We start from the raw sequence: 213,341 nt of genomic DNA on the forward strand, positions 1-213,341 counted from the left end.
CCATTTCTTCTTTTAAAACTTCTGCCAGATCACTTTTAATGAATTCTAAAATATATTTTTCCATGACCATAACAGTTGAATTTTCAACTAGTTGAAACTCCTTCATTGCCTCCTTAAGTATTACCATTACTTGCTCCTTTACAGTTAGGTGTAGATCCTCCTCAGAAATTACTTCAGCAGTCTTTCGAATTATTTGTTCTTTTACTAGTTGTTCCTCCTTTCGTCGTTGAGCTCTTTCATGTCTCTCTGACTGGGTCTTAGTAGGAGGAAAAGTCTTGGTATGTCCCAGTCTAATCATAGGAAGCCAATCACAATTGGTACAGTCAGTCAAATTCGATGGCTCTCCTGAAACAAAATGATTTGAACAAATTCTATATTACCCTAAGTCATTCATATCCCAAAGTCATTCATATCCCAGTCCTCTCTGGAAATTGCAGCTAGAAAGCCATCTCTCCTTCGTATAGAAAGTTCCAGCTCTAGCTTGCCTCAGTCACGAATTATCACTGGAATTCTGTAGAATGAAACATTATGTTCACCATCATGATTAGGACAAAGATTGTGATGAAAAGCAGGACCATGAACAGAGCGATTATTACACTCCACAACAATTCACCATTGCTAATAGTGGTTAACCAATATGGTGGATGTGTAGGCGGACAAAATGATTGCGTAACCTGGATCACGTGTTGAAAATGCTCTATATTCGTTTTGGCCCTATATTAAAGTATCAGTATAACACACTTTTCTATTGAATATTCACATCTGCCAACTTTTGTTACACAGCATACTACTGTATAGCTGGAAAGCTTGGTTTGCCACAATTGAATTTTGGCAAGAAAAGTTTGGTGAATTTGTTAGTAGTTAGAGACATATCAGTTTCGCCTGCAAAATTTTGGCATAATGGGTGGGCAAAAAAGCAATAAGCAAAATGCTGCCATAATAGGTACAGTTTTGTGACATATCAACAGTACATAGCTAATTTTTATAGGAAGAGAAAGTGGCAATTGAGATACCCTAAAAGAATAGACACATAATGTTAAGCAATCTATAGTTAGCTTCTTACTATATATATGGTAAGAGCAAGTGTAGATCAAGATACTCTAATAGAACAGTCATGTTAACATGAAATTTTCACAATGCACTTAGAAATAGTTAATTAATGCTGAGCAAAATAGGTAATTGTTGAGCAAAATATGGAGCATTATAGGTGAAATTAGAGGAAAAAAGCAAAATAGACTCGTTCTTGTTAGTTGTTAATAGACTTATATTGGACAAATGATTTGGAGAATTTTAGTTTGGCAAAACACCGCTCATTTGCCAAATTTGCCTAACTATCCTCCTGCCAACCTTTCAGGCCATACAGTACTATGTGTTGGTTAACACATATAGTTGTGTAACTTTAAATTTGCCCATAACATGCAAACATTATATATGCTTATATAATATAGTAGGCCAGTTATATAGTCACAACTTGGTACATAATAAGAATGTGTTTCATTAAATAAGTCATTATTCATAAGTAATGCATATTCATACCTCTTGTGCACATACTATCACTACCACTCCATTTTCCATCGCTCTGACAGGTCCTAGTGTCACTACTAGTTAGCTCATAACCAGTGTTACATGTGAAACTACAAGTGTCTCCCTCATATCCCACTCCTACTCTACCAGAACTACATGAAACATCTCCATTGGATGGTAATGATAAGTCATCACATCGGATATCTGTAATTTGGTAGATACATCTATGATCATATCTGTAAATATCCCCCCCCCTAAAAACACCTTTGCTGTAAAAAAAGGCACGTCCAACAAACTACAAGTATCTGTAACCCAATGTAAAACAGACAAGCTGTAGAAAAACACTCCATGAAATTAATGGGTAACTGAAAGAGCTGATATCTAGAGCGGCCAAGAATCGATAATGCTACTACAACTGACTATGATTACCAAAGAATACCTTGGCTGTAGAACAGGTAAATAAACGTAACTGGCAGCTGATATCTGAAGCGGCCAAGAATAAAAGTTAAGTTGATACAACTTACTACAATTATAAATTTGCAACATTGAATCCTAATCATTCAACTGTGTTCTATACATCCACCCTTACTACATCCTAAATTAATTCTTTGTAACTCTAATTGGCTGGTAATTTGGCCGCCTTTTTCAATAGTTAGAGTAAAGAATAAAAGTGGCCAAATTACCAGCCAATTAGAGTTACAAAGAATTAATTTAGGATGTAGCAAGGGTGAAGGTATAGAACACAGTTGAATGATTAGGATTCAATGTTGCAAGTTTATAATTGTAGTAAGTTGTATCACCTTAACTTTTATTCTTGGCCGCTTCAGATATCAGCTGTTTTGGTTGCCAGTTACTTTTATTTACCTGTTCTACAGCCAAGGTGTTCTTTGGTAATCATAGTCAGTTGTAGTAACATTATTGATTCTTGGCCGCTCTAGATATCAGCTCTTTCAGTTACCCATTAATTTCATGGAGTGTTTTTCTACAGCTTATCTGTTTTACATTGGGTTACAGATACTTGTAGTTTCTTGGACGCACCTTTTTTTTAAAGCGAAGGTGTTTTTGGGGGGGTATCACAAATTTTTATCAGTTACATAATTTACAGACCCAATGTTCAAGCCATGGGGGGTGTATGATGAATTCTGCCTTGTAGAGGTGTTGCAACCAAACAGAAATCTGCTGATAGATGGTGAGTATATCAAGGGCGGATTTAGGGGTGATTTTATCATGTGCAAGCTAGGAAGCTTCTAGAAGTTGCAGTATAGATGCAATTACATCTTATACGTATGTGTGGGCAATGAAAAGATGGAAATAGAAGGGAGAATGGCTAATTTTTACTTAAGATTACTAAGAGGGGTTCAAATTATGCTTTTGGTGTGGGACTTAACCTAAAAGCCGCTAAAAATCGAAATACTCTAATAGAACAGTCAACTACTCTAATAAAACATCCATCATAATGTCACTTTTTTCAAGACATTGCCAGTGTTTACTTGACCTGTGCACTGCTATCTTACCATTGCTCCAAACATCCTGCCATATACTAATCACTTTCTGAGAGCAACTTCTGTCAAATAGTTGAATTATAGTGGGTATTTTCAGTTGTTGCTACATTGATGCTTGGGTTAACAGGCTTAAGTAAACAGTTAATTTCTTAGCATGTATACAGTTAACAAGGCTGTATTATCTGAGAACTGTTTGTTTTTGCTTTATCATTACCAAAGTTCCATGCTGCATTTATCTGAATCTAGCATCAATCGAAGCAATAAAATTTAATGACATACAGGGTTTGCACTCCCAAACCCCTTGAAGCTCAACTTTATAAGCTCAAATGATACCACAGCATTTACGCTGTCACGTTATAAGGGGTTAGTTGTGGCCAAAACTAGTTGTATATGTAAATGACTTTCAACTCTGGTTGTAAAAAATTAATATGGTGATGGGCCATATAGTTGAAAAAGTCAGATTGAAATAGTAACAGAACAGTCTGTGGCTATATATACTACAAAGTTGAAGTTATTTTTGTGTGCATCTTAAATCTCTACAGTGACCTTAAGATCCAATCCTGTGTATGTCTTTGACAATCCACTATTATGCATATGTATCCACTAGCATTAAAGGTGTAGTTTGTTTTTTCTAAAATTGCTTACAACTGAACTCATCCATCTTGTACCCCACAATCTTTCAGTACAATAGAGTATTTGGTTAAAAATAGCTTCCAGATTCAATCTTGTGATAGTTATATTCCCAAAAATTCCCAGAGGAAGCATCACCCAGATCCCTCTAGCTGGAAAATTCTACATATTATGTATATACTCTACACACTGCATGCATGGTGAGTGTATACTTTCCCTTACTGTTTGGGCATTATAGTTTGAGCCATGAGACTGTAAAGCACACTAGCTATACCACCTTAAGCCAAGCAATACACTAAATTTAGCGATCTTTTATATTGACGAATTTACCATATAAATTTTTTTTTAATTCGTGAATTGATGTAATCAATTAGCAAAAAACCAAACTCTAAAATTGCTAAATTTAATGTACTGCTAAATTAAGATATTTCAAACACAAAATTAATGGGAAGTTATCATATATGGCTGCATCCTTCTCCTTCCTGTTCTTTATGTAAATAATATATTTTTATAAAGTTACTGGCTGTGCCCTTATATGACAGCAAGTATTACAACTGCTTGGGAATAATGGTGTCATTTCATTATTATTACACTTAGATCACTCACAATGCTTTATAAGCATTGTTAATCACTTAAACAAAATGGCATCATTTTTCAGTCAAAATATTGCCAAATTTTAATACTAAATAGGCTAAATTTGCAAAATTTTTCTGTGAGGGCATGCCCCAGACCCCCCTAGATAGAGCATGCTTTGCACACTATAGCTAGTTGTATTAACCAGTTGTAACTTTTCTTAACCAACCAACCATTATATTAGCACCCCCCTTCTGAAATCCTAGATCCACCCCTGCATATAACATACATTCCTCTAGTAGCTGTTAATTTTTTCTTAGGACAGGGGCCAGTGGAAATTACTGGTCATGCCAAGCAATAATGGCTACAGTCAGGGTAACCAAAGAGGTGTGTAAAGCACTTATTTGTAAAGCATGCTTTTCTAGGCGATCTTGGGGAATGCCACCATCTTGAAATAGCAACTCTGAGATTGCATCTGGGATCTGGGAGTGTTTTCAGACAGAGATGTAAATATTCAGCTATATTGTCCAATGACTGTTCTATTAGAGTATTTTATTGACTGACTGTTCTATTAGAGTATTTATTGCTTGACTGTTCTATTGGAGTATATCAATCATTCTGTACTTATCAATGAATAAAACCTGCTATGACCACTGCCATAGTGCCATGAGGACAACCTATCAACTTGGTTTGCCACTTGTAGAGATAGATGCTTTGCTAAGGGTTATGAAAGAGATCACAAACATCGTACTATTATTTTTATTTCACTACATTCAAACACACACTTACATCATATACAAGCACAAGACGCACACAAAATGTGGAAACACTATACACACATGTTCACAAACATACACCACATATTGGTTGTACTCAAGTTAATATCACATCTCTTGTGAAATTCTCTTGTAGGAGAGATGGTAGTGCATTTACTTGGTGCTAAAAAGTTCTTGCAGAAAAGAAGATTGTGTTGTAGATACTGTTTAGTGCCGGTTAATTACACATGTCACTCCATAGTTAAGCCATGAGGATATCCAAGCAAGTGTCTTTGGTGTTGCGACTGATGTTCCAAGTTAGTTGTATGTGTGTTTAATAGTTCAGTGCCTGCTTGAGCTTTTACAGGTCTCACTTAACCTTGTGTCTTCATGCAGACATCTGAATATTGTGCAAGCTCTGTGGAACAACTCCAATTCATATACACAATCATTGACAACCATGAACCACATGCACATGTACATTTAAGCAATCTGTTACAAAAGTTGAAAGCCGCAACACAAGCTCCATGGTGCATTAATGGGAATAAATAAATTCCACCTGACTGACAATTATCACGTGACCTATTTAGAGGATATCCCTCGGAAAGACCCTGCACGGTAACACTTTAAGTGAAAAGTGAATGACACTTGGTATGCGATTTATATTATTATTGATGGCAGTCCATGTCTTGAGGGAGAAGTATAATCAAGACACACGATAGTGTGTTGTGCGGCCCAAGAAGCCGGCACGCGCACTGTGGGTATATTGACAGGAAGAAAGAAAACGTCATTTTCACACTTTTGTATCTCGGTGATCCCTTATCCGATTGGAACCAAATTTGCTACAGAGTTGTCTGCCAGCAAGGGGAGTCTACATCCAAATTTGAAGGAAAGCGCTCCAGCCATTTCCGAGATACGAGCTGCCAAAGTTTCGATTATTTTTCTTCGTTTTTTTTTCTTTTTCTTCTTCATGTTTTCGCACACTTGCAAAAATTGCTATAAAACACAAACGTGTATTCCAATCGCTTTGAAATTTAGCACACAGAAAGGGAGTCTAAAGGCAAATCCTAGCATCAAATTTGGTGCAACTCCGATGAATGTTTCAGGAGTTAAGACCGATTATTCGCGTAAAACAAGATTGATTTGTTGTCACGCCTACAGGGTAAACCGCTTCATGGAATGAGTTGAAAATTGCTATGTAGATGGAGTAACCATCGTAGGAGTGCCTTTTAGTGGTTTGAAAGGAATCGAGATAAAGACCATGGAGATATGACACAAAACCCAACTTGTGTCACAATTACGCGATCGATTTTTATGAATAAAAAGTATTAGTTTTTACGCCTACTAAGCAAACCGCTTAGATAGGGTCCGCAACGCAAAAAATCGATATCCTCCAATCAACCACCTAACTATTGTCATGTGTTAGGCTAAGTGTAACTTGAATAACATCAGCGTGGCAGCCAAGTTTGTCACTTTCTTCTGGTAGAAAACGATACAAATGTCTTAAAATCACGTGATTTTTCATTGCAGCAGTTCGTAGGGTTCTTTGTATGCCACGATATTCACTCTCAACATTGTTCAAGTAGTCTATCATCAACTCAAAGTATTGGTGGTTTGATTTTATTGGTCAGTTTCTGGTGGCAGCACGATCTGTGCAGCTTTTTGGCGACAGACAAAATGTTTCTTCCTCCGAAGCACAGGACAAGCAGAGCAGCAACTGCGCCATGGGTCAGCAATTACCAGTACTAGGTAAAGTACCTGCATGCAGAGTATGGTTATAATTGAAGCTTGTTAGCCATCTGGCTGAACCATCTATATGCTGAAATTCGGCCAAAATGACGCGATTTTTGCAAACAAATACCAGAATGGTTGATACATCAGTGAGACCGTCTCCAACAGCAAGGATACGAAGCTTATAAACACCTAACAATACGGCTATCTCGCCCAGTAAATGCATAGAGCAATCCAATGCATGAAATAGGCACTCACGTGATCGAAATTCAAATTGCGGAAATACCCATGAAATCGCTTTCATTTCTGAATAGGAACCATGCAGTGTGCTCCTTTTGTAAATATTTGTGTTAATTGTTCACTCAGGCGTGGTCTGGGCCAGTGCAGGTGTGTTTTACGCTGTGATAGCATCATAGGGAGAGTCTCAGACTGCTGGGCTAATCGAGATGCTGAACCTAATGCACACAAACTGATTGTCACTTGATTCCAAGTGATGTTAAGTTCATTGGAATAGATTATGGTTGTTTTTCCGAGATTTGAATATCGATCACGTGAGTGCCTATTTCATGCATTGGATTGCTCTATGCATTTACTGGGGAAGATGGCCGTATTGTTAGGTGTTTATAAGTTTCGTATCCTTGTTGTTAGAGACTGTCTCACTGATGTATCACCCATTCTGGTAATTGTTTGCAAAAATCGCGTCATTTTGGCCGAATTTCAGCATATAGATGGCTCAGCCAGATGGCTAACAAGCTTCAATTATAACCATATTCCGCATGCAGGTACTTTACCTAGTACTGGTCATTGCTGACCCACGGCGCAGTTGCTGCTCTGCTTGTCCTGTGCTTCAGAGGAAGAAACATTTTGTCTGTTGCCAAAAAGCTGCACAGATCGTACTGCCACCAGAAACTGACCAATAAAATCAAACCACCAATACTGAGTTGATGATTGTTATGATGGTGTATATATTGCGCATGCGTAGAGGCTTGAAGTAATAAGAGTTTGTGTTGGTTCGCGTGCTGGACCTTGATCCGTTGTCTCGCCATCGATCCTGTCTTGTAACAAGTGGGGGCTTGTCCGGGAGAGAAAACCAACGACATTGTGAACTTTTGTCGTCGCAGCGGAGAAGTCACTGCGGAGGTCGTTCCGCCTAAGCTCAAAATCCTTGGTACCGGGTCAAAGGTACCGAAACAGGTGTGACTTTTGTTGTTGAGCCGCTTTGTTTTTGTTTTCTCTTTGTGCTAGGCTAGTTGGTCGTCGCCTGGCATTTTAGACAGTGATCTTAGTGTATGGCATGGTCGCCATATGGTGAGCTACAATTGGAATTGTTTTGTGGATTTTATTTGGTGGTGATTATTATTGTTATTGGACTCTCGTTTCGTGGATTATTGTTTTGTGGACTATCGTTGCGAGTTGTAGATATGTCGTTCAGTGTTGAAACCTTCGTAGCTGCTCCTAAGTTAAGTGAATTGGCCGCGCGGAAGAGGTCAGAACTAGTAGCGCTGGCAAACCATTTTAAACTAGAAGTAAGTACTTCGATGAGGAAGGGAGATGTGAAGAAGCTTGTGAGTAATTATTTAATGGATGAGAATATTGTGTCAGACGATGAAGAGGCTATTGAGGAAAGTAACCTTATTGAAATGAAACGGTTAGAGTTACAAGAAAAGGAAAGGGAGCGTGAGGCACAATTCAGAATAAAAGAGCTTGAGATTAAGGAACGTGAGATTGCTGTACAATTGAAGGCAAAGGAATTGGAACTGGCTACAGCTACTGCTAAAACACCTACCAGTGTCTCGGAGAAGTTTGATGTGACAAGGCATATAAGATTTGTTCCTCCTTTTCAGGAGACAGAACCAGACAGGTATTTTCTGCACTTCGAGAAGGTGGCAACAAGTTTGGAGTGGCCCAGAGAAGTCTGGACTTTGTTACTTCAAAGTACCCTAGTTGGGAAAGCCCGAGAAGTTTATTCAGCTTTATCTGTCGATCAAAGCTCTGTGTACAACACGGTAAAGTCAGCCATCCTGAAGGCCTATGAACTGGTGCCGGGGGCATATCGCCAAAAGTTCCGTTGCACCAAGAAAGGGTCGACACAGACATATTTAGAATTCGTCAGAGAGAAACAAACCCTGTTTGATAGGTAGTGTGCCTCAAATGAAGTAAATGGTGACTGAGAAACTGAGACAGCTCATCCTATTAGAAGATTTTAAAGACTGCCTTCCTATTGAGATAAAGACTTACCTAGATGAGCAGAAAGTGGATAATCTTCATCAAGCGGCAACCAGAGCTGATGACTATGCACTGACTCACAGAAACAGCTTTAACAGGCCAGATGCCCGTTCAGATCCTGTAAATAAAACTTCAGACACAGGAAAGTGTGATCACAGAAGTGGAACAGGTCCACAGAATCCTTATGATCGGGGAACACCCAGGTTGCCACTGGGCCCGACCTGCTATTACTGTAAGCGCAGAGGACATGTCAAAGCTGAGTGCCCAGCCCTTGAGAGGAAGGATGGTAAAACTCGTAGTAATTCTGTTGTTGCACCCCATAAGTTAGAAGATAGTAGTGTTGAAGCAGAGTCAATGAAGATCCCAGTTGAATATGAGCCTTTTGTGTCACGGGGAACGATATCCCTTATTGGCTCAGTGGGAGAGAATCCAGTAACAATTTTACGTGATACGGGAGCATCACAATCTCTGGTACTAGCAGATACTTTGCCATTTTCGAATGAGTCAGCTACTGGAACTAGTGTGTTGCTGCAAGGTGTGGAACTAGGTACAATGAAGGTACCATTGCACAAGGTGTTTTTGAGATGTAACCTACTCAGTGGTCCTGTGATAATTGGAGTTAGGCCCTCCTTACCTGTGAGAGGAATCACAGTCCTGTTGGGAAATGATCTAGCTGGAGGAAGAGTAGTGGAGAACCCTCAAGTTTCAGAGGTGCCTCAGATGAGCTGTAATGATGAAGGAACAGGAAAACAGAATTCAGAGTTATTTCCTGCCTGTGCTGTTACACGGGCTATGGCGCGAGCTAGATCATCTTCCCGGGTCTCAGTTGAACAGGATGAACACCAACAATCTACACCAAATTTGAATATGGACAGTCAACAACTGGATTTAGCTGACACATTTTTGAAGCACTCACCTATTGTCTCACCCAGTAATTTGGCAGAGCAGCAGGTAGATGAGTTATATTTTAACCATGCTTTGTCCCGACAGAATCTAATTAAAGAGCAGGAGAGTGACTCTGAGATGCAGTCACTTAGTCAGTATGCTGTTAGTGAGAAGGAAGCTGCTGTAATACCAAGTTGCTATTACTGGAAGGAGGGTGTGCTTATGAGGAAGTGGCGGTCACCAGATGTCCCTGCTGGTGATGAATGGAAAGTTCTGCATCAGATTGTTCTCCCGGGGAAGTATCGTGGCACTGTATTGAGTCTGGCACATGAGACTCCTATGGCTGGCCATTTAGGTATCAAGAAGACCTATTGTAAAGTGTTGAATCATTACTATTGGCCTGGAGCTCACAGAGATGTGAAGAGCTTCATTCGTTCATGCCATATTTGCCAGATGGTGGGAAAGCCCAATCAGAAGCCACCTGTGGCTCCTCTGAAGCCCATTCCAGTGTTAGGTGAGCCATTTTCGCATGTTATTATTGATTGTGTGGGGCCACTTCCCAAATGTAAGAGTGGAAACCAGTATATCCTAACCATAATGTGTGCGGCTACCCGTTTTCCGGAGGCCATTCCGCTCCGAAGTATCCGGACACCACAGATAGTGAAGGCTTTGATCAAATTTTTTACTCTGGTGGGGCTTCCTCAGTCAGTTCAGTCCGACCAGGGTTCAAATTTCATGTCTGGGATATTTCAAGAGGTCATGTTTCAACTGGGTATCAAGCAAGTGAAGTCAACTGCATACCACCCCCAGTCACAGGGTGCATTGGAGAGATTCCATCAGACATTAAAGAACATGTTGAGGGCTTACTGCCTACAGGAGAAGAGAGAGTGGGACGAAGGCATTCCACTCCTACTGTTTGCTGTATGTGAGTCTGTACAGGAGTCGTTGGGATTCAGCCCTTTTGAGTTAGTGTTTGGTCATACCCCACGTGGCCCATTGAAACTCCTCAAGGAGATGTGGTTAGCTGAAGACTCGTCAGATGATCTTCTCACACATGTATCAGATGTACGGGAAAGACTAACGAGGGCTAATGACCTGGCACGGCAGAAACTTAAGGAGAGTCAGTGTAAGATGAAGACATGGTTCGACAGAAAGGCTAGAACACGGACATTTCGTCCTGGAGACCAGGTATTACTGTTGTTCCCCATTCATGGTAGCCCCCTCCAAGCCCGGTACTGTGGACCTTATACAGTGGAGAAGAGGACAAGTGAAGTTGATTATGTAATTAGCACCCCAGACAGACGGAAGCTGAAGCGACTTTGCCATATCAACATGTTAAAACCTTACCATGGTAAGGATGGTCCCACTTCTTGCAGAACTGTAACTAATATAGCCACTGTAAGTAGTCACCCTCCTAATAATGGAATTGATCCTAGTCCTGTGGAGAAGGGTATGAAGCTGCACAACTCAGACATCCTTGCCAAGATAAGTGACAAGTTGAATCATCTCCCAGAGAACGAGAGTGCTGTAATCAAGCAGCTTGTTGAGGAATTCTCTGATCTATTTCCTGATGTTCCAGGGAGGACAACGGCTATCTGTCATGATGTAGATGTTGGTGATACTCGCCCTATCAAGCAGCACCCTTACCGAGTGAACCCTGCTAAGTTGACTGCTTTAAGACACGAAGTGGAATACATGTTACGTAATGGCATCATTGAGGAGAGTCAGAGCCAGTGGAGCTCCCCCTGTGTCCTGGTTCCCAAACCAGATGGTACATTTAGATTTTGTACTGATTTTAGACGAGTCAATGCTGTGACCAGATCTGATTCTTTCCCGATACCTAGAGTAGACGATTGTATCGACCAAATCGGACATTCTCAGTACATTAGCAAATTTGATTTGTTAAAAGGCTACTGGCAAGTGCCATTAACTGAGCAGGCAAAGGAAGTATCAGCATTTGTGACACCAGATGGGCTATACCAATATACTGTAATGCCCTTTGGGGTGAAAAACGCCCCAGCTACTTACCAGAGGATGATAAATAAGGTGACTTCAGGTCTGAAAGGTTGTGGTGCGTACATAGATGATCTAGTAATATACAGTGACAATTGGGAACAGCACCTTGTTCAGCTCCGTGATCTTTTGTTCAGACTACGTGATGCAAAGTTGACGGTAAACCTAGTGAAAAATGAATTCTGTCATGCTCATGTAGTGTTCCTAGGCTATGTAGTTGGTCAAGGTGAGGTCGCTCCAGTGACAGCTAAGGTTGAAGCCATTCAGAGGTACCCAGTACCTAAAGATAAACGTGACCTCATGAGATTCCTGGGAATGGCAGGGTACTATCGGAAATTTTGTCACAACTTTGCCACAATTGCCTCTCCACTTACTGCACTTCTTCAGAAGAAACAGAAATTTGTCTGGACATCAGCTTGTCAAAGTGCATTTGAACGAATTAAGTCAGTGTTGTTATTGGCACCAGTACTTGTTGCACCCAATTTCAGTGCACCATTTAAGTTGTTTGTGGATGCCTGTGACATTGGAGTGGGCGGTGTCCTTCTACAAGAGGACCTACAAGGGATCGATCACCCTGTCTGTTACTTTTCCAAAAAGTTTGATGCTCACCAATGTAACTATTCTACATGTGAGAAAGAGACTTTGGCTTTACTGCTTTCTCTTCAGCATTTTGACATTTATCTACGTCCCACAGTTGCTCCAGTCCAAGTTTTCACGGATCACAATCCATTAGTGTTCATCAATAAGATGAGGAACAGCAATCAGAGATTGCTTCGGTGGAGCTTAACTCTTCAAGAATATGACTTGGAAATATGTCATGTAAAAGGACGTGATAATGTGCTGGCAGATGCTCTGTCTAGAGCTATGTGAGGTTTGAACGATTGTTTTTTTTTCTCTCTTCCCTTAGTTGATTTTACTTTTTGGCATATTGTTGTTATGGATTATGTCATTTTGGAACTGTATGCATACTTGTTTTTTTTTTTTGTTTTGTTGCTTATATACACCCATGTACTTGTGTCATGTTGTACTTACCACCCACCTCGCTTTTGTAGTGTACCTTCTCTTTGTAGGGGGGATTTTGTGGGGGGGTGTGTGTTATGATGGTGTATATATTGCGCATGCGTAGAGGCTTGAAGTAATAAGAGTTTGTGTTGGTTCGTGTGCTGGACCTTGATCCGTTGTCTTGCCATCAATCCTGTCTTGTAACATGATAGACTACTTGAACAATGTTGAGAGTGAATATCATGGCATACGAAGAACCCTACGAACTGCTGCAACGAAAAATCACGTGATTTTAAGACATTTGTATCATTTTCTACCAGTAGAAAGTGACAAACTTGGCTGCCACGCCGGTGCTATTTAAGTTACACTTGGCCTAACACATGGCAATAGTTAGGTAGTTGATTGGAGGATATCGAATTTTTGCGTTGCGGACCCTAGCTTAGAGCAATGAGCTGACCGGAAAATCGGTGTATAGTTGGAATAATCTTCATAGAAAGTCCTTGCAGTAATATAGAAGAATTGGATTGCAAACCACTGAGTTATGATTCGAAAGTGAACTCCGTGTAGCAAATTCGAGATCGAGATACTCTAATAGAACAGTCACCCTAATAGAGCATTCAGCTAATTTATTTTACTTCATTATAGAATTCGCAAGTTATTCTGTAGGGAGTTTAGCTGCAAACAGTTAATCTTACAGACAGTTCAGCAAGAAGCAAGTCACTCTGTGGAGAGTTAAACTACAAATATATCACTGTAGAGATTCAGAACATTACAAGTCACACTAAAGAGAGTTCAGCTATAAACAAGTCATGCACTCTGTAGAGAGTTCACCCACAATTAAGTCACTCTCTAGAGAATTCAGCTACACACAAGTCACTGTGGAGAGAGTTGAGCTACAAACAAATTACCCTGTAGAGAGATCAGCTACAAACAAAACACTTTACAGAGAGTTCAGCTACAAACAAATCAACCTTTAGAGTGATGAGCAACAAACAATTCAACTTGTAGAGAGATAAACTACAAACAAATCAACCTGCAGAGAGATCATCTACAAACAAATCAGCTTGTAGAGAGATCAGTTACACTCAAATCAACCTGTAGAGAGATAAGCTAGAAACAAATCACCCTGTAGAGAGTTTAGCTACAAACAAACAAACAAATCACCTTATAGAGAGTTCAGCTACAAATAATCATCCTGTAGAGACATCAGCTAGAAACTAGACACAATGTAAGAAGTTTAACTACAAGCAAATCACTTTCTAGAGCGATCAGCTAGAAACAAATCACCCTGAAGAGAGGTCAGCTACAAACAAATCATCCTGTAGAGAAATCAGCTACAAACAAATCACCCTGAAGAGAGATCAGCTACAAACAAATCACCCTAAAGAGAGGTCAGCTACAAACAAATCAACCTGTAGAGAGTTCAGCTACAAAAAATCAGAGATCAGCTAGAAACTAGTCACAATGTAAGGAGTTCAGCTACAAACAAATCACCTTATAGAGAGTTCAGCTACAAACAAATTACCCTGTAGAGAGATTGGCTACAAACAAATCACCCTGTAGAGAGTTCAGCTACAAACAAATCAACCTGCAGAGAAATTAGCTACAAACAAATCACCTTATAGAGAGTTCAGCTACAAACAAATCACCCTGTAGAAAGATCAGCTAGAAGAATTCGCCTTGTAGAGATTTCAGCTGCAAAGAAACCACCATGTAGAGAGTTCAGCTGCAAATAAGTCACCCTGTAGAAAATTCAGCTACAAACAAATCGCCCTGTAGAAAGATCAGCTAGAAGAAGTTACCTTGTAGAGAGTTCAGCTACAAACAAATCACCTTATAGAGAGTTCAGCTACAAACAAATCACCCTGTAGAAAGATCAGCTAGAAGAAGTTACCTTGTAGAGAGTTCAGCTACAAAGAAATCATTCTGTAAAGAGCTCAGCTGCAAACAAATCACCTGTACAGAATTCAGCTACAAACAAATCACCCTGTAGAGAGATCAGCTAGAAGAAGAGTCACCTTGTAGATAGATCTGCTGCAAACAATTCACCTTATAGAGAGATCAGCTAGAAGAAGTCACCTTGTAGAGTGTTACGTAACAAAGAAACCACCATGCAGAGAGTTCTGTAATAAATATATGTATTATATATATAATTTGTACATTTACTGATAAATTCAGAAATATTTAAAGTATTTTACATCTGCTTCATTTTTTCTTCTTCCTGTGGTAAAGAAAAAAGATAGGTTAAAAAAGGCCCAAAGCCGGCTATAGGCAGGTTTTGGGTATACAAATACAAAAAGAAGTGAAATCTAATCCAAAACAGCCAAGCTGTAAAAAAAGTGTGCGGCCCTCAAAAAGGCTATGGTGAAAAAAGATGTGAAATCCAAGGTGGCGGCCAAGAAATGGCTGTGATGGTAGGTTAATGGTAAAAATTTTAATAACGACAATTCAGGTGAATTTGATGCCACTTGGTCTTGGCACAAAATTCACCTGAATTGTCGTTATTAAAATTTTTACCATTAATCTACCATCACAGCCATTTTTTTGGGGGCCACCTTGGATTTCACATCTTTTTTCACCATAGCCTTTTTGAGGCCGCACACTTTTTTTACAGCTTGGCTGTTTTGGATTAGATATTATTAAACACTAAAATACATTAAAGTACGAGTACCGCATTGTAGAGCCATAACAAGAACAAGTTCCACTTGACTAACAATGATCACGTGGCCTATTTAGGGGAAATCTCTTGGAAAGTCCCTGTAACACCTCAAGTGAATACACTTGATATGCGGTTTACATTAATTATTGATGGCAGTCCATGTCTTGAGAGGACTGAATACTACTAAATATTTGTTATATTGTAACTGGATTTCAATGGAGCGGCGAAGCGTACTTAACTGATTTGAAACTAAGACACGTAGAGTCTACACCGCTTGAAGAACAACGTCGAGTGGATATTAAAGAGTCACCAGCGAGAATACTGATGTCCTCAGCTCTTCGTGGAGGTTCAGTAATGAAAAGAGGAGTGAGGTTCAGTAACGAAACGAGGAGTGGAGGTTCAGTAACAAAAGGAGGAGTGAATAAAAATGAGGCTGGTGTACATCTATTCACACTGATTAACCGCGTGTATGTAGACTGTCAGACATCTGCACTGAGTTCACTGAGACCAAGCTGAAAACTTCTGTGATGGTACCAAGTTGAGTAGCAGTAAGTACCAATATTTTCCCGCTTGAAATTATATCTCATGGATGGATTGTCAACAAGGCGTACTCGTACAGACCAAACAGCTTTCAGTGTTGTCACTGTAGTGCCAATTTAGAAGTCCCGGAACTAGGTGGAAGAAGTAAGGTAATCTACATGATGCTTGTACAAAAAATACTCTTTCACATTGCATACTGGTCTTTATGTACAGTGAAACCTGTCTAATCAGGACACTGTGTAGTAAGATCACTGCTGGGCCAACTTGTGAATCCTCAAACGTATTATCTCAAGGGTGTAATGAATTTTCAGGTCCTCAAATTTTGTATTACCTCAAGATGTGATGAATTCCCCAAATCTGTCATTTACGTAAAAAGTGACAGATTTTTAGCTGTATTGTATTTAATGCCCACCTGTCAATTTTACAGGTACAGGGTACTTGGTCATAGCATGCGGTTCTCTACTAGCAGTGCTACATACATAACTTGGCTAGAGCTGCTCTAAACTTGGCAACTAAGATCAAGGTACGGGGGGTAAGTAGACAAAGGAATGTTATAATGTTATGTAGTTCTCAATTGTCAAGTATGCGTGGACTGTAGTAACATCAAGGACGTTGTGGATCTTCAGGTCAGCAGTGCTACATACATAACCTGCTCTAAACTTGGCAACTAAGATCAAGGTTAGGAGGGTAAGTAGACAAAGGAATTTTATAATGTTGTGTGTTCTTTAGTTCTCAATTGTCAAGTGTACGTGGACTGTACACCAAGTGTGTGTGTGGACTGCAAGGACGTTGTGGATCTTCAGGTCAGTCTGTGTGTATACTAAGAAATTTTTGTATTACCTCAAGGGTGTGATGAATTTTCCGATCCCCAAATCTGTCATTTGTGTAAAAAGTGACAGATTTTTAGCTGTGTTGTATTTAATGCCCTGTCAATTTTACAGGTACAGGGTACTTGGTCATAGCATGCGGTTCTCTCACTAGCAGTGGTACATATGTAAAGATCAAGGTTCGGGGGAGTAATTTATATAGACAGAGGAATTATATAATGTTATGTGTGTTCTTTAGTTCTCAATTGTCAAGCGTACGTGGACGATGAGGCCTGATAAGATCTTGGCATTATATCTCAGTTGATTACAATCTTCTGAATTTCCAGGATGAGGCGTACAGTTGCAATGGGACTAACTACAGTGGAACCTGTCTTAGCGGCCACCTGTACAGAAAGGCCACCTCTTTAAAAAGACCAGCTTTAAATTCCCTTAGTGAGAAGTTTATACACTAATTTACCTGTCTAAAGCAGCCACCTGCCTATTAAGGCCAAGAAATCTTGGCCCAAAGGTGACCGGCTTAGACATGCAGTTTCCACTGTATCCCATTTTATTGTCAGAATTTTATTGTTAATGTCACAAACAATTAAGGTGATATATTTTGTTATGTAACATGTGTATTAATTAAATGACATGCATGACAAAAGCCACAATGGGAGTGACTACTTGCTGTTAGGGTGGGTAATGCGATGTAACAAGCTGGTTTGAGCACCACCAGAACACACAATACACCATGTGTGGTGTGGCAACAAGAATTATGCTTGAAACACCTTCTCTAGTGACACTACGTTCTTGACGCTTTCACACTTGTTTATAAGACATCTGCCAATTATCAACGCATGTATGAGGCGTCGCACTAAATGGAGTTTAAAAGATTTCTGCTTAAAACACCTTCCCTAGGGAACTTATGGTTCTACACGCTTTTACAACTTGTTTATCAGATATTAGGGCTTGTGTCCACATCGTGTCTTTAAAAGTTATTGTAGGGATTAGAGGTTTGATCAAAGAAAATACGTGTATGAACAAACCAGGATTAGATAATGTCAGTGCTAGATGGACTGTACAAGCATGGGTAAGTTGACTGGTATAAGGTGACGCTAGGTGTAACACAAGGTTGAGAAATAAAGTGAAATATGTCTAAATACGCATTTAATACCGGTCGCAAGAAAACTACTACTACTACTACTACTACGAAAAAACTTTTTTATTACGTAACGCAATACAAACCTATTGAGAGATGTTGCATAATTCAGGGCTAATATTGCAAAACCGTCCCTACACGTAAATAACTCACAGTAGTGGCCGCACGTCTTTTAATTGGGCGTGCGCTTTGTAGTTTCTTGGCCGCACGCCTCACTACCATGAGTCTTGATACCCAATAGCAACATTTTAATCATCTGAGGCTCTGGAATTTATCATGTGGTTATTAAGTGTGTACCTAAAATCAACCAGGAAAATCCACAGTGATTCCCAATTACCCAGACCCCAATACCATCATATTATGATGTCATATTGGTGGACTGTTAGAAATGTATATAGATGATTACAGCTACATATATTGTGTACTAGAGGTGTGCAATACATTGAAAACTTCAACTATCATGATAATGCAGTAATTAATGTGATTGGCACTTAACCTAATAAATTTATTATCTATTGATATAAACCTCATTTACATCCCAGTGCGTGGGAGTATCAAAGCACCGCACTGGGTTATAACTACCACACAGCTAGACAGAGCGGCACTGCTACTGTACGATATATTAGTTATCACCCAGTGATAACTAACTTATCACCCTGTTGCGGAGCCACTCAGTCTCTTTCGTGACATCATAATAACCGCGAATGACATTGTTTACCAATGGAACAAAGAGCCAAATAAGGAACTATTGATACAAAACACACCAATACAGCACTTAAAACTAGCTAAATCTTACAAGAAAACTGTTAATCCTTTACACAATAACACTACAAGTTACCAATACAATAGTTTAACAAATGTCAAGAATAGTCTGTGACGATTTTTGCTCCAGCAATCACTCCCAACGGTCACTATGGGGAAGAACTAACTTCCTCTAGCTTCATCGTTCTATTTCGGACTATGGTAGCCACTTGTTGGTCTTTATTTTTCTCTTGCACACCACGCGAAACCACCATACCAACTTCTGACGAAGGCGAATCGTACTTGGAACCGCTGCTTCATAACACTGCCCTTCGCTACAGTTTGTAGGCAGTATGTAAGGTCTCTCTTGTAGCTACGAAGTAAAATCTCCACATAATTCGGACGAAATCTTGAGCACAGTGACAGGAACTCAAACCGGAACTTAATTTACTATCCGTAAACATCTGCGCACTCTCGCGCACTCTCGCGCACTCTCGCGCACTGTGATATAAAATAGTTACATCCTGTATACTCGCATGATATCATTGTTATTACACTCGTCCTCGGCTCCACCTCGGACTCGCGTAATAACAATGATATCACCCTCGTACCGGGATATAACTATAACTTCTAAATTGATTGCTTAGGTATCAAGGTACACTATATACATATTGAGTTGTGTGGTCAAGAAAGCTCATAGTACTTTGTTATTAACAGGCAGAAAGAAGACATCTAACAGGAAGAAAGAATACAAGAGTTTTACTCTGGACCCTTACTCCACATTGGACCATTACTTTTACAGACGCATGCACATGCACGCACAAGAACATACACATGTACACACAAATGTACATACACATGCATATATGCACACATGCACACACCTAATTTTATTTAAGTAAAGTCTTCCTAGGACAATTAAATTTTGCTTTTGTTTTACTTCATACCTCCTCCTTGTTTTGCACACTTACAAAATTGCACAAAATGTGAATGCATAGTCTAATTACTTTCAAATTGGCACACTAAGGACTCTAGGTATCAACTTTGGTATAAATCAGAATGTGATTTAAGTGGGCATATGTAAACAAATCAAGAGTGAGATACTCTAATAGAACAGTCACCTAGAAGCATGTCACAATAATTGTCCTGGATTCAAACCAGGGACTCCACTATACTTGACCACTGAACTACTGCTACCAGTTATCTACTTCCCCTTATAAAGTAAACATTTATCATTTTTAGCAATGGAAGGCAGGCTTGTAAAATGCATTATCCATGCCAAAACATCTGTGTTAGGTACCCCTTAATTGAAGTTATGAAATCTGTACAAGTATAATGGCTACAATGTTTAATGCCAATCAATTTATTAGCATTATAGTCTGTTTGCATTCACCTGAGCCCTTGTTTCTTGTTAATAACTCTTGCTACATGGGCCAGCTTCCCAAACATTTAATAGTGCGGTGAAGCCCTTTAAATGTCAGAACTAATAGTTGAAAAAAGCAATTTTATACAGGCAAGAACAAGTGAGTTATGAGGCTTTAAAAATATCCCATGCAAACATGTTTACAACATGAAAACATGCTTGTCCCAGTACAAAACCATTGGGAGTAAATATGTGTTTACGTCTTTGATATTACTATATTTGACAGAGCTCAGGTGAACACGTACCCACTATAGTACAAGGGAAAATTAGGATGTTAAGTTTGATTAGGGATCATGGAAATAAAATGTAGTGAATGAAACAAGGAGGTTGCCTACACCTGCAGATATACTAGTGGAGACTTAATTCCTACTTTAGTCTATTGTCATAATTGAATTAGGCATCATATTCAGGTGTAGGCTACCTCCATGTTTCACTACTTTACGATTCCTAACTGAACTTAAAATTCCTTGTGCTTGTTTGTTTATTTTTTTGTGAACTGGTGAACCTGTACAAACCACATCAAAAGAAAGAATAGTACTGGATGCAAATTTTTTTCATTTGTATGTGTGTCCCACCCATGCAATTACTGAAAAGTTGAACAGCCATTGCATTTTGTACAGATGATTATCATTGTAAATGTGATAGCATGCAGTGATAGTCAGCCACAGGGAGCTACTGCAAATTGACACCTTGCACTGCCAGCAAAAAAAAATGACACAAAGGAGAAAGTAGGTAAGTCCATGATGTGTGAACTGCATATACCATAGAGTCTGGTTAATAGGCACATGCGCTTATAATTTTCGGAGAAATTATTTGTGAAATTTACTATGCTTGTTAAGCGCATGTGCTTATAAATTACAGTAAGGAATTTCTGCTAGGAGGGAATTAGTTGTACCCACTGCAGTTTTCAAGCAATTTGAACACCAGTCAATAGTTTGCTTCAGTCATTGAAATGGAAATCCTTAAAAGCCAGGTAGCAGCTAATAGCTGTCATTATTACAGATGGCAGTATCTGCTAGACATGGGCCTGGTGAGGAATCGAGTGTGCTGTGACATGTCTGATTCATTCTGACAACAATTCAACCTAGTACGAGGTGGCAGAGGCAATTTCAACCATACGCGCTTAACAAACAGGTGCCTAGCACAAGTCTACCATATGCGCTTAACAGGCAATATGCACTTAATAACCATGTGCGCCTAATAACCAGAGTATACAGTACTGTAGTATGCAAAAAGGTACTTGTCAGGCTGAAGCAATGACTATACATAACAGTGAAAAAAATCACCCATCAGACAGTCAGCAGAAAATTTCCACTGAATATAAAATATCATATAGTAACCTACTAAGAAGTGTTTCATGTTGCACTAAAGGTACCGTTTGGCTTGATTATATCTAATCAATACTGCCAAGGTACCATGAAGTTATTGTGAGCAGAGGCTGGTTTCTGGCCAACACTTTTTTGTGAGAAAGAACACTTCTCTATTATCCCTAATATACAGTACAATAGTACTAGTACTGTATGATATGATTACTGCTGAAAGATCGCAGTCTTTTTCATAGATCGACTGCTTTGGCATGGACAAATAATACACAAAGTTTTTAATACAATTCTTACCATACATCACTTCAATTAGTGGTTGTCGTTCAGTTTCTACATTAGGAGCACTAGTTATATCAATCATATCACCAGGACTGTTAACATTGTTACTGTATGAAATGTATTCACTAGCCTGAATACTCCATATTCGACGTCGTGGATTGGTTGGCTGATAATACCCTAAGACATCATTAAGCTGAAATTCAATGTAATCATTGTTGTTTAGTGACACACTAGTAGAATAGTAACGAGAGTTCCAAGGACCCATTTGCTGTCCAGTTGTAACTTGTACTTGGCCACTTCTGATATACACACTTGAGCCCAGTGATGTTGGATGCCATATTTGAACACTTGGTAGATCACCATCTCCACCACCCCATCTCAAACTAGCTCTAATAGCAGTTACTCTACCATTACAACCAAATCTAGCATTTGGTACAATGACTTGTCTACCATTACCAATAGTGGTACTTCCTCGCTGATTAATATTCGGAGTGTCTATACAGCTCTGTCCACCTAAATTATACAACAACAAACAAGTGATACATAAACAAGTAAAAGTGTACATTACAAAAGTTTCCTTTACCACATCAAAGTGTTGCATTTAACACTAGTTTATATATTCGTATTATTAAAATGTCTTTATTCAAGGAACTTGCTACAATTCATAATGTTTCTTCTACAAACTAATGCCTAAATAGTGTTTTTGCTGGCCAGTGACATGAACACATGCAATGTCTATGATCAAGGGCTATATAATTGCTTTGATAGAAACTGCTGGAGTAATATGGTACCAAAGTGTACTGTAAATGTACTTCTTATGCCAACAATTCAAACATCATTGCAGTGTTTTATTTGAATTTTCACACTCTATAGACATGAAGATAAGTTATGCATTTGATAGTTATAAAGCACTTACTCACCTGAAAATGTGAGACAGAACATCAGGACCATCATGAAGGTAGTAGATTCCATAATCACTGTATACAGAAATGTTAAACATAAAAAAGTTTATGAATAATCAAATATACACATTCATCATGCCAATGTTTTGTAATCAAGTAAAATGACAGGCAGGGAAAGGAAAGAATGAAATCTTATTATTAAGTTTTGTTGACACCTGTGATGTTAAAGCTCTTTTCTATTGTTGGTTTGTGCTAAAAATCTCCACAAACAAACATTAAATAGCAGTAGTTACTCAAATCCAGTTGTATAATGTGTACGTGCTCATGCTCCAGCAGACCTTACTCAATATCTGATTGGTTATAGTTATCTTGCTACTTTTCATAATGGATCTACAAGTACGGTGCTAAAAGTGTTGAGGAATTTTTGTGCCCACAGCTGGCTGGCACCCACCTGGTTCACTGAAATTGTTTTGGGGGTGAGCCTGAGCAAGCTCCATACAATATGTACGTTGTATGAGCATCATGTGTCTGAGAATTTACATTAAGGACATGGAAAGCCCTACATTGGGTGGTCAATGTGTATGTTTTATGAGTGTCACGTGCCCGAGAATTACTTTAGGAAGGGAGAGACCACATGGTGACTGCATAGATATTATATATCTCTGGACATGTCACTGAATGACTTATTGATGATGAAGAGAAATAAAAACTGCACATGCCTCAGTCAAAAACAAGGATTATGAAGGTATATGAATGGCACACATTATATCAAGACACACAGTAGTGTGTTGTGTGACCAAGAAAGCCGGCGTGCCACACCATGAGTATATTTACAGGAAGAAACAAAATGTGGTTTTCATGCATACATAGCTCCATGCTCTGAATTGGAATCATTTTTATACTGCAAATATCCTCCACCTTCAGTACCCCACATACCAAATTTGAGCAAGATTGCTTGATGCAATCATGAAATATAAGCCTTCAAAATCCGGCTTAATTTCTTCGTTGGGCTCAGGGGGCTTACATTATTCTTTTGTACACTTTACAAAAACCATTATAAATTGCAAATGTGTAGTTCAATTGTCTTGAGCTTTGGTACACTTTAAGAACGTACTGCGGTACAATCACGTACCAAGTTAGTGCAAATCTGATTAATATTCAAGCTATGGATGGTTATTTGCAATAAAAAGGCTGACTTGTTGTCACGCCTATAGGGTAAACCGCTTATGGGAATAATTTTAAAATCGGTATGCATATAGGTTAACCATCATAGCTCAAACCTTTTGTGGTTTAAAAGAAACCACATTGACAGCTACAGAGTTACAGGCAAAAACAAAACAACTATAAATCGCTGCGTTGAAATACTCTAATAGAACAGTTACTGCAGGGTAAAAAGGTGCATAAAAAATGTTGAAAAAAAGTTACTGACCAGTGTTCGAACCACGGACCTCCATATTGAACATCCAAATCTTTAACCACTGAGCCACTGCTATCACAGCTGATAACTTCACTTTATGTCTACTTTATAAATGAACATTCTAGCTTAATAGTCAAGTTCATAATTTCATAGATCTACCAATGGAAAATCCAGATTATTCTAGAACATTCTACAAAAAATTATGAAAGCATATAGCCATATCGTGTGGCCAAGTACAGCCAGTGTGAGCGGGCGACATACTCATTTTACGGAACCAGAAAATGCCATTTTCATGCATCCGTTGCAGCCTCTTTACAGGTGAGACAAGGTGAGACCCAGCCTTCAATATACAACAGCTAATAATGAGGATGGAGCTCATATAAACGTTTATGCTTCAGGATTCTGGGAAGGTAAGCAAACATCTGAAGGCATTTTTTTGATGTCAAAGTTAAGGTTATTGCACCTTCATATCATGGTATCCAAGTATTGTCACTGGAGTTTATTGACATTGTGAACATGAGAAACAAAGGAGGTATGAACAACGAAACTGAGATGGGTTCTTTTACCCCACTAGTATTTTGAACATTAAGGGGTGGTATGGATCATGCTGCTCAGTGCTGAAGACTTGTTCTCCTTATCTTTCTTCAGAAGGAGTAGTGTCATGTAGTTCTGTGATGTCAGGGTGGTCGCAAGGAGGGGTACTGGTAACCCTGGGAAATAAAAAAGTTTTCATGTATCCGTAGCTCCATAGTGCTTGAACGGTATAATTAACCATTTCTGCAGTGGAAGCTTCCTCAGGGTAGGGTATCTCCCATTCCTACTTTGAGTCAAATCTTCCTAGCTATCATTGGGGTATACGCACCTTCAAAATTCATATAGCCATGCAGTCTCGATGATTCCTGTAGTAAAGAGGAAAAAAGTTAAAAGGAATTATCAAGATCAACCATAGGCTGGCCTTGAAACTTGCAATTTCAAAAAGAAGTGATATCCACAGACATTGTTAAATTTTATTAGCATTAACATCATTGTAGCCATTTGTTGGCACCACTTTTGATTTCACAACTTTTTTCACCCAGGATTTTTAAGGCCGCACCTTTCTTCACAGCTTGACTGTTTTTGTGTGGATGATCTTAAAGTGACAAAAGGAATTAAGTTAAGTTTGACAGATCATGAAGTGACAATATTGAGCTGAAACAAGGTTGATTGCTTTTCAGCTGTGCTTTTATTTTGCTCAGCAGTTGATATACACGTGTAAATTCTATTTACAGTCTTACTGATGGATGATAGTTAAGTAGTGGGAAAGGATTTTCACTACTCTGTTCAGCTACTACATGTTGAAGTTCTAAATACATCATCCTATGTACCATCACTTTGTTTTCAATAAGTAAGCTGATATTGATCTTGACTTTCAGAGAACTTAAGTACACCAGATCCACTTGACTGATTACACTGTTTCTTAAATGTGTTGTGTTTTGTAATAATTGGTCCATTGGAACTGTTGGTACAAGATCATAAGGGAGGTGTGGTTACTGATAGGACAACTTAAATAAGTAACTAGTCTGTGTTGAAATATCTTGCTAGACACTAATTTAAAGTGAAGTTGTTATAATGACTATCTAATCCAAAACAGCCAAGCTGTAAAAAAAGAGTGCGGCCCTCAAAAAGGCTATGGTGAAAAAAGATGTGAAATCCAAGGTGGTGGCCAAGAAATGGCTGTGATGATAGGTTAACGTTAAAATTTTTAATAATGACAATTCAGGTGAATTTTGGTGCCGCTTGGTCTTGGCACAAAATTCACCTGAATTGTCGTTATTAAATTTTTTACCATTAACCTACTATCACAGCCATTTCTTGGCCACCACCTTGGATTTCACATCTTTTTCACCATAGCCTTTTTGAGGGCCGCATTCTTTTTTTACAGCTTGGCTGTTTTGTATTAGATTTCACTTCTTTTTGCATTTGTATACCCCAAAGGCTTTGGGACTTTTTTAACCTATTTTTTTACCACAAGAAGAAGAAAAGATGAAGCAGATGTTAAATACTTTAAATACTTCTGATTTTATCAGTAAATGTACAATTTATATATATTTAATCAAAAACAGCCAAGCTGTAAAAAAAAGGTGCGGCCCCCAAAAAGGCCGTGGTGAAAAAAGATGTGAAATCCAAGGTGGTGGCCAAGAAATGGCTGTGATGGTAGGTTAACGGTAAAAATGTTAATAACGACAATTCAGGTGAATTTGGTGCCAACACCAAGCAGCACAAAATTCACCTGAATTGTCGTTATTAAAATTTTTACCATTAACCTACCATCACAGCCATTTCTTGGCCGCCGCCTTGGGTTTCACATCTTTTTTCACCACGGCCTTTTTGGGGGCTGCACCTTTTTTTACAGCTTGGCTGTTTTTGATTAGATATCACTTCTTTTTGTATTTGTATACTGCAAAGCCGGCCAATGACTGGCTTTGGGGCTTTTTTAACCCATGTGTTTTTTCTTTACCACAGGAAGAAGAAAAGAACTTAAAGAAGATTTTTAATACTTCAATTATTTTTGATTTTATTAGTAATTATACAAATTATATACATATATTATTACATGCCCATCATTCCCCACAGGATATTATTTTGCAGGTGATCTCTCTACTGGGTGACTTGATATGTAGCTGAAATATCTACAAGGTGACCTCTTCTAGCTGATCTCTCTACAGGGTGATTTGTTTCTAGCTGAACTCTCTACAGGTGATTTGTTTGCAGCTAAACTCTCTACATGGTGGTTTCGTTGTAGCTGAACTCTCTACATGATGGTTTCTTTGCAGCTGAACTCTCTACAAGGTGACTTCTTCTAGCTGAACTCTCTATAGGGTGATTTCTTTGTAGCTGAACTCTCTACATGATGGTTTCTTTGTAGCTGAACTCTCTACAAGGTGACTTCTTCTAGCTGAACTCTCTATAGGGTGATTTCTTTGTAGCTGAACTCTCTACATGATGGTTTCTTTGTAGCTGAACTCTCTACAAGGTGACTTCTTCTAGTTGATCTCTCTACAGGGTGATTTGTTTCTAGCTGAACTCTCTACAGGTTATTTGTTTGCAGCTAAACTCTCTACATGATGGTTTCTTTGTAGCTGAACTCTCTACATGATGGTTTCTTTGTAGCTGAACTCTCTACAAGGTGACTTCTTCTAGCTGAACTCTCTACAGGGTGATCTTTTTGTAGCTGAACTCTCTACAGGGTGATTTGTTTGCAGCTGAACTCTCTACATGATGATTTCTTTGTAGCTGAACTCTCTACAAGGTGACCTCTTCTAGCTGATCTCTCTACAGGGTGATTTGTTTCTAACTGTGTGAACTCTCTACAGGCGATATGTTTGCAGCTGAACTGTCTACATGGTAGTTTCTTTGTACCTGAACTCTCTACAAGGTGACTTGTTTCTAGCTGATCCCTCTACAAGGTGACTTCCTCAAGCTGATCTCTCTACAGGTTGATTTGTTTGTAGCTGAACTCTATACAGAGTGATTTGTTTGCAGCTGAACTCTCTACAGGGTGATTTGTTTGTAGCTGAACTCTCTACAGGATGGTTTCTTTGTTACTGAACTTTCTACAAGGCAACTTTTTTCTAGCTGATCTCTCTACAAGGTGACTTCCTCTAGCTGATCTCTTTATAGGGTGACTTGCATCTAGCTGAACTATCTACAGGATTATCTGTTCATAGCTGAACTCTCTACAGGTTAATTTGTTTATAGCTGAAATCCCTTGTTTCAAACTGATCTCACTGTAGCATAACTTATTTGTAGCAGAACTCTCTACAGGATGGCTTCTTTGTAGCTGAATTCTCTACAGGGTGATTTGTTTATAGCTGAACGCTCTGCAGGGTGATTTGTTTGTAGTTGATCTCTCTACAGGGTTTCTTTGCAGCTGAGTTCTCTACAGGGTGACTTTTTCTAGCTGAGCTCTCTCTTGTTTCTAGCTGATCTCTCTACAGAGTAATTGTTTGTATAGCTGAACTCTTTACAGAACGGTATTTTGGTTGCTGAATTCTCTACACGGTGACTTATTTGTAGCAAAATTCTTTACAGTGACATGTTTGTAGCTGAATTCTCTACAGAGTGACTTACTTGTAGCTGAACACTGTATAAACTATAAAGTGACTTGTCTGTGGCTGAACTCTCTTCAGGGTTACTTGTTTGCAGGTGATCTCTATAGGGTAACTTGTTTGTATAGATGAACTCTTTACAGGGTAGTTTCTTTGTAGCTGAACTCTCTCCACAGTGACTTGTTTGTAGCTGAATTCTCTAGAGAGTGTAGCCGAACTCTCTACAGGGTGCATGACTTGTTTATAGCTGAACTCTCTTCAGTGTGACTTGTAATGTTATGAATCACTACAGTGATATATTTGAAGCTGAACTCTCTATAGGGTGACTTGCTTCTTGCTGAACTGTCCATAAGATTAACTGTTTGCAGCTGAACTCCCTACAGAATAACTTGCAATGCAATAGAATTCTACGATGGAGTAAATAAATTAGCTGAATGCTCTATTAGGGTGACTGTTCTATTAGAGTATCTCGATCTCGCATTTGCTACATGGAGTTGGCTTTGGAACCATAACTCAGCGGTTTGTAATCTGATTCTTCTGTACTACTGCAAGGACTTTCTATGAAGATTATTCCAGCTATACACCGATTTTCAGCTCATTGCTCTAAGCGGTTTGTCTAGTAGGCGTAAAAACGTATACTTTTTTATTCATAAATATCGATCGCGTAATTGTGACACAGGTTGGGTTTTGTGTCATATCTCTATGGTCTTTATCTCGATTCCTTTCAAACCACCAAAAGGCACTCCTACGATGGTTATTCCATCTACATAGTAATTTTCAACTCATTCCATGAAGCGGTTTATCCTGTAGGCGTGACAACAAATCAATCTTGTTTTACGCGAATAATCGGTCATAACTCCTGAATCATTCACCGGATTTGTACCAAATTTGATGCTAGGATTCGCCTTTGGACTCTCCGTCTGTGTGCCAAATTTCAAGGCGACTGGAGTACGCGTTTGCGTTTTATAGCAATTTTTGCAAGTGTGCGAAAAGACGAAGAAGAAAAAAAAACGAAGAAAAAAAAACCAAACTTTGGCCACTCGTATCTCGGAAATGGCTGAAGCGATTTCCTTCCAATTTGGAATGTAGACTCCCCTAGCTGGAGGGCAACTCTGTAGCAAATTTGGTTCCAATCGGATAAGGTATCACCGAGATACAAAGGTGTGAAAATAAGGTTTTCTTTCTTCCTGTCAATATACTCACGGTGTGGCGCGCCGGCTTCTTGGGCCGCACGACACACTATCGTGTGTCTTGATAATTCGTATATTTATTACAGAATTATCTACATGGTTGTTTCTTGTAACTTAACCTACAAGGTGACTTCTTCTAGCTGATGTCTCTACAGGATCACTTGTTTGTAGTTGGAACTCTCTACATGATGGTTTCTTTGTAGCTGAACTCTCTTCAAGGTATCTTCTTCTAGCTGATGTCTCTACAGGGTCACTTGTTTGTAGCTGAACTCTCTACATGGTGGTTTCTTTGTAACTGAACTCTCTACAAGGTGACTTGATGATCTTTCTACAGGGTGATTTGTTTGTAGCTGAACTCTCTACAAGGTAACTTCTTCTAGCTGATTTCTGTACAGGATGAATTGTTTGTAGCTAAACTCTCTACAAGATAAATTCTTCTAGCTGATCTCTCTACAGGGTGATTTGTTTGTAGCTGAACTCTCTACAGGTGATTTGTTTGTAGCTGAACTCTCTACAAGGTAACTTCTTCTAGCTGATCTCTCTACAGGGTGACTTGTTTGTAGTTGATCTCTCTACAGGGAGACTTGTTTGTAGCTGAACTCTCTACATGGTGGTTTCTTTGTGGCTGAACTCTCTACAAGGTGACTTCTTCTAGCTGAACTACCTCTTTCCGTAGTTGAACTCTTTACAAGGTAACTTCTTCTAGCTGATCTATCTACACAGTGAATTGTTTGTTACTGAATTCTCTACAGGGTGATCTGTTTGTAGCTGGTCTCTATGCAGGTTACTTATTTCTAGCTGATCTCTTGAACTCTCTTCAGGGTGACTGCTTTATTAGGATGACTGTTCTATTAGAGTATCTCGATCTCGCACTTGCTACACCAAGTTGGATTTCGTGTTATAACTCCGTGGCTTTAAGTCTGATTCTTCTACACCATTGAAGAGCCTTTCTAAGATGATTACTCCATCTGTACAGTGATTTTCAAAGCATTACCCTAAGCGGTTTTTCTGGTAGGCATGACAAGTAGTCGTTTTTTATTAGCTAATCTCGATTGCATAATTGTTACACACTGTTGGATTTTTCATTGTATCTTTCTGGTTTTTATCTCGATTTCTTTCAAACCACAAAAGGTTTGAGGCTCAATAGTTAACCTATTTACCCACTGATTTCAGCTTCTTCCTGTAAGCACTTTACCTTGTAGGCGTGACAACATATTGGTGTTATTTTTCGTGAATAATCGCTAATAACTCTTTGCAAGTTTATTGTATTCCAGCCAAAGTTGGTACAGAGATGCACCTTTATACCCTTCTTCTGTGTACTAAATTTCAAGGCAATCGGATATAGCGTTCACGTTTTATAGCAGTTTTTGTAAGTGTGTGAAAAGAGGAAGAAAAATAAGAAAAACAACAACAAAGAAACTAAGCCAATTTTTGAAGTCGCATATCTCAGGAATGCTTGAAGCAATTTCGCTCAAATTTGGAATGTGGAGTACTGAAGTGGGAGGGAGTGTCCACAGCAAAATCGTTTTGTTTCATCAAGGCAGCACAGAGCTATGGATGTACGAAAATTGCGTTTTCGTTCTTCTTGTCAATATACTCACGGGTGTTGCATGTCAGCTTCTTGGGCCGCATGACACACTACCGTGTGTCTTGATTTGAATTCATGCAAGTTGGCTAAGCAGAGACACTAACAGCTGATAGTAGTGCATATCAAGCTATGGTGACTATATACAAAATGTAATGTGCATGAACAGCTGGAAGCTATTTCACCAATGAACACTACCTGCCATTGAGCTGCAGAGTTGGTAATTGCACAATGCATAACACATTTCTCTGCTATAGCACTAAAGAATCAGAAACGCATTGTCAGTGTTTCTAATACAAAAATATAGCTACTAAAGCCTTTTTGCAAGAAAGAATGGATCCTGGATCCAACTAAGTGCAGTACTGCCTGAACATTACAAGTGACATATATTTTACGAAAATCTGACTGCAAAAGTATCACAAGTTCATCTTTTCTTGCTAACTGAAAAGTGATAGGTGTTGAACATAACAAAGTCTTTGTAATATCAAGAGTTAACCACTATTATTAACTCTTGGTAATATGTTATGAGGTACAGTGCTAATACTGTACTTGTGACAACAGTTTGGTGACTTGGACATCCCCACTTCTTTATAGTATTGCAGGCTTAATATTCTATCTAATCAAAAACAGCCAAGCTGTAAAAAAAGGTGCGGCCCCCAAAAAGGCCATAGTGAAAAAAGATGTGAAATCCAAGGTGGCGGCCAAGAAATGGCTGTGATGGTAGGTTAATGGTAAACATTTTAATAATGACAATTCAGGTGAATTTGGTGCCAACACCAAGCAGCACAAAATTCACCTGAATTGTTGTTATTAAAACTTTTACCATTAACCTACCATCACAGCCATTTCTTGGCCGCCACCTTGGATTTCACATCTTTTTTCAGCATGGCCTTTTTGGAGGCTGCACCTTTTTTTACAGTTTGGCTGTTTTTGATTAGATATCACTTCTTTTTGTATTTGTATACTGCAAAGCCGGCCAATGACTGGCTTTGGGGGTTTTTTAACCCATGTGTTTTTTTCTTTACCACAGGAAGAAGAAAAGAACTTAAAGAAGATTTTTAATGCTTCAATTGTTTTTGATTTTATTAGTAATTATACAAATTATATACATATATTATTACATGCCCATCATTCCCCACAGGATATTATTTTGCAGGTGATCTCTCTACTGGGTGACTTGAAATGTAGCTGAACTATCTATAAGGTGACCTCTTCTAGCTGATCTCTCTACAGGGTGATTTGTTTCTAGATGAACTATCTACAGGTGATTTGTTTGCAGCTAAATTCTCTACATGGTGGTTTCTTTATAGCTGAACTCTCTACATGATGGTTTCTTTGTAGTTGAACTCTCTACAAGGTGACTTCTTCTAGCTGAATTCTCTACAGAGTGATTTGTTTGCAGCTTAACTCTCAGAGTCTACATGATGGTTTCTTTGTAGCTGAACTCTCTACAAGGTGACTTCTTCTAGCTGAACTCTCTACAGGGTGATCTTTTTGTAGCTAAACTCTCTACAAGGTGACCTCTTCTAGCTGATCTCTCTACAGGGTGATTTGTTGTAGTTGAATTCTCTACAGGGTGATTTGTTCGAGGCTGAACTCTCTACATGGCAGTTTCTTTGTAGCTGAACTCTCTACAAGGTAACTTCTTCTCTACAGGGTGATTTGTTGTAGTTGAATTCTCTACAAGGTGGTTTGTATGAGGCTGAACTCTCTACATGGCGGTTTCTTTGCAGCTGAACTCTCTACAGAGTGATTTGTTTGCAGCTGAACTCTCTACATGATGGTTTCTTAGTAACTGAATACTCTACAAGGTGACTTCTTCTAGCTGATCCCTCTACAGGGGGATTTGTTTGTAGCTGAACTCTCAACAAGTGATTTATTTGCAGCTGACCTCTTTATGTGGTAGTTTCTTTGTAGCTGAACTCTCTACAAGGTGACCTCTTCTAGCTGATCCTTCTACAGGGCGATTTGTTTGTAGTTGAATTCTCTACACGGTGATTTGTTTGAGGCTGAACTCTCTACATGGCGGTTTCTTTGTTAGTAGCTGAACTCTCTACAAGGTGACCTCTTCTAGCTGATCCTTTTACAGGGTGATTTGTTTGTAGTTGAATTCTCTACACGGTGATTTGTTTGAGGCTGAACTCTCTACATGGCGGTTTCTTTGTAGCTGAACTCTCTACAAGGTAACTTCTTCTAGCTGATCCCTCTACAGGGAAATTTGTCGTTGAATTCTCTACATGGTGATTGGTTTGAGGCTGAACTCTCTACATGGCGGTTTCTTTGTAGCTGAACTCTGTACAGGTTATTTGTTTGCAGCTAATCTCTCTACATGATTATTATTATTATTGTTACTGAGCAGACAGCACAGCTGATATGCTCAGGAAAAAAAAGCAATCATAAAATGAATTTAGCTACGTAGTTACAAAGATTACAGTTATAGAGTTCCATACAATGTTTGCAGTTCCGCTGAAAAAGAGTCAATATTGTTGCTCTCAATGATGGAAGATGGTAAGTTGTTCCAATCCTTAATTGATCTGGAGAAAAAGCTCTGTTGGTATGAATGGGTAGATGAATTTGGTAGAATAAAACGATGTGGGTGATATAGTCTGGTGGATCTTGTCATTGAAATAAAATGAAGAGGAATTGACAGTGAATAATCTTGATGTATAATTTTAAAAAGTGCTTGTAATCTGGATATTTTACGTCTCAGCTGAAGGCTTGGCCAAGAAAGATGCTGTAACATAGCTGTGACTGAGCTGAATCGATTGAAATCATTTAGGACCCATCTAGCTGCCCTACGCTGTACTTTCTCTGGCTGTTGAATATTGTTATGGTGGTATGGGTCCCAGATGACTGCAGCGTATTCCATTGACGGTCGTACTATCGTAAGGTAGGCTGTTGCTTTGATGTTAGATGAGCAGCAACTCAGATTGCGTTTCAAAAAGTTTAATGTTCTATTGGCCTTAGCAGCTATATTACTAATATGTGGAGACCATGATAGTTTGTTGTCCAATATAACACCAAGGTAGGAGTGTTGGTTTGACGTACCCAAGTTGTGATTGTTTAGCTTGTAGTTGAAAATGATTGGTGATAATGATCTGGTAAACCGCATAATAGTACATTTGGTTACATTGAATCTTAATTGCCACTTAGTTGCCCATTCGTGTAGTTGATCAAGATCATGCTGAAGTTGAATGGCATCCTCCTTGGTGGTGATAATTCTGTAAAGTAAACAGTCATCAGCAAATAACCGTAGTGGCGAATTTACATGTTCTGTTATGTCATTAATGTATAGAAGAAACATCAAAGGGCCGAGGACCGTCCCTTGAGGGACTCCTGAGTGAACAGCTATCGAGTCAGAAAAAGTACCGTCCAAAGCTACTTGCTGTGACCTTCTGGTCAGCCAAGTATTGACCCACTGACAGATGTGATCGTTGATACCATAGTGTCTTAATTTAACTAATAGTCTTTGATGTGGGACACTATCAAACGCTTTAGCAAAGTCAAGGAGAATGACATCAGTTTGTTTCTGTTGGTCTAGAGCATGTGACAAGTCTTCTATCAGTGAAATAAGTTGGGTAACACAAGAGTGCTGGGATCTAAAGCCATGCTGGGTATCAATGAGAATGCTATTAGAGTTTAAATGATTCATTACGGAATGATATATAATATGTTCCATAGTTTTGGAGCATACAGAAGTCAATGATATTGGTCGGTAGTTTGCGGTACTAGTACGGTTTCCTTTCTTAAAAACTGGACATACATTGGCCATGACCCAATCGGAAGGTAGTATACCTGTGTCTAGTGATTGAGTGAATATAACTTGCAGTATAGGAGATATGATGGTTTCTTTGTAGCTGGACTCTCTACAAGGTAACCTATTCTAGCTGATCTCTCTAAAGGGTGATCTTTTTGTAGCTGAATGCTCTACAGGGTGATTTGTTTGCAGCTGAACTCTCTACATAATGGTTTCTTTGTAGCTGAACTCTCTACAAGGTGACCTCTTCTAGCTGATCTCTCTACAGGGTGATCTTTTTGTAGCTGAACTCTCTACAGGGTGATTTGTTTGCAGCTGAACTCTCTACATGATGGTTTCTTTGTAGCTGAACTCTCTACAAGGTGACCACTTCTAGCTGATCTCTCTACAGGATGATTTGTTTCTAGCTGTGTGAACTCTCTACAGGCGATATGTTTGCAGCTGAACTGTCTACATGGTGGTTTCTTTGTACCTGAACTCTCTACGAGGTGACTTGTTTCTAGCTGATCCCTCTACAAGGTGACTTCCTCGAGCTGATCTCTCTACAGGTTGATCTGTTTGTAGCTGAACTCTCTACAGGGTGATTGAACTCTCTACAGGATGGTTTCTTTGTTACTGAACTTTCTACAAGGCAACTTTTTTCTAGCTGATCTCTCTACAAGGTGACTTCCTCTAGCTGATCTCTCTATAGGGTGACTTGTATCTAGCTGAACTATCTACAGGATGATCTGTTCATAGTTGAACTCTTTACAGGTTAATTTGTTTGTAGCTGAAATCTCTTGTTTCAAACTGATCTCACTGTAGCATAACTTCTTTGTAGCTGAACTCTCTACAGAGTGATTTGTTTGTACCTGAACTTTCTACACGGTGATTTGTTTATAGTTGAATGTTCTGCAGGGTGATTTGTTTGTAGTTGATCTCTCTACAGGGTTTCTTTGCAGCTGAGTTCTCTACAGGGTGACTTCTTCTAGCTGAAAACTCTCTTGTTTCTAGCTGATCTCTCTACAGAGTAACTTGTTTGTATAGCTGAACTCTTTACAGAGTAGTATTTTGGTTGCTGAACTCTCTACATGGTGACTTGTTTGTAGCAAAATTCTTTACAGAGTGACTGGTGGTAGTTGAATTCTCTACAGAGTGACTTACTTGTAGCTGAATTCTCTACAGAGTGACTTACTTGTAGCTGAACACTGTATAAACTATAAAGTGACTTGTCTGTAGCTGAACTCTCTTCAGGGTTACTTGTTTGCAGGTGATCTCTATAGGGTAACTTGTTTGTATAGATGAACTCTTTACAGGGTAGTTTCTTTGTAGCTGAACTCTCTCCACAGTGACTTGTTTGTAGCTGAATTCTCTAGAGAGTGTAGCCGAACTCTCTACAGGGTGCATGACTTGTTTATAGCTGAACTCTCTTCAGTGTGACTTGTAATGTTCTGATTCACTACAGCGATATATTTGAAGCTGAACTCTCTATAGGGTGACTTGCTTCTTGCTGAACTGTCTATAACATTAACTGTTTGTAGCTGAACTCCCTACAGAATAACCTGTAATGTAATAGAATTCTATAATGGAGTAAATAAATTAGATGAATGCTCTATTATGGTGACTGTTCTATTAGAGTATCTCGATCTCGCATTTGCTACACGGAGTTGGCTTTCGAATCATAACTCAGTGGTTTGTAATCAAATTCTTCTATACTACTGCAAGGACTTTCAATGAAGATTATTCCAGCTATACACCGATTTTCAGCTCATTGCTCTAAGCGGTTTGCCTAGTAGGCGTGAAAACTAATACTTTTTTATTCCTAAAAAATCGATCGCGTAATTGTGACACAGGTTGGGTTTTGTGTCATATCTCCGTGGCCTTTATCTCGATTCTTTTCAAATCACCAAAAGGCACTCCTACGATGGTTACTCCATCTACATAGTAATTTTCAACTCATTCCATGAAGAGGTTTACCCTGTAGGCGTGACAACAAATCGATCTTGTTTTACGCGAATAATCGGTCATAACTCCTGAATCATTCATCGGAGTTGCACCAAATTTGATGCTAGGATTTGCTTTTGGACTCCCCTTCTGTGTGCCAAATTTCAAGGCGATCGGAGTACGCGTTTGCGTTTTATAGCAATTTTTGCAAGTGTGCGAAAAGACAAAGAAGAAAAAAAGACGAAGAAAAAAAAAAAACTTTGGCCACTCGTATCTCGGAAATGGCTTGAGTGATTTCCTTCAAATTTGGAATGTAGACTCCCCTAGCTGGCGGACAACTCTGCAGCAAATTTGGTTCCAATCGGATGAGGTATCACCGAGATACAAATGTGTGAAAATGACGTTTTCTTTCTTCCTGTCAATATACTCACGGTGTGGCGCACCAGCTTCTTGGGCCGCTCGACACACTATCGTGTGTCTTGATGTGTCCTTAATCACTTCAGTAAGGTATGCTTTCATTTTCCTGCATACATCTACTGCTTGTGATTAGCTGAGCATATGGCTACAGAGAAGTATACATTTAATATCACATATCAGATAGCTCAGGCTCACCCCAACATGCTCTAGTTATAAAAACATGTGTGCACATCTATCTACCTATCTATGTTTGTCCATGTGAGCAAACCATTAAATGATAAAAGCAGCCAGCATACATCTGTATTAAACTTCTACACAGGTAGCAAAGTTTTGGCTTGAAGGTGACAATTTAAAATACAGATGTATTGACAAGACATGGGGCAAGCACTTATGCTTATAAGCAGGGGCGTAGCCAGTGATGCCAGGGCCTAGTTGTAAGCTAAAAACCAAAAGAAAGTAAGTGGAATGTCAAGTCCTGGGAGCCTCCCCCTAGACCACGTATGAATGAAAATGATGCATACACAAAATATGCCCTTTGGCAGTAACATTAAACGGTGCTGTTTGTGCATCTAACTAGCTAAAACCTACACACTGTTGTTTATGCAGCTTATAGAAATTAAAAACCTATTGTAGCTAATACCATAGATAATAGAGTAAAGGGATAGGAAACGCAATAACGTGACGTCACAAAATACGTACATTTCTATTGGAATTCCGTGTATTACGTCACGAACATACTTGTTACGCTTGCTGCGCTTGTATCAATGAGAAACAAATTGTTGTAACGACAGAATTTTGTAACCAACGACTGTGAAACTTCGCTACAGTGAACTCAAGTAAGTAATCGAGGGAACTAGGATGGTACCATCCCTCAAGGAAGTTATACGCAAAATTAAAGGAGATTGAAAGTGAAAAAAACGGCCCAAAAATTACTTTAAACCACTTTACTTTCTTCGTAAATATATTCTATCCTTTTAACTGTGATAAACCTATTCCTTACCATTTAACAGAGGGAACCAGAGGAAATATCGGAGCAAAACAGGAACTGTTGCTTGAAGAAATGACTAAGTATCTTCCATTTTTAACCAAAAGTTTAAACCACCTTGCAGTACAATGCAACGGTAAAAGACTGTGTTGGTGACACGCCTAGCTTACCACAAGATTCGAGAGTGGAACCGGCTATAAAAGAAGCGGTATGGACGAGGCATGAAGGTACGATGAGCGAAAGTGTGACAGCGTGTAACAATCACGGTTAATGCGATACGCTTTGTTACAAAATCTACGGTCTGAATTCTCTCGCCAAAATCTCTCACATAGGCCTAAATACTTACTGTAGTCTGTTGGATTACTATTTACGGTGCTTAGAACACTAATTCTCACAAAACTGTCTTGTCCTTTCAAGTCACGCGTAACGGAAATCAAACCGGAAATCGCTTGCGTTTCCTATCCCTTTACTCTATTATCTATGCTAATACTAACTTAATCTTCACTTCCAGACTGTGACAACCAACTTCAAATTTTCTAGCACACGGGAACCCTCCACACTCCGAGTCGCTTAGTTGGCAATACTTCCTTCCGGGTATATATTCATTATTCTTGGTCGGCCCTTCTGTTGATGGTCAGTAACTTTAGACTTAGCTTGTACTCCAATATATTCAAGATATCATGTGCCCGCAAAATGTGACAAATAAACCATTCACCAGATAAATATACATCAACTTTTCAAAGTTTGTGCTCACCTGACACATGTATAACACGACCACTCAAGTTTATCGCAGCTGCTGCCTTGTAATGTGTCTGCATCAATCAATCAACACTCTTTCGCCATTTCCACCATGCATCGCATGCGCTACTGATCATGTGATGCAACTGATCTCGATGATTTCATGTGGTTTGTTCAGCATTAATGCAATGCGACCCTCAAGAGCAATACAGAGGAGCGCTAGTGTGCAAGTAGCTACCGGACAGCTCCAGGGCTGTAAGATTTGATGTGGTGATTTTTAGTTTTAAAAGATTCTGCCTCTAAAAGGGGGGGTTCGTTCGACCCGACCCCCCACCCCCCTTTCCTGGCTACGCCCTTGATCTTCTCCCCTCCACCAACTTCACCTCCTTACTTGTAACTACATATGTAGCTTGCTACACTGCTTCTCTGAATACTGAGACTGATTTATCTCGATCTGATGCTCTATTAGAGTATCTCGAATTATTGATGCCTGGGCCTGGGCCCAGGTGGCCCGGGTTCTGGCTACACCCCTGCTTATAAGTGCTTTGTGGAATAATTATAAGCACTTTTAAAGCACAAAAGCTGCTAGCCCTTAATTCTACGTAGTTAATTTATCAAAAATGTGCTAGCAAACAAATCACATTTTTCTTCTGGTGTTCTCACTTCTTGCATTATACAAGGCACTAAGAACTATTCTCAATTGTACTGAAGACAGAGATAACAGGAAAATATTGCCTTCTGTACTAAGTCATTGTGATCTTTTTGATTGTATGGATGGCATTTTTATAGTCTTATGTAAACACTGCCCCAAGATAATATCTGGATTGACCAGAGTTACATCAATGAAAATAAACAATCAACAGAAACAGCTGGGTATAACTGACCATATCAGAGTTATAGCATTATGTAGAAGAGCCTATGAAGAAAGAAGAAAATTTGTACGTTATAATATTGGAGCAAAAATCTACTAAATAAAGCTAAAGTATACTTCAGCTCCTGTTAAGCCATTGTTTAGTGTGGCAGGGAAAGCCTTCAGGCAGAAGAAGTATAAATGAAACATTTTATAGAATAATGTTTGCAGCACTAGTATATTTTTTTAAATAAAGTAGGAATCCAAGTGATAAAAAGTAGTGAAACAAGAGATGAATGATGCATAGTTTTGTAAGAAAATCCCTACAATGGCATGTTATTTTGTTCAATGCCAAACCACTGAGCTATACTGTAATAGCATCATTCATCTCTACTTTTTATCGGATCCCTAAATTAATAACTTAAATTGCTTGTTCAGTTTTTTTGTTTGTTATAGCATTTAGCAATACACGTGTGACTGTTCTGTTAGGGTGACTGCTGTATTAGAGTATTATGTGGGCATTAGTGTAAGTCACTCAACTAGTGTGCAAATCACCAATACAGTTTAGCCTTATTTGGTAACAACTTTGGCTGAACTTAAGAAACATTGTTGGAAGAAAGTTAATTATTCAACACCAGTCTCTAGAAGTGGCAGTTATGAATCTGCATGATACACAATGTGTGAGGCACAACCATAAAATTAATGTAGTAGTAGCATAATTGTTAAGAAGTGTGGTCTCTGCACTGGATTGTTATTAATCAACCAAGATTGTTAATTGGCATGGTCTTGGACCTATTGTGGTATTATTGGTATCTACCAGGTGTTTAGTATCTGATATAATAATTCTGTGGCGTCTATCATGAAAAATATTGACATGGAAAATTAATGCCTCGATATGGTTTCATTGCATGCAACAAAGATGACAACCAGCCTGATTGAAGATAAAAATAGAAGACAAGGTGCAGAAAGCATATGCTCATTGCAACCCTACCCAGTGGTGAGTTTGCTATTATGGCGCAAAATGGTGGCTGTGCACTGCTATGTTTGGTTCCAGCTTTGTGACTGTGGTCAGGCAGGAAGGCTGGCAGACAAAAATTTGATTTTTTCTCAGTATGTTTCATTTTTTATTGTATTCACTGTCATTGTATTATTCTGACTGCTCTATTAGAGTGACTGTTCTATTAGAGAATGTAGATCATTCTACCCTCTATAGTTGTTACGGAAAATATGTCCTGATAGAAAAGGCCTTAAAATCACATGGCAATAACGCTTGCATGAAATAGACTTTGCAACTCAATTGGCCCATTAATCTATGTTTATCACAGTCTACCATAAATCGGGAAATTTTCGTGTATGAAAAATTCACGAATTAAAATTTCGTGTAAATAAATTTTCGTGGGTGCCTAGTACCCACAAAAGTATTGTCACAATGAACAATACAACGATTGTCTATTTACACAATTATATGATCTATAGGCACAACACAGCACAGACCCTTGGCAGCAACAGTAGCGAAGGTCAAGCTGGTTAACTGACGCATAATGAGTCATGTGCAAACTGCATCACACGCGAAACGCAAAATTAAAATGGCCACATTTGAGATGAACTGTAGTGTACATGGGTACTGTGTTTATCAGCCACTCTGGACTGCTACAATTGGCGGCAATTTTACCTGTAGGCAATAACCTATGAACGAGAGTGACAGATATGCAGTAGCAGTTATTGAAGATGACAGTATTGTTGGACACATTCCTCGTAAAATTTCTCATGTCTGTTCACTTTTTCTTTAGAGAGGAGGGAGTATTGCTTGTGTAATAACTGGAACAAGAAGATATTCAGTGGACTTGCCACACATGTGGAGATCCCCTGCAAGCTATTATTTACTAGCAAGCCTCAAGAAATCAAGAAGCTGCAGAAGCTACTCAAGCAGTGACCATCTCAGTAAAGACAGTGACTGTACTGTACTGTGTCTGTACTTGTATTTTATGTCATAAAGAAATTACCCATGTACTATTAAATGAATCAACAATGCAAATGTTACAATAAACTGGCACACAATAACATTGAGTAACATGCCTGTTGAGAGTTCTCTGATCTTTAAGGATTTGAGTCCTCATCACAACTTGATATAACAATGGCTTCAGTATGATCTCCATTGATAGTTAGTAATGATTCCATTATCATCGCTCTGTTCAGTGTTGTTCATACTTCCTCCAGTTTCTTCCTCACCACTACCCTCATCTTCATCGCTAGCCTCTTCTCCATTACTGGTCTCTTCTTCATCACTGGTCTCTTCACCACTGTCATCGTCTTCTTCATAATCATCATCACTACTCAATGTTGATCCCATCAAGTGCTAAAGAAATCCCAGAACAGATGAATCCTCTGACCACAAATTGTGGGTTATCACTGATATACTTAACCATCTCCTCTATCCACTTTGCCCCTAACTCCCTCATTATGGGAAGACCCATGTCTACAGGTTGTAGAGCCATGACACAACCATCTAACTCGTCAATCTGCTGAGAAACTTGCTGAGAATACTATTTCTGAAATTTCTGTCTATAGAACTCTTTTGCAGGCTTATTTACTGCAACATCCAATGGCTGTAATCGGTCTGTTGTATTTGACAGAGGCAAGCACACATGAATGCTATTTTCTTCCAGCAGGCTAGTTACAGATGGTGTTGTTTGACCTTTAAAGTTGTCCATAATTTTCAGAGCTGCTTCACTATCATCTGTTTGAACGCTGTTCACATATGGTAAAATGACATTTTTATGTACTGGATCATACTGTTCTCATTTGACCAATGTTTCTTTGAATGAGTTATGCCCCATCCTGCTGGGAACTTGTGTTTAGGGTGGCACCTGCTTGTAGTCCCTTTATAAATTAGTTGCACTGGTAGAAAATTGCCTTCTATAGTACAGCAGAAGACAGCGGCAATCTGGCATTTGTCTTTTAAGCCAACCAGCTCAATTCTCCTTGAACCTTTTTCTTCCATAGTCCAACAAGATGAGGGAACAATGTTTATACCTGTTTGATCCCAAAGCTGTGGCAAAATTTCTTCCATAGCAACTGTCTCTACTACAGACTGCAAAAACGTTTTCTTAACATCAGCAAAGTCAGAAGGAGTGTACTTGCTTTTAGAGGTAGTCGCTTTGTGCCACACAAAATTCATTTGTTTCAGAAGTGAATATGCCCAGTGTTGGTTAACCAACTCAGCCAGATTTTCCTTACCATAGTATACTAAAATACCTTGTGCAGCACCCATAACAACTCTAGCAGAAACATTTCCACCTCCCTTTTGTACATTTCTAATGTAAAGCTGTACTTTGTCATCAATGTCATCTCCAATTAGTTTAGATCATCCACACTTTTTTTAGGCAAACTGCATAACGCACCACTCTCACCCAGCTTGATCCTGATATTCACCTCACTACAATAAACATCTCTGATTGATCGTACTGTTGGTTTACTCAGGGCAATCTTCAACTTGGCAGAATAAAAACACGTTGCTGCTGTGACTCCATGAAAATAAGCATATCTTCCAATGCCTGCATGCTGTTGCGGGGTGAGCCTAGTGCACAGGTGAACAGGTAAACCACAGCTATATACCCTAACATATATATTTGTTTCGATTATATTATTGTTTGATACTTGTTATATGAACCACGTGTCTTTTTCCCGCTGGAACACTGAGGGGCTTGAACTAAACGGTTTGCTCGTAAGATAGCCTGAAATGGAATACGGGAAGACAATGGCCCAGTAGGATCAGTAAGACCTCCATCATGAGATTTTCTCTTCAAGTACCTCAACAAATCCATCTCTGTAATTTAGCACCTTGTGGTTCGTAGCCAGCTATAACTTATGTGCAATATAAACACCGCGCGTCAAATAAAATTCGCTGTTTGTTAATATTCGTGTGTTAAATTTTCGTGGATGTAGCTAACCTTGAATATTTATTACAGTTGAAAATTATCCGAATTATGGTAAGTCTCACCCATGCTGTCCCAGACAACACCTGAGTGAACAGTTAACACCGATATCTATAAAAGCAGCATGTTGTAAGAATCCTTTTCATAAATGAAAGTGAGTTTTTTTTTGTTTGTTTGTTCATATTTTGAATTTCAATCAAACAAAAGCCTGTTTCATGCACTGAATTGCTCCCTGCATCTACTGAGTAAGACAGCCATATTGTTAGGTATTTATACTCTGTATCTTTACTATTGGATTCATCACATGTTCTGGTATTTGTTTGCAAACATTGCAGCATATAGATTGCTTAGCAAGATGGCTAACAATTCATGCAGGTACAGGTGTATTATAGGCAAGGAAATTTTCACGGTATATAATTTTCACAGATTTTGCAGTAAACACAGCAACTGTAAAAGTAAAATCCATGAAAATTTGTAACATTGTTGATGTACCTGCTAGTGCAGTATGGCATAGACAATGAACTCAATGACCAACAGTCTCACCATTATTAGCTGCTGCATTCATGGCTAGCAACTGTATCTCTAAAAATATATGGAATCCTCCATTTGGAGAGATGATGAATTGAATTTAGAAATACAAGAGCCCTCATGATAGTGAGGTGAAAGGACAAAATAATTGTTGGCCACATATCATGACTGTTAGCAACTGCAATACCACATTTATGGTATGGCAGCTGCTAAAAGTCATGATAGCAGTGATCGAGATTGCAGTGATCGAGATTGCTTTCAGTTCAGTCTCTGATGACACAATCAATAGTTGACTGCAACATGCTGCATAGCAAAGTGCTTGACTTCACTGGCTTAAAGTAATGAGTTAGCTATATTTATATTTATTATAGCAACATAAGCTCAAACACACAAAACATCTCTTCAGCCATGAGAATTGCAAAAGCTCAAGTCAAAAATTAAATCATGAAAAATCCTGTTTTGACGAAAATAAAATTGTGAAAATCCTGTTTTAGTATGCAACCATGGAAATCTCATACTGTAAAATTTCCTTGCTGGTGGTACTATAACTATAGAACTGGTCATTGCTGACCCATGGTGCAGTTTCCTAAAAGTTGGAGAATTTTTATTACTTTTAAGTATTTTGCTTGTGGGGTTTTTTGGTTCCCTATGTGAGTCATCCCATAAACTCTGTTTATGGTCCTATCTATGCAGTGGAGTACTATTTTTTGGGAGTAGTAATTAGTACTTATCCTCTGCTCCAGATCTGTTGTTATCAAAAAAGCTACACAGATTGTACTGCCACCAGAAACTGAGTAAACAAATCAAGCTACCTTTACTAGACTACTTGAACAATGTTAGGATGAATATCAAGGCATATACATGAATAAAACTACAACTAAAAAGCATGTAATTTGAAGATATTTCCTACTTTCTACTGACAAACTTGGCTGCTTACACTGGTGTTAGTTTCAGTCCAAGAACAAGTGAGTTATAAGGCTTCACAATATCCCATATATTTAGTATGGACAATTAATTCAGGCAAACATGTTTACTACATGAAACATAAAAACATTGAGAGTGAATATACGTTCACCTCTGTGATATTATTGTTTTTGGCAGGGCTCAGGTGAACAGGGACATTGCAAATATGTTTACAACATGAAACACATGTTTGTTCCAGTACAAAACCATTGAAAGTGAATACATGTTCACCTCTTTGATATTACAGTATTTGGTGGGGCTTAGGTGAACACCTAGCCAAACACATGACAATAGTTAGGTAGTTGATTGGGTCCTGGGAAGCCATTCCATCTCTTATATAGTCTGGCATGGCCATCACTTCATTTAGATATTAGGTCTGGTTTGTCTAGCATCATGTACTTTATGTGAACCTGGTGTAACCAATCAGATTGCTTGGTTGTGGATAAACACGTAACTCATACTAAGTTTTCTCATACATTGTGATGATAGGAATTTCCTCACAAGAACAGCAGGAAGATATTATCTGCAAATACCAACTAGTCAGCAGAATTTCGCTAGACCCTAAATTTCTGACCAATGAAAAAAGAGTAGGCAAGATGGTAGTCTGGCCTCCATCAACTTGAAAAAACATATTATTCTGGTATCTTCTATACAAGGCCTGCCACATTGTTTATCAGTCATTAGGCACCTGTTACAGTAATTTTGTATGCATACTAGCTACGTACATATGCTATTATAGCTAATAGGTGTTTGTTTTGTAATAATACACATAGAATTAATGATTATTAAATTACTGTAATGTTGGATTTTATAATTATTTTCAATTCTCTAACAATATGTTGCTATGCACTGTTACAGAATCACTATTCTTCCAAACTGCTTTAAACTACATATTACACACAAAATTATTTTAAGTATCTTCTGAACTGTTTTGTAGAATTTCTACTGTGCAAATTCTTTTGACAAAACCTCAAGTCTATCTATTGTTGTTTGCATATGTAGGGGACATTCCCTCTTTTAGAAAAGATATAGTAACCTATGAGATCCACTCTACAGTGTTTTTTCAGTTGTTCATCACCTGAAAAGCCTTGTAATGGGAGGCCACTCATCTACCATGGGTCAAGCACTTGGGTGAAGTACTTGAAGCACCTCTCAAGCACAAGCAAAAGCACATATGCTTCAATTACAAAATGAAGAACTATATACAAAAGTGTTTTTAATTACTTGAAATTGGGTAGCAATGCACATCAACAAAACTGTGAGCCTATAGAGGAAACTCATTGGGACAACCACAGAAGTGTCTTCTCAACTGTTTTATAGTTTGTGTATTGATTTTCTTGTGCCAATTCTCAAGACACACCCTCAAGGCTACTCTTTATTCTTGCAAATTATAGAATAGTGTATGTGTTGGCATGACAAAAATTAATATAAAACTTCACAACAAAACTGGACTTATATTGTTGCCAGACAAAATGTGAAGATATCTGATCTGAACACTAAATAGAAGAGAATGCTGTTGCTGACCTCTCAACCAGCGTTGTAAGTGGGCCGGGTCACATTTTGTCTGGGTCAAGTGGGTCTTATCCAATTCACTGAATATCTGGGTCTGACCCGGATGAGATCACATGTGACTATAAGTTAACAAGCTCGATTGTATTGATGGAAATGCAGTTGTAAACACTCAAGAAACTTACGTGGGGCCACACCCACCATTCAGGAATATGCTTTGCTGTCTGTGCAGGGTATGTAGAGCCATGCCCACATATCAGAATTGTACCAGCTGTGCTCTGTGGACATGCATGTATCACTAGATACGTGTTGCTACTTGAAATGTAGGTAACTAACTTCTGGAAATTCTGTAGCTGGATGTAAACTTATGTGGAGCCACCCCCCACTCGATAATACGTACATGGAGCCACACCCACTTGAAAATACATAGCTACTCACTTCTTGCAGACAATTTTTTATAGTGTAAAAAAATGTAAGGCTGACTAGTGGAACTTGTGGACTTTTAATATAGCTCTTGGAGCTTGACTCTATTTTAATTAAACCGGGTCACATGCGGATCAGATCCGGGTCCCATCCGGATTACTATTTGGGTCAGTGGGTCAAACGGGTCAACACTACTGACCCACTTACAACGCTACTCTCAACTAGGAAAGACATTAGTGTTAACAAGTATGAATTTAGTTATGCGTGATGCAATATTGCGTTCCATCCGTACAAGTATGTGATGCCAGACTCTTAATTGGGGAAGCCACACCAGATTAGTTTATCAGATAACATTTAGTTGTCTCTTTTCCAGATGTGTCCAGCACACTTGCCTTTTTTGCTGGGGGTGATAGGCATGGGCATGCATCTAACCCAGAAAACCTTTCACACTGACATTTAGGAAGAGTTAAGACCACTCCAAATAAATTTCCTCCTTCCCGTCCTGGACTCAGGCACATTCTCATAGGGCAGGTGGTTCATTTCCATTAAAAGATTGACAGCTTTTCAAGCCATTATTTGCCTGGCACAACCACAAAAAGCTGCACAATAGCATGCTTAAAAGCTTTCTATACCTTGTTTTTAAGTTGCAAAAATTAATGTGCCGACTTGTAGCAGAGATGCCAACCTCTGAATAATTTTAGGAGTGAGACCTCAAACACTACCAGCAGTGTGGACCAGATTCAAGTGCAGCTCCAGGATTTTTGGTAGTGAAGACCAAAAAAAAAAAAAAAAAAAAAAAAGGTAGTCGAATGTTCTAAGTACAAAAATAACCACAGGTCTGCCCAATTTTAAGCACAGGGCTAATTACAAAGCAGATCAGGCGTGAGAAATGTGTAAGAACTAAGCTGAAAGAGTGAGAAACAGAGGGTTAGGCGTGAGAGCGTGAGATTACTAGCCAAAGAGTGAGACTCACGCCTAATGCGTGAGAGTTGGCATGTCTGTTGTAGCACTGCTAACACATGGACTGGCACTGTTACAATATGGCTTTCATTAAGCCTGTACAGAAAGTAAGAACAACCGGAAAATAATGGAAGAATTGAATATTTAGAACTGACCTCGGAGCTGACGGTAACTAGATGAGGGCGGTCAGTGGATGGGAAACAGAATTTATTTCAAGTGGCCTAACTAAGCATTTTCTAAAAAATGGCAACCGCAGTACTAAAATTAACTGACGTCAAATAACTCGTGTGAACGTTTCATTCCGTATAGTCTCACAAAGGGCTTGCTATAAAATGAAATGAAAATTGATCTAGCACAAGGTAACATGTTATACATGTACGTAGCTATAGTGATTAGCTAATCAACATCACTAACCGGCAGAGGTAATTGTCAGAATGGCTTCCACTGCAATATCCTTCTCCGTCACTATGCTGTTACTGTCCCTAGGACTTCTTCTCCAAGTAATCACGTGCCTTTTCCATACGTGACACCAGTGACAAAGGAATGCAGCAATTAAGGTCATGGGTTCATACATAGGCTATGTATGGAAATCCCTTGAATATGATTATTGGTTATAGCTTTTCCTTTTAGGGAAATGGATTATTGTTGCTTAAAAGATGTAGTCTTGAGTGTAGTTACTGTATAACATGCAGGCTGATCATCACTTGAAAATTATTGGTAGAATGCTGCCAGAAGGTCTTTAATGTTATAGTGAAAAAGAGTCTAGTACTGGTAATCAGACAAATGTAAGCTCTTGTGGGTATATAATCTGTTAAAAGAGAAGTAAGCTAGCTATCTTATTTGCTACACGATGTTTACTCAGCAATGGTAGCTAGTTAACAATCTATATAGCTACATCCCATACAATATGGTCAAACATTCAAAGGTATTGTTGAGATATTGACCTAATTGTACAGGTTGGAGTTATGGTGAAAAACAGGTACAGAACTCATTAATTGTGGCATCGGCAGTATTGAGCCCTACTCTGATAATCTTCAGTTCATTCTGTTTGCTCATGCTCCAAGTCAAGGTCCCAGTCCACCTAGTATGTAATTAGTACAGCAACTAAGTTGCTTTACATACAATTATGAGATGTACGCATACTTGTTCTGGCTGTGGGTGCAAAGATTTGATTTGTGAAATAAAAAATCACTGGGAGAACAGGAGGCATCCCCAACAAAAATGAATTTAAACTACATACAGAGACAACGTATTCCACAAAAAGACTATATTTACAAAAGAGAAAAAGAAAAATGATCTGGATAAATCACTGAAGATTTAATTACCAGTGTACTAGGATGAGATCAAGTGTTATTACTGACAGTTCAATTGAAAGTGATCCGCATCAAAGGAAATCGAAGTATGATGTTGTAACAAATCATATAAAATTTGATGACAGTGAAGGTGGAAGGGTTAAAACAACTGCCACAAATCCAGCGAGCAGCTCAATTCTGAATAACTTCAAATTGTTTGAGATCTTATTGTAGTGAGGTAACCATACTGGACGCCCATACTGAATAAGTGGAAGGACAACAGCACAATATGACTGGCATTTAGCAGATTGTGAACAACAGTATAACTTCAGTAGCTCTACCATCTGCAAACAACTTTACAATGGTCTGTCCATGTTTAGTGTTGACTGATGTAGAGAGCCTCACACTTAGGTAGTTGCAATTGAAGAAAGCACACAAACTTATAAACAGTTAGCATTTGAAATAATCTGAGTGACATCATCAGCACAGAGGTTAAATGAATAACAGGGAACCAAGAATAGTTCCTTGTGGCACCCCAGAGAATCAGATCACAGCTGCAGGTAGTCAGAAGAAAACGAGCCATTCAAAACCACACACTGTCTGTGAGTAGCTAGTCAAAAAGCATCTAAACCAGTTCAATAAAGTTCCAACTACCCCATATGCATACAGCAGTAATTTCAGTAAAGTCTCTCATGGGGAATAGAATAAAAAAACAAGATGCTCTCAATCTCTCATACCATTATTGTAGCATAAAAAACAATAAAATATAAATTTTAAATAACTGCTTCTGATGCAGTTTACTTCCTCCTATAAAGCAAAATCAACCACAAGTCTTTTACTGTATATATGTAGATGAACAGTTGGCAACTTACACTGCCAACAGCTGCCAACAGTAGTCTGGTACTGTTCTTGGTAGGAAGGAGTACTTATATGCATCAACGCTTGGTTATAATAAAAGTTATGTGAATACGAATCATCAACACAGATGATCTCATGGGAAGGTAACAACTAGGTATAATTATAGTTCAAATAACAGAATATGGCAAAGCGCACTCTAACTATCACTCACTGCAACTGGTATGGTATCATACAAATTCAACAGCCAACCTCTTGTTCTTTTCAGACTGTTTTAGTAGGTACTCAAGCTTTTAAAAAATAGGCCATTAGTAGGGATCAGTGTATCAAGGACAAAACCTATCCTTATGCATATAGCAAATAGCAATGTACTAAATCTGTTGTGCATCTTTGCATATCTGTTTCTTAAAATCTCTCAGACTAGCAGTAATTGAGTTAACAATTGTAAGTGTATCATTTCCATTTGCATGTCATGTTCATGAACTCAGCTAGTTATATACGAAATAATATTTGCTCTATCTCAAAACAGAATATTTTGGCCCTTAAAGATTTCCAGCAATGTGGTACTTAAAAATAGCACTAGAGTTTTGTGTTGATCATATAACCAAGAGGTCATATAATATTATGAACTCTTGATATAACTGTACCAAATAAGCATTTTGATAATCATTTATTAAATCTGTTTGCTGTTTCTCCACAATAAATGCCAACATTTCAATTCATATTACCAACAGAATTAATATATAATACCATCCACTCAAGTGTAGATACTCAAATTTGGCATAGTGTGTGTTTACATACAATCAGTTTGAGAAAGTAAGAAACTTAAAGCAGTCTTTATTTGTAAACACACAGTTATGTGGTTGCATCATAGGCGGATCTGAGGAGGGGGCAAGGGGGCACCCTTCTTTTGTCTTCCTTGGACTTACAGGACTATATTGACACCAAAAACAAGCTGGCACACTGCATTGAAGTACAGAAAGCCAATGAGCAAATAAAATACAACAGTTATAAATGTACATTGTAGTTATAAACTGTAGCTACACTGTGAAGAAATCGAGGCAAATACATTTGATTGATTTTTGTGCAATGATCTCTATATGAGCATCATTACTCTAATAGAACAGTCACTAATATCATCAATTGATAATTTTTGTTAATTATAGCAAGACTGCCTTATGTTTGTATAACACTTTACCATCTATCTCAGAATAGACTAGGTTAGATACTTGCTTTACAAAGCGTACATACTTTGTCAAAGTAATTAATAACTATCAGAATTGCTCTTAAATTCAAACTTCTAGGTGGTCTAATTTAAAACATTTTCTCAGAAGACATCAACATCCAACTACACCTCTCTAAAATGTATATTTTCTTCATTCATCCAACTATACCCATGAACCAAAGTTATGTAAATGAATATAACTTGTGTACTAAAGAGTTTTGTTAGAGTAAACACTGTTTTATCCTAGAATTCTTGCCACTCCTCAGCCCCCTAACAGTATCTCCCAGATCCACCTATGGGTTACATAGACTGCAGGTCACATGTATGTATGACATACTACATACTATATTATACACTGTATTTAACTAGTGTGCATATAGTGGCATACGTGAGTGGGTGTGTGTGTGACATAGGAGTTCCTGGAAACCTCCCAGATGGCAGCAGGAATCAATTAATCACTCCATTTGGTTCAGCAGCACAAAAGTAAGTATGTACAACAACATGTAGTACAGCACAACAATTTATAGTGAGATTAAACTTAAATGTATTTCTCAGAAAAGGATCTATATAGGGGACATGAGTGAGATATACTTTATTTGATCAGTCAAGTTACAAGTATACTTCATTTCTATAATAGAGCTTGAGTATTAGTTTACTGTATACACTGCTGGTCTGCAGTTTTAGCCATGGGATAGACAGACCTCCTGTATTTGCAACACTTGAGTGTACGACATGTATCATTGATACACTTAATTGTCAATATATATAAGTGTTATTCCATATTTGTCAGTTCATATGGATTCATGTCTTTACGTGTACCCCACTAGCTAGCTCTTTCCTGATTCACTATCACATTAATGTACTACACTGTAATTCATAAATTAAACATATAGCAATCTTGATGAATTTTGAACCATCAATTAATATATTCAAGGTGATTCAGTTACATCCCCCACACCTCCACAGCTGGTAACTTTTAATTAGTAGTACTATATAGCCACCTCTGAAAATCCTGCCTATACCCCTGAATGGTGAGTAGCTTGCATTTGTGACTCTGTCTGTATGTGAGTGTGTGTGCCAGTGTATGTCATGTACATGTGTGTAGTGGTATGTGCGCAGTGTAACATGTGCATGTGTATGTAGTAGTGTGTGTGTGTTTGTGTGTGTATGAAGGACTAAAGAAGGTGCAAAATGCTTCTCCTTTACACAGAACACATGTGACATTTGCTATTGTCAATTTCACAGGAGGAAATACAAATACTGCCAGATTGAGATGACAAACAACATGCCCATGGGGGAAATGGTTTTGCAACTTTAAAAAGCTAAACAACCATACCTAGCTAACTGGCTGATTTAATCCCATCTAGCCATCAAGGTGGAGAATTATAATAAGTGTAATCACCCTCATTTATTATATGAACATCATCACAGTGACACATTTTGATTATACGTGGTCTGCAAATCATAATACAAGTTCTCGGTGCATTCCAAAGGAGCTCCAAACTTCATACCATCTTCACCAGCAACTTGTTTATCCTCATCAGACCAGCCCAACAAGTAGTTACCATTACCAGCTAGTAACTTTGTGATCTGTCCAAACTGTGGTCTTGATCTTGGATCAGGATGCCTTAAATATTTAAAATACATTGTTTGCAATAATAGCTCTATAATGTAGCATACCTCACTACATGTTATAATTAATAGCTACTAGTATGTATAGGTTCTGCGGTGGTTATTAAAATAAACTTTGGCTAGCTTTCTGTATAACAAAAATGCTGTAACTTGCTACTCTTTGTTTAAATCTTCAGCTGTTCAGCTCTCAAGTCAGAAATCTGTGTACTTTTTAATCACTTTAGAAACATATGGCAGACATTTTGGGGATGTATTGTATATATACATATACCCGAGCTTGATTTTACTTAGGCCACTTATTGTTGATCTTTATGTTTCAGATCTCCACCTGCATAGTTATGTCTCACCACCTAAATCTGGTCTAAATTAACTTGCTTTTATTGCTAGACATAGAGGAAGGCATGCATGCAAAATAGGCTGAACACCCACGTCAATGTTAGAGGACACGGTAGTGATTGATAATTTCCTAATAGAGCAGTCAGCTAACTCTCAGTCAGGTGCATGTAAGATTGTAATGAATAATGAGCCATCTGCAGTGGCAGATCTATGAATTTTCAGAGGGGGTTTCAGGTTCAAGAAGTTTTCAATAACTATGGTCCCAGACTGAGAAGTGTGAATGTTAACTCAGTCTTGATAGCTCAGTGGCCTATAGCTACATAGATGTATAGCTTAAACTAGCTAGAAATGAATCAGTAAAAATCACTTCACAACATTGTTTCATAGTTGAATCTTACTAATTCAGGCCTTCACAGAAAGTTTTAAAACAAAACAGCATGCACTTGTTGTCATTAAATTGATAATTATTTTTAGGTGCGCTTAAACATGCTTCAATTAAGGCTGTAATGGCATTTTCAGTAATTTCTAGGGCAAAAATATGAAGTTTGGCAAGCAGAAAAAGTCCCAATGTAATATACTATGTATAACAGTTGGTGATTTTACTACCCACATGAATTGTAAATAAATTTGGGACGCGCACTATTTTCAGAGGGGGTTTCAGCTGAAACCATTGTAACTCCATGTATCTACCACTGATCTGTCCTCATTGGTTTAGGCTAACTTTCCTGATCTGAAATATAAAAATTAACAGCAAGAGTCTTATCAATAAGTACTCTAGATTTAAGATTATCATTATATTGGGTATTTGATGGTACCAGTTAATTGATCACCAGATTCACCAACTTGGTTTTATGTGATCCCTACAACCTTTCCACCATATGTAAAGACAAAACTGGAATACTAACAGATGGTAAAACAGTTCTTGCTCCCAATCCATGTATATTTCATTCACGTTTGTAAATGCACACTATTAAGACACACAGTATGTTGTGTGGTCAAAAATGGTATGCCACACTGAACAAATACATTTACAGGAAAAAAAGTATGGTTTTCAGGCATAATTTTTTAACTCCATAGTAATGGAGTGATTTTATGGTGAAAATGCTCAACATCTTTGGCATTACACATAGCAAAATTGCTTTCTTTGCATTCATGAATCTTGAGCACTTAATTTATTCATTTTTCTTCTTTGTTTTGGAAGTTATTATATTCTTTTTGCACAAAAACCAGCATATACAAAAATATGTACCTTTGAATTGGGTATACATTAGGTATGAATCTGATAAATATTCACAGTTATGGATGATTATCTACACAAAAAACAACTGATTTTTGTCATGCCTACAGAGTAACTGCTTTTGGGAACAACTTGCAAATTGGTTTGTGTATAGGTTAACACCATAACAGCTCAAACCTTTTGTGGTTTAAAAGAAGTCACAGTGTCAGCTGCAGAGTTACAAGGAAAAAATCAACCTGGTTTAAACCCACAGGGTTGAAATCTAATAGAACAGTCACCAAGAAATAAAAGTGTATAAAAGTACTGAAACGAAATTGTCCACACTTTGAACCAGGGACCTCATTCAGCTGCTGTTATCAGTCATTCAGGTCATTTAAGTTTATTACCTAACAAATGAAAGTCTAATTTAATTCTAAGTATTTTCAATTTATATTCAGTGTGTGTTGTATTAGTATAGAAGTCCCAGAAAATATGCAGTCTACATTACAGAACTACAAAATTATTAACAGATAGCCAAATAAAGTTTGCAATGCAATACAATTGTAACTTCTGTCTTTTATAATTATCAATATATCTGCTATTAGAAGAGAAACATTGGTAAAAACAAGCCCCAGAACAGCTTAAGGCCACCTTAGGCATATTTGAAACATAAAATGTAGGGAAATCCATGTAAGTTATAGAAAGACAGAAATATCAGAATCAAAGGTGGCAGTTAAGAAATGGCTGGAATTCTACTTCATTTTTACATGGATGTAATGTATATGCACTTACCAACACTTGACCATCAACTTATACATGGTCCGTGAGCAACCAGGAGGAGGTGGAAGTCTGTGGCCTCTGTCAAGTTTTTCCATTACCTTTGGTTACATAAAGTAGGATAATTATATGTAGCTACATATGATCTATACTGCACCTCAATATTTGATAGCTCGTCAAATGGTTTATGTCCCAAACTCCATATCTCATACAGTAAACATCCAAAACTCCACACATCACTTTGTGTTGAGTGCTTTTTGTAATGTGTTGCCTGAGTAGAGAGATAAAATTTTAAACTATTTATGTTAATGTGATACTCTGTACCTCAGGAGATGTCCACTTTACTGGTATCTTCCCACCTGATGTGATGTAGTAGTTGTCATCAAGTAGATCACGGGACATTCCAAAATCAGCAATCTGTTGAGGTCACACACATGCAGGGGTGATTATAATAGTTGGCCATTGGGCATTTACCAACCAATTAGCAAGATTGCCACCCATTTGCTTGTTTGGTCTGACATTTGTCAGGCCAGAGAAGGTTGGGTGTAGGCTGTGGTTCTCACTTGCATTGTTACTCTAGTTGACACAATAACAATGTTCTGTTACCAGGAGATTAAAGTAACCAGGTGGGGCCACTGTACACCACAACATAAACAAGTATTTTGAGGCAAATAGTGTTGCTGGCTGATTGGCTGGCAGCCATGTCAGGTCAGTCATAAAGCTGGTCTGACACCATTACTGAAAAATTATAATCACCTCTGCACATAGTACTAAGTGTAGTACATAAGATATCAACTATGCTTGTATTGTATACAAGTGATTGAATGCAGTTATATAGAAACCAAAAAAGCTCCTTAAGGGGCACATTGATTCATATGGCTTCACTTGCTAAATGATGGTTTCATTAATCTCTGCTTGTTTTCCACTCTCTTTTCTATCAGATGTGCTTGTGATATTTAAAAATTATCTTCAGTTAGAAGTATTGACTATAAGACTCGGTATAGTCTTTTAAGTTAAAAATAGAACAAATTTGCACAATTCCACAAATTTTGGATCTAGTCTCTCAGCTTCAGTCCCATGCTTCTTAAAATTTATCATCTGCTACTTAAGTATAATTGTAACAAAAGTATGGAAGTAATTTTTGTTCAAATAAGCTATTGAATTCTCTAAACGTTTCTACGAAAAATGGCAATCTTCATAAATGTGAAGCTGTATTAGTCATACCTAAAAATCTGTTTCCATACTTTTAAAGATAATCTAATCAAAAACAGCCAAGCTGTAAAAAAAGGTGCGGCCCCCAAAAAAGGCCATGGTGAAAAAAGATGTGAAATCCAAGGTGGCGGCCAAGAAATGGCTGTGATGGTAGGTTAATGGTTAAATTTTAATAACAACATTTCAGGTGAATTTGGTGCCAAGACCAAGCGGCACAAAATTCACCTGAATTGTCGTTATTAAAATTTAACCATTAACCTACCATCACAGCCATTTCTTGGCCGCCACCTTGGATTTCACATCTTTTTTCACCATGGCCTTTTTGGGGGGCCGCACCTTTTTTTACAGCTTGGCTGTTTTTGATTAGATATCACTTCTTTTTGTACATTGTGTCTAGTTTCTAGCTGATCTCTCTACAGGGTGATTTGTTTGTAGCTGATCTCTCTACAAGTTGATTTGTTTGTAGCTGATCTTTCTACAGGTTGATTTGTTTGTAGCCGATCTCTCTACAGGGTAATTTGTTTGTAGCTGAACTCTGTACAAGGTGCTTTTTTGTAGGTGATCTCACTGCAGGTTGATTTGTTTGTAGCTGAACTCACTAAACGGTGATTTGCTTGTAGCTGAACTGCTTACATTGTGTCTAGTTTCTAGCTGATCTCTCTACAGGGTGATTTGTTTGTAGCTAATCCCTCTACAAGTTGATTTAAGTGTAGCTGATCTCTCTGCAGGTTGATTAATTTGTAGCCGATCTCTCTACAGGGTAATTTGTTTGTAGCTGAACTGTCTATAAGGTGATTTGTTTGTAGCTGATCTCTCTGCAGGTTGATTTGTTTTAGCTGAACTCTCTACAGGCTGATTTACTTGTAGCTGAACTCCTTACATTGTGTCTAGTTTCTAGCTGATCTCTCTACAGGTTGATTTGTTTGTAGCCGATCTCTCTACAGGGTAATTTGTTTGTAGCTTAACTCTCTATAAGGTGATTTGTTTGCAGCTGAACTCTCTACATGGTGGTTTCTTTGTTGCTGAACTCTCTACAGGGTGTTTTGCTTGTAGCTGAACTCTCTGCAGGGTGATTTGTTTCTAGCTTATCTCTCTACAGGTTGATTTGTGTGTAACTGGTCTCTCTACAAGCTGATTTGTTTGTAGCTGATCTCTCTGCAGGTTGATTTATTTGTAGCTGATCTCTCTACAAGTTGGTTTGTTTGTTGCTGATCACTCTAAAAGTTGATTTGTTTGTAGCTGACCTCGCTTCAGGGTGATTTGTTTCTCTCTACAGGGTGATTTTTTTATAGCTGACCTCTCTTCAGGGTGATTTGTTTCTAGCTGATTGCTCTACAGGTTGATTTGTTTGTAGATGAACTCCTTACATTGTGTCTAGTTTGTAGCTGATCTCTCTACAGGGTGATTTGTTTGTAGCTGATCTCTATACAAGTTGAGTTGTGTGTAGCTGGTCTCTCTGCAGGGTGATTTGTTTGTAGCCGATCTCTCTACAAGGTAATTTGTTTGTAGCTGAACTATCTATAAGGTGATTTGTTTGTAGTCGATCTCTCTGCAGATTGATTTGTTTTAGCTGAACTCTCTACAGGGTGATTTGTATCTAGCTTATCTCTCTACAGGTTGATTTGTGTGTAACTGATCTCTCTACAAGCTGATTTGTTTGTAGCTGATCTCTCTGCAGGTTGATTTGTTTCTAGATGATCTCTCTACAGGTTGATTTGTTTGTTGCTGATCGCTCTAAAGGTTGATTTGTCTGTAGCTGAACTCTCTGCAAAGTGTTTTGTTTGTAGTTGATCTCTCTACAAGATGATTTTTTGTAGCTGACCTCTCTTCAGGGTGATTTGTTTCTAGCTGATCGCTCTACAGGTTGGTTTGTTTGTAGCTGAACTCTCTACAGGGTGATTTGCTTGTAGCTGAACTCCTTACATTGTGTCTAGTTTCTAGCTGATCTCTCTACAGGGTGATTTGTTTGTAGCTGATCTCTCTACAAGTTGATTTGTGTGTAGCTGATCTCTCTGCAGGTTGATTTGTTTGTAGCCAATCTCTCTACAGGGTAATTTGTTTGTAGCTGAACTCTCTATAAGGTGATTTGTTTGTAGCTGATCTCTCTGCAGGCTGATTTGTTTTAGCTGAACTCTCTACAGGGTGATTGCTTGTAGCTGAACTCCTTACATTGTGTCTAGTTTCTAGTTGATGTCTCTACAGGGTGATTTTTTGTAGCTGAACTCTCTACAGAGTGATTTGTTTCTAGCTTATCTCTCTACAGGTAGATTTGTGTTGATTTGTTCATTGCTGATCACTCTAAAGGTTGATTTGTTGTAGCTGAACACTCTGCAAAGTGTTTTATTTGTAGCTGATCTCTCTACAGGGTAATTTGTTTGTAGCTGAACTCTCTCCACAGTGACTTGTGTGTAGCTGAATTCTGTGTAGCTGAATTCTCTAGAGAGTGACTTAATTGTAGCTGAATTCTCTACAGGGTGCATGACTTGTTTATAGCTGAACATTCTTCAGTGTGACTTGTAATGCTCTGAATCTCTATAGTGATATATTTGCTTAACTCTTCACATGGTGACTTGCTTCTTGCTGAACTGTCTATAACATTAACTGTTTGCAGCTGAACTCCCTACAGAATAACTTGTGATGTAATAAAATTCTATAATGGAGTAAATAAATTAGCTGAATGCTCTATTAGGGTGACTGTTCTATTAGAGTATCTCGATCTCGCATTTGCTACACGGAGTTGGCTTTAGAATCATAACTCAGTGGTTTGTAATCCGATTCTTCTGTACTACTGCAAGGACTTTCTATGAAGATTATTCCAGCTATACACCGATTTTCAGCTCATTGCTCTAAGCGGTTTGCCTAGTAGGCGTGAAAACTAATACTTTTTTATTCATAAAAATCGATCGCGTAATTGTGACACAGGTTGGGTTTTGTGTCATATCTCCGTGGTCTTTATCTCGATTCCTTTCAAACCACCAAAAGGCACTCCTACGATGGTTACTCCATCTACATAGCAATTTTCAACTCATTTCATGAAGCGGTTTACCCTGTAGGCGTGACAACAAATCGATCTTGTTTTACGCGAATAATCGGTCATAACTCCTGAACCATTCATCGGATTTGTACCAAATTTGATGCTAGGATTCGCCTTTGGACTCCCTTTCTGTGTACCAAATTTCATGGCGATCGGAGTACGCGTTTGCTTGTTATAGCAATTTTTGCAAGTGTGCGAAAAGACGAAGAAGAAAAAAAACGAAGAAAAAAAAACGAAACTTTGTCAGTTCGTATCTCGGAAATGGCTGGAGCGATTTCCTTCAAATTTGGAATGTAGCTTCCCCTGGCTGGCGGGCAACTGTGTAACAAATTTGGTTCTAATCGGATAAGTGATCACTGAGATACAAAGGTGTGAAAATGACGTTTTCGTTCTTCCTGTCAATATACTCACTGGTGTGGCGCGCCGGCTTCTTGGGCCGCACGACACACTACCGTGTGTCTTGATACTATTACAAGCCACTACAAGAATTTTTGGAGTGTTTCCCTATTAGCTGTAGGAAAAGAATCAATTTTATGTAATAATTACAGCATTTGCAACCACGCCATAATTTGTACAGAAGTTCAATGTCTAACCTACTACATGACAGTTAGTTTAGTGTATCACAAGGTCAACTATGTGTTGGCAACAGGGGCGGATCCAGGAGCTGGCAAGGGTAGGGGCACAAACAAGCTAAGTTGTAGTTGAGTGGGAAGAGCAAATTCTATGTTAGTTGCTTTATTTTTAAGCAGGAAATACTCATCTCTTAGTAAGTTCCTTACTGTTGATTTTAGCCATTTTGGGCTTTACAGATAGTTGTAAAGTCTTTATAACTGTTTACAAAAGCTATGAATGTCTTTAACATCAGAAACGACAATAATATTATTTTTAGAGTACATAGTACGGCTGAAAGGTGCTGAGTGACAGATTGCTTGACAGTTGGTTTGACTTTGGTTTCAGGTGAATCAGTTTGCAATAAATACATATTTTTCATGAATTATAAATTGATTTAGGTTTAGTATTTCAATCAACAAAGTATGGCTCCTGCAGCAATCTATGGTTGTATATATCAGTATATAGAGGAACAGAACTTGAGCTATTTTGCACATGGTAGTCACATGGTAGTCCCTTTGTCACATTTGGTATATACTCTTAACATATTAATCAATTTAAAAGATGGTATGTGTTACCTTGCATATGTATTTCTCAGAAATAAGAACATTTCTTGCTGCCAGATCTCTGTGTACAAATTGTTTACCAGAAAGGTAGGCCATTCCTGCTGCAGTTTCCTGGCAGAATTTTAGTAACAATAGTGGTAATTTTGAATACTCTGTTTCTTCGCTTCTACAAAATGACAGAGTTTTATATATATGTACAGTGGCTACAAAAGTACTTACGATGGTTGCAATGCATGCAAAAATTTCTTCAGATCTCCACGAGACATGTACTCCAACACAATCATTTCTGGAGCATCTATCACTACACCATAAAGCTTGATCACATTCTCATGATCAAACTGGCACATTATGGCAGCTTCCTGGAGAAATCGTACTTTGTCTTTATCTTTAGCATTTGAATTCAGAGCTTTTATTGCCACTTCAAAGACACCATTGGCAGTGCTTAATACACCTTGGGTGACAACTCCAAACTCTCCAGAGCCTAGGCTCTTAACAGATCTATAATACCAACAGTCATTTGTACTAGTACAAATTAAACTTTGTAATACTGATCTACCTTTAGAGCAAGGATCCCATATGTGAAAACATTGTTACAATCTTGGATTAGTAGTTAGTACAAAATCAAAACACTACAAAAGTGTTAAAGAAAACTGATTGGTCTTATGGAACCTGAAGTTCCATAAAGACCCCAACATCACACTACACAAGACATGGACAGTTGGTTGGCACCAGATCACAAGGTTCCAACTATATAGCTGAGTACACTAGAGCAGTGCAAGTATGTAGGCTTCTAGCGCAAGGAAACAACAACAGGAACTAAGTAGCTATCACTAAACATTGAACATCACTATGTACCACTGCTTTGATTCACACACAGATACATAATTGTAATTCTAATTGTAATTGTAATTTTTGAACAGGGGATCCACTCAGTAACCAAAAACTAATTTTCAGTGGAGCTCTGTGAGCAAGAGAAGAAGACAGACTACACTATATACACACACCACACACATGAACACACACGCATGCATACACAATTCTCGACTGTTTGACTTCATCCCTGCCCCTACATTGTAAAACTAATTGGTGATCACATTCCGAGTAAATATGTATCCACAACAAAATAAATCATCCCAGGATGTCAGCCTCTCTAAAAAAACTCATCAGAAAAAAAGCATCGACTCGAAACATTACAACAGTGATAATAAATGGAGGGAATACAAAGATGTTCATCAAAAATACGCAATTTAATGAGGCGGCAGCAGCAGCAGCAGTAGTAGCACACTATCTATCTTCTCCAATGCCTTATTTTCTGACAACATGAATGGTAAAATACTTTTGGAGATACAGGAGAAAAGCATAAACTGTTAACAGTCAATCTCAAACTGGTAGCTTAGTCTTCGACTCTCAGCAAAAATCAGAAATACTTAGTTAATCATCAATTTCAAACTGTGTTTACTACCAAAGACTTAACAAATTTTCCACACAAAGGCCCATTCCACTATCCACAAATCGACAACATTGAGATTACTCACCTCAGATGTATGCAACTTACCATTAGACTGCAATCCACACTACCAATGAAATAGCACCTATGCTAACACACTTATTTCAATCCTCACTAAGGACTGGAATCATACCATCTGTGTGGAAACAAGCTTATGTTACACCAGCATACAAAGCAGGATCAAGAACCAATGCCAAAAATTATTGTCCTATTTTATTAACATCTATAAACTTCAGAACATTAACATGTAGTCACGTAATGAATTATCTAATCAAAAACAGCCAAGCTGTAAAAAAACAGTGCAGCCCTCAAAAAGGCTATGGTGAAAAAGATGTGAAATCCAAGGTGGCGGCCAAGAAATGGCTGTGATGGTAGGTTAATGGTAAAAATTTTAATAACGACAATTCAGGTGAATTATTGTAAATGGCTGTGATGGTAGGTTAATGGTAAATATTTTAATAACGACAATTCAGGTGAATTATTGTGCCGCTTAAAAATTCACCTGAATTGTCGTTATTAAAATTTTTACCATTAACCTACCATCACAGCCATTTCTTGGCCGCCACCTTGGATTTCACATCTTTTTTCACCATAGCCTTTTTGAGGGCCGCACTGTTTTTTTACAGCTTGGCTGTTTTTGATTAGATAATTCATTACGTGACTACATGTTATATGTTCTGAAGTTTATAGATGTTAATAAAATAGGACAATAATTTTTGGCATCGGTTCTTAAAAATTCACCTGAATTGTCGTTATTAAAATTTTTACCATTAACCTACCATCACAGCCATTTCTTGGCCGCCACCTTGGATTTCACATCTTTTTTCACCATAGTCTTTTTGAGGGCCGCACTGTTTTTTTACAGCTTGGCTGTTTTTGATTAGATTTCATTTCTTTTTGTATTTGTATACCACAAAGCCAGCCTATGGCCGGCTTTGGGACTTTTTTAACCTGTAGGAAGAAGAAAAGATGAAGCAGATGTACTTTAAATATTTCTGATTTTATCAGTAAATGTACAAATCATATATATATATAATATGTATATTTATTACAGAACTCTCCATGGTGGTTTCTTTATGACTGAACACTCTACAAGGTGACTTCTTCTTGCTGCCCTCTCTACAGGGTGAATTATTAGTAGCTGAACAATCTATAAGGTAACTTCTTCTAGCTGATCTCTCTACAGGGTGATTTGTTTGTAGCTGAACTATCTACAAGGTAACTTCTTCTAGCTGATCTCTCTACAGGGTGATTGTTTGTAGCTGAATTCTGTGCAGGTGATTTGTTTGCAGCTGAGCTCTTTACAGAATGGTTTCTTTGTAGCTGAACTCTCTACAAGGTAACTTCTTGTAACTGATCTTTCTACAGGGTAATTTGTTTGTGGCTGAATTTTCTACAGTGTGATTTCTTTGAAGCTGAACTCTCTACATGGTGGTTTTTTTGTAACTGAACTCTCTACAAGGTAATTTCTTATAGCTGATCTGTCTACAGGGTGATTTGTTTGTAGCTGAACTCTCTACAGGTGATTTGTTTGCAGCTGAACTCTCTACATGATGGTTCTTTGTAGCTGAACTCTCTACATGGTAACTTCTTCTAGCTGATCTTTCTACAGGGAGATTTGTTTGCAGCTGAACTCTCTACATGATGATTTCTTTGTAACTGAACTCTCTACAAGGAAACTTCGTCTAGCTGATCTCTCTACAGGGAGATTTGTTTGTAGCTGAACTCTCTACATGATGGTTTCTTTGTAGCTGAACTCTCTACAAGGTAATTTCTTTTAGCTGATGTCTCTACAAGGTCACTAGTTTGTAGCTGAACTCTCTACATGATGATTTCTTTGTAACTGAACTCTCTACAAGGTGACTCCTTCTAGCTGATCTTTCTACAGGGTGATTTGTTTGTAGCTGAACCCTCTACAAGGAAACTTCTTCTAGCTAATCTCTCTACAGGTGATTTGTTTGCAGCTGAACTCTCTACAAGGTAACTTCTTCTATCTACAGGGAGATTTGTTTGTAGCTGAATTCTCTACAGGTGATTTGTTTGCAGCTAAACTCTCTACATGATGGTTTCTTTGTAGCTGAACTCTCTACAAGGTAACTTCTTCTATTGATCTCTCTACAGGGCGATTTGTTTGTAGTTGAACTCTCTACATGGTAGTTTCTTTGTAGCTGAACTCTACAAGGTGATTTCTTCTAGCTGAACTATCCCTTTCCATAACATACCATTAGGGAGAGGAAGTTTCCATAACACGGAGTTAGGACATTACTGTGTACTACTATACTCTAAATGATGCACATTTTCAGTAGCATTACACAATTAGGCGGTTAACTCATTGGAGTGATCTGAGTGATTGGAGTGATCTGAGTGATTGCAGTGATCTGAGTGATCCGAGTGATTGAAGTGACCTGAGTGATCTGAGTGATTGGAGTGATCTGAGTGATTGGAGTGATCTGAGTGATTGGAGTGATCTGAGTGATTGAAGTGATCTGAGTGATCTGAGTGATTGCAGTGATCTGAGTGATCTGAGTGATTGGAGTGATCAGAGTTATTGGAGTGACCTGTGTGATCTGAGTGATTGGAGTGATTGAAGTGATTGGAGTGATCGGAGTGATTGGAGTGCACTCTTGGAGTGATTGAAGTGATCGGAGTGATTGGAGTGCACTCCAATCACTCCGATCACTCCAATCCCTTCAATCACTCCAATCACTCAGATCACACAGGTCACTCCAATCACTCCAATCACTCAGATCACTCCAATCACTCAGATCACTCAGATCTCTCAGATCACTCAGATCACTCCAATCACTCAGATCACTCCAATCACTCAGTTCACTGCAATCACCCCGATCACTGCAATCACTCAGATCACTCCAATCACTCAGATCACGTGATCTGAGTGATCTGATCGGAGTTATCTGAGTGAGTGGAGTGATCTGAGTGATTGGAGTGATCGGAGTTATCTGAGTGATCTGAGTGATTGGAATGATCTGAGTGATTGGAGTGATCTGAGTGATTGCAGTGATCTGAGTGATCTGAGTGATTGGAGTGATCGGAGTGATCTGAGTGATTGCAGTGATCTGAGTGATTGGAGTGATCAGAGTGATTGGAGTGATTTGAGTGATCCGAGTGATTGGAGTGATCGGAGTGATTAGAGTGATCTGAGTGATAGCAGTGATCTGAGTGATCCGAGTGATTGGAGTGATCTGAGTGATTGGAGTGATCTGAGTGATCTGAGTGATCGATGTGATCTGAGTGATAGGAGTGATCTGAGTGATTGGAGTGATTTGAGTGATCTGAGTGATTGGAGTGATCTGAGTGATCGGAGTGATATGAGTGATCTGAGTGATTGGAGTGATCTGAGTGATTGGAGTGTTTGGAGTGATCTGAGTGATTAGAGTGATCTGAGTGATAGCAGTGATCTGAGTGATCCGAGTGATTGAAGTGACTGAGTGATTGGAGTGATCTGAGTGATTGGAGTGATCTGAGTGATTGGAGTGATCGGTGTGATCTGAGTGATAGGAGTGATCTGAGTGATTGGAGTGATCTGAGTGATTGGAGTGATCCGAGTGATTGGAGTAAGATCACTCAAATCACTTAGATCAGTGAGATCACTCAGATCACTCCAATCACTCCGATCACTCAAATCACTCGGATCACTCCATCACTTAGATCACTCCAATCACTCAGATCACTCCAATCACTCAGATCACTGCAATCACTCAGATCACTCAGATCACTGCAATTACTCAGATCACTCCAATCACTCCGATCACTCAGATCACTGCAATCACTCAGATCACTCCAATCACTCAGATCACTCAGATCACTGCAATCACTCAGATCACTCCAATCACTCCGATCACTCCAATCACTCAGTTCACTGCAATCACCCTGATCACTGCAATCACTCCGATCACTCAGATCACTCCAATCAATTTGATCACTCCAATCACTCAGGTCACTCCAATCACTCCGATCACTCCAATCACTCAGATCACTCAGATCACTCGGATCACCCCAATCACTCCAATGAGTTAAACGCCTAATTGTGTAATGCTACTGAAAATGTGCATCATTTAGAGTATAGTAGTACACAGAAATGTCCTAACTCCATGTTATGGAAACTTCCTCTCCCTAATGGTATGTTTCCATAGTTGCATGAACTCCCTATAAGGTAAATTTTTCTAGCTGATCTCTCTACAGGGTGAATTGTTTGTAGCTGATCTCTCTACAGGGTGACTTGTTTCTAGCTGATCTCTATACAGGTTACTTGTTTCTAGCTGATCTCTTCAGGGTGACTGCTCTATTAGGATGACTGTTCTATTAGAGTATCTCGATCTCGCATTCAAGTTGGATTTCGTGTTATAACTCCGTGGCTTTAAGTCTGATTCTTCTACACCATTGAAGAGCCTTTCTAAGATTATTCCTCCTTCTATACAGCGATTTTCAAAGCATCCCCCCTAGCAGTTTATCTGGTAGGCGTGGCAAGTAGTCGTTTTTTATTAGCTAATCTCGATTGCGTAATTGTTACACACTGTTGGCTTTTTCGTTGTATCTTCCTGGTTTTTAGCTCGATTTCTTTCAAACCACAAAAGGTTTGAGGTTCAATAGTTAACCTATTCACCCACCGATCTTCAGCTTCTTCCCATACGCGGTTTACCCTGTAGGCGTGACAACATATTGGTGTTAATTTTCATGAATAATCGATCATAACTCTTTTCCTGTTTATCGTGTCCTAGCCAAAGTTGGTACAGAGATGCGCCTTTATACCTCCCTTCTGTGTGCCAAATTTCACGGCAATCGGATATAGCGTTCGCGTTTTATAGCAGTTTTTGTAAGTGTGCGAAAAAAGAAAGAAAAATAAGAAAAAAAACAACGAAGAAACTAAGCCAATTTTTGAAGTTGCATATCTCGGGAACGCTTTTTTTTTTTCCCGGGCTAGATGTAATGCCCTTTCCTACCACCCCCAGCACAAGAGGCAAACGTGCTGGACAAGAACTGAAAAGCGGGACATCTAAAAGTCCCTAGGGCCATTTGTTAGGCCCATTTCCGGGGAAGCATCTGGTTATCTAAACGAGATGGAGCGGCTTCCACGGATGCACATCGTCGCTGACCTCAACAGGGAGAAAGACAGGGTACAGCGAATCCACGCCAAAGTACTACTGTACGATAAAGCACTATGTTTGGAAAGGAGCTCAGCAAGCCGGCGATAAAATGTGATGGCTTCCTTCCCCATGCCCCCAGTTGTGGCAAACACCAATGGAGTAAAAGATGCAAACTCCACCTCACAGACACGGTCACCATACTCCCTCTTCTTCTGCATCTCATGACGCCTATACACAGATGGTATCGAAACATTGCGGTAGCTTTGTGCGTTTGGGTGAAAAACCCTTACATCGAAAAAGGCACTTTGCCGCCGCCCCCAAAATCCGCGTGCATGAATGTCAGCCCTGGCATCATCTTGGCAGTTAGCTGATCGAGGGATAAGTTCTTCGCCACTCAGGGATTGAAATGGTGGCTCAATTGCAACATTAGTACAAACATTTGAAAGTAATTCAGCAGTTGTATCACGCAGGTCATTGTGGCGAACAAAGGTCAAACCACCATGTCGACAGATCATTGCATGATCAGCAGTGAAAGGCGAGCCACACACACAGTGGCTAGGAGTATTCAGTAAAGTCCATCCATAACGCAGGTGAAGAGCATCCCAGAACTCCTGCTTTGTCAGATGGTAACCCTGGTCTTGCAGTGGTAAAGCCAGAAGCCAAGAAGAGGCTCCAGGTTCACTATTCAGATCAATAGCTCTTTGAAGCTGTGAAGAGAGACCATTTCTGATCTCAAGAGCCCGTTTCTTAGAAGCCTCACGCCGGTGTTGGTGAACCTGAGCCTTGATGGATCGAGTATCTGGGGGATGAGCATGTGCTACCTGACTAATAATCAAGTCTTTTAATGGTGCAGTAATTCGCAGGGAAGCATCAAACTGAGATTCACAGAAAGCTGTAGGGTCACCCATACCGAGCCCACCAAAACGACATGGCAGAGAGAACAACTCACGTTCACCGGTGGCGCATGCAACATGTCCAGTGATAGAAGGAAAAAGCTTGAGTCTGATAGCATCCTCTAATGGCTGAAGTAAAGAACTAATGTTTGGAATGGTTCTCATCAGGTAGACCCAGCGGCCCATCATACCGTGGGTAAAAGCACAATATGCAGCATGTGGCCGACTACTTGCAATTCCAGCCAAGGCAGACACCTCAGCAGTCCAAGACTCAACCTTTGAAGCCACGTATTCTTCAGCAAAGTCTCTTGTACCCAGAGCCGCACCAAGGTGTCGCTGGCCACGAGCAGTAATCTGTATATTAGAATCAGCAAAAATTAATTGTGCAGTGGATAGATGTTCTGGCTTCACAATTAGGACTGTCTTGGTAGCATTTGTAAAATAACCATAATCAGGTCCAACAGAAGAGAGATGTTGCCACCAGGAAAAAAGTTTTGAGAGTGATCCAACACCAGTAGCATCATCCGCAAACCATGCCTGAGAGACATCGGGCACTGTTGTACGGAGATGTCTAATCAAAGGTACAACTGCCAAAGCATACATGGCCATTGCAAGGGGGTCTCCCTGAGTTGTACCCTCAGTTGATTGAATTTCCCCCTCACCCACTACAAACAAACGAACAGGTGCACCATAAGTATTGTGCAAGACGGTTGCAAAAGATGGACAAAGAACTGAGATGTTGTGAAGCGCAGCCTGGCGATTAACACAATTAAAAGCATTGGAAGCATCAACAAGGAGAGCAGCCTCGCAATTACCATTCTCAAACATTTCCTTCATCGCATGAACAGCTGCCTCAGAGCCAGCAGCATGACCAGCACAAGTCTGCAAAGGACCAGCAGCAGAGATAACATCCTCACCAATTACAAACAATATTGCCTTTGCTACAATTCTTCGGGGCACATCCCCAATACCTATGGGGCGGACACCAGGACGTTTGTCTAAGGGAATCAATCTGCAGGCCACAAAGGGCATCAAGGCTACAGGGTCCTTTACTGGGGATGTACAAAGGTAGCGAGACACAGAGGCCAAGGCCTTACACAATCCAGCGGAGGCTTCTGTGAAAGAAGTACACATTCGTCTCCAAGCATAGGCATCAACTCCCGATGGCCCTGCTGCCCCATTGGTATGGAGTGATGCCCACTTGATTACCTCACTGGTAAGGCACTCAAAGAGTATTGGATCATGGCTAGGTGCCTTGTAGTTTGTATTGAGCAATACAGAAGGATTAGCTGGCCTACCCAAGGGATGTTTTTCCAGTAAAATGTCTCTAGCTGTACGTACAATGGGTTGACCAGAGGAATCTCTACCCGAAGGAATCATAGAGTCAAGGGACAACACTCCACCCTTGGAGTCAGTTGATAATAGGTGCAGGGCCATACTGACCTTTCCCTCTGACATCAGATGGTCAAACAGTCGAGATTTGTCATCGGACTTTCTCTTAGATGACAAAGAGCGGCTAAGGTGGTCTTGAATACAACGTCCCTCCTTAAGAAGAGCATCAAAGGAGCCCTTGCTCCACAAATTTAATCTCCTCAGGAGGTGAACAGAATGATCCTTAGCACGACTCTGCTGGTGAGGCTTCTGTAGTAGTAAAGGTTGCATCACTGAACATGCCAGCAGTGCAACTGAGCCAAGTGCAGAATCCTCTGCAAAGGCCTGGTACAGCCTTGCTAATTCCTGTACAAAGAGTTTTCCAGCTTTTCCAAAAGGTATTAAAAATATATTTGGTTTCCAATGAATGACCTCTTCATATGCTGACGTGAAAAATTCACAAGCTCTCTCACCAGTAACGTCATTCCACATAAAGTCAGTACAGGGCTTGAACTTGGAAACAGAGTAGGAATCACTAAATTCTGGGTTCTGTCTGACAGAAACAGCATCAAAGTTAGAAGGAGGGGTAGCTGTATCAAGATTGGAACAATTTGGACATACAAAGTTTGCTTCAGAACTTCCCAATCTCTGACTTTCAGCAAGTGAAAACCCTAAACAATCATAATGGTACCATACACAACAACCCTCACGTTGTCGATCACAATTGAGCATTAACCGGCCGTCATCACGTCCCCCACAGCAGCACCACTTTCTATTCGACTCAGTGTCATCCACACTGGACGACGGAAAATCATCAGCAGAAACAGCAGCTTCACGCGCGCAGATACGAGCACTTCGACGCAGCATAATCAGAGGTTAACTGAAATAAAGCCCACCACGACCTGAAAAACAGGTAAGAGAAAGCAACCGTTACAAACCAGCAGCAACGTACACCTTATTTGAAGACCGTCTACAGTCCTAAAGCGTATCAGTTGCTGAAAGAAAGGCCACTAAGACTCAACATCCGATCAGGGTCGCCAGGCCATCCTCCACGCGATCACGTGATTAGGGATCGCTTGAAGCGATTTCGCTCTAATTTTGAATGTGGAGTGCTGAAGGTGAAGGGAGTGTCCACAGCAAAAATCGTCTTGTTTCATCAAGGCAGCACAGAGCTACGGAGGTGCGAAAATTGCGTTTTCTGTCTTTCTGTCAATATACTCACGGGTGTTACGCGCCGGCTTCTTGGGCCGCACGACACACTACCATGTGTCTTGATCTGATATCCATAATGTTCTATCGAAACATCAATACAGTTTCAGATCTGTGAAACACAACTCTAACTATCATCGATGATCTTGCTAATGACAGAAAACAAGTTGACACCTGCATGCTTGGTTTCTCCAAAGGCTTTTGACAAGGTACCCCACCAACGACTCCTGAATTCTATGGTATTACTGGTGGCGCTTGCAACTTTCTTATCAGATCATTCTCAACAAGTAGCTATAAACAGTGTGTTGTCTTCTCCATGTAAGGCCAACTCTGGAATATTTAATTGGGCCCAGTGCTCTTCCTTGTGTACATCAAAGACATAGCAGATGGTGTACAAAGTCAATTTCATTTATTTGCAGATGACTGTATAATAATAATTATATAGAACAATAAACTCTCCTGAAGATCATACAATGTTAAAGCCAGTTATCCAAGTGGGATACAACCTGGCAAATGGAATTTAATTCTAGGAATATCATATCTCCACACTACAAGTAGCTACAATGTATGAACTCAACTGAAGTCAGTGAAAGAACATGAATATCTTGAGAGTCTAGATCAATGGCAAACTCCCTTGTAACAAAGCAAATCAAACACTGGTATTCCTACAGACATTTAAGAACTTTCCCTACTTACTTGAAAGCACAAGCATGCAATGGTTCCACTACTTGAATATTGCTATTTGGGAACCAGTGGCGTATCTAGACTCTATGGGTTGGTAGGGCACAAGAGCAAAAAAAAAAAAAAAAAACAGTCGCAGCCTGCTTACTATAGCATGCATGCAAGCCTTATATTACTGATAAAATACATAAAAATCTTAGCATAGTTTGCTATAGTGCTTCTTTGAATAGTGTGACTGCTTTATTAGAGTGATTGACTGCTCTTTTAGAATATCTCACGATCTCACATAACAAAATTCTTTGATAGGGCACAGGCCCACCCCTAGATATGAGATTAATCTCCCCTAGATATGATATATGATATATTCTTCACTCGTTCCAGCGTTAATCGGATGGCTGCAGGTTTGAGGCCGCCCAGGTCCAGTCATGAATTTTTTCTCCTTTCTCCACCTTTTCAAACATACTTTCATTAAACAGACTGTAGGACCAGGTGTCCTACAGACCTTCAGCATTTGTGCTGTGGAGTCTTAATAAATAAATAAATTTAAAAAAATGTATGCAAACACAATGACATATAGACATATTGGTAGCCCACACATTTATTAACATTTTCATAAAATTATCAATCACAAATTGAAGTAAAAACATCTTAAAGTAAAGCTTGTCCTTAAAGGTACAGTATATATATATATGCTACTAGTTAGCACATAACCATAATCAGTCACTTAATATCTGTTTTGATTTGAAATAGTTACCGAATGATAAGCTGGATTAGGAAAGATTTGAACATCAGCACCTAAACTTTGAGGCGCAGTCTTGTACTCACTTCTGTTCAGGCCATATGATGGATTATCTTCCATCGTAGTATGATGATGGACAGGAGGATCATGTACAAACTCATTAGACTGCACATAACTATAATACTGGTCTTCACTTGTCTTACTGGTTGGCTTTGTTACACCATAAGATGGGTTGGGCTGGATGATAACATCTGAATCCAGTTTGTTTGTGGAGCTTCTAGTGATTCCATACAATGGATTAGACTCCATCTTAACACCATCATGAATGTAAGGTGAAATTATCTGATCATTTTTTATGTACTCATAGTCAGCTGTATTGTCTGTGGCATACACTGCATTGGGTATAGTAACAGCTGCAGTACTTGGCTCATCATAAACTCTGTTCTTGTCAGTGGAATAAGATTGTTTTCTGTGAGACCACTTTACAAACACTACTACAATACACAACACAGATAGTAGTAGAAACACTACCAGTCCTCCTACTGCTCCTCCAATGGCAGCACTAGTAATACCTGAACCATCTGACTCATCACCTGCTACATGACACATATAGGAAAGTTAATAAACATGACAAATCTGTACATAAATGACACTTACAAGTAATTGCAAAACAAGCAAAATCTCCTCCTACACTTCTCCACTTCACTGAAGTTCCTTCATCATTTACATCATCACACACATGTTCCCCATTACCACTAACACTGTAACCACTTGAGCAATTCAGTAAACAACTTGAGCCATAAGTCACACTACTACAATCACCAACTGATTGGCTGTTTGTTATCTCCACTTCTGGATCATTACATGTTAAGATGGTACAAGTCACTGGCTCACTACTCCATGTCCCATCAGCACTACATCTTGTTTGTCTGTTACCCTCCAACTGATAACCACAATTACAATAATAAGTACATGTGTCCTGGAAGACACTTGTGTTAGAAGGACAAGTCACATTACCATTCTCTGGATCACTTAGACTGACACATGGTACTGTAACAGAACAACATTGTAAAGTTATATTACACTATGTAGTTCATTGTTACCTGGAGAACAAGTCACTCCACTACCAGTAAACATCCATGTTACTCCTGTACCATTAAGACGACAACTATACTGGCAGGAGTCTCCTGACCTGTTATAACCATCCTCACACTCCACCATACATGTGCTAGTGTAAGATGTGTCATCACATGGTCTACTGTTAGCTACCACTGTTACAGGACAATGAAGAATATTACACTGTGTACTAGTGCCACTCCACTCCCCACTAGCCTCGCACTGTCTCATTACACTACCTTCTACTTCATAACCATCATCACATTGAAATGTACAAGTGTCTTGATATTGTAGTGGTTGATTGTAACTGCTGCAGTTAATACTACCATTAGATGGTGCTACCAAATCTTCACAAGTCACTATAGAAAGAATAGTGTTGACACTAAGGAATTATTATAATACATCAGTTACCCACACTACTAGCTATTATGTGAAGTAATGAAACTTAGCACTGCATGTCATAGTTGAAGCACCACTGTACATGTGAACATGAGGAGTTTGTTGAGAGGTTAATACAGCACAAGGCAAAGTTGAGTGCTGTATTAGCCTCGAGGCTCCCCAAGTGTTGTATTTTTCATACATGGGCGGTACTTTAAACGTTATATGTTATATTGTACCGTTACTGGTTGTCTTGCTCAGAGCATGTATCTTGAATACTCAAACTGCTTCAATTTTGGTGATCAGACTAACAGTAAGTGGTAATTTATTGGTAATGTACTTCTAGTTATAGAACAAACTGATAGGGTACTTTAGTGATTTGCAAAGTTAACGTTGCATATATGTTGTCTGAGTATAGGTTGTTTTCTTAAACTGTACTGTATTTGCCCAATTATCAGCATGCATAACTGTGCTATATGGGCAGATACAGTACTGGTTGCTATGTGATTATACAGTAGGCAACCACACACATTTTTGTACAATTAGGAAATAATTGTACTTACATAACAGCCAAATTGCAGGTCTAAATTAGTTAGACATCGAAACACAGGGTTCTATAGAATTTAGAAACCCTCAGGCACTGTAGTAGCACCCTTGCTTCGCTTGTGCACCACAACACAGGGTCTTTCAGGTTTCTAAATTCTGTAGAACCCTGTGTTTCAATTAGTGATGTGTAATATACCAAAAAATTATTGACATTGCAATATTTTTTCAATACTGATATCGTATTGAATCTCAATATTTTTATAACTGATATCAATATTTATCATATAGTCAATATTTTGCTACAATTTTCAATATGTTGAGTGCAATTTACAACTTTTGGTGTGTGATTGTGCAATCATGGTAGAAATGAAGCTCAGTTCTGTGCAGTTTAGCCATTATAAAAAGCATCTATCAGTTTCCAAGGCTTGTTATTACCTTCATCACAAATTTTTTAAAGCATAGCCACTAATTACAAACATTTGTTCCACGCAATTAAAGAAAAAATACTGAAAAAGGATTGAAATTTCAATATTTTACCAATTAGGGATCCGGGTGAAAATTTCACGCACCGCCAAAATTCCGCCTTTGAAAACAATCCTAGAGACATCTTACGAGATGAAATTCATCTTTACGGAATGGTACTAGTCCATATAATACATAATACAGCATGCTGGATATAGAATTTTTAAAAATTGCCAAAACTTGAATTTTAGACTGACTGCCTGGCTGCCTGACTGATCACAGTTGCAAGCCTGGAGGCCAAACGAAGCAGCACATGGCCACCATTTTACGCCACAATAACAAACTCACCAGTGTGGTATGTCTTTTGGGGTTCCGAGGAGTGTGTGCCCTCTGCACTTTGTCTTTCTTTTATCTTCAATCAGGCTGCTTGTCCTCTTCTTCATCCATCGAAACCATATTGAGGCATTAATTTTCCGTATCAACACTTTCATAATAGACGCCACAAGATTATTTAAGGTGCCTAAATGCTACTGTATGGTATGGAGATACCGGTACTAGATAGCCACCTGTATCTTCCCAATAGGTCACAGGATCATGCCCATTCTTTATTCTACACATTATTGATTGAAACCACAATGACCACACCCCTTTTATGCTAGCTGTATTTATAACGGAATAGCTAGTGACTACACACCTTCAAGTTGGTAGGCTGACTCAGGATGCTCTACTAATCAATCGAAACCATGATGACCACACTCCTTTTCAAGTGCACATCTTTGCAGGCTAGCTGACTTGAGATACTCTAATACAGCAGTCACCCTAATAGAACAGTCACATGTTTATAGCTATTTTAATAACAAAAACTAAACAAACTAGTATATTAATTTAAAAATGAAGTAGGGATCCAAGTGATAAAAAGTAGTGAAACAAGAGATGAATGATGGTAGCTATTACAACATGGCTCGGTGGGAAATCCCTACTTTGGAACTGAACACAAAATAATTGCTATATCATGCCAAAGTAGGAATTTCCCACCGAGCTATGCTGTAATAGCTACCTTCGTTCATCTCTTGTTTCACTACTTTTTATCACTTGGATCCCTACTTCATTTTTAAATTTATAATTTTTAACATATCATATTGATATTGTACCGAAACCAAAATCCTAATATCGCACATCACTAGTTTCGATGTCTAACTTTTATTTAGATGCTAGATTTTTATAGTTTTAGTTAAAGTTTTAGTTTTAGTTGCCATCTTCAATTTATTTTAGTTATAATTTTAGATGTTACATTTCAAGAGTTTTAGTTTCAGTTATGATAGTATATATACTATATATAATAGGGATCGTGAACATTTGAGCTTTTCTGGCCAAAATTGCACCATTGCAAATAAAATTCAACTTACATATAAATCAACTTATGCACCTAAACTATATATGTGACCAGATTTTACAAAACCGATCCAAATCGCACACCAGGCAAAATCAAACTAACACCACCAGTGGATAGCCACACTATCGTTCTACTAGTTTTGACATTCAGTACTACTCAAACTACTCCAGGCTGGTTTTAACAGACATTTTTTTGGGTGGTGTAGAGATCTCAAATGGCAGTATCTGGCCTTGTGAAGGGTCTGGCTTGGCAAGAATCAGTGGTATGCTGGTGGGTGGCCTGATAATGTTGGCTAGACGTTTTGTCTGTTGATTTTGCTACATATCAGCCACTAAGGAGCCAGCACAGCCCTGTAATCTTGTGTCTGGATTCCAATCGCGATCTGCCTCCATTTTGAAGTCTATCTCTTGCTGTCCCCACCACCCTCCACCCCTTTGTGAGCAGTCGTGATACTACTTAGCTCAGTTATACTGACTTGAATTCTTTAAAACCGTTTATCTCGAAACTTCTAATGTGCAATTTGGATCGTTTTTCCAAAATACAGTCACATATAAACTCTGAATCCAAAAGCTATGTTGGGTATATGTGTATGTATTTAAGTGCTACAAATTACACAGCTGCAAATTGAAAAGCATAATTATGTTATTGTTTGTCGTAGCGAAACATATACCTTGTTTGGTTTATTCAATAATGAATGTAGTTACCTACATGAACCTTAAAATTCCTATTTTTTCCTTAAACTTGTAATAATAGCTCTTTATAGTGAAATTACATGCACTGTATTATACTTGTTATTTGAAAAAAAAAGTTGATTCGGGATCATAGAAAGGGAAACAAGAGGGAGGTTGCCTACACATTACCAGTTAACATTTAATCCACACTTTAGTCTACGCCCATGACTAAATTAGGGATTAAATGCTCACTAGTATATCTGTAGGTATAGATGACCTCCCTTGTTTCCCTACTTTTTCTAATCAACCTTAAAATTCTTAATTTTTCCTTAAATTAGCTTGTTTACTTTTTTGTAACATTACTATGACTGGTAAAGCTGTGCACACTGCTTCAAAAGAAAGGATGACACCAGGGGTAGTGCGGTATTTGTCTGAACGCGTACCCCAGCTATTGTATACTGACTTAAAAGTGAAGTGGTCATTACACTGCTATGTTCAGCCTGTTAGACAGTGCTATAAATGAAGAACAGTAGGAGAACTGCTTCTGCAGTCACCATGTAAAATACAGATGGTTCGCGTACCCCATTATCAACTGCTGACTCAAAAATTAAGTGGCTTTTATGTTTTGCTTTCACCTATTTTCAGCCTGTTATACAGTGTTACAAACAAAGAACAGTATTAGAAGTGCTTCTGCAAACAATATAGTCACCACATACGTAAAATATGCCTGTTCACAGAAGAAATCAAGCCCATAGCCTTAGTTACGCTGTTACACAACATTGCAAACTAAGAGCAGTACAAGGAGTAAATTTGCCAGTTACTACAAACAATACAGACAATTCCCATTACAAGACACCATGAAGGTATTGTCAGGCTGGCTTCTGGTCAATTATTTGTGAACAAGTACGTACCTCCAAGATCCCTAATATTCGTGTTGTTTTAGGTAACTGGTTTTAGTTTGGGCTTTTACTTTTAGTTATCTGAAACTAAAAACTAAAATTGAAGTTTCTATGATTTTCAAAAGACTAAAACTAAAATACCTCAATTTTACAATGAAACATATTACTTAATGTTTACAAATAAATCTAAAAGTATTTACCACAAATACAATTAACTAAAACTAAAAGTACTTACCACCTACAGTTGTAAAACTTGTTGCTTGTTTAAAACTAAAAGTACTTTGCTATGCTATATTGTAGTATATAACACTTGAACACATATAGCTAATTATTCACAATACACATACTATCAAACCAACTAAAAGTGCTAAGATATCTAATAATCATCAGCTTTAATGCTAAAAAGTTACTACTATGATGTTTTTAAGCAACATAGCTAACTTAAACTATCACAGAATTTAAATCATACAGTATGTTAGTGCTGTATATTAGGGATCATGGAGGTTTGGGTTTTTCTGACCAAAAATGAGCTTGCCACCTACTTTTGTAGGGTCAAAAGTGCCTCCAATATGACCCTAATATGCTTCCAATAAATTGTTACAAAATTTTAGGAATTTTCTAACTATGAATACCCGATGCCTTCAGGCATTTAAACTTCCAAATTTCCTTGTACTTGTAGGAATACTAACACAATAAAAACACTTTTTGCTCACAAATTATCTACTGTGCATGTCTGATTACGCTTGTCTGAAGGCATCAGTCAGTCAGTCAGTAGAAATTCTGTTAAATAAATTATCTTTAAAATTCTGTTAAATAAATTATCTTTAAAATTCTGTAGCAACTTGTTGGAAGCACTTCAGGCCGATCTGAAAGCTTGTTTGGGCTTAGTTCTACCTAACCAATACTGTCTCATCATTGTCAGGAAAAACTGAGGCTGGTTTTTGGGTGATGTTATTTCGTGGACCATGCCTACTCCTTTGTGGTCCTTACTATACAGTACTATCATACTGTATAATATATATGTTTATGTTGGCAAAGATCTGAAGATTACATGATAGAGAAAACATTGTGCACCCAGTGTGGTTCAATAGCTCCTGTGTTTGGGTTTCCATGGCAATGGACAAATATTTGGTTTCTCTGGTAATATACTACAAGAACTGTATGCTTGTCATAGCATTACAATGTCTAAATAGTAAAAGAAAAGCATTGAAAACCATGGCCAGCCTCACAGCATATCAACACTGATCTGACACTAGATTGGTAGATCAGTGCATCTCTACAAATGGCAATGGCAACTGTTATTCATGTAGCTGCCATATGTGGTTGTAGCTTAAATTATTGGACTTGCATACTTTGAAAAAGACAGTAATTTGCATGTTGAGAAGTGATTAGTAGTTAACAAGTATCCACTACTTGAACAAGATGTTATGGAGTTGTACACAAAGGATGGGTGATTTAGCAAGCATGACATGCCACATTTGGCCTTGCAGCATTGATCACTCACCAGAAAATTACATTTCAGGTGTTCTGTTTCGTATACAACTTATGTAAAAGCTTTTTAGGGGTAATATGCTCACACTATAGATTTTTCTAGCTTGGTTGTCCATGAATTCTCAAGCTCAACAAGGGTTTACTTGATGTTAATATGAATGAAAAGTCATATAGGAGAGGAATGTTCTTTGGAATTGAAAAAAAAAACAAACTGATCACTCTTATTTTAGTATATAAGCTTGCTTGAATAATAATTAATTGAATCTCATAACATTGATATAATTATTTTCAAGCAAACTTATTTTACCTATGCAGTTAATTCTGAGAAGCTTAACTTGTAAAAGTGAATACACTGAGATGCTTAAACTTTTTAAATAAATGTGCCATAAAACTGAAGTTAGGGCTGGTAGATTATATCAATTGTGGGATTAATCGTGATTGTTTCTGAACATCATGATGTTGATAATGTATCATAAATAATCGTGATGTTGTGACACCACGTGCAAATGTATATTAGAAAATTCAAAATGGTGGCACATGCTGTTGTGGAAGAACATGATCTGGAAAATAAGCCTACACTTCTGAGATAGTTCATTGTGTGAATAAATCTTTCTCCGTAGTTTAAAGATTACCTGTTAGAAACTGTTGAACTTCTATTCATGATGCTGAAACTGTAACTGCCTATGGCCTTAATTGTGTTGAACAATTGTACATAACTTCACCGTGTATTGTTAATATCAATATAGTAATTCATACAAAGTTGTGCATACACAATGCTAGATGAGTTATAACATTGTGATGGTGATCATAATCGTAATGTGTTGCATCCTGCAATTAGCAAAATGTCAGCCCTAACTGAAGTGGATGTCGACATTCACAAAATGTCATAATGAGTGCGCACTGTTAAAGCTATCATTTGTAGCTTTCAAAACATGGAACAAGGAGATAGCTAGCACAGGCATAATATAGTGTGATAACACTTAACAGGGTCAACAGGTGACAGCAGACTCAGATTATGCAAATAAGTATTTGCAATGCAGCAGCACCTAGAATGTATAATTTCAAATCAAACTGCAATGACCTCACTGCTGATATTGTCCATTATAAATACTAAAAATATACAGATAATGTGGAATTAGTGACAAATTACATACCTATTCCACACACACCAACAGTACCACTCCAGTTCCCATCACTCTGACAGGTCCTAGTGTCACTACCAGTTAGCTCATAACCAGTGTTACATGTGAAACTACAAGTGTCTTCATAGGAAGGAACTCCATCATCTCCCAGTGAACAAGTGATCATTCCATTATTAGGATCAGTAAGTGATGGACAACGAACTACAATAAGAATAATATTAATAATACCATTTAGGCCAATGTTTATTATAGCCTATGCACAGACAATTATAAAATCGAGTACTAAAGATAATAATAGGAATTGTAGTCAAGCAAAAATTACGTCATAAATAATGAATGAATTAATGTACAAGGCCTACAGACATGCACTAACTGGGGATAAAATTGTCATTGAGCAAAGGCAATAGAAAACTAAACAAACAAACCATGCCCCTTATTCTATCTCATTCAAAACAAGTCCAGATACTCTAATAAAGCAGTCACAACCACACGTGTATGTCATAACTGTGCTGTAACAAAAAGTAATAACCTGGTCCAGAATATATTCCATTAAGTATGATGGAATGTCTGGTGTCTGTTTAGACCCATGTGTTTATTTAACTTCAGATAAAATACAGTATATTTATTCCAAGCATATATTTTAAACAAATTATTCTTAATGAAACTGATTGTAGTTTTCTGTCAACTTCCATGTACAGCTAGTTTCAATTTAGTTTCAAGTCATTTTAGCATGATGACTTGAAATAGGGTAAGAGCAGCCATTTACTACATGAGGATAGTTGCTTTAAGACAGGACAAATCTCTTTGCTATATACGGTAGGATTACATAGAATAAGTAAGTAAATACATAAATAATAAAAAAGTGGACAGTTAATCTCTACTTCAGTCATAGAAATACAACGGTACGTACCGCTCAAACACAACGTCATCTCACGAGAGTGCAAGCAAATAAAAATCTTGCTAGTTAAGGGCGTGGCACCCATTTCGCTCACAATTATTCATCGCAAACGAAACAAAAGCAGATTCCATGCCCTTTAATTAGCAAGGTTTTTACTCTCCCGAGACAATGTTACATTTGAGCAATGTGTACTGTATGTATATATTGACAGACTGAAGTAGAAACATGTAGTCCAGCTTATTTCTTATTTCAGTACTTTTAAAATAATAATTTGTGCAACGTGTGTTAATTATGAGTCCTAGTGTATGGTGAAGCTACAAGACTAGAAAGTTCCATAAATTATTTAAAACATTGCCTTACTTGTGCTATATGAAAAATAAAGCACAAGGCGAAAGCACTCGCGGCAATGCTTTAACATAATTATACTGAAATCATATCGAAGCATTAATTTCCATATATAGACTTTTCATATTTAGATGCCAAAAATTATTTTAAGTGCTTATGTCACTGTAAGAGGCTAGCTACCAGCTAGAAGACACCATACCTGTAGCTGCGCAATACAGTTGACCATGCCCCTTTACAATCTAGCGGCACCACTAATAATCAAGCACCATGACACCCCCTCCCCAATCATCTAGCTGTAATTGTTGCAATTGACCACATCGACCTTGCCTCTTATGGCTAGCTCAATGAAAGGAGGCATGGAAAGACCATGCCTCTTATCCAGTTAATTCTGTAGACATGTAGACATTGCTAGAAATGGCCTTATACGTACATAATTTGAAGTTGTTTAAAAGTTTTCTTCTGTTGCCATCATCTAATGTACCTATACTAAGATTTCATGCATATCAAAAATCTCATGTGGCTAAATGTGTAGGCCATTACAAAACTCTTGTACAGATAGCAAGATTTAGGTATCTGTGATGGCCTATGCATAAATGTTAAACCTTGTAAGGTGTGAACCCAGCAACTATTCACTTAAGGTGGTGCTGAACCGATTAAGGGCAGCTGCACAAAGTTAATTGTACAGCATGTTTGTGGTAATGCGTGAACAAATGCGGAAATTCATAGACCACAGTGAAGCGTCTCAGTTGACAAACAGAACAAGCTCCATCAGACCGCCCAGCTACTTTTGTTGATACAATTAACATTATTCACGCTTTAAAACTATTAGCTTGTCACAACTCTGGTTAATTCACTGGCGAATGGCACCAGCTGCCATTGTGTGATTACTGTTATATGGACTGCGCCCTGATTAGCCACACCGTCTCCTTTCTCGCTAAATAACTTCAAAATTATGCACCACAGATCATCAAAATTTGGTATAGGCATCGGGTAAGCGATACTCTACAATAGTACGCTTCGAATTTTTGCAATTCGGGTTTGATGGAGTTGTTAGCCAATGTTGTAGCCAACGGGTGTGCATTTTCACTACTTTCCATGTTGTTATCAGTGAAAAGGAAAGTGTAGAATTGTTCTACAAGGTGAGAAATGGTTGGAACCGAAGTGGCTTAGCGCTAGGTTGTTCATTGGCCAAGTTATTTAAAAAATTGGGTTAAAACTTGCGAGTCTTATAGGCAAAAAATGAAGGCATGCTATTTCATGGAACTTTGTATGCTAAACTAAAGTATCACAGGCTATCACAACAGCTTTTAAGGCATAGATTAAGTTGTACACTAGCAAAGTTTTGGGCCACCCTAAAATAGCTCATGAAGCGCGTGGGTTGAAACAAATTGTTTTGTGCGGCTGGACTTAATCGGTTCAGCGCCACCTTAAAGTACCCTTTATGTTGTTGATTTTACTGTTCACAATATGCATGCTTGAGAAACCTAACCTTCTTCAAATATGCACCATCAAAACAGTTAGCTGTATCTACTGTCAATGCACCACTAGTATGCATATGTGAGGCATGAGAAAATTTAAATTCTATATAGGTTGATTGATAATCGCTCATAGCTTTAAAAGCTTTATGCTGACATAAAAAGCTTCAGATATGCTAATACTATAATTGAAAAATAATTTTATAGCAAGCAACAAAGAAGTATACTAAATAAACTTTGAAAGGTTCACTACTCAGAAAGGAAGAATAAAAATAGAACACGTATCAGCATACCAAAGGTTTCTTCTTAAGTAAGTTCAAAGCATTTCTGTGAAAGTAGTACTGTAGCTGTAGCCACTTTTCTGCTACACTTGGCTGAACACAACAGGTAGACAGGCAGCAGAAATTCCATTAATTAATTTAAAAAAAATCTGTTGCAACTTGCTGAAAACATTTTGGGTTGATCTGAACACACTTTAGGGCTTGATTTTACCCAATCAATATGGTCATGATGTCATAAGGGGGAAATTGAAGTAGTTGTTGTGGACAAAATTTTATGGGCAATGCCAAAACCTTCATTGTCCCTACTATACAGTACTATAATACTGTATGGTAACAGTTTAATTAATTAATGAGTGACACCTGAAACCTGTCATTATTTTCTTATATAAACTATATTAGTACTTCATACTTACCTCTTTTACACATGGTCTCATTACCACCCCAGTTCCCATTACTCTGACAGGTCCTAGTGTCACTACCAGTTAGCTCATAACCAGTGTTACATGTGAAACTACAACTGTCTTCATAGGAAGGAACTCCATCACCTCCCAGTGAACAAGTGATCATTCCATTATTAGGATCAGCAAGTGATGGACAGGGAACTAAAGAACAAAATAATATACCCGATTCAACAAAGTTATTTATGTACTAGTATGCTAATACCTCTTCTACACACATCATCACTACCACTCCAGCTCCCATCACTCTGACAGGTCCTAGTGTCACTACCAGTTAGCTCATAACCAGTGTTACATGTGAAATTACAAGTGTCTTCATAGGAAGGAACTCCATCATCTCCCAGTGAACAAGTGATCACTCCATTATTAGGATCAGTAAGTGATGGACAAGGAACTAATGACAAAGCAATAGACAAGTGCTAGCACATGTGTTTGCAAAAAAGCGCCAGTGCACATGCTGTAATTGTGCTAAAAATAAGAGATTGTGGTCAAATCCCCAAAGCAAAAACACATCGACTGTGGTATTACTTCACTCAGTGTATTTATTGAGTGTTGACACTTCCTCCTACTTTTGTACTATGCAACCAAGAAAGTTGGTGTGTCATATATGTATAATAACAGGAAGACAGAAAGCGTGATTTCCATATACATAACTTCATTATCCCTCTACTGGAACAATTTTGTAGTGGAATGGAACCAAATTGGAGCAAAAATCACTCCAGGAACAGAATATATTCCTGCTTAATATGGGTCTAGATTTTGCATATTTGCACACTTTACAAAAGCAAAAACCAAATGAAATCATACAATAGTTTTAACCTCTATGTAGTATTTATATCATGAAAGTTCTAATGCATTCTATTGTATGTGTATAAGCAGTGTTAGGACAATTACTTTTTAAAAGTAACTCATTACTTATTACTAATACTTACATCTAAAACCATTTAGTTACAGTTACATATTACCCATAAAATAAAGTATAGTCTATCATATTATATTATTTTGTATGCACAGCCTTAAGTGCAACTACCACCTTACCACGTGACATGATCGTGTTGTTGGATAATGTGCAAATCTTGGCTATAATTTTATTAACTGGTTAATAAGCTTCACTCTCATTAATTTGAGGTGGGCTTAGTTACTTTGCTGTGGCTAGGTGTTACTCAGTGAACTAGTAATGAGATTAGTAACTTTGTTGCTTGTAGTAATAAACTTAGTTAAAGGGACAGTGCACCAAGCCATACAAGTGCTGGTTTATAGCCTGGAAAATATGTCATGATGTAATAACTTGTACAAAAAGGCGAATTTGTAGTAATTTTCTAAAGGGATAATTGTAAACAAAGTGATGGTAATGGTATAAATTTATGCTGTTTTACTCGTAAGGTACCTCCCCTGCAGTTCACATCATTGTGTTTGGTAGAAAAAAAAGAACTGTTCTATAAAGTTTCACCTTGTACAAATCATGAAGAGCCAGGCTCTAGCAACTGGTACAAACTTATAATGTTATCACGATTGCAGCACTGACAAGAACTTGAATATAGTAAACAAACTTGCTAAGTTAATAAATGGCCTCCTCTGTACATTTCCAAGTACTCTCTGCCATAAAGAATTGGGGAATATTCTGGAAATAATGAGTTCTACTGCAAAATTATAAGTTTTCTTGTAGTGTAATACAAAATCTTTTGGATACAACACTGAAACAGTGCAAGCATAAAAACAATTGAAAAGATCAATATACTCTAATAGAGCAGTCACTTACTCTAATAGAGCAGTCAACTCCCAGTGTATACTTCTAACAAGTTTAAGAAAAAATTAGGAATTTTAAGATCGATTAGGGATCACAGAAAAAAAGTAGGGAAACAAGGGAGGTCACCTACACCTGCAGATATACTAGTGAAATTTAATTAATCCCTAATTCAGTCTATACCCCAAGACCAGGACTGAATTAGGGATTAAAAGTTCACTAGTATATCTGCAGGTGTAGGCGACCTCCCTTGTTTCCCAACTTTTTTCTATGATCTCTAATCGAACTTAAAATTCCTAAACTTGTTTGTTTACTTTTTTAGTAACATTATTATGAGGTGAGAATCGTCTCTGCAATCAATTCAGTCACCACGGAAAGTACGAATGATTCTCATTTAAAAATGTACTGTAGGGAAGCCACGCATAGTGCTACCACGAATTGACACCTTGGGCTGTCAACTAAAAGGGACACAAAGGAGGACAAGGTAAGTCCATGATGTGTGCACTGTATTTACGGCCAAAAGGCACGTCTCGGGACGAAGCAATGTCGAACAGTAAATAAAAAAGAAAGCCCATAGCCTTAGCTGTTATCAAGTTACTCTTACCTGAAGGTAGCAGGCAGGCAGGCAGGCAGGCAGGCAGGCAGGCAGGCAGGCAGGCAGGCAGGCAGGCAGGCAGGCAGGCAGGCAGGCAGGCAGGCAGGCAGGCAGGCAGGCAGGCAGGCAGGCAGGCAGGCAGGCAGGCAGGCAGGCAGGCAGGCAGGCAGGCAGGCAGGCAGGCAGGCAGGCAGGCAGGCAGGCAGGCAGGCAGGCAGGCAGGCAGGCAGGCAGGCAGGCAGGCAGGCAGGCAGGCAGGCAGGCAGGCAGGCAGGCAGGCAGGCAGGCAGGCAGGCAGGCAGGCAGGCAGGCAGGCAGGCAGGCAGGCAGGCAGGCAGGCAGGCAGGCAGGCAGGCAGGCAGGCAGGCAGGCAGGCAGGCAGGCAGGCAGGCAGGCAGGCAGGCAGGCAGGCAGGCAGGCAGGCAGGCAGGCAGGCAGGCAGGCAGGCAGGCAGGCAGGCAGGCAGGCAGGCAGGCAGGCAGGCAGGCAGGCAGGCAGGCAGGCAGGCAGGCAGGCAGGCAGGCAGGCAGGCAGGCAGGCAGGCAGGCAGGCAGGCAGGCAGGCAGGCAGGCAGGCAGGCAGGCAGGCAGGCAGGCAGGCAGGCAGGCAGGCAGGCAGGCAGTAGAAAATTCTATTGAATACTTTTTTTTCAAAATTTTGTAACAATTTGTTGGAAGCCTTTAGGATCGTACTGAAGGCACTGGGTTATACCTAACCAATACTGCCAAGGTGCTAGGATGGAGTTGTGAAACTGATTTTTGGAAGAATTTTTTTGGCTAGGAAAACCCAAATCTCCGTGATCACTATTATACAGTACTACCATACTGTATGATATAGCATTATAATCAAAACTCTCACTACTATGCTTGTTTTTACACAAATTATGGGAATAATTTTTGGAATAATAGGTAAATTTAAAATGAATTGCCAGAAAGAATAATTGGAAGCTCAAAAAGCATAATAGACTCTTGCCTATATATTACTTGGTTACCACAGGTAATAATAAATATTTACATAAGTAACGTGTTACTCCCAAACACTGTGTATAAGTGTAATCATAAATCTGCACAAAATAGCCAAGCTGTGAAAAAAATGGTGTGGCATTAAAAGCTGGTGAAAAAGTCGTGAAATCAAAAGTGGTGGCCACTAAATAGCTGCTATGATGCTAGTGATAATAAATTTCGTCTGTAGATGAGAAAGAACATGTGTAAAACTAAGCCCCAAAGCTGCAGTTTTGAGTATATAAAATACAATGAGAGAATTGGGTTTAAAAATATCAAAGTTGGTGCCCATAAATGTTGCAATGATGCTAATGCCAATTAATGAAATTGATTAGCATTAACTTCATTCCAGCCATTTTTTGATTACTACTTCTAGCTTCACAGATTTCAAACCTAGGATTTTGAAGGCAGTACTCTTTTTCACAGCTTGGCTCTTTAGGCATGGATACTATGAACTACTAATAATACCTCTTCTACACACATCATCACTACCACTCCAGCTCCCATCACTCTGACAGGTCCTAGTGTCACTACCAGTTAGCTCATAACCAGTGTTACATGTGAAACTACAAGTGTCTTCATAGGAAGGAACTCCATCATCTCCCAGTGAACAAGTGATCATTCCATTATTAGGATCAGTAAGTGATGGGCAAGGAACTACAGATACACTGTTGAGTACATTTGTTTACAGTATACATAATACTTACATCTTACACATATTGATTCAATACCACTCCAGCTCCCATCACTCTGACAGGTCCTAGCGTCACTACCATTTAGCATATAACCAGTGTTACATGTGAAATTACAAGTGTCTTCATAGGAAAATAATGGATGATTTATCAGTGAACAAGATATTGTGCCATTTTGAGGACTAAGTAATTGTGGACAGGTAACTGTAACAGAGGAGTTAGAATCACGTCTTTACACTACACAACATTTTCATTACTATTATAGGAAATATAATACTATGAAGAAGTACATATACGGTACTGCTCAAATGTAATGTCGTCTCGTCCCAAATGAAGCGGGATGAATACTCACAAGTGAAATGAGTGCCACGCCCTTTAATTAGCTCATTTTTAAATTGCTTGCACTCTCATGAGGCAACGTTATATTTGAACTGTACCATATTATGTAGGCATGACTTGATGTTAGTTATTTTTCATTATCTACTACCACTACAGTAAAAAACATATGCATGCTTTAACACATAGTATGGCAAAAATGCTCATGAAACACACTTGGTGATCCAGTGGTGCTATATAGCACCATGAGAATGCATGCATGTAAGAATCAGTCATAACCTATAACAAATCACTACATTGATAAATGATTTTATATATGTAGATGCATGTATCCTGCACACATAAACATTTTAGTCCATGTACCTATCAGTGTGCATACGGGTGGGAAAAAAGTTGACTAACTAATGGAAACAAATAATTATGCTAGCCATTTGATTACTAATAATTTATAAAGTCTGCAGTTATTATTATTGTTACTGGGCAGGCAGTAATGATGCCCAGGGGGAAGGGGAATTTACAAGGAAATTACTAAGTAGCTAATTGCTGATAGAAGCAAATAACAAGAATCATTTCACAAAAAAAAAATTTTCTCAAGCAGTACTAAAATAATTTTATTGCATAATTTATATGTGTGGTAACCTCTTTCACAACTCCATCCTCCTCCACTGGTCATCCACATTACTGATGATCCATCACCCAACACATCACACACATATGATGGGTCTCACTACCATTAAAGCCTTCTTCACACTGTAGATCACACATTGACTGATATGTGCTAGTACAAGACTCAGCCAACATGCTGTTCATTGGTAGTGATGATGAGGGACACTCCATGATGGTACAGGACACTGGTGATCCACTCCAATTATCATTAGACTGACATGTTCTCTGAGGACTACCAGTTAGCTCATAACCAGTGTTACATGTGAAATTACAAGTGTCTTCATAGGAATGAACTCCATCATCTCCCAGTGAACAAGTAGCGGCGGAGGAAGTAGTTGATATGAGGGGGGGCTCCGCTGAGCTGACCCAGACTTATTTCTATAGTTTGGTAAGGTGAGACCAAAAAAAAAAAAAAAAGAGGTCACAACCAACTGAAAAGAGCTTTCCACCTCACCAGCTACCATTTCTAGCTGATAAACTACATAAAAATCCTTACATAGCTCGTTACACACTGACTACTTTATTAGAGTGACTGCTCTATTAGAGTATCTCGATCTTTATCACGGTTTTCAGCCCCACTCCAAGAAAGATAATTTCGGTGTGATATCATTCTGAGGGGGGGCTTTAGCCCCCTAGCCCCCCCCTTTCCGCCGCTTATGTGAACAAGTGATCACTCCATTATTAGGATCAGTAAGTGATGGGCAGGGAACTACAGTCATAGCAACAAATAAACATGTTCATGATAATTATGGTACACCCCTTCGCATTGATATGGGGATTATTTCCTTATGTGTATAAAAAGGAAGAGCATTCTTGAAGCCTTTTTAAGCTACTTAATACCTATTTAACCATGAATAAGCCGCAAAGCTTACCATTGCGGTTTAATCTGCACAAAAACAGCCAAGTTGTGAAAAAAAGGTGCGGACTTGAAAAGAAAAGCCTGGGTGAAAAAGTTGTGAAATCAATGATATTAATGCTAATAAATTTTAACACTTTACACAGCCATTACTAAACCAGGCATGCACCTGGTTTACTCAAATTGCTTTCGTAAAAGTGTGTGTGTGCGTGTGTGTGTGTGTGTGTGTGTGTGTGTGTGTGTGTGTGTGTGTGTGTGTGTGTGTGTGTGTGTGTGTGTGTGTGTGTGTGTGTGTGTGTACCTATCTACCCTACGTGTCTATCTATGTTCGTCCGTCCGCACCCACGTGAGCAAAATTGTTAATGGTAAAAGCAACTTGCACGAAAAAAGATGAAGTCTATATTACACTTCTGAACAGGTGAACTTTGCTGCTCTGAGATGGTTTCTTTCCGGTGGTCTGAAATATGAGTGTGACGACTCTTCTTAGGCTTTGTGAATTTCCCTTCAGGTTCTACAGGCATTTAACAACTGAAAAAGTATCCCTATGTAAACAAACAAAAATTAAGAGCAGCTTTAAGGTTTTGTCAAAAGACTTTGCCACAAAAAACATGATAAAAAACAGTTTAGAAGATACTTCTGTACATAATAATGTTGTTAAAAGCGGTTTGTTTAACAGGTGCTTCCTTAGCAATGCATCTAGCAATGTAATTGAAGAATTACAAAAATTTCATGAATTATAAAATCATAACTTAATTACATTTTTGCAAAACCAAAAACATTTAGCTTGATTAATTACAGATATTAATTAGCTAACTAGCTGCATGGCACCTGGTTTTTAGAAGTAGCACAACATCAACTTGTTACCATTAATATCATTGCAGCCATTTGTTGGCCGCCATCTTTGATTTCACAACTTTTTTCTCCCAGGCTTTTAAGGCTGCACCTTCTTTCATCACTTCTTTTTGTAATAGTCCATTTCCACACAAGCTAAAGTATTCACGGTATGGTAATGAATACTAATTTATTACATGTTGCACAACATCCGGTGTCCTTTTGGAGGCCTTAAATGTACTGAAACCTATGGGACTAAGACCTTTACACTTCACAGGAGCCCAAACCATACCGTTTATTCTTATTATAAGAACGTACTTTTATAGCAGCCACTATACTACAACAATGATGTGAAAATTGGAAAGATACACTGTGTTGTGATCGAGAAATCAGTGATCTTGTGTCAAATGGTAGTGTTATCTTAAGTTGTAAAGGCTGCATCTTTTCTAAAGCGGAGTATTTTTACTCTTATAAGTATAGAGGATCGCTAGGCAATAAAACATGGCCCACACTAAACCTACTGTAATGGGTGAAATAATTGCCTAGTATTGATAGAACCACAGCAATAAAAGATCGCCTGTTTCTGTGATAAATTTTGCATAGCGTTGTTCCCAGCCTTGTAGAAATGTAGTAACAAAGTTTATCTCCCTAAGCAGACTTTCTAGATGCTGAAAACAAAGTCACTAGAGTCTTCGGCCATGCTAAAGTCACTACTTTCCGCTTTACAACACAGCAAATCTTCACAAACTATATATCATCGTGATGCTAACAACCTGAAGGTTACAATTTCGTTCTCATAATAAGAATAAATGGTACAGTTTAGGTTTCCATGAAGATTTCTTACCTCACTCCCATAGGTTTCAATACATTTTAAAGGACACCGGATGTTGCACAATCACAATTATTAACCACCACATTCCTTAGCCCTTGTGTGAAAATGGGCTATTGCAAGTTCCAAAGCCAGCCTATGGTTGGCCTTGATACTTCCTTTCAACTTTTTCTAGCTACAGAAATTTTCGAAGACTGCATGGCTATGTGTATTTACGAAGAACTGAGATAATATGAATTTTTGAAGATGCAATGATAGCTGGGGAGATTCAGCTCAAATTAAGAATGGGAGATGCCCTACTCTGAGGAAGTTTCTACAGCAGAAATGGTTATTTACCGTTCAAGCACAATCGAGTTATGGATACATGAAAATGGTGTTTTCTTGGTTCTGTAAAATGAGTATTTTCCAGCCTATATCAGTTGTAAATGGCCACATGACACACTTGATATCAAGACACACGGTAGTGTGTCGTGCGGCCCAAGTAGCCGGCGCGCCACACCGTGAGTATATTTACAGGAAGAAAGTAAACGCGATTTTCACACCTTTGTAGCTCCGTGATTCCTTATCCTATTAAAACTAAAGTTGCTACAGAAATGCCGGCGAGGTAGGGGAGTCCACATACCAAATTTGAAGAAAATCGCTCCAGCCATTTCCGAGATACGAGCGGCCAAAGTTAGGATTTTTTTTTCTTGGTTTTTTTCTTCTTCTTTTCGCACACTTTGCAAAATCTGCAATAAAACACGAATGCGTGCTTGGATCGGGCTGAAATTTGGCACACTTAAAGGGCTCATTAAGGCGAATTTCAGTACCACGTTTGGTAGGAATCCGATGAACATTCACGGAGTTATGACCGATTATCTGCGTAAAATAAGGTCGAAGGTCTGTCACGCCCACAGGGTAAACCGCTTGAAAGAATGAGCTGAAAATTGCTATGTAGATGGAGTAACTATCGTAGGAGTGCCTTTTTGTGGTTTTAAAGGAATCAAGTTAAAGGCCATCGAGATATGACACAAAACCCAACTTATGTCACAATTACGCGATCGACTTTTATGAATAAAAAAACTATTAGTTTTCACGCCTACCAGCCAAACCGCTTAGAACAGTGAGCTGAAAATCGGTGTGTAGCTGGAATAATTAGCATAGAAAGTCCTTGCAGTAGTACAGAAGAATCGGATTACAAACCACTGAGTTATGATTCCAAAGCCAACTACGTGTAGCATATGCGAGATCGAGATACTCTAATAGAACAGTCACCCTAATAAAGCATTCAGCTACGTTTATAACTTACTCCATTATAGAATTTCTTTGGCATTGCAAGTTATTCTGTAGGGAGTTCAGCTACAAACAGTTAATCTTATAGACAATTCAGCTACAAGCAAGTCATCCTGTAGAGAGTTCAGCTACAAATATGTTGCTGTAGAGATTCAGAACATTATAAGTCTCACTGAAGAGAATTCAACTATAACAAATCACCTTGTAGAGAGTTAGCTACAACAAGTCACTCTGTAGAGAATTCAGCTACAAACAAGTCACTGCGTAAAGGGTTCAGCTACAAACAAAGCTACCTAGTAGAGAGTTCATCTAGATCAGCTACAAACAAGTTACTTTATGCAATGTTCAGCTACAAGTAAGTCACTCTGTAGAGAGTTCAGCTACAAACAAGTCACTCTGTAGTACAAACAAGTCACCGTGGAGAGAGAGTTCAGCAACCAATCAAAAAACCACCATGTAAAAGAGTTCAGCTATACAAACAAGATATAACTCTATAGAGAGATCAGGTAGAAACTTAACAGATCACACTGTAGAGAGTTTAGCTAGAAACAAGTCATCCAGACTAACATCACCTTGTAGAGAGTTCAAATCACCCTGCAGATAGCTCAGCTACAAACAAATCACCCTATAGAGAGATCAGCTAGAAGAAGTCACCTTGTAAAGAGTTTAGCTACAAAAAAACTACCATGTAGAGAATTCAGCTATGAACAGATCATCCTGTCGAGAGTTCAGCTAGAAACAAGTCATCCTGTAGAGAGATCAACTAGAAGATGTTACCTTGTAGAGAGTTCAGCTACAAGGAAACAACCATGTAGAAAGTTCAACTGCAAACAAATCAAACTGTACAGAGTTCAGCTACAAACAAATCACCCTGTAGAGAGATCAGCTAGAAACAAGTCACCCTGTAGAGAAATCAACTAGAAGAAGTTACCTTGTAGAGACTTCAGCTGCAAACAAATCACCCTGTAGAGAGTTCAGCTACGAAAGGATCACCCTGTAGAGAGTTCAGCTAGAAACAAGTCATCCTGTAGAGAGATCAGCTAGAAGAAGCTACCTTGTAGAGAGTTCAGCTACAAAGAAACCACCATGTAGAGAGTTCAGCTGCAAACAAGTTATCCTGTAAAGAGATAAGCTAGAAGAGGTTACCTTGTAGAGTGTTCAGTTATGAACAAACCATCATGTAGAAAGTTCAGCTGCAAACGAATCACCCTGCAGAGAGTTCAGCTACGAGAAGATCACCCTATAGAGAGTTCAGCTAGAAGAAGTCACCTTGTAGAGAATTCAGCTGCAAAGAAACCACCATGTAGATAGTTCAGCTGTAAACAAATCATCCTGTAGAGAGTTCAGCTACGAACAGATCACCCGGTAGAGTTCAGCTAGAAACAAGTCACCCTTCAGAGAGATCAGCTAGAAACAAGTCATCCTGTAGAGAGACCAGCTAGAACAAGTCACTTTGTATGTAGAAAGTTCAGCTACAAAAAAAAATCACCCTGTAGAGAGGTCAGCTACAAACAAATCTCCCTGTATAGAGATCAGCTAGAAGAAGTTACCTTGTAGAGAGTTCAGCTACAAAGAAACCATCATGTAGAGAGTTCAGCTGCAAACAAATCACCTGTAGAGAGTTCAGCTACAAACAAATCTCCCTGTAGAAAGGTCAGCTAGAAGAAGTCACCTTGTAGAGAGTTCAGCTACAAAAAACCATCATGTAGAGAGTTCAGCTGCAAACAAATCACCTGTAGAGAGTTCAGCTACAAACAAATCACCCTCTAGAAAGTTCAGCTAAAAGAAGTCACCCTGTAGAGAGTTCAGTTACAAAGAAACCAACATGTAGAGAGTTCAGCTACAAACTAGTGACCTTGTAGAGACATCAGCTACCTTGTAGAGAGTTCAGCTACAAAGAAACCATCATGTAGAGAGTTCAGCTGCAAACAAATCACCTGTAGAGAGTTCAGCTACAAACAAATCTCCCTGTAGAAAGGTCAGCTAGAAGAAGTCACCTTGTAGAGAGTTCAGCTACAAAAAACCATCATGTAGAGAGTTCAGCTGCAAACAAATCACCTGTATAGAGTTCAGCTACAAACAAATCTCCCTGTAGAGAGATCAGATAGAAGAAGTTTCCTTGTAGAGAGTTCAGCTACAACAAATCACCCTGTAGAAAGATCAGCTAGAAGAAGTTACCTTGTGGAGAGTTCAGCTACAAAGAAACCATCATGTAGAGAGTTCAGCTGCAAACAAATCACCTGTAGAGAGTTCAGCTACAAACAAATCTCCCTGTAGAGAGATCAGCTAGAAGAAATTACCTTGTAGAGAGTTCAGTTACAAAGAAACCACCATGTAGAGAGTTCAGCTGCAAAGAAATCACCCTGTAGAAAATTCAGCCACAAACAAATTGCCCTGTAGAAAGATCAGTTAGAAGAAGTTACCTTGTAGAGAGTTCAGCTACAAAGAAACCATTCTGTAAAGAGCTCAGCTGCAAACAAATCACCTGTACAGAATTCAGCTACAAACAAACCACCCTGTAGAGAGATCAGCTAGAAGAAGTTACTTGTATATTGTTCAGCTACAAACAATTCACCCTATAGAGAGAGCAGCAAGAAGAAGTCACTTTGTAGAGTGTTCATTTACAAAGAAACCACCATGGAGAGTTCTGTAATAAATATATGTATTATATATATAATTTGTACATTTACTGATAAAATCAGAAATATTTAAAGTACATCTGCTTCATCTTTTCTTCTTCCTGTGGAAAAGAAAAAAAGACAGGTTAGAAAAGTCCCAAAGCCGGCCTATGGCCAGATAGGCCGGCTTTGGGGTATACAAATACAAAAAGAAGTGAAATCTAATCCAAAACAGCCAGCTGTAAAAAAAGTGTGCGGCCCTCAAAAAGACTATGGTGAAAAAAGATGTGAAATCCAAGGTGGCGGCCAAGAAATGGCTGTGATGGTAGGTTAATGGTAAAAATTTTAATAACGTCAATTTAGATGAATTTTTTTGCCAAGACCAAGTGGCACAAAAATTCACCTGAATTGTTGTTATTAAAATTTTTACCATTAACCTACCATCACAGCCATTTCTTGGCCGCCACCTTGGATTTCACATCTTTTTTCACCATAGCCTTTTTGAGGGCTGCACACTTTTTTTACAGCTGGCTGTTTTGGATTAGATATGTTATTTTCATAATTTTTGCAGAATTCTAATAGAGCACACATTTTTTCTGAGCACTTCAATACAATGCATATAGAATGTTCTAGAATTTCCACTGATATATCTACTAGTGTCCTAAACCAGAACTTTCATTTATAAGGTAGACATTAAGTGAGGTGAGCAGTGGCATGGTGGTAAGGGCTTGGTGGTAAGGGCTTGGTGGTAAGGGCTTGGGTATATAGGTGTGGAGGTCCCTGGTTCGGAACCTTGAAAATTTTATCTGACTTTTTTGCACACGTTTATTATTTCTCAGTGACTGTTCTATTAGTGTATCTCAATCACTATTTTTTACATGCTTGGTTTCACTCTATAACTCCTTAGCTAATATTCTCAGTACTTTCAAATTACAGAAGGTTAGTACTACAATAGTAGCTTTGTGTACAGACCAATTTTCAAGTTATTCTGTCAAGGGAATTACCTCGTAGGCATGACAACAAATTGCTTTTGCAATTTTCAAAATCACACATAATTCCGTTATTCTTAATTCAATCTGTACAAAAGTTTGGTTGTAAATGTGCTGCATTATGCTCTCACTTCTCTCTCCAAATTTAAGACTAAAACATGTGCGAGTTATAACAAGTGGAGTGAAAAGAAGAATAAAAGCAGAATATGAAAAAATTATGAGGAAAATAAGACAAACTTTGAAGGCACATGTCTCAGTGATGGCTGGGCAGATAATGCTGTGGATTCAACTCAAATTTGGAATAGGAGGTGCCCACCCAAGGGAGTTTCTGCAGCAAAGCTGGTTAATTTCCTTTCATGCATTATTGAGCAACAAACATGTGCTGTTTTCTTGGTTCCTGTTATATACACACTTGTCTGCTGCGTGTCCGCACTAGCTGTACTCAGCTGCTATCATGTGTCCTGATGCAGGCTCCATAAAGACTTCACTGGCTGTTTGATGGTTGTGTAAAAACACTTAAACAATATGCATTAAGTATGATGCATCATCAACTTCTATCTAAAATCTGAAGCTTGTTAAACGATTTATGTGCATAATTCACTGCATAAATTGCTGCCACTTTTCAATGATCAAACATGAGCAAGTACATTTTGTAGTAGGCAGAGTTTTGGGATTTATTTATATTCAATGTCACACTTGACATATATTCAAATACCTCTCCTACAAACAGTCTCTGTACTATTCCACCTCCCATCACTCTGACATGTCCTAGTGTCACTACCAAGTAGCTCATAACCACTGTTACATGTGAAACTACAAATGTCTTCATAGGAAGGAACTCCATCATCTTCCAGTGAACATGTGATCATTCCATTATTAGGATCAGCAAGTGATGAACATGGAACTAGAATAGTCAGAACAATGTGTGTATACATAGATACAGTACTATCTAATCCAAAACAGCCAAGCTGTAAAAAAACAGTGCGGCCCTCAAAAAGGCTATGGTGAAAAAAGATGTGAAATCCAAGGTGGCGGCCAAGAAATGGCTGTGATGGTAGGTTAATGGTAAAAATTTTAATAACGACAATTCAGGTGAAATTTTGTGCCGCTTGGTCTTGGCAAAAAATTCACCTAAATTGCCGTTATTAAAATTTTTACCATTAACCTACCATCACAGCCATTTCTTGGCCGCCACCTTGGATTTCACATCTTTTTTCACCATAGCCTTTTTGAGGGCCGCACTGTTTTTTTACAGCTTGGCTGTTTTGGATTAGATTTCATTTCTTTTTGTATTTGTATACCACAAATAGGCCGGCTTTGGGACTTTTTTAACCTGTCTTTTTTTCTCTACCACAGGAAGAAGAAAAGATGAAGCAGATGTACTTTAAATATTTCTGATTTTATCAATAAATGTACAAATTATATATATAATACATATATTTATTACAGAACTCTCCATGGTGGTTTCTTTGTAACTGATCACTCTACAAGGTGACTTCTCCTTGCTGCCCTCTCTATAGGGTGAATTGTTAGTAGCTGAACAATCTACAAGGTAACTTCTTCTAGCTGATCTCTCTACAGGGTGATTTGTTTGTAGCTGAACTATCTACAAGGTAATTTCTTCTAGCTGATCTCTCTACAGGGTGATTTGTTTGTAGCTGAATTCTGTGCAGGTGATTTGTTTGCAGCTGAGCTCTTTACAGAATGGTTTCTTTGTAGCTGAACTCTCTACAAGGTAACTTCTTCTAACTGATCTTTCTACAGGGCAATTTGTTTGTGGCTGAATTTTCTACAGGGTGATTTCTTTGAAGCCGAACTCTCTACATGGTGGTTTCTTTGTAACTGAACTCTCTACAAGGTAATTTCTTCTAGCTGATCTCTCTACAGGGTGATTTGTTTGTAACTGAACTCTCTACAGGTGATTTCGTTGCAGCTGAACTCTCTACATGATGGTTTCTTTGTAGCTGAACTCTCCACAAGGTAACTTCTTCTATCTGATCTCTCTACAGGGAGATTTGTTTGTAGCTTAACTCTCTACAGGTGATTTGTTTGCAGCTGAACTCTCTACATGATGGTTCTTTGTAGCTGAACTCTCTACAAGGTAACTTCTTCTAGCTGATCTTTCTACAGGGTGATTTGTTTGTAGCTGAATTCTCTACATGATGGTTTCTTTGTAACTAAACTCTCTACAAGGTGACTTCTTCTAGCTGATCTTTCTACAGGGTGATTTGTTTGTAGCTGAATTCTCTACAAGGAAACTTCTTCTAGCTGATCTCTCTACAGGGAGATTTGTTTGTAGCTGAACTCTCTACAGGTGATTTGTTTGCAGCTGAACTCTCTACATGATGGCTTCTTTGTAGCTGAACTCTCTACAAGGTAATTTCTTTTAGCTGATGTCTCTACAAGGTCACTAGTTTGTAGCTGAACTCTCTACATGATGGTTTCTTTGTAACTGAACTCTCTACAAGGTGACTCCTTCTAGCTGATCTTCCTACAGGGTGATTTGTTTGTAGCTGAACTCACTATAGGTGATTTGTTTGCAGCTGAACTCTCTACAATATGGTTTCTTTGTAGCTGAACACTCTCCACAAGGTAACTTCTTCTAGCTGATCTCTCTACAGATTTGTTTGTAGCTGAACTCTCTACAGGTGATTTGTTTGCAGCTGAACTCTCTACATGGTGGTTTCTTTGTAGCTGAACTCTCTACAAGGAAACTTCTTCTAGCTGATCTCTCTACAGGGAGATTTGTTTGTAGCTGAACTCTCTACAGGTGATTTGTTTGCAGCTGAACTCTCTACATGATGGTTTCTTTGTAGCAGAACTCTCTACAAGGTAACTGATGTCTCTACAAGGTCACTAGTTTGTAGCTGAACTCTCTATATGGTGGTTTCTCTGTAACTGAACTCTCTACAAGGTGACTCCTTCTAGCTGATCTTTCTACAGGGTGATTTGTTTGTAGCAGAACTCTCTACAAGGAAACTTCTTCTAGATGATCTCTCTACAGGGAGATTTGTTTGTAGCTGAACTCTCTACAGGTGATTTGTTTGCAGCTGAACTCTCTACATGATGGTTTCTTTTCAACTGAACTCTCCACAAGGTAATTTCATCTAGCTGATCTTTCTACAGGGTGATTTGTTTGTAGCTGAACTCTCTACAAAGAAACTTCTTCTAGCTGATCTCTCTACAGGGAGATTTGCTTGTAGCTGAACTCTCTACAGGTGATTTGTTTGCAGCTGAACTCTCTACATGATGGTTTCTTTGTAACTGAAATCTCTATAGGGATGAGCCTATTTTGCTTTTTTTTCCACCTATTTTTCTTTCCAGCAATTCTTTTATTTTTCACCTATTTTGCTCAATATTTTGCTTGGGTTTTTTCTATTTTGCTGAGCATCAGTAAAAACTAATTGCAGTATCTCAAGCTTGCAAGCATGTGTGACTGCTCTATTAGAATATTTTGTACATAGTGACTGCTCTATTAGAGTATCTCGATCTTTTGTCACCATTTCCTATGAGCTCATGTTATCCTAATTATGCTAATACCATGCGTGACTGTTCTATTAGAGTATCTCGATCTTTTTCATACAAAATGTACTAAGCTGCCATTACTTGGTGTCCATTTTTCCAATTTTCCACCTATTATTCCAGCATTTTGCTCTTTGCTTTTACCAACGTATTTTTCCAAAAAATTTGCCGACAAAATCGGCGCATCCCTAAATCTCTACAAGGTGACTTCTTCTAGTTGATCTTTCTACAAGGAGATTTTTTTTTTCCCGGGCTAGATGTAATGCCCTTTCCTACCACCGATTTTGTTTGTAGCTGAACTCTCTACAGGTGATTTGTTTGCAGCTGAACTCTCTATATGATGGTTTCTTTGTAGCAGAACTCTCTACAAGGTAACTGATGTCTCTACAAGGTCACTAGTTTGTAGCTGAACTCTCTATATGGTGGTTTCTTTGTAACTGAACTCTCTACAAGGTTACTTCTTCTGGCTGATCTTTCTAGTGGGTGATTTGTTTGTAGCTGAACTCTCTACAAGGTAACTTCTTCTAGCTGATCTCTCTACAGGTAGGTTTGTTTGCAGCTGAACTCTCTACATGGTGGTTTCTTTGTAGCAGAACTCTCTACAAGGTAACTGATGTCTCTACAAGGTCACTAGTTTGTAGTTGAACTCTCTATATGGTGGTTTCTTTGTAACTGAACTCTCTACAAGGTTACTTCTTCTGGCTGATCTTTCTAGTGGGTGATTTGTTTGTAGCTGAACTCTCTACAAGGTAACTTCTTCTAGCTGATCTCTCTACAGGGAGGTTTGTTTGTAACTGAACTCTCTACAGGTGATTTGTTTGCAGCTGAACTCTCTACATGATGGTTTCTTTGAAGCTGAACTCTCCACAAGGTAACTTCTTCTAGCTGATCTCTCTACAGGAAGATTTGTTTGTAGCTGAACTCTCTTCATGATGGTTTCTTTGTAGCTGAACTCTCTACAAGGTAATTTATTTTAGCTGATGTCTCTGCAAGGTCACTAGTTTGTAGCTGAACTCTCTACATGATGGTTTCTTTGTAACTGAACTCTCTACAAAGTGACTCCTTCTAGCTGATCTTTCTACAGGGTGATTTGTTTGTAGCTGAACTCACTATAGGTGATTTGTTTGCAGCTGAACTCTCTACAATATGGTTTCTTTGTAGCTGAACTCTCCACAAGGTAACTTCTTCTAGCTGATCTCTCTACAGATTTGTTTGTAGCTGAACTCTCTACAAGGAAACTTCTTCTAGCTGATCTCTCTACAGGGAGATTTGTTTGTAGCTGAACTCTCTACAGGTGATTTGTTTGCAGCTGAACTCTCTACAAGGTGACTTCTTCTAGCTGATCTCTCTACAGATTTGTTTGTAGCTGAACTCTCTACAAGGTAACTGATGTCTCTACAAGGTCACTAGTTTGTAGCTGAACTCTCTATATGGTCGTGTCTTTGTAACTGTACCCTATACAAGGTTACTTCTTCTGGCTGATCTTCCTAGAGGGTGATTTGTTTGTAGCTGAACTCTCTACAAGGAAACTTATTCTAGCTGATCTCTCTACAGGGAGATTTGTTTGTAACTGAACTCTCTACAAGTGATTTGTTTGCAGCTGAACTCTCTACATGATGGTTTCTTTGTAGCTGAACTCTGTACAAGGTAATTTATTTTAGCTGATGTCTCTACAAGGTCACTAGTTGTAGCTGAACTCTCTACATGATGGTTTCTTTGTAACTGAACTCTCTACAAAGTGACTCCTTCTAGCTGATCTTTCTACAGGGTGATTTGTTCATAGCTGAACTCTCTATAGGTGATTTGTTTGCAGCTGAACTCTCTACAATATGGTTTCTTTGTAGCTGAACTCTCCACAAGGTAACTTCTTCTAGCTGATCTCTCTACAGATTTGTTTGTAGCTGAACTCTCTACAAGGAAACTTCTTCTAGCTGATCTCTCTACAGGGAGATTTGTTTGTAGCTGAACTCTCTAGGTGATTTGTTTGCAGCTGAACTCTCTACATGATGGTTTCTTTGTAGCTGAACTCTCTACAAGGTAACTTCTTTTAGCTGATCTCTCTACAGGGAGATTTATTTGTAGCTGAACTCTGTACATAGTGGTTTCTTTGTAGCTGAACTCTCTACAAGGTAATTTCTTTTAGCTGATGTCTCTACAAGGTCACTAGTTTGTAGCTGAATTCTCTACATGATGGTTTCTTTGTAACTGAACTCTCTACAAGGTGACTCCTTCTAGCTGATCTTTCTACAGGGTGATTTGTTTGTAGCAGAACTCTCTACAAGGAAACTTCTTCTAGCTAATCTCTTCACAGGGAGATTTGTTTGTAGCTGAACTCTCTACAGGTGTTTTGTTTGCAGCTGAACTCTCTACATGATGGTTTCTTTGTAGCTGAACTCTCCACAAGGTAATTTCTTCTAGCTGATCTTTCTACAGTGTGAATTGTTTCTAGCTGATCTATATACAGGTTACTTGTTTCTAGCTGATCTCTTGAATTCTCTTCAGGGTGACTGCTCTATTAGGATGACTGCTCTATTAGAGTATCTCGATCTCGCACTTGCTGCTCCAAGTTGGATTTCGTGTTATAACTCCGTGGCTTTAAGTCTGATTCTTCTACACCATTGAAGAGCCTTTCTAAGATGATTATTCCTTCTACACAGCGATTTTCAAAGCATTCCCCCTAGCGGTTTATCTGGTAGGCGTGCCAAGTAGTCGTTTTTTATTAGCTAATCTCGATTGCGTAATTGTTACACACTGTTGGTTTTTTCGTTGTATCTTCCTGGTTTTTAGCTCGTTTTCTTTCAAACCACAAAAGGTTTGAGGTTCAATAGTTAACCTATTCATCCACCGATTTTCAACTTCTTCCCATACGCAGTTTACCCTGTAGGCGTGACAACATATTGGTGTTATTTTTCGTGAATAATCGATCATAACTCTTTTCCTGTTTATCGTATTCCAGCCAATGTTGGTACAGAGATGCGCCTTTATACCCCCCTTCTGTGAGCCAAATGTCAAGGCAATCGGATATAGCGTTCGCGTTTTATAGCAGTTTTTGTAAGTGTGCGAAAAGAGGAAGAAAAATAAGAATGTCATCTATGGTATCCAGGAGTGCCCTCCAAATATGCCAAGAGTCGCCAGATCTAAACTTGACTTGGAGAAAGTTCTCCCGATCCTTAACACCATCGACACTAGTATTGGTGATACTTCAATTAATGACATTCACCGTTTGGGAAAATTCTCAGCTGATAACAATCGTCCAAGACCAATACTAGTTAAATTTCTCCGTACACTTGATGCCAGCACTGTCTTATTCAACAGAAGCAAAACCAAAAAACCTATCCTGATTAAACCTGACATGACACCTGAAGAGAGAAGATAGAATCAATCCTTCTTCATGAACGTTGGAACCTTATTCAACAAGGAATAGACCGTAAGGCTATAAAACTTCGCAACGGTCAGATTCTTATCAACAACAGACTTCATGGCATAGTTACAGACTTCAAATTTGTTAATTCCTCCAGTGGTTCATCTACTACAAGCTCTACATCTGCTAGTATTGCACCCGACTCTGTCCCTAATCAACAACCCTCTGTTCCTAATCAAAATCAATGACTACCTAATTGTTTCTACATAAACACTAGAAGTATTGTTAATAAGTTAACACAATTCCAATCCTTAGTTTACTCTCATGAATATGACTTGGTTGCTATTACAGAAACCTGGTTAACCAGCAATGTATTTAACAATGAAATTCTACCAAATCAATACATTATCTATCGCAATGATCGTAGGTCTAGAGGTGGAGGGGTCCTAATTGCCGTTCGAACTCATATCATCAGTAAACTCTTACCCTCCCCCACCAATCTTGAGATGTTGACTGTTGAACTAAAGCTACCCAAACGCCTAATCTTATGTGTGGTATACCTTCCTCCTGATCCAACATCATCTCAAATTCGATCCCTATCAGATCACATATCACAGTTCCAGCAGTCACACAGTGTTGTTCTTCTAGGTGATTTTAATCTACCACATATAAACTGGGAAACAATGTGTGGTAATTGTCGAGCCTCTGAAGACTTATGCGACATGACCTTTGAATTGAATCTTGTCCAACTTATAACCTACCCAACACACATTCATGGCAACATACTTGACCTCATTCTTACCAATGACGAAGACCTCATCACAAATGTCTCAGTTAATTCTCCAGAATGTTCTCAGATTTCATCTGACCATTTCCCAATTTCCTTCAGTATTAACCAAAACTGTCTACCACTTCACAATACTACTACATTACAAGCTTATGATTATTCAAAAGCTGACTTTACGAGTATGAATGACTTTATTTTAAATTCTAACATTGCTGACTGCTTAACCTGTGATGATGTTGAAAGCACTTGGTCTACCATCAAATCGGTCATCTCAGAAGCAATGTCCTTGTTTATACCCAAGTTTCAGTTGCGATCTAATCAGTATCCAAAGTGGTTTAGTCGTGATATAAGGCATCAGTTGAAGTGCCTTCACACTCTCAGAAGAACTCATAAACGTTCACCCACTCCCCATAATACTGCTAAACTTCGTCTAGCTGATGAACATTTTCAACAAAGTGTAGCTTTGGCCAAATCTAATTATGAGTCTTCCCTCATAAACAGTTATGCCGAATCCTCTAATCCTGCTATCTATCACTATATTAGAAGTTATACTAAATCTGGCACAATACCACCTACTGTACATCTCGATGACACTACAGCTTCAAGTGATGCTTCCCGAGCTAGTCTGTTCAATCGATACTTCCACTCAGTTTTTACAGCTCCAACATCTTCTGAACAAACCATTCCATCACTCCATCCAGATCAAATAAATTCTCTAACATTCACTGAGGATGAAGTATACTATGTTCTGTGCCAACTTGACCCTAACAAAGCTACTGGTATCGACAAAATTAGTCCCAAGGTCCTCAAAAACTGTGCTTTCTCACTAACCCGTCCATTATGCCATCTTTTTAATCTCAGTCTGTCAACTGGGTCAATTCCTGAGGAGTGGAAGATTCATTTAATTGTACCTGTATACAAATCAGAAGATAGATCTTCAGTAAGAACTATCGTCCGATCTCCCTCCTCAGCAACACGTCTAAAGTCCTTGAAACTCTAGTTTATAACAACATAATCAATCACACACTCAGCCATATCACAAATTGTCAATTTGGGTTCCTTCCTGGTAGATCAACTACCCAACAACTGTTGCTATACTTGAACAGCATTCATCAAGTCACCACTCAAGGCCATCAAATAGACTCTATTTATTTGGATTTTTGCAAGGCCTTCGACAGTGTTCCACATATGAAACTGCTAAATAAATTGAAGTCTTGTGGAATCTCCGGTAATCTCCATAAGTGGTTCAGCAGTTATCTACATAATCGTCTACAATGTGTAAGAATCTGTAATTCCATTTCCAACTTACTTCCCGTCCTGTCTGGGGTGCCTCAAGGTAGCACCCTTGGCCCACTGCTCTTCCTGCTATACATCAATGACCTACCATCTGTCATAAAATTCTCAAGTATATTCCAGTTTGCTGATGATACCAAACTATCTAAAAGTATTGCTGTTTCTTCTGACCAACTGTGCTTACAAGAAGATCTCAACCATTTATTCACCTGGAGTGTTAACAATGATTTTAGATTCAGTGTACCCAAATGCATCCACCTGAGTTTCAACAGTAAATTCACTACGACATATTCTATTGATGGCTGCCCACTCCCACAGCTTCTTTCTCATCGTGACTTAGGTTTGCAGCTTTCATCAGATATGTCCTGGTTCAAGCACTATCAAATCATAACTGCTAAAGCCTATAAATATTTAGGACTGCTGAGGCGTGTCTTCCATAGCTGCCATTCTATCAGAGCCAGAAAACTTCTCTATTTAACTCTAGTGAGATCTCAGTTAACTTATTGCTCACAATTGTGGAATCCTTATATGATCAAAGATACCACTATTCTTGAAAAAGTACAAAGACGAGCCACCAAGTTCATTCTAGCTGATTATGTCAGTGACTATAAAACACGCCTACTCCGGTTAGGTATCTTACCTCTAATGTATATGCTCGATCTCTATGATATTATGTTCCTTGTCAAAGCTTTACAACAGCCATCTTCTCAATTTAACATATACAACTACATATCATTTAGCTCTTCCAACACCAGGTCTTCGTCTACCAACAAACTAAATCATGTCCGCACTAATAGTAACTATGCCAGAAACTTTTACTTTAATAGAATTCCCAGGATATGGAACCAATTACCTTGCATTGACATCAACCAGTCCCTACCAGTCATCAAAGCTACTATTCAGAACTATTTATGGCAACACTTCACCACAAATTTCTCTCCTGACAATCCCTGCACCTATCATTACTGCTGTAGATGCAGCAAGTGCTATGATTCTGGACTGACAATTAACTTTACTACATAAGTTTAATTAACTCCCGGCTGCCAGCACAGGTTGCTGGCAGACCATCAATGCAACTTTTTCTTCATCTATACCCACCTACACATGTATAATTGTAATTGTATGTTGCATTGTAAAGCATTAATAATAAAATAATAATAAAAAGAAGAAAACAAACAAACAAAGAAACTAAGCCAATTTTTGAAGTCGCATATCTCGGTAACGCGTGAAGCGATTTCGCTCTAATTTGGAATGTGAAGTGCTGAAGGTGGAGGGAGTGTCCACAGCAAAAATTGTCTTGTTTCATCAAGGCAGCACAGAGCTACGGAGGTGCGAAATATGCGTTTTCTTTCTTCCTGTCAATATACTCACGGGTGTTACGCGCCGGCTTCTTGGGCCGCACGACACACTACCGTGTGTCTTGATATACAATACATTCTCAATAGCTCATTACATTTACATACAAAACTGTACTAAAACGTATGAGATTTTAAAGACATGATAGATTTGATGATACTATATATTGGAGCACTTTGAATATAAGAGGACCAACATAGCAGCAATAGAAATCAAAATGACAAATTATATAATCTTGACACCAATCAAAGCAATTGCGCACATACCTCTTGTACACATGGTCACAGTGCCACTCCAGTTCCCATTACTCTGACAGGTCCTAGTGTCACCACCAGTTAGCTCATAACCAGTGTTACATGTGAAACTACAAGTGTCTTCATAGGAAGGAACTCCATCATCTCCCAGTGAACAAGTGATCATTCCATTATTAGGATCAGTAAGTGATGGACAGGGAACTAGTATTCATTTAAAGGCATACGTTTAGTGTAATGATAATACACCTAAAATATAAAATACACTATCAAAAATAAAGGACAAATAATTTAGAAGGTTACTGCTAGTTTTCAAAACTTTTTGGTATTAACAAAACACATTTAACTAGATAAGCCCGTTAATCAGTAGAGGTACGTATAATTCAAAGGAAGACAATTTGTTGCTAGGATTACCTGTATGTATATATGCGTGTGTGTGTGTGTGTGTGTGTGTGCGTGTGTGTGTGTGTGTGTGTGTGTGATAATTATGAGGCAGCATAGCCAACTGGTAAGAGCGTTGGCCTGGTAATTGAAAGGTTCCAGGTTCAATTCCTGGTTATGTCACTTTGTTTCTTTGAGCAAAAAATTTTATTCAGTCTACCCAGGTATATAATGAGGACCTGGCCCCACCTCATGAGACCTGGACAGTCTTTCTGCTGGTTACTAGTCCTGTCCCAACTGCACAAGACTCAAGTGCCTGCGCAGTGCACAGGAATCCCAGTGCTGGTTCACTGGGCAGTAATAGCTGTGCTTTGCAGAGCTGCTATAGGCTTTGCTTTGTGTGTGATGATTGGGTTGTTGGATACTTGGTATACCTCGGTACCCCATAGAGATCAGTGGGACAACTTGTATAATGAAAGGATGTGAATCAGTCAGCTTCTATCTAGAGCAACTTTACCAACAGTAGAGTATACAAAGCGCAGCAGGACATTCAGTAGGAAGCAAGATAAGGCAAGACATATCTGTATTGAATGTGAAGCCAGTGCATCAAAAACAGTGTGCTGCTTGTGGAAGATGGTGTAGGAGAAAGGGGGGGCCTTGCTGTATGAACCCACTGTAACATTTCAGAACAAGTACCAACTTCAGCAGTGGACAACAGAGTGCATTGCTCTATATGTGAAAGATCAATTAACTGGCCTAGCTATCTGAAACGACACAAGAATCTGGCAAAAATATCACTGCCGGCAGAGTCAATTATTACTGTCTGACATAGGCCATTTGTCAGGCAAATATCATTCATGGCCAACCATAATGGAACCTGCCTGACATAAATGTCAGATCAAAATAGAAGGAAGTTGTAGAGTTTTTATAGCAAAGCATTGTCAATAATAGCAAAACGCAATTTGACAACAATGATTGTATTATCATGAACCACGATAGTGGGTTCATAATAGAGATCGCCCATGTTTTATGCAAAAATCCTAATAGAATGCACACCTAAAAACCACCTTGAAAAGCATCCTTCAACTCAAAACAACCTTCTGGTAGTTTTTTGCAATGGGTATAGGTCCACTAGTAAGTATCAAGTGAAAAGGAAACAGTACGTGTATTTCAGACAAAACTGAAAATTGCCATTTTGTTCATCATGAACCACGATAGTGGGTTCATAATAGGGATCGCCCATGTTTTTTGCAAAAATCCTAATAGAACGCACACCTAAAAACCACCTTGAAAAGCATCTTTCAGCTCAAAACAATCCTCTGGTGTTTCTTTGCAATGAGTATAGGTCCACTAGTAAGTATCAAGTGAAAAGGAAACAGTATGTGTATTTCAGACAATACTGAAATTTGCCAGTTTGTTCATATTATTATTATTCATAATCAAGACACACGATAGTGTGTCGTGCGGCCCAAGAAGCCGGCGTGCCACACCGTGAGTATATTAACAGGAAGAAAACGCAATTTTCGCACCTATGTAGCTCTGTGATCCCTTATTCGATTGGCACCAAATTTGCTACAGACGTGCCGGCCAGTTATGGGAGTCTGCATACCAAATTTGAAGAACATCGGTCCAGCCACTTCCGAGATATGAGCGGACAAAAGTTCGTTTTAATTTCTTCGTTTTTTTCTTCTTCTACTTCTTCATTTCGCACACTTTGCAAAATCCGCCATAAAACACGAATGCGTGCTCCAATCGAGCTGAAATTTGGCACACGTGAAGGGCTCATTAAGGCGGATCTCAGTACCAACTTTGGTAGGAATCCGATGAACATTCACGGAGTTATGACCAATTATTCGCGTAAAATATGATCGAAGGTCTGTCACGCCCACAGGGTAAACCCCTTGAAGGAATGAGTTGAAAATTGCTATGTCGATGGAGTAACCATTGTAGGAGTGCCTTTTTGTGGTTTGAAATGAATCGAGATAAAGACCATGGAGATATGACACAAAACCCAACCTGTGTCACAATTACGCGATCGATTTTTATGAATAAAAAAAACTATTAGTTTTCACGCAAAACTATTAGTTTTCACGCGTACCAGGCAAACTGCCTAGAGCAATGAGCTGAAAATCGGTGTGTAGCTGGAATAATCATCATAGAAAGTCCTTGCAGTAGTACAGAAGAATCGGATCACAAACCACTGAGTCAGGATTCGAAAGCCAACTACGTGTTGCAAATGCGAGATCGAGATACTCTAATAGAACAGTCACCCTAATAGAGCATTCGGCTACGTTTATAACTTCCTCCATTAAAGAATTATATTACATTGCAAGTTATTCTGTAGGGAATTCAGCTACAACCAGTTAATTTGATAGACAATTCAGCAACAGGCAAGTCGCCCTGTAGAGAGTTCACCTAGAAACAAATCACCCTGTAGAGAGATCAGCTAGAAGAAGTTACCTTGCAGAGAGTTCAGTTACAAAGAAACTATGCACCATGTAGAGAGTTCAGCTGCAAACAAATCACCCTGTAGAGAGATCAGCTAAAAGAAGTCGCCTTGTAGAGAGTTCAGCTACAAAGAAACCATCATGTAGAGAGTTCAGCTGAAAAAATCACCCGGGGGAGAGTTCAGCTAAGAAAAGATCACCCTGTGGAGAGTTCAGCTAGAAGAATTCACCCTATAGAGAGTTCAGCTGCAAATAAATCACCCTGTAGAGAATTCAGCTACAAACAAACCGCCCTGTAGAAAGATCAGCTAGAAGAACTTATCTTGTAGAGAGTTCAGTTACAAATAAACCATCATGTAGAGAGTTCAGCTGCAAAGAAATCACCCAGTAGAGCATTTAAATCACCCTGCAGAGAGTTCGGCTACAAACAGTTCACCCTGTAGAGAGATCAGCTAGAAGAAGTTACCTTGTAGAGCGTTCAGCTACAAAGAAACCATCATGTAGAGAGGTCAGCTGCAAACAAATCACTCTGTAGAGAGATCATCTACAAAAAGATCACCCTGTAGAGCATTCAGCTAGAAGAAGTCACCTTGTAGAGAGTTCAGCTACAAAGAAACCACCATGTAGAGAGTTTGGCTGCAAAAAAATCATCCTGTAGAGAAATCAGCTACAAACAAATTGCTCTGTAGAAAGATCAGCTAGAAGAAGTTACCTTGTAGAGAGTTCAGCTACAAAGAAACCATCATGTAGAGAGGTCAGCTGCAAACAAATCACTCTGTAGAGAGATCATCTACAAAAAGATCACCCTGTAGAGAGTTCAGCTAGAAGAAGTCACCTTATAGAGAGTTCAGCTACAAAGAAACCACCATGTAGAGAGTTCGGCTGCAAACAAATCATCCTGTAGAGAAATCAACTACAAACAAATTGCTCTGTAGAAAGATCAGCTAGAAGAAGTTACCTTGTAGAGAGTTCAGCTACAAAAAAACCATCATGTAGAGAGGTCAGCTGCAAACAAATCACTCTGTAGAGAGATCATCTACAAAAAGATCACCCTGTAGAGAGTTCAGCTAGAAGAAGTCACCTTGTAGAGAGTTCAGCTACAAAGAAACCACCATGTAGAGAGTTTGGCTGCAAACAAATCATCCTGTAGAGAAATCAACTACAAACAAATTGCTCTGTAGAAAGATCAGCTAGAAGAAGTTACCTTGTAGAGAGTTCAGCTACAAAGAAACCATCATGTAGAGAGGTCAGCTGCAAACAAATCACTCTGTAGAGAGATCATCTACAAAAAGATCACCCGGTAGAGAGTTCAGCTAGAAGAAGTCACCTAGTAGAGAGTTCAGCTACAAAGAAACCACCATGTAGAGAGTTCAGCTGCAAACAAATCATCCTGTAGAGAAATCAGCTACAAACAAATTGCTCTGTAGAAAGATCAGCTAGAAGAAGTTACCTTGTAGAGAGTTCAGCTACAAAGAAACTATCATGTAGAGAGTTCAGCTGCAAACAAATCACCCTGTAGAGAGTTTCAGCTACGACTCTGTAGAGAGTTCAGCTAGAAGAAGTCACCTCGTAGAGAGCTCAGCTACAAGAAATCACCATGTAGAGAGTTCAGCTGCAACCAAATTTCCTTGCGGAGAATTCAGCTACAAACAAATCGCCCTGTAGAAAGATCAGCTAGAAGAAGTTACCTTGTAGAGAGTTCAGCTACAAAGAAACTATCATGTAGAGAGATCAGCTACAAACAATTCACTCTGTAGAGAGTTCAGCAAGAAGAAGTCACCTTGTAGAGAGTTCAGCTACAAAGAATCCATCATGTAGAGAGTTCAGCTGCAAACAAATCACCCTTTGGAGAGTTTCAGCTACGAAAAGATCACTCTGTAGAGAGTTCAGCTAGAATAAGTCACCTTGTAGAGAGCTCAACTACAAGAAATCACCTTGTAGAGAGTTCAGCTGCAACCAAATTACCTTGTGGAGAATTCAGCTACAAACAAATCACCCTGTAGAAAGATCAGCTAGAAGAAGTTACCTTTTAGAGAATTTAGCTACAAAGAAACCGTCATGTAGAGATTTCAGCTACAAACAAATCACCCTGTAGAAAGATCAGCTAGAAGAAGTTACCTTTTAGAGAATTCAGCTACAAAGAAACCATCATGTAGAGAGTTCAGCTACAAACAATTCACCCTGCACAGAGATAAGTTTGAAGAAGTTCTTTGTAGAGAGTTCAGTTACAAACAAATCACCCTGTAGAAAGATCAGCTAGAAGAAGTCACCTTGTAGAGAGTTCAGTTGCAAAGAAACCACCATGTAGAGATTTCAGCCACAAACAAATCACCTGTAGAGAGTTCAGCTACAAACAAATCACCCTGTATAGAGAGATCAGCTAGAAGAAGTTACCTTGTAGAGAGTTCAGCTACAAACAATTCATCCTGTACAGAGATCAGATAGAAGAAATTACCTTGTGGAGAGTTCAGCTACAAAGAAACCATCATGTAGAGAGTTCAGCTGCAAACAAATCACCTGTAGAGAGTTCAGCTACAAACAAATCACCCTGTACAGAGATCAGCTAAAGAAGTTACCTTGTAGAGAGCCCAGCTACAAACAATTCACCCTGTACAGAGGTCAGCTAAAGAAGTTACCTTGTAGAGAGTTCAGCTGCAAAGAAACCATCATGTAGAGAGTTCAACTATAAACAAATCACCTTGTAGAAAGATCAGCTAGAAGAAGTCACCTTGTAGAGGGTTCAGTTACAAAGAAACCACCATGTAGAGAGCTCAGCTACAAACTAGTGACCCTGTAGAGACATCAGCTAGAAGAAGTTACTTTGTAGAGAGTTCAGCTACAAAGAAACCATAATGTAGAGAGTTCAACTACAAACAAGTGACCCTGTAGATACATCAACTAGAAGAAGTTACTTTGTAGAGAGTTCAGCTACAAAGAAACCATAATGTAGAGAGTTCAACTACAAACAAGTGACCCTGTAGAGACATCAGCTAGAAGAAGTTATCTTGTAGAGAGTTCAGCTGCGAAGAAACCATCATGAAGAGAGTTCAGCTACAAACAAATCACCCTGTAGAAATATCAGCTAGAAGAAGTCACTTTGTAGAGTGTTCAGTTAAAAAGAAACCACCATGGAGAGTTCTGTAATAAATATAATATTATGTATTTTATATAAGTCATATATATAATTTGTATACATTTACTGATAAAATATTTAAAGTACATCTGCTTTATCTTTTCTTCTTCCTGTGGTAAAGAAAAAATAGATAGTTTAAAAAGTCCCAAAGCCGTGGCCATAGGCTGGCTTTGGGGTATACAAATACAAAAAGAAGTGAAATCTAATCAAAAACAGCTAAGCTGTAAAAAAAGGTGCGGCCCCAAAAGGCCATGGTGAAAAAAGATGTGAAATCCAAGGAGGCGGCCAAGAAATGGCTGTGATGGTAGGTTAATGGTAAAAATTTTAATAACGACAATTCAGGTGAATTTTGTGCCGCTTGACCCTTTTTTCACCATGGCCTTTTGGGGCCGCACCTTTTTTTACAGCTTAGCTGTTTTTGATTAGATATTATTATTCTTTCACAGGCATAGCGAAGTTTACAAGGAGAATCCTGGGATAAAAAGTAGTAAGGCTTGCTGAATGGATCATTGTGCGTGTCCATGATCTATTTTTGATTTCGTTTTCGGATGGAAACAGCCCAAACCGGGCCGTTTCTTCTTGCCAAAACGCCATTACGCTCGAGAAGCCATACAAGATCACGCTCAGAGTTAAGTTTTTTGGTATGCGCGCTACTTGTGGCTAATAGAATCCGTCTTTATTAAACTCAGTATAGGCCAGGAAGCTTAATCTGGGCTGATGACTTTGTTGCAAGGTAGTTTTTTTCGCTCCGTGATTATTGTACGTGGGCGGGTTATCCAGATTAAATACTCTAATAGAGCAGTCACTTAAATACTCTAATAATGCAGTCAAGTGTATAACTACAATCCTTGCACTGAATTTGACAGCTATTAAAGGCACCAGTAATGTAAATTGTAGCTCATATTAGGAGACTCTCAGTCTGTATGCACATTGCAATTTGATCAGTTTCATGTGTGTACTGAAATGTTGACAGTGTTACTATGCAGAATGCAAAATTACACTATTCACAACAGTCTTTATTATCAATAAAAGAAATCTCATAATCCATTACTGGATTAATTAAAAAGTACACAAACTAGATGAATTAAAAATTGGAAATTTTAAAATGGGAATAGGGATCGCTGAAAAAGCCACAAAACAAGAAGGGATCGCTGGGGTGGTAATGTAAACCACACATCCCTACTCACTTCAAAATGACAGAGCATGTAACTAAAGATTTATGACAGAGTCAAAATAGGGATTTGTGGTTTACATTACCACCCCAGCGATCCCTTCTTGTTTTGTGGCTTTTTTCAGTGATCCCTATTCCTATTTTCAAATTTCCAATTTTTTATTCATCTAGTTTGTGTACTTATTATTAATCCATTACTGGATTATGGTTGATAATGAAGACTGTTGTGAATTGTGTAATTTTGCATTCTGCATAGTAACACTGTCAACATGAAACTGATCAAATTGTTATCTGCATACAGAATGAGAGTCTCCTAATATGAGGTAGAATTCAAATTACTAGTGCCTTTAATAGCTGTCAAATTCAATGCAAGATTGTTGTTATACACTTGACTGCATTATTAGAGTATTTACGTGACTGCTCTATTAGAGTATTTAATTCCGCCCACGTACAATAATCAAGGAGCGAAAAAATCTTCAGGACAGATTAAGCTTCCTGGCCTATACTGAGTTTAATAAAGACAGATTCTATTAGCCACAAGCAGTGCACACCAAAAAATAACTCTGAATGCGATCTTGTATGGCTTCTTGTGCGGAATGGCGATTTGGCAAGAAGAAACGGCCCAGTTTGGGCTGTTTCCATCTGAAAACGAAATCAAAAATAGGTCATGGACATGAGGAAGGACTCAGTAAGCATGGCTATATAGTTTTTAGCACGAAAAAGTGGATAACTTTTGCCATACATGAGTGAAACAAAATAATATTATGAATAATATGATTATTATGAAGAATAATATGAACAAAATGGCAAATTTCAGTTTTGTCCCAAATACACATACTGTTTCCTTTTTACTTGATACTTACAGTGGACCAATATCATTGCAAATAACCACCAGAGGGTGGTTTTGAGTTAGAGGATACTTTCCAAGGTGGTTTTTAGGCATGTGTTTTATTAGAGTTTTTACAAAAAACATGGACGATCCCTATTATGAACCCACTATTGTGGTTCATGATAAAGAGAATCTAACTTATTGTAGTTCTTGAACAAACCTCTCTCACACATCACATCTATTCCGCCCATTGGTGGGCGTTTGGATTCAGTGGAATGGAATGGTGGACTGGAATGGAATGGTAATTGGATAATTTCATCCAGTGTTCACCTCTTTATAAAGACCATCTTCTAACAAAGACCACCTCTTTATAAAGACCATCTTACTTTAAAGTTTAAATTGCTGCTATCTTGTTGTTTTAGAGTGTATCTCCATGCCTAGAAAAGTCAGAGTGATATATGATTGGTAATACAGAAATACCCCATGCAAAAAAGCTTGGCTGTACAAAATGGCATGTCCATGAAATTGACGACTAAATGAGTAAATATCTGTTGAGGCCAAGAAATGAATGTTATAATATCAATAATTTATAAAATTTGGTCCTTTATCATTGACTCGTGCAGTATTGTTGCATTCCTAACTGATTCTCTGTAACTCTAATTGGCTGGTAATTTGGCCGCCTTTTTTCTCCTTTACAATGACTATTGGAAAAGGTATCAATTGACTAGCCAAATAGATTTACAATGAATTAACCATGAATGCAGTTAGACTGCATGAGTCAATGATAAAGGATCAATGTTATATAGAAATGTTATATAGATTATTGTAAATTATAGTTAGTTGCCAGTATTAACATTCATTTCCTGGCCTCACCAGATATTAGCTCCTAATTTTAGTTGCCAGTTACTTTTAGTTTTGTGGACACATCTTTTTTAGTACAGCCAAGCTGTTTTTGTATGGGTGTATTATTGTATCATAAATAAGATATCACTCAGGCTTTTCCAGGCATAACACGTGGGCGCACAATTCATCGATAAGACTGCTATAGAGATATACTCTAAAACAACAATTTATACATTAAAGTAAAACCGTCTTTATAAAGAGGTGGCCTTTGTTAGAAGGTGGTCTTTTATAAAGAGGTTATCACTAAATGAAATTACTTAATTACTGTTCCATTCCACCATTACATTCCAGTCCACCATTCCATTCCACTGAATCCAGATGCCCATTATCCAGTTACCACTATTGTCCGGCGGACAACCCGAATTGGTTATGTGGCTTGTAGCTTACTGACCATAATGAAGTTTGGTTTAGATGAAAGCACAAGGAGGGAGCCTAAAGGTTGACATTTACCTGTTTGGTGGCTTGTTTATTCTACTAATAAAAAAACTACCACTTGGTTGCTAGGCGATAATGCATTTTTACAATGCAGAGGAGTGACTATGAATGCTCTGTAGTGACTTCTCCCTTTGTCCACTAATCTGCATAGCACTAACTGATAGCAACAACAACATTACTTGTATTTAAGTTAACCACTTTAGCATAATAGCATGTTATTCTTAGTTACGGACATTTCTGAGATACGGACAATAGCATGTAACAGACCGTGGATAAGAGAGGTTCCACTGTATAGCAATTAGATATTTATTGAGAACTAGAAGTTGAATACATATACGTCATGTGGTTTTGTTGTCTGCACTAAAATGAATCACAAAAACTCTTCATTAAATATCAAGACTCACGGCAGTAAGTCACACAGTAAAGAAAGTAAAAGCGCACACCCTGATAATAAACAAGTGCGATCACTACAGTGAGTTATTTACATGTACCAATGGTTTTGCAATCCCCACTATAATTCACATAATCTGTACCATTTTAAACACCTCAGCTCACGGACATGACAAGCTTTCAAGTTCATATTAGAGACAAACAATCTTTGTATCCATACTAATTCAGTATGAGAGGAATTGGAACCAAGGAACTTGGTCAATTGAATGCTGTTACATGCTCCCTGATTAGTTAGGATGGTTTTCTTTGCAAGATTTAAATTATGAAGCTTGCACTTCCCTTCTCAACCTCTTCTAATGTTATTAAAATATAAGTGCAATAAACTTTTTATTTATGTTGGAAAGTGCTAATATAAGCAGTAACTAGAATTTTGGTGGATTTTTTCATGTCGACTGGAATTTCTTCCACAAACGATAACTTTGAAAGGCACTGCCTAGGGATAATTGGCATCATCATATGAGAGTTTGAAGGAAATGGAAGGAGATATACTTTTATCCACAAAATCAATTAAATCTGTAGGCTTTGAGTAGTCTAATCCCAGGGAGGCGCCTCAGTGGTAGTGTTTATACTACGTACCTACAAAGTCCATGATTAATCCAGACTCCAAGCAGCAAAAGAATTAGGATTTGCCACTTAATACATACCAAGTCAAGTATTCTTCCTAGACAGGAGAAGAGACTGGGATAGTAGTTACCCATCAGGCTTGCCACTGATTTATAAAGTAGATATATAGGAAGCTGTGTCATGGACTGACGTGTTGTTTGGCAACAATTGCTTCCTTGAGTTACGCCCAAAGCAGCCATTTTAACCTGGTGAAACTGACCAACCTGATGCCAAATAACGTTTGCCATCTTAATTGCCAATCAACTAACTAACTTCTTTTCTATATCCTGTGTACAATAAATCATCAGAAGCATAGTTGTAACCCTCTTGAAGAAACCTCGCCATTAAATTTGCCCCACTTCTTTCCCCCACAGAAGTTGTGGCTACCCATCTTGACATAATTTTGTGACAATTTGTTTTGCTCTATTGCATGTCATAATCAAATTTGTATTATAGAATGGCTTCATCATGTTGTCTTGCTGATGACTTTCAGTTATAGCCAGTTACTGCAAGTGGAACTAGTGTGACTAAATCATCCAATGAAGTGTAGTGTGATGCATTTGCTGATGACTTGTCCTTGTCAAAGATAAACTGGTGAAATTAATTTTAAAATGTTAAATTACTTTACAAAGCAAAAGTACATCATTAAACTAGATTAAAAGATATATAAACTCCTTGCAGCTACCACAAATAACAAAACCTTTCAAATGCCTGTTTCATCCTCAGGTTGAAAGAGTAAAAAGGTGTTTATTTTCCACCTGCAACCAAAGTTCTACATTTCGATCTGTGGTTGAGTGTACATAAACTGACCAGGAAATCAGTATGCCATAGCCGGGGTATGGAAATGGTTCCTTTCCTTCTGTTGTGACATTACTTACAGCTGACTGGTAAATGATCATCGATGTCCCCGTGGACCCCAACAATGAGTATATCAATAACTTCACAAGTTGGAATGAATTTCCTTTCAACATGTGAATTTCCTTTCAGCATCTGGTGGACAGGTCCATAAACCCTATCGCACAAACACGGTGAATCAGTGTGTGGCGATGTGACACGTTACACAAACTTCACTCCTCGTTTCGTTAGCATTCAAGACCGGCATATATCATAGAGTACCTCGATCAGTATTCTTGACTCTTACTTCTTCAAGCGTTGCTCAAGCGATGTAGTTTCTCACGAGGGGCTCGAGTTTCTCATTAAAGTCGAGCCGATTAAAGTACGCCTCACCATCTTAAACCATTCAATTTAAAACCACGTATCACGAGTGTCCGCTTAAGGTAATTAGGGACTTTCCACGAGATTTCCCCTAAATAGATCACGTGTTAGTTGTCAATCCGGTGGATTCTGGTGGTATACATGGTTCAACAATGCGGTAAATGTACATATGCTGTCAATAATTGTTTGTGCACTGCTAAACTAAGTTATTTTTGTGTGTTAAGTATGCTTGAGGAAGGGTCTGGGGGACGACACTAATGTTTTGACAGCAGTTGATGATGGCCAGGCAAAGAACTGCGAGAAGAACTACTGTGATAGTGTTATAGTAGGGAAAAATTCCCACCCCTATAGCTCTGCCTAGGGGCATTATCTACAGCTACTGTATTATGTTGCCGATATGTACATCCGGGCCAAGAATAAAGGTGAAAGTGGTAGTAAGGCTCAATCCTATTATTCTGCAGAACAGGCAAGGGAGTCTGGGACTCTGGGGGTATGCTCCCTCAGGAAAGTATAAGTACTACAACTTTTTTGTTTTAATTGCTTCATCAAGTATAAAAATTTCAGTCAAAAGGTGATGATCGAGGCTCTGGTCTTATGCACTGGTTGGAGTGGTTGTATCGATACTGCACTGTGGCAACCTTGAGGGGTTAGTGCTGGCATTATCCTTGGCAATACTATTCCATCTCCCCGAGTCTTGATGATTGAGTCCTCCATTCCTTTCTCTGCTGCTCCAATCCTGAAGTTGTGACCACAGTCAAAAGGTGACGATCGAGGCTCTGGTCTTGCATCTATACTGTACTGCAACACCCTTGAGGGGTTAGTACCGGCATTGTCCATCGCAATACTGTTCCATCTCCCATATACAAGTCTTGATGGTTGAGTCCTCTATTCCTTTCTCTGCTGTTCTAATCCTGAAGTTGTGACCAAAATAATAAAAAATGGTTATAACATGATAAATGATTATGGTGATAACAATTACAAATGTATTTATAGCTGTGAACTAATTAGTCACTTGCAAGTTTAATTAGGTGTCTGAAGCATTTAACATGCACAGATATGAGATATATTCGTCACATGCAGGCAGTAAAGATAGATTTACTCTAATAGAACAGTCATACTACACCGTAAATTCATACTTCCGAATTTACGGTGTTATGAAACAATCATTATTATGTATGGATTTTACTGACTCTCCAAGATAATATTCTGCATTAATGTTAATTGCTCATTTCCAAAAAAAAATTACCTTTTAAACCAAATGTAGAGTCTATCACTGACAAAAATGAGTGAAATCCACCCCAAAAACATCTTCGCTGTAAAAAAGGCGCGCCCAAGAAACTACAAGTACCTGGAACCCAATGTAAAAAACAAAAAGAAAACAGCTCATCTGAAGTGAAAAGTAACTGGTAACTTAAAGACCTGATATCTGAAGCGGCCAAGAATACAATTACTAAAGTTTAATCCATGCAAGAACACCTTGGCTATAAAACAGGTGTGTACATGAAAGTAACTGGCAACTGAAATGGCTGATATCTGAAGCGGCCAAGAATGAATGGTCATATACAACTAATTCAAAAATTTAACACTGAACCTTTATAATTCAGCTGTGTTCTATATTCACTCTTGTTGCATCGTAAAGTAATTTCGTTTAACTCTAATTGGCTGGTAATTTGGCCGCCTTTTTTAATAGTCAGTATAATAGAGCAAAAAAAGGCGGCCAAATTACCAGCCAATTAGAGTTAAAAGAAATTACTTTACGATGCAACAAGAGTGAATATAGAACACAGCTGAATTATAAAGGTTCAGTATTAAATTTTTGAATTAGTTGTATATGACCATTCATTCTTGGCCGCTTCAGATATCAGCCATTTCAGTTGCCAGTTACTTTCATGTATACACCTGTTTTATAGCCAAGGTGTTCTTGCATGGATTAAACTTTAGTAATTGTATTCTTGGCCGCTTCAGATATCAGGTCTTTAAGTTACCAGTTACTTTTCACTTCAGATGAGCTGTTTTCTTTTTGTTTTTTACATTGGGTTCCAGGTACTTGTAGTTTCTTGGGCGCGCCTTTTTTACAGCGAAGATGTTTTTGGGGTGGATATATAGTTACTACAAGTACACAGATTTAGCACAGTAGGGATATAACACTTATTATTGTTCAGTACTTTTTATCAATGTGTTATTTATTATATGGTCCCTACTCTAGTTGAAAATTCCAAATTTTTCTGTGTACTTGTTTGTTAACTTTTTTTGTAAATAAATTATTATGACTGGTGAACCCACGCATACTGCATCTGAAATGGCATTGCACGCCCCAATTATCGTCTGAAAAGTGAAGTATCCATTACGCTTTGTTGTCAGCTATGTTCAACCCATTACACAGCATTTTGAATTAAGAACTGTTTGAAAAGCACCTCTGTAATCCACACATACCAAAAGAAAAAAAATGGTGCCGTGCACTCCAGTTATATCAACTATTGTCTGAAAAGTGAAGTATCCATTATGCTTCATTGTCAGCTATTTTCAACCCGTTACACAGCAGCACAAATCAAGAACTGTTTGAAAAGCACCTCTGCTATCAAAATAGCCATTATGACAAATACGGACGATTTCTGTTATGAAGGGAAGCCATCACATTCTACCGACAAATCGACACTTTTCACTGTCAGCAAAGATGAATGGGACACAAAGGAGGACACTGGTAAGTCCATGAAGAATGCATTGTACGTACTGCGGTATGCCAAGAGGCACCTCTCGGGCTGAAGCGATGTCAAACAGTGAAAAAATCAAGCCCGTAGCCTTAGCCATTATCTGGAGTCATCAGTCAGTCAGTCAGTAGAAAATTCCATTAAATAAACTATTTTTAATAATTCCGTAGCAACTTCTTGAAAACATTTCAGGTCGATATGAAAGCTTGTTTGGGCTTAGTTTTACCTAACCAATACTGCCTCATTGTTGTCAGGGAATATTGAAGCTGGTTTTTGGGTGATGTTATTTAATGGACCACGTCTACTCCTTTGTGGTCCCTACTATATACACTACTATCGTAGTGTATGATTCATATATCAATACAGTGGTCTCCCTCTATTATCCGCCCATCAATTATCCAAACGCTTCTGTTATTCGAACTGTAGAAGTGACTGTTCTGTTATAGTATTTTGTCTAAAGTGTGTGTTCTATTAGAGTATTTTAACTGATCTGTATATAAATGTATGCGCTTCACTTTTTCATTATCCAAACACCCCTAAGGCCCAATGAGTTCAGATAATGGAGGAACCACTGTACTGTGAAACCGCAATAGTTACACAGATGAAAATACAAGGCTAACTATGAAGTCGATTGTACAGTTTTATAGTGCTAGCATAAAGGATTCTACTGAAGTAAACTGCATTATTATCAGCAGCAGTACTTAACTGTAAGTTGTGATGGTCTAAACTGTAAGTTGTGATGGTCTAAAATTACACGCTTAGTATATGGTAAGTGCAGTCCACTTAAAAAGTACATGAAAAGTGTAGGGCATATCACTACTGTTGATTTTACAAAGTTGGGATGGATAATTTTGAAACAAGGAAATCGATCTGTTACATCAAGACACATGATAGTGTGTCGTGTGGCCAAGAAAAGTAACGACCACACCGTGAGTATATTAACAGGAAGAAAGAAAACAGCTTTTTCATGTGTGCATAGCTCCATGGCCTTTTCTCCAAACACACTATTTTTGCATTATAGTTGTCCTCCAGGTAGGGTACGCCACACAGCAAATTTGATTAAATTCGCAACAGCCATTTGCGAGATATGGGTGTTCAAAATTTTGTTTTAATTTCTTTGTTTTTTTCTTCTTATGCCATATGGGGGGCTACGGGACTTCGATTTCTTTTCGCACACTTTGCAAAAATTGCTATAAAATGCAAACGTGTACCTCAATCGCCTCAATCTTTGGCATGAATTAAGAACCTGTAACAGTGGATTCATGTACCAAGTTTGTTGTGAATCTGAAGAATATTCAAGGAGTTATGAGCATTTATTCACATTAAAAAGGTTCAAACTTCTGTCATGGCTACAGGGTAAACCAAGCATAGAAATAACTTGAAAATTGGTGTGTAGATGAGCTGATCATTGTAGCAGTGCCTTTTGATAGTTTGAATAGCAATAGAGTTACAGCGACAAAGTTATAAAGCAAAAACCAAGTAAGTGTAAAATCGCAGGATCAAGATATTCTAATAGAGCAGTCACCATGGGGTAAAAAAGGTGTGCAAAAAATGTTTAAAAAACTTACCAGAGTTTGAACTAGGGACCTCCATACCTAACACCTAACACCTGCATCCTTAATCACTGAACCACTGCTACCTTGGCTGATCACCTCTCTTAATTTCTGCTTTATAATTGAAATATCTAGTTGAAATCTGCTTATAATCAAACGTTTGTAATTTCATAGATCTACCAATAGAAGTACTAGAACATTCTATGTATGTTCTATTAGAAGTCCTCAAAAAATGTGCACTCTATTAGAGCATTACAATAATATTATCAAATATTGAAATAAAACATGCAATGAAATACATTTATTATAGAAAAGAAATGTGAGTAAAAACAAACCTCAAAGTCAGCCATAGGCTGGTTTTGGGGCCTTATAAAGTACAAAAAGAAGTGAAATTCACACAAAAACAGCCAAGCTATGAAAAAATGGTGCGGCCTTAAAAAGCTTTGGTGAAAAAAGTTGTGAAATCAAAGGTGGCGGCCAAGAAATGGCTGCAATGATGTTAATGCACACAGCCATTATTAATTTTTTTTAGCATTAACATCATTGCAGCCATTTCTTGGCCGCCACCTTTGATTTCACAACTTTTTTCACCAAAGCTTTTTAAGGCTGCACCATTTTTTCACAGCTTGGCTGTTTTTGTGTGGATAATTCTTTACCTTTATAGACTGTATTTTTACTTCATGCAATATCATGTAAACCTTTGCAAATGTTACACAAAATGTATTTTTCAAACAAAATTTATAGAATAGACACAGATAAAGAGAAGCACTAACATACCTCTTCTACACATGGCCTCAGTACCATTCCAGCTCCCATTACTCTGACAAGTCCTAGTGTCACTACTAGTTAGTTCGTAACCAGTGTTACATGTGAAACTACAAGTATCTCCTTCATAGCCCACCCCTTCTATATTAGAACTACATGATACTATCTCTCCATTGGATGGTGCTGATAAGTTGTTACACCGGATGTCTGCAAAATAAAATATGCACCATTAAGACATATACAGTGACCCAGTTCAAAATATAAAAATTCAAAACTTTAAGACATCACCATTGCATTAACAAAAATAGTAAGGTGCATATATACTACAGTGGTCCCTCCATTATCCAAACTCATTGAGCCCTAGGTGTTTTTGAATAAACTCATACATTTATATACAGAGCTCAGTTAAAATACTCTAATAGAACATACACTTTAGGCAAAATACTTTAATAGAACAATCGTTTCCACAATCGGATAATAAATCATTTGGATAATCAATGGCTGGATACTGAGGGACCACTTTATAATTATTAGTTTAAAAATGAAGTAAAAATTCCAACAAAAAAAGTAGTGAAACAGGAGATATGAATAACATAGCTATGTGGAAAATCCTTATATTGGCATGTGTACCACCATCTGTTCAATGTCAAAGTAGGGATTTCCTACATAGCTACATATATGATGTAAAACATCACTTCATTTAATTAGTTTTTTGCTATAGCATAGCTGTGTTATAAAGGTGTGACTATAACTGCTTTGTTAGAGTATCTTGATCTCCCTGTTTGTCTTGAGTGTGAGCTACACAATAGATTTAGGGGCATGATTTGCCATGTCCATTTTTCTATAGCAAAACAGCAGCTGATTACAGCTAGATCATTTAGTGGTGTAGTCATGGTGTGTTCTGATCATTAAGGTGTAGTGGAGTGTTCTGATTGTTTAAAGATGTGGTCATTCCATGCAATCATTTTATAAGTGCGGCTATGCAATGTCACTCCTCTAAGGAAGGTATTCAATGCAGAAAATTACTGCTTCAGTATGGTTTCCTTGCATGAAGAAGAAGACAATCATGTAATTGAAGATAAAATGAAAGGCAAAGCACAGAAGGCAGACACCCGTTGGAGCCAGAAAAAGAGCATGCCACTTTGTTACTATGGCAAGAAATGATGGCTATGGGCTGATTTGTTTGGTCTCTAGCCATGTGACCATGATCAGACAGGCAGGGGAGGCAGGGCAGGCAGACAGGCAATCAACTGCTGCTACACCAGGCTTCAATTTTAGGAACTTAATCTCTTTGTCCAAATGCAAGTAGTGTATTAGCCATCACTAGCTGTTATTTCGGAGTCAACATCACCTAACTTTTCTGGTTGTGCCGTGCTAACTTCAGTATTTATATTCTGCATCCACTATTACACCAGCATTTTGTCGTGAATCAGGTACACAAGTAGTTTTGATTACTGTTACTTTGTATTTATATGAGGTTTAATTGCAGTTTGTAAAAATGCACCATCACCAGAATCTGATTCTATTTCAAGGTATTTTGTTCAGTACATCCCTTCTCCCCCCAGTTAAAAAGAATGTTCCATCTACCAGAGTAATTGGGTTGAGAGTGTTCAGAAGTTTATGCTATTGTACATAAGAAAGAAGAAAAAAAAGGAAGGAAGAAGAAAAAGAAAAGAAGAAATGTGAAAAGGAAGCAGCATATAAGAGGAAGGCTGAAGAAAGAGCAAAGAAATCATTGCAACCCAATATGGTCAAAAGGAAAAGGCATAGAGTGTCGATGATATGACAATGTCCACAACCACATCTCATGACGGGATGACACAGGACCCAAGGCCAGACAACACAGAGAATGATCCTGATGCTGCTATGCCTGATCAAGATACTGATAAAGATTATGAGTTTTGTGAGCTTTTGAATAAGATACATGTCAGATTATGTAATGTTGCAGAATTACGTGTTGCAGGTGGATCCATGTAGACTGTATTAGTACAACTACCATACAGTAGATGAAGCTGGAGAAGAAAGGATATGGTAGTTTAGTTGGCATAGTGTCATCATACATGTTTGATTACAGTTTGTTATTGAATTTTATCTCAGAGCCTGACTAAAGTGCCTGCCTACAATTTGCATAGAGGTGTAACTTTTATTCAAAAGTACCAGTATGTGAAATAAAAGGTGGCAGGATAGCTAAGAAGTATACACTATAGCTGCAATGATGTTAATTTAAATCAATTTTTAATAATGACAACATCAGGATGTCATTAGGCACCTGTAGTTGTTTGCTGCATCATTACAATATCTGTTCCAACTGTCTAGTGCTATAAACTCCAAGATTATTCATCACTAGTACTGGTACCTGCGCTATATGCAGGACTTTATTGCCCTGATTACACTATATTTCAGTTTAGTTATACATGTAACTTACTGCTCACTGGACTAAAGAACTAAGTGCTGGGACTTGGGGAAAGTAATGCTTGTTGTGCTGGCTATTTGGACACGGTGTAATATGATATCCCTAGGGATGCAGCGATATGGGTAAATACCATATTGCATATTTCCTTTACAAAATGCTGTATTGTAATATTTGGATTAGGGCCTTTGGCGATGTGTTAAAGTGCTATACTTGTGTAAATAACATGTAAGCTATGTAAGATACAGCAGACAGCATTAGTGTCATATGTGCTGTACACCCACCAGTCAAAAGATGTAGTACTACAACTAGCACTGTTTGTTTAGGATATGGCTTCTAGTTTAGCCACCACTAAATCAGCAATTAAATTCTGGTGGCTTTGATGCCCGCCCTCCAGGAGGGTGGCAGCTGAATAGGATAATTGTCCACAAGCCACAGCCCATTACAATGCTGAAATATTATGCAATATATTGTAACACCGCAATATATTGCAATATATTGCAATACGTAATATATCAATATGTTTCATCACACATATTGAAATATTGCAATATATCGATATATTGTTGCACCCTAATGTAAGCACATCCAACCTGAAGCTGTGTAATTATTTTACTGTAAACACATCTACGCTCCTGCAGTACTGCAACAGTTAATTAATCCTGCCCTGTATGTGCTGGATTTAATTTCCCTATGTTCAGGACTTCAATGCCCCATAGTTACACTACTTCAATTAGTGACAATGGTAAGGACATAAGTATAATTCTGAAACAAAGTCCTGCCTATAGGTGAAGGACTTCATTTCCCTGCATGGACATATTATAATTCAGTACACCTACAAGTACACAAAAAACTTTAGAATTTTCAACTAGAGTAGAGACCCTAGCATATCGACATTAAGACAACAATAAGTGTTATATCCCTACTGTGCTTAAGATAACATAATGGAAATACACGGTAGGGATATAACACTTCTTGTTATAGTTAAAACATTGCTGCATGCGTGCATATGGAAAATACAGCCTGAGGGGGCACGTCGAAAGGCCAATACAACACGAGGTGAAGCCGAGTGCTGTATTTGCCTCGAGACACCCCCAAGTGCTGTATTTTTCATACACACAAGCATAGGCAGTGCGTTCAGTGTTATATTGTACTTCCTGGTCATCTGGCTTGGAGCAATTTTCTCTAGCACTCAAAACGCTGTGATTTTCGGTGATCAGGGTATCAGTAAGTGTTCATATAATCTATTTCTAGTTGTAGAACGAACTAATGAGGCTGCCAAGGCCAGTCATGGATTTTTTCTCCTTTCTCCACCTTTTCAAACACACTTTATGTAACAACTCTGGATAGGCTGTAGGACCAAGTGTCCTACAGACCTGTAAAGCCTGAATAAAAAAATAAATAAAAAATAATAGGATTAGTTTGGGTTTTAGCGATTTACAATGTCATGCACGTGATCAATCGTGCTGTCTTAGTGGAGTCGTGTTTAAAAAGCTTCATGATCAGACGATCAGTAAGTGTTTATACAATCTATTTCTAGCCATAGAACAAACTCATAGGATTAGTTTGGCTGGTTTTAGTGATTTACAGTGTGTTGTTTAGGTAACATTCTTTAAATAAATTCTCCGCTTAGCTAACTATACTGTATTTGCCCAAGTGTGCTGTATTTGCCCAATTAAGCACATAACTGTACTCTATTTGCCCAATTAGCTGCACAACTGTTCTGTATGACTCATACAGTACAGTTATGCAGCTAATTAGTACTGTATGGACAATACGATACGCGGCATCGCTTTGATCCTCCCACGCAAAGTACAATATATTGTTTTACTGTGATTTAATATCGCGTGCACTACTCCAGCTTGCTTCGGTACTTTTTATCAATATAGTAGAGCAGCATAGTGTGAAAGCCATTTGTGAGAAAAGCATGAAACTTTCCATATCAATTGTACTTCTAATGACATTCATTTTTTGATATAGTGCCATCGCAGACTTGACCTTTGCAACCATCTTTATACTGAAAATTTGTCATTTCTGTCTTTATTTTCCTGAGGTGTTACTTTACACTGTTAAAACATTGTCCAAATTAAAGATGTTAATCTAAGAAACAACTTGACTTTTGTTTAAAGTCAATAGCTTATTCTATTGCAAAGTTATGATCATTTTTTATTGGTCATAAGATTCATCTGCCCTTGGGGTGTAAATTACCAATGAGCAGGTAACTTATAAAATTTCATGGCTAATACAAATGATCATAACTTAGGAATGAAATTACCTATTGACTCCAAATAAATATCGAGTTATTTCTTTCAGCAAGACTTTAGTTTGAAACCATGCTTAATGGTGTAAAACAATGTTTCAGGGAGATTAAGACAAAAATAATGAAATTTTAATGTAAAAATGGCCATAAAGGTCACCAAAGGTCAAATATGATATCCAAAAATAAATGTCATTGGAAGTACAGTCTATGTGCCAAGTTTGATGCTACTCTCACAAAGTGCATAAAATGACCATATTTATGCACTATACCACTCTATTAATATGCTATGGTCCCTACTCTAGTTGAAAATTCGTGTACTTGTTCGTTAACTTTTTTTTGTAAAATAAAATTATTATGACTGATGAACCCACGCATACTGTAAATGGCACTGCGTGCCCCAATTATCAATTATCGTCTGAAAAGTGAAGTATCCATTAAGCTTCGTTGTCAGCTATGTTCAACCATTACACAGCATTATGAATCAAAAACCGTTTGAAAAGCACCTCTGCAATCAAAGTAGCCACTATGAAAAATACCAATGATTTCTGTTACCAAGGGAAGCCATCATGTGCTACCACCAAATTGACACCTTTCACTGTCAGCAAAGATGAATGGCACAAAGGAGGACACTGGTAAGTCCATGGAGAATGCATTGTCCATACTGCGGTATATGCCAAAAGGCACCTGTCCAGCTGAAGCAACATTGAACAGTGAGAAAATTAAGCCTGTAGCCTTAGCCATTATTGAGTTATGCTTATCTGAAGGCATCAGTCAGTCAGCTACTCAGTCACTAGAAAATTCCATTTAATAAGCAAAAAAAAAATCATGAAAGTGTTTCGGGTTGATCTGAAAGCTTGTTTGGGCTTAGTTTTCGTTAGCTAACCAATCATGCTTCATCATTGTCAGGGAAATGTGAGGCTAGTTTTGGGTGATGTTTTTCATGGGCCACACCCACACTGTTGCAGTCCCTACTATACAATACTATCGTACTGTATGATACACGTACAGTGTAACAAAATTAATGCTGGAAAACTATATGTTAGTCATTTAAAGCAATATTTGTCATGCTTGCTATTTAGACACAGCATAATATTGCCTACAAGTACATCCAACTGTACGTTACCAAAGTTGTGTAATGTACTGCAAGTACACCTACACTCCAGCAGTACTACATCCTGTACCCATAGATATTAGAGCCTACGGAAGCGGGATTAGAAACGCATCACGTGGGCTCAATACTGCTGTTGAAGCACTCCTCGTGGTGTGATTGACACTTTTGTGAATGTGTGAAGAAGTTGCTGTAGCGCTTGGAGTAGCAAAGGAGGATCAGTAAGTAAGCTAGGCAAAGAGACCTTGTTTGTTTGTGTGATTTTATCGTTTGAAGTAAGAGATTCTACCCAGATTTCTCTATTTTAGCGTTATTTATCATTTTTTCGTTCTACAAGCCTTTTTGTCCCCCTTTTCCATCGAGTCTGCTACTGTTAAAGACCTGTTTCAACTTGCATTTTCATCCTTGATCTATGCTGCTTTGCATAAGACCTAAAGTAGTCCGTTTAACAAGCCTATATATCATTTATTTGATTTGTACTTCCAGTTACAGTCTATTTTACACATATAATTTGTCTCCCTCCTAGTGTACTACCATTATAGTTAAGGGTTATTGTTTGCATTTATCTGAACCTTCTATAGTGTAAGTTTTGCATGATAACTTTATTTTTCAGGTAAAGCAATTTCAGGTGTCAGGAAATGCCTCGAAAATTCAAGCTGTCTGTTCGCCGAAAAAATGAATATAGAAAGAAAAGAGCCCTTAAAATTGCTGCAAAGCAGGAATCATTGCAAGATGAGGATGTAGATGTAGCCCAGCCTGATACTCTGCCAATTTCTTTGCCCAATTTGCAGCAGATTTACTTTGATGCAAGCACACCATCTCTGTTACAGCTGAAGCACCGTGTAGAGAAGACTGCTGTGTTACCTAAAGGTACTTAAGTAGAATTTCTTGATTAATTAAGTAACATTTTAATGCTGTTTAGGATGGATAGAAGCATCATAAGAGATGAATAGCAATGAACTGTGGTATTCAAAGCTATGCCAAACTGATGAGGGACATCCATACCTTGAACGTAGTTTAGTGATACACACTGATTTCTCATGGCATGTAAACTACAGCACAGCTCAAGTTCCATACTCTGATGTGTTCCATTCTCTTCCTTCTACAATCGCTTCAGTCTCTGCCTGTAAGGAAGCATTGAATCTCCTCGATACATTTCCTTTGTGTTGTGGGAATCCAGATGAAAAATTTCATGTACTTGCTGAGCAAAGAGAAGGAGTCTTTACTAATGGTAAATTAGTGGGCTATCAGTGTATTAGTATAATATTGAAATTTTGCAGGAACCGAACAAACAGCTTTTTATGATAAAAAGAAGGATTCAATATTTACCAGTAAATGTGCAATATTTAGTGAGAATGGTGATCATTGTGAGCAATGCCATGCTTATCGCCAAGTGTTGAACAAAATGTTATATGCTAAAGAGCATCCTAAAGACCAGGATAAATGCGATCCCAAGAGCCATACGAACTACAGGCGTCTTAGTAGTTCAGAGAAGAATGAACGTATGAAGAGACTGCATTCACAATGTAAATGTTAAAGCAAGAGATCAGCAGAATCCAGGAAAAGCTAGATCATGCACTTGAGCCTAGGGGAGTTAGCATTGGTGAAAATCTCCATGAAAACCTTAAGACTATTGTTGATGATAAATCACCTTTTGTGGCTGAGAATTACCCAGAGCATTCATTTGCAAGGATGTTTTGGGAAAGCCAGAAGAAAGCATTATCCTTGTCTAACCCTAAGACGATGAAGTGGGACCCTCTCATGATCTGATGGTGTTTATACCTTTGGCACTATTCACGCGGTGCATATGAGATGTTGAGGGAAACCAATGTTATCAAGCTACCATCACAGAGAATTTTACAAGATTACACCTATTACACTAAGGCTTGTGTAGGGTTTTCAGATGACGTCGACCAGCAACTAATGGACCAAACAGATATTTTGAATTGTGAAGAAAAGGATAAATATGTTATTCTTTTGATGGACGAGATGCATATTAAGGAAGACGTGGTATACGATAAGCATACAGGTATACAACAAACTAAACTGCTGCATGTTAAAATATTAATTACAGGTGCCATCACTGGATTTGTTAACCTTGGGGACATAGAATCACATTTGTCTGATTTTGAGAAAGCTGTTCAACAAGATGAAACAGGAGAGCCACAACTAGCAAAGTCGATGCTAGTGATAATGGTTAAAGGCTTATTCACAAAATTAGAATTTCCATATTGTCAGTTCCCTTGCGCTGCTCTGTCTGGTGATCAGATGTACCACCCCTTATGGGAGGCAGTTGAACGGTTGGAGCTATGTGGTTTCAAAGTGATGGGTTTAACTTGTGATGGGCTTGCTGCTAACAGAAGATTATTTCGTCTTCATGACCCTAAGGCCAAATCTACTTTTGTCCATAAAGTTTCCAATCCCTATACAGATGATGACAGGCCTTTTTTTTTCTTTTCTGATCCGCCACACCTTAAGAAAACGGTGAGAAACTGTTGGGCTAGTTCCAACAGACATTTGTGGGTATGTGTGATATTGTGCAGTATTATAAATTCACTTATTTTTGTATACATATAGGATGGAAAGGATATTTCTTGGAGCCACCTGGTGAACTTGTACTATAACAACCGATCACGAACAAGTGCTGGCTTAGCATTAGTCAAGAAACTAAAGTATGAACACGTGTACTTGACAAGCTACTCAAAAATGCGGGTAGACCTAGCTGTACAGGTGAGTATTTGCAATTTGTTGTTTACTACAATAACAAACATTGCATAGGCATTAAGTGATACTGTGGCTGATGCAATGAGGAACAGAAAAGAGGATTCACTGACAGCAACGATAACATTCATCGAAATGTTTGATAAGTTTTTTGACTGTCTGAATGTGAGGAACATGTCAAGTGGTAGAAAGGAGGAGAATCTTTTTAAGTCACCTTATCGAAAAGCAGGTGATTTTCGTGTGGAGGTGAGTCATGTAAGCATCAGTGCATTTTACGCTGGTTGAATTTGTATTTGCTATCTATGTAGTGGTGAAAGATGTGTTTTTAAAGTACCTTGATGATTGGGAGAAAGCAGTGCAAGAAAGACCAGGCTTCTCTGCAGAGGAAAAAAATACTATGCTGATAAGTCATGAAACACGTCTTGGCCTTAGAATTACAGGTGAGACCTACACTGTGAATGCAAGTGTTAGTATTATCTTTGCTTCTTGTAGTACATTCATTCATAGAATTCCTGCAGTACATCTTCAAGATACCTGGAGTAACGCTGTTTCTGAGCAATAGGTTGTCTCAAGACCCCATTGAGAAATTTTTTGGACAACAAAGACAGAGGGGGTCATCTAATGACAATCCTAATGCAAGTCAGTTCCAGAAGAACACTCAGACGATAAGAGTTGTCAACACCACTTGTTCCAACATCAGGGGCAACTGCCGGGGAACGAATAAAGCCAGTACTCTACTAGGTCAACAGATGTGGATTGCTGGAAAAGAGAACAAGCCACTTCCTAAGCGGAGAAGTATCAGAAATAAAAAATTGTGAATCACATTTATGTGCATAATATTTGGTGAAAGTGTATAATTCTGTCATTATCAGTTATTTAAAATGAAAATATTTATAATGAGAATGTATTATTGGCTTGATGACAGCTTCGTGCGTAGTCCCTTCTTCTTTTGCAAACTTTGTTTGCTGGCTTGCTTATATAATTCAAGACAAGAACTGGCAAATGCATGACCTCTTATGGTAAGGTACAACTCGGCAATTTGTTTTAGTAGTACTTCTGATAATTCTGTATCTACCACTGTCCTCACCACAAAGCACCACTGAAAAAGTAAATCCTCATCACTTAGTATCTTGTCAACAATCTTTTTCTTTGTGCCTTCATCTATCTGGTCCGCAAACTCTTTCCTTAGGATTGGTCGAATAAGTTCTTCCATCATAACAAAAACACTGTACACGTCATCATTTATTCGCCACAGCCCTCCTCTATTCACCATGCTGACCCACTCATTGCAATCTAAATCATCACCAGTGTTGCTGCTTATGTCCAGCAAACATTGGATCATACACTGCTTGTTTGGGATTTTGCAATGTGCACTTATCAGGTTATCTTTAACTTTTCTGCATACATATCCTGCAACATATCGAAGTGCATTTTTTTCTGTTGTTGTTATTGTGTCAGATGTACCCTCCCCATCTGTTTCTGTTACAAGTGGAAATTCCAAGTTTATCAGTTCTGTAAATACTTTATGAGTAAGGTGCTGGAAGAAATGGATATTTGAAACTCTTATAGATGCCCCCAGAAACTTCTTCCACTCCAGTTTAAAAGCAGAAGAAGTACGAAGCTGGTGATACTTGCCCCACATCCACTCCTTTTTCAAATGCATAGATTTAGCTTTAGTTTGAAAGCATGTTTTGAGTTGATCAACTAAATACTGAGCAAAATCAGTTGTTGGTTGATGCTTCTGTGGCTCACTGTTCCACAGTTTTACTAGGTCTTTAGCACTCTTGAGTGCAGTGATGGCTTGAGGTGACGGTAGTTGAAACTTTCTATCAGTCAATACAGATTTAACTGCAATAACCAGCAATCGTGCAGGGCCTAAAATAAGACAGCACATTACTGGGAAATCTAGTTACAAACATGCAGCTTAGATATTACAGTAGTAGGCTATACATGTCCAGTACAATCAAGACTTCTTATACAAATCTAATCCCATCATCAGAACTGATGATTGCATCATAGATATCTACGATTGAATGGTCAGGTTTATATATCACGAATACATAACTCAAACCTTAGAGCCACAATATTAGTGGGAGTGTTTTAAGACCGTAGTCATTCATTAGCTCTGCGTACATCCAGCACCAGTCACGGTGTTCAAGGCCAGCGCACTCACCTTCCATCGTTGAAATTAGCTGCTCTAGTGATTCACTGAGGTCTTTTGAGCTCGTTTGTAAGCATGATTCAGTGGTCACAAGCCTCACCATGGTGCTCGGAATTATTTAACTTCGATAGAGTTACGCTTGGATTTACATTATTTAAGAGGATTGATTGTAATTCGTAATTGAAGCAATCACATGCGGAGTGAGGTGTTAAATAGGTGCCAGACGGGCTGGTTGCTTATCCCGTTTCTCTAATATCTATGCTGTACCTATCAGTTACTTAGGCCTGCCCTACATGTACAGGATTTTATTGCCTTATATTTCAGTTAGTGACAATGGTAAGGATACTCATTCAATGTTTTATTGTATAGCATAAGTGACCGATTATCAACCGGTACGTATTATCAACCTATACATTTTTAAAACAATGAACTACTCCATAAATGCGTACTCATTTATAGGACTGTTCTAATGGTTTCTGTCCTCTTTTACAGGTTTTTGATCTTCAGAGAAGGGTTTTACAACATATTTTCCCAAGTGTTTCCCATTGCAAGTTTGTTTGATCACGCAAAAACGGTTTGCTACTTTTGAATGGAGAAGAAGGAGATAAGTCATCCAAGACATCACTACCAGTGTTGTACACAGTGGAAAAGTATTGGCCCATGTTCTACAAAGTATTACAGTAGTGGTAAAGCCTGAAACAAGTCTAAATGATACGCTGGATCTGGTGATACACGATGCTATCAAAATCTGCCTTTGTTCACTTGTGTCATGGACTGGCAAAAGCAGCCAGGTTGGGGTGTAACTAATCACTGGACTGGACTACTGGACTGGAACACTGGGCTGGACTACTGGACTGACATCTTTTTTACACAGTCTGAGGTTGGTTTTATTGAGTCTTGCTAGCCAAGGGCCTTCAAAAAACTTGCAGCCTGCTACTAAAATGAGGAGTGGAGTAAGCAAAAACTGACTTCTCACTACTTGTTATGCTCTACAGCATTTATATGCTTCTTAATATTGTGTTTTGGAGATTGTAATATATAGCAATAGCTAACCAAAAATCATTTTACTATATTTGAGCTACCTATGATACACTGTATCCTTGAATTAAATAGCTCAGACCCCTGGGACACAATCTATCCTTCCTAGGATAATCTATTGTAGCTAAATTTGTTCCTACATACAATATACAAGCTCAATGCACAACTGTAGTTTTTTCCGCTGCTAACGTGATTAGTTCTTACATGTGCTGGTTGGCGTACTATAATAAGTGACCAAATTTATTAGTATTGTACAAGCTTGCTAGACTTTATCGTTGGTTAACCATAACTAGAACATTCCATGCAGCATACTGATAAGGCGTAAAGGCAAGAGTTCATAATATATATATTATGAACTCTTGGTATAGGTATATGTATTGTAGAAAAACATAATAAATAGAGGTGAAATCATTAGAAGTCAGTTTTTGCTTATTCCACTCCTCACACTCATCATTTTAGTAGCAGACTGCAAGTTATCTGAAGGCCCTTGGCTAGCAAGACTAACGACCTCAGAATGTGTAAAAATCAAAAATATGTCAGTCCAGTAGTCCAGTCCAGTGATTAGTTATACCCGCCAGGTTGTTCTATTCAGTCTTAAAAAAAGGTTTCAAGCAAAGAGTAGTCTAAAGACTTGTAGTTTTTGTTGTTGCTTTATTGAAAGATGGCATTTTATGTGTTTAATAAACCAGTTTCGCTCATAACTCGCGTTCTAATCACACGATTAATCTGAAAATTGGTGGGTGTGTACATTATTAGATGCTGAATTGCATCATATATGGCAGGATGTGGCAGAGTTTTCAAGTGCAGTGATATTACATCATATTAGCAACTGGTCGATAATCCATATTTGGAAAATGTATGTGTGGTCGATAAAACGTACCGGTGGTCGATATTATGTACTTTACATGGTCTCAGTCTAGCGCGCACAGCACTAAAACAAACTGGTCTACGAAAATGGGACCACACCTACTTTATAGCTGAGAGACAGCCGGAGCAGATGATGAAAATTGGAAGTTGTAGGATCTTTCTTCACTGAGTTAGAAGTTAAGGTACCAGGTATGGTTGTTAATCGGTCGCTTACGCTATATAGTCTCATGTATTCCCAGCAATAGCTCATTACATTATCCTTATTTCTGTACTAAAGCATTATATGTAAGTTGATGTCAAAGTGTTTATATTGAGAGTAAAAATAAAATGGCACACATTCAGAAAAGAATGTTGCACCAATAAAATTTAGAACCACAGAAAAAAATTACGTGAAAAGTTTCCTGTAACAAAAAAAGATAGCACTAAAAAGGTTGCAGAGCATTAAAAAAAAGACAGAAAATGATTCCAACTTTTTTGGATTTGAACTTGGGACCCTGGGATTAGGATGAAGATCACTAAGCCAATTGTCTAATATTAACAGTAACCCTTTAAAAACCATCTTATAAAGGCATGCATAAGCACGGGTGTTTACCTGTGGTTTGCATGTGGTTTACAGAAACAAGTTTTTGCTCTACACCCTTGCAATAAACATGCTGTAAATGAAGAGTGATGACAGTTAGAAGCTTCATTAAAAAGCGAGGTAATTTTTATATGATGAATGCTTTGTTTGGTGCAAAAACTGCTTTGATACATGCATCAACTGGCAAGAAAATTGTTGGACACCAAAGGAATGCATGACAGACAAACAGACATATGCTTTCAGTTTTATATATACCACTTTCACACCTCACTTCAAAGGGAAGAGAAGGTGTATAAGTGGTATAATAGCACTGTCATCAGTGCTCAGGAACGCAATGGTTGTATCATGTACCTGAGTGGTTTGCCTGATATGTACACCCAAGCTCGAGGGCCGTCAGGCCCGAGAGCATGGATGTACATATCAGGCAAATCACGAGGGCACGTGATATAACTGATATGTACCATGCCAATGGCAGGCTAAGAGCCTGCGGGTGATTAATCACCCAAACCAATACGAGACCGACCACCGAATTCATTTCATAGACCAACTTGTGAAATTCGATTATGGGACAGCAACAACTAACGTTGTGACTACGTTTGTTAACATAAACGAGCAAATCCTATGGATATCACAGAAACACTCAATGTAGTGATTTACAAGTGTTTCAAAGTTGCTACATCACTTGAACACTGTTTACAAACATCCAGAGGGGTAAGCTTCACTGTAGTGTGGTTACCTCATGATATACGAAAGTGGGCGTGGTACGTAATCAAACATGTGGACAAGCACTTGTAAATTACCTATGACACTAGTTCTCACCTTGAACTTTCGCTTGTCAACTCGTAGGGTGGTAAGGGAGTCGAATTGCCTCCGTCTGAGTGCTGTAGGATGGAAAATCGGCTTCATGGTTTTCATCACATGAGCAATGATAAACTCCCACAATCGAATGCTGCCAAGATTCTTATAAAAACAAACCAACGTTACCTCACCAGATATCAAGGCCATGGTTTAACTTAAATGTACCATGGCCAGCCATGGTTTAACTTAAATGTACCATGGAAAGCCAGAGTTTATGAGATACGTACCCTGAAATTTGCCTTTGAAGTTAAGTGGCTTCATGGTACATATACAAGTTATATCCCTCCTAGGAGTGATATAACTTGTATATACTACCTCCTATTTTCATTAATGCATTCCAAGCATTCTCAGAAATCATTCAATTTCTTTGATGAAACTGTGTGATCTCCTCTGCTTTAATATAGCGACACTTCACAGGATCGATAGTGGGTTTTAGTTTTGTGAAGTGAGCCAAAGCGTAGATCATGGACTTGGGGAAGAAGATAGTTCGTTGTATTACTGAATGAAGAAGGTCACAGGTTAGTTTATATTGATCATGTTGCATTCAATAGTCATGTGGCGATGTCCAGACACTGGGTGTAGTACTTAATTGATTTGGCCATTAGTGTTATTAGTATTCACTACTTTAGTTTATTCATGGCTAGTAAAAGTAAGTACTGTAGTGCACTTGAATTGTCTTTATATTGCTGTTTTGACACCTGGCGCGATGTCACACATGCTTAGTGACTGGAATGGGCATGGCGCTGTGAACATATTCACTGCTTTAGTTTATTCATGGCTAGTATAGTAAGTACTTTATAGTGCACTTAAGCTTCATTATGAGCTGTTAAGCTCGTATTTGGACTTCCTGTGTTTAATCGCGTACCCACAATCGAAGCGATCTGCATGTTCGTGATGATACACTTACGTTCGGCCTCTCAGCAGTGCCTTGTCGTTGCTTTTATGACATTATCCACAATCAAAATTCACATGGCCCTATACAAATACACTCGCAAAGCATTCCTGCAGTTTCCATGCACACTTGCAGGTGAGTCACCCAAGTGGAATATATTAGTTGTAACATGGACACTTGTGATTTGCCTGAAATATACGCATGAGCACGAGGGCACAGCCCAAGTGTGAGTGCATATATTTCAGGCAAATCACTCATGCCCATGTTACAACTACTACATATATAGAAATAGATAAAGGCTGAAACTTTGACTGTCCACTCCTTTGTCACTATCGACAAGTATAAGTAAAAATTAGGAATTTTTAACTCGGGTAGGGACAATGTAGCTAGTACCCCAATAAAAAAATACCGAAACAAGCTTGCACATAATGTCCAATTACTGTAAAACAATAAGAAGTGAATATCCCTACTAAGATTCTATAACTGAAATGCACAGTATCTTATTGTTTACAATAGATGGACATAATACACTACTCTGATCCAGCCTGTTTCAGTAGACTGTCACTGTCTGGAGACCTGAGTGCTGCCAGCAACCTTGAAACTTTCTGCCATGACAATTTGCATAGTTGTAAAAATGCATCCATAACTTTGCAGCAGATGGGACTATTAAAAAAGAACTAGCTGCCATCTTGCTGGGCATGACGTGGCAAATCCGTGTAACTTTATTTCAAGTCCATGCATTAAAGTATGCAGAATATATGGGTGTTAATGTTTTGAAGAATCATGCGCATTGATCCTCTCAATATTGATGACGTTTACTGCCTTCCCCTTTGCCAATCGCTAAACCTTATATATCAATCGAAAGCTTATTCATCAAGGATTCCATTGATTGTAATCCCATCTCTGTACATTGAAATATGCGGATGTTACAGAGGTTTATACACGACTGCTTTTTAGAGCCACTATGGTGGCATTCGGGGTTAAAGGGATAATTATACTTGTTTGTGAACTTTTGTTGTAAATTCATGACCACTAATACTCATATCACATTTCTACTCAAATCACATTTCTAGTCTCTGTACCGGGTGACTTGTTTGTGGCTAAATTTTCCACAGGGTGATTTGTTTGTAGCTGAAATCTATACAGGATAGGACTGAGTGATATTATTTAACGATATATCGTGATATTTTGAAAGTATCGTTATTGTAATATTTTGTTATTAACTATTGTGATACCATTCCTGTCATTAAAAACCTATTTGTTATGCAGTACTAGGCTAAGAATCCTTGTAAGTCATAATCTGGTTACTATTATGATTAAAGTACTTGGTAAAGGCAGAGCCTGTATACCAGAAGGCCAAGATGTTTATATTAACTGCACTAAGTATGTTTGAAAAGTAGGAGAAAGAAGAAAAAAATCCATGACTGGACCTGGGCAGCCTCGAACCTGCAGCCATCCGATTAACGCTCAAACGCTTACAGGAGTCTGCCAGGCGGTCAGGATATTTTCTTCTTACTATTTTCATGTATTTGTATCCATAGGAACCCTAGAGAGTGACTTATTATCTCTAAGTACCCCAAGTGGAACCCTTGCAGCGAGGTGTGAACACCATAACATAACCTCAAAACATGTGTTACAATTACTGTTACTGTAAACAAGGATGATAATGGTTAGTTTGATGCTACCTTTAAAGACTTCCTGCAGGAATGCTGAGCAATACACTATGTAGCACCAGTTATGATAGACTTATTTGTAAGTATCGTGAACTATGTATTCGGTATCGTGAATAGTGGCTTTAGTATTGATTGTGATACTAAAATGGTGGTATCGCTCAGCCCTCTTACAGAATGACTTGTTTGTGGCTGAACTCACCACACGGTAACTATTTTGTGGCTGATTTCTCCACAAGCTGGTTTGTTTGTAGCTGAACTCTCTACAGGGTGACTTGTTTGCGGCTGAATTTTCCACAGGATGATTTCTTTGTAGACTATACAGGGCAACTAGTTTGTGACTGAACTCTCCACAGGCTAATTTTTTTGTAGCTGAAATCTCTACAGGGTGACTTGTGTGTTGCTGCAGTATGGTAAATCAGAAAGACTTGAAGAAATTGCACGTGCCCACCCAGGCCCACTCTTAGCTACACCAATGAATGCAAATTTGTAGCTGAGATCTATACAGGGTGACTTGTTTATTACTGAAATCTTTCCAGGGTGATTGTTTGTAGCTGAGCACTCTACTGGATGACTTTTTAGCTGAACTCTACAAGTGACTTGTTTGTGACTGACCTCTCCACAGGGTAACTTGTTTATAGCTGAACTCTGGGGATTGCTTGTGGCTGAACTCTCTACAGGGTGATTTGTTTGTAGCTGAACTGTCTTCCTTGGGCTCTCCACAGGGTGACTTGTGTAACTGAACTCCCTACAGGGTGATTTGTTTTTGGTACTAGTTTATTTATTTATTCATTTATTTATTTATTCATTTATTTATAATGTACAGGACCCAGAATTGAGTATAGCGTACATGTACAGATTAAATATATAGATAATTTTCTAAAAGTGCTTTAAAATGATTGAGGTCTGGTGAGCTAACAATTTCTTGTGGGAAGGAGTTCCATAGCCTGATGGTAGGAGTGTAGATATGTGTTTGTTCTGGCTGCCAGCTGTATATATCTAATGCTGTGACCTCGGGTGGTTGAAGATGACTTGATGAGATGGTCATGTGGTACTGAGATAGGGTTATTGATGATTTTGTAAAACATATTTAGCTTGGCTTAATTTCTTCTGAGCTTGAGAGTTGGCCAGTTACTAGTTGAAGGGTGACTTGATTGCAGTTGAACTCTCTATTGAGTGACTTGTTGTTAACTGAACTTAGTGACGTAATTGTAGCTGAACGTTCTAATAGAGTGACTTATTACATAGCTGAATGTTCTATTAGGGTGATTGCACTATCAGAGTATCTTGATCGTGCACTTGGTACACCTAGTTGACTTTCATAGTATAGCTCAGTGGATTTTAATCTGATTCCTTGTAAACCACTGAAAGATTGTTCTAATATAATTTGTCTACCTCTCTACCTATTTTCAGCTGATTCCATTAACTAGTTTGCCTAGTAGCATGGCAAGTAATACTTTCTATTAACAAACCTCAATCGTGCGCTTTTACATATAGTTGGCTATAACTCCATGACTGTAACAGACTGTTACTGCAATTTCTATCAAACCACAAAAGATTTGCACTACAATAGTTACTCCATGTACAGAACAATTTTCAAGTCATTCCTCCACGCGGTTTACCCTGTGGCCATGACAAAAAATTGCTATCACATTTTTTGAAAGTTGCATATAATTCCCTCGTTCGTTATCCAATATGTACAAAATTTGGATTGTAAATGTGCTACATTACATTCTTACTGCCCTCCAAATTTGAAAAACATCTACTAAAGCACGCGCGGGTTATAGAAATTTTTCTGAGTGGAGCAAAAAAAAGGATGAAGAAACTAAGATGAATTTTGAAGGTGCGTATCTCAGGGATGGCTTGGCATATTCAACTCAAATTTTGAAATGGCAGGTGTCCCACCCCAAGGGAGTTCCCACAGCAAAAATAGTTAATTTCTGATCAGGAACTATCGAGCTATGGATGCAAGAAAATGGCATTTTCTTGGTTCCTGTAAAATACACACTTGTCTGTCGTGCACCCGTACTGGCTGTACTTGGCCGCATGACATATCGTGTGTCTTGATATTCATGAGTGAGGTCATGATCTGAATCTAGTAATGCAGTTATATTCATAGAAGTACAAGGGCTGTCGACTTACATTCCAGCTGCACCTACTATTGATTGATACAGACCAGGGTCTGTGGCTGCACCAGACTAATTCACTTACCCGTACACACAAGGTTGCATCATCCTAGTGGACAGTAGTCTATTTCATACATATGCTTTGTGCATACCATCTACAAACAGGTGGCAGGTGACATCTAAGCTTCAATAGCACATGTATTCCAATATGTTGATGTGTACGCCCAGAGATGGAAGCCACACTGTGATGGCTACTATGGTGAGGAAGAACAGAGTAAGACAGTAGCACATGTATGGCTATCAAAGATTTCTTCTTAAGTGAATTTGAAGCATTTCTATAAAAGAAGTAGCACCATAGCTGTAGCCACTTTTCTGCAATGCTTGGCTGAATGCATCAGTTAGGCAGGCAGTAGACAATTCTGTTGAATTAATTCTGTAGCAGCTTGATGAAAACGTTTGGGTCAATTTGAAGGCACTTTTGGGCTTGATTCTCCTGAACCAATATTGTCATGTTGTCATGAGGTGAAATTGAGGCAGGCTTTTCAGTGGTATAGAAACATATATCTTTATTATGTTTTCTTATAAATTATGTTTTTCTGTGTACACACATTCTCAAGTTATATGTTTCATATGGTAACCTTTTTGTCCAAATCTTCATCATCTATACTACACAGTACTATTGTACTGTATGATAACAGAAAAGTAATAAAATGGAATTTGAGGAATGTGCAAAAACCACCAGTTTTTACTGAGCTGGTCTTGGTAAAAAGGTAGTCGTTTTTATCTTGGTAACTAATTATACTACCTTATTGATAACTGAAAACAAACAACATTTAAAAATTTTTAAACCACAAACAACATTCACATGGTTTCACATCCAATATGTATGGCTCGATGTGCAAGTACCCCATACACATAATCATGCAAGCCTAAATTCACAACAAAATTTATTGTAAAATTGTTTACTGGATCTGGGAAAACTGGTCTTATCACACATGACAGCAGAATTAATTTTTACCATAAACACAAAGCTACATGGATACACTATCTAATTTCACTGTCAAAATCAGCCAGGATGGAGTTGCTGGTTGCTTTGAGTGCTTTCCCCAAGCCCAGTAGTGGGCCACACAAGTGATCTGGGGCCTTGATGGAGCTCTGTCCAAACTGCAAATGGCTGCATGTGTGCATGTGTCGGCACAGCTCCATGGCATTAAAAGACCTATGCTGTGAATTTCCTTTCATATTTGAGCCCTGAAAGACCCATAACTGGGTCTAATTCATCCCTACACAGTCCTCTTTCATTTTGTAAACAACATCTTTCCCTCTACTCCACCCTCACCCACCTTCCTATTAGAACTCATCTGATACAGCCAACCTCGAGTAAAATGATGCTCTGGAAGATATTGAATTGACATAAAATGTGTGAAATTCGGTACGTGTAGCATTGACTATTATTGTGCTACAACACTCTAAATACATAAAACTGACATCCTTGATACTTGTAAATAAGCAATAAAGGTTTTCCCAGAGATAGTCACATGTAACAATGTCTATAAATTATTTGATTTTTTTGAACTATTTCTAATAACAAATGTGCTATAATGATGTCATATAAGTACTAGTGTTTGTTTGTGTTGCATTGGAAGTACATTTAACTATCATAGTTTTGTTTCATAGTTTAAGCCTTTGCCCTGAAGGATGTGTATAATTCTACCCACTGAAGCCCTACGTCAAAAAAGTGAAAGTATATGGTAGCTAAACCCCAAGCATACATGGAAGACACACCTTCAATTGAAAGAAGTGCAATCAAAGTAAATTGAAGCCTTACACATATAAAACTACAAACTTAGCAAGAATTGAAGCCATAAACATTGTAAAACCTTTGTCTCGCCCTTAGCTACCCACGAATTAGATCACAAGAAGTTGTGTGATTGAGTATGTGGGCGGCTGGAAATAAGACTAGTAAAACTACAAGTTCAGCAAAAAATTGAAGCCATACACAACTGACATGCTTGTCTAGCCTTACTGACATGTTGTTTGTGAACTTGACTGCTTCAAAGTGTGGGATAGAAGCCTGTTAAACCCACCCACACTTGTAGGATATCTAGTTATCAACACCTTGGCCTCGGCTTCGCCTTGGCCTCGGGTTGATAACTACAATATCCTACTCATGGTGGGGTTTAACTATAACGTATAAACTATGGACTTTCCTATTCATAGGGACTATGGTGGTGCAAGTATGACTATGAATTAGAGAAATGTGTCAACATTTATGGATTTTGCACAACTGGTTACATATATCATCATTACCAATTTCAAACTGGATTAATGGTTGCCGATTGTCATCCATCCTTTCGGCATTACTAAGATCAGCTGTTGTTAAATAAGATCCAAATCGATACTGTATATATCCACTGGTTCTCACAGTTGCAACTTGATAAAGTGGATCAGATGGATGATAATATCCAAAGACATCTCCTGAATTAAAGTCTATTCTGCTATCACCAGTAAGAGGAATGGTGGTTGTACATGAACTAAAAAGGCAGGACACAGAGTGACTTGCTTGCTGCTGAACTTCTCCAATTCTGTTGTACACCATGGAAGGTTGTGGTGATGGCCTCCAAACTTGTAAAAAAGGGTAGTCATTTCTTGAACTATCTCTGTTTACTAACACTGAAATGGAAGTCATTCTACCATTGCAAGTAAAATTGAGACGTGGAATGATTGCCAATCTGCCTAGACCTAGGTCATCATCTCCAAGTTGTATAAGGTTGACAGTGTCGGTGCAAGTCTGTCCACCTATTGAAGAAACCATCATACAGCTAAGGCTCTGTAACTACTCTTACAGCATACAGTGAAGAACACCTGGTGATTAAATAATTGACAAGCCCGTAACTGTGAATTTGTGTGCAAAACCAATATGGAGACAAAACCACCCTGCAATTTTGCAACTATCAGTATTTTATGTATTTGACTACTCTAATGAAACACTCACAATTCTACTTGATACTTTAGTATCTGGTAAGCTGAGAGTTAGTATAACTGAGATTTACTATGGTTAATGCAGAGGTAACAAAATTTGGAATTGTCATAAGTACAGGTCTATATTTATGAATCAAGAGGAGTTGCCTAAACCTGTGTGTTATACTAGTAGCTATACTATTGCACATTTAATTTCAACTTTAGTCATGTATATAGCTTGTCAGTAGTAATTCTAAAGCCATGACTAAAGTAAGGATTAAATGTACAATACAAGTATAGTCGATTCTCCATGTTTCATAACTGCTTATTTCTTTGTCCCTACTCAAACTTCTGAATTCAAATTCACAATTTTCCTTATACTTGTTCATTTACAGTACCAATAGAATGAACCAGCTACAGTACATGCTGCATTAAAGGAAAGAATAGCACTAGAGGTGGCTGCTTGTCGGAATGTGTGCCCTGACTATCACTCACTAAAAAGTGACATAGCCATTTTACTTCATTTCAGCTATGTTCAGCTTGCTGGCAATACGTGTAAAGAAGAGTATAGGTGCTATCCATGAATCATCTCTAATGATGAAAGATACGGAGCACAATTGTAGCTCTGCTAAAATAGGTAAACAAGCATATCTCAAGCCTAAGGGATGTCAAATAACAAAGACATTAAGCTCTTGGTATAAATCACAGTTGAGTTATGCTTGGCTAAAGACATTAGTCATTGAATAGTTTTAAAAATTTTGTAGCAATATATCAGAGGTGTTTTGTTGAACTGGAGGTATGCTTAGGCTTAATCAATACTTCCGAGAGAAAAGACACTGGAATTTTCAGTACAGTAGGAAAATACAAACTTTTACGATTCTTTGATATACAAGTACAAGGAAAAAATGGAGTTTTCAATTTGAGCAGAGATCATAGAAATAAAAATAATGAAACAAGAAGGTCATCTACACCTGCAGCTATATAGTGAAGCTCATGACCAAAATGTCCACTATTTGCTGTGGATTTAGACAACTTACCTTTTATTCCTATGACAGGAATTTAAATCCATTAAACCAGTTATTGCCCACCCACTTGGTAAACCATAAATTACCCCTGTTGACAAGTGTTAACATCATGTCATAACCTCAAAGCATGTGTATAAATATGTGATTGTAATAACTGTTATTACAAGACAGGATGTTGATGGTCACTTTGCTACCACCCTAAACCTTCCAGCAGACTTGTTGAGTACATATTATGTCTGCCAATATACACACAAACCAATTAACCAGTTATTGCCAGTTATTAGTAGGTAATTAACCAGTGACAAAAATTTTGTAGGTGTACAGCACTAATATACTTGTTTGTTTACTTTTTCTAACATAAGGTAGTGTATACCACATCAAAGGATAGAATGGCGCCAGACATCATAACACTAAATTCACATCTGGATTGCGTGCCAAACATTAATTAGTAACAAAAGTGAAGTGGCCATGTCATTTTGTTGTCAACTAGTTACACACTACTACAAATAAAAAACAATTGGAGAAAAACCTTAGCAATCAATCTAGTCACTACTTAAATGTGACCCAGTCTGAGAAAACCAGTCTTATCGCCCATGTTAGCGGATTCGATTTTTCACCCAGGACACAAAGCTACATGAATAAACTAACTAATTCCACATTTAAAATCAGCTAGACTTGAGTGGTCTAGTTTTGCTGGCTGCTTTTCCCAAGCCCAGTGGCGATCCGTACGTGTGGTGTGGGGCCTTAATGGAGCTCTGGTCAGCTTGGGAATGACTGTGTGTGGCTGTACAGCTCTGTGGTGTTGAATAAGTACCTCTGCTGTGGGTTTCCTTTCACTTTAGCCAGTTGTGAGACCTCATTGGCTCAAAACTTGGCCTAATCCATCCCTTGGCTTCCTATTCAATTTTTTAACACCATCTTGCCCGCCTTCCAGGGCCCCCGCCTCCCACCCAATTTGCAGCTCGCCTGATACAGTCAACCTCGGTTTAAAAACTATCTAAAATGGTGGGAAATTTAGCTGTTGGCTACTTGCACAGTGGATGCTCTGGAAGGTAAGGAATTGGTGTAAAACGTGTGAAAATTTGGTACACATAGCTTCAACCATTGGCGAGCTACAACACACTAAATACTTAAAACCAGCATTTCTCGATACTTTTAAATAGGCGATAAGCCCGGTTTTGTCAGACTGGGTCACAAATTACAAATGATCTCTATTATATCATAGTAAGCACAAGGAAGTTTAAGACATTAAAACAGTGAAGAATCAAGCTCGCAATGTTAACCACGGCTAAGTTTGGCTTGGCTAAAGCTATTGGTTGGTCTGTTAGTTGGTTTGTCATTTGGTAGAAAATTCATTTCAACAGAAATTCCATGGAAACTTACTGGATGTATTTGGGATTGCTCTGGAGGTACATTGGGTTTGAGTATGTCTTATTAATACTGTCATGAAGGAACATGAGGCTGGTCACTTTGTGCAGAAAATCTTTGTGATTCCTAATAGTACTACCATACTGTATGACACAGTTCTACTGTAGTACTGCAGGTTAGTTACTTTTATACTCTGTAAATATGATCTGTACTACTAGTGCTTCATCAATATTCTAACACAATCTCCTTACCAGTCAGTGTGAGGCACCACATTAGAAGTACAACAAAGACCACCAAATTCATGGTAGCTGCTATGGTTTCCTACATAAAGATCAAACAATAATCACTGCATATGCACATGTGAAGACTGACTAGAGGTAGCAACTACAGTAGCATAAAAATTCACAGCAAAAATAATGCTCCACTACTACCTTTTCTAACCCCGTCTTTATTTGGTAGCTATTGGAACAATTATTTTTAAAAACTCCCTATAACGATACAAAATGAACCTCAAATCTATAAAAGACTCTAATGTTATTCACTATTGGGGGCTGTGGTCTGCTTTTATTTGAGTCAAAATAGAATTTTTGGATTATTAGTACCAACACCTAAACATAGATGGAATAAATACAGTCAGTATTTGTGTATGAATTATGCTGTAATTAAAACTAATTACTCACCATATTACTTTCAAGAACATGGGTTAGATAATAGATCAAGATGCACGGTAGTGTGTTGTACAACCAAGAAAGCTGGCACACTACACCGTGAGTATATTGACAGGAAGAATGAAAACAGCTTTTTCACGTGTGCATAGCCTTCTCCAAAGCACACCATTTTTTCATTATAGCTGTCCACCAGGTAGGGTACGCCACACAGCAAATTTGTTTAAATTCATAACAGCCATTTGTGAGATATGGGCATTCAAAGTTTCACTTTAATTTCTTCGTTTTTTCTTATACCGTACAAAGGCTACGGGAGCTTCAATTTCTTTTCACACACTTTGCAAAAATTTCTATAAATGCAAACGTGTAACTAAATTGCCCTGATCTTTGGCACAAATGAAGAGTGTGTAATGGTGGGTTCACCTACCAAGTTTGCTATGAATCTGAGGAATATCCAAGGAGTTATGAGCATTTATTCACGTAAAAAAAGATCTAACTTCTGTCACGGCAGCAGGGTAAACCGAGTATAGAAATAACTTGAAAATTGGTGTGTAGATATCCTGTCATCGTAGCAGAGTCTTTTGATAGTTTGAATAGCAATAGAGTCACAGCAACAAAGTTAAGAAGCAAAAACCAAACTGTGTTGTCATCTGCTATTCTAACATCAAGGAACCCAAAGAAGAACTGCAACGTTAACATCAAGGAGGAGGAGACTACTACAGTGTACATCAAGAAAGGCCAAGGAAGAAGCTACTACAACAAGGGAGGCAAAGGAGGAGAATGCAAGCAAGTATCCTCAAAAGCTGCCACAATTGTAGTGTGACATTGCTACAAACTTTACTATTAACCTAAAGTTAAGTCACTTTGATTAGTTATAACTTAAACACGTGCATACTTTACAAATATCAAAGCATTCTTAACATACCAAAGTCTAAGTGTAGAAATGTGCAAGTGTACAACTACACTACCACTCAAGTGTAACGTCATTTCGCGAGAGTGCAAGCAATTCAAAAACTGCTAATTAAAGAGCGTGGCACCTATCCGTTTGCAAGTAATCATTTCAAACAAAATGGGATGAATACTTGCAAGTGAAATGGGTGCATGTTCCTTAAGTAGTATAAATCATTTGCACTCTTGCGAGACAATGTTGCATTTGAGCAGTACTGTACTTATAATGCATGCTACTGAGTTTTGTGTACTTAGTTCTAATATGTTAGTCTCAAAACGTAGTTAGCTAAAAATTAGCAAGATTGACTGATATACTGTAGTATAAATAGGGATTCACAACAGTGATGTCACTACATGTAATCCTTGTTATGGGTTTGACTTGTCTTCATTTCAGTATAGTTGACAGAATCAACCTCAATGTCCACAAAATATAACCTTTATAAAAATCCTCAATCATAGGCGTAGCTAGCACCTCATGGTTGGGGGAGCTAGGTAATGGTAAAGATAAAATGATGGTTGAATTGACTTGTAAGAGTTTGTCTTGTTTGCCTTGACCTGTGACATGAACAGTGAACAAGCAATTTTGAAGGTGAGCTTTTTCGGTAACAATGGCCAGTGATAGCTACAGTTGTTTCACTTCGACTTAGCTCACCACTATAGGATACTGAGTGGTTTGCAAAGACCAAGGTAGGTATTAGATCAAGGAGGTGTCATGTAGGTACGCGCTGTAGGTACGTAAATCTGCGACCATGGTCAAAATCTTTACCAACCCAAATTTCACTTTGACCTGTGACTAAGCGTCTTTTTCAACCTTTGACCGGTGACTTAGCAACGATAATTCAGTACTTTTCGATTGTGGGTTGGAAATTTTTACCCTTGACCGTTGACTTGGCACGAATTTGGTGGCCTTGACCTTTGACTGTAGTCGCAGATCTACCTACAGTGAGTGCCTGTGTGTCATCAGAGATGTTGCAGAATGACTCCCTCTCAACTTAGCCTCTTAGTTCCTCAGTTGCTGTCCACTACATGGCGCCGGACTGCCTAACTATGAAAACAGCTAATGATAAACCGAACTCTAAGCTCTCCCATGGAACAGTAAAATAGTGGCTCCGCCCCTATATATTTTTTTCGTGCCAGCCATTGGTTTCAACTGCAACTGTCACGATGGAGCTAGCTAACATGAAGAAAGCCAGACTCCACCCATTGAATTTTGATATTTTTAGTCCCTTCCGACGTGTCTGACCACATCAACACTGAACACTTATTACGAGACAACAATAGTTCTAACCAGAGAATACTCCCTCTAAATCAGCAGCATAAAGTTCTTACGGCTTCTTCTACGCACAGTCACGTGCTTTTCCTTTTCCAGCTGCGTTAACCACTAAATCTCTATATTTGCACTTTAATTAATTCTGACGTCACGCACTTGTATACCACAATAAAAAATGACCTTTGCTACTGAACTCTTCTACTTTTTGCAGACATCAGATAGCTATATTTCTAACAACATGCAGCTCACTAAATAGACTGGGCTTCATTCAGACTAGGCTATAGGATGATTATAAATGTAGTGACCATGCATGAACTATCCCCTACCTCATCATTTCATCCTCCAATTGGATATATGATATGATCACTAGGTATACATAATAACAATTTAGCAAAAGTATTCTATGTAATCAGTGTTTTTGGTCAAAAGGTACAGTTTAGCTACTTATAGTATTTGATTAAAATTATGTCAATACGGCCATACGCTACTCAATGTATACAGGTTGATTCGTTGTGTATAAATGTGTAAATGTATTTTGTCAGACTTGCTTGTACTGACACTGTAGGTCATAATACAGGTTGAAAGTACATTCCAAAGGAGCTCCCAACTTCATACCATCTTCACCAGCAACTTGTTTATCCTCATCAGACCAACCCAACAGGTAGTTGCCATTACCAGCTAGTAACTTTGTGATATGTCCAAACTGTGGTCTTGATCTTGGATCAGGATGCCTAGAAATCAAAATGCCAATAAACAGTATGGAAAGGTTGATACTTATATGGATTTCTTCTACATACCAACACTTGATCATTACTCTGTATATGGTTCGTGGACAACCAGGTGGAGGCGGGAGCCTGTAACCTGTGTCAACTTTCTGTACTGTCTATATAGAAGTGATTATTTCATCACCTTCATTATATCCACATATTTACCTCAGCACCTGACAGCTCTTCAAATGGTTTATATCCCATACTCCATATCTCATACAGAACACATCCATAACTCCACACATCACTTTGAATTGAATATTTTCGATAATGCAATGCCTAAATATATTATATGAGACAAATGTAAACTGTGTGGCCATTGATCAAGAATACCTCAGGAGCTGTCCACTTCACTGGTATCTTCCCACCTGATGTGATGTAGTAGTTTTCATTAAGTAGATCACGAGACATTCCAAAGTCAGCAATCTAAAGGTCAAACATAGCTAGATCACTTTATAACACACAATATGTTTATAAAACAATCTAATAAATGAAAAGGCTGAGGAATCCAGCAGAGTTTGTTTATTAACTTTGTGAAAATTACAACTTATTTTGCTAACAAAATCATTAATAGCCACTTCATATCACTTAAACGCATCATCCTCAAGTAAAAAAGACCACAGGTAGCTTTTGCTAGATGCAAGTGCTGCTGATAGGATACAGGAACTGTAGGAGTTGTGCAAAGCTTCTTATCATTGTCGACTGTGCACATTACTATAGGCTACTGCTATACCTATACATAGATACGGCCATGGTAACCAGCAATGTTTTCATGACAAGAGACCAACTTAGTTACACAGGTAACTAGCCATAGCCAGGGGAAATTTTTAGTATAAGGGTTGCTCCCCAATTTCATTTTATGCCTATGTACAAATGATTACTCTTACACTATGCAATACATAGACCCTGATAATTTGCTGATAGCGTCTGTATAGATAAACAGTTGTTACTTCAAAATATGTTCGCTCTGACATAACCTAAGTGCGCTGTTCCACACTATTGTATATTTTACCTTGCATATGCAATTTTTTGAAACAAGAACATTTCTGGCAGCCAAATCTCTGTGAACAAACTGTTTACCAGCAAGGTAGGCCATTCCCGCTGCAATCTCTTGACAGAATTTTAGCAGGAGCAAAGATAATTTTGGATGAAGTGTTTCTTGGCTCCTGTAAACATATGTGCAAACTGTAATGATATAATGCCTTTGAGTTCACTTACGATAGTTGCATTGTGTGCAAAAAATTTCTAAGATCCCCACGAGACATATACTCCAACACAATCATGACAGGAGCTTCTGTCACTACACCATAAAGCTTGATCACATTATCATGATCAAACTGGCACATTATGGCAGCTTCTTGGAGGAAGCGCAGTTTGTCTTTGTCATTAACATCATTGCTCAACTGTTTCACTGCTACTTCAAACTCTCCATTCACATTAGTCAGTACACCATGGGTAACAACTCCAAACTCTCCAGAACCAAGATGTTTCAGAGTCCTAGCAAACTTATACAAGCTTTGTCTGCATGCTACCTGCTTACTTGATATCCCTGCAAAACAGCTTGCAGAACCTTTTTCCTTCAAATGTCTCATAAATTTTCTCAACTTGTGTTGGTGGTTCAGAATAAAGTGGACCATAATCTTCATCGTCACATGGAGTCTCGTATATCTTCTGCTCATCTTCCATTGCATTTACAGCATGCTCAGCATACTCATATACACTTTCCATACTACTTAAAGTTTCATCCAAAGTGAAGTAATTGTGAGGTTGACTATAATTGGTTGTAGTGTAGTCATTAATTGACTGTAAGCATTGAGTCACAGTTTTAATAATAACAATGCACATATGACTACCTGTAAGAATTCATAGTTGCATGCTGTAGATTGATCACAGTATAGTTCGTTAGATAAAACCATGCCCTGTAGTCCAATTGGTTTACCATGACCTAAACAAGTATGATTTATAATACTATGTAAGTCTGTACAATATGTCCAATTAAATTAAGCATTATTGACCTTTGTCAGAGCCAGAAGATGCCTTTGAAGTTGATGAAATAGCATAATGTTTCTTTATTTGTGACCATCGGACATAAAGCACCACAACACAAATGAGAACAAATATGGAAATCACAATTCCTCCTATTACTCCAGCAATGATAGGAGCAAATGATGTAGAGCTTCCACCACTGGAAACTATATCAAATACAAGTTAACTATCATACTGCAAGTACAGTTAAACTGTTTCATATAATACTATTCAAATACTCTAATAGAACATACAGCTGGCACCTCTAAAATAATTATTGTATAGCCTTCATATATCATACAATACGATAGTTACTGTATAGTAGGGACCACAAAGGAGTAGGCATGGCGAACGAAATAATATCACCCAAAAAACAGCCTCAATTTCCCCTGACGACGATGAGGCAGTATTGGTTAGGTAAAACTAATCCAACCAAACTAGCTTTCAGATTGACCTGAAACACTTTCAACAAGTTGCTACGGAATTTAAAATTTTTTTATTCAATGGAATTTTCTAGTCTCTTGTGGCCAGACCACTATTTTCTTCGGGGTTGCGCTTAGATCATAAGCGCTCCCTCAAAAAAGGGGGGGACGCTTATAATCTCTAATCAATAAGCGCCACCCCGAAGAAAATAGTGATCTGGCCACGCGAGACTACTACTGACTGAGTAACTGACTAACTGATGCCTTCAGACAAGCGTAACTCGATACGGGCTAAGGCTACGGGCTTGATGTTTTGACTGTTCGACATTGCTTCGTCCCGAGAGGTGCCTTTTGGCATACCGCAGTACATACAATGCATTCTTCATGGACTTACCAGTGGCCTCCTTTGTGTCCCATTCATCTTTGCTGACAGTGAAAAGTGTCGATTTGGCTGTAGCATGTGATGGCTTCCCTTCTTAACGGAAATCGTCCGTACTTCTCATAGTGGCTATTTTGATTGCAGAGGTGCTTTTCAAACAGTTCTTGATTTGTACTGCTGTGTAACGGGTTGAACATAGCCGACAATGAAGCATAATGGATACTCACTTTTCAGACGATAATTTATATAGTTGGGGCGCGCGGCATCATTTCAGATGCGGTATGCGTGGGTTCACCAGCCATAATAACTATTTACAAAAAAAGTTAACGAACAAGTGACAGAAAATTTTGGAATTTTCAACTAGAGTAGGGACCATAACACATCGATAAAAAGTACTGAAACAAGCTGGAGTAGTGCACGATATTAAATCACAGTAAAATAATAAGAAGTGTTATATCCCTACTGTGCTCAAGATACCATTATGGAAATGCACAGTAGGGATATAACACTTCTTATTGTTTTACTGTGAATTAATATTGTGCACTACTCCAGCTTGTTTCAGTACTTTTTATCAATGTGCTATGGTCCCTACTCTAGTTGAAAATTCCAAATTTTTCTGTGTACTTGTCAATATTGAAAGTTATCTACTCCTTTGAAACAATAAACATTCAACTATTAAACAACAGCTAAGTGAAACTGAGATTCACAAAGTACTGACAGTGGCTTCGAAAACTGCACCTACTGCTTCCAGATAAGAAGTCATATGATGGGAGTATGCATGCAACACTGGTATGCTTGCTTGTCAAGCTGCATGAAGTGGTACCAAGAGGAGTCCCCATGCATGACTTCTCATATACGGTACATACTATGGGCAAAAATTTGGTGCTACCATGCACCTATGCACATACTGCAGCTACCACATACTTACCTACAGCTGGGCAATATTTCAATATATTGGCAATATCGTGATGTTGAACTACACAATATATCGTATCGAGGTAAATTATAGAGCCACAATAATATTGTCTACACAATAATATTGTCTAGACAATAGAATCACCAATATCGCCTATATCGCCTAATTAATCTGGCTAGTGGTTGTGTTTCTTGCACTGGCTATATACCTACAAGGAAAGGCAATTCGATTATGGGCAAATTCCAGCTGTAATCTGGCACCATTTTACATTCTGTGATATAATATGATGCAATAATGTGTCACTAGTCTCACTGCTTGACAAATCTAATTATACTAAATATTTAATCATATCGTGAATATAAGCTTGTCAATATATTGAATAGCATTATTTTCAGTATCGCCCAGGACTACACTTACCATGTGACTTTTTCCTGAGGTTACTGGTACAACTTCCAGCATTCATATGCAGGCACTGTCAGTTAATCAGAATCCTTTGTATTTATGCTATGATTTAAATTTTATGGTTTCAAGGGAGTAGCAACTTTCAATATTGATGACTTAGCTCAATCTATGACAGCTATAGTCCATCAATTCACACAGGCCATCAATATGGGTTCCTGATGGGATAGTTAACAAAACATTCTTGAATTCTCTATTAGAGTATTTTAATGCAGGTGACTGCTCTATTAGAGCGTTTTGATTGTTTTAGTGAAAGGATTCAAACAATGCTGCAAAGAAACATTGCGCTGTAAAATCCAACCTATCCAACCTTCATATTGCATGATGACCTTATCAGGCATTTTCCATGGGTTGTTCCTGTTCCTGCTTTCCATTCCCATTTTCCTCGAATTCTACTTAAGCAAACATGATAGTACTGAGAAAGATCAGAGGCCCCCTCTTGTCATGGATCAAGCACTACCTTTATAATAGAAGTCAAAAAGTAACAATAGATGGCACAAGTAGCAATTCTTCCATAGTAACATCTGGTGTACCCCAAGGAACTGTTTTAGCCCTCCTCCTTTTTTTATGTTTTGTAAACGATATTCCCCTAAATATAGCCTCCAAAATCAAACTATATACTGATGATATCTTATTATATCGCAAAATCGAAACCAGAGATGATCAAAACCTTCTCCAGGATGACATCAACAGACTGGTCAAATGGTCCAAGGATTGGCAACTTCTGTTTAACTTTAACAAGTGCGAATTTCTTTGCATCACAAACAAACGTTCACCATTAACCATAACCTATAGAATGGATGGTACAGCTATAAAACAAGTTTCATCAGTTAAATACCTAGGAATTACCATTAATGAGAGACTGAACTGGTCAGAGCACATCTCCAATATTTCCAAAAAGGCAAACTCTGTCTTGGGATTTTTGCATAGAAATTTAAAATCCTGTCCACCCCACATCAAGGAATCCTGTTACAAATCCTTAGTTATACCAATTCTAGAATATTCGTGCACAGTTTGGGATCCCCATACTCAAAAAGATATCCTAATGTTGGAAAAGATTCAAGTAGATTTGTTACGAACAGTTACTCTTGGTCTGTTAGTGTAACCTTATTAACAACCTTGGATGGAAAAGTCTACAAAATAGAAGAGCATGCATAAAAGCTACAATGATGTATAAGATATCTAATAACTTGATAAATATGCCTTGCAACCAATCTCTTATCCCTTGCACCTCCCACACTCGCCATCATCGACTCTGCTATCAGCTCCCTTACTCAAGAATTAACACTCACTTATATTCCTTTTTCCCGTCAGCTATCAGATTGTGGAACAGCCTTAGCCACCATTAACTCTCCAACTCTAGATCACTTCAAAAGAACACTTATAATAACATGACTGTATGTACGAACTGTTTGTAATATGTCACATCCCCCTTCCCCACAACTCACCCACTTGTAATGTTGTGCCACACACTCTTTTTGAGGTTCTGCACATTATAATATATAATAATAATAATAATAATAAGTTGAGTAAAATGATAACAATTTAAGTGTATTACAGAGATAATTTTACCAATTGAGCGTTAGAAAAGTAGATACACGTGGTATGTAATGGGATTCATATAAACAAGGTTAAGTGTTTTTGAGTAATATCATGATACTATCATTATTGTCACATAAATATTATTATATAGTGATTATGATAGTTGTACAATCACCTAGCTATTATGTATGACATTCAACCTCACATTCAACACATTACATTTTAAACTGACCTCTCTCACACATCACAGCTACTTCACCTATTGGTACCCAGTCAACCATGGTAGGGTCACTTGTTACATTACACAAGTAAGTGACATCATCTCCAGTAAAACCCTCATCACATGATAGTGTACATTGTGACTGATACACTAGACTACATGATGGTGATGGTATGACACCATTTGGTAGTGTACAGTTAAGTGGTACACAAGATGCTAGTCCTCCACTCCAACTTTGGTTAGCTAAACAAGTTCCATTATTAGATCCTTGTAATTTATAACCTCCATTGCAGGAAAATGTACAAGTGTCTTCAAACACACCAGTAGTAGCTCCATTTGGACACTGAAGTGTCCCATTAGTAATAGATGGACATTGAACTACATTGAAATATAAAATTACATGAACTGTTTCATAGCTCCTATAAACCCACCTCTTTCACAAGTCAGATCTACTCCACCTATTGGTACCCAGTCAACCATGGTAGGGTCACTTGTTACATTACACAAGTAAGTGACATCATCTCCAGTAAAACCTTCATCACATGGTAGTGTACAGTGTGACTGATATGTAAGGACACATGATGGAGTTACTGGAGAAAGCACTGAGTTGTCAGAGAACACAATTCTGTCAGGACAATTCATTTGCACACAAGATGATAGTCCTCCACTCCAACTTCCATTGTTCTCACAAGTTCCACTAGTAACACTTCCTTGTAACATATACCCAGGATCACATGAGAAGGTACAATCATCCCCTTCAAGTCCTATGTTCACTAATCCACTACCACAATCAACTTGTCCATTGGGTGGAGCAGAACACACTAATCAAACAAGCATGCAATGTCACATGAATATGCACTCTTTTAATCTTTGAGAGGTTGTAATGAAGAGCTTTGTTGAACACTTACATGCACTGTACACAAAAGTAGTGTTCTTAAATATGCTACAAAATGTGCACATTTTTATCAAACATAATCAGCAGTTATTGCATGCAGTATTTTACAGCAATTGGTTTATATCTTTGGTCTTATTGACTAATTAGACGTACTGTATCAAGAAATGACGGTTTTAAGTATTTAGTGTGTTATAGCTTGGCACTATGTGTACACGCTTTACACCAGTTCCTTACCTTCTGGGGGTGGTGGGTGGGGTTAGAGGGAAGGTCAAGAGGTTGCTTACAAAATTAAAGAGGAATGCATAGGGATGAATTAGGAGTCATTAAGGTCTCAATACTGGCTAAAATGAAAGGAAATTTATAGTTTATTCAACACCATGGAGCTGTACAGTTATACATTTCCATGTTGGCTAAAGGTCCAATAGATGGCTCACCACTGGGCTTGGGAAAAGCAGCCAACAAAAGCAGACCAGTAAAGCCAGGCTGATTTTGACAGTGAAATTATATAGTGTATTTATGCAGTTTTGTGTTTGTGGTGAAAACTCAAACCTGCTATCATGGCGGGCTTAAAGCTTGTTGTCTAGAGAAAAAAAGCATAATGTGCCAGTGACTTTAAGGGTGCTCTGTACAGTCTGCTTATATGGCTTCCCATGAAATTTAATTTGTTCTATAACTTACAAATGGTTTTAGCAAATGTCCTGTACTTTTTTACGGGATATAAGCTAACACCAGTACACAGTTTAGTCCAAACCCAACAGCTAAATTTGCTTTAGAACATGAGTTACAGTTTTTCCCTTTATACTAGAACTAGTCATACAGTTTATGTACAAGAGCCTTGATACTTTTATGATACACTATGCTAAACAGCACAAACCATTGTGCGTTTTATTTTTGTCTTTTAGCTTCTCAATTATCACATATTTATTTTTCAGGTTGACAGTCCCAGAAATCCTTTTTTTACTTCTACGTTTTTCATCATCTGAACTTGCTATTTCAAAATGGCAAACGCTCTTCTTTGGTAAAATTACTAAAGTAGCTTGTGTGAAAATTTCATGTCTATTGGATTAAAAATGATGGAGTAGTTCTAATTTAAGTAATAAGGTGTAGAATAGCAAGATTCGTGTGCTTGTTGCTATGGGATACCTAATTTACAGGTACTAAAATGTGTCAACATATCACAGGCTAATTAAGTGACCATAATATTTCTTTTAGTGCAAAACAGACTATGTTTTGGGAAGCCTTGTACGAACTGTACAGAGCACCCTTAATTACTTGTAGTAGCCACAAGAAAAACAAGCATCTGTTACAAAGGCGTAGCCAGGATTTTCTTGAAGAGGGTTTGGGTTTGAAGTGGAATGTCTTTAGGAGAATGCCTGGATGATTCCCCCCTAGACCACGTTTGAGCGAAAATGGTGCATATACAAAATGTGCCCTTAGGCAGCAACATTAAAAGGTGCTGCTTGTGCATCTAACTACTGTAGCTAAAACCTACACACTGCTGTTTATGCAGCTTATAGAAACTATAAACCAACTGAAATACTAACTAATCTTCACTTATTATTATTATTATTATTATTTAATGGACAATTAAAATACAATAGGCCAAAGGCCTTTGACAATGTCCATGTCCAGTTTCTCTCCAATATTGGTCTAGTGAGTGTTTGAAAGAAGATATTGTTTTTGCCAGAACTACTTCGTCAGATAAGTCATTCCATTGTTGGATTATTCTAAAGTTGAAAAAGTGTTGACCAATGCTTCTGCAAATTCTTTGTTTAAAAAGTTTCATTGGATGGCCCCTGGTAACACTGTCTTGTTGTAATGTAAAGATATCTTTTGGGTCAATTTGATAGTATGAGTTTAGTATCTTAAACACTTCAATTAGATCTCCTCTTTGTCGTCTACAAAAAAGTGAGTGCAAATCTAGTTCTTGAAGTCTACCTTCATAAGATAGTGTAGAGATAGATGGTATCAGCTTAGTAGCCCTTCTTTGAACCTTTTCTAGTACGTCAATGTCCTTTGCTAAATGAGGGCTCCAGATTGGGGCACAATACTCTAGGTGCGGTCGAACTAAAGTTCTGTACAGCAGTGTAAATGATGGTGCTGATCTATTCTTGAAACTACGCTTCAGTCTTCCCAATACTTGGTTAGCGTTACTTGCAATTTTGTGACAATGAAGACTTGAGCCCATGTCTGGTGTGATCCATACACCTAAATCTCTTTGTTCTGTTGTTAATTCTAGCTGACTATGAGCTCCTGAGGCCTGATCGTACAGGGTGTAGATGTTGTGGTCTCCTCTACCTAAGTGTATCAGGTGCACTTTAAAGTATTAAACTTCAGTAACCAAAGTCTTGACCAGTTCGAGATAAAATTAAGGTCTTCCTGTAAAATATTGACATCTTGAGGTGTTTGGATAATTCTGTAAAGTTTAGAGTCATCAGCAAACATCTCTAGTGTACTTTGGAGTCCATCAGTTATGTCATTAACATATAGGATAAATAAAAGTGGGCCAAGCACTGACCCTTGTGGTACTCCACTTGTAACATTCACCCATCTAGAACTGTTACCATTAAGAACCACACGTTGTTGTCTACCAATCAAAAAGTTCTTTATTCATGTGAGAAGGTTGCCATTGATACCATAAGATTGTAGTTTACTTATAAGTCGTAAATGTGGGACGGAGTCAAAGGCTTTGGAGTAGTCTAAATAGATAACGTCAACACCAAACCCAGAATCAACAACAGCAGACCATTTTCTGTGACATTCTAGTAAGTTGGTAAAGCATGATTTATGTTTCACAAAGCCGTGCTGGTTTGGGTTGAGTACCCTGTGTAGGTCAAGAAAGTCTCACAGTTGTTCCCTTATTATTGATTCAATAAGCTTAACTACTTGTGACGTAAGACTTATTGGTCTGTAATTAGATGGTTGCAATCTACTGCCTTTTTTAAGAATAGGTGTAACGTGAGCCTTCTTCCAAAGGTCTGGAAGTGTGCCAGAGTTCAATGATTGCTTTGTTAGTAAAAATAAAGGCTTAGCTAAAGAGGCAGCACATGATTTCAGAAAATGAGGATGTAAAGCATCAGGGCCAGGGGCCTTGTTTCCGTTCAAGGAAAGTAGTTTGTAAAATATTAATTCTTCTGATATGTTAATGTCTGACAGTGTTTCAGAAATTCGGGTTGAAATGGCTGGAATATAACTTGACTCTTCTAAAGTAAAAGTGGACTTGAAAAAGCTATTTAACTCTTCAGCAGCTTCTGCATCAGATAGTCATTGTACCATCAGGTTTTTGCAAATGAGTGATGTCTGATCGATTTTTTTGTTTGCTGTTTATGTAGCGATATAGCACTTTAGGATGAGTCTGTGAAAGTTGAATCAGTTTTGATTCATAGCTAGAATGGGAAGATCTTATCATTGATTTGACTGTGTTTCTTTGTTGAGCATAGGTCTGATAGTCACTACTAGTCTTGGTGGTTTTCCACTTGTTGAATAATCTTTTCTTATTACAAACAGCGACTGATAATCTTTTGGACCACCAAGAAGGCTTAGCTTTGTTAGCTTTAGAAACTCTAGGAATGTAAATGTCAATAGCTGATGATACAGCTTGAACAAATAAATTGTAGTCATGGTCTATGTCATGACCTTCAAATCTTGACGACCAGTCCATTTCTTTGAAAAAACGTCCAGACAACATACTGCAAACAACCAACTTCAATTTCCTAGCACACGGGAGCCTTCCACCCTCAAATCCCTTAGCTGGCAATACTTTTTTCAGGTATACAGTACACTATTTACAGCCGGTCCTCCTGTTGATGGTCAGTAACTTCAGACTTGGCTTGAACTCCAATATATTAGAGATATCACATGCCCACAATATGTGACAAATAAACAAACCATTCATCAGGTAAATATTCACAGTTTGTGCTAACCTGACACATGTATAATGACTACTTGAAGTTTATTGCAGTTGCTAGCTTATAATATGTCTCAACTATGAACCAACAGAGTCCTTCGCTATTTCCACCATGCATCACATGCACAATTGATCACGTGATGCAATAGATCTTGGTGATTTTACAATAGTTCAGCATTAATGCAGTGTGACCCTCAAGAGTAATACAGAGGAGCCCCAGTATGTAAGTAGCTAACGGAGAGCTCCTGAGCTGTAAGATTTTAGGTGATTTTTAATTGTTTTAAATTCTGCCTCAGAAAGGGGGGTTTGTCCAAACCATTTGAACCCCCCTGCCTACGCCCTTGTGTTATTTATATTGCAGTTAAATAATAGAGCATATTAAACTGTAATTATACATGGTTTATAGTTATGCATGCATTGGCTTTGTACCTCTTCCACACACATCATCACTACCACTCCAGTTCCCATCACTCTGACAGGTCCTAGTGTCACTACCAGTTAGCTCATAACCAGTGTTACATGTGAAATTACAAGTGCCTCCCTCATAACCAACTCCTACTCTACCAGAACTACATGATGTTATCTCTCCATTGGATGGTGCTGATAGGTCATCACATTTGATGTCTAATATAATAATAAAGTGTAACCAGTAATATTTGCAGTTTTGCTGCAATCATGAAAATATTTTATTTATCATACTGTATCATGATGTAAAAACATACATATCATACAGTACGATGAGGCAGTATTGGTGAGGTAAAACTAAGCCCAAACAAGCTTTCAGATCGACCCGAAACGCTTTCAACAAGTTGCTACGGAATTTAAAAAAATTTCAGAATTTTCTACTGACTGAGTAAGTAAGTAAGTAAGGAAGGAACTGACTGATGCCTTCAGACAAGCGTAACTCGATAACGGCTAAAACTACAGGCTTTATTTTTTCACTGTTCAACGTTGCTTCAGCCCGACAGGTGCCTTTTGGCATACCGCAGTACATACAATGCATTCTTCATGGACTTACCAGTGTCCTCCTTTGTGTCCTATTCATCTTTGCTGACATGGAAAGGTGTCGATTTGGTGCGAGCACGTGATGGCTTCCCTTCGAAACGGAAATCGTCCATATTTTTCATAGTGGCTATTTTGATTGCAAAGGCACTTTTCAAGCAGTTCTTGATCTGTATTGCTGTGTAACAGGTTGAACATAGCCAACAGCGAAGTGTAATGGATACTTCACTTTTCAGACAATAATTGATATAGCTGGGGCGCGTGGCGCCATTTCAGATGCAGTATGCGTGGGTTCACCAGTCATAAGAAAATTATTTACAAAAAAAGTTAAAAAAACAAACAAGTACACGAAAAATTTGGAATTTTCAACTAGAGTAGGGACCATAGCACATCGATAAAAAGTACTGAAACAAGCTGGAGTAGTCCATGATATTAAATCACAGTAAAACAATAAGAAGTGTTATATCCCTACTGTGCATTTCCGTTACGGTATCTTGAGCACAGTAGGGACATAACACTTCTTATTGTTTTACTGTGATTTAATATCATGGACTACTCCAACTTGTTTCAGTACTTTTTGTCGATGTGCTATGGTCCCTACTCTAGTTGAAAATTCCGAATTTTTTCGTCTACTTGTCTAGTATTAGGCATATGAAAACCTCCTGCAGATGTGCAGATGTACAATTTAATGGAATAATAATGCAGTACAGTACTAGTATCCTAATTCCACACTAAAAATGATTCCCTTTATTTATATTTCAGCCCACCCAGACTTCAGCCCAATGTTGCTTCTAGAGATGGACCGATACCACTTTTTACCGATATTTCCGATACGAGTATTTGTACTGAAATTATTTGCCGATACCGATACCGATACCGATACTATACATTGAAGCCTAGACAAGTTTATTATTGAAATTTCATTGTTGTGATACATAGCTAGCTATTAAAATATCACAGTAATTGATTGATCTCAGTTCAATCAAGTTTTAAAATATTTATTGTATAATAGCTAAACATGATAAACATCATGGATTACTAATTTCTTGATTTGAGGTAGTTTTCTTGTAAGCTTATTGATAAGGCAATTGATTGCGTGGGCGGCCGATAATTGTACAATGTTTGTTACAGCTTTTCAACCAAACTTTTTCATGAAAAAGCAAGCCAAGTAGTCATAAACTTAATTCTTGGGGAACAACTGCACTACCATTTAATTACAAAGGATTCACGTGCTCTAATATATTAGAATACACACGGAGTAATTGCAGCAATACTTGGAAAAGAGTAACAAAGGCTTTGTTTCGCTACTTTGTTAGCTCAACTAAGTTATTAGCTACTGGAAACTTAGCTAGAGATGGTTTAATAAAAGTGGTGAGTGTCTACTGTGGTATCTGTACCTTGTATTACCGATACCGATCCGATACCGATACCACTGGTATCGGCATCGATACCGATACCAGTATCGGTATCGGTCCACCTTTAGTTGCTTCAGCCCGAAAAGTACCTTTTGGCATGCCGCAGTAAGTACAATGTGCACATCATGGACTAACCTTTGTCCTTCTTAGTGTCTCATCTCTTCTTGCAGACAATGCAAGGTATCAATCCACGGTAGCATACGATAGCTTCTTATGTGTTTGTAATGGAAATCGTCTGTATTTTCCATAATGACTGGTGGATTAATTGCAGAAGTGCTTCTTGTATTGTTCTTTGTTTGTAACAGGTTGAACTTACAGTGGTGCGTGTGAACTTTGCACAGTGCGTGAACTGTGTCTGGCCTGCCTAAAAGGCTACACATTCATGTGAACAGCACTAAACGTTAAGTTCAAATTCTCAAAAGAAAGAATATATAGCAAGTGTTTCGTAGTGCTTACATTTCACCAGTGAACTAAACGTAATGATTTTTTGCCATATACGTATGTGCTATGTTTAAACACACATGCAATCAGAAAACAATTTCTGTAAACCAAGCACATGCCCAGGCACATTCTTAGTTTTAAAAGTAGGAATTTAAGTTCAATTAGGGATTATATAGGCATAAAAAGTAGTGAAACAAGGGAGGATGCCTACACCTACAACAGGTATACTCATGGACATTTAATCTCCTAATTTAGTCAACAATATGGACTGAAGAATAAGGATTAAAGTTAATTAGTATATCTGCAGGCATGCACAACCTCCCTAGCTTTACTACTATATGATCCCTAATCAAATTTAAAATTCCTAATTTTTTGAAACAACTAAAAATTGTACTGGTAGGTGGGCTGATTTATCCTATTACAGCTAACTGAAGTTATAGGAGGTGATCCATCAAATCAACATGGTATTGTCACCTCTCTATATGCTCCAATTGGCTAGTGCATATAATTTGCCCACCTTTATCAGTGCAGAGAAAACGGTGGCCAATTTACTAGCCAAATACAGCTACATTAACAAGTCCAGTACAACCTAACAATAGATGCATTTACAAAGATTTTACACAGAGTAAGGAAATTTGGCCAATTTATTCAAGTATTCTTTAAGGACATGTTTAAGGGTTTGCTGTGAGTGCTATACGGGAAATAAAGCATGAGACACGTGGCTGTGATACTAATAAATCATGAGGCAAATTTCACTCACAGTAATTTAAGATACATTCCTAGTGAGTTGAAGTCCAGTACATAAAAATTAATATTCTACATGGCAGCTTATATATGGGCTGCATTGGGACATGTATTGACAGTACTAGTCCAGGCACATGTTACCACAGGGGCAGAGACAGCTATCAAAAAGTGGGGGGGGGGAGGGCTCCAGGAGCGGATCTATAAGATTTTGCTAAGGGGGGGGGGGGGGGGCACACTGGTAGAGATGACTTCACAGTGTGTGGAGCACACTTGGCAAAGTGCAAAGCACGAGCAATCTAGGGGGTCTGGGGGCATGCCCCCCCCTCCCCCCCACACAGGAAATTTTGAGAAATTAGTACTCTGAGATTGAATTTGGTGGCAAGTTTTCACTCACTCTGGCTGTCTTTGATGTTCCATCTTTTACCCATCCATATACTCTATGAAAGACGTTTGCCTTTTCGCCATGTCATCTGTGGAGCAGGTGCTAAACTATGATGTCACGTGATGCGAAGGGCATACTTTAATGGAAGTTTTGGTCAAGCAAGTTGATGTGTCATAGATTAGGCATAGTTTAAACATATAATTTCGTTCTTTGTAATGTCACTTTTGCTGTTCATAATGCATGTGTATTGTGAGATATGGGGGGGGGCTAAGCCCCCCTGATGTCAACCCCCACCAACCCCCACCTGCCCCCTATATCTCCACCCTTGAGGTAGTACTGTAATTAGTGCAATCTTGGCTAAGCTGCTGATTACTGTTGGTGCTGCCCTGGGAGCTATTGATGTCACCCACAGAAAGTGCTATATATCTTGCCATAATTATTTGCTATGATTGCTTACAATTTTTCAAATTAAATTGGCATGCAGACCTGTCACCTTTTCATGCATAAATGGATTCACAAAAGCTAGGTATTAATGAAATTAAAAGATGAGAAATAGAGATTCCTAAAAAACGAAACAAACAAATAAGTCAGCATGTTAAACTGCTCTAGAACTAAAAATTATTTAAAATGAAGTACGTAGGATTCAAGTGATAATAAGTAGTGAAACAAGAGATGAATGATGCATGGTATTACAGCATGGCTCAGTGGGAATCCCTACTTTGGCATATAACATGCCAAAGTAGGGATTTTCCAACTGAACCCTACATGCTACCCACTGAGCTATGCTGTAATACCATGCATCATTTATCTCTTGTTTCACTACTTTTTATTGCTTGGATCCCTACTTCATTTTTAATTAATAACATTCTAGTTTTTTTTTGCTATAGCATACAGCTATACAAGTGTGACTCTTCTATTAGGGTGACTGCTGTTTTAGGGCATCCCGGGTTAGCCTTTCACTGTGCTAGCATTATAAATACAGCCAGACCAATACTAAGGGGTGTGGTCATCGTGATCACATAAATAGATTGTTAAGAGAAGTGGTCTCTATGCTCAATCCTTATTAATCTGCTAATTGACATGGTCTCAATCCAATCATGAAGTTATCAAGACTCACGGTAGTGAGTCGCGCGGCCAAGAAACTACAAAGCGCACGCCCAATTAAAAGACGCGCGGCCACTACTGTGAGTTATTTACGTGTAGGGCCGGTTTCGCAATATTAGTCCTAAATTACACAACAACTCTCAATAGATTTGTATTGCGTTACGTGATAAAAAATCTTTAGGAGTCGTTATAGTTTTCTTGCGACCTCGCTAAAATAAAAAAGTAACCATCGCAAAATAAAAAATAGGCGTATTTCACTTTATTTCTCTACCTTATGTTACAACTACTGTCACGTTATACCAGTCAACCAGTCAACATAGCTGTGTTTGTATAGTCCATCTAGCACTGACATTATCCAATCCTGGTTTGCCTATACGCGTATTTTCTTCAATCAACCTCTAATCCCTACAATAACTTTTAAAGACACGACGTGGACACAAACTCTAATGCCTGATAAACAAGTTGTGACAGCGTGCTGAACCATAAGTTCCCTAGGGATGGCGTTTTAAGCAGAAATCTTTTAAATTCCATTTAGTACCACACCCCATGCGAGCGTTTATAAATCGCCAGTTGTCTTATATGGTTTGAAGAACAAAATCACTAGCGAAGGTGCTTTAAGCATACTCTTCAATTCTCTATTTACATGTAATTTTTAATAGATTAACCACAAAGGCCGATAAGGTGAATACAAAAGGTAACAAGCCTTTAGGGGTTACCACCTCTATGTAGTGTGTACCATGTAGCTTGTGTTGTGGCTTTCATTAAGTATTATGCACACACAAATGGTGCAACAAAATTTTGTAATGGATTGCTCGAATGTGGTTGGTGGTGTTGTGGCTCGAATGTGGCTCGTGGTTTGCCAGTGACCATGTATGAGTTGGGGTTGGTCCACACAACTTACACAATATTCAAATTTCATGATGGCCATGATAATTTCTTGCCATATGGTAAACATACAACAATGTGTAACAACGTTAATTAACATCACATCAAGACTTGACTAAAAATAGTTCCAACAATAGTGATGATTTCTTGTATGTCAGCATCACGATACTGAGACCTGTAAAAGAATAAGCAGGCACTGAAGTTAACCTTAAATTAAACACTCATGCAACTGACCTGGAACATCGGTCGCAACACCAAAAACACTTGTTTCGATATCTGATGACACAATCCAGCAGGCACTGAATTAAAAGAGAATGTACAAAAAATCAATATGCCGGGCTGTGTCAATAATAGCATGGATAATCGAAATGAACAAAAATTATATCCCAGGCTAAGTGAATGAATAACATAACTGTTGGGTAAGCATGTTAAACCAGAACATTAGGACATTAGTCAAACCAGAACATTAGGACATTAGTCAAACAAAAGTACGCTATCACAACTTGGTCATAATACAATGTTTGTACCACCGGACTTCACACTGGTTGCCCAAAAATTGTGCCATTCCGGGACAACAGCATAATATTATGAAACAAATAGTTACTACAACACAGAAGGCTTACTGTTGCACTGTCTACACTGATATACCATAATTTAAAAACATAACAGGTGGGCATTAAATACAATACACTTAATATCTGGGTACTAGGAAAAAATCACTAACATTACAACATGTAAACTGACCTGGAAATTAACACCCTTGATGCCACTACAGTCTACACTGGATACTTGTTCGAACCCATCATCACTATGCCTGATACATCTGAGTAGACTGACCTGCAAATTCATATCACTAGTATACAGTGATAATTGATAACTGCAAAAACAACAATTGCAATAATACAATTCTTCTGTACGTCAACTGACCTGAAATTCATGACACTCAATACCGAGACCTGTAAAAGAATAAGCAGGCACTGAAGTCAACCTTAAATTAAACACACACGCAAACTGACCTGGAACATCGGTCGCAACACCAAAGACATCTGTTTCGATATCTGACGAAACACTCCAGTAGGCACTGAATTAAAAAGAGAATGTGCAAAAAATCAATATGCCAGGCTGTACCAATAAAGGATGAATAATCAAAATGAACTAAAAATATATATCCCATATGCAGGTTAAGTGAGTAACATAACTGTTGGGTAAGCAAGTAAATGGTCATTAGTCAAACAAAAGTACGCTATCACAAACTGGTCACTGATAATTGATAACTACAAAAAGAACAATTGCAATAATACAATTCCTCTGAATGTCAACTGACCTGAAATTCATGACACCTCTATCTTTGTTCCTGCATGGTCTCAACTTACATATGTACCATGATCACATTCAACTGCTAGTGGATAAACCAGTATGACCAGATGGCCTGCAAAAACCAACATGCAGGTGTTAAATACAATACACATACCTAAAGCCTGGAATATGAAAAATATTATATAAGCATTATTCCACACTGATATAGTAATAGATTATAGGATGTTGTGGAACTTGCCTAAACGTGTAAACTGGACAACTGCATAATCTGGACACTTGGAATTGTCCAATACCTGATGAACCGCAAGTAGGTACTAATGACATTCACTTCAACATTTTATCCCAGCTGGGTGAATCTCTTGTAACTGAGTAAAAAGGTGTTTATTTTCCACCTGCAACCAAAGTTCTACATTTCTGTGGTTGGGTGTACATAAACTGACCTGGAAAATCAGTATGCCATAGGGGTATGGAAATGGTTCCTTTCCTTCTGTTGTGACATTACTTACAGCTGACTGGTAAATGATCATCGATGTCCCCATGGACCCCAACAATGAGTATACCAATAACTTCACAAGTTGGAATGAATTTCCTTTCAACATGTGGTGGAATGAATTTCCTTTCAACATCTGGTGGACAGGTCCAAAAACCCTATCGCACAAACACGGTGAATCAGTGTGTGGCGATGTGACACGTTGCACAAACTTCACTCCTCGTTTCGTTAGCATTCAAGACCGGCATATATCATAGAGTCCCTCAGTATTCTTGACTCTTACTTTTTCAAGCGTTGCTCAAGCGATGTAGTTTCTCACGAGGGGCTCGAGTTTCTCAGTAAAGTCGAGCCGATTAAAGTACGCCTCACCATCCAGTTACATTCTTAAACCATTCAATTTAAAACCACGTATCATGAGTGTCCTCTTAAGGTAATTAGGGACTTTCCACGAGATTTCCCCTAAATAGATCACGTGTTAGTTGTCAATCTGGTGGATTCTGGTGGTATACATGGTTCAAAAATGCGGTAAGTGTAGTATAAGCTGTCAATGAATAATTGTTTGTGCACTGCTAAACTAAGGTATTTTTGTGTGATAAGCATGCTTGAGGAAGGGTCTGGGGGACGAGACTAATGTTTTGACAGCAGTTGATAGACAGCAGTTGATGATGGCCAGGCAAAGAACTGCGAGAAGAACTACTATGATAGTGTGATAGTAGGGAAAAATTCCCACCCCTATAGCTCTGCCTAGGGGCATTAACTAGCATTATCTACAGCTACTGTATTATGTTGCTGATATGTACATTCAGGCCAAGGATAAAGGTGAAACTGGTAGTAAGGCTCAATCCTATTATTCTGCAGAACAGGCAAGGGAGTCTGGGACTCTGGGGACATGTTCCCTCAGGAAAGTACAAGTACTACAACTTTTTTGTTTTAATTGCTTCATCAAGTATAAAAATTTCAGCCAAAAGGTGATGATCGAGCTCTGGTCTTATGCACTGGTTGGAGTGGTTGTATCGATACTGCTCTGTGACATCCTTGAGGGGTTAGTGCTGGCATTGTCCATGGCAATACTATTCCATCTCCCCGAGTCTTGATGATTGAGTCCTCCATTCCTTTCTCTGCTGCTCCAATCCTGAAGTTGTGACCACAGTCAAAAGGCGACGATCAAGGCTCTGGTCTTGCATCTATACTGTACTGCAACACCCTTGAGGGGTTAGTACCGGCATTGTCCATCGCAATACTGTTCCATCTCCCATATACAAGTCTTGATGGTTGAGTCCTCTATTCCTTTCTCTGCTGCTCTAATCCTGAAGTTGTGACCAAAATATTAAAAAATGGTTATAACATGATAAATGATTATGATGATAACAATTACAAATGTATTTATAGCTGTGTAGCAACTGTGAACTAATTAGGCACTTGCAAGTTTAATTGGGTGTCTGAAGCATTTAACATGCACAGATATGAGATATATTCATCACGTACAGGCAGTAAAGATAAATTTACTCTAATAGAACAGTCATACTACACCGTAAATTCATACTTCCGAATTTACGGTGTTATGAAACAATCATTATTACGTATGGATTTTACTGACTCTCCAAGATAATATTCTGCATTAATGTTAATTGCTCATTTCCAAAAAAATTACCTTTTAAACCAAATGTAGAGTCTATCACTGACAAAAATGAGTGATATCCACCCCAAAAACACCTTCGCTGTAAAAAAAGGCGCGCCCAAGAAACTACAAGTACCTGGAACCCAATGTAAAAAAGAAAAAGAAAAATCAGCTTAGCTGAAGTGAAAAGTAACTGGTAACTTAAAGAGCTGATATCTGAAGCGGCCAAGAATACAATTACTAAAGTTTAATCCATGCAAGAAAGAACACCTTGGCTATAAAACAGGTGTGTACATGAAAGTAACTGGCAACTGAAATGGCTGATATCTGAAGCGGCCAAGAATGAATGGTCATATACAACTAATTCAAAAATTTAACACTGAACCTTTATAATTCAGCTGTGTTCTATATTCACTCTTGCTGCATCGTAAAGTAATTTCTTTTAACTCTAATTGGCTGGTAATTTGGCCGCCTTTTTTTGCTCTATTATACTGACTATTAAAAAAGGTGGCCAAATTACCAGCCAATTAGAGTTAAAAGAAATTACTTTACGATGCAGCAAGAGTGAATATAGAACACAGCTGAATTATAAAGGTTCAGTGTTAAATTTTTGAATTAGTTGTATATGACCATTCATTCTTGGCCGCTTCAGATATCAGCCATTTCAGTTGCCAGTTACTTTCATGTACACACCTGTTTTATAGCCAAGGTGTTCTTGCATGGATTAAACTTTAGTAATTGTATTCTTGGCCGCTTCAGATATCAGCTCTTTAAGTTACCAGTTACTTTTCACTTCAGCTAAGCTGATTTTTCTTTTTGTTTTTTACATTGGGTTCCAGGTACTTGTAGTTTCTTGGGCGCGCCTTTTTTACAGTGAAGGTGTTTTTGGGGTGGATAGGTATCTACCGAGCATAAGCACTTTAAATAATTTTGTGGTATCTAAATGTGCTGCTCAAGGAAAATGTTGAAAAGGAAAATTTTCACTTTAATATGGTTTCATTGCATAAAGAAAATGACTACCAGTCTGATTGAAGATAAAGAAAAGATAAGGTGCAGAGGGTACACACTTGTCAGAACCCCAAAAGGCACATCCCACTGGTGAGTTTCCTATTGTAGTGTCTGTGTACGGTTTCATTTGGCCTCTAGTCTTGCAACTGTAGTCAGGCAGGCATGCGGGCGGGCGGGCGGGTGGGCGGGCAGGCAGGCAGGCAGGCAGGCAGACAGGCAGGCAGGCAGGCAGGCAAGCAGGCAGGCAGGCAAGCAGGCAAAAATTCGAGTTTTTCAGTGATTTAAAAAATTCCATATCCAGCTGCCTGCAGGTGTTTCTATGTTTTTAGCACTGCATTTAATGTTAGATGGACTAATATTATTACATAAAGGTGACTTCGTGGTTCACGTAAGATGTCTCTAGGATGATTTATAAGGCAGTATTTTAGGTGGCGATACACTACGCAATATCTTATATTATTGAGATCCTAGGTATCACTAGATGAATAAAAAATTTGGAAATTTTAAAATAGGAATAGGGATTGCTGAAAAAAGCCACGAAACAAGAAGGGATCGCTGGGATGGTAATGTAACCACAAATCCCTATTTTGACTCTTTGTCAAATCTTTAGTTACAGGCTTTGTCATTTTGAAGTGAGTCAAAATAGGGATTTGTGATTTACATTACCACCCCAGCAATCCCTTCTTGTTTCATGGCTTTTTTCAGCGATCCCTATTCCCATTCCAATTTTTTATTCATCTAATTTGTGTACTTTTTATTAATCCAGTAATGATCATGAGATTTCTTTTAGTATATGTTAAAGCATAGCCGCGAGTGCTATATGAAGAATAAAGCATGAGGCGCACGGCCGAGATGCTAATAAAGCATGAGGCGAACACGAGCAAGGCTATGCTTTAAAAGATTTATGGAACTTTCTAGTCGTGTAGCTTCACCATACACTAGGACTCATAATTAACACATCTTGCACGAATTATTAGCAGCCTGAACACACACAAACCAATTTAACAAAGTAACTCACGCATAGTTCACCATAGTTTGGCGTGGTAGACGTTCATTGCATATTTTGGCAGGTTTTGCTCACAACCCACAATCATTTCTATTGTGAGTCACATGGTGAAGTATTTCCATAATATCTCCAGGACTTGTCCGTTTACATTAACAAATGTAACAGCAATGTTACCTTCTCCCACCCATCATCTAAGCATTTAGTTATGTCTATAAAAGCAATCCAGTGGTAGAACTCGTATTGGCTGGGGTGATTGATCACTCAGTGCAGCGAGGCTATCAGCCTTCACCAGCTTGGGTGATTAGTCATACTGGCACGAGCCCTGCAAACTATTAGCTTGCATTAAGGCACGTGGGCAACTGTGTTTTATTGCCCACAAAGAGTGCTTTATTGCACCGCAAAGAGTGCTTTATTGAATGAATAAAACGTTCTTTGCAGTGCAATAAAGCACTCTTTGTGGTCGATGAAGCACTGTTGGCCAGCTGAATGTGTACTTTATGAAATTTAAAGAACACTTTTTCCTTTGATCTCGCCCACACAAAGTTCTATAATTGATAATACTATTGTGAATAGTGTAATTTTACATTCTGCATAGTAACGCCGTCAACATTTCAGTACACACATGAAACTGATCAAATTGCAATGTGCATACAGACCAAGAGTCTCCCAATATGAGCTACAATTTACATTACTGGTGCCTATAATAGCTGTCAAATTCAGTGCAAGGATTGTTGTTATACACTTGACTGCATTATACATCAGGGTGAACTAACTTCAGGCTGGAAGAGGGCATATGTAACACCAGTATACAAGAAAGGCCTGCGTACTAATCCATCAAACTATAGACCTATATCATTGACTGCACATTGTTGAAACATAGCTATCTTCTACTCAGCAATATCTTCTCATGCTATTGACTACAATATCATGTGTACAAATTAACATGGATTTCTTTGATTGATAATGAAGACTGTGGTGAATAGTGTAATTTTGCATTCTGCATAGTAATGCTGTCAACATTTCAGTATACACATGAAACTGATCAAATTGCAACGTACATACAGACTGAGAGTCTCCTAATATGAGCTACAATTTACATTACTGGCGTCTTTAATAGCTGTCAAATTCAGTGCAAGGATTGTTGTTATACACTTGACTGCATTATTAGAGTGTTTAAATGACTGCTCTATTAGAGTATTTAATCTGGATAACCCGCCCATGTACAATAATCACGGAGTGAAAAAAACCACCTTGCAACAATGAAAGTCATCAGCCCAGATTAAGCTTCCTGGCCTATACTAAGTTTAATAAAGACAGATTCTATTAGCCACAAGCAGTGCACACCAAAAAAACCTAACTTTGAGTACAATCGTGTATGGCTTCTTGAGTGTGAAACAGCCTGGTTTGGGCTGTTTCCATCCGAAAACGAAATCAAAAATAGATCATGGACATGCACAATGATCCATTCAGCAAGCCTTGCTACTTTTTATCCTAGGATTCTCCTTGTAAACTTCGCTATGCCTGTGAAAGAATAATAATAATATGTGACCCAGTCTAGGAAAACCGGGCTTATTGCCTATTTAAAAGTATCAAGAAATGTCAGTTTTAAGTATTTAGTGTGTTGTAGCTCACCAATGGTTGAAGCTATGTGTACCAAATTTTTACACGTTTTACACCAATCCCTTACCTTCCACAGCATCCACTGTGCAAGTAGCCAACAACTAAGTTTCCTGCCATTTTAGATAGTTTTTAAACTGAGGTTGACTGTATCAGGCTAGCTACAAAGTGGGTGGGAGGCAGGAGACTGGAAGGCAAGCAAGATGGTGTTCAAAAATTGAAAAGGAAGGCGTAGGGATGAATTAGGCCAAATTTTGGGCCATTGAGGTCTCAAAATTGGCTAAAATGAAAGGAAATTCACAGCAGAGGTATTTACTCAACACCACAGAGCTGTACAGCCACATACAGTCATCCCCAGGCTGACCAGAGCTCAATTAAGGCCCCACACCGCACGTACTGATCGCCACTAGGCTTGGGAAAAGCAGCCAGCAAAACCAGACCACTTAAGTCTAGCTGATTTTGATTTTGGAATTAGATAGTTTATTCATGTAGCTTTGTGTCCTGGGTGAAAAATCGAATCTGCTGACATGGGTGATAAGACCGGTTTTCTCAGACTGGGTCACATATATGGACAAACGGGCGTATTTCAGTTTTGTCTGAAATACACATACTGTTTCCTTTTCACTTGATACTTACTAGTGGATCTATACTCATTGCAAAGAACCACCAGAGGGTTGTTTTGAGTTGAAGGACGCTTTTCAAGGTGGTTTTTAGGTGTGCGTTCTATTAGAATTTTTGCAAAAAACATGGGCGATCCCTATTACGAACCCACTATTGTGGTTCGTGATAGTTAAGGCATTTTATGCTCCCACTGCTAACCATGTTAATAGTTCTATTTTCACAAAAAATGTCTTGTCTAAAAACCAATCTTATTCATAAGGTAATTATCAAACGGTACGGTTGTACCGTTTAAGTAGGAATTGTGGTGAATGTTTCGCACGCTGCCCAAAATTCTGCCTTTAAAAATCATCCTACAAACATTGTATGCGGCGAAAACCACCTTTACGGAATAGTATTAGTCTATATAATACATAAAACAGCATTAAATACAACAAAACACTTACAGGTGGCCGGATATAAAATTTTTTTAAATCGCCAAAACCTCCAAATTTAGTACAGCTGCCTCACTGCCTCACTCACTGACCACAGTCGCAAGCCTAGAGCCCAAACGAAGCAGTGCACGGTCACCATTTTACGCTACAACAACAAGCTCACCGATGGGATGTGCCTTTTGGGGTTCCGACGAGTGTATGTACGCCCTGTGTGCATTGTCTTTTCTTTTATCTTCAATCAGGCTGCTTGTCTTCTTCTTCATCCAACAAAACCATATTGAGTCGTTAATTTTCCATATCAACACTTTCTTTAAGCAGCATAATAGACACCACAAAATTATTTAAGATGCTTAGAGTACGCTACTGTAGCTACGGAGGTACCGGTACTCCATGATAGGTCACAAGATCACGCCCATTCTTTATTCTACGTATATCAATCTATGGATCGAGACCACGTCCCTTTTACGCTAGCTGTATTTGTGACCACACACCTTCAAGTTAGTAGGCTGATTCGAGATACTCTAGTCTAATAATCGATCGAAACCACAATGAACACACCCTTTTTCGAGCGTTTTTTGGGCAAGCACACATCTTTTGCAAGCTGACTCGAGATACTCTAATACAGCAGTCACCCTAATAGAACAGTCACACGTTTATAGCTAACTGTATGCTTTAACAAAAACTAAACAAACTAGTATATTAAAAATTATGATCCAAGTGATAAAAAGTAGTGAAACAAGAGATGAACAATGGTAGTTATTACAGCATAGCTCAGTGGGAATTAAATCCCTACTTTGGCATGGTATAACAATTATTTTGTGTTCATTGCCAAAATAGGGATTTCCCACAAAGCTATGCTGTAATAACTATCATTGTTCATCTCTTGTTTCACTACTTTTTATCGCTTAGATCCCTACTTCATTTTTAAATTCATAATTGTTAGTATACTAGTGGTTTAATCTACTGTGTATCAAATTACCTATAAAACTAAGATGTAATATTACTCAATGATACTGAGCACCAAACAAGGCTTACTACTGTTGCTATCATATGGCCAAATTCCATCAGCTTGTTCCCTTGACAAATCAAGTTCAAAAACCTATCCCCACTTGGCCAGTATAGTCACTAATTAATACCTCCTGCAGTGACATTATCATGGCATTGTGCTTCAACCAGACAGGCATACCACTCAGACATCTCTGTCACCAATACAGTATCTCACCTGACTGACACTATCTCACCTAAGCATCTTTATAAACCTTATCTCTAATCATTTCTCATAAGACCTTCAAGGTTTATTTATGGTGCATCTGCCTCCTGCATTTTAAGGGAAGACTCAACCATTGATTCACTGTTGCAGATAGTCTGTAGTGGAATATGCTATGTACAAGGTGATCAATGCTGCATTCAATCAATAGTAACCTCCTCCGTACATCAAAGCATGAATTCCATCAGTAAGCAGAGAATGCTTTGGGCAGCATTCATGCTACTATTTTATGGATATAGAGTCAGTGGATACATCAACCTGTTCAGGTCATATGTCAGCCATACAGAAAGAATTGCTATCACTTCAAGGCAGTCCAAGCCTGATCCTTTCTGTCAAGGCCACTACATCAACAAATATCTTGACCTTCTCACTAATAGCCTTCCAGCTATACATGCATTCCCAGACTTCTCCAGATGCACTACTTTTCAATGAGGCTGGATTTACCTATAATCCCCAAGCTTCATTAAACAAAGTTCCTACAACAAGCTGATCCTCCCCCCCCCCCCCCCCTCACATACATACACACACACACAATTTCAGAATTTTTACTGCTGCCACTTTTCCTGCAGCAGGCATACATACCTGTATTATCAAGAGTCTGGAATGCTGGGTCAGTAACATGCGCATGTATCTATCTTACATCCATCATTCTGAGTTTCCATCATTAATCCTCACAATACAAAGGACATATGCTACCAACCAACCACTTGGGGATGTAGACCAACAGCCCACCGTTTACTACCTAATCCAAACCACTACATGAGCCCATATTATATGCCACAATTAATACTGTGTGTTGTGTGGCCAAGAAAGCTGATGTGAGTATATTGACAGGAATGAAGAAAACAGCTTTTTCACATGCACATAGCTCCATGGCCCCTTCTCCAAAGCACACCATTTTTGCATTATAGCTGTCCGCCAGGTAGGGTAGGCCATACAGAAAATTAGATTAAATTCACAACAATCATTTGTGAGATGTGGGTGTCCAACATTTTGATTTAATTTCTTCATTTTTTTCTTCTTAGGGGGGGGCACACTTTGCAACATTGCTATGAACATAAATGTGCAACTCAAGTGCCTTGTTCTTTGACACAAACGAAGAGCATATAAAGGTGAATTCATGTACCGACTATCCAAGGAGATATGAGCATTTATTCAATAAAAAAATATCAAACTTCTGTCATGGCTACAGAGTAAACAAAGTTTGGGAATAACTTGAACATTGGTGTGTACATAGGCTGATCATCACAGCAGTGCCTTGTGATAGTTTGAATAGCAATAGGGTTACAGCTACAAAGTTATATAGCAAAAAACCAAACAAGTGTAAAATCATGCGATTGAAATACTCTAATAAAGCAGTCACAACGGGGTAAAAAGGTGCACAAAATGTCAGAAAAATGCTTACCAGATTTCAAATCAGGGACCTCCATACATAACACCCACATCCTTAACCACTGCTATTTCAGCCTATTACCTTACTTAATTTCAACTTTATAAGTGAAAATTCTAGTTTAAATTTGATAATCAATAAATGTTTGTAATTTCATATATCTATCTATAGAAGTACTAGATTGTTCTAGAACATTCTATGTATGTTCTATTAGAAGTCCTCAAAAATGTGCACTCTATTAGAGTATTACAATAATATTACCAAATATTGAAGTAAATTATGCAATGAAATGCATTTTAATAAGTCCATCTTCAATAATCATTATTGTGTCTGTATAGAAAAGAAGAAATGTCAAACCTCAAAGTCAGCCATAGGCTGGTTTTGGGACTTTATAAAGTAGAAAAAGTAGCAAAATCCACATAAAAACACCCAAGCTATGATTTAAATGGTGTGGCCTTTAAAAGGACTGAGTGAAAAAAGTTGCAAAATCAAAAAAGATCGAAATACTTTAATGCAACAGTCAAACATGATAAATCAAAAATAATCAACGATACATAGTTAATTTTCATGGGAATAGTAAGTGGCAATTGAGATACCCTAATAGAATAGTCACATAAATATATAGTTAGCTTCTTACTGTATGGTATAGACCAAAACACTCTAATACAACAGTCACTTTAAGGTGAAACTGTAACTTAGAAATAGCTAATTAATGCTGAGCAAAATATGGAGCATTATAGGTGAAAATAAAAGAATTACTGGAAAGAAATTTAGAAGGAAAAAAAAGCAAAATAGATTCGTCCCTATTAGTTGTTGATATTGCACAAATGATTTGGAGGAATTTAGTTTGGCAAAACACTGCTCACTTTCCAAATTTGCCAAACCTGCCAAACTTTCAGGCTATACAGTACCATGTGTTGGTTAAGACATATAGTTGTGACAACAGTATAGGGTCATTCCATACCAAATCAACCAAAAAAATCCGGACCCCTTCGGATTTTCATGAAATTTGGTATAGACATGGACTCTACTAAGAAACTTTCTCACACCAAAATTTGGCCAATTCTATTGATCTCCCTTTAAGATATGACCGCTCAAAGTTTATTAGAAAATATTACAGCAGCTTACACAGGTTTAATAAAATGGCCATAACTTTGTCAGTGATTTCCACAGAACCTTTCTGTTTAGATTTTTGGAATGCTTATTAAATGCTCTTTCAAGTGGTATATAATTCATTATAATTACTCAAAGAAAAAGGTCAAACCACAAAAATGTGACCTTTTCCTTTGATTTTAATTATTTCAAAAACGGATATTTTAATTGCTTTTATTTTTTGTTCAAATATTCTTCTAATAGCTTTCTTTCATGGCGGTAAGTTTGAAGTTGGGATGACAAGTAGATCATGAATTATGGCTACATACATAATTCTTATTGATGTTTGCATGCTGCAGGGGGTATAACTATGAACACTACAGTAACAATACAAACCTTTTAAATTCAATTGTAGTATGGAATGATTGGAATCTCATCAGAATGTGGTCAAGTTGTATGACACATACAGTTGGAGGCATAGTACACAGGTATAATCACGAGATTAAACAGAAGTATTAATACTCTCCATTGCTGAAGTACCCATTTTATAGTTATCAATGCAATTTTGATAACTGGTGAAAATACCGTCAAAAGTCCATAGCTAATAGAGATTTTGTACTATATATTGGGAAGGTTTGGTACCCCGACTAAGTTTGGTGAAGAAAATATTTCGACAAAATTGTGAAACTTCATAATAGGAGGGTTTTAATTTGGTAAAGTAACCAAATTTGCCGAACAATTTCTCCGCTAAGCTTTTCTGTTATTATTTTGTATAGTGCTTGTCTGACATGCATAGGCTAGGAATAGCAACCGGGGGAGGGGGGGTGGGAGTAAAAGGGGAGCTAGAGCCCCCTAATGATTTTCTATGTTTAGTGTGCAAAAAGATCGAAGTACTCTAATAGAATAGTCAGTTGTTGTTTTAGAGCAGTCATTGTATCAAATTGCCCTCAGAATTGATATCAGAAGGCAAAATTTTCCTGTGGGGGCATGCTCCCAGGCCCCCTTAGAGGGGTTGTGTTCGCATGTTTATACTGTCCTTTACAACCACCTGGAAAAGAGCCCCCCCCCCCCATCGAAAAATATTCAGCTACGCCTATGACATGTATAATTTCTTTTGCGGGATCTGTATGTAATGTTTTTTGATGTAATAACTATACTTCTTAAAGTCACAAGGAAAACTCCAGATGGGGAACAACACAGACTATAGCATTGCCTTGTCATCATAAATACTATAGCAATTTAGGTGGTAGAGTACAGACTGTCTGTGGGATCAAGACCTCTATATATTTACTCTGTATATCGACATGAATTTTCAAAAATGTATTGCACCAGTAACACTTAGAAGCTGTACCACTGGAAAACTTCATATATGGACATCAACATAGACAAAAGCATTATTGCATATTTCAAAACCAAAAGATAAACTTGTAAAAGAATATTTTCATTGTCTGAAATTTGAGTATCAGTGGGTTACATTTATTGCTGGACATACGTATAATAGTTCACCATCAGACAGTGTATTCTGATTAGTCTTTATTGACTGTACAACACCAATGGTGGTACTATATATGTCCAGCAATGAATGGGATCCATGCACTGATATACTAGAATACTTAACAACAAATCCTACCGTTTCACTGTGTTGCTTTTCATGAACTAATGAATGAAATTTAGACCACTTACCTTAGATTATCATATTTTTACATATATTTACTGAAAAGAAGTTGGATCTTTATGCAAGTATGTAGTTTTTGATGTGTATTTAGCTTTTCACATAACTGCTTGCATAACTTATTCTAAAGCGGTAATCAAAATGCCCTGTAACTTTTTTTTTGCTGTACCAGTGGTGAATACTAAATGTTGTAAGTGTACTGTAGGATAACTTAAATTGTCACTGACTTGATGCATTTTTCATGAAAAATCAGGAGTTGTAGGTGCACCTCATACTCAATTTGCAAAAATTCAAGAAATTGGAATTGTGTGTAACTACTCCAAATTTCATGGTCATACCACATTCTATTACTGAGTTACAAAATTTTAAACACATTACCAGACTTTGGAACAGTACACTAATCCCCTCTGAAGTTTTCTTTGCACTGACACTTTCTTGTGATTTTATGAAATGTAGCTGTTATGTCAAAAAACTTTGCATACAGATCTTACAATACAAATTATACATGTAAAAGACGCTATATGAGAAGTTTGGCATGGGAGTTGTTTGGCAAAGAAATGAAAACTAAAACCCTTTTCCTTACCAAACTTACAGTACCATAAGATAATTTACCACCAAACCTCCCCAATATAATTATGGTATACAACCTCTATTATGGACGATATTTGCACCAGTTGTCATAACTGCATGATATATGTAACATGGGTATAATATTGGTGTGCCTCAGCAATGGAGAGTATTAATACTTCTGTTTAATGTTGTGATTATACCTGTGTACTATGCCTCCAACTGTATGTGTCATACAACTTGACCACATTCCGATAAGATTCCAATCATTCCATACTACAATTGAATTTAAAAGGTTTGTATTGTTATAGTAGTGTTCATAGTTATACCCCCTGTAACATGTAAACATCAATAAGAATTATGTATGTAACCATAACTCATGATCTACTTGTCATCCCAACTTCTAACTTACCGCCATGAAAGAAAGTCATTAGAAGAATATTTCAACAAAAAATAAAAGCAATTAAAATATCCGTTTTTGAAATAATTAAGATCAAAGGAAAAAGTCCATTTTTGTGGTTAGACCTTTTCCTTTGCGTAATTATAATGAATTATATACCACTTGAAAGAGAATTTAATAAGCATTCCAAAACTCCAAACAGAAAGGTTCTGTGGAAATCACTGACAAAGTTATGGCCATTTTATTAAACCTGTGTAAGCTGCTGTAATATTTTCTAATAAACTTTGAGCGGTCATATCTTAAAGGGAGATCAATAGAATTGGCCAAATTTTGGTGTGAGAAAGTTTCTTAGTAGAGTCCATGTCTATGCCAAATTTCATGAAAATCCGAAGGGGTGTGGATTTTTTTTTGGTTGATTTGGCATGGAATGACCCTAATATAGCAACTTTAAATTTGCCCATAACATGCAAACATTGTATATGCTTATATAATATAGTAGGCTACTTATACTGTCACAACTTGGTACATACATAATAAGAATGTGTTTCATTAAATAAGTCATTATTTACAAGTAATGCATATTCATACCTCTTGTGCACATACTATCACTACCACTCCATTTTCCATTACTCTGACAGGTCCTAGTGTCACTACCAGTTAGCTCATAACCAGTGTTACATGTGAAACTACAAGTGTCTCCCTCATAACCCACTCCTACTCTACCAGAACTACATGATGTAATTTCTCCATTGGATGGTGTTGATAAGTCATCACATCGGATTTCTGTAATTTGATGGCAGATACATCTATGATCATATTTGTAAATAGTATCTAATCAAAAACAGCCAAGCTGTAAAAAAGGTGCGGCCCCCAAAAAGGCCATGGTGAAAAAAGATGTGAAATCCAAGGTGGCGGCCAAGAAATGGCTGTGACGGTAGGTTAATGGTAAAAATTTTAATAACGACAATTCAGGTGAATTTGGTGCCGCTTGGTCTTGGCACAAAATTCACCTGAATTGTTGTTATTAAAATTTTTACCATTAACCTACCATCACAGCCATTTCTTGGCCGCCACCTTGGATTTCACATCTTTTTTCACCATGGCCTTTTTGGGGGCTGCACCTTTTTTTACAGCTTGGCTGTTTTTGATTAGATATCACTTCTTTTTGTATTTGTATACTGCAAAGCCGGCCTATGGCTGGCTTTGGGGCTTTTTAACCCATGTGTTTTTTTCTTTACCACAGCAAGAAGAAAAGAACTTAAAGAAGATTTTAATACTTCAATTATTTTTGATTTTATTAGTAATTATACAAATTATATACATATATTTATTACATGCCAATTATTCCCCACAGGATATTTTTTGCAGCTGATCTCTCTACTGGGTGACTTGAAATGTAGCTGAACTATCTACAGGATGGTTTCTTTGTAGCTGAACTCTCTACAAGGTGACCTCTTCTAGCTGATCTCTCTACAGGGTGATTTTTTTGTAGCTGAACTCTCTACAGGTGATTTGTTTGCAGCTAAACTCTCTACATGATGGTTTCTTTGTAGCTGAACTCTCTACATGACGGTTTCTTTGTAGCTGAACTCTCTACAAGGTGGTTTCTTTGTAGCTGAACTCTCTACAAGGTGACTTCTTCTAGCTGAACTCTCTACAGAGTGATTTTTTTGCAGCTGAACTCTCAGAATCTACATGATGGTTTCTTTGTACCTGAACTCTCTACAGGGTGGCTTCTTCTAGCTGATGCCTCTACAAGGTGATTTGTTTGCAGCTGAACTCTTTATGTGGTGGTTTCTTTGTAGCTGAACTCTCTACAAGGTGACCTCTTCTAGCTGATCTCTCTACAGGGTGATCTGTTTCTAGCTAAACTCTACAGGTGATTTGATTGCAGCTAAACTCTTTACATGGTGGTTTCATTGTAGCTGAACTCTGTACATGATGGTTTCTTTGTAGCTGAACTCTCTACATGATGGCTTCTTTGTCTACAAGGTAACATCTTCTAGCTGATCCCTCTACAGGGCGATTTGTTTGTAGTTGAATTCTCTACACGGTGATTTGTTTGAGGCTGAACTCTCTACATGGCGGTTTCTTTGTAGCTGAACTCTTTACAAGGTGACTTTTCTAGCTGAACTCTCTACAGAGTGATTTGTTTGCAGCTGAACTCTTTACATGATGGTTTCTTTGTAGCTGAACTCTCTACAAGGTGACTTCTTCCAGCTGAACTCTCTACAGGGTGATTTCTTTGTAGCTGAACTCTCTACATGATGGTTTCTTTGTAGCTGAACTCTCTACAAGGTGACTTCTTCTAGCTGATCCCTCTACAGGGTGACTTGTTTGCAGCTGAACTCTTTATGTGGTAAGTTTCTTTGTAGCTGAACTCTCTACAAGGTGACCTCTTCTAGCTGATCTCTCTACAGGGTGATATGTTTCTACTTTCTAGCTGAACTCTCTACAGGTGATTTGTTTGCAGCTAAACTATCTAAATGGTGGTTTCTTTGTAGCTGAACGCTCTACATGATGGTTTCTTTGTCGCTGAACTCTCTACAAGGTAACTTCTTCTAGCTGATCCTTCTACAGGGTGATTTGTTTGTAGTTGAATTCTCTACATGGTGATTTGTTTGAGGCTGAACTCTCTACATGGCGGTTTCTTTGTAGCTGAACTCTCTACAAAGTGACTTTTTCTAGCTGAACTCCCTACAGAGTGATTTGTTTGCAGCTGAACTCTTTACGTGATGGTTTTGTTGTAGCTGAACTCTCTACATGCAAGGTGACCTCTTCTAGCTGATCTCTCTACAGGGTGATTTGTTTGTAGCTGAATTCTGTATAGGTGATTTGTTTGCAGCTGAGCTCTTTACAGAATGGTTTCTTTGTAGCTGAACTCTCTGCAAGGTAACTTATTCTAACTGATCTTTCTACAGGGCAATTTGTTTGTAGCTGAATTTTCTACAGGATGATTTCTTTGTAGCTGAACTCTCTACATGGTGGTTTCTTTGTAGCTGAACTCTCTACAAGTCTAGCTGATCTGTACAGGGAGATTTGTTTGTAGCTGAACTCTCTACAGGTGATTTGTTTGCAACTGAACTCTCTACATGATGATTACTTTGTGGCTGAACTCTCTACAAGGTGACTTCTTCTAGCTGATCTTACTACAGGGTGGTTTGTTTGCAGCAGAACTATCTATAAGGTAACTCTTCTTATAGCAGATCTCTCTACAGGGTGATTTGTTGTAGCTGAACTATCTACAAGGTAACTTCGTCTAGCTGATCTCTCTTCAGGGTGATTTGTTTGTAGCTGAACTCTCTACAGGTGATTTGTTTGCAACTGAATTCTCTACATGATGATTACTTTGTGGCTGAACTCTCTACAAGGTAACTTCTTCTAGCTGAACTCTCTACATGGTGGTTTCTTTGTAGCTGAACTCTCTACAAGGTGTGCATGCTCAAAGTGTTCAAAGATCCCTCACCAACCTAACTTCTACTCCCTTTAACTGTTAATTCCCCCCCCCCCCTTTAAGTAATCTTAGACTAGTAAGTAAACTTTGTAGCTAATCACTCTACAATTTAGCTTCCGGCCACTGACACAGGATGTCAGTGGACCATCAGTGTGCTGCCATATGTCCCAATTCTATCATACCAACATCTGCAACTTGTATGTATGTAGGTATATGTACACTGTAAAGTTAATTATTATTATTATTATTATTATTATAAGGTGACTTCTTCTAGCTGATCTTACTACAGGGTGATTTGTTTGCAGCAGAACTATCTATAAGGTAACTCTTCTTCTAGCAGATCTCTCTACAGGGTGATTTGTTGTAGCTGAACTATCTACAAGGTAACTTCGTCTAGCTGATCTCTCTACAGGGTGATTTGTTTGCAGCTGAGCTCTTTACAGAATGATTTCTTTGTAGTTGAACTCTCCACAAGGTAACTTCTTCTAGCTGAATTTTCTACAGGATGGCTTGTTTGCAGATGAACTCTCTACATGGTGGTTTCTTCATAGCTGAAATCTCTACAGGGTGATTTGTTTGTAGCCGATCTCTCTATAGGGTAATTTCTTTGTAGCTGAACTGTCTATAAGGTGATTTGTTTGTAGCTGATCTCTCTGCAGGTTGATTTGTTTTAGCTGAACTCTCTACAGGGTGATTTGCTTGCAGCTGAACTCCTTACATTGTGTCTAGTTTCTAGCTGATCTCTCTACAGGGTGATTTGTTTGTAGCTGATCTCTCTACAAGGTGATTTGTTTGTAGCTGATCTCTCTACAGGTTGATTTGTTTTAGCTGAACTCTGTACAGGATGATTTAATTGTAGCTGAACTCCTTACATTGTGTCTAGTTTCTAGCTGATGTCTCTACAGGGTGATTTTTTGTAGTTGAACTCTCTACAGGGTGATTTGTTTCTAGCTTATCTCTCTACAGGTTGATTTGTGTGTAACTGATCTCTCTACAAGCTGATTTGTTTGTAACTGATCTCTCTGAAGGTTGATTTGTTTCTAGCTGATCTCTCTACAGGTTGATTTGTTTGTAGCTGAACTCTCTACAAAGTGTTTTGTTTGTAGCTGATCACTCTACAGGGTAATTTGTTTGTAGCTGAACTCTCTCCACATTGACTTGTGTGTAGCTGAATTCTCTAGAGAGTGACTTAATTGTAGCTGAACTCTCTACAGGGTGCATGACTTGTTTATAGCTGAATTCTCTTCAGTGTGACTTATAATGTTCTGAATCTCTACAGTGATATATTTGTAGCTTAACTCTCCACAGGGTAACTTGCTTCTTGCTGAACTGTCTATAAGGTTAACTGTTTGCAGCTGAACTCCCTACAGAATAACTTGCAATGTAATAGAATTCTATAATGAAGTAAATAAATTAGCTGAATGCTCTATTAGGGTGACTGTTCTATTAGAGTATCTCGATCTCGCATTTGCTACACGGAGTTGGCTTTCGAATCATAACTCAGTGGTTTGTAATCCAATTCTTCTATACTATTGCAAGGACTTTCTATGAAGATTATTCCAGCTATACACCGATTTTCAGCTCATTGCTCTAAGCGGTTTGCCTAGTAGGCGTAAAAATTAATACCTTTTTACTCATAAAAATCGATCGTGTAATTGTGACACAGGTTGGGTTTTGTGTTATATCTCCGTGGTCTTTATCTCGATTCCTTTCAAACCACCAAAAGGCACTCCTACGATGGTTACTCCATCTACATAGCAATTTCCAACTCATTCTATGGAGCGGTTTACCCTGTAGGCGTGACAACAAATCGATCTTATTTTACGCGAATAATCGGTCATAACTCCTGAACCATTCATCGGATTTGCACCAAATTTGATGCTAGGATGCGCCGTTGGACTCCCGTTCTGTGTGCCAAATTTCAAGGCGATCGGAGTACGCGTTTGCGTTTTATAGCAATTTTTGCAAGTGTGCGAAAAGACGAAGAAAAAAATCGAAACTTTGGCAGCTCGTATCTCGGAAATGGCTGGAGCGATTTCCTTCAAATTTGGAATGTACACTCCCCTGGTTGGCGGGCAACTCTGTAGCAAATTTGGTTCCAATCGGATAAGGGATCACCGAGATACAAAGGTGTGAAAATGATGTTTTCTTTCTTCCTGTCAATATGCTCACGGTGTGGCGCGCCGGCTTCTCGGGCCGCACGACACACTACCGTGTGTCTTGATACCCAATAGCATCATCTGAGTCTCTGGTACTCATCATGTGGTTATTAAGTGTGTAGTTAATATCAACCTGGAAAATCTACAGTGATTCCCAATTACCCAGACCCCAATGATAGTGCCATAGGAGGACTGTTAGAAATGTACATAGATGATTACAGCTACATATATTCTGTGCAATACATTGAAAACTTCACCTATCATGATAATGCAGTAATTAATGTGATTGGCACTTAACCTAATAAATTTATTTTCTATTGATATGAACCTCATTTCTAAATTGATTGCTTAGATATATCATGTCACAATAATTGTCCTGGATTCAAACCAGGGACCTTGACCACTGAGCTTCCGCTACCAGTTATTTACTTCCTTAATTTCTACACCTTATAAGTAAACATTTATCATTTTTAGCAATGGAAGGGGGGATTGGAAATGCATTATCCATGCCAAAACATTTGTGTTATCCAAAGGGTGCCCCTTAGTTAAAGTTATGAAATCTGGACATTGAAGTATAATGGCTGCAATGTTAATGACAATCAATTTATTAATATTATAGTCTGTTCACATTCACCTGAGCCCTCATTTCTTGTTAATAACTCTTGGGCCAGCTGCCCAAACATTAGGTAGTGTGGTGAAGCTCTTTCTTTGATAAAGGCAAGAACAAGTGAGTTATGAGGCTTTAAAAATATCTCATACATTTAGTATGGGTGATTCAGACATGCAAACATATTTACAACATGAAAACATGCTTGTTCCAGTACCTAATAACAATAAATACTTAGGTTTAAAGGAAGAAAATCCATCCCTCCTGGAGGAGGCTGAGTGTGGCACCTGACTAGACATTGGGTGGCCTGCAGTCTGAATCCTGGGGTAGGAGGGTATTTTTCCCATTTTCTATTTCACCTTATTGTAGCTACTGTACGTTAAGTAATCTTTAAGTATCTAGTTCCAGTTTGTTAGGTTAGGTAATCCAAAGGCTGCAGCACATGTTGCTGTCAGACCTTCAGTGTTGGTCACAGTAAAGCTCTAATAACAAAAACCATTGGGAATAAACATATGTTCACCTCTTTGATATTACTATATTTGGTGGGGGCTCAGGAGAAGGCGTACCCACTATAGTACAAGGGAAAATTAGGATGTTAAGTTTGATTAGGGATCATGGAAATAAAAAGTAGTGAATGCAACAAGGAGGCTGCCTACACCTGCAGGTATACCAGTGGAGACTTAATCCCTACTTTAGTCTATTGTCATGACTGAATTAGGAATCATCTTAAGGTGTAGGTGACCTCCATGTGTCACTACTTTATGATCCCTAATCAAACATAAAATTCCTTGTGTTTGTTAGTTTACTTTTTTGATGACTGATGAACCTATGCAAACCAAATCAAAAGAAAGAATAGTACTGGACACAAAATTTTGCATTTGTACATGTGCCCAAACCATGCAATTACTGAAAAGTTAAATGGCCATTGCATTTTTTACACATGATTATCATTATAAACATGATAGCATACAGTGATAGTCAGCCACAGGGAAGTTTTATGCTACTGCGAATTGACACCTTGCACTGCTAGCAAAAAGAAATTGGATACAGAGGAGGAAGTAGGTAAGTCCATGATGTGTGCATTGTATGTACTGTGATATGCAAAAAGGCACCTGTCAGGCTGAAGCAATGTCTAAATCACCCATCAGATAGTCAGCAGAAAATTTCTACTGAATATAAAATATCATATAGTAACCTACTAGAAGTGCTTCAAGTTGCACTAAAGGCACCGTTTGGCTTGATTATACTTAACCAATACTGCCAAGGTTCCATGAAATTATTGTGAGGCTGGTTTCTGGCCAACATTTTTTTGTGAGAAAGTGCACTTCTCTATTATCCCTAATATACAGTACAATAGTACTAGTACTGTATGATATGATTACTGTTTAAAGATCACAGTCTTATACACAAGTCGACTGCTTTGGCATGGATAAAATTATACACAAAGTTTCTTACCATACATCACTTCAATTAGTGGTTGTCGTTCATTTTCTATATTAGAAGCATTAGTTGTATCAATCATATCACCAGGACTGCTAACATTGCTGCTGTATGAAATGTATTCACTAGTCTGAATACTCCATATTAGACGTCGTGGATTAGCTGGCTGATAATATCCTAAGACATAATTAGACTGAAATTCAATTTGATCATTGTTGTTTAGTGACACATTAGTAGAAAAATAACCAGAGCCCTTGGGGCCAATATACTGTCCAGCTGTAACTTGTACTTGACCAATTCTGTTATACACACTTGAGCCCAGTGATGTTGGATGCCATATTTGAACACTTGGTAGATCACCATCTCCACCACCCCATCTCAAACTAGCTCTAATAGCAGTTACTCTACCATTACAACCAAATCTAGCATTTGGTACAATGACTTGTCTACCATTACCAAGGGTGGTACTTCCTCGCTGATTAATATTCTGAGTGTCTATACAGCTCTGTACACCTAAATTATACAACAACAAACAAGTGATGCATAAACAAGTAAAAGTGTACATTACAAAAGTTTCCTTTACCACATCAAAGTGTTGCATTTAACACTAGTTTATATATTCATATTATTAAAAGTTCTTTATTCAAGGGACCCAGCTGCAAATCATTTGGCAACTTGCTACAATTGTTCTTGCTGGCCAGAGACATGAACATGCAATGTCTATGATTGAGGGCTACATGATTGCTTTGATAGAAACTGGAGCAAAGTGTACTGTAAAATATATTTCTTATGCTAACGATTCAAACATCATTGTAGTGCTTTATTTGAATTTTTATACTCTATAGATGTGAAGATAAGTTATGCACTTGATAGTTATAAAGCAACTTACTCACCTGAAAATATGAGGCAGAACAACAGGACCATCATGAAGGTAGTAGATTCCATAATTACTGTATACAAAAATGTTAAATCTAAATAAGTTTTTGCTATAAATGTTCATTGTAATCAAGTAAATGACAGGCAGGGAAAGGAAAGAATGAAATCTTATTATTAAGTTTTGTTGACACCTGTGATGTTAAAGCTCTTTTCTACTGTTGGTTTGTACTAAAAATCTCCAGAAACAAACATTAAATAGCAGTAGTTACTCTAATCCAGTTGTATAATGTGTACGTGCTCATGCTCCAGCAGACCTTACTCAATATCTGATTGGTTATAGTTATCTTGCTATTTTTCATAATGGATCTACAAGTATGGTGCTAGAAGTGTTGAGTGCCTACAGCTAGCTGGCCACCACTTGGCTTGTTGAAAATTGTTTTGGGGATGAGCCTGAGCAAGCTCCATACAATATGTACATTGTATGAGCATCATGTGTCTGAGAATTTACGTTAAGGACATGGAAAGCCCTACATTGGGTGGTCAATGTGTATGTTTTACGAGTGTCATGTGCCCGAGAATTACCTTAGGAAGGGAGAGAACACATGGTCACTGCATATAATAGTATATATCTCTGGACATGTCACTGAATGACTTATTGATGATGAAGAGAAATAAAAACTGTGCATGCCTCAGTCAAAAACAAGGATCACGAAGGTATATGAATGACACACATTATATCAAGACACACAGTAGTGTGTCGTGCAACCAAGAAAGCCGCCATGCCACACCATGAGTATATTTACAGGAAGAAACAAAATGCAGTTTTCATGCATATGTAGCTCCGTGCTCCCTTCTTGAATTGCAATCATTTTTATACTGCAAATGTCCTCCACCTTCAGGACCCCATATACCAAATTTGAGCAAGATTGCTTACTGCAATCGTGAAATATAAGCCTTCCAAATTCGACTTGATTTCTTTGTTTAGGGGGCACAGGGGGTTTAGATTATTCTTTTCACACACTTTACAAAAACCATTATAAAATGCAAATGTGTAGCTCAATTTTCTTGAGCTTTAGTACACTTTAAGAACGTATTGAGGCACAATCATATACCAAGTTTAGTGCAAATCTAATTAATATTCATAGAGCTATGGATGGTTATTTGCATTAAAATGGCCAACTTGTTGTCACGCCTACAGGGTAAACCACTTATGGAAATAACTTTAAAAATTGGTATGCATATAGGTTAACCATCATAGCTCAAACCTTTTGTGGTTTAAAAGAAACCACACTGACAGCTACAGAGTTAAAAGGCAAAAACCAAACAACTGTAAATCACTAGTTCGAAATACTCTAATAGAACAGTCACTGCAGGGTAAAAAAGGTGCATAAAAATGTCGAAAAAAAGTTACTGACCAGCGTTCGAACCAGGGACCTCCATACTGAACACCCAAATCCTTAACCACTGAGCCACTGCTATCATGGCTGATAACCTCACTTTATGTCTACTTTATAAATGAAAATTCTAGCTAAAATGTACTCAATAGTCAAGTTCATAATTTCACAAGTACACAGAAAAATTTGGAATTTTCAACTAGAGTAGGGACCATAGCACATTGAAAAAAGTACTGAAACAAGCTGGAGTAGTGCACAATATTAAATCACAGTAAAACAATAAGAAGTGTTATATCCCTACTGTACATTTCCATTATGGTATCTTGAGCACAGTAGGGATATAACACTTCTTATTGTTTTACTGTGATTTAATATCGTGCACTACTCCAGCTTGTTTCAGTACTTTTTTCAATGTGCTATGGTCCCTACTCTAGTTGAAAATTCCAAATTTTTTGTGTACTTCTCTGTTAACTTTTTTTGTAAATAATTATTATGACTGGTGAACCACGCATACCACATCTGAAATAGCACCGCACGCCCCAATTATTGTCTGAAAAGTGAAGTATCCATTACGCTTCGTTGTCAGCTATGTTCAACCTGTTACACAGCATTTCAAATTAAGAACTGTTCAAAAAGCACCTCTGTAATCCATGCATACCGAAAGAAATGGCGCCGCACTCCCTGGTTATATCAATTATCATCTGAAAGTGACGTATCCATTATGCTTTGTTGTCGGCTATGTTCAACCCATTACACAGTAGTACAAATCAAGAACTGTTTGAAAAGCACCTCTGCTATCAAAATAGCCACTATGACAAATACGGACAATTTCTGTTTCGAAGGGAAGCCATCACATGCTACCGCCAAATCGACACTTTTCGCTGTCAGCAAAGATGAATGGGATACAAAGGAGGACACTGGTAAGTCCATGAAGAATGTATTATACGTACTGTGGTATGCCAAAAGGCACCTATCAGGCTGAAGCGACGTGAACAGTGAAAATATCAAGCCCACAGCCCTAGCCGTTATCGAGTTATGCTTGTCTGAAGGCATCAGTCAGTTACTTACTCAGTCAGTCAGTCACTAGAAACCGTAGCAACTTGTTGAAAGTGTTTCGGGTTGGTCTGAAAGCTTGTTTGGGCTTAGTTTTACCTAACCAATACTGCCTCATTGTCGTCAGAGGAAATTGAGACTGTTTTGGGTGATATTTTGTGGGCCACACTTACTCCTTTGTGGTCCTACTATGCAGTACTATCATACTGTATGATAGATCTACCAATGGAAAATCTAGATTGTTCTAGAACATTCTACAAAAATTATAAAAGTATATAGCCATATCATGTGGCCAAGTACAGCCAGTGTGAGCAGGTGACATACTCATTTTTCGGAACCAGAAAATGCTGTTTTTATGCATCTATTGTAGCCTCTTTACAGGTGAGACAAGGTGAGACATGGCCTTTCATATACAACAGCTAATAATTAGGATGGAGCTCGTGTAGACGTTTATGCTTCAAGATTCTGGGAAGGTAAGCAAACATCTGAAGGCATTTTTTGTTGTTGTCAAAATTAAGGCTATTGCACCTTCATATCATGGTACCCAAGTATCCTCACCGTAGTTTATCAACATTTTGAACATGAGAAACAACGAAAGTATGAACAACGAAACTGAGATGGGTTCTTTTACCCCACTTGTATTTCAGCATTAAGGGGTGGTATGGATCATGCTGCTCAGTGCTGTATTTTACAGAAGACTTGCTCTCCTTGTCTCTCTTCAGAAGGAGTAGTGTCATATAGTTCTGTGACGTCAGGGTGGTGGCAAGGAGGGGTGCTGGTAACCCTGGGAAATAAAAAAAAGTTTTCATGTATCCATAGCTCCATAGTGCTTGAACGGTATAATTAACCATTTCTGCAATGGAAGCTTCCTCAGGGTAGGGTATCTCCCATTCCTAGTTTGAGTTGAATCTGCCCTGCTATCATTGGGGTATATGCACCTTCAAAATTCATCTTATTTCAGTTCTTCATACAGCCACGCAGTCTTCGATGATTCCTGTAGTAATGGGAAAAAAGTTAAAAGGAATTATCAAGGTCAACCATAGGCTGGCCTTGAAACTTGCAATTACAAATAGAAGTGATATCCGCAGACATTGTTAAATTTTATTAACATTAACATCATTGCAGCCATTTGTTGGCGCTACCTTTGATTTCACAACTTTTTTCACCCAGGATTTTTAAGGCAGCACCTTTTTTCACAGCTTGGCTGTTTTTGTATGGATTATATTAAAGTGACAAAAGGAAGTTAAGTGTGACAGATCATGAAGTGACAATAGTGAGCTGAAGCAAGGTTGATTGCTTTTCAGTTGTACTTTTGTTTTGCTCAGCAGTTGATATACACATATAAATTCTATTTACAGCCTTACTGATTGATGATAGTTAAGTAGTGGGGAAGGATTTTCACTACTCCATTCAGCTACTACATGTTGAATTCTAAATACGTCATCCTATGTACCATCACTTTGTTTTCAATAAGTAAGCTGATATTGATCTTGACTTTCAGAGAGCTTAAGTACATCAGATCCACTTGACTGATTACATTGTTTCTTAAATGTGTTGTGTTTTGTAATAATTGATCTTTCGGAACTGTTGGTACAAGATCATTAGGGAGGTGTGGTTACTGGTAGGACAACTTAAATTAGTAACCATTCTGTGTTGAAATATCTATACACTAATTTAAAGTGAAGTTTATTTGACTTCATGCAAGTTGGCTAAGCACAGACGCTAACAGCTGATAGTAGTGTATATCCAGCTAAGGTGACTATATACAAAATAAAATGTGCATGAACAACTGGAAGCTATTTCACCAATGAACACTACTTGCCAATGAGCTGCAGAGTTGGTAATTGTACAATGCGTAACACATTTCTCTGCTATAAAACAGAAATGCATTGTCGATGTATCTAATACAAAAATATAACTACCAAAGTCTTTTTGCTAGAAAGAATGGATCCAGCTAAGTGCAGTACTGCCTGAACATTACAAGTGACATACATTTTATGAAAATCTGACTGCAAAAGTATCACCACAAGTTCACCTTTTCTTGTTAACTGAAAAGTGATAGGTGTTGAACATAACAAAGTCTTTGTAATATGTTATGAGGTACAGTGCTAATACTGTACTTGTGGCAACAGTTTGGTGACTTGGACATCCCCACTTCTTTATAGTATTGCAGGTTTTTAATATTCTGTGTGTCCTTAATCACTTCAGTAAGGTATGCTTTCATTTTGAAAAAAAAGGGTTGACTAGATGTGCTGTGCCCTGCATGCATCTACTGCTTGTGATTAGCTGAGCATATGGCTACAGAGAAGTATACACTTAATATCACATATCAGATAGCTCAGGCTCACCCCAACATGCTCTAGTTATAAAAACATGTGTGCACATCTATCTACCTATCTATGTTTGTCCATGTGAGAGCCATTAAATGATAAAAGTAGCCAGCATACATCTATATTAAACTTCTGCACAGGTAGCTAAGTTTTGGCTTAAAGGTGACAGTTTAAAATACAGGTGCATTGACAAGATATGGGGCGAGTGCTTATGCATATAAGCGCTTTGTGAAATAAAGTGCTTATAAGCACTTTTAAAGCACAAAAGCTGCTAGCCCTTAATTCTACATAGTTAATTTATCAAAAATGTGCTAGCAAACAAATCAATTTTTTTCTTCTGGTGTTCTCACTTCTTGCACTATACAAGTCACTAAGAACTATTCTCAATTGCATATGAAGATAAAGATAATGGGAAAATATAGCCATCTGTACTAAGTCATTGTGGTCTTTTTGATTGTATGGATGGCATTTTTATAGCCATATGCAAACACTGCCCCAAGACAATATTTGGATTGACCAGAGTTACATCAATGGTAACAAACAATCTACAGAAACAGCTGGGTATAACTGACCATATCAGAGTTATAGCATTATGTAGAAGAGCCTATGAAGAAAAAAGAAAATTTGTACATTACAATATTGGAGCAAAAATCTACTAAATAAAGCCAAAGTATACTTCAGCTCCTGTAGAGCCATTGTTTAGTATGGCAGGGAAAGCCTTCAGGCACAAGAGGTATAAATGAAACATTTTATAGAATAATGTTTGCAGCACTAGTATATATCTAATCCAAAACAGCCAAGCTGTAAAAAAAGTGTGCGGCCCTCAAAAAGGCAAGCGGCACAAAATTCACCTAAATTGTCGTTATTAAAATTTTTACCATTAACCTACCATCACAGCCATTTCTTGGCCGCCACCTTGGATTTCACATCTTTTTTCACCATAGCCTTTTTGAGGGCCGCACACTTTTTTTACAGCTTGGCTGTTTTGGATTAGATTTCACTTCTTTTTGTATTTGTATAACCCAAAACCGGCCTATGGCCGGCTTTAGGGCTTTTTTAACCTATCTTTTTTCTTTACCACAGGAAGAAGAAAAAATGAAGCAGATGTTAAATACTTTTAATATTTCTGAATTTATCAGTAAATGTACAAATTATATATATAATACATATATTTATTACAGAACTCTCTGCATGGTGGTTTCTTTGTAACTTAACATTCTACAAGGTGACTTCTTCTAGCTGATCTCTCTACTGGGTGAATTGTTTGCAGCAGAATTATCTACAAGGTAACTCTTCTTCTAGCTGATCTCTCTACAGGGTGATTTGTTTGTAGCTGAACTATCTACAAGGTAACTTCTTCTAGCTGATCTCTCTACAGGGTGATTTGTTTGTAGCTGAACTATCTACAAGGTAACTTCTTCTAGCTGATCTCTCTACAGGATGATTTGTTTGTAGCTGAATTTTCTACAGGGTGACTTGTTTGCAGCTGAACTCTCTACATGGTCGTTTCTTTGTAGCTGAAATCTCTACAAGGTGAATTCTTCTAGCTGATCTTTCTACAGGGTGATTTGTTTGTAGCTGAACTTTCTACAAGGAAACTTCTTCTAACTGATCTCTGTACAGGGTGAATTGTTTGTAGCTGAACTGTCTACCAGGTAACTTCTTCTAGCTGATCTCTCTACAGGGTGATTTGTTTGTAGCTGAACTATCTACAAGGTAACTTCTTCTAGCTGATCTCTCTACAGGATGATTTGTTTGTAGCTGAATTTTCTACAGGGTGACTTGTTTGCAGCTGAACTCTCTAAATGGTTGTTTCTTTGTAACTGAAATCTCTACAAGGTGAATTCTTCTAGCTGATCTTTCTACAGGGTGATTTGTTTGTAGCTGAACTTTCTACAAGGAAACTTCTTCTAACTGATCTCTGTACAGGGTGAATTGTTTGTAGCTGAACTGTCTACCAGGTAACTTCTTCTAGCTGATCTCTCTACAGGGTGATTTGTTTGTAGCTGAATTCTGTACAGGTGATTTGTTTGCAGCTGAACTCTTTACAGAATGGTTTCTTTGTAGCTGAACTCTCTACAAGGTAACTTCTTCTAGGTGATCTTTCTACTGGGCGATTTGTTTGTAGCTGAATTTTCTACAGGCTGATTTGTTTGCAACTGAACTCTCTAAATGGTGGTTTCTTTGTTGCTGAACTCTCTACAAGGTGAATTCTTCTAGCTGATTTCTCTACAGGGTAATTTGTTGAAGTCTGTACAAGGTGCTTTTTTGTAGGTGATCTCACTGCAGCTTGATTTGTTTGTAGCTGAACTCACTAAAGGGTGATTTGCTTGTAGCTGAACCCCGTACATTGTGTGTAGTTTCTAGCTACTAGCTGATCTCTCTACAGGGTGATTTGTTTGTAGCCAATCTCTCTAAAAGGTGATTTGTTTGTAGCTGATCTCTCTGCAGGTTGATTTGTTTCTAGCTGAACTCTCTACAGGGTGATTTGTTTGTAGCTGATCTCTCTACAGGGTGATTTGTTTGTAGCTGATCTCTCTACAGGGTGATTTGTTTGTAGCTGATCTCTCTACAGGGTGATTTGTTTCTAGCTGATCTCTCTACAGGGTGATTTGTTTGTAGCTGAACTCTCTACAGGGTGATTTGTTTGTAGCCGATCTCTCTACAGGGTAATTTGTTTTAGCTGAACTCTCTACAGGGTGATTTACTTGTAGCTTAACTCCTTACATTGTGACTAGTTTCTATCTGATGTCTCTACAGGGTGATTGTTTTTGTAGCTGAACTCTCTACAGGGTGATTTGTTTGTAGCTGATCTCTCTACAGGGTGATTTGTTTGTAGCTGACCTCTCTTCAGGGTGATTTGTTTCTAGCTGATCGCTCTACAGAGTGATTTGCTTGTAGTTGAACTCCTTTCATTGTGTCTAGTTTCTATCTGATCTCTCTACAGGGTGATTTGTTTGTAGGTGATCTCTCTACAAGTTGATTTGTGTGTAGCTGATCTCTCTGCAGGTTGGTGTGTTTGTAGCCGATCTCTCTACAGGGTAATTTGTTTGTAGCTGAACTCTCTATAAGGAGATTTGTTTGTAGCTGATCTCTCTGCAGGTTGATTTGTTTCTAGCTGAACTCTCTACAGGGTGATTTGTTTCTAGCTGATCTCTCTACAGGGTGATTTGTTTGTAGCTGAACTCTCTACAGGGTGCTTTGTTTGTAGCCGATCTCTCTACAGGGTGATTTACTTGTAGCTTAACTCCTTACATTGTGACTAGTTTCTAGCTGATGTCTCTACAGGGTGATTGTTTTTGTAGCTGAACTCTCTACAGGGTGATTTGTTTGTAGCTGATCTCTCTTCAGGGTGATTTGTTTCTAGCTGATCGCTCTACAGAGTGATTTGCTTGTAGTTGAACTCCTTTCATTGTGTCTAGTTTCTATCTGATCTCTCTACAGGGTGATTTGTTTGTAGGTGATCTCTCTACAAGTTGATTTGTGTGTAGCTGATCTCTCTGCAGGTTGGTGTGTTTGTAGCCGATCTCTCTACAGGGTAATTTGTTTGTAGCTGAACTCTCTATAAGGAGATTTGTTTGTAGCTGATCTCTCTGCAGGTTGATTTGTTTTAGCTGAACTCTCTACAGGGTGGTTTGTTTGTAGCCGATCTCTCTACAGGGTAATTTGTTTGTAGCTGAACTGTCTATAAGGTGATTTGTTTGTAGCTGATCTCTCTGCAGGTTGATTTGTTTTAGCTGAACTCTCTACAGGGTGATTTACTTGTAGCTGAACTCCTTACATTGTGTCTAGATTCTAGCTGATCTCTCTACAGGGTGATTTGTTTGTAGCTGATCTCTCTACAAGGTGATTTGTTTGTAGCTGATCTCTCTGCAGGTTGATTTGTTTTAGCTGAACTCCTTACATTGTGTCTAGTTTCTAGCTGATCTCTCTACAGGGTGATTTGTTTGTAGCTGATCTCTCTACAAGTTGAGTTGTGTGTAGCTGATCTCTCTGCAGGTTGATGTGTTTGTAGCCGATCTCTCTACAGGGTAATTTGTTTGTAGCTGAACTCTCTGCATGTTAATTTGTTTTAGCTGAACTCCTTACATTGCGTCTAATTTCTAGATGATGTCTCTACAGGGTGATTTATTTGTAGCTGAACTCTCTATAAGGTGATTTGTTTGTAGCTGATCTCTCTACAGGTTGATTTGTTTGTAGCTGATCTCTCTACAAGGTGATTTGTTTGTAGCTGATCTCTCTGCAGGTTGATTTGTTTTAGCTGAACTCCTTACATTGTGTCTAGTTTCTAGATGATCTCTCTACAGGGTGATTTGTTTGTAGCTGATCTCTCTACAAGTTGAGTTGTGTGTAGCTGATCTCTCTGCAGGTTGATGTGTTTGTAGCCGATCTCTCTATAGGGTAATTTGTTTGTAGCTGAACTCTCTGCATGTTAATTTGTTTTAGCTGAACTCCTTACAGTGCGTCTAATTTCTAGATGATGTCTCTACAGGGTGATTTATTTGTAGCTGAACTCTCTATAAGGTGATTTGTTTGTAGCTGAACTCTCTACAGGGTGATTTGTTTGTAGCCGATCTCTCTACAGGGTAATTTGTTTGTAGCTGAACTGTCTATAAGGTGATTTGTTTGTAGCTGATCTCTCTGCAGGTTGATTTGTTTTAGCTGAACTCTCTACAGGGTGATTTGCTTGTAGCTGAACTCCTTACATTGTGTCTAGTTTCCAGCTGATCTCTCTACAGGGTGATTTGTTTGTAGCTGATCTCTCTACAAGGTGATTTGTTTCTAGCTTATCTCTCTAAAGGTTGATTTGTGTGTAACTGATCTCTCTACAAGCTGATTTGTTTCTAGCTGATCTCTCTGCAGGTTGATTTGTTTCTAGCTGATCTCTCTACAGGGTGATTTGTTTGTAGCTGATCTCTCTACAAGTTGATTTGTGTGTAGCTGATCTCTCTGCAGGTTGATTTGTTTGTAGCCGATCTCTCTACAGGGTAATTTGTTTGTAGCTGAACTGTCTATAAGGTGATTTGTTTGTAGCTGATCTCTCTGCAGGTTGATTTGTTTTAGCTGAACTCTCTACAGGGTGATTTACTTGTAGCTGAACTCCTTACATTGTGTCAAGTTTCTATCTGATCTCTCTACAGGGTGATTTGTGTGTAGCTGATCTCTCTGCAGGTTGATGCGCTTGTAGCCGATCTCTCTACAGGGTAATTTGTTTGTAGCTGAACTCTCTATAAGGTGATTTGTTTGTAGCTGATCTCTCTGCAGGTTGATTTGTTCCTAGCTGATCTCTCTACAGGGTGATTTGTTTGTAGCTGATCTCTCTGCAAGTTGATTTGTGTGTAGCTGATCTCTCTGCAGGTTGATGTGCTTGTAGCCGATCTCTCTACAGGGTAATTTGTTTGTAGCTGAACTCTCTATAAGGTGATTTGTTTGTAGCTGATCTCTCTGCAGGTTGATTTGTTCCTAGCTGATCTCTCTACAGGGTGATTTGTTTGTAGCTGATCTCTCTGTAAGTTGATTTGTGTATAGCTGATCTCTCTGCAGGTTGATTTGTTTGTAGCCGATCTCTCTACAGCGTAATTTGTTTGTAGCTGAACTCTCTATAAGGTGATTTGTTTGTAGCTGATCTCTATGCAGGTTGATTTGTTTTAGCTGAACTCTCTACAGGGTGATTTAATTGTAGCTGAACTCTCTACAGGGTGATTTGTTTCTAGCTTATCTCTCTACAGGTTGATTTGTGTGTAACTGATCTCTCTACAAGCTGATTTGTTTGTAGCTGATCCCTCTACAAGATGATTTGTTTGTAGCTGAACTCTCTGCAAAGTGTTATGTTTGTAGCTGATCTCTCTACAGGGTAATTTGTTTGTAGCTGAACTCTCTATAAGGTGATTTGTTTGTAGCTGATCTCTCTGCAGGTTGATTTGTTCCTAGCTGATCTCTCTACAGGGTGATTTGTTTGTAGCTGATCTCTCTGCAAGTTGATTTGTGTGTAGCTGATCTCTCTGCAGGTTGATGTGCTTGTAGCCGATCTCTCTACAGGGTAATTTGTTTGTAGCTGAACTCTCTATAAGGTGATTTGTTTGTAGCTGATCTCTCTGCAGGTTGATTTGTTCCTAGCTGATCTCTCTACAGGGTGATTTGTTTGTAGCTGATCTCTCTGTAAGTTGATTTGTGTATAGCTGATCTCTCTGCAGGTTGATTTGTTTGTAGCCGATCTCTCTACAGCGTAATTTGTTTGTAGCTGAACTCTCTATAAGGTGATTTGTTTGTAGCTGATCTCTATGCAGGTTGATTTGTTTTAGCTGAACTCTCTACAGGGTGATTTAATTGTAGCTGAACTCTCTACAGGGTGATTTGTTTCTAGCTTATCTCTCTACAGGTTGATTTGTGTGTAACTGATCTCTCTACAAGCTGATTTGTTTGTAGCTGATCCCTCTACAAGATGATTTGTTTGTAGCTGAGCTCTCTGCAAAGTGTTATGTTTGTAGCTGATCTCTCTACAGGGTAATTTGTTTGTAGCTGAACTCTCTATAAGGTGATTAGTTTGTAGCTGATCTCTCTGCAGGTTGATTTGTTCCTAGCTGATCTCTCTACAGGGTGATTTGTTTGTAGCTGATCTCTCTGTAAGTTGATATGTGTGTAGCTGATCTCTCTGCAGGTTGATTTGTTTGTAGCCAATCTCTCTACAGGGTAATTTGTTTGTAGCTGAACTGTCTATAAGGTGATTTGTTTGTAGCTGATCTCTCTGCAGGTTGATTTGTTTTAGCTGAACTCTCTACAGGGTGATTTAATTGCAGCTGAACTCTCTGCAGGGTGATTTGTTTCTAGCTTATCTCTCTACAGGTTGATTTGTGTGTAACTGATCTCTCTACCAGCTGATTTGTTTGTAGCTGATCCCTCTACAAGATGATTTGTTTGTTGCTGATCGCTCTAAAGGTTGATTTGTTTGTAGCTGAACTCTCTGCAAAGTGTTATGTTTGTAGCTGATCTCTCTACAGGGTAATTTGTTTGTAGCTGAACTCTCTCCACAGTGACTTGTGTGTAGCTGAATTCTCTAGAGAGTGACTTAATTGTAGGTGAACTCTCTACCGGGTGCATGACTTGTTCATAGCTGAACTCTCTTCAGTGTGACTTGTAATGTTCTGAATCTCTACAGTGATATATTTGTAGCTTAACTCTCCACAGGGTGACTTGCTTCTTGCTGAACTGTCTATAAGATTAACTGTTTGCAGCTGAACTCTCTACATAATAACTTGCAATGTAATAGAATTCTATAATGAAGTAAATAAATTAGCTGAATGCTCTATTAGGGTGACTGTTCTATTAGAGTATCTCGATCTCGCATTTGCTACACGGAGTGGGCTTTCGAATCATAACTCAGTGGTTTGTAATCCAATTCTTCTATACTACTGCAAGGATTTTCTATGAAGATTATTCCAGCTATACACCGATTTTCAGCGCAATGCTATAAGCGGTTTGCCTAGTAGGCGTACAAACTAATGCTTTTTTATTCATAAAAATCGATCGTGTAATTGTGACTCAGGTTGAGTTTTGTGTCATATCTCCGTGGTCTTTATCTCGATTCCTTTCAAACCACCAAAAGGCACTCCTACGATGGTTACTCCATCTACATAGCAATTTCCAACTCATTCTATGAAGCGGTGTACCCTGTAGGCGTGACAACAAATCGATCTTGTTTTACGCGAATAATCGGTCATAACCCCTGCACCATTTATCAAGACACACGGTAGTGTGTCGTGCGGCCCAAGAAACCGGCGCGCCACACTGTGAGTATATTGACAGGAAGAACGAAAACGTCATTTTCACACCTTTGTATCTCGGTGATCACTTATCTGATTGGAACCACATTTGCTACACAGTTGCCCTCCAGCCAAGGGAGTCTACATTCCAAATTTGAAGGAAATCGCTCCAGCCATTTCCGAGATACGAGCTGCCAAAGTTTCGTTTTTTTTTCTTCGTTTTTTTTTTTCTTCTTCTTCGTCTTTTCGCACACTTACAAACATTGCTCTAACAAGCAAACGCGTACTCCTATCGCCTTGACATTTGTCACACAGAAAGGGAGTCCAAAGGCGAATCCTAGCATCAAAGTTGGTACAAATCCGATGAATGGTTCAGGAGTTATGACCGATTATTCGCGTAAAACAAGATCGATTTGTTGTCACGCCTACAGGGTAAACCGCTTCATGGAATGAGTTGAAAATTGCTATGTAGATGGAGTAACCATCGTAGGAGTGCCTTTTGGTGGTTTGAAAGGAATCGAGATAAAGACCACGGAGATATGACACAAAACCCAACCTGTGTCACAATTACGCGATCGATTTTTTATAAATATAAAAGTATTAGTTTTCACGCCTACTAGGCAAACCGCTTAGAGCAATGAGCTGAAAATCGGTGTATAGCTGAAATAATCTTCATTGAAAGTCCTTGCAGTAGTACAGAAGAATGGGATTACAAACCACTGAGTTATGATTCGAAAGCCAACTCCGTGTAGCAAATGCGAGATCGAGATACTCTAATAGAACAGTCACCCTAATAGAGCATTCGGCTAATTTATTTATTCCATTATAGAATTTTATTACATCACAAGTTATTCTGTAGGGAGTTCAGCTGCAAACACTTAATCTTATAGACAGTTCAGCAAGAAGACAGTCACCATGTGGAGAGTTAAGCAAATATATCACTATAGAGATTCAGAACATTACAAGTCACACTGAAGAAAGTTCAGCTATAAACAAGTCATGCACTGTGTAGAGAATTCAGCTACAATTAAGTCACTCTCTAGAGAATTCAGTTACACAGAATTCAGCTACACACAAGTCACTGTGGAGAGAGTTCAGCTACAAACAAATTACCCTTTAGAGTGATCAGCTACAAACAAAACACTTTGCAGGGTGTTCAGCTGCAACAAATCAACCTTTAGAGCGATCAGCAATGGACAAATCAACACAAATCTACCTGTAGAGAGATAAGCTAGAAACAAATCACCCTGTAGAGAGTTCAGCTACAAAAAATCACCCTGTAGAGACATCAGCTAGAAACTAGACACAATGTAAGGAGTTCAGCTACAAGCAAATCACCGTGTAGAGAGTTCAGCTACAAACAAACCAACCTGTAGAGCGATCAGCTAGAAACAAATCACCCTGAAGAGAGGTCAGCTACAAAAAATCACCCTGTAGAGATATCAGCTAGAAACAAATCACCCTGAAGAGAGGTCAGCTACAAAAAATCACCTTGTAGAGAGATCAACTACAAACAAAACATTTTGCAGAGAGTTCAGCTACAAACAAATCAACCTTTAGAGCGATCAGCAACAAACAAATCAACCTGTAGAGAGATCATCTAGAAACAAATCAACCTGCAGAGTTATCAGCTACAAACAAATCAGCTTGTAGAGAGATCAGTTACACACAAATCAACCTGTACAGAGATAAGCTAAAAACAAATCCAAGTTCAGCTAAAACAAATCAATCTGCAGAGAGATTAGCTACATACAAATCACCTTATAGATAGTTCAGCTACAAACAAATTACCTTGTAGAGAGATCGGCTACAAACAAATCACCCTGCAGAGAGATCAGCTACACACAAATCAACTTGTATAGAGATCAGCTACAAACAAATCACCCTGTAGAGAGATCAGCTAGAAACTACACACAATGTAAGGAGTTCAGCTACAAGCAAGTTACCCTGTAGAGAGTTCATCTACAAGCAAATCAACCTACAGAGCAATCAGCTAGAAACAAATCACCCTGAAGAGAAGTCAGCTACAAAAAATCACCCTGTAGAGAGATCAGCTAGAAACAAATCACCCTGATGAGAGGTCAGCTACAAAAAAATCACCCTGTAGAGAGATCAGCTAGAAACAAATCACCCTGAAGAGAGGTCAGCTACAAACAAAACACTTTGCAGAGAATTCAGCTACAAACAAATCAGCTTGTAGAGAGATCAGTTACACACAAATCAACCTGTCGAGAGATAAGCTAGAAACAAATCACCCTGTAGAGAGTTCAGCTACAAGCAAAACACCCTGTAGAGAGTTCAGCAACAAAGAAACCACCATGTAGAGAGTTCAACTGCAAACAAATCACCTTATAGAGAGTTCAGCTACAAACAAAATCACCCTGTAGAGAGATCAGCTAGAAACTAGACACAATGTAAGGAGTTCAGCTACAAGCAAAACACCCTTTAGTGAGTTCAGCTACAAACAAATCAACCTGCAGTGAGATCACCTACAAAAAAGCACCTTGTACAGAGTTTAGCTACAAACAAATTACCCTGTAGAGAGATCAGCTACAAACAAATCAACCTGTAGAAAGATCAGCTACACACAAATCAACTTGCAGAGAGATCAGCTACAAACAAATCACCCTGTAGAGAGATCAGCTAGAAACTAGACACAATGTAAGGAGTTCAGCTACAAGTAAATCACCCTGTAGAGAGTTCAGCTAAAACAAATCAACCTGCAGAGAGATCAGCTACAAATAAATCACTTTATAGACAGTTCAGCTACAAACAAATTACCTTGTAGAGAGATCGGCTGCAAATTAATCAACCTGCGAAGAGATCAGCTACACACAAATCAACTTGTAGAGAGATCAGCTACAAACAAATCACCCTGTAGAGAGATCAGCTAGAAACTAGATACAATGCAAGGAGTTCAGCAACAAGCAAAATCACCCTTTAGTGAGTTCAGCTACAAACAAATCAACCTGCAGTGAGATCAGCTACAAACAAATCACCTTTTAGACAGTTCAGCTACAAACAAATTACCTTGTAGAGAGATCGGCTACAAACAAATCAACCTGCAGAGAGATCAGCTACACACTTGTAGAGAGATCAGCTACAAACATATCACCCTGTAGAGAGATCAGCTAGAAACTAGACACAATGTAAGGAGTTCAGCTACAAGCAAAACACCCTTTAGTGAGTTCAGCTACAAACAAATCAACCTGCAGTGAGATCACCTACAAGCACCTTGTACAGAGTTCAGCTACAAACAAATTACCCTGTAGAGAGATCGGCTACAAACAAATCAACCTGTAGAAAGATCAGCTACACACAAATCAACTTGCAGAGAGATCAGCTACAAACAAATCACCCTGTAGAGAGATCAGCTAGAAACTAGACACAATGTAAGGAGTTCAGCTACAAGTAAATTACCCTGTAGAGAGTTCAGCTAAAACAAATCAACCTGCAGAGAGATCAGCTACAAATAAATCACTTTATAGACAGTTCAGCTACAAACAAATTACCTTGTAGAGAGATCGGCTGCAAATTAATCAACCTGCGAAGAGATCAGCTACACACAAATCAACTTGTAGAGAGATCAGCTACAAACAAATCACCCTGTAGAGAGATCAGCTAGAAACTAGATACAATGCAAGGAGTTCAGCTACAAGCAAAATCACCCTTTAGTGAGTTCAGCTACAAACAAATCAACCTACAGTGAGATCACCCACAAAAACGCACCTGTACAGAGTTCAATTACAAACAAATTACCCTGTAGAGAGATCAGGTAGAAGAATTCACCTTGTAGAGAGTTCAGCAACTAGGGACCCGCTGATTATGCTCATAATTTTACCTATTATGCTATGCTGCACTGCTCAAAAATTTACCTATTATGCTTAAATTTATGCTCAATACTTACCCATTATGCTCAAATTATGCCCAATTATTTATGCCTCAGTTCTCATGATCTGCTAATAATTTCCAGTTTATGGATAAATAATAAGTGGCTGAAGCACAAACTTACTTGTCAAAATGCATATCACAGAAAAGATCGATACTCTAATAGAACAGTCAGCTATGTGATTGTTCTATTAGAGGTACTGACTGTTCTATTAGAGTATATCGATCTTTCTGTGATAGCTATTTTGATAAGCAAGAATTCATACTATTACACAAATATTCTACCTATTATGCTAGCATTATGCTCAATGCTTTCAGACACCTCTTATGCCCATAATTATGCCAGCATAATCGGCGGGTCCCTATCAGCAACAAAGAAACCACCATGTAGAGAGTTCAGCTGCAAACAAATCACCCAGTAGAAAGATCAGCTAGAAGAAGTTACCTTGTAGAGAGATCAGTTACAAAGAAACCATCATATCGAGAGTTCAGCTACAAAGAAATTACCCCGTAGAGAGTTCAGCTAGAAGAAGTCACCTTGTAAAGAGTTCAGCTACAAAGAAACCATCATGTACAGAGTTCAGCTACAAAGAAACCACCTGTACAGAATTCAACTACAAAAAAATCACCCTGTATAGAGATCAGCTAGAAGAAGTTACCTTGTAGATAGTTCAGCTACAACAATTCACCATGTAGAAAGATCAGCTAGAAGAAGTCACCTTGTAGAGTGTTCAGTTACAAAGAAACCATCATGTAGAGAGTTCAGCTGCAAACAAATCACTCTGTAGAGAATTCAGCTACAATGAAACCGCCATGTAGAGAGTTCAGCCTCATACAAACCACCTTGTAGAGAATTCAACTACAACAAATCACCCTGTAGAGAAGAAGTTACCTTGTAGAGAGTTCAGCTACAAAGAAACCACCATGTAGAGAGTTTAGCCGCAAACAAATCACCTGTAGAGAGTTCAGCTAGAAACAAATCACCCCGTAGAGAGATCAGCAGGACGAAGTCACCTTGTAGAGAGTTCAGCTACAAAGAAACCATCATGTAGACAGTTCAGCTGCAAACAAATCACCCTGCAGAGAGTTCAGCTACAAAAAAATCACCCTGTAGAGTTCAGCTAGACGAAGTCACCTTATAGAGAGTTCAGCTACAAAGACACCATCCTGTATATAGTTCAGCTACATTTCAAGTCACCCAGTAGAGAGATCAGCTGCAAAAAAATATCCTGTGGGGCATAATGGGCATGTAATAAATATATGTATATAATTTGTATAATTACTAATAAAATCAAAAATAATTGAAGTACTAAAATTCTTCTTTAAGTTCTTTTCTTCTTCCTGTAGTAAAGAAAAAAACACATGGGTTAAAAATGCCCCAAAGCCAGCCATAGGCCAGCTTTGCAGTATACAAATACAAAAAGAAGTGATATCTAATCAAAAACAGCCAAGCTGTAAAAAAAGGTGCGGCCCCCAAAAAGGCCAAGGTGAAAAAAGATGTGAAATCCAAGGTGGCGGCCAAGAAATGGCTGTGATGGTAGGTTAATGGTTACATTTTAATAATGACAATTCAGGTGAATTTTGTGCCGCTTGGTCTTGGCACCAAATTCACCTGAATTGTTGTTATTAAAATGTAACCATTAACCTACTATCACAGCTATTTCTTGGCCGCCACCTTGGATTTCACATCTTTTTTCACCATGGCCTTTTTGGGGGCCGCACCTTTTTTTACAGCTTGGCTGTTTTTGATTAGATCGTATTTGCACCAAATGTGATACTAGGATTCGCCTTTGGACTCCCTTTCTGTGTGCCAAATTTCACGGTGATTGGAGCACGCGTTTGCATTTTATAGCAATTTTTGCAAGTGTGCGAAAACAAGAAGAAAACAAATTGAAACGTTGGCAGCTCGTATTCCGGAAATGGCTACAGCGATTTCCATCAAATTTGGAATGTAGACTCCCCTGGCTGGCGGGCAACTCTGTAGCAAATTTGGTTCCAATCGGATAAGGGATCACCGAGATACAAAGGTGTGAAAATGACGTTTTCTTTCTTCCTGTAAATATACTCACGGTGTGGCACGCCGGCTTCTTGGGCCGCACAACACACTACCGTGTGTCTTGATATATTTTAAAAATAAAGTAGGAATTCAAGCTATAAAAAGTAGGGAAACAAGAGATAAATGATGCATAGTTTTGTAAGAAAATCCCTCCAATGGCATATTATTTTGTTCAATGCCAAATTAGAGATTTTCCCACTGAGCTATACTGTAATAGCATCATTTGTCTCTACTTTTTATCACTTGAATCCCTAAATTAAATTTTTTGTTTAGTTTTTTTTATTATAGCATTTAGCAATACACGTGCGACTATTCTATTAGAGTGACTGCTGTATTAGAGTATTATGTGGGTATTAGCGTAAGTCACTCGAGTGTGCAAATCACCAATACAGTTTAACCTTATTTCCTAACAATTTTGGCTGAACTTGAGAAATGTTGCTGAAAGAAAGCTAATAATTCAATATTAGTCTCTAGAGGTGGCAGTTATGAATCTGTATGATACGAAATGTGTGAGGCACAACATAAAGTTAATGTAGTAGTAGCATATGTTAAGAAGTGTGGTCTCTGTACTGGATTGTTATTAATCAAACAAGATCGCTATGGGCATGGTCTTGAACCTATTGTGAGGTTACGGGTGTTTACCAGGTGTTCAGTACCTCATATAAAAATTCTGTGGCGTCTATCATGGAAAGTATTGACACAGAAAATTAATGCCTTGATATGGTTTCATTGCATGCACAAAGATGATGACCAGTCTGATTGAAGATAAAAAAGGAAGACAAGGTGCAGAAACATACACTCATTGCAACCCCACCCAGTTGTGAGTTTGTTATTGTGGCACAAAATGGTGGCTGTGCACTGCTATGTTTGGTCTCCAGCTTTGTGACTGTGGTCAGGCAGGAAGACAGGCAGGCTGGCAGACAAAATTTGGCATTTTTCTCAGTATGTTCTATTTTTATTGCATTCACTGTCATATTATTTTGACTGCTCTATTAGAGTGACTGTTCTACGTATTAGAATTTAGATCATCCTACCCTCCATACTGTTACTTTTTTCATGAAAAATATGTCATGATAGAAAAGGCCTTAAAATCACATGGCAATAATGAAATAGACCTTGCATCTCGATTGGCCCATCGATCTATGATTATCACAGTCTAAGTCTCACCTGTGCTGTCCCAGACAACACCTGAGTGAACAATTAACACCAATATCTATAAAAGCAGCATGTTGTATGAATCCTTTTCATAAATTGAAGTAAGTTTGTGAACATTTGTTCCTATTTTGAATTTTAATCACACAAGTGCCTATTTCATGCATTGAATTGCTCCCTGCATCTACTGAGTAAGAGTGATTCATCACATGTTCTGGTATTTGTTTACAAACATTGCAGCTTATAGATTGCTTAGCAAGATGGTTAACAATTCATGCAGGTACAGGCGTATTATAGGCAAGGAAATTTTCACGGTACCGTAGATTCCCTAAAATTTCGGCATCTCTAAATATTCGGCACTCCCCGTGCTTTGAACGCAATGTGCTCTAAATTTTGGCAAGCGGAAAGAAAGTTCCTATTATAAGTGCGTTAATTTTTCGGCACTTGGAGTACTAGTTAACGAAGGTTTCTTTAGTACTGAGGATTCCCAGTGACCTCACATAATATGCTACCTCGATGCTGGATGAAGCACAAAGTGTGAAATTGTTCACGGAACGAACATGCCCAACGATATCATTGTGTGACATCACGGCTACCACAAAACGATCTTCGTTTCTGTTCACAGAATAACATCTCTCCTGGAGCCCACAAACATGATACATCCTCAGATATAACGCTCTGTTAAGTCATGGAACACTTCATGCAGCAACTGGGAGCTATATAGCAAGATTTCACGAGATAGCTAGTTTAATAGTATTGATTGTGGTTTCTATTATTATTAGTGTCGAGTGACTGTATACAAAAGCGATGTAGTAATGACATTGATCATCTCTCCTGGATAATGTAGGTAATCACGGTATATAAGTTAGTGCTGCAGCAAAGTGAGTGTTGCGGCCAGTATCGTCAGTTCTGCCACAAGGCGTTCCTGTTGGTCCCTGTAGAAAGAAATCCAGAGAGTAACCCGTAAGCAGATTACAAATAACATAGCCATGAAGCGTGCAGACTGTATTAGGGATAGATCCCTAAAAATTCGACAATAACACCAGGTTGGTACATTTTTTTCCTAATTGTTCAGCCAGACACGAACGGAATTAATTTATTCCTGCCAAATTTTAGGGAATCTACGGTATATAATTTTCATGGATTTTGCAGTAAACACAGCAACTGTAAAAGGAAAAATTTTCACAGTGTGTAACATTGTTGATGTATCTGCTAGTGCAGTAAGGCATAGACAATGAACTCAACAGTTTCACCATTACTAGCTGCTGCATTCATGGCTAGCAATCATATCTCTAAAAATATATGGAATCCACCATTTGGAGAGATAATTGAATTTAGAAATACAAGGGCCCCCTTCATGATAGTGAGGTGAAAGGACAAAGTAATTATTGGCCACACATACATCATGACTGTTGGCAGCTGCAATACCACATTTATGGTATGGCAGCTGCCAACAGTCCTGGCTATGCGTGGTGATCGAGATTGTTTTCAGTTCAGTCTCTGATTACACAATCAATAGTTTGACTTCAACATGCTGCTTAGCAAAGTGCTTGACTTCACTGGCTTAAAGTAATGAGTTAGCTATATTTATATTCATTGTAGCAACATAAGCTCAAACACACAAAACATCTCTTCAGCCACAAGAATTGCAAAAGCTTAAGTCAAAAATTAAATCATGAAAAATCCTGTTTTGACGAAAATCCTGTTTTAGTATGCAACCATGGAAATCTCATACTGTAAAATTTCCTTGCTTGTGGTACTATAATTATAGAACTGGTCATTGCTGACCCATGGTGCAGTTTCCTAAAAGTTGGAGAATTATTATTACTTTTAACCCTTAAACGCGCATGAAACTTTTAAGGAATTAGTCCTGAATGCGCACGGAGCATTTATGGAATGCGTGTTTACACAAAACAAACTTATATGGTGAGGTAAGACAGCCTTTCCTAAACCTATTAGCCTAAAACCATATATCAATAGAAAGCTTATTTATTGGTCTATTTGGGGAAGGCTAAATAACCACTGTAACAACAATGGCTTACTTGTTATAAAGCAAAGAAGATCGATGTCTCACTTTATCGCAACGCCACATTCTTCACTTCAATCGTAGTTTCGATTGTGAGTTTAGTCACGTGAGCTACATATGGCCTGATTCGCCATTGAATGGCCATTCGAATAGTACTTGTTTGAAGCAAATCAGACGAACTGTCAAGGAGTTATGCATCATTTTCTAAAGGTATGTAATATATTTTTTGTGGTTAGTTGTTGAAAATTATTTTCACGGCGATTTTTGGTCTTATGCTTTGGTCGTAGGGTAAACCCCTAGGTATCATTTTAATGCTTATTACATCACGAGTAGAATGGCACAAGTTACAAAGCCATATGGTAAATGCTTCAAAAGTCGTTTTGTTTACAACCATGCGTAAAAGCCTATGATTTTGGAAAAACGATCCAAATCGCACATTAGAAGTTCCGAGATAAACGGTTTTAAAGAATTGAAGCCAGCATAACTCTCCAAGGATAGCAAGCACGCGTATGAAATTTACACAAAAGATGCATCAATCTGGTATCTTTCAAGCCACTTCCAGTACTTGTAGCTGCTTGTACAGTTTCCCGCCAAATAAGATAGAAAATCTGAGCAGTTGGACGAGCGAAGTAGTATCACGAGTGCTCACAAAGGGGTGGAGGCTGGGGGGTGGCGGGGAGGGCAAAAGTTAGACCTCAAAATGGAGGCAGACCACGATTGGAGTCCAGACACCAGATTACAGGGCTGTGCTGGCTCCTTAGTGGCTGATATGTAGCAAAATCAGCAGAGAACACGTCTGGCCAACATTACAAGGCTGTCCACCAGTAAACCACTGACTCTTGCCAAGCCAGGTCCTTCAGAAGGCCTGAAA

At 38.3% G+C, this 213,341-nt stretch overlaps 6 protein-coding genes and 2 long non-coding RNA genes across 11 annotated transcripts; 3 read left to right on the top strand and 5 right to left on the bottom strand.

Annotated features, from left to right (window-relative positions):
* Positions 1–16,008: 16,008 nt before the first annotated feature.
* On the top strand, positions 16,009–17,675 carry LOC136251309 (uncharacterized). Its single transcript, XR_010699001.1, has 4 exons — positions 16,009–16,718; positions 16,770–16,843; positions 16,982–17,046; positions 17,106–17,675. It is a non-coding gene; the product is annotated as an uncharacterized lncRNA (long non-coding RNA).
* Positions 17,676–52,696: 35,021 nt separating this feature from the next.
* LOC136251302 (ephrin type-A receptor 4a-like) lies at positions 52,697–61,188 on the bottom strand. Its single transcript, XM_066043747.1, has 6 exons — positions 60,914–61,188; positions 60,707–60,860; positions 55,598–55,690; positions 55,431–55,544; positions 55,289–55,374; positions 52,697–52,939 (listed from the first exon to the last, which is right to left on the bottom strand). The coding sequence occupies exons 1-6, from the start codon at positions 61,039–61,041 to the stop codon at positions 52,738–52,740; spliced, it is 777 nt and encodes a 258-aa protein (XP_065899819.1). The 5' UTR covers positions 61,042–61,188; the 3' UTR covers positions 52,697–52,737.
* A 10,868-nt stretch (positions 61,189–72,056) lies between these two features.
* On the bottom strand, positions 72,057–103,790 carry LOC136248565 (P-selectin-like). Its single transcript, XM_066040334.1, has 11 exons — positions 103,730–103,790; positions 103,627–103,662; positions 96,899–97,087; positions 87,802–87,990; positions 87,563–87,751; positions 83,960–84,148; positions 83,710–83,898; positions 80,310–80,498; positions 73,303–73,674; positions 72,857–73,249; positions 72,057–72,795 (listed from the first exon to the last, which is right to left on the bottom strand). Exons 1-11 carry the CDS (start codon positions 103,788–103,790, stop codon positions 72,185–72,187), a joined length of 2,607 nt encoding a protein of 868 aa, XP_065896406.1. The 3' UTR covers positions 72,057–72,184.
* LOC136248566 (uncharacterized) lies at positions 103,789–104,853 on the top strand. Its single transcript, XM_066040335.1, has one exon. It carries the CDS (start codon positions 103,789–103,791, stop codon positions 104,851–104,853), a length of 1,065 nt encoding a protein of 354 aa, XP_065896407.1.
* Positions 104,854–105,871: 1,018 nt separating this feature from the next.
* On the bottom strand, positions 105,872–150,386 carry LOC136248567 (uncharacterized). Its single transcript, XM_066040336.1, has 6 exons — positions 150,293–150,386; positions 147,643–147,712; positions 144,348–144,836; positions 123,359–123,553; positions 106,769–106,957; positions 105,872–105,909 (listed from the first exon to the last, which is right to left on the bottom strand). The coding sequence occupies exons 2-6, from the start codon at positions 147,692–147,694 to the stop codon at positions 105,872–105,874; spliced, it is 963 nt and encodes a 320-aa protein (XP_065896408.1). The 5' UTR covers positions 147,695–147,712; positions 150,293–150,386.
* On the top strand, positions 131,743–132,740 carry LOC136251313 (uncharacterized). Of its 2 annotated transcripts, XR_010699006.1 has the most exons (4): positions 131,743–131,854; positions 131,903–132,091; positions 132,154–132,285; positions 132,338–132,740. It is a non-coding gene; the product is annotated as an uncharacterized lncRNA (long non-coding RNA). The 2 variants fall into 2 exon arrangements; XR_010699005.1 differs by having other exon boundaries at positions 131,781–132,091.
* A 315-nt stretch (positions 150,387–150,701) lies between the features above and the next one.
* LOC136251288 (ephrin type-A receptor 3-like) lies at positions 150,702–156,750 on the bottom strand. The gene is made up of 13 exons (XM_066043731.1): positions 156,433–156,750; positions 156,349–156,375; positions 156,092–156,208; positions 155,553–156,031; positions 153,057–153,233; positions 152,895–152,986; positions 152,582–152,844; positions 152,260–152,538; positions 152,054–152,207; positions 151,375–151,467; positions 151,207–151,320; positions 151,072–151,157; positions 150,702–151,005 (listed from the first exon to the last, which is right to left on the bottom strand). The coding sequence occupies exons 4-13, from the start codon at positions 155,620–155,622 to the stop codon at positions 150,813–150,815; spliced, it is 1,521 nt and encodes a 506-aa protein (XP_065899803.1). The 5' UTR covers positions 155,623–156,031; positions 156,092–156,208; positions 156,349–156,375; positions 156,433–156,750; the 3' UTR covers positions 150,702–150,812.
* A 10,303-nt stretch (positions 156,751–167,053) lies between these two features.
* LOC136251301 (uncharacterized) lies at positions 167,054–170,149 on the bottom strand. 3 transcript variants are annotated; one of them, XM_066043746.1, is made up of 8 exons: positions 169,537–170,149; positions 169,335–169,488; positions 169,104–169,208; positions 168,796–168,860; positions 168,707–168,735; positions 168,524–168,656; positions 168,014–168,078; positions 167,054–167,954 (listed from the first exon to the last, which is right to left on the bottom strand). In XM_066043746.1, the coding sequence occupies exons 4-8, from the start codon at positions 168,823–168,825 to the stop codon at positions 167,879–167,881; spliced, it is 333 nt and encodes a 110-aa protein (XP_065899818.1). In that variant the 5' UTR covers positions 168,826–168,860; positions 169,104–169,208; positions 169,335–169,488; positions 169,537–170,149; the 3' UTR covers positions 167,054–167,878. The 3 variants fall into 3 exon arrangements, 2 of the variants coding, with proteins under 2 accessions (XP_065899818.1, XP_065899817.1); XM_066043745.1 differs by having other exon boundaries at positions 168,524–168,616; positions 169,537–170,148; XR_010698993.1 differs by lacking the exons at positions 167,054–167,954; positions 168,014–168,078; positions 168,524–168,656; positions 168,707–168,735; positions 168,796–168,860 and adding an exon at positions 168,986–169,053 and having other exon boundaries at positions 169,537–170,141.
* Positions 170,150–213,341: the final 43,192 nt, after the last annotated feature.

This window comes from Dysidea avara, chromosome 3 (genome assembly GCF_963678975.1).
Source record: "Dysidea avara chromosome 3, odDysAvar1.4, whole genome shotgun sequence".
In the NCBI taxonomy this organism is placed as follows: domain Eukaryota; kingdom Metazoa; phylum Porifera; class Demospongiae; order Dictyoceratida; family Dysideidae; genus Dysidea; species Dysidea avara.

Bases quoted from the DNA above. Each gene is read 5' to 3' on its own strand.
- LOC136248566 (XM_066040335.1), top strand. From the start codon at position 103,789: ATGACCTTTGAATTGAATCTTGTCCAACTTATAACCTACCCAACACAC.
- LOC136248565 (XM_066040334.1), bottom strand. From the start codon at position 103,790: ATGTCGCATAAGTCTTCAGAGGCTCGACAATTACCACACATTGTTTCC. The intron at 103,663-103,729 runs GTAGATTAAAAT...GTGATCTGATAG, and splicing joins TGTTTCCCAGTTTATATGTG to GGATCGAATTTGAGATGATG. The intron at 80,499-83,709 runs GTAAGTATGAAG...TTCTTATTGTAG, and splicing joins TGAGACCATGTGTAAAAGAG to TTCGTTGTCCATCACTTACT.
- LOC136248567 (XM_066040336.1), bottom strand. From the start codon at position 147,694: ATGAATTTGGTGGTCTTTGTTGTACTTCTAATGTGGTGCCTCACACTG. The intron at 144,837-147,642 runs GTAAGGAGATTG...TTTCTTCAATAG, and splicing joins GTGGTGCCTCACACTGACTG to GTGGACAGACTTGCACCGAC. The intron at 106,958-123,358 runs GTATGTTAGTGC...AATGAATACTAG, and splicing joins TGAGGCCATGTGTAGAAGAG to TTCCCTGTCCATCACTTACT.
- LOC136251301 (XM_066043745.1), bottom strand. The intron at 168,617-168,706 runs GTCAGTTGACGT...ATGAATTTGCAG, and splicing joins TTGAGTGTCATGAATTTCAG to GTCAGTCTACTCAGATGTAT. The intron at 167,955-168,013 runs GTCAGTTGCATG...ATTCTTTTACAG, and splicing joins TGTTGCGACCGATGTTCCAG to GTCTCAGTATCGTGATGCTG.
- LOC136251302 (XM_066043747.1), bottom strand. From the start codon at position 61,041: ATGTGCCAGTTTGATCATGAGAATGTGATCAAGCTTTATGGTGTAGTG. The intron at 60,861-60,913 runs GTAAGTACTTTT...GTCATTTTGTAG, and splicing joins TTGCATGCATTGCAACCATC to AAGCGAAGAAACAGAGTATT. The intron at 55,691-60,706 runs GTAACACATACC...TGACCTCAACAG, and splicing joins CTGAGAAATACATATGCAAG to ATTGCTGATTTTGGAATGTC.
- LOC136251288 (XM_066043731.1), bottom strand. From the start codon at position 155,622: ATGGGAATGGAAAGCAGGAACAGGAACAACCCATGGAAAATGCCTGAT. The intron at 152,539-152,581 runs GTAAGCAGGTAG...TAAGTTTGCTAG, and splicing joins CTGTTTTGCAGGGATATCAA to GACTCTGAAACATCTTGGTT. The intron at 151,158-151,206 runs GTAAATATGTGG...ACTTCTATATAG, and splicing joins AAGAGCTGTCAGGTGCTGAG to ACAGTACAGAAAGTTGACAC.